This window comes from Thamnophis elegans, chromosome 4 (genome assembly GCF_009769535.1).
Source record: "Thamnophis elegans isolate rThaEle1 chromosome 4, rThaEle1.pri, whole genome shotgun sequence".
NCBI classification, from domain to species: domain Eukaryota; kingdom Metazoa; phylum Chordata; class Lepidosauria; order Squamata; family Colubridae; genus Thamnophis; species Thamnophis elegans.
In genome coordinates this window covers 84870021-85127297 of record NC_045544.1, presented here as the reverse complement: position 1 = coordinate 85127297, position 257277 = coordinate 84870021, and the positions used below count along the sequence as shown (strand labels likewise).

General features: G+C 36.7%; 2 protein-coding genes across 4 annotated transcripts; one reads left to right on the top strand and one right to left on the bottom strand.

Moving 5' to 3' along the window:
• The first annotated feature begins 850 nt into the window (after window positions 1–850).
• Window positions 851–50507, top strand: COQ8A (coenzyme Q8A). Of its 2 annotated transcripts, none has more exons than XM_032215168.1 (15): window positions 851–958; window positions 18664–18858; window positions 19724–20134; window positions 22045–22111; window positions 27175–27249; window positions 34146–34268; window positions 39345–39430; window positions 39782–39922; window positions 41570–41651; window positions 42655–42748; window positions 43008–43149; window positions 45465–45572; window positions 47316–47381; window positions 48606–48692; window positions 49439–50507. In XM_032215168.1, the coding sequence occupies exons 2-15, from the start codon at window positions 18682–18684 to the stop codon at window positions 49724–49726; spliced, it is 1947 nt and encodes a 648-aa protein (XP_032071059.1). In that variant the 5' UTR covers window positions 851–958; window positions 18664–18681; the 3' UTR covers window positions 49727–50507. The 2 variants fall into 2 exon arrangements, with proteins under 2 accessions (XP_032071059.1, XP_032071060.1); XM_032215169.1 differs by lacking the exon at window positions 851–958 and adding an exon at window positions 969–1064.
• Window positions 50508–54319: 3812 nt separating this feature from the next.
• Window positions 54320–211102, bottom strand: CDC42BPA (CDC42 binding protein kinase alpha). 2 transcript variants are annotated; one of them, XM_032215166.1, is made up of 37 exons: window positions 209490–211102; window positions 167768–167859; window positions 157988–158071; window positions 156510–156605; window positions 150576–150724; window positions 135454–135547; window positions 133264–133464; window positions 132112–132360; window positions 131486–131565; window positions 128615–128781; window positions 126184–126306; window positions 117589–117722; window positions 115210–115452; window positions 114767–114877; window positions 113969–114216; window positions 103630–103735; window positions 102785–102909; window positions 100426–100531; window positions 98998–99146; window positions 95998–96089; window positions 93130–93206; window positions 83968–84087; window positions 79788–79868; window positions 78412–78517; window positions 77099–77235; window positions 75329–75468; window positions 72774–72855; window positions 71673–71889; window positions 69580–69642; window positions 67547–68140; window positions 66362–66459; window positions 65677–65761; window positions 63521–63644; window positions 62159–62276; window positions 61370–61487; window positions 59847–60004; window positions 54320–58519 (listed from the first exon to the last, which is right to left on the bottom strand). In XM_032215166.1, exons 1-37 carry the CDS (start codon window positions 209665–209667, stop codon window positions 58388–58390), a joined length of 5277 nt encoding a protein of 1758 aa, XP_032071057.1. In that variant the 5' UTR covers window positions 209668–211102; the 3' UTR covers window positions 54320–58387. The 2 variants fall into 2 exon arrangements, with proteins under 2 accessions (XP_032071057.1, XP_032071058.1); XM_032215167.1 differs by lacking the exon at window positions 83968–84087.
• Between the last annotated feature and the right edge of the window lie 46175 nt (window positions 211103–257277).

The following is a 257277-nucleotide window of genomic DNA, read 5'->3' as shown; positions in this document are numbered from 1 at the left end:
TTTTTCAGCTGTGGGTAAATAATCATGTTACAAGAGAACAGGGAATTCTAGGTCAAGAGAACAAGCCACAATAATGCAATGTGGTCAATAACAACTGGCTGCTGGAGCTGGGAAATGTGATTTTTTAAAAAAATTTGATATAATAGCAAGGCTGTTGAATGAGATCTGAAAAAAATGCACTATATAAATTACGAATTGAATTTACAAGATTACAGTACTGCCCTCCATAACTTTATTTTCCAGCATAACCACCTTTTTAAAAAATTCAATCAATAAGAAGGAAGGACGTGTTCATCAGAAAGAGTCTAAGCATCCCTGTTTCCCCTAGCAACATAAGCATCTCCTCTTATGCCCACCGAGTTGCTGCCGTATATGTGCAGGAAGTCACGTAACTCAGATTCTGCAGCCCACCTTCTGGGAAGGCGTCCTTTGAAAGAGAAAATCCCAGCTTTGCCTAATCATCCAAAGGGAGGGCTGAGCGCAACCCACCGTGGAGCCCTCGGGCTTTGTGAGGAAGCCTGAACGTGCCCTCCCGCACATGCACCAGGCCTGCTGCTTTCCCCGCCCCCAAAGGCTAGTCTACGTCCATTTCTACCAAGGGGCCTCCTGTCACCATGCGAAAGCTATCAGCGCAACATGGACGGGTGAAGGCAGCGCCGCCTTCTTATTGGCAGGAACTTTTTTCGCCTCGGCTTTTCATTGGACGGAAGGCGAACTGCACGAGTCGAGCACGCTCTCCCCGGACTGACAACTCTGCTCTTGCTCTAATCTCTGGGCGACGGAAAGGAGGCGGCTTTTGAGGAGCCAATGAAAGCGGGAGGGGGCGGAACCTGGGGCCGGGCCTCGAACCAAGAGGGCAGGGGCGAGTTGGTAAACAAGCTCCGCGCCTCGTGGTGCCACGGGGCGGGTGTCTGGGGAACAGGCAGTCGGGGTTGGGAGCGGCGCCGTGCGGGCCGAGGTGAGCTAAAAGCGTTGGAGACATACGGCGCGGCCTGGGACCATACGGAGGAGCTGGGAAGGCCTCTAATCTCTGCCGGCCTCCCGTTAGCCTCTACAGCGCATCGGTCTGTAGCGGCCTCATGTATTCGGCCAAGGGGAAAAATGGTGTCCCCACAAGCGCGGGAGGAGGCGAAGAGAGATTCTGGCCGCGGTCGTTGTGCCAACGTGCCGGCGCTCGCAAAGAGGGGCTTCAGCTATGCCTTGCTAGGGAGGCGGGTGAGGGGGGGAAAACCCGAATTGCTGCTGCTGCGGCGGCGGCGCTCCGTGTGAGAAGTGGGGAGTGGAGGGTTCCGGGAAGTCAAAATCGGGCTGAGACCATCGCTTGAAAGCAAGCTTAGCTGGGGGGGGGGGGGGGGGGGGGGGGAGGGGCGATCCTTTCGCGGCCTTGAGATGCGTTAGGTTCTTAAGTTCCACCCGTCTGACCCTGCCGGGAAAGTTCTAGTATAATCCGTCTGGAGGGCGCTGGGTGTGCGTAGGGCTGCACTCTGGCCCGTAAGAGTTGTCTAAGGTGCAGCGTTAATCACAGGATCGGATTGACAAGCTTTCCACCTATTCCACGTTTGAGTCCATAACGTGATTATTCGTGGTTAATTACCACGGGACAGCAAGTCAGAGCTAGCTTTGCGTTGGGAAGCCACAGCAGAAGGGGGAGGCGTGATAAGCCTTGGTGTGTGTGGGGGTATTTGTGTTTGCCTGAGCGGCAATTGCAGTTCTTATTTTCGCTCCCTGCTTTATATTTTATTCATGCCTACTACCCCAAGCTTGCTTGCTCACTCCCTCTGCTGAATTTTAATGTAAAATGTTCGACATTGGTATATTTTGCTTCCATAGGAAGTAAAAAGGATTGATAGGAAATCCTGTTTCAGCATGTTATGCTAATAAGTGAACACTTTAAGAATTGGCAGGTTTTTTTTTAAAAAAAAGGCAGTGACTAGAGTGGGCAGTTGTAGCAATAAATTAGATTGGTGGGAAATATTCACTGGGAAACTGTTTTGAAAATAAGTTTTTTTAAAGCCTCACAATATAGGGCAAATTATGTAAATGGAAAAATGTGTTCCATATATGTGTGTGTAGTTCCCATTTTCAGTTGATCTATCCTCATTTTATTTTTGATATGCAAATTTTATCTTTTTCTTCTTTTGATCCTGTGAACATTATTTAAAGGCATTTTGCATGAAATGATTTTGTGTCGAATCAGTCTTGATGTGCCTAGAATAGTGTAAGATGTGCTATTTGTGCCATTGTAATAATTCTTTTTTCTGTCTACCTTATTGGTCATGTTCTTCTGATGAGGCTATGTAGCTTCAAAAAGTGCAACATCCCAGAAAATTATTGGTCTGTCAAAAAAGTAAAATAAATTCTGAAAAAATTAAATAGCATTTATATTTCTGCCATGAATTTAGCCTCAAAACAAAAAACTTTTTTAAAGAGATAATAAGTTGTACTTTGTCATTTAAGATCAATGGGCAATATTTGAATAAAAATGTAATGTTTTGTGGCATGGAAGCACAAAGAAACATAAATTATTTAAAGTTGCAGCACAGATTTAAATGCTTGAGTAACTTTGTTGGTCAGGCTAAAAAACTGTAAGTGCTTATTACGTCCAAAATGGTATCCTCTAGAGACCTGCCTGGTTAGAGTCCTTTTGTAGTCCCCTGGAAGATTTCTGTTTGTTTATGCAATTTGAGATTTGGAATGAAGGCAACTACTCATCTTTATCTGTGGCTAACCCTGTTATTCACTTGCTTTCACTTAACAGTCTCAGGAACAAGATCTCTGGCTTTAGTTCAGTGGGCAGATTTAGAATTGTAAGAGCATGCTATGAATATTTTTTTTAGAAAGGCTAAAGGTATTCCCAGGTATATTTCATTCACAAAATGAATATCACAAAGAGCATGACAAACTAGTTACAAAGCACTTAACAGAAGGGCAGGCTGGTGAAGATGCTCTTTGGGATCCCTGTAACCTTGTATGGCATGTTCTATCCACCCAGCTTATATTTGCTTTTCCCCTTAATTTACAAAATAAAGCACTGGGCCCTAGAATGCCATCGGTTTTATTTTCTAACAGTATTTTTTGGAAGTAAATACATTGAAGATTTTACTTTTCTTTGTAGTGTACTAGCTTTTGATTTAATATATTAATGTAAAAAAATAAAGTCACATGGAAAAAAGGAGCTCGGTTACTGTTTTCTAGGAAGAGACACCTTCCTGACATAGGTACCAACTTTCAGAAATATATAGCATCCTTAATCTTAAATATAAGAGGCATACATACTCTTACAAGTATCTGTGTAAGTTTTTAGCTTTCATTAAAACTAAAAAAAGGTTTGTTAATCTTGTCGAACACTAACAGCTGACCTTAAAAAATCAAATTCAAGGATTCAAACTTTTGTTGTTACTAACTTAGATATTTATCCATTAGCTAAATAATGTCCCTTATGTTCATCATAGACTTAAATCTAAATACTGCATGTTGGGACAAATGTTCATTTTGTATTGTTATTTTCCCCAGCAAGTTATTGGCTAGCTGCCATTGAAGATGGAACACTGATAGAGCTATTTTAATAGGGCAAAATAATTCAAAAAGTAAAGGGGAATCAAAAATGTTTGTGTCAGTGCAAGAAAAAGATATAATGAATGGCCTTGAAAAACAAGTCTTTAATGCTGCAATTTGTATTTATTTACAAATTAGCAAAGAATGAATGTAATGAAGACTTAATCGGTACAAACATGGACCATTTTCATTTGACTCACCAGCATTGAGAGCAATGATCCTTGTGACTTTGAAAACTAAAATACATCATATCTGCCAAACTTTATCTTAACACTGATATTATACATGAATTAAGAAAAACATGACCTTGGAAAGGTCTTAAAAACAAAAGTACTGGTATTTGAGGGAGGGAGGACTTCTTTTCAAGAACAGTTTTATACATACAGATAGTGATGGAATATATTTTCATATCACGACAGTAAAAAGAGATGGAGTCTTCATTTTTTAGCCTGATTAAGAATTTTAAAGAATAAAAATGGCAAAATATGGAAGTGTTTTTAAAAATAATTTCCTGTTCTCTTTCCTGAGTTTTGCTGACTAATAAATTTATTCTATAAATCTGTTTATGCATTGACTAGCTGTTAAAAAATAACTAATAATAGCAATATGTAAGTACTTTCCTGTTATTTTTTTAATCAGTGATTAACTGTAGTTAATATAATGTTTATACTGATAATCCCTATTCTTATTAACTTTATTTGCAAAACTTTGAAGATATTGTCATTTATTTAAATCTTCAGAGCCTTCCCAATATCAGTGAATCCAAGGGAATTCAGAAAAAAAGAATAATATACATGATTTAGGTAAACCAAAAATACAGACCAGACTACTTATACTGACATCCAGCAACCTGTCGTCCTGAAACAACCAAAGTTAATGTCACCCTTGCCTGTAATCTAAGAACATTCTTTAATCTGTGTGCTATAGCCGAGAAGGCATTCTGTCACGTCTCACATAATGTACAGCTTCCAGTAGAGGGAGTGAAGAGCCCCCTTGGCATTTCCTCATATTTGGGAAGATATATTTATGGGAAAGCTTTCTATCAAATACTAAGTAGTTGAGAAGAACCTCACATAAAGAGGAAAAAAAAGGATGTTTAGGTGCAGTTGAGAGAATATTTTTTTAGTAGGCTCTAAGAATCCAATTTAACTTGCCTGCTTCTTCATGCAGTTCTAACAGAAAAAAATGAACATCCCAGTTTGGCACTTGAACATATAAATGAGTAGAGGAACCTTGATAATTAAATCACAGGAGACAATTTCATGCGACTGATTCATATGAAATTGGAATTAAGAGCATTCCAGTCCAGATTCTGTACAACATACCTCCATTTTCAATTACCTATCAGTTTTCCTGTGACACAACAATATGTTTGATAGAGTGGTTATAACGAAAGTTAAAGTGCAATTTATTTTGGTTAAACTTGTAGCTGGTTAAATTATGTATCTGTCTTAACTCTAGGAGAGTCCCTTGCTTCTGCGCTGAAATGCAGAGAAATTATTTGGGAGCTGATGATAAAGATAGCCACTTATCTCCTGTTAATTTTGCTTTCCTGAATTATCTGTAATCACTAGAGCAGCTACGGTATCTCCTTTGTATAAAACATCAGTTGAAATTGTTAAAATGAACATTTTAAGTGAAATTCATAGTACTAAAACTATTTAAAAAGTACAGTTGAAACAATGATTAATAATCCAAATTTTTTTGTAGCAAAGATATAAAAATTCTAATTTATATTTTTAAATATAGCTTTAAGACTAATTGACAGCCCCAAAGCTCATCATTCTATCTATTTCAGTGTCTAGTCTGGGCATTCCTATCATTTGGCATTTTTCTCCATTTATAAATTTTAGGTGAATTTACAAACTGAATTTGATTTTTTTGGAGGAGAAAGACATCCTTATCTAGATGTAATTCTCCAGCCAGAGAAGCAGTTTCTTTACCTGTGTTGCCTTCTCTCATCTGGATTATTTTATGGCTTGTTCCAGTCCCTTCCCTCATGTCTCCCTGAGCTCAAAAATTTCACAGTCTCCATGGGAAAAGTAAATGAATGGTAAAATTGAATGTCACAGGCATATTAAGAATGTTTGTGCCCAAAGTTCTGAATTATTTCCACTAGCATTTGCATGCAGACATTTACAGCCTGGAAGAGAAAACAAAACATTGTGATGTATCTTGCCACTGAACATGAAGCACCTTTTCTGTTACTGGTTCCCTGCAGCTGTGGTTACAGTCTATCTTCCAAGTTAACTCAGATAGGTATGTGTAATATTTGTTGCAGGCTGCCTAAATTAGGAAAGTTGCAAAATATGCTCAAGGATTGAATTAATAGCTTTGACAAAAGTTGCAAAAGGAGAAAAGTAGATATAGCATTTTGCTTCATGGCATAAATGGTAACTTAACATACATTCTTGAAGAATAAAATATATTAATGTATTTTTCTATTAGATTGTAAAAAGATGCTGACAATCCCTAAAGTTGATTATGTATCTGCTTAGCTGTTTAGGAAGAATAGTAATAAGTTCTGTACCTTCTGCCAGTTAATTGTGTTTAAATCAGATTAAATAGGATGCTGAATTAGTTCAGGAAACACTCAAGTTCGGTTTGTCTTATTCTCTGACTTCTGTTTTGCTTTTTTTCCTGCAAATGTGGATTTATGTATTCAACCTGGAATACAAGCAGAAAGTAAAACCTTTTATTTCTAAGTGTTTAGTAGGAACTAACATCTGCATAACATCTAGATGACGTCTGTTGATGAGTTTAGGTATATACTGTTTTATGTCATTTCACAGTATTGCCATTAGACAAACCTAACAAATTTCTCCGAGGGCTTATTTATTGTTTGTGTAGAGGCAGATATATTTTCCCTGATATGTATACATTAAAATAACCCATGTTTGAGGAGCCAGTCGCAAAATATAAAATATATTGTTGAATACGGAATTGCTTTATCTGTAACCAAGCTTCAACAAAAAACCCACCAAACCATCTTCTGCAATATACAGTACATTTCAGAGTAACAAATACTTAAGTAATGAAAAGAGGCCTAAATATGATACTATCCCCACTTTCCTCATTCCTGTGGTAGAATGATGGTGTATAAATGTCATTTTAACTGAGCATTTATTCTTGTGTTTTTCATAGCACAAAAGAGAAATACATATAGCCCCAGTAGCACTGTTCTTCGTCTCCTAACAAAAATAGAAAGTTACTTTTTAAAGAGATGCCAGTAAGTCCTTGTCCCAGTGATAAAAGCAGCTGCCACAATGCTGTTGCATTACTTTAACCAGAAAATAGATCAGTGCTTTGGCAACTGCCCACATATACCTTCTTCAGTCATTAAGGTCAGAAAAGTGGACAGAGGGAGCACATGAAAACAGCTGACATAGTATTGAATCATTTTCATGGCATAAAGATATACCCATTGCACTATGGCAGGTGCACTTGTGATTTCCATCTGTCTTTCAAAGGATTGAAGACTAGTAGTCATGACTTGGTAAATGAAGTGACTCACACAAAGTAATTTGCTTAAAGTTTTGCAGAATGACCTTGAAACTTTGCAGAATACTTGTTAATTATATAAGGGAGCAAACAATTTTTAAGAATGAAGCAGAATTTAAAGTACATCTGATTTTACAACCCTTTGTACATGTACAGTTATTAGCAGCCAAAAACTTTGGGATAGCTGAACATAAAGTATTGTTGGATTAGACTAAGAATTTCATAGAACCACTTTCTGCAGGCAGAAAATTCTTTTCGTCTATGGTAGCCAAACATAGGAGTTTTGCAGGGTTTTTTTTCCAGACTTTTAATAAAAGGCATAAGCTTTCATAAACAGCAGCTCATTTTATCAGATGTATGGAATTTTGGTTGCTAATAACTGGATTTGACAGGGTTTGTTTTGATGATTAAATATTTGGTGATAGTCTCAGAGTTATACATTTTATTATTTGTTTAGAGATACCAGTGTACATGAGCAAATATTGTTATATACTGGTTTTAGAATATATTGTAATGTTTTCAGTTATGACATTGTCTGGGAGAACTTAAAAAAAAAACATAAAGCACCCACCCATAATATGAAACAACTGTGGGGTTTTATCACATAGTTTGGCTGTGTTAAATATTCTCCCTGGGCTTTAGCACTATGGCCACAGCCCTAACCATACTATAGTGAGAGTAGAAAAATGTATGTTGCCTATTTTTATAAAACACTTGTGTTTCTAGTCTAAAAAATAAAATGATCTGTAATGAGTGTTATAGTGTTATAGTGTACACATTTTCTGCAAATAATTGAGCTTTATTTGACATTGAGGGAGAACTGAAATCTTATATAAATTATTTGCAGATTTGTGGAACAAAATATATTAAAACTATTAAGCATTGTGGTTTTGAAAGTAATTTGTTGTTAGTCTCCAATAATTTCTTAGATGAATAAATTAAGCTTGTCTTAATATATATTTTAGTTGCATCTTGGAGGAAAATTTTGAGATAAATTCATATACCATCTGCTTCTGCCTCCCAGAAATTTGCCTCCTTGCAGCAAACAGCAAGAGGATGATCAGATATTTCTGGCTGCAAGAATTGCCATAGCCTATTGCCACTTCCACAAACCCCATTTTCCCTGTTTGCTGCAAGGAGGTAAATTGCTGGGAGGCAGAAGCCAAAGGATGGTTTGGCGGGGCTACATTCGATGTATAAGATGCATCCAAATTTTCACCCTCTTTTAGGAGGGGAAAAGTATGTCTTATACTCTGAAAAATATGGTACCTATAGTCTGCAGAAATGATTTTTTTATCCAGGAATTGACAGATTATGATCTATGCAAACTGTAAACCTAGGTATTTATTGCTAATTCCAAAGTTACAAAAACAATTAGATAACATGGAAAATAGATAAACACAATAAAAGCCAAGTCCTTATTGAACCTTAGGTGATTGATAATTAGTAATTTAGATCAGTCCATATCAAGTTGCCATCCCCTAATGGATTGGGGGTACAATCTTCATCTAGTTATTCTGAAGTTGCAGACCTAATTATCTGGAGATCTCCCATGTAAATTTCCAATGTTTTAGATGTAACGGGAAGTGCTAGATAAAGGGGCTTTGAATCTAGATTCCTATATGTCAGTGATGGCGAACCTATGGCACGTGTGCCCAAAGTGGCATGCCGAGCCATGTTGCCTGGCAGTGCTTTTATTTTATAAAATAGTAGGAATTCCTTCTATAATTTATGTTCAGTGATTCTCCTGTGCACTGCTTGGAGAGTCCAAGCATGGGTTAATTCTGTCTGACTGCCCTGGACTGAATTGAAGATCTTTAGCCACGCCTCCTGTGCTGGCACCCCAGATTTTTCAATTCAGTCTAAGCCCAATGGACGTGTTACAATGTGGTTGCAACGTAATATCAATAGATCTCCGGGAAACGTACCTCCACATCCTAATCCGAAAGGCCCTTCACAAGTTCCTTAGGTTTTATTACGCAGGCAAGCACTATCACTACAGGGCACTGCCGTTCGGCCTGTCATCGGCCCCCAGGACATTTACAAAGATTCTGCCAGCGGTGATTGCGTCCCTGAGGTCACGCCCAGTTTGACTTCAAGCGTACCTAGACGACATTCTCATTCAATCGTTGTCCTCCCAACAAGCAGTCAGGGACTTCCGGTTGATGAAGAGCGTTCTGCAAGATCACGGCTTCTCCGTCAATCTGGAAAAGAGCCATCTCACTCCCACCACCAGGTTGCAGCATCTCGGCGCAATAATAGACACTGTCAATTGCCTTGTCCCAAGAGCGGATCTCCAGCATTAGAAAACTGGTAGTCCGGGTGCGGACTTCACGGTCAGTGCCCATTGTTCAGTTATCAACGCTCCTCGGCAAAATGATTTCTTGCCTGTCAATAGTGCTGTGGGCAAGGTTGCACTCAAGACAGCTTCAATGGTGTCTTCTGTCCCATCTAAGGGCCATGAACAGCAACTTTCCCACTCCGATTCCAGTTCCACTCAATGTCCAACAGTCCCTGCAGTGGTGGCTTTCTCCAGCGTTGACCAAGGGCAGTCTCTTCTGCGAACCAGATTGCCTCATCATCACAACGGACACCAGTGTATTTGGGTGGGGAGCCCATCTCGACAATCAGGTCGCACAAGGCTGGTAGTCCTCCAGCAATCTCAAGCACAGCATAAACTGGCTGGAGCTAAAAGCAGCGAGGCTAGCTATTCTACATTTTCAGACCAAGGTCACCATGTAATGTTGGTCACGGAAAATGTGGCCACCAAGGCACATGTAAACCGCCAAGGGGCACTTGCTCCAAGTTGTTGATGGCGGAGACGGAACATCTGGGGAAGTAGGCGGAGAAACATCTGTCATCCCTCCGAGCGGAGCACATCTCCGGGATGAGCAATGTCCAGGCGGATTGGCTGAGCAGGGCCACGATGGACCACTCAGAGTAGCGCCTGCACCTGGACCTTTTTCTCAAGATCACACAGAGGTTCGGCTGCCCGTCAGTCGATCTATTCACCAGCCCAGAGAACTCCCATCTCCCTCGATTCTTCTCCAGGTTCCGGTCTCCAGGAGCAGAGGGAGTCAACGCTCTACTTTGCCACTGGCCACCCGGCCTGCTCTATGTGTTCCCACCGCTTCCACTCCTTCCCAGCATACTAGTGGAGGTGCTTCTAGTGGCACCGTTCTGGCCCAGATGGATATGGTTTGCTGACCTTGTGAGTCTCTCTCAACCAGGGGGCTCTTATCACACCCGGAGTCCCAGTGGTTGCAATTAGCCATTTGGCACTTAAAAGGGGCCTCCTAGAGAAAGACAGACTATCTGCTATACAAACCATTGAAGCCTCTCGGCGACCTTCGACTACTAAAATTTATGATGCCACCTGGGTCGCTTTCCCCAGGTGGTGGACTCAAAAGTCTATTGATTCCACTTCTGCCACCATTCCACAAATTTTGGATTTTTTGCAGGAGGGGTTGGACCAAAGGTTAGCGGCGAACATGCTCTAGCATCAGGTTGCAGCACTGTCTACAGCCCTGACTTCCAGCAACCATTTCTCCTTTGCACCCAGGGTCCGCAGTTTCCTAAAAGGGGCCACCAGCTTATGTCCTCTTGTCATCCATCGTCATCCATCCTGGGAGTTGAACATTGTCTTGAGGGCCCTGATTGCCTCCCCCCCCCATTCGAGCCCATTCATCTTGTGACTTGAAACACCTGACTTTCAAAACGGTCTTTCTAACAGCTATTACTTCTGCCATGAAGGATCTCGGAGCTGGCAGGGAGGACCTATGTATCATACATCCCGACAGGGTCGTTCTCTGTCTGGATCTTTCGTTCATTCCTAAAATCAACACCTGGTTCCACCTGAGCCAGGAAGTCATTCTTCCGGACTTTTGCTCGCATCCAAGACATCCTAGGGAGCGCAGATGGCACAAGCTAGATGTGCGCAGGACACTGCAAGTACATCAAGCGCACGGCGTCATTTCGGCGGTCTGAATCCCTCTTCATATCATTTCAACCTGCCACTATGGGATGCAAGGTCACCTCTGCCACCATCGGCCGATGGTTGGGTGCCTGCATCGTCCTTGCCTACCAACTCCAGTCTACACAGGTGCCACGTCACATCACAGCCCATTCACTCTCAGCTGATCAGAACTTATGACTTACGCTGTTGTTTTATGACCTCTACAAATTACTGTTGACTTGATCTTGTTACAGACTCACTGGAACCACTGTTGAACTGACTACAGGTCCATGCCTTCATCGAAAAATCTGAGGTGCCAGCATAGGAGGCGTGGCTAAAGCAGTGTTTTTCAACCTTTTTTGTGCAAAGGCACACTTTTTTCATGAAAAAAATCACGAGGCACATCACCATTAGAAAATGTTAAAAATTTTTAACTGTGCCTATGTTGACTATATATAAAGTGTTTTTCCCACGGCACACCTTACACTATGTCACGGCACACTAGTGTGCCGCGGCACAGTGGTTGAAAAACACTGGGCTAAAGATCTTCAATTCAGTCCAGGGCAGTCAGACAGAATTAACCCATGCTTGGACTCTCCCGCAGTTCACAGAGAAGACCGCTCAGGTAAGCCAATGCTACTTTCCCTCCCTTAGAGACTTGCATATTCAACCTTTTAAAAAAATATGTTGAAGAGCATGTCATCCTTATGATTCCCAATCTGTTAATTATTCCTTCTTCCTCTGTCTCTTTCTGCTATGTCTTGCTTCTTTACTGGGTTTTCATTCTGTTATCTTTATTGCTTTCATGCATGATTTTCTATTTTTCATTCATTCCATTCTCAGCCAGCCTTTGGATACATATAGTATTTTCCCCTAGATTTTCTTATATTTCTTAGTCTGTCTTTGATATTTGCTTCCTCTAAAGATCTGATTATTGGGGAAATAATGAGCAAACATATCTCTTTGTTCAGAAACTCTTCCCTTGTTTTGGTTTTAAGTAAATTATTTGTATTAAACACATACTAAAGTAAATTAAGGATGAAACAGTGATTTCATAAAAGCTCTCTTGTTCAGTGGAACTTTGTTTTGAAGCTTCAAGGATGAAAAAGTAGATAATCAACTTGGCTTTCAATAGGGTAAATGTAAAAGGTTGCAACAAACTTGCCTGCTCAGTGGCTCTATGAGTCAAAGGCTTTCCTGCTGTATTGCTTGATCTAGCCCACATTGATTCAATCAGCGTTGAAATAGAAGATAGCGCTAGGAGAATAAAATTGCTGCGTCTCTGGATATTAATATTTTCAAAACCAAAAATAAATGCTTTGTTCAAAACTTGGTGCCAGTTCAAATCTGCCCCTTGTAATCCCCATTCACTTAAACTGAGATAAGGGAAGCATTTTTAGAATTGCTTTAAGATGTGAAATGTACATTGCCCACATAAGTGTGGGAGGGGAAAAGGTCAGCCCTATGCTTGAAAAGAAAACCTGCTATTGAGTTCAAATGGGGTGGGAAGAGGCACGGTCTTCCCACTAGTATAAATATGATCAGTTGGTCAGATTCAACAATATTAGTTATTTCCTATTCCTACCCACGTAAAGATTGAATTGCCAAAACAACTTTGTGAGCCAAGGGGATATTTTTAAAACTACCAGCTGTTTTAGTGTATATATTTCTTTTAAGGCATGGTGTCAAACTCGATTGTGTCACGTGATGTATCGTGACATTTTTTGCCTTTGTGGAGCTGGGGCGGGCGTGGCCTGTGTGTGACGCATCCGGCTGTGAGCTGCTAGTTTGATACCCCTGCTTTAAAGAGTAAAATTCTAATATATAGCATTTGTAGACTTGATCCCTTATAGTAGCAGGGAAAGAGATGGTGTTATAAGAATTCAAATATTTTGTTGCTGCTTTGAAGTTAAAGCTCTTATTGTACAATTTTTCCCTGCAGCCCGAAAGTTTAGCTTTTCTTTAAAACAAATTTGAATTCTCATGCATGCACACACAAACACACTACATATATATATATTAATAGTAAGATCTTGTGACCACTATAAATTTAAAAAAATGTTCTGTTGACAGTCACTTAACACTCATTGCTAGTTTTCTCAGAACATATAAGATTGCCAGTTCATTTTACTGTATTTGTTTAAGTAAAATTGTTAAAATGTCTTGCTTCAAAATATCTAAACAAATCTCAGTGTGTTGGTTATATCTCCCTTTAATATTTTAGTTTAGTAGAGTTCTTTTATTTTTCAATACTACCACTTGTTCTTATACTGAGAATCATATGTACACAAAATGACAAACTTTCATAAGAAGAGAAAAATCTGGAAGATTATAGAAAAAAAATGAATACTTTTAAAAAAGTTAGCTGTCACCATCATTCCTTGATTACAAGATGCAGACTTCTGGACAGATCCAAATTGTTCTTCAACCTACACAGAACCATTTTGTATCATAGGCAATCAATGACTGTCAGAAAGCCATTCAACATTAGCCTACAAGACCCGGCCAAGACCAATGTGTGTTTCCAAGGTGTGTTTAATGAAAAACCTTGCTGGCAAGCATACTACCAGAGTTATTCAGTGCCATAAAGCCAGTGTATGGTTTTTCTAAATCAGGATGCTCCCCCTTGCTATCATCTGATGGGTTGAGCTTGATCAGAGACCAAGAAGGATCGAAAACCGTTTGGCTGAACAATTCTCAAACCTACTCAATTGGCTCAATTGATCATGATGTCTTACAAAGATCTTTGCAATTATGACAGGTATGACATAAGAAGTTAACCATTCCCTAAAAGGTAGTTTGGATTTGCAGATTATATTTGAATTGTGCTAATCCATTCTCCACATTCTTATATTCAAATGTTAAAGGAGGAAAAAAGGATACCTTCAATTGAATAACACACATATATAGCAGATTACACAGCTCTGCATACCAAGAATATTGGAAACATGCAATAGCAATAGCAGTAGACTTAGCAATAGCAGTAGACTTATATACCGCTTCATAGGCCTTTCAGGCCTCTCTAAGCGGTTTACAGAGAGTCAGCATATTGCCCCCAACAATCTGGGTCCTCATTTCACCCACCTCGGAAGGATGGAAGGCTGAGTCAACCCTGAGCCGGTGAGATTTGAACCGCTGACCTGCTGATCTAGCAGTAGCCTGCAGTGCTGCTTTTAACCACTGCGCCACCTTGGCTCAGTGCCTCTACACAATGATAAAGTATATATTATTCATGCAGACCTTCCCATAGCCAATACTCATATCATCTAGCAACATTTCAACATACTACTTAAATTGTTTGCGTTCAAGCTGATCACAGAACTGTAACTTTAAACTCCGTGATTATACTGTTGACCTTTCCTCTCTTCCCATATCTTTGTTGTGCTTTATATCTTTGAAATTGTAAATCTACTGAAAGGGACCATCTGAGTAGTGATATTCGTAAGCTACTCTGCTTTTTGTTTTAGTTATAAGATCTGGATAAAGATATTTTAAATAATTAGCCATGAAGCAGAGCTAGGAATGCTCTTTCTGCTTGAAACGAGGGAGCGCCAATGCTCAGAACATAAAACACTAGAGAAGGTTGATGAATGATCTAACAAACTCTAAAACTCCTTTATCCAAGACCTTGTGCCAGAATGCTCTGTTCAGCATAACAAAGTCAGGAAAGAGAAAACAAGTTAAGGAGCCAAGCAGCAATAGGAAAGAGTCAGTCATGGTGGAACAGCCTCTTTACAACATTTTTCCAAAATAAAGTTAACGGATAAGCTATAAAGGAAACTACTGGCACATTTATATTGCTCAACATCCACAAAGTTTTTAAAAAACTAAACATATTGCATGAAGAAATAAGATCAGTTCCCTTTTGCTAGTTTTACATGAAAAAGCAAATTAACTGGATGATACTTGTTATTAGCAGTTTTCCACTGAAGCTTCTAAACTATTTATGGCTCATACTGGCTTCGAATGAAAAGGCCAATGAACACAGGCATGTTTTAAATCGACTTAACTGCAAAATATTGTCATTATGAGACAGTTAAATCAGAACATTTAATTCTAGAATTAAAGAAAAGTTAGCGTAAGTCAAGCTTTTAATAATGTGAATTTGGACCAGATAATCTGTTTACTCTATTACAGCTTGAAAGAATCACACATTCTATGGTTTGTTTGCTTTTGATGTATCTTGAGAACTTACAGGCATCTTATCAATTATGATTAGAATAAATAATGACTTGGTATAAAATGTTTAGTAAGTCTATGAGACTCAGATTTAAATATATACTCAATTAATTGAATCAATTGCTATCTCCCAATTTAATGTACCTCAAAAGGTAGGTTAGGAAGATAAAGCAGAAATATATGCATTACTTTAAAGAAAAGGTAAGTTCTAACAAATGGGACCTGTAATATATATTGCAGCATAGAAGATTAAATCAGGCCTCTTCCAGGACATTCCATTTCACTATTTGCTGTCTCACTATTTTGTTTCACATCAGGCAATGTTCTTTTCTTCATTCTTCATCATGGCCGATTCTCACAGGTTGCCTGAACAAGTTCCTGCAGTTTTGTTGGCAAGGTTTTCAAAAGATCACCCAGCTGATTTTGTGCCTAAAGCAGAACTAGATCTCGCAGTCCCCTGGTAACTACTACACCAAACTGGCATCCAAGATTGGCAGCAGAGGATTCTGTTGGGCATAGCATTTATTTATTTACCATATTTTTGAGGAGTATAAGACTCACCTTTTCCCTCAGAAAAGAGGCTGAAAAACTGGGTGCATTTTATGCACAGAATATAGCATTTTTTGCCTCCTGAAACCCCGCCCCTTCACCAAAATGGCCATGCAAAGCCTTTAGGAGGCTTTCCAGAGTGCTCCTGGGGACTGGGGAGGGCAGAAATGAGCAAAAAACGGGTCGTATTTTACTCAATTTTGCAAATCCCCCCAACCCTCAGGAGCACTCTATACGCCGCCTAAAGGCTATGCATGCCCTCTTTTCTCTCTCTCTCTTTTTTTTTTTTTGACAAAATGGGCCTGTTTTTGTGAAAAGGGGGCCATTTTTGGAAGGTCTTCAGAGTGCAAAAACTTTTTTTAAATTTGCCTCTTTAAAATTTTGGTGCATCTTATACTCCAAAAAATACTGTAATTGATTGCTTTTGTACTGGAGACAAATTCCTTGTGTGTCTAATCACACTTGGCCCAAAAGAGTATTCAATTCAATTCAATTTTGAGGCTGCCCATCTCAAACAAGGGATTCTGGGTGGCTAACAATAATCTTCTCCAACAAACTGAAGGAAAACAGTTATAAATAAATAGTCAGCAGCTGAGATAAAACATACAAAACAAGTACTATGTAACTTTGGTTTCAATAGCCATTCTTCTACAGGTAGTCCTTGATTTATGATGATAGTCCTAAGACTATGTCTAGTCCTAAGATTAGACTAAGTCCTTAATCTGTTGTTGTTCACCCTGTTGACCCGTGACTATTGGGCTAGGTTTACCACCAATTATATTGTGAAGTATGCGGACGATACAATAGCAGTGGGCCTTATTCAAGACGACAACGAGGATGCTTACCACAAGGAGGTAGAAGGTTTAGTGGATTGGTGTAACTAAAACAGCTTCATTTTAAACATAGGGAAAACTAAAGCGATTATTGTCAATTTCAGAAAAGGTAGGCACAGCCACAGATCTCTACATAGTAATAACCACCTGTGGAAGTGGCTAGCAGCATCAAGTTTCTGGGTGTGCAGCTAATGAGTAGGCTAGCTTGGTCACTCAGTGAGCCCAGTGAGACACTGGTGAAGCAGGCTTAGCAGCGCCTACATTTTCTGTGTCACGTGAAAAAAGTTCCTCTTTCTTCCCCTGTTCTTACCACTTTTTATAGAAGGACAATCGAGAGCATCCTGTCATATTACTTTACTGTCTGGTTTGGAAGCATTACTGTTTCAGGCAATGCAGAGAATAGTGAGGATGGCAGAAAAGATCATTGCAGTTCACTTCCTTTTGTCCAGGACATAACACACAAGTGATGCTTAAGCAGAGTTTGCAGGATTGTCTGGAACCCTACACATCCTCTTCATGATCTGTTTTCCTTGTTACCTTCTGGGAGGAGACTTCGTGATATCCAAAGCAGAACATCTAGATTCAGTCACAGTTTTTTTTTCCATATAAGCATCAACCTTGTGAACTTTCAAGTTTCCTCTTTCCACTACGTATTCAAAATGGACAGTGATTTGTGTGTGTGTGTGTGTGTGTGTGTGTATACAAAACTACATACATACATACATACATACATACATACATTGCTAGTATATATGTATGTATATAGCATGTGTATGTGTGTTGTTTATATATTTGGGTAACTACACTTTCTCTTGAGAGCAGGCAACAGAATTTCATTTTTAATGTGGGCCGGTGTACTGTAAAAAAATAAAAAATAATAACGTTACCTTATCTTATATTTGTGACCTGTATTTCTGTTGCTAAACAAAGTGATTGTTAAGAGAGTCATGCCTATTATACAACCTTTTGGCCACAGTTGCTGTGTTTAACTAGCTTTGGGTTGCTAAACTTGACCTTAATGTCCTTGACTTTCCTTTTGAGGAAAGCTCTCCTTTTCAGTGCATGGCATATGGGTTTGCTGCTTTGAAAACAGAAGTCATTCAGAAGAAGAAATTTATTACATGTTTCTTCCACTGTTGGCCAAGATGTTGAATGAAATAATGTGATATTTAAATAAAATATTAAGATAGAAATAGCGAATTAGCATTGTTTTGGCAAAATTATTTATTTATTAAACTTCACACTGCCCATCTCACCTATGTGACTCTGGGCAGTTTATAGTTAGGGGTTTTATTGTGTTTTTATATGTTAGTTGTAGTCAAAAGGAAAGGTTCCTCAAAATTAATTTGATGCTCAAGTATGGTTAGATGACTTTGACGTGGATGAAATTTATATTAACCTTTTAATGGCATGTCGCTGAAGTCAAGAAAAAGTGTGCTGAAGGTATGGCAGTGATTGAGGCAGAAAAAAATACTAATTGGACTATGTTATAGAAGGAGGTGAAATTAGAGCCTTGTCCTTTTGGGGTTTATTTTTTGTAGTTTGAGAATGGCATTTTAAAAATCAATAAATATCAAAATTATGCCTTTCTATAGTGATAATTTCTGCTGTATTTCAACAATAACAGCTTGAGAAGCTCTAAAAACCAAAAAGCAGCTCAGGAGCTGAAAATGTGCTGTGGGTTTCCCCTTGCTTAGAAGGAAACTTTTTGGTTAGCTCTGTAAAAGTGTTAAGTAGATAACTATCAGCCCTCTTAGGTAAATAAGATAGGAACAACGCTAGGTGAATTAAATCTATTTTATTGTAAAGCTACATTAACAAAATCTTGCAAGTTTGAAAGTACAAAACTTCTCACCCCCACTTTTAACTGCTTGATCCATTAGGATGGGTCCTCTCTTGTCTGATTGTTTCCTAGGCAGCATCTTTTCACTGCTATTCTCAAGGCCATTCCCACGTTCCATTACAATCATGCTGCAATAAGCAATCAATAGAGTGTGTGTGTGTGTTTGTGTGTGTGTGTTTGTGTGTGTGTGTGTTTTCATGGACTGTCATAATTTGGGTTTTACCTGACAGTTATCTTATGTCTTCCAGTGCTGGAGGTGATCAGTCATGGCAGGTGATGCCATCATGATGGTGCGAGGGCTGACAAAGCTCAGTAAGGCAGTCCTAGAGACACAGGCAGGACAGCTACGACAAGTAATCCTTGGTGGAGATGCATTAACCATAGCCCGAAGCTTTCAGGCAGTTGCAGAGGAACAGTTCAGTGCTGCTATGGGGAAAATGCAGGTAAAAATATTGTTATGTGTTCTTTGATTTCGCTTGTCTCTTTCCCCTTTAATTGATAAATACTTGCTATTCTCTCTCCCCCGCCCCCCAAATGTCTTGCATGAAAAAGCATAATAATTTTTTATTTAGTACTACTTGTTTTTTTTTATATATATACTGAATTTTTAAAAAATGTATTTGAAAATAATATAGCTACATTGCACTAATCCGGGAATTATTATAATCTTGCACTGACAAATTTTCAACAAAGAGATGATAATGTTCAGTTAAATATTTCACTTGATGAAAATTTTTACTCTAAAATCTAAGGATATATTCTTGGTGTTATGATTGAGGTTTGGGGGAGAGGATGAAATTTGCCCATTAACTGAATGAATGTAGTGGCTATATAACCAGTGATAAAACAAAATAAAAAGTCAGATGGGGCAGAAAACCTTGAGGGCATCAAGGGAAGTGACTTTGGGCACACTTACAAGAAAGTTCTAGCATGCTGTTGGCAGAGTTCACTTGGGCTGAGACCATTTCTGTAGGCAGTAAGTCTGAAGGCAGCATAAATGTCAGAGACAGAAGTAGTTATCTGAGGACTACTTTGCCTCTTTGAAAAAGCACTGATAACTCAGTATATTTGTTTTCATATTATTTTTGTGTTTTCAATTGTTGTGAGGACTTATGATTTTGTTGTTATTCAGATACTAAGTTGTGTCCAACTTATTGTGACCCCATGGATCATAGCACACCAGGCCACCGTGTACTCCACTGTCTCCCAGATTTGCCCACATTCATATTCATTGTATCATGTTCATTGTTTTCTTTTGATAGCTAACCATGTTTTACTGGAGAATTCATTTCAATACTTTGTTTGCAGGAACTGGGCAAACAACAGGAAAACTTGAAAGATATTGGTGAAGACTTTGGAAAAGAATATAACTTTTCAGAATCGGAGCTGGGAGGCATTACAAAGGACTTCTCTTCTGCTCAAGACCAGCCTCACAAGCACAGTGGTACAGAGGGCCCATCTTATTCTTATGATATCAAAGGACCTGTTCAAAGTGGTGGGAGTGGAGATGCTACTGCAAGTCAAAATCCCATTTCTGGCAAAATAAATACAAAGCTATTTGAAGGCTTTAGGAACCCTGGGAATCCTTTCGCTCTTGTCTTTGGCCAAATCAGGCCTTTTCACCAAGACCATTCCCCTGTTGGTGGATTAACAGCTGAAGACATTGACAAAGCCAGGCAAGCTAAAGCAGGTCCACAGCAAAAGCCTCACAAACAGATGGTAAGTATGCTTTTTCATGGAGTGGAAAAGCTGGTACAGCAACCTTTATGTGCAACCAGTTATATTCTTTATATTTAGCTCCTAGTCACTTGGTGTCTGGGTTATTGCTATAACCAAACTTTTGGCCTATCTTATAGACCAGTACATACAGTGTGAAATATACTGAGAAAAGCTAACCCCTTTATTATATTCATGTAGTATAAGTAGATGATCTTGCTATTTATTTAAGGTAAGGGTCCTATTAACCTATTAGTTAATTTCATGAAGTTCCTAGCTGGCTTATATCTTGAAACTCTAGTGTATCCTGCCCTTTTTAGGGAAATAATGTAATGTGTGAATCTGCCTGATGCTTATTTATATGAGTTTGTTTTCTTTCTGATTGCATTTTCCTGGAATGGACTGGCAGAGAGATTTTATGTTCAGATAAATGTGCACAGATTTGTTCTCTTCCTAGCTCTTTTACTTATGAATCATGCACATTTCTAAGCTTTTTGTTAACAATGTTTTTTTAAAAAATTAAAAAGCCTGGCTCAACAGCTGATTACTGTATCTTGAATTGGGATTTTTTAAACATATTTTTTCATTGATGGTTTTGTGGTATGCTATCTTTGAAGTTTTGGCAATCAAACCTCAGAATAGGGAGAGCTTAAAATAATTTAATATTTTGTTTAGTTTTGCTTTTCTAAGCTAGATGTATGTCGGTGTCCTCTCAAAATTAGTTCACCTTTCCTAACAACCAGACATTTGTTTAGAAAGGTCATGATATTCCCTAGAAATAGACTTCTTCTTTTTAACATTTAACAGGTGTTCATCTTTCCTTTGCTGGACATTTGATATTTTGCTAAATTGTTGGAATGGTTAAGAAGCTAAGATTCATTAATAGTTTTTCTTCTGTCCATGAAATTAAAAGTCAAAGCAGGTGCAGCAAAGTTTGCTTATTTTTCTTTTTGCTTTGGATTTTTTTTTTTTATGAGACAATTCTGTTTATTCTGTACCCCAAAATATATTGTGCTTCTATAATTCTATATATATAATAATTCTATATATATAATAATTCTATATATATAATAATTCTATATATATAATAATTCTATAATTCTATTGGCCATGTTGGGTTGCAATTATGGGAATTGAAGTCCAATAGTCCAAAGAAGGATCACATTAAGTTAAGGAATGCAGCTTAAAAGGACATAGTTGAATAGAACATATATCACTACAAAGAATTGAATAATTATAATGATTTAGGAAATGACCCCAAATATACATTCCTTTAAAAGAAAAATACTATTCTCCTGAATTTGAATATTGGAAAAAAAGTTTTAAAAAAGTATGAAGAACAGTTTTAGATAAAAAAATCTTTTAAGTGTTAACTCTCCTGTCTTCTCAGAGCTTCTGGTCGTATTAATGCCCATCTGATGTTTCTTGAAGACTTGGGGAAAATGCAATTTTTTTATCTCACATAAAAAAACAAAAAAAACAAAACACAAGTACTGACCTAACAGTACAGCAGGCCAAATTACAGCCATGAAGTTCTGCCTAAAATTGGATACACATTAAAATGGGATTTGAAGTTGACAGCAGTACTTATTCTGATTAAGTGAAGACAAATAACCATAATCCCTTGTTCATTTTGTTTTTTGCAGAACAAAATATGCAAGTACTCTAGGGTAGGGAAACAATACTTGTATAAATGGCTGAGTTTCTAACAGTCTCATGAATTGGTGAACAGATGTAAAAATCGGGTAGATGAGAGTAGCTGTGTGTTTCTTTAAATAATTTTGAAATAATATTATTTGTGTGGCAGAAGTTCCTAGCACTTGGTGGGAAAACTCTATTTTAGACCATCTACTTGTGAAAAATTTTTTATCCTTTATTAACAGATCAAGTATCTGTTTATGCTTTTTTTGCAGCTCAGTGAACGTGCCCGAGAACGAAAAGTGCCTGTTACTCGAATTGGAAGGCTTGCTAATTTTGGAGGTGAGTCTCTAAACTTAGGAAAAAAAAATGATCTGAAGATGCAAAATTCTGAAAAAACTAAAAGCCTGTGTATTACATTTATTTTACAGTATTTTATTTATTTTTGCACAGCTGTCTTATCATATAAAAGTGATACTATATATTTAATTAAGTATTGTACATCTCTCTCTCTCACACACAGCCCCAATTAAAAACAAGTATAAAACACACAGAAAACAGAAGAGGATATAATATAAACTACAATAAGGAAGCCATTGCAAGAACTTCCCAATTTCCTGAGATCCCAAGCTCTGACAAAATGGCCTAGTTTTGATGATGCTAATATCACTTCTGGGGGGAGGAGTTTCCACAAGATGGGCACTATGGCAGAGAAGACCAACCTTTTGAATCCCATCAGATGAAATTCTCTGGCGGGTAGGACTCAATATTTCTTTTAGGAATCAATTGAATTTCAGGAAAGTCTTCTCTGAAGGCTATATAAAATAATTTAACAAATATAGTAGAACCTCTGTTCACGACCATAATTTGTTCCATAACTTTGATCGCACCTATTTGGTCATGACCTGAACCTAATTTTGGAAATTTGGCACATAAAAAAAATGTCGCAGGAGGGGAAATCAGCCATGAAAAAAAGTGATTTTTTTGGTCAGAACCTGATTTGGTTGTGGTCAGAAGCGCTCGTGACCAGAGGTTCTACTATAAATAGTTAACAAATCACATTCACATAGTGCCAGCTACTTATTACATTTTAGAAGTGTTTAAAACAATTTCACAAATATTAAGGGAACTTTAATTAAGATAACTTCCAGCCACCTTTTTTCTACAATCCCCAGTCTTTCAACTAATACTTTCTGTGTCAACTCATGTTTAGAGAGGAGACAAGGTTCTGAGCATTTTTGTCTATTAACTGAAAGTTGTCTAATACCATGGAATTGGTAGGCTGGAGAAGCATGGGGTAGGAGGTGAGGGAATGTCACCTTTCACCAGACCTTTTTGGCAGCCAATGTGAAGTGAGCACATATTAGTTAAAAGAGAAGCCTCTCTATTTTATGACCTTTCCTATTTATAGCTAGAGTTGGCATCTATCCTTTGTTTTCATTTCTCCCAGATGAGATTTACTTCTATATACTTTTTGAACATTTCTGTTTGTATAACAGAGTGATAAGGAACTTGGCTTTTATTAGGCAAGTTACCACAGGCCTCTGTATGTACTATATACTATCCCATGAAATAGAAAAGAGTAAACATTTTCTTGAGTCAGTAGTTGAAATGACATGAGTGCCATTTTTGTCTCTTACCACTTGGAAGCATTTTAACTAATTCTAATAGTCATATTCCTGCCATATGAGATAATAATGGGAAGATTTTATGGCTTCTGCAATTTTGTATTGGAAGCTGAGTGTGTGAGATGGAATAGAAAATGGGTCTGTCCTGGTTTTGTTCATTGAACAAATACATTTATAGCTTTGCATTTGAAGCTATAAGTCAATGTCTTTCTCAAGTTCTATAGCCACACTTCTGCAATGTTCTCTTGCTGTCATAGTTCAAATGGAGAAAATCAGCTGTTGTGTTAAGATCTAGTTTCTGTATTTACAACAGTTGATTGAAAGAGGGTTGAGAGCTATTGCTTTTAAGTGGGCCAAGAATGTGCTAGAATGGGAAGATTGGAAAGTGATGCTGAGCAGGCCAGGCAAAGTTAATGGCTTGAACAATACGTTCTTGACTGAGAGTGGAAATGTGGGACAAACTGGCCCTGTTAAATCAGGGGTCCTCAACCTCCAGTCCGTGGGCTGGCACCAGTTTGCAGCATGCCAGAAACCGGTCCGCGCAAACAAGTGAAGCCCCATCCACAGGGCGGCTGGGTTAGATCCAGCATGGCAACGAACCTTAGTTAAACCTGGAGCTTAAATTTTCTTGTGTCTTAACAAATATTCTTTATGTTGTGAAGATCTACTTCCAGGATTGCCTGCCTCCTCAGAATTTAAGTAGACTCATTTAGATGTTATAACAAACAGTATGATTTTATGGTGTGAGAGAGAATCTTAAGATATGTTAAATTTACACAGATTCCTTTTCCTGACTTTAGACAAAACATATGCTGCTGTTTTGGCTACATGAATAGACATTGGGGAGAGGAATTAGCTACATAAACAGTTGGAATTATTATTTGACCAGATTTTTAGGAGAGAAAAAAATGTTAGTTTGCCTGATTCAGAAATGTAGAAAATTGTGATGTTTGTAATATGCTTCAGGTGAGAACTAGTTTAGCCCTGAAGTTATTACTTAGTCTGGAACTAAATAACTGCACACAAACATCCAAGCTAGTAGAGAACTAAGGACTTCATAAATTCCTTTTCACCCATTTTCAAAAGGTAGACTTTCCTTATTCTTTGATTATATTCTTTGCAATGCTCTTTTTCTTGGTGTACCTGTTATATGGACACATTGCACAAGGAAAGAGAAGAAGAGAATGGTCACCAGAAAGGTGGATGGACTCTGTTACAGTGGGAATAGCTTAGGGACAGATCATCATGGAGAAAACTTACCTATATGGTCACTAGGAGTTGATAGCACATAATTCATAATCAATAATTATCATAGATTGCACAATGTGTGATAATTGTATTTTGAAATAATCATTATTCTATGTGCATTCTCATCCATAGCATCTTTTCTTTTTCATTTTACTAAGCATCTTTACTTTCTACTCTTGTAATTCCTCATGCCTCTCTGAAACATAATTTTTACTTTATCCAAACAGTTTTCATATTCCTTGGATCCATTTTCCATTAATTCTGTTTGGTGGTAATCTAAAACGTTTTCATAGAGTTCTATTTCTGTACTCATTCTGTTTTTACTCTGGTTTTTAAAATTTCTCGCCCTCCCCCAATCATTTTTTCTCTCAAGATTCACTCTTTTTCTTGGAAAAGGGGTTCTGTGTTACATAGCATCCTTCCTCATCCTTTTATTGTCTGAAAGACTTATTGTCTCAGTCTTTCATCAAAACATCAAAATCAGTCAGATTGATTTCTTTCTTTGTACACAATAATAAACTTAGCATTTAAACCATACAGTCAAAACAATTTGAACTGTCTCTAAGCATCGTCTTCTTCTTTCATTCTTTGGTCTCCAAGTAATTTGAGAGCTGCAGATATATAGCCATGTGATGATGTCTTGCCTTAAGGAATTTGAGGGATTTAAGATGAGGCCATTTGTGCTTTTTTAGCAGAGTAGTGCCTGCAGCCTTTCTTACTGAAGGATAACCCCAGGTAATAAGGAGTACCCCAGGAGACCTGTGCAATCTTATGGCCATCTGTGCTCTTGGACCTTTTGGCAAATGCCATGTTTTTAATTTTCTAGTAACTGAATTCTAGTTGGTCTTCCTTGAAGTACTGTGCTAATGTTCTCGATCCTCTTTTAAGGGCAATAAGTGTTATTAATTCGGTAAACATCCTGCAAGTATTATATATATTTATCTCCCTGAAAAGTACTCTTCTGAAATTATCCTGTGTGTGTGTGTGTGTGTGTGTGTGTGTGTGTGTGTGTGTGTGGAGGGGTCTGTGTATGTTTGTTTTTGAGTCAATTTTTTGAGTCCTGATAACAGTCTGGACAAATACCTGCAGTTTTCTTGGTAAGGGTTTTAAGATGTGGTTTGCCATTGCCTCCTTCCTGAGAAGCAGTGACAGGCACAAGGTCACTCAGTTACTTTTGTCTTTAAGGCAGGATTAGAATTCACACTCTCCCAGTTTATGCCTGATGCACAGATCTGTACAAATTACAGTATTGAAAGGGACCTTGTAGGCCATCTAGCCCAACTCCCCACCCAAGCAGGAGACACTACGCCTGTGATGGTGAACCTATGGCATATGTGCCACAAGTGGCACACAGCTCCCTCCCTGTGAGCACTGAGCAGTTACCCCAGTTCAGCTCCGCCATGCATGCTTGCCTCCCACTGGCCAGCTGGTCTTTGGGTCTCTGCCACACATGCGGGGGGACCGTGCATGCATGGGCATGGGGCACATGTGGGTATGGGCGTGTGCACATACAAGGTGGCGAGGTGCAAGCAGGGGGGCTATACGTGCATGCATGGGGCCAGGGCATGTGCAGGGGCTGTGTGAGCATGCATGGAGAGCGGGGAGCATGCATGGGGGCCACACGCATTGCATTTTGGAGGTTCAGCAGCATCTGCACGCTTTGGGCACTAACTCTGGAAAAGCTTAGTCATCACTGCCCTACGCCATTTCTATACCATTTTGAATAAATGGCAATCTTCTTGAAAGCTTCCAGTGATGAAGCTCCCAGAACTTCCTTGATCAGCATCCATTATCCCTTTTCTGGTCTTCGGGTGCCTTGGAAAATAGTTTGACCCTGTCCTCTCTGTGGCAAATACTGGAACACTGGCTATCATGTCTCCCCTGGTCCTTCTCTTCATTAGACTAGCCATACTGAGTACTTGTAACGGTTCATTGTATGTTTTAGCCCAAACAACTATACCAAACTGGCTCCCATGAAAAGGACATGGCTAGGATTTATATTGAAGCTGAGAAAATGCAGAACGAAGAAGAAGGAGTTCATTTAGTGTCCTACATGGAGGTTTTCATTATGAAATTCCAAGAAAAAACAACAGGCTGAACATTTTAGTAAGGCATTGTCTGGCAACTGAGCATGCTCAGCTGGAATCTTCAGTATATACCTGCACAAATGCAGTTGAAATATGTAATGTAAATTTAAATAAAATGTGTGCCACCCAGAGCCTTTGTAGAATTGTGTGGCCTTATAAATACAAATAAATATTTCCTATAGTAAATGCTTAGAACTTAGTCTAATCTTGACTATAATTTTGTGTAAATGTTGCTTAGTAAACATGACATGATTGTACATCTCCAGTACTTATAATAGTGAGCACTAAACATGAGGAAAATTAATGTTTCAGATTTCAGTGATGTGTCCTAGAAAGAGTTTCAGAGTTGATACTTATTAATACACATGAAGATGTAACATTATGCTAGAGGCATTTTAACTTACTTCCTCTTCCTCCTTTTTTATTTTTTTGTTCGTTTAAGGCTTAGCTGTTGGTCTTGGCATTGGAGCATTGGCAGAGGTTGCAAAGAAGAGTCTAAGATCTGAAGAGCGCAATGGTGAGTTTTCTTTGTTTGCTATTAATAAGAACTCCCAGTTTCTGAACGCTCCTTGTTTCTGACCCAGGCATGTTATGCAAGCACAGAGAAAATAACAACTCTTTGAAATAGTTGTATTAATGGATAAACATGTCAGCATCCTTTTTGCTTTTAGCTTCTTTTTTCTCCAGAAGTTAGCTGCATTTCTTACTTACTTTGAATTAATATTTTAAGAATAATGGTGATGATGATGCTGTTCATTGAAAGAAGACAAAGACCGTCACTTGTCCCTTAAGAAGGATTGGGGGGAAAACTGGCCTATGAATTGAGAATGAGGCATGGAAAAGAACTCATTTGTTTCTTGGACGTGGTCAATGCAGATGTCTAACCTGTTTGCTTAACAAAACATTCATGCTGGATTGTCTTGTTTTACTGCAAACTTTGAACATTATTTTGAAAATTGACCTATTTTTTTCCTCTTAGATTTGTGTTTATGTTGATGCCCGATGTTCTCTGTGTATACACACACATATGTACACAGATTAAAAAATATAGCTGTTCTTTTTAAAAGCTCTACTGTTTGTCTATGAACAGTCAGGTGCTGAAGTAAAGGTTATATTAAAAGGAATCTTAAAATAAAGGTACAGGATTATTTTACAAAAATATGTGGCAAGATGTTATTGTTTTACTTATATTGCTGTCTTACAACTGAACTGGCCCAATTAAGAGTTCATTAAGGTAAGAGGATGTGAAGCAGGTTGGACTTTATTCTGTCCAAGGCACTCATGCTTCACAGGTATAGATAAGATACCTTTACTCTGTGAGAAGAAGAGTATCAAGCAGACATTTTGTTGCTACATTTTGGGCTGCTTATACATATTTTAGCACTCTCAATTACTTCAACAAAGAATATTTTAACATTGTTAGAGGCCGAGTGTCATTATGCCAAACATTGGCAACAAGTTCAAAGTTGGTATCTTAACCTACTAAATAATGAGCAGTTGTCATCTCTGCAACAGCTTATTTAAGAATGTGTATAGGGGAGTAACATAAATAACATAAGTAACTTGCAATTATACCTCAGCTTGAAACCTAAATAAATTCCAACAAGAATATGTTTTCTGCTGTTATCTGGCCATTTAACTTTGAAGGGAAAAGATACATTTCCATAGCACTACTGACTAAAAAGCCAGTCTTATTGATAAGACCTTGGTGTTTAATATTTACAGACTAACCTTTAACAGGTAGTCGTTGACTTACGATCATATTTGAGCCCAAAATTCTGTTGTTGTTAAGTGAATTTTGCACCTTTCTTGCCTCAGTTTTTAAGTGAATCACTGCAGCTGATAAGTGAGTAGCCCGGTTGTTAAGTGAATCTGGCTTCCCCATTGACCTTGTTTGTCAGAAGGTCGCAAAAAGTGATCACATGCCCTTAGGACACAGCAATGGGCATAAATATGAATCACTTGACAAGCATCTGAATTTTGATCACATGATCGTGGGCATCCTGGAAAGGTCGTAACTGAAAAACTGTCATAAGTCACTTTTTTCAGTGCCATTGTATGATCACTAAACGAACTGTTGTAAGTCAAGGACTACCTTTATAGTCATTTTGCTGCATATGGTAACAAGATACTAGATATGCATAATTTATGGAAGAGAAGGATTAGGGGTGACATAGATGTCTTTTAAGACTGTGACAGGAAAAGGGGGTTGATTTATTTTCCAAAGAACCTCAAGGCAGGTTAAGAAGCAATGGGTGGAAACATGTCAGAGGGAGATTGAACCTGGAACTAATGAGAAATTTCCTGACAGTGAGAACAATTAGTCAGTGGATCAGGAAAAGCTATATATAAATAGCTTTCAAATTTTTTATTTCCTTGTATGCTCCCAATATGCTATATAATTATCAAACAAAAGTATACTGGATTAATAGCAATAAAATGACATTTAAAACTTGACAATGTCAACTTTTGTCCAAAATGCTGAGTTTGTAACTTGTACAATAGGACTTCTGGGGCAATAGTTATAAGCTAAGGGCAGAGTAAAGAGTATTTATTACTATCATGGTATCTGAAAGAGTATTGAGAAGCAGGCATGCATATTACCTGTGCGTGTCCTCTCTACATAAATAAAAAAGGAACTTCAGAAAATGGTGCAAAAATTACCTGTGGTGTATCTGAAAATGGTTGGAAAAAAATGACAAATTCATAAACACAGAATATGCTGTATTGTAAACTGCATGGATAGAAAGATGAAACATTCAGTGTGGGTGCATTCATACCATTGGCAGAATCCTTGAAAGCATTTCTTTGCTGCATTCTGGTTTCAGCAGACCTTTCCCAGGAAGTTGGTTGTGCAATCTTTCTATTTACATTTTCCTGTTTTCAAACAGTACTTTGTTTAACTGGGCACTCCCCGATCTGAATGCAGGCAGAACAAAACTAATTATAAGAAGTTAAACTTGTGCCTGCTAGCCAGTTTAAAGCTGGAGAAACGGGGGAAGAGTGATCTTATTTTCTGAGTTTAAGTAAAAAGAGAAATTAATTGTTAAGCATTTTTGTTTTCTACTAATTTGAAGAGCCTTAATACAGAAGAGCCTTAGACATTTTGTGCAGCTTTCAAGTTCAAAGACAACTTTTTCTGGCATTTTTTTTTGCTATTGTTATGCATAGCTTATAGGTTTCCGTAACACATAACCCAAAAGGTAAATATCAGAGGGTCCATTTTGAGGCCAGTGCCTACTTGGCTCTGTGGTATTGAAATATATATTTTCCATTTATCTCTTTTTTTGTCTTCCCAGCTGGATTTTCCACCTGTCTTTTCTGTCATTCATTCCAGAGAGCTTGCAACTAGAGCTGTGATCCCCCCCCCCCCCGGGGTTGATGTCACCTTGTCAACAAGAGCAGCAGGCTTATTTTGTGCTTGTAGTTGAGTCAAGCTTCTGGACTGTAGCTAAAATAATGGATATGTCCCTTCCCCCCTTTGAATTCCTTAATAACCTTTTTCTCAGTATATAGTTAAAGAGCCACAAAGCAGTCTTCAAATGAGAAAATCCACTCATAGTGTAACTTTTACTGAAATTAGATGCTGAAAAAAGAGTGCAGAATTTACTTCAGAGAAGGCCATATTTTTGCCATCAGTTATGGCAACCTTCCTCAATCTGGTGGTTTTTTTTAAAAGGAATGTTGGTTTTCAAATAGTGCCTTGTGGACGCCGAATTGAAAAGTTGAATGATAAAATTCTGGATTCTCATATTTGTAGCACAGAAGTCCGCTTGTTAAAGAGTTTTGCTAGACAGAAGAGGCACAGAACAAAAATGATAGCAAACAAATATCCAAACAATGCAATATTAAATCAACAACTGCCTATTTTAGTGAACGTATTTTAGAAAAGACCAAATTAATTGGAAGAACACATACATGTGTGTAATCTTGATGAAAATAATATTTTACATATTCAGATTCAGTGTCTTTGTTAAAAATGACTTTGTAACTAGTAAATGGTGGCCAATTTTGATTTGAATATATCTTTTCTACGAAGAGTTGTTTTGTTTTGTATATTTTTATTTAAATACATGTGCCCCCCCCCACCCTATTTTTAATCATCACTGATCCAGTGAAGCGTGCACTTTAGTTTTGGAATGTTTTGCAATAACAGTTTTAATGCTCAATCAGGTTTTATTTCTTTTGCTGCACAATATGTAGACATTCAGAAATATGGACAGTAAACAGTCTCAGTCTGTGAGGTGGTTTATTTTCTCCAGAAATATTTGATGGAAAACATGAATTAGTTTTTATTACAGCTTATTGGCTTGTCTCTAATACCATGTTTGGTTTGCCATAGAGTAGAAAGCTGTAGACCATAGGTTTGTGCAAGTATATGTATATATTTAAATATTGGACCCTCTGGCTTAATGGCTGTTATAGCCAAATTCTTTTAAATAAAGTATGTGTGGGCAAGGAATGCTTATTTCAAGCAGGAATTGCAAATGAGACTTACTGTACTACCAAACAAACTATTTAAAAAAGCTTTTTGATTAACCTTGCCTTTCAGAACCATTGTAGTTTTTTTGATGGGAGATATACAAGGCACATTAGGTGAAAGGAGAGTGTTTCCAGGAATATAAAATGAAATTCAATCTTGATACGCCCTCTTGTGTTAGGGGATGAATGAACTTGACAATCAACTTTATTAAAAGTTCAGGGGCATGATTTAACTTTCAGTATTGCAAAGAAAAATACATGGTTATCTAGCCAGAGAATATAGATGTTTATTACGTTTTTATGAATTGATAAAAACATAGTATGATGGATTATATTGCTTCATAATACTTAGAAAAATTGCATAGATGAATGTGGTCCCAGATTATGCAGTTTTGTTATTATATGAAGCTGAGAATATCATTAACCAAGAAAAATAGTTTAGTTTTCTCCTTGGCCATGCTTCTTTGCACAGGTAAGGAGTGTTTTAAGTATGTTGGTATATTCACACATGGACATGGTACTCGTGCACAGAGAAAGAGAACAGAATACCTTGAAGAAGGTATTCAATAGTCATTAGGCTAACAGCTTAGCCTTGGTAGGGATGGACGAAGGAAAAAAATAGAAGATTATCTTGCCTTGATTCTATTTGGTATGAGTGAATATATAAGATGCTATCAAGTTTCTGTTGTTATACCCGGCAATAGTAAAGTAGACTTCAGGTATTCTTTATGGATCTGCCTCACCTTAAAGGAGTGACACACAGGACACACAAAATATTCTGCAGAAAATATCTGATCCATTATCCAGTGAGCCTATCCCTAAGTTAACATCCTCTAAGTCAGTGACCAAAATTATTGATGCTAGCTGATATTGAAGGGCATAATTAGAGACAGTGAGATTGGGGAAGGTTATTAAAAACTTTGATTTGCTTTTTGATCTTTAGGAGGAGAAAATGTACTACAGATCATTGAAGAAAAAAATATACAATAAAGGAGTTATTAAGTAATGAGTTTTTCAATATGGTTGAGAACCAGGTAATCAAAAATATATGTCTTCCAATTGTAGTCCCTAAAGAACCGGCAGAATATTTCAACCTGTTGATTTTTCAATTTGTCCTGGAGTTGCAGTGGAAGCCCGTGTAGCCTTGCATATGTTTTGGCTGGCCATATTTCAACTTACTAAACTAAAATATTTTCAAATATTTTGGCTGCTTATAGAGCCATAGCATAGAAATAAATCACTCTGTGCTTTATTTTTTATTAACTTTAATTTGCTGTTTATAACATTTAAGTATGTAATTTTATAATTATTATATAATTATTTAATTTTCTAATTTGTAAACATTGCTAAAAATAATGTCAGTAGGATTTTCATATTGGTAAATTATGTTTAATAGCTACCAGTGTATTCTGGCATTTCCATTCTTTCCTGATGAATAAATGCAAACTTGGTTGTCTGAATGGAATCAAAACATTTCTCTTAAGTTTTTGTAAGGATTATTGTATATATATGTATATGAAAAAAAAAGTTTGTTGTCTCCTAGCATAGTGGTCCCCAACCATTCCGGCTTTTTGGACTTGGGGAGGGGGGGGGGAGAAGGTATGATTCTGTGCGAGTGGTAGCCGAGTGTGCACACGTGCAGCTCCATTTGTGCAAACGGCGGTCACTGAACAGGTTGTGTCCTGGTAGTGGATCGCAGCCTGAGGGTTGGGATCCGTGCCCTAACATATTGAAGAGTGATGAAAACAAATGATCATTTGACAAGTCACAATTGGAGTTTTAGATATAACTTGGTTCATTATTTATATTTTCCTGCTATGGTGGGTGGAGAATTTTACCTCATTTGTGTCTCAAAATTTTCTAATGAATTTCTTCATTATTTGTTGATTGACCTGGAACATAGCTGCATTAGAAAATAATTTTTGAATGTTTCTCATCTTCAACAAATTGTAAATGCAATAAAACCTGTTCATGGCAGAAAAAATTATCTCTTCCCCCATTATATTTTTGTGTAAATTGTTCCATTTCTACAGTTTACAGCATTACATGTTTTTTCCTTAACCAAAAATAGCATCTTCTCCAGATTAACATGAGATTTTCTTGTAGTTAAGAATTGTTTTAAACAGGATTTAAGATATATATCTTGCTATATAGTGTGCATTTTGGCTTTTGGCAATTGTGTAGAATTGTGTGCCTGAGTTTTCTCATTTCTCACATTATGGATTCTCTATTTGTTTAGTATTTCAGAAAAGGACTCTTGACTTCCTTAATCATTAACTTTCTCCTTAATATGTTACTTGTTGGAGATCTATTTGTGACCAGAAAAGATAAATTCAAGGTGATGGGGGTAGGGAGGAATGTTGTATTCAGTTTGAGCTGTTAACTTTCCCATGCTGTAAACAGCTTTATCTTTAGCTCCTAAGGGTATGTGAGCACATTATTTTTTTTAAAAAAAATAGGGAGTTCTGAGATTGAGTTGTTTGTACAATGGATTAATGGTGCTGGTACAAAGGCAATCTGAATACAAATAATCCTCGACAGTTCATTTAGTTCAGAGTTACAATGGCACTGAAAAAAGCAATTTATGATCATTTTTTCACACTTATGACCATTGCACCATCCCCAGGATCGTGTGATTTACATTTGGATACTTGACAACTGACTCACATTTATGACGGTTGCAGTGTCCCGGAATTTTGTCACCTGACGAACAAAGTCAATGAGGAAACCAGATTCATTTAACAACTGTGTTACTAATTTAAGAATTGCAGCGATTCACTTAACAAATGTGAGAAAAGTCATAAAATGGAGCAAAACTCACTTAACAAATTTCTCCCTTAGCAAGATAAATTTTGGGCTCAATTGTGGTATACATGTATTAGCACCCATTCATTTAATTTTCTAAATATCTTTTACTCTTCTGGTCCCCAGGAAAGAAAGCTATTTTGGATTCCAGCCCATTTCTCTCTGAAGCAAATGCTGAAAGAATTGTGAGTACCCTGTGCAAGGTTCGAGGTGCTGCACTGAAACTGGGACAGATGCTGAGCATTCAAGGTAAATATCAAGGGAACTCATCTAGATCCCCCCCCTTCCTTTTTAACATTCTTAAATTTACTGGGATGAAATACATTGGGAAAAGCAAGGATAGGTGAGCACATTCAACAGTACTGGATCATAATTTATTAAATGTATTTGCCACCTGACTCCATTCCAGAGGGCACATAACATGTAGTTTTAGAAGATGGTATATAACAAAAATGCCTTTCTCGGTAAATCTCAAAGGCTCTCCCCTGTCTTAAATGAACAAGTCTTGTTGAAGTTTCATCCCTTCTAGGACCAACTATAGGTTAATTTTTCTAAGATTGTATATCTCTACCTGGATCCTTGTTTGGTTTGATAAGTAGTTATTAACTTCATTTTTTTCAAAAAGTATGCTGGATCAATCTAATCCATTTTTAGCCTGTCCTGTGCTGTGTGGACTAGATTTCCAACTGCTGGAAGGACTTGTAAGAATATCTAGGTGAATATGGTTGCAAATTCGAATGTGATTAAAATTCTTTCTCAGACTTATCCCACAATGCAGGAAGTTTGGAACTGGAATTTGAAGACAGCGTGTGGATATTGAGTGTAGGATTGCATCCCATGTCTGTTTATAATATCTGGGTACATACACCAAACTGAAACATGAATTGTTTGACTAAGAACTCTGAATAAGCTATAGTTGGTAAAGTTTATTTATAGTGTTAAGTTATAAATCATGTTTGGGAACTACAATTGCGTAATTTATATCACATACTAAGCCATAACATGTTTTTGGTTTTGGCTTTGCACGGTAAATGAATCCAATCAATATATCAACATTGAAGTAGAATTTTTGTAATTTTGATATCATACTAGCCCTTTTCCCTTCTCCTGTTTAATCTAAGTGTGGTTAAACATCTAACCTGATGCAGGCTTCAAAGAAACATGAACTCTTGGTCATTGGTCATTCATCTTCTTATTAAAGTAACATGACTGAAACTTCATATTTAAAAGAAAGTTGCATTTAAAAAAAATAAAAAATGAAAAAGCCTGAAAATAATTTAGATTTCAGAAGAAAAAGAAAACACATTTCATTTTTTCAAAGCAATAAAATAAAGAGAGAATTGAGTGGCCTAGTGACCAAGGCAACTATCATACTTTCAGGATCAGACAAAGGCAAACTTTTCTTAGAAATAATGATCTCCAAATACAGATAGTTGGTTTGTGAGAAGCAGGATATTGAACAAGTTAAATCTTTGTTCTCTTCAGGATTAATAATATGTCAAGAGATGCCACTACATCTTATCCCTGTAATTCTCCACTACAGTTGCTTATATTAGGTTTCTATTACCAAGATCCTGTAAACAAAGAATCTATTTGACACAGCTTGGTAGGGAGGTAGATATATCCACATAAGCTTTTACTAGAATTACTAGCGGTAGCCCCACAGATGTGAAATGTTAGCCATGAAAGTTTATTTTAAGACTCACAGTCTTCACCCCCATACCATATATATTTTAAAAATGTAGTGGATTATCTCAGGTTGCTAATGGGATTATTTGTTAACCTTTAAGACATCCTAACATGTTGATATAATAGACTAACATGACTCCCTTCTGGAACTTGGGTTAGAAAATGTTTTACTTATGTGACAAATATACCTAAATTATGCCGTTTCAATAAAGCAGTTCATCATCAAATATGGAACTGAATATGTTATAAATGAAAATGGAATTTAGGTATAAATGATGCTGTGCACACCCAGAGCATGTAAAAGTGGAATTGTTAATATTAATGTTACCATAATTGTGAAGCCAGGAGAAACAGCTGGCAGCTTCCTGTTTAAAATTAAACAATGTTTCTATTATTACAATATATTTTTTATTTTATTTTTTTAAAAAATTATACATTTATATTGTTTGTGAACAGAGTTGGTTCTGGGTATAATTCATATTAATTCAGTGATGATTACTTAAATTTGAGAAATGTGATAGAGATTACTAATATTGTTATTGAATCAATTTTTCTATTATTAACAATGCATTGCAAATGTTGCTGGAGGGTTTCAAAGTGGTAAGCAAAACCTTAGTGAAAGCAATATTAACAGAATCTATGGATGTACAATGTGTATTCTTTCTCTAAATTCTTCCACTCTTTTGCCGAGTTTTGTGTTTTTCTTGCTCTGAAAAGAATCAGGCAATTGGGCTGCCCACATCAGACATTTAGCTCAGTCTACTGTCAGTAATAATATTTGTTAATTTTTAAATCAATGTTAGGATAAATATTATTTTAATGTTTTATCTTCTTGCCTTTATTGTTTATAGGCTGCCTAGAATCACCTCTGGGTGAGATGAGCAGCATATACATTTAATTAATCAGTCAGTCAATCAATCAATTAATCAATCAATGGGTTTTTGCAGCCTGCCTGTAGTTGTTTCATTAAAACTAACTGCTAACTCTATTTTATGATTAATATGGTTAATAACAACTCACTGGGGAAAAGGAGCCAGCTGAGTTTTATGGAATATCCATGCATATAAAGGGATGGATATCAAGAAGAGAGCTCATTTTTCCTGTTTACTTCAGCTGGGTGCATCATTGCTTAGAGGTAGTTGCGACAAAATCTTTCTAGGACATGTCTAATACACAGGAAAACTATGAAATGGATTGAATAGTATGCTACATAATGCAGGACAAATGTACCCAATGCAGTGTCCTCCAGATATGTTTAACAAGAATTGCCACCAACCCCCACTCAGAATAACTCAATATTTAATTCAGCATATCTGGAAGCCACCAGGTTGGGAAGGGCTGTGGTAGGGAATGCATAATGCTTTGTGGTAGCTCTGCTTCATTCTCTTAATCTATTCTCCTTCATTGCTCACTCTGTTTGCGTGACCTTACTTTCAACTGATTTCCTGATTTACCAACCCTAGCAGGTGAGTTCCCAGCTACATTTGCTCTCTGTTCTGTCTTCTGTCTTTTAAAATGGTTTCCTCACAACCTTCCACCCGCACCTATAAAATTATAAATGTGCAACGTAGAGACCTTTGTCATCACCACATAATGTAGGTATGTTTTGGTGCTTCTGCTAGATGGAAAGTACAGATTATTATTACATTATGCCACTTTGGAATGATTCCTCTAGGAGTCCTTGAAAGCTTGGCAGACCTCTTAGTACATTGCAAGCAACCCAGATATGTCCAGAAAGAGACATATTTGGTCATATGGTTAAGATTTACATTCTGCTTTTTGGATGGAGTGAAAGACAGAATTGAGGCAATTGACATATTGACAATTAAGAAGCAGCTGTTATCATGAGAATAATCTGCTTAATCAAGCTGTTTTATTACGATTTAGTGGGGACAGCTCTGGAATAAATGATTTCAGCACTGAGAGTTTCAAACTTGTTTCTTAAGAGCAGATGACACAGTAGTAGTGTGGGACAGTCTACATTTTGTATGCTTCTAAAAATAGCATACATGAAATCTAGCAGCCCAAATTTTGCTTTAACACACGGCCCTTTGGCCTGCATGTTCACTATCTGATTTGTGGCCTTCCTGCATGGAAGTGCCAAAATGCTTGAATTTGAATTGTTTGCACATTGAGTTCACTTTTGGAATGTGGGTAGTTATGGGTGGGAATGGGTGACTGCCTGCTCCTATTTTCATCCTTAATCCCTCACACAATTTTATTTAAAAAATTGACCACACCCCTTTTGAGGGATGTCATCACGTCATCAGATTGCATTGCCTTCTGTGTTCCCCCAAAAGGTCATGAGTCTGAATTGCAGTCTCTGTTCCAAGAAACTTTACCCGATCCTTCTTCAGCAAAATGTTTGTGAACCTTTTGAGCTGTTAGTATGAATGTAAAGATTTGGTGTAATGGTTAAGATGCTGACCTAGAAAAAAGGAGACTTTAAGGTCTCCTTTAAGCGTGAAAGCCAACTGGGTGAATTTGGATCTGTTACTCAGCCAGCCCACCCCATCTCATAGGCACACACACAAAAACACACAGATGGCTTCATGAAACTGCAATAAAATAATATCTAGAGATAGCTCAGAAGTAAGGATCCTGTCACTATGACTAGCAGAATGAGTATAAATTGTGCAAAATATCTACTCTTATATACACTATATTGATCATCCTTCTTAATAACAAAATGGCTTCCTAACTGTTGCTCAGTATTTTGATTTAATACACAGAATGTGCATGATCTTATGTGGTGTTATTTGTGCTGAGGATAATGTACATTATACATTATGTTCCTATCACACAATGAACAAGTTACCGTATATACTCGAGTATAGGCCGACCCGAATATAAGCCGAGGCACCTAATTTTACCACAAAAAACTGGAAAAGTTATTGACTCGAGTATAAGCCTAGGGTGGGAAATGCAGCAGCTACCGGTAAATTTCAAAAATAAAAATAGATACCAATAATGTTTTTGAATATTTATTTCAAAGAAAAACAGTAAACTAGCGGTGTATTCAATGAAATACTTCACTCACCTCATGATGCTGATGTCCCGCTGTGATGATAATGTCCCGTGCAGCCGCGGGAGCGATGTCCCGCCTCCTATGACACACGGCACAGTGATTCCTATCATTGGATCACTGTACCAGAGGAGGTGGGACATCGCTATGTGGCTGCTTGCCATAACAAGGAGGATGTGCGACATCGTTGCAGAGCGGCAGGAGGGGGAGGAAGGGGAATCGTAAGACAGCCCTGCATTACATTAGAACGTGAGGAGGGGGATGGTGCGGTGCGCGCTGCGCGGCAAACTGACACAGAGGGAGGGGAAACTCACAGGGGCACTGGGCCATTCACGAGTGTCACCCAGCGGCATGGCCCCGCCCCTTTTTCTCCTCCATTTCAGGCAAATTTTTCACTGACTCGAGTATAAGCCGAGGCGGCTTTTTTCAGCCCAAAAAGTGGGCTGAAAAACTAGGCTTATACTCGAGTATATACAGTAAAATGCTTGGCTGCGACTTGAGATCAATAATAGAGATTGGAAATAAAGCCTTTTATAATTGTGGGCTGTACCATGTTTTTGTCACTGTATAACTGACCCTGGTTGGGTTTTTGTTTCTATTGTTCTCTCTAGATGATGCTTTCATCAACCCACAACTCCAAAAGATTTTTGAACGCGTTCGGCAGAGTGCAGACTTCATGCCTTTAAAGCAAATGATAGTAAGTCACTGATTTAGGAACATGAGAAGTGAGAACTTGGGAACAAATCAGACCACATCATTTATACAATGTCTCCTGATGCAGACTCTGGTATTCTTGGGCAAATAGGTGAAACGCAGGGCCTATTCTTGCTAGATTGTAGCCATAAATGCTCAGCCATTTTTTCTTTTTTTAAGATTAGCTCTCTGCTTTGTAAGAAATAGTTGTGGGGCATATTGTGTAAATAAATTGCCATTGGCTTTGAAACACTTTGTTGATGATTGTTTAAAATAGTCCATATCTTATAGTATATAAGAAAGCCTAATTTATATTTAGATAATGTAATTTTTTTTGTTTTTATTTTGCTGCTAGAAAACGTTGAACAATGATCTTGGCCCTAACTGGCGTGATAAATTGGAGTCTTTTGAAGAGCGACCTTTTGCTGCAGCTTCTATTGGACAAGTTCACTTAGCTCGTTTGAAGAACGGCAAAGAAGTTGCCATGAAAATCCAGGTGGGGCTGGTAGCTTCAGTGTTTATCCCAAATGTGTTTTCTTATCATGTATTTGGCAGTAATACTGCTGCTGGGGATAATGTTTCTAGCTGTTTGATGGGTCTACTGGCTGGAGGATACCAGAGTCTCTGAGCTTCTTGCCAAGTTTAGCCTTCTGATATTTAGGAAAAGCACCATACAACTTTCACATTAGAAATAGAATTCAAAAAGACATACACCTGTATACCTCCAATGAAATAAATTAAACCAAAAATCCCAAAGGAGTAAATAAAATGGGAAGTTGAAAAAACATTCCAGATGAAGTTAATAGGAAACCATTTTTGTCTTATTTGAAAGAAAAATAACACAAACATGCACTGGTAACGATCAGAATCTGAGTACTATTTGATGATTATTTCATTTGAAACATTCTGAAAAGTAAGAAAAAATTAATCACTTTGTTAAAAAACGTCCCATATTTAATCTTAACTTTAGAACAAGCAATTGGGTTGAACATTCTTTGTATATAAGGCAATAATTATTTGTTGCCAGTTAAGTGTAGTAACTGCATCTGTCTTTTCCTTTTATGGTGAAATCAGAGTGGGTAAGGGGAAAATAAGCTTCTTTCTTGGGTAGCTTAGACTGCGTCAGGCTCATGCCTTCACAGCTTGAGATCAATTGAGATACGATCTTAGATTTATTCTTTGACTATGACAATTGTAAGAGATTGGTTCATGTGTATTAACTTTCAATGCCTGTTAATCTAACTGATTATCTGAATTTGCATCTGGTATCAAATTCTGAGAATAACTAATGCAAACCATTCTGTGTACGGAAATCCTGGCATTGTACTTGATTCTTTCGGAGTTCATTTCTATCAGTGGTTACATTGATACTTGTTTTTCAACAGTATTTTTTTTAAATCCAGCAATCTAAGTTAAGATAGGAGGAATTAAAATGTTCTTTAAACTGTTTGAATCAGTCAACCATCTGGAGCAAAAATATTGAAATGTGAAGGTGGCTTTTCACTCTTTAAAAAACAAAGGAGGCAGCATAGTAATCTGCGTTTTCTATCTCAGGGTTTCTACTTTTACAACGGCATAATGGAAAAGAGATTATTCTGAATATAAAGAACCCTTATAAAGGATTTTGTGCTGACCCTTTGTTAATTGATAATTAAGTATGAAATGCCATTTCCCCCACCACCACCCACCAAAGACATAATTTATAAGCATCTTAATATCTTTCATATACCTCTCCAGAAAATAGTGGGAAAGACTTGCATTTGTAAGTTTGCTAGCAGTCAGTCTAGATATTATAAAGCTAGATTGGCCAATGATCAGAGTTGGTAATAAACAGCCTCTTAAGATCCTCTGTTATTTTTTCTATGCCGAGTCCAAACCATTATTATACTTTTTAGACTTAAGGTGAAGAATAATATTTAAGTTATGTAGCTGCATAATTAGATGCTTTATGTGGGCAAAAAAAGAGGAATGACCTTAGAAATACTTGGAAAAACATATCTCTTTATTATTGACATATTACCTGGGACTGCTGATTTGTGGCTTCGCACTATCAAGAACACTACAGATTTCCCACCACTAATTTAAAGGACATTAAGATTCAGAATCAATTCTCTGCTCATCATTATGCTTTTCTGTCTTGCAGTATCCAGGAGTGGCCCATAGCATTAACAGTGATGTCAGCAACCTGATGACTGTCTTGAGTATGAGCAATGTTCTTCCAGAAGGTAAAATTGTTCAAGAGGGAGGGAATGTTGGGTTTCAGAGGTTTGTGTTGAAAGAGTTGATCTGTTTTTCTCTTCTAAGCGATACTCCTAAAACAGACTGTGCAATTGGGAAAGCCTTTATGTTTTTGAGAAGTGTTTCCCACTGTTATCTACAGCATAACAGAGTAAGGAGATTTGGATAGACCCCACACTGTTAGCCTTCTGTGAGACACTTAAAGCCTTGTTGTTCCTGTAGGCATTTGGGTAGGGATGTTAATGACCTCTGCTGGTTGGTTGTAAAAAAAATTCCTTGACGCGGAACTTTGGTTATGTGAATTATTATTTTATTGTTCTTTTAACCTTTTTTTTGTATTGCTCAGAATAATCACTGTGAAATGGATAGCAGTATAAAATGTTCAAAAGACAATTTTAGCATAAAAATTAAGATGCATTATTTATGGCTTTAGCCACTGTGTACTTATGCTTTACGTATCTGAAAAATGACATCTCTGAAAGAACACAGCATTAATAATAGAATAGAATAACAGAATTGGAAGGGACCTTGGAGGTCTTCGAGTCCAACTCCTTGCCTAGGCAGGAAATCCTACACCACTTCAGACAAATAGTTATCCAGCATCCAACATTTATGCTTAGTTTTAAGTATACAGAGAGAGAAGATGAGAGAAAGATTAGCTTGTTTTGTAATATAGTATTCTTTGTCCTATTGGCAGTTTGTGGACTTTTTCTGTTTGGCCACAAATTGCCAATAGAAAAAAGAATACTGAACACAATTTTGTACCTTTATTTTGTAGCTTTCATTAATTTTGATAATGAAAGAATAAGGCAAAATGACTTACAGTTTTTTTTATGTGTTGTTTTCTCTAGTAATGGACATGGTGACCAATGGTTTCCCATACTTGCCCTGTGTATGCCATATCGAGGATGGCTTTGATCTCACTGTAGATATAAGCAAGCCAAGATGCTAGTTTAAACCTACTTCTCTCCCCTTTTCTTTTGCGTCTAGGTCTTTTCCCCGAACACCTGATTGAAGTAATAAGGAGAGAACTGGCCCTGGAATGTGATTACAAGAGAGAAGCTGCCTGTGCCAAGACGTTCAGGTGAGATACTCTGCCTCTCTTTGTTCCCAACCTTCCTCTTTTAGGAAGCATTATTGGGGAGGTACAGTAAGATAGCATTTATGCTGCAAATTGTGAATGCAATTTTATCTTAACATAACTTTTGGGAGTAAATAGTATCTGAAGCTAAAAGAAAAGGCTGCAAAACAGAATGAATGTCTTGGGTAAAATATTTTTTTAATATTTGCTGATCAAATTGCGCAGAAGTTTTAAGATGTTTCATTAATTTGTTGCCATTCAGGGAGCTGCTCAAGGACCATCCCTTCTTTTACGTCCCTGCTGTGGTAGATGAGCTGTGTGGTCAGAGTGTCCTTACAACAGAACTCGTGCCGGGGTTTCCACTGGATCAGGCTGAAGATCTAAGCCAGGAAATTCGGAATGAGGTACTCTTTCATCTTCAGTGATGACAAAAGAAGATCTGTAAATGACCAATGTCTAACTTCTTTCTCAGACATTTTGTAAGACACACTTGTGAAGTCTGTGGGTTAGAGGTTTGGTTAGGGTAATAATCAAATTATGTGGTTGAGCACCTTTTGTTTCATTGGGAAGGATATTACAGAGTCAGTTTAGTTCTTTGCTTGGAACAGTTTTCAGGTAAAAAGATATAGAAGTCTTTTTGCATCTGTTGATTTAACTCTTTAAATCTGTGTCTCTAGTGAAAAGGTTTTCTGGGGTACTTGAAGATTTTTCAAGTTCTGCATTTCAAACACTGAACATACATACATACATACATACATACATATACATACATACATACACACACATATACATATACATACACACACACACACACACACACACACATACACACACACACATACACACACACATTCTATGTATTAAATATATATATTTGAAGTTTTAAAGAGATCTCTTTTCCAGCTATTGGAAATGCTTACAAAACTCAAAGATAATTCTGAATACAGGGCAAATAATATTCCGGGCAGACAGTTCTCTGCTACTGGACATGTTTTCCCCATGTCTGTTCCTGTCAAACAGCTTTGTGACCTTGTGAGGACGACAAGCTTGCCAGAAAAGTTCACCTTCTATTTCCTTGGCCAAGTAATGAGAAATGCATCATCTTCTTATTGCATAAGCACCCAAATATAGGTTTTCAAGTTAGGGGCAATTCTAGCTGTCCAAGGCTGATGGAAAAGTACTGTCAGTAAACAAGAGACAGAGAGTTGAAGCAAAGGACAAAGGGGGAATTGGAACTGAATATGGCAAGGATTAGAGAGTTAACATTAAGTCTGACAATCCTGCATTGGCAGACAGAGTTGTCCCGGTGTTTTAACACATCCTGTAGGAAGCTGTAAACATGTACCAATTGTCAGCCTAGTGCATATTTGCACAAATACTAGTAATTGGGTAAGATTATCAGTATAGGCTTGCATTGTTGTCTGTATAAGTATAACTATGTAGTGTGACTAGAATTGTGTTGTGTGAGCACAGTTGCCCACAAAATACACAACTTATTTGCTAGAAGCAAGAGAATGAAAAAAATGTGTTTGGGTTTCTATTTTAGATTGAGTCAGAGTTGACTCTGCATTGCTTTTTCTAAATTTGATCTTGTCTTAACTTAGTTCAGTAGTAGTCTTTGTTCCCTTGTTCATTTGCAACTCTTGTTTTCTATCAGTTATTATAGCTCCCTTTTCATGTCCTTTCATTCTTTCTATTCACCCCCCCCCCCCCCGATAAAACAAAATGTTTATGTCCATGTTTCCTTTCTGCTACTTGTCTATGTCTTGTTTCAAGCAAATGTTTTTTTATAATAATTTGAGTATCTAAGATGGTATGTTTATTAGAAAATTATGTATAATATGGACTCTTTTCTTGTATAGAATAGAAATTCTAGAATATTAGAATATCACTATTATGCAATAATGATAACCCCCTCTTAAAAAAACTATAAAGTCTAGAAAAGCAAATGGTCAGATGGCAGTGCATTTTCTGACTTAGTTAAAGCTGCCTTTTTGAAAGAAAGCTTTTGAATATTTTAATTTTCAAGCTGTAGAAGGATGCAAGTTCTCTAACTATTTGACAGCTGTAAAGCAATAGTGCTGCTTTTTCCTCCTCGTGCAAGTTCTGCCTTCAAAGAGAAGAAATATTTCATATATCCAGTATTATAGTTATTGAGTTGTAATTTTGTATGGTTTATGTCCGTGATGGTGAACCTGTGGCACGCGAAGCCATGTTGCCCGCATGCGCGGTCTTGCCTGTTTGTTTTCTGGCGTGCGTGCGCAGGTGACAATCTCTCCTTCACATGCGCATCAGTGCCAAAAACCGGTGTGCGCATGTGTGTCAATCAGCTGATCATTAGGCGCACATGTGCTCTAGAACCCGGAGGTTTGGCTTTTTTGAAGCGTGGCCCTAATGAGCATGTGCAGGTACGCAGGACGTTTCTGCACGACCTTTTTGGCACTTGGTGCCTAATAGGTTTGCTATCACTGGTTTATGTCCTTTAGGTTTACCTGTAACTGCTGAGACAGCTGCCACAGGTGTTTTGATCCTGCTCCATTATAGTCAAATCTTTTATCAGATCAAATTGCTTTTTGCATCTTGAATCATACATTGGAATCTAATCATAGCACCTATCTTGAACTCTATCTTCAATTATTTATTTACTCCCGAGTGTATATTGCTTTATTTATTTATTTACTTATATTCCACTTTGTTTTGTTTGTGATTATATTTGCAGATCTGCCATAACATATTGGTTTTGTGCCTGAGGGAGCTGTTTGAGTTCAGGTACATGCAGACTGATCCAAACTGGTCGAACTTTTTCTATGACCCAGAATCGCACAAGGTAAGTCTTTGAAAGTTGAAATGCACACTCTAGTAGGATTTATTTCCTTTTTGCCTCTTTACACTATTTCCGGTAGCTTTGCAGTAGGACAAGTGGACACTTGCTTTTAAAGTATGTATCAGTTTTGGGATGAGGGGCTCTATTAGTATTGGAAAGGATTCTGAGTCATTCCAGCCATTTTTTGGTTCTTATAAAGCACTGGTTAGACCAGATAATGTTTGCCATCTTGCCATCCATAGGATCTGTGTTTCAGAAGAAGCTTTCTACCCTCTAACATCCACATATTTCAGGAAAAGAAGGATGTTGACATGTTAAAGTTTATGCCAAAATATACTGGTTCTCTAGTTAAGGAAACTATAAAAGGATTTGGAGAAAAAACTTGAGAGAATAAAAATGGAGTATAGAAATTGAACAATATTTTTATGATGTTCTCTGTCTGCCTTTTACTCTCTGAAGGCGAACAGAAGAGAACAAAACAAATTTTAAAATATAGCCCAAGGCCTATGCAATATAACTTAAAACAACTCTTGTTCAGTCCAAAGATACTGTATTGTAACAGTTTAATTTATGGTGGAATTCTGTTATTATTCTGAATATGTTGCAGCCCTACGGGTAACGTGCAAAAATTGGTAATTAAAAATATCATTTCCAGACACATATCATTTAACAAAATGTCTAGATACCATTGATTGGAGAGGCTGGGTAGTCTTTCCATCTAACAATGAATTAGTTAGGAGTAAAGTTCTTCACTGAATGTACATTTTAGAAAAAAACGTATTATTGGCTGCCATTAAGTCCACTTAAGTACTGCAAGAATTTGTTTATATTTGCCATCCATAATTGCAGAAGGAAGGAGATTAAATCTGAATAAAACCTATTTGATAGTGGTTATAGGATAACTTAGATAAATAATGTGCAGGATCTGATTGTCTTGATCACTGAGGAGGCACATTATGCTGACATTCAGTGTCTTCTGGTCATTGAAGGGTCTTTGATAGTATCAGGGAATACCTTTATTTGAAGTGGCAAACTGTAACTTTCCACTGCAGAGATGACAACAGCCTGGTCTCTATATCCAATGTTAAAATATTGCTCTACCAAATGAAATAGCCTACTTGTATCACAGATAGTCCTTGATTTACAACCACAATGGAGCCTGAAATTTACATTGCTAAGACACTTGTTAAGTGAATTGTGCTGCATTTTACAACCGTTTTTGCACCAGACTGGCGAAGCAAATCATTGCAACTGTTAAGTGAATCGTGGTTGAGTGAATCTAGCTTTCCCCAGCTGGGAAGATTACAAATTGCATGACACAGGGACAGTGTAACTGTCAAAAATACGTGCCAGTTGTCAAGATTTTGATCATGTGACAGTCTGGATGCTTTAGCGGTTGTAAGAAAACTGGTTATAAGTAAACTTTTCACTGCCTTTATAAACTTTGAACGATCTCTAAATGAAAGGTTGTAAGTTGAGGACTACCTATATGCGCCTCTTCAGTTGCTAGCAAAATATTTTACTGCTCTCTTTATCCAGTAGTATGCTTATTATAAGATGTGCTATTTTGTAATGTAGTGTAATGGTATCATTTTAGGATTTTTTTCAGCCATTCCAATGAAAAGTAGATGAAGAATGTAGCTTCTGAGAAACTAGATTAAGCGTTCTTTCTGATCATTCATTTAGAAATGAACCCTCTGGAATAGTTCTGCTTTCATTTAGAAAATTTTGTACACCTCTTTCTAGGTGGCACTTCTGGATTTTGGAGCAACACGTGGCTTTGATGAGAAGTTCACAGATACCTACATAGAAGTAAGAGCTCTAAATTGCTTCAGAGCCTGTTGTGGGGCTTGTGACAAGTAGATGATAACAGCTTTTCGTTACATACTTTTTGTGATTTTTAAATTTTTTAATTCAATTTATAGGTAGACCTTGGGTTTAGTGGGAATTGGAGCTGCCATTGCTAAGAGACATGGTCATAAAGCACATCATGTGGCTGCATTGCTTAGCAAGGCAGTTCTAGCAGTCCTGGTTGTCACTTAATCAAGTATCACATAGATCATTAAGCAAGAGCCTCACATGATCACAACTTCCAACTTCCTGCCGGTTTCCCTGTTGACTTTGTGGGATGCTGGCAGAGAATGTCAAAAATAGGGATCATGTGACCATCGCTCGCTGATGTTATAATTGTGAGCCAGACACCTGGATCCAATCATGTGTCTGCAGGGATGCTATGATGCTTAGAAGTCTGAGGACTTAACAGTCTTAACCCAAGGTCTACATGTATATCTTCAAACTCTGAGAGTATGTTATTTCATATTTCAGGCAACATAACTTTACATTTCTTGTCTTTGCCTCCTAAAAGAGAACCAAAAATATTTAATCATTAAGTCCAGACTTTTCTTCTGGCAACAAATATCCTCTTTTCTTTTCTTATTTACATGCTTCTCACCCCAGATGGATAATATTCATATTAAGTATCAAACAGTTGTTTATATTTAACTAAACATTGTGATAGCCTATAGTTTTGTTGTAATATAATGTATGTATTATAATCAAATTGCCATAGAAGGGAAATGGCTGTCTGATTAGCTTATATATGAACAATTATTTGATATTTGTTCTATAGCAAGGGTGTCAAACTGCGCTGGTCACACCCACGGCTGGTTTAGTGAAGGGGAAAAAGTTGCGATGTCACATGACACCGCCGTTCTACAGGATGCTAATATAGGTTTTTGTAATAAAAATCACATTATTTTTTAAAGGTATTTTTGTGTTCCTTTTGGAAATCTTACCTTAGTTTCTTGGTACTGACCTCTCAGGAGAAATATTCAGATATTTCTCCTGAAATTTGGCTTCACATTTCTGCCTTCCATGTTTTGGGAGACAGAAGTGCTTGCTTTTTAAAGCCAATACCTTTTAGGAATTGCTAAGATATTTATTACAAGAGTGACTTGCTTCCTTGTGAAGTAAATGCTTTTCTTGACTGCAAAAAATGCCTAATTACATTTGTTTTTGATTTCTTGCCTCTTATAGTTAATCAAAGCAGCTGCTGACATGGACAGTGAGAGAGTGCTAAAGAAATCAGTAGAAATGAAATTTTTAACTGGCTACGAAAACAAGGTATGTTGCAGAACCAAACAGTCCCTACTTCACTACTGCTGAGTTGAGTTTGATTTTCTCAGTCAATAAGATGGGAATGCAACAAATATCCCTTCACACACACAAAATAGGTCTGCTATTTTATAGGGTGTCAAATTTTTCCAAACATTAGGGGTGCTCTAAAATTGTGACTTGCCTTGTAAATATATTTTAGTTACTTTATAATAAAAAATGTATATTTCCAAAACCTGAAAAATCACTGTAACTGCAGAATCATAAATCGCCCTCTTTCTCTTCCCTCAAATAGTTTAGCATGTTAATCTTGACAATCCAGAAACTGTACTTTAGCTGCTAATCTATGGCAGGAGAAACATCTGTCCTGGTGATCTTGAAAAGAGTCTTCTTTGTCAAGGTTTGGTTTGAGCCTTTTTATAGGAAACAATCCAAAAAGAAAAATGCAATCTGAGTTAAGCTGTAAAACACTTATAGAAGCAGGTGCTAACTTTCTACATAATATTGAAAACTCAAAATTTAGTAAAAGGCAGCAATTTTCCCATTTTATATAACAAGGAAATTCAGCTGAATATTTTAATAAATAAATGGATGAGGAACTGGCGTATAAACTAGGGAATTTTCTCTTTGCTGTTTTCCATAATTTGAGGTCTGTGCGTTGATAATTGTATTTTATATTTATGTATATGATATTTTCTTTTTACTAGACCTGCTTGTAGCTGATCACAATCACTTTCTGTTTTGTTTTTAATCAGGCTATGGAAGATGCTCACTTGAATGCTGTCCTTATTCTTGGAGAAGCTTTTGCATCCCATGAACCTTTTGATTTTGGGTGTCAAAAAACCACCGAAAAGATACATGGATTAATCCCAGTCATGTTGAAGCACAGGTTGGTCCCTCCACCAGAAGAGACCTATTCTCTTCATCGGAAAATGGGTGGCTCTTTTCTCATATGCTCCAAGCTGAAGGCCAAAATTCCATGCAAGAATATGTTTCAAGAAGCCTACAGTAAATACTGGAGTAAAAAGACCAAAAGAGAGTAGTGGCACAAAAGAACTATTAAATATTATTGTCTTATGAATATGGCCCAATCATCAACCTCTGGCACACCACAATATTATTTCTTCCCTCTCACGCCTCCAGAATTGCTTTAGCAATGCAACAGATGACCTTCTGGAAGCAGAATAATTTTGAGGAAATTGTCCTTTTGTTGGGTACAGTTCCTCTCAACATTCTCACCAGATTTTAGGTGTGTATCTTATTTTATAAAAAATAATAATAGTGGTTTGCTAGTTTAGAAGATGTGGAGGCAAAAATGAACTACTGTGTTTCATACTGCCCTAGACCTTGGCGATCTTTTTCATATTTTAACATTGGTAGCTGAGTTGACTTTTTTTTAAGAAAAAAAATATTGAGGTGGAACATAAATCAAAATGAGCTGGCATAGAAATTTATTTGTACTTCTTGAAATGTTATTTTCCTCATCTTCAAGATTTTTTTCCAGTTTCCTTCTAATGTTGAAAGACTTTCTTCTGCAGTTTCATACTGTAAAGAATAGAATGCCAACGTAATTTACAATAAAACCTTATTTTTGTATGATATTTGGTGGGAGTCTGTAATGTCTGAGATTTTCTTATAGAACAGTGTGAAATATATATATGTGGAGTCTCTGGTGCTCAACAAAACAGGATTTTAAAGAATCTGAAACAAACAGTTCATTGGTATATGTAGAACATCTTACCTTGAAATTTGGTTGCTTATCTTTGATTCTTTTGAGCTATAAGTAGAAGGAATGTATCTCAAAAATTGGGTTTGCTCGTTAAATGGAGATTTAGAAAAACCAAAGCTCAGTGGCATTTATAAGAGCCCAGGAGCAAAACTCTAATTTCTCCATCTTAATATTTGGTATTGCAACTTTTGATTAAGACAGAAGATGTATATTCAGTATCAATTATGTTTCAGAATTGCATTGAAAAGCATGATCTACATTTAAATAGCTCAGTGCACATACTATATATATATATATATATATATATATATATATATATATATATATATATATGAATGAAATAAATAAATTTTGTAACTGTTCAACTTTGAACTTACTTGCAATAAAGAGGTGCTTGTGCAAAATATTGTGTTGGTGGAGTTAATTGTCTCAGTGATGAGAATCTTGTTTTTTGTTTTTGTTTGTCTTTAGACAGTTGAAGAAGCATGTTAGACATAATTCAATACAAATAAACTACAGCCGCTATCCATTGAGTAGGAAGATTTTGATATTTACATGTGTTCATCTGAACCTGATTTTCAATTTATACACCACCTTTCTATCTTTATGTAAAATAATTGTTAATTTAACCCCAAAGTCAAACTCAATTCCCTAAAGAGTTTTAATAACTTGAAAAGCCTCAGATGGGGATGGACAATGCCCACTTAACAAAGAATAGAAGAAATTGCTGCCAAAGATCTTCTTGTCCTGCTTTTCCTCTAAAAATTCTGAAAATGTGTTGATTTGAATGCATGAGCAGGCTTCATCCGGACTCCCCTATTTTACTAAAAGAAATACTTTAAGGATATATTGCTATGGCCTGAAGTGTAAGCAAGCTGACATTTTGCAAATGTTTTGGGTTGTGCCTCCTACAATCTTTTTTGTTGATCTTGCTGCAGTTGGAGCTGATAGCAGTTGTCCAAAACCTCTAGAAAACTAGATGCTTCCCTACAATGTGTGTCAAAAAATACTGCCATTTATGCCAAGAACAAGATTTGGCTAAACATGAGCAAGAATTGAAATAGCAAAAAAAGTTGGAAAGCTGAATTTTAAGAAAGCAGGCTGGGAAGCCTTTGAATTTGGTTATTGTTGAAGTCTCCTAAGAATTCCATGGGCAGCCAAGATAACAAACTTTACCAATCCATACGGAGTTCCCGGATGAGGCACAAATAACCAGGTTCAAATTAAACTAATTTGGACATATTATGCAAAGACTCCACTCTCTGGTAAAATTGATCTAATTCTGAGAATGGTTGAAGGAAAAAGGATGACCAGCAACAAGGTAGATGGATTCAGCTATGTATAGTGGTGATGAATGCCACTTTTGGGAGATTTGAAAGAAGATGTTAGGGGTAGATCATCCTGGAGAAAATATACGGTATCTTATGTGGCCGCTGAGACTCAAAAATGATGGCATATAATCAGTTACAGCAAGAGTTACCTTGTGCCCTGGAATAACTGAAGTAAATACCTGCTTTGAAACCAAAAGGTTTAACTGCAACATTCTTTAGCTGAATTCTGAACTAATGTCTTTACCATTTTCTGCTTAAGATGGTTAATTCTGTTACTGAATGTGTTAACAATAATTAATTGAATTTATACCTTTATGCTTTCACCAGAAAGTATAAATACTGCAGGAAAGAAGTAATAACAAATATTTCCCACTTTCTCTTGCCTAAATCAATTTTCCTACTAAAATTTAGAATAGTGGGTGATAAACTGTCTTGCTGTAGATACACGAGTAGTTAAAAACATGTCTTTCCAATAATATGATAGAAATTCCATTATTTATTCCAATTTACCATTATTTATGGTAATGCCATTATTTATTCCAGTTTACATCAATTTTGGCTTATCTCCTAATGCACCGAAGTGATTGTGAGAAAATGTTTTAACATAGTAAGCAGGTTTCGTGGACAGTTCTCTATGTTTGTCAGTACTTTAAAACACAAATTGCTGCTGAAGAGGAGTCATGCATAAATTAGTCATATTTTCCACCAATCTATAGTATGAGTATTTTTTTATTGATTCATACTATTTGTCTTTAATATGATAGTTCATTTTCAAATTAGCAAGGATTTGGGAAAGGTGTCTACTTATCATTTTATTATTTTATTGGTCTTAACTCTCATTCTTGTTGCCCAAAATATCTTGCAGATGCTTCTATGCATTTAGATAAATTGATCTTATTTCTTTGGAGCTGTTTACTGTGTTATTCATATAGTGCACAATTGATGGTATTAAAGTGATATCATGGAAAGGATATCATGGAATTCAAAGTCCCAAGTTCATAGAAAATTGAATAGATTTTTGTAAATTATAAATTATATTATTTATATGGTGCATTGTTCCGATAGACCACTATAGTCTTCATTTCATTCAACAGGAAAGAAACATTTTAAAATTCTGTACTCTACTGCAATATTAGAGAGTTAAAGAGGGAGATGAAATGTGTGAAAATATGGAATATGAGCATTACTAAGAGTATAAAAAGCTGACAAGGGGCTTGTTAAACCAAAAATATTAACTGCCAATAGGAATCCGCTCTTTGAGGAATTTAACATTACTGTATAAAGTATCACTCTTCCAGAAGTGATTATCCAAATGCCTTTAATCAAAGAAATTTACAATCTTATTTACAAGGAATAAACTATTTGATGTATTTGAAAAATTTAATGCCAAGAGAAGAAAACCACTTTCTTCCTGCTTGTCACAAAAAATAAGCTCCTCCAGGATCTTTGAAGCCCTTTATCTGACTGTTTCCAAGGAAATGCTGTAAGTCTGGTGAGATTCTTGTAATATGGGTGACTAGCAATAAAGCTTCTGTTTGGGACTATTCACCAGTGGTTCTGGTTGCTTTCACCTGACCTGACAGTGCGTTGTACATCACATTAAATGATTTTCCAAACAAGAGGAGAGACTCAGTGAAACACAGGTCTCTGTCAAAGCAAATCAGAAATACATACTGCAGTGATGCTGTCACTAAATTCTCTGAACATCTCATGACTGAAGTTCTGCATGTCATTATATCTTCACAGTCAAAGACAATAGCCATACTATGTAAGTTATGTGAATTTAAATTATTTTTAAGACAAAGCATGCTTGATTTTGTCTAGACAAAAGTGGTCCAGCAGTTTGATGTTAGAACCATCAGGATATTTAACGATATCATTGCCATAGAAAAAGGCATGGGCTTTTCTATTACGGTTTTTAGAAATAGCAGGAAAGTTTGTGTGCAGGAATAATGTGCATTGCAACTATGATATTTAGCAACTGTATCAGACATCCTTCCTAACTGTTTCCTACAAAATAAACTACTGTAAATAGCGTACTGGGCAAATAGTATTATGATGGAAGTGGACTGGGGTGGAGATGGCAAGGTTTTAACAAAAAGAAAATGCCCTCATAGTTCTGCTCTATTTTTCCTAACTAAAAAGCTGCATCTATAGGGTCTCACAATAAATTCTTGTTTTCTATTTGATTGTTGCTGTGTATCAGTAAACAAGACAAAATTAATATTGTCCTTACACTTTTAAGTCGTTTGTCCTTCTAATAGTCATTCATTAAGCTCTATTCACAAAACAGTATATTCAATATGCATCTGGATTCATTGCTTGCAAACCATATGCTGGAGAAAAAAATATGATGAGCTTTAATGCTCAGCAGCATTGAGCAAACAAGAACAGAATGGCAAAGTATGATTAGTCTATGGTTTAAATTAAGTAGATGCTTTGGAAGAGAGCAACAAGTTTCCTGGCCCAGCACTTCTAATGTAAGAAATTAAAATCTCAATAGCTGAATTTAGGGCCCATTCTTACCATAAAATTGATCTGAGGGGGGAAAGGGAAAAGAAGACAAACGATCTGAATTTCTAGTATTTCCCTGTTTTATTGCAATACATCAAAGTAGATTAATATTAAGTGTTACCAATGTAAAATATTGGTGGTCTGCCACTTATTACACCTTTGACTGATCCACCTTAAATATTTCTGTGCAATAGAATCTACATCATTGTTCTGGAGCAGAGAATCTCTTACAATGTCCTCTACAACACTGAGGACATGAATCAAAAAGACGAGTGAGAAGAGCCAAAGCAGAAACTTCCCCCTCCCACGCACACACTTGTCAGCTTTTATACTCTAAACCAAAACAAAAAAACTGATTACATCTAGGCCATGCAAAACTGTACAACAATATTACAATGAAAAAAAAACCCTAAAAATATCTTTTTAAAAAAAATAAATGATATGAAATCGTACATAAAAAGGCAGGTATAATTCTGTTAACTACCATTTTTTGGTTGTGAATTGCTTCCTCATCAGTGTGACTATGTTTTTTATGCAGAATGAAAAAGGAAAACAATGATTTTTTTGTGTGTGTGTGGAATTGCTTTAACATGCAATGTGGTCTCCCAAAATGTAAAATCTCCAGCTTCACTGATTCCTGAAGGCCCCTATAGATGAACAATTGCAAACCTAGTTTCCAGGAAAATCCACATCCACTTTGAAAGTGACAGGATAGTGCCTTGATTAGTCCTGTTGTTCTGGGCTAAATTTTGCCAGGAGCCTTTCAGTAACCTTCCACTGAAGGCACATGCATTTCCTGGGATCTCCAAACTGCACCTAGAAAAGGACCCTAGTTATAAAGAGGTAACTCTGTGGTAGAATCCTAACAAGCCAATTTCTTTTTGTTAAACAGACAAGGAAAGAAAGAGAAATAATCTCTGCTGCTGATGCTGCTGTTACACATGTCTTTGTTATCCCTAAAATCCGGTAGCTGAAAAATGACGAGTATTTTTAACATTCACCATCCTCAACTCAATTTATCTCCCAAGTTTTTTACTTTGGAACAAAAGCTTTGTTTGCAACTTAAGATGTATCTCTGGTGAATCACATACCCAGAAGGACATTATTGCATTAATATGTGTCATATTAAAACATTAGTCTGTTTCCAATTACCTGAGTTTAACATAAATGTTATAGTGAATTCCCCCCCAACCCTGCTGTTCTAAGAAAAGAAAAGAAAAAATATATAAATAGGAATACAAAATAACGTGTCAGTCAAATTTTAGACAAAGTCATTAATGAAAGACTGATTCAGAAGAATAAAATTATACAATAGAACTATATTCTGAAAAGAAACATGAATGTTATGTATAGATTGTTCCTATTTTAAATACAAGGTCTCAAGAGGTGAACCATCTAAGGTTCAGTTATAATTACAATCTGATTTATTGAACCTCTTAAATATAACAGGGCACTGAATGAAGTGCCTGAATCAATTCAAAGCAAGCTTCTCATTTAAGGGCCAGCATAGCTTCAAGCTGCATACAAAAGAGATCCTAATCAAATTAGTCAGGATTCAATTGGAGCACATGAAACAGAATCATGTAGGAATGAAAACAGAAATGCACTGCTGGAAACCTCAACTTTACTAGCTAACTCTTAAAGAGATTTAAGAGTGTTTGTACAGTCGGAAAAAAGTACCCAATAATTTATCAATACTGGCATTGTAAGTTCACAAATCCTAATGATGAGTAGTGTTTACATTTATTAAATAGTTTGATGTTATGTAAAACTAATTCTAATCTGCAATTCCTTGCCCATAGCTCTTGTTTGCATGTGTGACAACTATGTCTTCAAGTGAAACAGCTTGATTGCCATAGGACTTGTTGAGGGCTTCCAAGGTCATTTCTGAAGTAAATAATTCTGCAAGCCAGGTGCAGTTTAAAGCTAGAACCAGAAGCCTTTACAAAAACACCAGCCAATAGGAGGGGGAGGGAATGCTAACCTTTTTGCCATGGTATGGAGCAATGACAATGACATGAGCACCACTGTAGGAAAAACTGAAGGGGTTGAAACAGGATCTTGGAATAGTGACTGTCAAAGGAGATGAGAGCTAATAAATTTGATGTGCTGTTGTTGTTGCTGTGACTCAATTCCTCGGAAAAGACTTGCAGGAAATTCCTTTAGTATATGTTTAAGTGGTAGCTCTGAAATTAAAATCTTTTGTTTCTTACTTATGACAAAACACACAATTCTGATATTCTTAATAAAGTCAATTCAACAGACAGGTTTAAGATACCACGCTTAAGAGCAAAGTTTTAAGTTTGCTTCCTACTCCCAATTATTCCCCAACATAAGAGAGCTAAATGCAAACAAAGACACAGAAATAACAGACTGAATACACCTAGATGATTAGAGACAATGATCTCTATCTTCCAGTACTTAATCAGAATTTGTTGTGATTGTAGCTGATGATTTTTCAGGTGACCTAGGAAACTGTTACAGATTAGTTGTTTTTCCACTGATGTTAACTGTAATTGTTTGACAATACCCATGATATATTACAAAACTTGTAGAAACTATTATCTTTGTAAAAAAACACCACCTGAATACTTTATCCACGTCTAGCCTAAAGAAGCAATGATTCTAAGAAGAAAAATCACATTCATCTATTGTGAAAATGCAAACTGTACTCATTTTATTCAATAACAGGAAGAAAAAAGGGGTTGCCTTTCCCCTCCATCTGCATGTTGTTTTTGCCCCTGCTTTTCTAGGCGACGATGGATCTCGACTATTCAGACAGAAATGCTGTGCACTGATTAAGCTTTCTCTATTAGGTTCAACCACCAGAATTCTACATCAAAGACAATGGGCATTCTGGACCAGAATGGGTGAACAGATGACAGCAATGAAAATCTTCAGACGTCTTGAATAATTTAGCAAAGTACAACTCTACAAGCGGCATGTTAACTTTCAGTGATCAAGAACAAACTACAAACTTCTATTTTGGACTGAATGATCCTCGTATCCAGTGAATGTAGTTAGTTAACTAAGAAAGTTACTTAAGAGCTTGTTGTGATTAAAAGGCAAAATGTGTTTGAAAGCCTAGCCCTAATCTTCCAAAAGCTCATTCATTTCTATTTGCATTTACTTCAGCTGAGGAGATTCTATAATTGTTTGGACACCCTTCAGTTTACTTTCATCCGTGTACTAGTAAACAATAGGCTTTGCTTGTAAAATAAAGAACAGGTGGAAAACAGGAAGAGATAATTTAAAATGGTGCTTATGGCTTTCGTTTTTCTATTGATAAGGAGGAAATGTCACAGGCCAAAAATTGTGAGGATGGAGTCTTCATCTAGGCTGTATGATTTTTATCCAGTGCCATGTTCTAAATTCAGATCACACCCTCAATCCATAGTTTATTTAGTATGAAAAAAGGAACACCACAAATTTTAAATTAAAGGATCTCTTAAATAGGAATCCATCTTCTGCTGCATTACAATGCTGCTTCTTCTTTAATTATATACATATGTACTAACTCTTAATTTTGTGTATTTACTTAAACTCTATTATAGTAAAATATGCATCATTTCCCCCCCAAAATCAATAAGATTTACTGGTAGCAATCAGACTGACATTCAGAGTGTCTGAAAGCATGTGTATCTTCCTTAGCAGGGCAAATTTCACCCTATCGAACATGGAGGATGTTGCTGTATTTATTCCTGAAAAAATATAATATGGGTCTACTTGTACCAAAGCAAATCTATCTGGTTTCCTGTTACATATTGTGTATATCAGCCTACACTACCATGTTTTGTTTGGAGTGTGGTGTATTGCATAATATGCCATACAATGGAATTTCATAATCCTATGAAATAAAATTGATAATAATAGAAATATACCAATATTTCTCATATAACAATAACTCCGTGCTGCCCTCCACCAAGGTTTTCTTTTGTTTGCTGGCTACTATTAGGAGGGGAAGAGAATTGCGCTACTGGTGCCAATTATGGCACATACATTCTCTTCCTCCCCCTCCCACCCACAGTTTGATTCTTGTAGGGAAGCTGAGAGGAGATGAGAATGAGAGCAAATGGAGAATCATGGGGACCAAAAGCTGCTGAGATGTCATATTTGAGTGCCGAAGCAGTTCATGAGTCCCAACTCACGTGGTCCGAGCTCTCCAGGGAGAGGCTCTTGGTCTTGTGAGGAGAAATGGGACTGGGAGGGCTGCTCAGGTTGGAACTGTTGGAAGCTGTAGAATGCCTTGGAGAGTCAGAGTCCTGTAGCCCAAAACACGTGAAGAGAACATATTAGTGAAGAATAGTAAAGCAACAAATGGAAACAGGGAGGCTTGGAAACCTATAGAAGCAAGGGACAAGGAAGGAACGAAATGTATCTCTCCTTTCTCTGCTTGGCTAGCAATCTTATCAAAAATAGGCAGTGAAGAATACCCATTCTTCCTTATCAAGAGAATGCTCCTAATTTTGTTGCCCAAGTCTGAACTTTTGGAGGGATGAAAACGAACAGCAATTATACATTTCTAAAAGCAACTTTCTAGAAGGTCTTTTTGGGGCTCTTGACATTTGAGTCCACGCAATGCAGTAGAACGTATGTTTATATTTACAATCTGCCAAATATAAAAGCGCACATATTTTTCTAGAGTTGTTATAAACTTCAATGGCAAATAATACATTTATAGACCTTAGTTGATCTAATTTTTATTTTCCTGTATCTGCATCTATGCCTATAAATGCTATAATCACATTTACATAAATGTTTATTGGCATAATTTCCTGAAGAGGCTTTGTTTGTGCTGTGCTGTGTTACATAAGGAAAAAGTTTCCCTCACTCATATGTGCTAGTCGTCCTGACTCTAGGGGGCAATGCTCATCTCCGTTTCAAAGCCGAAGACATCTCCAGGATCATGTGGCCGGCATGACTAAATGCCGAAGGCGCATGGAATGCTGTTACCTTCCCACCAAACTGGTCCCTATTTTTCTACTTGCATTTTTACATCCTTTCAAACTGCTAGGTTGGCAGAAGCTGGGACAAGTAACAGGAGCTCACTTATTTATGCGGCGCTATGGATTCGAACCGCCGACCTTTCTGATTGACAAGCTCAGCATTCCTAAACTGTGTTACATACTTCTAAGCAATTGCTTAACAATAACCAAATAAATAAATAAATAAAATTGGATGAACAAGAATCTCCCCAAATTGTTTCTTGGAATATTTTTTGCTTGTTCAACAAATATTTTTTAGCTGGTGATTGTTTCCGCAGGGAATTCAGCCCATTTGACAAATTTACAATTTGGATTGATCCCCGGACCAAACAATTCAAAGATGTAAGGCTTGCCTTCTGTGATCAGATGACTTACAGATATGCTGTGTGTAATTTTCATAAATTAGGCTTGATACAATGGTGCTGTGATTTAAAACATATGGAAGCTATTTAGCTATTGGTAACAAAATTATCAATGTAATTCATGCTATGGAATTTTGTCATATTTTACAGAATACTACTTTCCTTTTCAATTATTAATCAGTGCAGTAGTTATGTGTCTCTATTACTGATTACTTTAAGCATAAAGTGGAGCTTATACCCACCTCTCTCTCGTATTCCCTCACTGGTGCATCACTGCCTTGGTCCAAGCCGCCAGAAGACAAAGAGCCATCTGAAGGGGATGCCATTGGCTGACGCTTTGCTCCGTAGCTACCTCCTGAGAATTCTCTCCGCAAAGCACTACCATTTTGTGCAGATGTTCCTAGAAATGCACCCAGGAATTTTAAGTACATACCATGTAAAAGCATTAGAACTACACCCCTAGTATTCATTCTCTTTACTATTATTTGGTCTATTGATGGTTGCCAGTTTGTTTTTCCCTCATCATACCTCAAGGTATGATGCATCATCAAGGCTCCTCTCCCTCTTCCATCCCAGCCTCCATTTCATCAAGAATAAAAACAACTTTATTTGCATTGTTGAATTAACACCTCTGTGTTGGTTAAGGAGAAAGTGAGGTAAAGTATAGGAAGGGAGGTTTAACATCTTCCACTTGCATTGAATCTCAAATACTTTGCTAACATTTCTGGAAATGTTGCTCCTATAGCAGTTCATTGCAGATGAACAGACACTGAAATATATCTGAAAGTATTGTACAAATGCCCCATTTCCTAGTGCCAATCCTGATTAAACTTCCATCAGTACCATGATTGCTGTATACCAATAATGAAAACATTGAAATATATTTGTTTTCATAAGTTATAACCATACTTCCAGTATTATTTATATTTTTGCAATTTAATCCCTGCATATAACATTAAAATAATAGGAGTTTTATTATTTTAACTTTCCTCATACTTCTCTATAGCAATATGCAATGAGTAATAAGTGGTTTAACAGCTAACACTTCTTTACTGTTGCCAAGCAAAGTCCATGAGCACTTCCATCTAATTATCAGGACTTGGGCTCAATTCATTTCTTTAAAAAGATTACATTTGATTAATACTCAGTTCTGCAGCTCTTTTTCATATTCAGGTGAAATAAAAATATGATCTATATGATTGCAAGGCTTTATTCTAGATACTCTATTGATATATTTCATAGTGGTGAAATATGACAAATAGGCAAAAACAAATATATTTCCCCTTTTTTAAAATATGGAAGATGTGCCTGATCTCAGTTCATAAGCAATTAAGAAACGAGCGAAAATACACTGCTTGTAAACAGCTGAACATATAGCAATAGCACTTAAGATGTATATATTGCTTCACAGTGCTTTTTACAGCACTAAGCGGTTTACAGAATCAGCATCTTGCCCACAACCATCGGGGTCCTCATTTTACTGACCTCGGGAGGATAGAAGGCTGAGTCAACCTTGAGCCTGATGAGATTCGAACTGCCAAATTGAGGTCAGTCGGCAGTCAGCAGAAGAAAGTCTAATCCTTTCTCCATGAATTCTTGACTAATTTCCCTTTACTCTTAAGGTTGTATATATCCTTGACCACCAAAATGTGTGACCCTTTCATAAAACATTCTTCAGGAAGCAGACAAATGCAGAGGTAATAGTGCACCCTTCTCAAGGAAAATAGAGAAAGAGGCTGAACCAAGTGATGGCTCATAAACTTACTTGCTGCCAAACCACTACTAGCACTCATGGAGCGTCCAGGCTCGGGCCGGGTTTTTGTGATTGAAGGGATGCTGACTGAACCACTAAACATTGCCCGACTTTCTTGAGGCCGAAGGTTCTGCAACACAAAGACAGACAGGTGAGAAACAGCTACGAGGTAAAGTTATACAAAACAGAAACAGCAAGTTGACCAGGTTCGAATTTAAAGAAGACCTTGACTGACTCGCTCACTAATGAATAAGCAGAGGGGTAGAATGGCGTATGAAATGCCAGCGTTATCCATCCCATTGATTTGGATGTGCTGAATTACAAGCTTCCTCAGCCAGGCTACCGAGGAGGAATGATGGGAAATTGGGGGAAACACAATGGCAGGAGAAAGCTGTGTTAAGCAAATGGTCATCAGTGACAGCAGTGATTGCAAAGAAGTAACTGAAAAAAAGAGATAAGAGGCTGGAGATTTTTGACCTGAGGGTCAAGGGATCACGCAAAATGGCATTTTCTTCAAATATGAAAGGAAGAACATATACCAACAATGCTTCCCTTTTGTGCCATCTTTTATTTTTAATTTTTTCTACTTTTGTTATTTTATTGCTATGTTGATCATTAATGTTAAGATTTTGTTTATTTGTGTTGTTTTACTCATACTATGGATGTTTTAAAGTTTGCATGTATGTAAATTGCTGAGAGTTGTGAGATTGTAATAGGACGGAAAATTAATACATTTTATTTTGATTGTATTTCAGACAAATTCATTTTGCTTTTGTTATACAGTACATCAGGCTTACTTACCATGGGCAAGTCTTTGAGGATCTGTATACCATCTCCTGGGCCCATGTGTGCTATATGGTTAAAGTTAGTTGGGTGAGAAATTAATTTATTTCTCATTTCTGGATCTCGCAGCATCTCTCTGCAAAATAAAACATTCAGATATTGTATATTGAAGTGGCTATTTGTAAACACAAAGAGTAAATATATACTAGTCATATAAATTATTCCACAACAGAAATAAAATAGCCAAATATTGGCTAAATTTTAAAAGAAAAGTACTTTAAATTCTGATACTGATTCTATCTCAGCTGTTAGCTTGATGGAAGGGAAAAGGTCAGGAAGAACAGAGGTTTGGCTTAAAAGCTTAACAGCCCATGTTCATAAAAAGTCCAAAGGGTTACTGGGTCTCAGAGTGCACTACGAGAGGGAGTTGAGACAACATTCAAGAAAAGGTGTAGAAGTGGGCTCAGTGATGATCGGATGCTGCAAAGATGGAGGCAGAGATGAAGGATAGAAGAAAAGAGAAGGATTAGAAGAATATAGCACTACTCTTCGCATTTTACTCTTACAATAATTTAAAGAGCTTTAGACAAATTTGCCAACATGTTGTAGAATACAAAGGAAATTTTTTGAGTTTCCAGCATTTTAGAATACCTGACAGCATAAAATTGGTCCTAATCATAAATAGGTCGAAAAAGCCTCAACAGTAGTAAAAAAAAGTCTGACTTGAGAACAAGCAAGTTCAATTATTTCCCTGTTTTCCCATAATTATGTACAAACTTTTATCAGCACAACCTATACATGAGAAATGCTGAAACATTAACTCCATATTTCTTGAAAATATTTTCTTAAAAATCAAAATCCTTTCTGAATATTTACATATAGTCTGAATGCTATCTTGCAATGTGACCCTTTTGCTGCCTGAAAACTACACAAAATTTGAAAAATAATTGTTATGATCAGAGCACTGGGAAATATCACAGAGAATCAGATGGGAATTGTGTAAAAAATAGAATATCAAAACTGGACAATATATGCATAATTAGAAATATAAATTTCTTTTGTAAAACTTTATTATCAGTCATATATACAGTATATACACACATGCACACACAAATGTACTTATGTACAGTAGTTGGAGACATGCATTCCAATTTACAATAGTTCTTTTGCATTGATATTTAAATTAAAATAAATTTAAGTATTGGGTTACACATAATATAAATAAAACATACTATATAACAGAAAAGACACATGTTTGAACGCATTGACTAGAAATCCATTTTTTTCTAACAATCAAAGAAAAAAAATACAATGACGGGACACAACAGTCTTCACGGTCTACAAGCATGGACAGAAGACAAGTACAGGTTGAATACCGACCTTCTCTGCTGCATTCTCTCTTCCTCAGGCACTCGGAATGAGTAGCGCCGTTTATTATTAATATTTCGGACCATTTGCTTTCGACTGTTATCTGATGTTTCAGGAACCACCAGCTCATCACCCTCTAAGAGAAACATAAAAATCCAAGCAGGATCACTTTTTTTTCTCCACTGCAGAGAGTTAGCTATAGAAAACTTTTCTAAATTAGGTACAACTGCTAATGCTAAAATAATGGAAAAAATAGAAATACCTAGTATAATGTTATGGCTCTAAGCTTATACTAATTATATGTTAGCTGCAAACATTCATTTAGAGGCCTGAATTTTTTTTTAAAAAAACAGAATCCTGACTGAAAGAAATGACTTTTTCCTCAACTGACCATTTTTGCACCCCAAATAATTACTACGTAACTTGTACATCTGTAAGTTCAGTTACAGTTATCTTGTTCTGAGCCAAAGACCGGCTGATGGTAGTGATGAGAATTATCATTGAAACAATATGTAAGGCTAAGGGAAAACTTCCCACTTCTGTGCTTAGTTCTACTTCTTGTGCAGTTAATCTTGCATTCAGAATTTCTTCTAAGGAAAACTTTATAGCAATAGCAATAGCAGTAGACTTATATACCGCTTCATAGGGCTTTCAGCCCTCTCTAAGCGGTTTACAGAGAGTCAGCATATTGCCCCCAACAATCTGGGTCCTCATTTTACCCACCTCGGAAGGATGGAAGGCTGAGTCAACCCTGAGCCGGTGAGATTTGAACCGCTGAACTGCTGATCTAGCAGTAGCCTGCAGTGCTGCATTTAACCACTGCGCCACCTTGGCTCTTATACACATCTACTTATACTTAAAGTAGATGTGATATACGAAAAAAAAATGCATGTTATATAGAATAAATGGGTAATTTAAAAAGGTTTATTTTTAAAAAATATAAAATAAAACAAATAGGAAGGTTTTTCTAGGAGACTGAGACAGAAATGTTTACTCAAGCAATATTTCTTGCATAGCCTTTAACTACCAGATGTGCCTGCTGAAACTTCTGTGGTGCTAACTGAAACATTGCCTATCGTTCACTTCCTGGGAAGTGGCAAGAAAAAACAAGAATGAATTCACAATGCTGATTCAATGATTTAATTCTCTATCTGTAGTTAATTTTTAATCTGAAAGTACTTTACAGATAATACTACTATAAGGAAGAATTTGAAATAATTGTCGCCTTCTATCAATGGAAGCATTCTGAGTGGAATTCTAGAATACTAAAAACTTCCAAACCACTGCATTTATAAAAGTTTTATTTATTTCAAAGATCCGGATCTATAATTTTAGGAAGTATTAATGTATCTTACATTTGAAGATGTGGAAGTAATCTTTTTTTAAAAAACTCAAGGGTAACAAAATCAGTACAAAATATACTGATAGTCCTTGACATGACTTATGACCAGTTGCTCATGACCATTATGATAGACTTGCCAAAGCTACCGGTACTTATTATTACCTTGTTCCAGAGTTCAGACAGGTGCACAAACCCCTGCAGTCACATTATTGGATTTTGGGCTCTTGGCAAGTGGCTCACCTATATGGCCAACTGCAGTGTTCCAAGGTCATGTGACAACAATTTGTTTTGGCCAGTTTCTGGCAAAACACTGATAGGAATACATTGATTTGTTTAACAATAGTGGTGCTTGCTTGACAAAATAAAATAAAATCATGTTCGGTCACTTGAGTGCCTCGATTTATGACCATCATGATTTATGATGGAAAGTCCAGATTCCATTACAGTCATAAATCAAGGACTCCTTATAATAGACTTAAAATTCAATTATACTGGAATGCTAGAAATACGAGACATCTAAATGGAGTAACTGGTTCCTACTTCAAATAAACTAAAATAGTCTATTTGAAAATATAGAAATATTTTGAAAATATTTTTATTCTATTTTTTATTGAAAAATTGAAATATTTTAAGCCTATCATGATTAGATAGCACAACTGTTTCTCCTCAATTATATTTAAAACCTTGGTAATTGCAGCATTTATAAATTTAATGTTGAAATGCTTCTGAGGAAAAGCTTCTTGGATTGCATTCAATGCATCAGCATTCTATTAGCGTTTCAAATGAACAGTAATAAATATAGATAGCAGTCAGTTTTTTTACTTACCTGCCATCTTATTTTTGAAATAGATTAATCTAACAGTTTCTAGTCCTAGGACATTTAGCGACCCTTCTGTGTTCAAAGGACGTACCTAAAAAATATAAAATGTAAAAAAAAAAGTAAAAAGATATGAAGAAAATGTGAAATAGTATAAATTTGTATGCACCATACACGAATAACAAGGAGGCAAAAATTCAGGAGGACTCTGGTAGGTGGGTTTAAAAACACTGGAGTTTTAAGCATCATAATTGTTAACTGATAAAATAGTTGTTATCTGTCTCTAACTTGCATCTACACAACCAACTTGTTTTCTCTTCTTTTTCTCACCTCCTCCTTTCTCCAACTGCAGCTCACAAAAATATTCTTTTAATAAAAAAATATTAGGCAAAAAATGTACCAAACTCCTTCTGATGAAAGGCTAAACACGTTTAATAGGAATGTATGTATTTTATTATTTAAAGTATCTTTTCTCTAAAAATTCAAAGTGCTTGAAAGATCTCCCTTCTTTTTATTGCAACCAAAACAGGAGCTTCAGTGAGTAGTTGCTTCATACCTAATTAGTGGGTGGATGTCCTCCTTCCTAGTTTATCAGAATAATATTTTAATCCAGATGGAAATCAATATGTATTTTAATTTATATTATGAACAACCTATCCAAACTGTTCAATTTACTGTGTAATTCATTAGTTACCTTCTTGAGGGGGATGGTCTGAATCCACTCCATTGAGTTCACATCAAATATATCAACTGCATTTTCACTATAAACTGAGAGGTATGGTGCATTGTAACCTAGAAAGAAACACAGATATATGTTTGGATAATGCCTTATGGACATACGTTGGATTGGGTTGAAAATTGGAAGGTAAGGAAGTCACTTTTCAGCATATATTTTTTTGTAGTTAATTTAGAAGTACATTTTCTACAGTTGAAAACAAGTCTAGTTTTTTATTGATGTTTACTTATCTGTTTAATATTTATTGAAAATAAGCTGTAAGTCAATGAGAATCCTACCGCCACTCACTATGTTTACATTATATGAATAGCTATATTAAAAGGTTAAAATGAAGCTTTTGGAAAAAAAGAATAAACCATTAGCTAGCTGAGTAACAAAACAGTTTTAAAAACTAATCATATACTAATATTATTAGTAATAGTACTAATTATTAATTACTACTATTATTAACAAAATAAATCAAATTCTTCTGATATAGATTGACATAATAGTAATAGTGTTTGTATGTGCATTTGTAACACACACACACACACAGACAGACACACCACACAAGGGAGTGTTTTTCTGAGGTTATGAATATTTTTTGAAGAATTGAGGAAATGCAGTATTACTTAATACCGCAACTTCTAGCATCTTCCTATTAGCAGAATACCCCTATCACCAGTGGCTATTTATTAAATATGCTCTTTTATCACTAATCTTACTGACAACTTCAACTGTAGTAACTATAGTTAGTTATATCAATAGGACTTTCCTTGCATTAAGTCTAGAAACAATATATAATGGTTCCCATGATGCATGGAATGGTGCCTCCAAAGCAGAGACTTATTTCAAAATCTATGATTCTTCTTTAGAAGGAAAGTCATCATGGTTTGCCAAATAATATTAGTGCTAAAAAATAAATGAAGAGGAAATAGATGGGTAAGAAGGAAAGAAGGGATAGAACTGTAATATTACAATATTATACCAAATGGATTATTATCATAGCACATAGTTTAAAAGTTATTTATGTTTCAGTATCACATCTCCTACAACTGGTTATCAACTGAATAATTATACAGTGTTATTCAAATTCTGTGGATATCCATAAAGCCACGAGGAAAAACAATCCTTTACTTAATTAACGTAATGGCAGAAACTTACAGGAAGAAGAAGGAGTTGCAGGCCACATTAGTTCTTGTTGTCTAGATCTTCGACCCTGACAGTCCACATAAATCCCTACACTGCTAAAACACAGCAGGTATTCTTTATTTGAGATTTCAACAGCACAGATGGCATCAGTTGGCTGCTGTGTAATGAACGACAGTGTGTGGTCATCTGGATGAAGCAAACTATGTGGATTTCCTTCTCCATACAAAGAGTACTTTAAGTATCCTGACTGGTAGCCAACACAAAGCCGTTCACTAAAGATAGCCATCCACTGGACATTCCCAGCCACTTGGATTTCTTTTATTTTTTTATGGCGTGTTTTGCTATGATTTAACTCGTAACACAGGACCTGTCTTTTCATTGCTACACACAGGCAAGTAAGGGCTCCATGGCGCACTTGTCCAGAAACGATGGTCTGGCAACCTTTAGTTTCTGCCAGTTTATAAAAATCAATTTCTCGACCATCCAGAGCTGTCATAGGAAATAGTCGTACATGACGGTTTCGTCCCGAAATCACTGCAATAAGTTGTTCATTTGGGATGAGCTCAATCTGATGAACTTTCTTATTGTCACCAACACGAATTATCTCTGCAAAATATAAAAGGTTGCAAGAAATGGTCTTGAAATATAAAGAGTGGGCTCAAAGCTATAGAATCCATCTTGCTTATTAAATCTCTTTGGTTTTTCTGGAATAAAAAGTATAAACTTACTTTTCTAAAATGCTTTTTTCCCACCAATAATTTTTTTAAAGAATCAATGTATTTTGCATTTTTAAAAGTTTGTTTGCCCTTTTTTCTATCAGGGTAATTAACTTTGAATAGGAGTCTATTCAAGTGTCCTCAAACAGGAATTTTGTACCTTCTTTTCCCAAAGTCAGTTCTACATTCTTTACACTGCCTCCCTTGCCTTCCTTGTGGATCCTTTGTTTCTATGTTCTATATCAGGGGTGTCAAACTCAAAGCTCCAGGCCAGATCCGGCCCATGAGGCGGTCCTGGAAAGAGCAAAGGACTGACCCTCAGTGCCTCTGCCAGTGAAAACGGGCCCCCAATCTCAGTTTTTGACTGGACGGCCTCCTGCAACTTTGTGCCAGCAAAAATGGAACTCGGGAGGGCCTGAGCTCCGTTTTCCCTGGCAGAGCACGCGGGCCACCTCAACGACACAAGTGATGTTGAGTTGGCCATTCCTCCACCATCCACCGGGTCAAACACAATCCTGAAGTAGCCCTCAATGAAATTGAGTTTGACACTCCTGTTCTGTATAGTACCTATTAATATTATGTCATTTATCCACTGTCAGACAAAATCATATTATATTTAGAGAGTTTGTGCCTGGTGTTGCAGAATTGCATAAGTTACACTTAGTTTTATCTATGTGTTTTAAATATTTCATTTCTAATTGTGTTTAATGATTTTAGATGAAAGATTAAACACAATTAGAAATGAAATATTCATATTAAGCACCATTCCATTCCTCATAAAAAAACCAGCAATAATATTTGTCAGCTGCCCATATGCTTGAAATGGGTATCCATATATACGGAATAAATAAACAAATAAAGGCAAAACTAGAGTTCCAATCTTCTGACATACCACAGACTGAAGAGTTTTTAAGTACAGGTAGCCCTCAACTTATGACCATTTCCTTAATGACCGCTGGAAGTTATGACAGGTATCTTCAGAGCTATTTATGACTTGTTGAAGTTACGATGGAATTACATTTGGAATGACTGACAACTGGCTCATCTTTATGGCCATTTGTAGCATCCTCTGGTCACCTGACTGCAATTTGCAATTTTTTTTTTGTCAATTTCTGCAAAAATGCTTACTGGGGAAAAGATTTGCTGAATGCCCACCACAAAAATATCAGTAATGAGTACTTTCTCAAAGTCACTGAGTAGGTTTCCTTTGCCGACAGTGGATTTGAATCTGAGCCTCCCTAATAGCCTAACTATTAGGCTACACTAAATGAAATAAAAATATATCTTATTTGAATTTTCACTTTTCCAATATAAATCTAATATTCTTACCATCCTTTGTAACATGAACAACGAATAACCCTTCTTCATTGCCCAAAGCTATTCGTTCATGATCTGAAAAAGACAAAAAGTGAAATACACATTGTGTCAGGAAAAGCAAGTATCAGATGCCAGGATAGTTGAAGCCAATTTAATATTAAGTGTAATGATACCATTATTGTTTCTTTTTGCCTTTAAATGAAAATGGGAAAAAATCTCTTGGGATTTCTGTAATAACTAAACAACATAAATATTCAAAATTCAAAGTAAAAAGGTAAAGGTAAAAATGAACTCATAGAAAATTAATGTACAATTTTGATAGTGTACACATTTATAGATCAAAGAAAAATACAATTTCCAAACATTTTAGAATTCATTTGACTCATAAATTATTTTCCATTTTGTTTTCCATTTTTTATCACATTGAACAGTTTTGTAATTCACAATACCTCTCATTATCTTTATTTTTATTCCCCTCCATAAATTACCAGTTTTCCATTAGATCATATGTTATCTTGGCCATTTAGTCTATATGGACTGGTAATCAGATACCTCCCAATATTTTAAGTTCCAATGCTTGTTTATTATTGGACACTTTGCTTAGAATCGACAGGAATTGAAATCTAATACATCAAGTTGCCCATTTAATTAGAAGCAAGCCTAATTTAATTTTAAGAGATAAGCATAGATTTGCTGTTTTGTTAGTTTTATACAGATAGTCCTCGACTTACGACCACAATTGAGCCCAAAATTTATGTTATTGAGACATTTGTTAAGTGAATTTTGTCCCATTTCACGACTTTTCTTGCCACAGTTATTAGTGAATCATTGCAGTTGTTATGTTAATAACCTGATTGTTAAGTGAATCTGGCTTCCTCTTTAACTCTGCTTATCAGAAGGTTGCAAAGATTGTTTACATGATCCAGGGACACTGCAACTGCCAGAAATAATGACCAGTTGCTAACCATCCAAACTTTGGTCACATGACCATGAGGATGCTGCAATGGTCATATGTGGGAAAAATGGTCATAAGTCACTTTTTTCAGTGATGTTCTCACTCTAAGTCGAGGACTCTCTCTATTTTATTTCCTTTTTATAAAATATTTAATACAGAGGCTTGTGAGGTTATATTATCATACCTGTCTGACAAAACACAAGATTTTTTTCTCCAAATATTTGTAAATTTGTGGAGAATAATTTTACATTTGCTGAGCAAAAAGGCTGTTTTTGGAATGGGATGCTGCTTGGTGAATTTAACTATTTTTTAAAGTCCTAGAAATAGCTTCTCTTTTTTTCTTTCAACACTAGTCAAATACTTCTTCCATGTTTTACTTATCCATATAGTTATATTTTCCCTTCTGCTTCCCTTCCTAATACTGTATATTTTCCTCAGTGCATCCCGTTCTTTTTTCCTCCAGTACCTGTTGGAAGAAGGGAAGGCTATGCGTGTGAATGTACAGAATGGTTTATATACATAGATGGGAAAATCATGTTTTAAAATGGGATATTATATTTTCCAGGCCATACATTTTAATACAGTAGTACCTGGTACTCAACTGCTTTGAAACTCATCAAATTTGATACTCAGCTCATTTTCACGTGAAAATTTTGTCCCAGGACTCATTGTTTGTTTGGTACTCAATGCACAAACTAGAACTTGTCGGCTGCCTTGTGACTGACTATATTATACCATACAGGACAAATCTGTTTGGTACTCATTGTTTTTGGTGGTAATCACGCCTTCCGTAACCAATTAAGGATGAGTACCAAGGTACCATTGTATTCGTTAGTCATTCAATTAATATGTATTTACTTTTTTGTCCTTGGCCTATTCTTTTTTAGAACAAGACTTGTGGAAGATCTACATGTCTGTGTGAGAAAGTGCATATTGAATATGTATCACACACTTGTTAGGGGGACGGGCAGATTTCACTGGATTTAGTGCTTCTAGATTAACTTTATTTTTGTGTTTATAATTTTGTCCTATCTTTTCTTAAATTCAGAGCCAAATCCCTTCCATGCAAATGGGGGTACTTCAAAATCCAAGTACGTATTAAAACTTCATTAAAACAAGAAATCTGTAAAATGTTTTTAAAAATACATACCTATAATTGCTGCTGCTTGGCTAGTTTTAATAAGGGGTAAGGTACTATCATATGCTTCTTTGGGAGCGTAGACTGAGCGATCTTTGAGCTTGTTCTTCTTTAAGATCCTATGTAATTCATTTAAGACTCCTACCCATTTACTCTTTTCATTTTCACTGTCAGCTAGGATCAGGACTGAACATTTATTACTTGATGCTAATAGCTGAGAAGCTGAAACCTGGAAATGTTACAGATATGTGTAAATAAAAATGAGATTCTTTCATAAATAACATATATTTATTGAATAAATACATTTATTCAACATATTCAAAAGATTTCCCCAATGTAACTATTTACAGTATGTAGTAAATAAATGAAGAAGTCAACATCGAATATAAATTATAAAAGCCCAATGAAAGCTAGTGAGGCATTTAAAAAATGCATAGTAAATGACCCTAATTCAAATCACTGTTTACTCAATGATGAAACAATGAGCATCAGCCTCTGTAAAAGAATCGTAATGAAGGCAAAATGGACAGGATAAAACTATGAATAAAATCTGATTTAAAAATATGTATTAATTTGTATAGAGTTAGTCTTAAAGATATGACCATAATGAAGCCTACCCTTTACAGTTGCATGTCCCAACAGTAGTTAGGTTAGGGGTCTGCAACCTTAAACACTCAAAGAGCCATTTGGACCCATTTCCCACAGAAAAGAAAACATTGGGAGCCACAAAATTGGACTCAACATCACTCACACCCCCAGCCACACTTACCCAGATTTTGTGGCTCCCAATGTTTTCTGTGGGAAACGGGTATCTTTTTCTCTGTTTCTCTTTCTTGCTCTCTCTGTCTCTGTCTTTAATTCATTCTCTCTGCCTCTCTCTCTCTCTCTTCTTTCTATCTCCCTCCCCCCTTCTCTCTCCATCCATCCATCCGTCCGTCCGTCCGTGCCCTCCTGCCCAGCTTCATGTGTTGTGTTAATCCAACCACTTGGGCTGTGGAGGGGGAGTGGAGTCTGGCAGGCAAAGCCAAATATTGGAGATCCACGCAAAATAAGGCAACTCCAACCCAGACAACCGCGCCCCTTCCCTTGCAACTGTAATAGGGTATTACTTACCCTAAAAATACAGGGAATATCTTTTCGGCTTGCATGAATGACATCAGAAGCCAGAACAGAACACACCGAGAATTCTTCATCCCTTTTATAAAGACATTAGTGAGAGATTATTACATTTGAACAGTAACTATTCACATTCTAGAGCAGAGTTTCTTAATCCCTCTCTAATGGACATCTTTGAGAGTCGGGCTATGGACTTCTCAGAAAAATGTATCTAAATTATAAAATAAAAAACATGATACAAATTGTTTTACAAAAGAAATTGATTATGCTCAAATACAGTTATCAAAATATTCAAAATGATAAATACGTAACATAGAAACGTAAATTAGAAATTACTGAAAATAAAATTGTATTTTTTTTTCTGATTCAAAACCATAGACTCCCTGAAATCAACCCAGACCCCCAAGCAACCCATGACCTCAATTAAGGACCTCTATTCTGGAAGAAAATCATATTAGCACAACATAGAGTTGTAATGATGTTTTATATTTAGCTCACCATAAAAATAAATACATTCACTCAATATCTGTACCAAATAATTTCTTCATATAAATGTTTGCTATTCATTTGTAAAATTGTTTTTCTATTGGTATAAGGGGGCAAAATGTAAGAATGAGATATAAATCAAGTAGGAGACCTCTCGAAGTGTCACAACAGAAAACTCCGATAAACTTTTAAAATAAAATTTCAAAATAATGTTGCTGTACTTATATATCCCCATCACCAAAGACTACAAAATTAATTTTATTATCTTGAAGATATCTGAGCTCTTACTTTGAAATTTTATTTGCAACAACTCAATACCGGTAATTTTTTAACTCTTAAAATTTATTTAAGTCTTTAGAATTTTATTTATTATCTATTTATTCATCATATTGCTATAGCTGCCCATGACCTAAAATGTTATCTGTTCTCCATACAACACCTCAAAATAGTACAGAAATCTAATTAAACAAACAAATCAAGAAATATATACTTATTCATTTATTTATTGCAGAAAAAATCCAAAGTGATAATATTTGTTGGGGCAAAAGTATGTACCGTATTTTTCAGAGGATCTTTTTCCCTCAAAAAAGAGGTTGAAAATCTGGGTGTGTCTTATGCACTGTATACAGCATTTTTTGACTCCTGAAACCCCACCCCTTCACCAAAATGGCTGTGCATTGCCTCTAGGAAGCTTTTTGAGAGCTCCGGGGGGATGGGAGCTCTCAAAAAACGGCATGTTTTGTACTCAATTCCCAGCTCCCAGCTTCCAGGAGCACTCTATAAGCTTCCTGAAGGCTATCCATGCCCTTTTTTAAAACCAAAAATGGGCTCATTTTTGTGAAAAATGGGCCTTTTTTTGCTTGTTTTTCCCACCCCCGGAGCACTCTGCAAGCTCCCTAAAGGCTATTTATGCCATTGGGGGGGGGGGGAGGAAACGGGCCCGTTTTTGGGAGGTTTGCAGAGTGCAAAAACTTTTTTAAAAAATTTCCTTTTCGAAACCTTGCTGTGTCTTATACTCCGGTGCATCATATGGTAAATCTTTAGGAATATTAGTTCATTTAAAGAGAAAATTATAATCAGGTGTTAAAGTCAATGGGATGACGGCTGTGAGAGTTTTGCAATGGCCAAGTCCATCTCCTGTTGAAATGTTGTAGAAGGACCTCAGGGAGGTAGTTAATGAGGGGAAGCACACTAAATCCTCTAGTGGGAGAAATGGGCTAAAATGTCTCCAAACAAATAGGCAGGACTGATTGACATTTATGGGGTCTATAACATTCTCTGAGGTTGCTTGGTTGCAGATGTTAATGCACTAATGATGCACTGATTCAGTGCACACCCGTTAGTTAGTCGGGTAATAAACAATCTGAAAACAAACAACTGAGCTCAAAGAGCACTAACGACTCTACAATTCAGCTCTGAGCTACGTACAGTACATTCTCTCCTATTGATTAAGAATTATCAAAAATGTTTAGTTGAAATTATTGTTGCCCAAGGATTTCGCATCAGTTACTAAAAGCAAAGGTTTACATTCTTCCCCCAAAATATGTGGTTTTGGATCATTTTCCACAATAATCCAATGAACAAGTGTAATATTTTAGACTCATTTGTTTAGCTGGGTTCTCTTTTTCTAGTTTTTGAATTTGTGTACATAATTGATCACATTTTAGTTCATATTTATGTAGAAATACTGAAATTTCAAAAAGGTTCTCAAACTTTTAAGCACCACTTTATATAGGTGCAAATAGCAAGTGTTTAAAAAGAAGATGTCCTACTGACCAATTATGAATATACACTAATAATAAATCCATTTAAGTGAGATATGATTCTTTACCTGAAGCAACAATCGCTAACATTTTAAAGCTTCTAGTTCCATAATTTTCCACCATATTTAAAGCTCAATATTTCCATACTCTACCAGAGTTACTGCTGAAGTTCTTCTAAGTACAGCTTATCAGAAAAGGATAGGCTGTAGAAAATGGTCAACTTTTATGTTATTCATACCGGCAGAGACTCAAAAGAGAAGCACTTGCTGCCTTGGGTATTAAATTAAAGCATGCCATTCCTACCTCATATCAAGAACCTGACTAACTACCACACTGGGTTGGGATGCTTTTCCTTCTGCTATATCATAAAGGAAGAGCTTGAAGTCACAAACAATAGCCAGGGCTCTCTGCCAGCCTTTCTTCACTCCAGCTGGCTTAGGGATCTAAAATAAATTTAATCACATTAATTTAATTAAATACATAAAATCAAAACGGAAAACAATGTTAACATCTAAGTATAATATGCAAAATGTACTTTCAACATTTATACAAAAAACATTCACCAAGTCAATCAGATATACATTTATACAATAGAACCTCTGATAACGAATGCTTCTGACCATGACCAAATTGGGTTCCGACCAAAAAATTCAAAAAAAATTTCCCTGGGCTGATTTCCCTTTCTGCACCATTTTTTTTTTGTAAGCACCAAATTTACAAAATTAGATTTGGGTCACGACCAAATCAGTTTGCGACCAAAGTTATGGAATGAATTATGGTTGTGACAAGAGGTTCTACTGTACCAGAGGTGGGTTCCTACCAGTTCACACCTATTCGGTAGAACCGGTTCGTCAAATCTACCGAACCGGTTAGAAAAGGTTCCGCCAGTGGACCCGGAAAGCAGGCCACACCTACAGAAGAGGTTCCAATTTTTTTTGAAATCAACCACTGCTAAAGGGTTAGGGGTGAAAGGATCTTGTAACTTGACAGCTTTAAGACTTGCATGCTTCAATGCCAAAGTTCCTGAGCCAACGTGACTGGAGGAGGAATTCTGGGAGTTGAAGTCCACAAGTCTTAAAGCTGTCAGGTTTGAAGACCCGTAGGTTTTTTTTTCTAAAGGGTTAGGGGTGCAAGGGTCTTGTAACTTGACAGCTTTAAGACCTGCATGCTTCAATGCCAGAGTTTCTGAATAGCTACTTGGGCCGACCTAAGTACTAATTCATAATTTCATATCCAGTCACATGGGTGGCAAGCCACTCCCACAAAGGAGACCACACCCACAGAGTAGGTTCCAACAATTTTTGAAACCCACCACTGTACTGTACTATAAAAATAAGTTGATTTAATGGTCATGTCCTCCTTCAAATAGAGTAGTGAAGAAATGATGCCTCTTCTACATGCAAGATTACATTGATCTGAGATCAATGCTAGCTCCGACTTCCCACAAAGAAATGGGTCTTGAATAAATGAACTACAACTCAGCTTGAATTCTAGGAGTATTGTTGCAGTGAAAATGTTGTAGCATTTCTTCTGGAAGTATATGGCAAGTGGTTCCCACTGAGAGGAGTCCCTAGTTTATCCCATTTCTTGGAATTTCTTATTCTGTTCTGCAGCTAAGGCACTTTGGAGTTGTGCCACAATTCATGTCCTCTACAGTCACTCTGGAAGGCATCATCTTCACTAACCATACAATGTAATCTTTTTTATTTATTTCTTTTTCTCCCATGGACAAAAACAAATATAACAGGAGATTAATCAATGAGTGTTTGGGGTATTAGCTGATTATGTTTTTCATGCCCTTCCACTAGCCAGCTGGAGGGAGTACTGGCCACCTTTATAGGATAATGAAGTACAACAGGACTGACATTAGCAAATTGGTACAAAATTGCAATACCAATAACAATATGTGACAATATGGAAGTACCCTGAAAACTACCAACTCCTAGCTTTTTCTAAATGTCTCCAAGCTTTTGTTGTAAAATGATAACAAATTCTCATTTCAGACCCACCCACCCACCCACCCTATGAATATCAATGGTAAACAAAAAACAACACAGGTTTTCTTAGACTTACTCGGACATGCCCTTCATAAGCAGTTCCTATTCCTTTCTGTGGATCAATCCCTAGAGGACCTTTTGTCTGTTCAGGTGGGATGGGACATACTGCTGGTGCTTTGTCTGCACAGGTCACATGGCATGAAAATCCACAGACTGGGAGGAAAGACAGTGTTTGTAATGAAAATGTACATCTATCCTTGTTGATTGCGTAATAATTATTTTAATAATATGAAAAATAATAATAAGCTCAAACACCCCTGGCAATTTTTCTTGGCCAATGAAACTATGGGTCTACTATATGGTATGCAGCAAATGCATGTCACTATAAACTTCCATTCCAGATTTGCTATAGATAAACATGTCCGTTCACTGCATTAATACCTTCAGGGCTATTAAAACCATAGTCATATTTAAACCAAAACGAGCCATTTCAAAGAAATTCAAAATATATATGTTCTGATGAAGGTTTATACTTCTGTAACATTTAAATTGCTAATTTATAAAGAGCAATTTATGAATTTGGATAAGAAATGAATATAAAACTAATTGTCTAATTCATCTGAGATACTGAATTTCTGTTCAAAAAATTTACTTTTTAACAGAATCAGATGTTACTTCATATATATCTTCCACATCACTCTTTATCAGTTCTACTTTCTTGAGCTAAAATGAACATACATAAAGAAAAGTTCATTATAAAATATTTTGTTAAGTTTCATAAAATGGATAGCCCACCCTCCTACCTAGGTTGTAGTACGTGAAATTTCTAGGAGTCCTAAGTAGGGTGATAAATATTATTGTCTGATAAACAGATGCCTCTTCATCTAATCATATTCTCCAACCTTCTAATGGTTTCAGTACAACTGAAATTGCTACACATGGAAAGCTAAAGTCCTTTCTCCATTTTCACTTAATTTCACTCTGCTGACCCAGCTGCTCATTTACTGAAAAAGCCTTGTTTTAGACAAGGTTCAGCAATCATAAAACCCTCTCAATACTGAAGCCAATGAAACAGATGCTCAGAGTTTTCACTGTACTTTTTAAAAACATTTCATTGCCAGAACCAAGGTGATGTTGCAGATCACTGGTTGTCTCAGCATCACCTATTGCAATCTCCAATCTAAAACAGTATTATGACATATTCAACTATAGTGTATTATACTAAGCTAGGAAATTTGTCCCTGAATCTTCAAAAGGTAATTAAAACAGCTAGCTGTTGTTCACATTTTTTGCCACAAGTGTAATACAGCTAAAAGTGATATTAACATATCATTACTATCATATAATAAATATAATCCTTTGTAAAAACAAACAGATGCCAGACATTACCTTCACAGGTACAGCCCTGTCTTATTAACCCAACCATCAATGATGTGCACTGATTGCATTTGGTAGGGGTATTAAAGGATTTTACTACAAACTGATGGGCCTTAGGCTGTAAAACAAATAGAAATATGATTAGATGATAAGCGCTTTTATAATAAAAAATCATTGTTAAATTGTTGCATATTACATAAATAGTTTAGTTTTGTTGCACTAATAAATTTAGAGTTTATTTTCCAGTTTCATAATTTCCAAGCTATTCCTATATCATATACTTGTTTAATCAGAATCAGTTCTATTCAGAAAACAGAACCATCATTTTCTATGGTTAGGTATGCAACTTTATAATAATTTTATATCTTATGTATTTTATAGAAACAGCCTAAAAAAATTAAATAAATGTTCAAAATCAGTGGATCACTATCCAAAAAAGGAACAGGTAAAAAAGTTAACTTGTGTTTTAAATTTCTTTTTTTCACAGCAAAATAGATTAATATGTAATGGACCAGAAAACTCATTGTCAGAACATTTATTATTAAACTATGCAGAAACAAATGTGGGGGTTTTACTTTAGCTTTCAAGACCATTAGATGATCAGTAAAGCATTTTGCTCCTTGTAATGTTGACCAAATAGAGAATAATTACTTCATTTCTGTAATGAAGTAGAAATCATGGGCATATGATAAAAGACTATCTGTTTCCTTTTGTTACACTTAGTCCATCACACAGCAAATCTTCAAATTTAGCATAAGGAAATAAATGTTGTCTAAGCTACATTTGACCTTTTTAAATAGTTGAACACTCATAACATATAGAATTGTTTCTTCCAAAGTAGGTTTAGTTCTTACTGATACTAACAACAGCATCCTTATTCATAAGTAAATGATAGAGGATCAACAAAGTAGAATCCTTGACTTATAACTTGTCACTTAATGAAAGTTGAAAATTATCACTGACTTGAAAAAGTTATGTCCTCAAAGTTATGACTGTCATACCGCCTCCAAGGTCATAGACTCATATTTTGAGTGCTTGGCAACTGGTTTGCTTTTATAACCAGTTGCAGCATCCTATGTGTCACATGTTCATATTTTACAATAGTTTTTGCTATTTTCTGGCAAAACATTCCATTGGATAAGATGTATTTGGAATTACAACCACAATTCGCTTAATGACACATGATTTACTTAACTACTGTGCTGATTTGCTTAATGACTGTCATAAAAATGGTCAAACATCAAGTCCAGTCATGTCGATTCAACTTACGACCGTAATGATTTATTCCAATATTCCAAGCTCAGCTGTGGTCATCAGTGAAAGACTACCTGTATAAGAATAGGCTAAGATTTTAGCATAGCTTCTAATCATAATATTTGATTGAATACCTTTGGCACAGAGAGTCCTGAACCACTATATGGTGATCTCATGGTTGGTGTGTGAACTGGACGCAGAGGATGATCTGAAACCTGAGCACATATATGGTGAATATTAATTTATATTAATATTAACCACCCCACACTCCCACTTTTAAATGATGTTAATATAAGCAAACTGGTGCAAAAAATATGCAAGAATTTGAAATACGCATGTAGCATTTTTTTAAAAAAGCATTTACTTTGGGTAACATATTCAGATTTTCCTCACTTAAGCAACATACTTAAATGCTTTACAGCCTTTAACAAAACTAAACTGACTGCAAAGTAAATGTACTTTAAGAAATTGGTTTACTGAAAAAGCTTCAAATATAGACACATAAATACACAACTATTTGGTAACAATTATTATATTATTCATATACTTTTCAAAAATATACAACTCAAGGTGATGAACTCCTTCCTCCTCCTATTTTCCCCACAATAACTATCCTGTGAGATGAATTGGGCTGAGAAGGAGTGACTGGCCCAAAGTTACCCAACGTTTTTTCATGCCTAAGGCAGGACTAAAGTCCACAGTTTCCTGGTTTCTGGCCCCGCACCTTAACTACCACTGCAAACTGACTCTCTATGGAGGGAAAAATGGCATAAAGCATTCACATAGTGACTCTAAGGATTATTCTTTTGGATGTGCATATAATAAAAAATGTTTTGTTAATCAAACAGCACTTGCCCTGGGGCTGCCAGCAAAGCAACGCAGCTGTCCATGCAACATGCATGAGGAGACCCAATAAAGCTTTTCAGGCATTCATGCTGACCATTCCAACCATACAGTTGTTTTAGTTTTTCAAGAAGAGATGTTTCATTTGTAGCAGTACGCACCATGAAGCAATTTTTCCAACATTTGAACAGTTTTGTTAATTATCTAACACACACACTTAGTTTAACTGTCTTCATTAAGCTGATGTTTGGCTTACTACCTCCGTACCAATCCTGAGTCATACATCTACTAGTTCAGGCAGTTATTAAAGAAAGGCATTTATATAATAGAACTGTGTAATAAATGTTCTTATAAGTGTAGCCAAGGAGTTTAATAAAATGATATAGGTCAGTAGCATGTTCCAGTAACTAATTGGTAACACTTCACTTTTATTTTATTAAATAAAAATATTGTCAAAGGAACACAAACTTTTCTGAAGCACTATCATTGTTATAAACTGCTTAATTTATCATGATGAAAAAATGTGTATTAAGTAATTAAAATATTAAAATACAATATAGTATAGTACATATAATGTAATATAATATATACAATGAAATAAATATGCTTGAGTATCTGTTGACAAGCTCATGGTCAATATTAATGTGCCATGATAAATAGTTACATTCTTTTTAACTGCCCTTCTATTTACAGGCAATTGTGACAGCATATGGTTACCAGGTTATTTATGTAAAATCATAAATCAGAATGATCTTGAATTTATGATTCATATTACAATGGATATTGTTTTTAATTTTTGAATATTGACTTGACAAATAGTGTTCTGAAGACTTGAATATGCAGCACTAATCTAGTTAATAAAACTAATAAAAGTTTCATCTTTATTTAATCTTGCATGTAATTTTTTTTCTATTTTTTATTTTTCTTACTTTTATTGCTTTTTGATTCTATTCTTTTTAAATATTTACTAAAATAAATAAATAGGAAAGAAACCAGCTATATAGCATGGTTTGTATACAAATGGGAGATGGCTATAAATGGACAATAACCTCAGGAACTGTAGCATAGAATAGCTAAATAGCTTAACATTGCAAACCCTGTCAACTGTGAAACAACAATTTAAAAACAATGATTTATATTAAAGTAAAGGCAATCATGCATGTAATTGCAGTATAAAGATACAAGAAGTATTCCAGTTTTGAATACTTTGGTGACATTTGAAAATCAAACCATGCAAGAAAGAAAGAGTATTTAATTTGACGTGTGGACTATGAAATTAGGTTTCTGTGAAAAGTCCAAGAAATATTCTGAAGATCAGTGCTTCCATCCAAAAAGTAACAAAACAATCCTACATCAGGAGACAACTACATGGTGCTTCTAGCAAGCTAAGGAAGTAAATTATTATTTTAATTAGAATTGTGGATGTATATTCTACCATTTATGCCATATCATAAACTATTTTTGAAATGGTTGTCATTTTCACAAAAACAATTGCTCCACAGTGAAGATGTTAGCATATATTTAAGAATATAGAAGTTAGAAGTGATAGAAGTTAGCTTCTATCACATCACAGAAGATGACACCGAATCCCAGAAGGAATTTCCCAAGGAACATTACAAAGCTATGGTAAGTTCCTTGGCAAAGAACTAATGGAATTAGCAGCTTGCTGAAGAATAATAAAAGAAATACAGTATTGTTTCACTCAAGATGTAAGTAATATCTGAAAGTAACAGCAACAATGTACTATATTATTTTGTCCCTGTATTTGCTTTCTGTATGGGCAATTTGCTTTCTATAATGGACAATATAACTACATGTTAGAAATTATGTGTATGTGAATAGTTTTATCTTGTTCCCATACTGCAAGGGATAATTTACATATGATTTTATATATTTATTTATTACTTCTATGTCTCACTTTTCTGTTTGTACAGTACTGTTTAAAGTATGTCACTGGGTGTGTGTGTGTGTGTGTGTGTGTATTCGTAGATTTTCACGGGTGTAGGTATGCTGGTCTTGTTGTATTCGGGTCTTTTCCCGTGTAAGATTGAAATTGTCTTGGCAACATTTCAGCGAAGTCTCACTCGCCATCTTCAGGCTGGGTTTTGGACTTAAAGTGTGATCGGAACTGCCCCCAAACCCAGCCTGAAGATGGCGAGTGAGACCTCGCTGAAACGTTGCCAAGACAATTTCAATCTTACATGGGAAAAGACCCAAATACAAGAAGACCAGCATATGTATGTATGTATGTATGTATGTATGTATGTATGTATGTAAAATACCTCTCTCATATGAACTAGTGATCGGACATAGAAGTGTTTTCAGGAACCAATGGATTCTATTAATATAAATATTCAGATGCCAAGCAAACAGCAAAACACTGTTATATCTATCTTTGGCCATCTGTTTTCCATATGAAACAGAAATAAATCTTCCAAAACACAGCATGTTTATGTGTTTAACTGACTTGAAAAACTTGTAAAATCATTGGAATAATCTTCTTTTAACAGATATGCTATGTAAAGACAATGAGATTTTAGGCCTCTGTTTACCCAGTATGCTTATAGGCTTATTGGGTTAATCAGATGTCATGTGAACAACTATGGTAAATCTAGTTAAATGTCCAAACCAATTCATCCTCAGGCTAATTTCCATAATCAGCTAACTTTCCACATGGTATCTAAATTACTTACCTGAATGCCTTTTTTGATTTCCATGATCATTATGAAATCCTAGAAAAGCTATAAAAAAATTAACAATCTCTGGGCATTATAATTTTAACTCTTTTTTTGGCTACGTGAAGGAGTGTGCAAAAAAGGCAGAAACAGATGAGAGCGGGTAAGTTCTCTGCTTCTCCGTAATGGCCACAGATTGTTCTCTATATGCTTATTGAAAAAAAAAATCATTAAGTAAAACAATGGCTTTAAATTTTCCTTGCTCTACAGGAGTCACTGGCCAAAATATTCTAACTCATGAATTATAAGTGATAGAAATGGCAAGCTTTCTTCTGAGGTTCTGGAAAACTCTTGAGATCTGGGTTTTGGTCCGAGACCTGAGCTTAATGCCCATTATTAATGCCCATGTTATGATGTTGTTATTCTGTGGTTTCTTCTTCTTCTTCTTCTTATTATTATTATTTAGTCCAGGCAATATGCATTTATGTTTTAAACTGTTTTGGGAGTTTTTCTTTTTTCTTTTTGTAAGTCACCCACAATCTGCGGGACTGTATGGCCATAACAAATAAATAATAATAATATGTAACCAATCATTATTTTAATAATATCCATTGGGATGAGTTAAGTCACCAGGATAAAATGTTATGGTCACCATATTATGAATATATAACCTTTATTTGTTAATATAATTCCCACTTAATTCAACTGAGCTTACTCCACAGTACATTTGCACAGTTGCTTTGACACTGAGCTATGGGAACGACAATTCTAAAAGAAATGTTCTAAGAGAGAGTACCTCAATTGGTTCAATGTCACTAGCTGTGGAAGGGGACCTAGATCCTGAATGAAGATGATACTTGATATCTTCATCCCGCGAAGGCGTATTAGATAAGGTAAAATTTTCAACAGAATCAATCTAGAGAAATAACCAAAGGAAAGAAAGAAGCAAAAGAAAAGAAATGGAAAATGAAAGGAAAAGGAAAAAAAGGGGGAAAGTATATTAAGAAGCCACATTCGATAAGTACCAGTTTTCAAAAATATAGAAATGCAAATAACATAAATGTAGAGTCTCTTTTAATAAAGTTTGGCTCCTGATTTACAGAGATTGGGGGAAACAATATAGAATCATCTACCATTCTCTTTTTCAAAAATTTTCCACATATTGCAATCTACTCTACAAACTTGAGATTTCCTAGTGATCTACCATGTAAATATTATGTTGAGTAGATGCCTCCACTTGCTGTGACACAGAAATGTAGATGAATTACACTACAATGTTTTTTTAAAGAAGGAAGGTAATCATTATTAGTTTATCCCACCTTTTATTATATATAAATATTTAGTCAACTTAAGGTGGTGAACATAGCTATAGTTTGGAAAATTTGAATACCTGTGATATCGATATCAGCACAACAACAATTCCTCTTATATTGCATTGATGTAAAGCTCAATGCAATCTACTCTCATTTATTTCTCAACAGTTATAATGAAGTCAATTTATGTAAAATTAAATCTATTGCTACATTTGTTGGCCTCTGGTGTACTTTTATATAGCAATTATAAGAAATAAGGTTGATAGATTTTGATTTGTTGGGAAATAATGAAACATCTGGAAGAAAACAACTACCAAGTACTCCATATATTTTGATTGATTTATAATCTGAAACACCATTTTAGAAGCTACTTTTGTATAGTAATTGTAATTTAATATAATAAAACATATTAGAAAGATTATTAATAAATAGTCACAATACTTGGCAGTAACATGATACTAATTAATTAGTAAATAAATCATTTTAAATATAGTTTAATAAAATGATCTTAGCCCACACTTATCAATATAAAATAACACTGATCAGGTTTGTTCTAATAAAGGATAAATTTCTAAAGATGACAGTGACATCTTAAATGTATTTTTATCAGTATGTAAAGTAACATTCAAATCATAGATACAAATTTTCTTTTGTTTCTTTTAACAGAAACAAGCAGAATGCTTTACAGGACATATTTTCATTATTTTCCTACAGTGCCAAAACATTGTAGCTTTGGTTTAATTAAAATATCTTTTAAGAAAAAATAATATTTTTGGAAGATTTCTGTTTGGTTTAATTGTTGGTTTCCAGCTAGCTAACCTCCCTTTCCCTCCCTCTAGTTTAGTGTCATTATTTATGATTCTGTTTTTCAACATAAAATAGTCAAGTAATGTATTTTGTTTTAAACCTACATTATCTATGCATTTTATTTTGTACTGAATAGGATTCATACAAATCATATTGTAAAAAGCAGGCTACTTTTAAGTTTAAGAAAAATTTTAGAGCATGATTTGTTGTTCTGAAAACACAAAAAGAGCAGACAAAACATATCTAAGAATCTTCCTTATGCATGTACATATAAATCTTTGTGTACATTTGAATGTGTAGGTATATGCATATTTGTGTGTGTGTGCCACCTGAATAAACCATAAGTAGAGAACAAATGAATGATCAATTTGTGTTCTTTTATTTTGTTGAACATAATGCTTGACTTCTCACTTATTTATTGCAAGTCCTAGCATAAACCAAACAGTAACTGAAATTCAGAATGCAGCTCAGCACTTCTTTTAAAATATAGACATAGCATTATTTAACTGACATATTTATTTATAAAATGTTCATATCATTTCAACTTGCAGAGAATATAATCAATGATACAGGATCATCAATATTATTATTTGCTACTTGCATATAAACTATTTCAAGTACTGCAGCAATTATTTGAAGAAATTCTTTTCTATACTTTGATTCCACCATTATTAAATATAAAATTATATCTCTCTGAACATCAGGGAGAACTTTATTTTCCTTATTGAAAACCTCACTAGGGAGCAATAATCTTTTCCATCTGTCCTGGGTATTATATCAGACAAAGAATGTAGGAAATAAAATATTATGTGACACACACCGAGGAGCAGAGGTAACACCTCCTTTTTGCTATTTTTATTTCTTCCATTATAAAAAACCCAAACCAGAAGGGAAATAGAAATGACTAGAATACATAGTCTGTCATGTAAGTTAATTGCAAACTGCTGTTCTTAGCACAGGTAAAGGTGGGTTTTAGGAAAGTCTGTCAGACAAGATCTAGTCTGAAACACATACTCCATCTTTCCATGATATAGATGATTAGTATAACTCAGTCTGAGAACACAGAATACTAGTGCTTGCTCAATATGGGACACAGCACAAGGATGTCTGTGTATGTCCGTGTATGCAGCTAACTTATAGCATATATTTGAAAGTGTTTGTTGCGGTGGGAAAAATATGAGGCCAGAGTATTAGGTATGTTTGCTAGTTGAATCACAAAGCATGATAGCTTAAACAAAGCAACCTTCCTTGAAACATTAAAGCAACCATGTCCTTTAGAGACCTTGGTGAGACTTCTTTAAGGAATGTCAGTTGTATGCAAGCACAGCCAGTATTAAAAACAGGACCCACCACCAAGATGAAGTGGTTGTGCATGCATAGATAAGAATAGAGAACAAAGCTAGCCTTCAAGGTAGCTGTGCAAGCCTTCTAAAATACTTTCTGTGGATTTTTTATATTATGAGGTTATTTTGTTTGCATTAGCATGTTTTGCAACAAGAATACTAATACACACATGCAGTTAAACACAGACACATCTCTAAATGCTTAGAAACTAATTTGCAGATTGTTCTCCCCCCTTTTCTCTCTCTCTCTCTCTGTGTGAGTGTGTGTGAGTGAGTGAGACAGAGAGAGAGAGGGAGAGAGGGAGGAAGGGAAGGAGGAAGAGGGGGAAGAGGAGAGGGAGGAGAAGAGGGAATATTCAGTGCATTAGACTAAGCATACATTGCCAAACCAATAACCATACTATAAAACATACTATAAAATGTTCTCAGACTGATAATACTAATCACATTAAACAAATGGGTTCTTGTCAAGACTTTGGTATTCTTTTTAATGTCAACCAAACTAACTTGACAGAATTGATAATCTTGCTCATAATTTAATGAAGACATGGATTAGGAAGGCAAATTTCTGTTTTGCTAAATCTTTGTACTCTAATAAGTTTAAGATTGAAGCATAGCATTGTAATTGTATATGAAACATATTTATGTCATTTGTAAAAAAAAATCTGTAAAACCCATTATTTAAAAATTGCTCCCCATCATCTTAACAAACAGGTGGATTTTACACTAATTTTGCTTTGTTTTTGGGACATCCTAAAGCCAAGAGCATAAAACAGAATAAAACCACACACACATTCTCAAAGCTTTGCACTTAATAAACAGTATTAAACAGAAGGAAAATATAAGAAAAGCAGTAGCACAAGACAAGCAGCAAGGTAAATATGCAAGCCATAAAAATATCAAGGAAAATGGTCTACATTGAACGAAGGCAAAGCCATGTCCATGATATGACAAACTAAAAGCCAACACACAACAAGACATCCTCTTACACGTCTGCCTTTGTGGGCTGGAATACAGGAGGGAGAGCGCTTTAACAGAGAAAGGAGGAGACGGTTAACAAGGGAAAGATACATTCCTTCAATCCACATTTCTGTACAGAGCTTGGTATCATTTTGCATAGTAAAGACAAGGATTCGTGTATCATGATAACATAAATCAGAAGAAACATAAAGACACAAGAAACAACTACTTTCAAACATCATTTTTAAAACATCATGTGTCTAAAAATATATATATTTTAGATGAAATAATTTCTTATTAAATGCTCTTCTGCTTTTTTTAAAAATGCAAATATTATCAGGAATACAAGTCAATCATTACTGCATTGGAATTGCAGCAGACTTTCCATGCTGCACCCTATGATGAATGTCTGTTCACAGCTGCCAGTGGAGATTTCTCAAAAGAAAATGGCAACTTCTTTAAGGACTTCAATGGTGGGAAATTTTCTTTTTTGTCTGCTACAGTCTCAGTCATATGTCTTTGGAAATTCTTAGTCATGGTTTCCCCAAAGGTGCTTTTTCAAAGGGCAACTGGACGTTCTGGGCTTCTTCAGCTCTGAGTGGATGATGGGGAGATGGTGGGGGGATGGTCAGAGCTAAAGAAGCTTCTTGGATGAAAAGCAAAATGCCTTCAAAGAAAAACTAGAAAGTCCAGTTGCCTCTTGAAAAAGCATATTTGGGAGTCTGAATCATAATTTCTTATCTTTGCTAATACTACTTTACACTTAAAAAAATTAAATGCAGCAATTCATTCTGAGTCACATTAGATCTTAAAGTTTTATTAAGAGTGCAAGAAACGATGTGTGTTTATTATCTGGTTTTTCAGAGCTTATGTAAGGTAATATGTTTACAGAATTATTATTACTAGCCTTTTAATAAAGGTGATACAGGTAGTCCTCAAGTTATGATTACATTTTGGAACAGAATTTCCATTGCTAAGCAAGGGGGTTGTTGCCTGATTTTACTTTTTTTGCCATGTTTGTTAAGTGATTCATGCAATTACGGTATTAAATGAATAATATGGCCATTAAATTAAACTGGCTTTCAATATTAACTATGTTTGTCAGAAAGTGGCTGGCCAGGTTGCAAAATTGCAATCATTTGACTCTGCAACAATTATAAATACATGTCAAGTGCCCCTTATCAATGCCATTGTAACTTCAAATGGTCACTAAATAAATGGTTGTAAGTTGAAGACTACCTGTATTAGCATTTTGGCATGCCATCCGTGTCTCTTTTTGAAGTTTAAGAAACCATGTTATTTCTTTAAGCCAAAGCAATTTCCTTTGATGTGCAAAAAACCCCCATTCTGAAGTCACTGAGGTGTTACAAGTATTGAAGAAACAAAACAGGTGGGGAAGAAGCCATATTTTAAGGGGATCAGTCCTTTTTTACATCTTATCAATGGTTTTATTGTTTAATTTGTTGCTTTCTGATGCATCACTTATATTGAATGTATGTACCATTTGTTTCTAAACCTTATATAAAGATTTGATACCTCTGCCTTAATAAAACAGTTTTTTTGCTTTGCCTGAAGAACTGCAGTTTTGGAAGGGAGGGAGGTGGGCAGGCAGGCAGGCAAAAAAGCCACTTTGCAAAGGTGTTGGGTGTTTTTCTGTCACAATCAGGAAACAGGTTCTTTCAAGCTCCATGCCAGTTCTGGTATCTGGACAATATAGTTTTATAGGCAACATAACCATGAATCTCAATAAACCTGGAAGCTCTAAATAGTCATTCAACTCTGACTGTGGTAAACAAATAAGAAATCTTTAGAGCAGGATTGAAGCCATATAACAGCATTTTATCACAAGTATTTTGACTTGCTAAGCAATCAACAATGTCCAGGTGATCAGTAAAACTTGGCAATTTAGTCTTCTTCTGTGGACAACAACACATAAATAATAAACTACACTAAGTTGTAGGACACAATTTGCTTAGACTCAATTTAGCTACTGAGGATGTTTAGTTTGACAAGGCTATTTCCATCTTACAGAAATGGGGGAGACATGATCTAATATTATAGGAAATTATTTTAAAAACAGAAGATAAGAGCTGTCAGTATTCAAATTTGTTAGGCATGTTGGGACTTCTAATGCTATAGACAAGAGAATATTAAAACAATTCTCTCTTATTGTCTTTCACAAGACCCTCGAGTTAGGTAAAAAATTCAAGGGAGCATAAGGATCTCAGTAAGTCTTAGATCCTTTCTGCTTCTTTCTTCCATTTTTACTTGTCTAAATAGGGAAGAAAGATGGCTGGTATATTAAGGGTGCAGAACTTCTTCCAATTACTGACCCAAAAGCTTAGAAGGAAAGGCAACAATGTTCTACAAGAAAATCTGACAATTTAACATAAACATTTAACATTTCCATAGACTAATGATTTAAAAAAACCAAAATATATCTTATTTTTGTGACCAGGGGGGCATTTGCCCAGGTTCGCCTGGTGCACCAATTGCGTCCCTACCTGAACCGAGAGGCACTCGCAACAGTCACTCATGCCCTCGTGACCTCAAGACTGGACTACTGCAATGCGCTCTACATGGGGCAGCCCTTGAAGAGCATTCGGAGACTTCAGCTCGTCCAGAATGCAGCCGCGCGAGCGATTGTGAGCTTTGCTTTTGATAAGCAGGCTAAGTAGTGTTTAAAGTGGGAATGAGACCCAAGTTCAATTTCTATTCAGCAATGTGATTCATTGAGTGGCATTAGATCACTTTCAAGCTTTCAGACTAAATATTACACAAAGATCACAGTAGTTTATAAACATGACTACATGACTAAGAATAAATATATTAATCAGAGCTATTCTCAATTAAAGACACTGGACTATTTGAAAAAAGATGCTTGTAGGTTATGATGTTAGTTTTGTAATCTGAATACTTTGACGAATGTGCTCATAAATTTTTAAACCTATATTTATATACCACAAAAGCTATTTTAAATCTGGAGTACATAGAAATTGCTTCTTTTGTGGTAAGCTGTTGCTGCAAACTGAAGGCTAGCATTACTATTATTACACAAAGCCATTGATTTATTCATACAAAGCACCTAAAACCTATTTATTACTTCTTAAGGATGCATACTATTTTCAACTGAAATCAACCTATTTTAGAATTAAAGGTTTTCAGAAGCATTAATATGAAAGAACCTAATCATAATTCAGTGAATTCTATCAGAAATTTGTCTTTTTCAAACCAATCCTACAGTCTCCTGAAAACCTGGATTGTATGACCTTTGTTTTGAGAATGTGATAGCGTATTTGTTAAATTATTTTGAATATAGAACTATTGGGATATTTTCTGCATAATGCAGAAATTGTAATCCAAGCTCAAAAATGGTGAACAGTATCCTCCAGTGTCTTTACAGTGAGGACTGTCATATTTAAAAATGTTACTGTAAATAGGAACACTACAGCACTAATTTTGTATTTATCTACAATACAACTGACATAATTATTCTACATATATTTGATAAAAAAATTGTCAATGCTGTATGAGTTTAAACTGACCAGGAAAAAAAAATCTTAAGAAAGTGACATGCATGTGAATGAAACATATATTCACACTCATCCTAAGCTAAAGTAAAAGCAGAATTGTAGAAGCCAATTTTAATGGTATAGTTTTGACCAAGCAATGTCAATAACAGGCCAGAATGAGTGTGAAACAAGTCATGTCTTGTATCTCAGTTCCTTCAAATAGCAAATGAAAAGACACATATGCAAAAACCTTTACCCCATACCATGAAAACTTATACTGAAAACTGTACAGCACGGACACATCAGGAGCACAGAACCTGCTGAATTTCATGCTCTTGATGGTTTAAGATGACTGCATTACCATCTGAAGTTGCCAAATCAAATCTGTTTTATTACTGAATAATTTGTGGATTTGGAGATGAAAGACTTACGTCATCCATAAAATCAATCAATGAAGAAGAAGATGAAGAAGAAAAGGAATCCTATTTTAATGCATACAGCAGTAAAGAAACAGAAATAGATAGATGAAAATGTCTGTTTTGTGAAAACAACTACATCACCATACTATAGAGAAATCAAATAAAGAAAAACTGGAAATGATTGATTATTTTGTTTAGCATAACTTCTGCATAGTTTTGTTAACTAACTGTAATCCACAAATAATGATTATTCTTTCACCCACACTAAAAACAGACCAAGGGACCATATATTTACCAGATAACAAAATAATCATTATAGGTAGTCCTCAACTTACAATCACAACTGGGGGCCTGGAAATCTGCTTGTAAGTCATGGCAGTCAGGTGACTGGACCCATAGTTTTGCCATTTTTGTGATGGTCATTAAGTGAATTACTGTGGTCGTTAAGTGAACTGCAGTTTTTGCAGTTGACAAAGTCAAGGTGGATGCCAAGTGCCTCAAATACAATCATATAACTATGAAGGCCCATGATATTTTATGACAGCTGGAAGTGCTTTACAGGTTGTAAAGCATCTGTTCCAAGACCATCATAACTCTGAATAATCCTTAAATCACCTGTTGTAAATTGAGGATTACCTGTAATTGGAATGTAAAAGTTATTGTCATGATTTTGTCATAGCTTGTTTTAATATTGAAACAAATGACTGCCAAATAGTAAATATATTGATAGATAGGCTACATTTAACTGGAAATACATGAGTATCAACTTGCATCATCAGTGAATTCTTGCTTCTAAGAATCGTTTCCTTAGGCTTCACCTTCTTACCCATCATCATCTTCCTCCCCCTTGAAGGCTACAATCCATCTCTGTCCTAGTTCCATAATATACGACTCTTTATATTCTCTACTTCAGAAATATTTAATAACTTTGTTATATTATGTCCATGAATGAAACTGTATCCAGAGATAAATAAGGATGGTTGCTGCTAGGTGGGAAAGGGCACCTCAGGGTGCACAATGGCCTGGTGTGGCTCAAGCACCACAAGGCTCCAGTTGGCTACTGTCAGATGTGGGGACTTATCCAAACAACTTGTGACCTTCCATGTCAGCTTCCCTATTGACTTTGCTTGTGGGAAACTGCAGGGGAGGTCAAAAATGAGGATCAGGTGACCATGGAACGTTGTAACTGTCATGAGTGTGAGTCACTTGCCAAGTGTCCATTGCATACTACTCATTCAGCATCACTCACTGAAAGAGTGGTTGTTAGCTGAGGACTAATTTTAGTTCTGAAAATATTACAGATGCTTCATTTTAGGGTTAAGTTTCAAGACTTTAAAAAATGGTAAAAAAAGAAAGTTCTTCTGTCATAATATTTGAAATACAGCTTAGGTTGGCTCATAGGAAGTCTGCATTAAAAGCACCATACAAATATTTTAAACATTTTCCTTTTTACAACTAGAAAATGACAAAAGAAGTAAATAATATTCCTTATGAATCAAAATATATTTTGCAACATAACTGCAGTTATGATTTCAGAACAGTAGTGACCATAAATTTCATTCTTTTGTAACATCAAATATTAAAAAATAAATCAAATTACTTACTTCAAACTGATCCAGAGCAGAGGTAGGTGCATTCAAAAATGCCAAGAAAGAATTTTGTGAGTCTTGATGCTTCACTCCTAGAAAACAACAGCATGATTTTAATTAACAGAAAACAATCATACAGATATTGATCTACCTATTGCTGTTCTTAAGTTGTTGCTTTCTGCTTAAGATCAGATTGTACCCAAAATATTTTTTAAAAATTCTTATTCCCAGTTGCTGAATTTTGATACCAATTGTTACATAAGATCTTCCCAATTAAAACATGAGAAACTGGACTTATAATTTTACGTCATAATTGATTTTACTGTATGTCATCCAGAGTCCTTCTTTGAGGGAGATGGGCAGTTCAGAAATGTGATAAACAAACAAACAAATAAATAAATGCATAAATACATAAATAGCACAAAGCCATGATTTAAGGCAATTTTTCCTTTCAGTTTTTACTGAGAAATTCCCTGTTCCCCAGTCTTTATAAGTTCCATTAGTATGTTCCCTCATGCCCAGTGTTCAAAATAGAAAGGAAAGAGATTAAAAAACTTGCTGATGAAAAAATGAGTCTCTATAAAAAATTCAGCAAAAATCCTGCTATTATTCAATATAACCCAGATCTTGTTTGAGATTGGAAACTAAACAAGGACATGCCTGATTAGCATTTGAATAGCACACTGTCAGGGAATCTCTAAACTACAGATTAGATTGAGAGTTAGAAAATTATCTACTGTATTGAAGGAAATGAGAGAGGCTGTTGAATTATTATTTTCTGTTTAAAACTAATCTGATTCTTCTTGCAGCAACAGGAACTTAATCCCAAAACATTTATTCTGCCCCAATGAGATTTTTTTTAGCAAATCAGCTTCCATGTATTGATATGATTTTTTCCCTGGTTGATACAACTAAAACAGTCAAGTATTTGCATATGATAAATGTGTCCAACAAGATACACATTAGTATAAGATTAGTAAGCCTCATAAACCATCTGGTGTCACCAACTTGAGTTCGTGGCTACCAGTTCTGGGCTTTACAAATCTGGAAGACTACTTGATAGCAGCAACTCCAATTTTGGTGGCTCACATTTGGCAACTTTACACCCAGCATTCAACATAGAAAGTTCAAGGCAAACTTGACATTTGACTCTTTCATGTAGAACAAGCATCCTATAGCATCCTAACTCTAACCAAATAAAATCACCCTGATGTATAGAAGAACAGCAAGCATGCTTTTAGTAATGCTGAAATATTAATGTAAAAAAGTTTGTGCAGTAAGACAATTGTTTAATGTGTTTTGGTGGGGAGGGGTGTCTCCTGGTTTTAATTACAAAGTAAGATTTGGCATATGAATCTTATACCAAATCAAGTATAAAATAATAAGAAGATGGAATTAGGCATCAAAAGGAATATTTTTCATGTTTAAATTAGCGATGTTAAAAACAGGTGTTATTTATTAAAATACATGAGCTGAAGAATTGACTTTCCTACACATCTGACTTACAAATGTGGAATTCTACGATTGTTCTAAAATTGTATGTAGAGCTGGCTAAATATACCTACTTAATAAGAAAAGAATCCTGAATCTGAATGAATGTCAGAAAATTATTCTGATTTTTTTACATGTATTTTACTTACAATTGTTAAATTATTGGAAATCAGAAATAAATGCTAATCTGTTTCTATCTGCCTCCCATCTAATGGAGGGCCAGATTCAGGAGATAGAGAGAAACACTGCATGGATTAAAATGAAGCAGTGAATAGTATATGCAAAAGAGAAATTAAAATTCAACTGCATATGGCTCTGAACTAAAACTCTTTGATATAAGATTCTTTGAATGCAAGCATATAGATCTCTGAAAAAACTACTACTATAAACAGGGATATGTACATTGTTTTGCAATAAGCAAACAAACCAGTAGCATCTGTTTTGTTCAGCAATGATTACACAATACAAAAAAAACAACAACTGAATCCATCCTCAGTAGGCATCCTATCTTTTGCATTTGGTCCTGAGATCTACTCTTTCACCTTGTAAGGCAAGGTGCTAATATAACACTATATTACTTTTAAATCTTCATCCCTGATGCTATATTGCTCCTGAATTGTTATGGATGAATTTGTTTTACAGTAGAATCATTTGAATAAGGTACACTTCAAGTGTCCATTCACAAACTGAAATGTATGATTTTTATAAACAGATATAGGTTCTATCACAGTTAGAGGTCCATTTCTAGGCCTTTTCATATTCTACGATACTGCTCTATAGTTACTTTCTTAGCTGTTTCTTCCCAAGAGATATCGGATGAAGAAAATACTGGTGTGTGTGTGCGTGTGTGTATGTGAAGTTCTCTTCCTTAGAATAAATAGTAAAATCAACCAACATTTTCAATTATATTAATGCAAATCATCAATAGATTAAACTTCCTATAAAAGGTTTACTTTAGAAAACTCATAAATCTTAATTGAACACATGGATTCTAGCTTATAATGATCAAAGACTATGCATTTTATATGTTTTTTCTATCCTATATACCTGATGTTTGAGTAGTACTTGACAACTGAAGAATAAATTAAGAATCACCTTCTCGTAAGAAGATAAAACTATAAAGTATTGCATCTTCCTAATACAATGACTATAAATGCACAAACAAAAACACGATCTGAAAAAAATGTATTTCAAGTATGCCAAGAGTACATAAGATAATTTTAATTTTGTAACAGCTGTGTGGGTACATCTTATCATGTCAGGGCTATGATGACACTTCAAGAGTCAGAATCTTCAAAATACAGATTCTGTCAACACTCCGTAAGTGGACATTCTGATTTGATAAGATGTACCCGCCACCAGTCAGCTTTATTTGGATGTCAGTTCCCATACCCTTTTCTGACTGAAGTTCTTCTGCCTCTTTTTTCAATCTGTCTATTTCTGATAACAGCTCGGAGTTCTTCTTTTCAGATTCCTGCAATTTGCTTTACACGAACAAAACACAAAGAGAGACACCCAGTTAGTAAGGATCATGATGTGGTTATATTTGAAAGTTGATTGCAGTGTCCTTCAATTAGGAAAACCCCACTTAAATCTCAGTATTAAACAAAAGATAACATAAAAATGGACAAAAGCTTTTGATTTCAATAAGTAAGCTTGAAAAGGAAAATAATGACTTCTGTTTGATTCATGATTTTGTTTTATAAACACCCAATGGAACAATATGATTTTATGTTTAGTTTAACATTATCGATTTGGATTGTGATAGTTCCATGATAATTCCTAACAAGCAGGCAGAATAGAGGGAAGACATATGCGCCGTGAATGATTATAGTACAGGGCGGGGCATAACCTTTTCCTAGGGGGTCACAGCAACACTTGTAATAACAACACAAATAATTCATACACCATTCAAAAGCCCATCAAAAACTGAGTTTATTGACACGATTTAATAGTCAGTATGACCACCATTAGCCCTTCGAACAGCATTCAAACGAGGTGGATAAGAACACAACAAATCTTCAAACAGTTCCGTTCGATTTTCCAGATTTTTCAACACAGTTTCCAAATTCATTCTCAAAGTTTCAACCGAATATCGATTTTGACCTTGCTCCTGAATCATCAGAGCTTCCACTTCATCCTTAATTATGGCCCCAATGTTCTCTGCCGGATTGAGATCTGGCGAATTTCCCGGCCAGACGTCATTGCCCCAAAATTCGACATTGTTTTCCTTTAACAATTGCTGAGTCACATTTGCACGCATGCAAGGAGCTTTGTCATGAAGAAAGACAGCCTCACCAACCACCAAGACATTGTCTGGATCACTGAGAAATGGAATGACATTCTCCAATAAAATTTTCTCACGGAAATAACTGCCATCCCAGGATTCCCCTTTATCCTTCAAAACCCAATGCAGTTTCTTGGCTGTGAAAATGACGAAAATCCCGATGCAAGTCGGATTGCGAACGATTTGTCGATATCGTTCATGTTTGGCGATGTCGTCGACGTCTTTAGCCCAAATTCGATCGTTCTGGAAATTCGGTTTTCGAATGGCATAAACGAAGAATTCGTCAGATGGCGCCAAATGAAGAAAATCTTCCTCGGTCCATTCAGACAACCAATCGCACAACCAAAGCCGATCTTGAACGTGTGTTTGAGTTTTCAATGGTTTGCAAATGACGTGGAATGGCTTCAAACCTTCTCGTTCTCGATATCGGCCGATTGTCCTTTGATCAACTCGTTTTCCACGAATTTGAAGGATTTCTTGGGCCACTTTTCGGTTTCCTTTTCGTTGTTTGCGACTGCCAGTTGCAATGATGGCTTTGCTTTCTTGGGACAGTTGCAGAGGACGCCCTTCTCCAAATTTTGTGAAACATTCTTGGGCTGTTTTGTTCCAATTATCAGTAACCCAATCCGGATGACGTTTCAATTTGTTTGCAATCCATTTTCGATTGATAAACGTCGCTCCAGCATCGCGAGCCTCTCGAAAGGCAATGCATTTTATTCTGTCAATGATCCTTTGTTCTTCCGAATCGAATTTTCCAGCCATTCTTAAAGCAAATTTAACATTTAATAGCTCATTCAATTCAGTTTTTTATGGGCTTTAAAATGAGGTGTCGCGGAAGTTGTAAACTGCTGTCGATCTTGCTGTGACCCCCTAGGAAAAGGTTATGCCCCGCCCTGTATGATTGCCATAATGCAAACCTCCAGTTGTCCAGATGCCTAGGCTCTAACCCACCAACTGACCCTAGCAATTTTTTTCCTTTGCACTTTTATATGAAATACAAAGTTGCAAAAATGGACACTTTTATGTTCTAAGGATATCTTTGGGTCCCCAGAACCATATTTGTAAATTATTAATCTTATTAATAAAAAAGCACATGGCTGGCAACCTTGCAAAAGCCAAGGTGGTACACTGGTATCAAAGTCATTATATGCCTGCCAGTGGGGGGCACAAGATCAAAAGACAAAAATGTGACTTATGTGTTTTTGTTTTGTCAGGACACATATACAAAAGACTGGGATTTGAATTATTACACTGTAAATTGTACTGGACACTTATATACCTATTCTTGAAAATTACTTTAACATTTTTAACATATATAGATATCATTCTAATGATAATGAACTATGTTCTATATAATGATTTACTCTATGCAGAAATTTTTCATCATATAAAACAGTATTATATGCATTACAACATAAAAGAATATTTATTTTTAGCATGATTTATTGTGGAAAAACCCATGTAGAACTCTTATCACTATAACTGCTTTCTAATACAGCTAATATTTATTTTGTTTTTAATGGCAGGGGTTCATTGGGTTTTGCATGTGGTATTTTACTTCTGTAAGTCCCTGAAATATCACTGTGTTGGATGGCTATATAATTTTCTTAATAAATAAATAAATGGATGAATAGAAGGAAGGAAGGAAGGAAGGAAGGAAGGAAGGAAGGAAGGAAGGAAGGAAGGAAGGAAGGAAGGAAGGAAGGGGAAAGATTTTATATTGTTTCCTAGTAACTACTTCTAAACAGAATCCTAAATAAAGAATTTCCTAATTCAGTACAAGAGACAGAAAAACCACAGTTGGAAAGCAATTCTTAGAATTTGTCAGGTATTCTAATAGGATGTCAAAGGAATATTATATGTTAATCTTATTAAGGTTGTAAAAGATGACAGGCATTTATTTTCAAGTCTTTCAATTGTTTTCAGGAAACAACTTTCAAATAAACTTCAAATTATACAAAGAAAATTGGGGTTTTTATGGCAGGCCATCAAACTATTATATTCAGTTTCTGAAACCAAAGACAATGTTGAATTTATCAGGATGAATCTCAACAGAAAGTATCACAAGCTGCCTTAAAATCTTAAAAGGAATAATTAAATCTTACCATTCTGTTGCAATGTTACAAGCTTTAACTTTATTTAACTCTTCCTGAATGGCTTGCTTGGCTCGTATTTCTGCATCAAGGGCTGACTGTAGCTCTAACCTTGCAGACATATCTAGTTTCGCAAAGCGACGCATCTTCCAAGGCATGTCCTTTAAAGAAAATGTTTTTAAATATTATTAGCTAATGTGTCTCCTAATAATACCTTAATATTTAAAACTCTAATAAACATATAACATCTCTTTTAGATAGTGGGGTGGATCCAGAGCTGTCTTTTTTGATATGATACTTATTGTTTATGTAATGGACCAAAATTCAGTGGAAGGAAAGGGAGGAGGAAGGTGGAAGTTTGTTTGCTTTGCTATTTGGCCATTTCTCCTCTAGAGGATCTTTGAGCTTTTTGGAGCTTTCCAAGAAGGGTGTGTAAGGGAAAGGAGCGAACTTCACTTTAATCGGTGAAAACATGGTCTTTTTTAGTCTAAGTAATAAAAGTATGGCTTCACTGGCCAGATACTTAGGCTATTATAGTCTCTCTATTGGGGAGACGGGTGGCATGTAAATGTAATAAAGAAAGAGTAAATATTAAATGTTTTTGCGAAAGACTACATTAAGCATTAAAAGACTTGTTTACAGAGAGAGAAAAAATCATTTTCTGAGAAAAAATATTATTCTGTCACTCTTATCCTCTCAAATTTATTTAATAATTATTTATTAATAATTACTATCTAGTGCAGCAGCCTCCAATCTTTGGGGCTTTGTGGAAAGAGTTTTTCCACAAAACTCTTTTTGTGGAAAAACTGTGGGGCGTGGTTTTGTGTGCTTCCTGCATCCTCTGAATGGGTCTTTGCTTATTTGCGTAGTCCAGTTTCCGGCATGCCATCGATCAGTGTCAGTCCACAGAGCGGGAATTGGGAACCCTTGATCTAGTAGATTTAATTTAATTTAATGAATTATGTTCTACAGAGACAGCTGAACCCTAACTCTAACCAAAGAGGAAACCTAACTGAACTGTAATGGTAGTTTACATATTTTTCCCCATGTTGCTTTCCATGTATAGTTCCTATGAAGTTTACAAATAACAGTTTTTGGTAGGGATACAATTTTAATAGCAACAACACAAATAGTGGCACAAGCAAGGTGGAGTTCTCTCGTGCGGTTGTTTAAAAAAATTGATAGAAAGAATTTAAAGAAAAATCTAAATTATGTGTATACAAATATTTGCATGCTATACTATGCCATAATTTACAATAATATAGACATTTTGTGATTTTTCTGAATTAGAAAACTACATAGTGAATAAGAAGTTAAGTGCCTGGGTGTGAGTGTCTGGTTCTAAACTGGTACAACAGTTGGTACAACATATAGTAAGCATTTATTTGATGGCTTAGCAAATTATTAGAACCAGAATCATGTAGAAAATCCAAAGCTTACTGTTGCCCTTGCACCCAAGCTGGAGCTCTTCAATGCTTCTAGTTCTTCGGTCATTTTGGAAGCTAATGCTTGAAGATAACCTCGAGCATCTTTTTCATCACTCACCCTGAGCAAACAATGAACAGATTAAGAACTTTAGAAAGGGCTGTATTTGAACATAATTACATTGGAAAGTAAAATAAAAAAGTTGAGAAAAACAGCAGTGAAAGTTTAACACAATTAACATGTTTAGGAAATTTTTCCCTGTTAGCTGTATCTCAAGGTATGACATTACTTTGGGAATAGCAAAGTAACAATTCCATCAGGTTGAGATCAATGCCTGTTTTCTACCCACCAGCAATACGAAACTGGTTTGAAATGGTATTTTATCACAGAAGGAATGGTCAACATAATCCTGATGCAGGCATTCTGCAGGTGCAGCAAGTGCAGAAAACAATTGCTACTACATGGTTCTTACTGCCACAATATACACTTGAACCTGGCCTATTAAATCAAGAAGGGTTTGGCATTCAGGCAGAGGTCATTTGGGAGCAATCCTATCAAGCAGCTAATTTGGTATTCTAGATCCTAACCACTTTCTCCACAGACTTGCCAAGCAGCCTGCTGGGAAACTCTCCAAATTGTTCCACCTGTTGGAAACCAATGAAATCCACAAAGCAGCTAGGGCAGACCACTATGGTGGATGTGCCCATTATTATGGAGCTAAGGAGTGTCTGCAAGATTCAGAATAATCATATAGAGATCTCACCATCATAAGGGATTGATGTTAATGTCTTACATCCTCAAATTATTAATCAATTACACCAACATTGTGTGATCCTCAATGTAGGTTGATACCAAGTTGACTGGCAACCAGCAAATGAATATAATGTGAATTAGAAATGGAATTATCCTAATTTGCAATATGGCAATTTTATATAGAATCTGATCATCAATAAAATTCCATATGGAGTTCTGCAAACAGATGTCTAGAATCACAGCCAAGATAATAAAATTCCCTTGAACAGATGTAACTGCACCATCTTACATATGTGCATCTTTATCCTTAATCAAGGACACATTTTTCTATGCATAAATGCATTCTTCATTTTTCAGTTCAATTCTGAAACAGTCTTTGTCAGATGCATAATTGTAACTTTATTCCATATTACAACTAAATCAATTGTTCAGAATTATTGTATGACAACCAATTAACACTCATCCTTAAGCAAGATATGCACATATTTAATAACTGCTGGTAAGGAATCACAACTTTTTAAATTGTGATTAAATTATGAAATAACATAATTATTTTATGTAAAACCCTTTTGATTCAGGAATCTTGGCTCAATATAACCATTGGATTGCTTCTACTAGTTTTCAGTAAATGTAATATATCAATATTATATTTCTTTTCTTGTAAACAAAACTTAATTTATAGCAAAGGACAATTCCTCTCCCCCCCAAATTATGTAGCTTTGATTTATTTATGTTTTGCTTATAAATCAGGCTGTAAAAATAAAAATGGATCATGGTCCTAGGTTTAAATTATGTCAGTTCAGAATGTAAGTAACCTACTTGGACCAATCCAAGTTTTTCAGAATGATACAAATTGTCCTGCCATTAAAAAAAAGGGAGACAGAACTATTTCTATATAAGGATAGCAAAGTTACATTACAAATAAAAATGCAGATAGCTAAATGCTTCTCTAAAAGACCTCTGTTTATTTTTAATAAAAAATAAGCTACACAGCTGTTGTGAAAGCAAGCAGGATGAAAATATGTTAGGCTGATAAAACATGTTAACATTAATCTTTAACATTAATCAATGTTAAAAGACTTGTGGAAAAGATAGTTAAAATTAGACCTAAATATAAAACAATGGGACAACAGATTACAGCAAAAGTATTTTTCCATGAACAATTCTGAATTTATCCCTGTTTTTCACTCTTAGCTTTGTCACTTAGAAAGATATCTATTTGATATAAGCATTTTTAGTGGAAAATCAGTTTGCATTCAATGGTATTAGTTTCTGTTTAAGGAAAGTACTAAGTGTCTCTACCATGTTTTATCCACTTAAAATATTTTAATATTAGGGACAATAACAGGTCAAGGTTTTTATGTACTCTTTTATTCTATTATATATATTCATTCATGAAACTAATACAGATAATGAAATATAAGCAAGTGAGATTAATTCTGTTAGGTATGCCTTATGACTTATTGAAAGGAGAAAAACTTTGTCAGACATGATTTGCTCTTTTAAGTAGAGTCGGGATTATCAGAAGGCTCAAAATAGATGACAAAACTGCAAAATATTTTTTGTTATGTAAAAATAATGTACCTTACTGCATGAGTCACAAACAGAAAAATGTCCTTACCACTGAATGATCTCAGTAATTTGGGCTTCCCAGTGTGCTACAGATTCTTTTTTGTCAGCAAGATCTCTCATCTCTTCTTCAAGTTGTCGGTTACTTATACTTAGTCTTTCATACATTGCTGTAAGCTAAATATATATATTTAAAAAATATTATAATCACAATTATTATTCTGCAATAGTGATCTGAAAGTGCTTTCTTCTGAGCTTATCATGCATTTAAAAATTCTAAATGAGGCACTAATTACATTCACATATGTATTGCCCCATGAGGTTTCTTACATTACATATGTTTATGATGTACTCTTTTTTTCCAGCTGTCTTTCTGCAAAAACAGTTGTAACCTCTGAAATTTTCCAAAGTGTCATTACTGATATATTGTCTGTAAAAGTAACACCGTAACATTAAAAACATTTAGACAAATGCTGAATATCTTTTTATTTACTTCAGCATCCAGTGGGACCCCCAAAAATGTACTTTTTAAACTTTTTTTGTCACAGCACCTGTACCTTGGAACACCATACTGTCCAAGATTAGATCAACCCAAACCTGCTGTCTGATTACACTGGTCTTTTGGTAAACACTTAAGAGCTGTTTGTTTTTGTGGGCATATGTATCTGGAGAGTAGTTGAACCTATATTTCTTGGTGGCATTATTTCTTTGGCAACTATTTAATATTTTTTTTACTTATTTGTAGTATTTTTTAAAAATTTTGTTAGCTACCCAGATTTATTCTTAGCAAGACTGATGTCAATATACATTAATCTCAACAAATAAATATGTTCTATTATCAACTTTATCTAATTCTGTTCAATACATTAATGCATATTTAAACAAGAGATCAGTCACCTTGTCAAGCTCATTGGAAAGCTTCTTGTTCTCTTCAGTCAGCAGAATCTTCTCCCGTTCATATTTATGTTTGAATTCTGTTTCAAACTCCTCCCTTTCATTTTGGCTATAGTAAAATGTGCAACAGTTACCATATATAAAATATAAGTTCCTCATGTTTGTTTTGTTACAACTTAAAATAAACATAAAAATATTAAGATTCCACAGTAACCAAGACCAAAAAGAATATAGTAATCCATACAATATGCTCTATAATAACACCATATAATATTAGAACTTAAGTTAGCAGATGTTTGCGGTTCCAATTTATAAATGCCTTAAACATATGGATTGTTTGAAGTGTGCATCATTATAACCAAAGTATATCTAGGTTTAACTGAATAAAGCCCTTTAATTTCAGAGAGAATTATATTGCATGGATGTTCTGGATGACATTCCTTCAGCTTCATTATTATAATATATAGTCTATGAATTCAAACAGTCACAGTTCAGAGTAAGTGTTCTGATTCAATATGATTACTCATTTTTATAACACTACATTTTCAAAATCCCAGTCAGTACAAAAGAAACAATTGCCATATATGGTTTCAAAATCTGAAAAGCTTGATGAGATTCCCATTATGTTAATAAAGTTGGTCTAATTATAACAAAATTCCTGAAACATCCAAATGCTCGGTTATCATTAGGAAATCTTCTTTAATATGAGCATTTCTAATTTTCAGCAAAAGTAACATTTTATAGGCCATGAAAAACTTAAAAGTGAGAGGGGCAGACAACTTTTCTAAGAAATGTGAACATATCTCCTTACATTCCTGTTTCAGATGAACAATAACTATGTCGAGGGAGAAACAACTTATCTCATAACATCTTGTAAAACAGTCTCCAAACTGTTTCATATTAAACAACCTGCATAAATAATGTTAATTTTGAGATTTATAAAATAAAATGAGAATTGTCTTTCCCCTGCTTCTATTTTTTTTTTACTGGATGATTGGAAGATCCTTTAGAAAAGAGAGAAATCAGTGAGGCAGAATACAGGGGGAGGACAGTAGGATCCAACTCACTTTCCTTTTTAATGCACTTCAACTATATTGTTGGCAATATACAAAAATGAAAAATTACGGAAACTATTTCACTAGGGGAAAACTGTCCTTTTTGCATTTGTCACATCATAATGTGATACTTGAAAAAGTTACCTATACTGTAGATTGCATTTCCTTATCACAAAAACATCTTCAGATCACTACTTGTTTTCAACCTTTACCTGACAGAATTTGCTTTGTTTTATTGTGGAAAAATGAATCACATTTTATATTATTATTATTATACAATTGTATCACAGCGGCCAGTTGTTTCGCCGGATTTGGCATTGATTACTAGTCGGGCCCCACCCAGGGGCCTAGGACGTCGTAACATATTTTCGTAATATGCGTGCAGATCCAAGCAGTGCGGCTTTTTGCATTTGACTGATGGTGATTTTGTCAATTTTTAACTGTTTCAAATGTAATTCCAGTGCTTTTGGAATAGCACCCAGTGTGCCAATTACTGCTGGAATTACCACTGCTGGTCTGTGCCATAGTCGTTGAATTTCAATTTTTAAGTCCTGGTATTTTGCGATTTTTTCATGTTCCTTCTCAGTGACCCTGCTATCACCTGGTATTGCGATGTCTATGATTGTGACCTTATTTTTCTCAACCAGTGTGATGTCTTGTGTATTATGCGCCAGTATTTTGTCCATTTGTATACGTAAATCCCACAAGGTCTTGACCATCTGATTTTCGGTGACTTTTTCAGGCTGATGTTCCCACCAGTTTGTTGCTGTTTTAATATTATAATTTTTGCACAAATTCCAATGGATCATTTGTGCTATTGAATTGTGCCGCAATTTATAATCAGTCTGCGCGATTTTTTTACAGCAGCTGAGTATGTGATCAACAGTTTCATCAGCTTCTTTGCAAAGTCTGCATTTGGCATCATCAGAGGATTTTTCGATTTTGGCCTTAATGGCATATGAGCGGATAGCTTGTTCTTGCGCAGCCAGGATTAGTGACTCTGTTTCTTTCTTTAATGTACCTGTTGTTAACCATAACCAAGTTTGTTCACTGTCCACTTTATCTTTTATTTTTTCCAGAAATTGGCCATGCAGTGCTTTGTTCTGCCAACTCTCCATTCTTGATTTTATCACATCTTTTCTGTATTCTTGTTTCGTCTATTGGGCCTTCAGTAGTTTTTTGTTCTTTACTTCAATTAATAGATGTTCTTGACTTTCTTTTAATTAATCAGCCAGTGCATGTTTTTCTTCTTCAACTGTTTGCTTCACTTGTAATAATCCTCTGCCACCTGATTTTTGGGGCAGGTAGAGTCTATCAGTATCACCACTGTAGTGCATTGTTATTAGTTTCCTGGTTTTTCGGTCCAAAAGGTCCAAATCAGCTTGTGTCCAGTTAACTATACCAGCTGTGTATCTTATAACTGGTATTGCCCAGGTATTTATGGCCTTGATTGTATTTCCACCATTCAATTTAGATTTCAAAATTTTCCTAACTCTGTTGGTGTACTCTCGCCTGACAATGGTTTTTACTTCTCCATGCTTGATATTATCCAACTGCAGAATGCCTAAGTATTTGTAGGCTTCATTTTCGTTGCATTTAATTAGTTGGCCATTGGACATTTCAATTCCCTCACATGCAGTGATTTTGCCTCTTTTTATGGATACAGTGGCACATTTTTCCATGCCAAACTGCATTGAAATATCAGTGCTGAATACTTGGACTGTATTTGTTGTTGTTGTTGTTGTTGTTGTTATTATTATTATTTATTGTTTTTGTATGCCGCCCACTCTCGGAAGACTCCGGGTGGGGAAGACATCAAATGTTTATGAATAAAAAGTATTTTCATATACCGTATTTATCGGCGTATAACACGCAGTTTTAAAACTAAAATTGCAAGCTTAAACCCTGCCTGCGTGTTATACGCCGATACTGCGTGTTATACGCCGGGTCCCAAACTGCCTGCTCCAGCTGATTCACCGGCGCCCATGAAAGGAAGTTTTCTTCCCTACTGAAACAGAAGCCGCAGCAGGAGAGCGAGGCTGCTGCCGGCCGTTTCACCTTGCGCAGCGAATTTGACTGGGTCCCGGGGCTTCTGCCGGGCGGCAGAAGCCCGGGAAGGCGAAAGGAAGTTTTCTTCCCTACTGAAACGGACGCTGGCCGCAGGAGAGCGAGGCTGCTGCCAGCCGTTTCACCTTGAAGGTGAAACGGCCGGCAGCAGCCTCGCTCTCCATGGATACTTTGACCTTCCCACAGTTGCTTTTCTGAGCAACTGGGAGACAGAAGGGACGCAATCTCCTTTCATTCTCCCTCTGCCTTATTCACTCGTTCGGGCAGCAGAGAACGAAAGAAAATTGCATAGCCAAGGACAAAGGAGCCTGCAGCCTCCTTCATTCAAATGTTCAGGCAGCGGGGATGGGGGGGGGGCTTTCTCGCATGCCTTCTTTCTCTGAAGCGCTGCAAACCTTGGGATTGTGTAGCAGCCAAAGATCGCCTGGTTAAAAAGGAGGAAGAGGAGGCTCCACTAGTCCGGAGCCCATCCGCGGTGGCAGGGATCCCCCACACACATACACACACACACAAGGAGGGAGGAGAGACAGAGAGAGAGACAGACACACACAGAGAATGACAAGAGAGACAGAGAGAGGGAGGGGGGGAGATAGAGGTAAAGAGCCACACAGAGAGTGAGAGACAAACAGATACAGGGAGAGGGAGGGGGAGAGGGAGGGAGTGTTTATGCACAGAAGGAAGATTTAAAACTTCGGAGTGAATCCGGGAAGAGGGAAGAGATGGAGGACTGACTTTTCACTCCGATTTCTGAGCCCCCAGCTGTTAGTGATGGAGAAGGACGAAGGAAGAGATTGCATTTTTGTTAGGCTGAAAGAGCTGTGGCGTTTTAAAGAAGTCCCGTTCTTTTTATTTAAGCACGAAAGGAAAAATCTCCAAAAAGCCCGGGGAAATGTTCCTTGCAAAGCATCACGGTCTCAGAGAATGCAAATGAAGGTGCTTATCTCCCTGCCCGGCTCGGAGTCATGCTGAGTCCTATTCAGAGGGCGGAGGGACGCTGTGCTTTTTTTTTTTGTTTGTTTATGTTCTCACAACCATGCAAAGGTGGGTTTTGTGCTACAAGGATCTTTCTTTCTTTCTTTCCCTGTCTGCAGTTCCTTGCAGTTGCTTCGGTTTAAAGCACCGTTTCTCATTCCTTGCAAAACTGGGGCAGGACTGCCTCTCCTTGCAGCAGGCTCGGTTGCAAAATGTTTCCCTGATTTGGTTTATAAGTTCGCAGCAAGGCAATCCAACAAATAGGAAAGTTTTAATAAGATTTTCTGACTTTATTTGGTCTCTGCTGCCACCCCCAACCCCAACCCCTCCTAAGGAGAGAGTGGGAAGGAGAGGAAGGAAGGAGGGAGGGGGAAGGAAAAGAAGGGAGGGGGGAGAAGATGGAAGGAGAAAAGATGGAAAGAAGGAGGAAGATGGAAGAAGAAAGGAAGAAAAAGAAGAAGGGAGGGAGAAAAGAGGGAAGGAAGTGGGAAGAAAAGGGGAAGAGAGGGAAAGAGCAGAAAGACGAGGAGGATGAAGTTGATAGGCAAGAGGAAGGAGGAAGGAAGGAAGAAAGAAAACGGGAGGGAGAGAGGAAAGAAGAAAAGATGGAACTAGAAAGGAAAGAAGGGAGGGAGGAAAGAGGAAGACAGGGAAAGAGCAGAAAGACAAAGGTGAAGGTAGATAGGCAGAAGGAAGGAAGAAATAGGAAGGAGGGAAGGTGAAAGGATGGAAGGAGGAAGGAACAGAAGCGAAGAGGAAGAGAGAAATGGAAAGAGCAGAAAGACAGAAAAGATAGATAGGTAAAAGAAAGGAAGTTGAAAGAATGGAAGGAGGAAGGAAGAGAAAAGGAGGAAGGGAGTGAGTGAGGAAAGAAGAGAGGATGGAAGGAGAAAGGAAGGAAGAGAAGAAAGTTTGCCTTTTAAGAGGAGTTAATGTTATAATTCATGTTCTAATGTTATAAATTTTAATCCAACATTAAGTTCCGAGCTTCCAAGTCATTTATTTTTAATGAAAAAAAATTTTACTCAAATTTTTGTGTTAAAATGGGGGGTGCGTGTTATACGCCGGTGCGTGTTATACGCCGATAAATACGGTACATTTCAAGCTGAACTGACAACTTCCCCTACAGTCCAGAAAGTGATTTCATTTGGCATCTGAACTTGAGACACAATAATAGTTATAACTGAGATCAAGCCACAACTGGGTCTTTCTGGCTGATTTTTTAATGGAACAAAATGTATTCTATTGTTTAGTCTGAAATTGTTTTGTGGTTCTATTCCATAAATCAAGATAAAAAGATGTCATAGTTTCTATGGATGAACACAACCCCAAAAATTACTAAGCTTGTTTTGTGGCAAATTCTGGAATAAAGTATACAACATTTTGTTGCACCTGCAATTTTGGGTATCCATCTAGTATAATTTTATTTGAAGTTGAAGCATATTAGAGTTTTATAATGACAACCAGTATTATATTAACATAGAATAAGCAGAATGAAATTGTGCTATAATAAATAGTCCTCAGTTAAGTACATGAAACAGAGATGAAATGTTGTGGATTTCCCTTCCCACCTCATGATTAAACTGTTTAACCCCAAGCCAAAAAAGCCCCTGCCCCTAGTCTCTGCCTATTATATAGCTATTTACTAGCTATAACTGTGCTATATTAGTTATAATTTTATATACCTTTGCTCAGCAAGAACTGAAGGCAACAGGGAAAGATACCTGAGAAAATAAGATTGTTTCATCTATCACAATCCCTATAATTATGCTTGTTTCTAGGACAGAATTTACAAACTGTTCTCCAAAGATACTCCAAAATGTTTATTCTTAACTATGAGAATAAAATGTAGAGAAAGGGAACAAAATACCCTGCCTTCAAATTATTTTTTTCAACCAGTCTCTGAAATACAACACAGCATATCTGAACCAGTTCTGAATTGGCATGTTGCTAGGCATCATTTGAAACACAACACTTCATTCCAACACTGTTGCATATTAATAACTGCTGTTCAAACTCTGAATCTGTAATCCAACACCATCCACTCCTCTCTTCAACTAACAGATTCCATGCATATGATGAACATTCTGGGGAAAAGCCAACAAAGATTAAAGCATTAACTCTCAGGGGGATGGATAATGGGTCACACAGCTATGCCTCAGACTGGGGTTTAAGGCTAACTTCACAGACAACAGTTCACCATTCTTTAAATTAAGCATACGGTTACATCTTTATTTTGATATATGTGTTTAGCACAGATTTTCTAGAAGTATTTTTTTAAAAAATATTTTATTTTGCAATATGCAAAAGATACGATGTGGAACTTTGTGTAAACTCTAATGATAGATTTAGAGATCTGATGTTGAATGCTATAGCTAAAGCTACGTACAGTAGAAAGAAATGGAACTGGTTCAGAATAGTACAAGGGAAAAATCTGAATTCAAAATTATTTGGCAGTTCAACTGTAACAGAAGAAAATTAGGGATAAAACAGTCCAACCTACCAAAAACAGCACCACAAATATCAGATAAGGAACACAAGTTGAAATAGGGAAGAAAATGACAAGTGAGCACCTGTCTACCCTAGAAGAGTTCAAATCACCAGGACCGGATGGATTACACCCCAGGGTTCTGAAGGAACTGGCAGACGAGATCTCACAACCACTGAACTATATCCTTCAGAGATCCTGGAGCACCGGGCAACTACTAGAGGACTGGAAAAGAGCTGATGTGGTTCCCATCTTCAAAAAAGGGAAAAAAACAGATCCAAAAAACCACAGACCTATCAGCCTGACCTCAATACCAGGAAAGATTCTGGAAAAGATAATCAAGCAACAAATTAGCAAACACCTAGAAGCAAACAAAGTAATAGCTAAAATGGGTTTGTCAAAAACAGATCATGCCAGATTAATCTTATTGCATTCTTTGATAATGTGACAAAATTAGTGGACCGGAAGAATGCCATCAATATAGTTTACTTGGACTTCAGTAAGGCATTTGATAAGGTAGACCATAACCTACTACTAGATAAAGTAGAAGAATGTGGGTTAGACAGCATCACCACCAGATGGATTTGTAACTGGCTGACCAACTGCACTCAACGTGTAGTCCTTAATGGAACTGCATCTTAATGGAGGAAAATATGCAGTTGAGTACCCCAAGGCTCTACTTTGGGCCCACTACTCTTCAACATCTTCATCAATGATTTGGATGAGGGAATAAATAGGGAACTCATCAAATTTGCAGATGACACCAAGCTGGCAGGAATAGCCAACACTCCAGAAGATAGGCTAAAGATATAGAAGGATCTTGACAATATTGAACATTGGGCACTATCTAATGAAATGAAATTCAATGGTGAAAAGAGAAAGTTTCTACATTTAGGCAACAAAAACAAAATGCACAGGTACAGTATAGGTGGTACCTTGCTCAACAGTTGTAACTGTGAGAGGGATCTTGGAGTCCTAGTGGACAACCATTTAAATATGAGCCAGCAGTGTGCCAACACAGTTCTAGGCTGCATAAACAGAGGGATAGAATCAAGATCATGTGAAGTATTAATACCACTTTATGCTGCCTTTATGCGGCCACACTTGGAATACCGCATTTAGTTTTTGTCACCACGATGTAGAAAAGATGTGGAGACTCTAGAAAGAGTGCAGAGAAGAGCAACAAAGATGATTAGGGGACTGGAGACCAAAACATGTGAAGAACGGTTGCAGGAACTGCGTATGTCTAGTTTAATAGAAAGAAGGACTAGGGGAGACATGATAGCAGTGTTCCAATAACTTAGGGGTTGCCACAAAGAAAAGAGAGTCCCCTCAGGGAAAAGGGCGGCATACAAATAAAGTAAATTGAATTGAAATTGAATTGAATCCAACTATTCTCCAAGGCACCTGAGAGTAGAACAAGAAGCAATGGGTAGAAACTAATCAAGGAGAGAAGCAAATTAGAACTGAGGAGAAATTTCCTGACAGTTAGAACAATTAATCAGTGGAACAGCTTGCCTCCAGAAGTTGTGAATGCCCCAACACTGGAAGTCTTTAAGAAGATATTGGATAGCCATTTGTATAAGTATAAGTTTCCTGCCTAGGCAGGGGGTTGGACTAGAAGACCTCCAAGGTCCCTTCCAACTCTGCTATTGTATTGTATTATATTGTAATTTTAGGTACCATGTTTTCAAGTTTCACCCCTGATACAATTATCTTCTATATTCCAGCACCTTTGGTCTAAAAACTAGTGGAAGATACAAATAAAAAAGCAGAGCAGTGGAATGAATACATGTTGCAGTAATGCACACAATTAGTTTAGAATAGTTCTGCTATATAAGGGTGCCCACAATGAGACTCTCAGTATCATAAACTTAGAATTAAGTATATACTCCTGATATTTTACCAAATGCAACAAAACAATGTGATACATATCTTTTTGAATTGTCATTTTTCAAAAACAGTTTTTACAATAGAATGTCGTCTTGGCCATTCCTTTAATAGTCATTAAAATATTTCATTTTGCCTATTTTCTAACAAACTAAGCAGTCTTCTCCTTACAGCATTTTTGCTAGATATTTTAAAAATATATCTCAAAGCAAGTCCTTCTTTGATATGTGTCTTGATATCAGTAGAAACTACAGAAAAACAACTGAAGAAAGATAAAGCTAAAATAACATGTATTGCAAGAACATTATCAAGATTGAAAGATAAACTTACCTACTATTCATTTATTTATATTTAATTTTAAAAAATATAAAAATAAATTCCAATACTATTCATTTCAATTAATCTGTACTGTCAGAAGTGATACTTGATGCTTATTTCTCACAAATTACCATAACTGTTTTGGTCACTTTATCAAGTGTGTTTTAATGTAACATCCTTTTTACTCTTTTTGCAGAATCCAAGGAATTTCTTTTCTAAATAAAAATATCAATTATAAAATTATAACTTTGATAAACAGAACATGAAATATTCACAAGGGTCAGAATTTGGTTGGAGCCAACCATTCAAATATTCAATGCTTAATGAAGTAATTTATTAAAGACCAGGTACTATATAAAACAATTATCCTGCACAGCTGAAATCCAGGACAACTGATATCTGAAAATTAGCAGTCATGATCCAACAGCATCCCATGGTGGTACAATAGAAACTTATAAATAAATCCAGTTTAGATCTACTACACCTGGGTGTAAAATCTCTATACAGGTCACATTTTGTTGCAAAGAACCCCACCTTGAGTATTGTGTCCAAAAATGTGCAATACATTCTAGGAAAGATTCAGAAAAACTAGAGCAGTTATTGAGAATTATAATGATATTTCATCTTGAATAAACACTATTGAGATTGGATTCAATTATCTCAAAGGATATTGCACAGAAAATCAAAACCATATCTTTATTCTACAAGAGATAAATTAATTATAGGATCAGAGATTCTTGTTCAAATAGTAGGAAAGTATATTGTGTCAAGAAGAGTAATTTAGCAGTGGAATTGATGCTACCTTTCTGGATGTTTTCAAGTGAAGCTCTACAAATTATTTAATACAGATTCCTCCACGCAGTAGGTGATTCTAAACATTCCCTTCTAATTCTATAATCTAAATGTGCTTTAAATAAGAAAGCACATTTTGTGGCCCACGTCCTGTTTCTTTGAATAGATACCATCAATCAAAAATATATTTGTCTATTTTTAATGAAATCTACTAAAAAATAAACTGCTATCAATATTTACATGTATAAAGATTATATTCAAATAATTGGAACAAATTTTGCTTTTGCTAGAAAAATAATTATTAAAATGGATTTCTGCTCAGAATCCTCCAGTTGAGCAAAAAGAAGAATATGATAAAGTGAGGCAGATACATATAAACTATATAGACAATGAATGGAAGAGGCATACGTAAATGCCTCTTTCAAGGTAATTTTACCACCATTGTGCATTATTCTTCATCTTTTAAGTAAAACAATTTGAAAGAGCTATGTAAAGACATTTCTTATTATATACATATAGTTGCAAAGATCCAACACATTTAAAATACAATCTTTACATATATCCTGCTAGGTCATACTGAATCTAAGGAATCTTTTTTTCATTTCCTAATGATTTTGTTTTAAAGGCTAAAACACATTGATTTGTTACTTCAGGATAGAATATTATTTGGGTTTCCAAAAATAAATATCTGAGCTGTATCAACTTTTTTAAAATCATAAAAATTTCCAAGTACAAAGGAATTGTACATAAATGGTCATACCTTTCTCTCCTTGTCTTTTCTAATTTGTCTTTCAATATCATAATTTCTTTTTTGAGAGCAAGTTGTTGGACCTCTGCATCACGGAATTCCTTCTTCAGATTTTTTAATTCATTAGAATGTATTACTTCTCGTTTAGACAGTTCTTCTTCATAAAAAACAATTTTCTTTTCCAAGTCAGCTTTTAATTTTGTTATTTCCTGCTGATGTTCTGTGCTGCTCACCCCTGGAGACCAACCAATTTGCTTCTGCTACAAAAAAGGGACATTTCAAAATTAGTTTTTATGATCTGGAAAATTCTGACATACAGTATAAATAGGAATAATTCATCCTTGAAGGTGAAAAAAATGAAAATGAAATTGGTTGACACTGATTTTAAAATAAAATTTAATAAACTGCATTTCACTGGATTGCTTTTGTTCCTCAACTGAACTTCCTCTTTGATAAATGCATAACAAATTATGAACTTAATTATCCATTCTTTCAGCATTAACAATAGGAAATAGACCACTGCAAAGTAGTTCCTACTATAGGATTCCAATGGATGTACAGAATCCAGGTCATTACCATTCTGCTGGGAGGGGGAGGGGTGTTTCATGACTTCTTGGGTCATTGTTTCAGTTATTTCCTTACCAAAGACCTCATTCCTCAATGATAGATTTCTATACATTTTAATTTGCCTTCCATTTAAAGTCATTCAAAATAAGCTATTGTAAATTATAATAACTTGTAAGTCTCATACCCCTACATCAGACAAAGGCACTCACATGTTTTAAAATGGTAAAATCAATAAAGACTAACCTTTAGTCCTTCTAATTCATTTTCCAGCTGCTTAGAATATTGCTCACTTCTCTCACGCAGCTTTCTGTCCTTGGATGCCTCAGCAGCTGCAGCTTCAGCATGAACTTCCAGCTACAAATATAATTTTAAAATCATAAATATTCATTTTAGCATTGCTTTTCCTTACTAATGCACCAGAAACTTCTGGATTCATCTACATATATAATTCTATCATAATGATGATATCAATAAGTATATTTAGAAGATTAAAAATGAATTGCAGAGTCTGTTATTTACCAATTACCATTGTTTAATAAACTAAAAGACAAACACATTAATTTAAGTTTAAGTGAACTTTCTTGTGTAATACTATCCCTAAGGTAAATTTTTGAAATTTTTTAAAAAATTGACAGACAGATAGATGGATGGATGGATGGATGGATGGATGGACAAATGAAACTTACTTCTTTCTTTATTCTGTCTGTTCTACGTAATTCTTGCCTCAAGCTTTCTGCCTTTTGCATTACCACTTCCATCTCTTCTTCTTTATCTCTAACTTGGCGGGTAAGCTTCTGTTTTTGTGAATGCAATTCCGTAAGTCGCTCATTCATTTCAGAGAATTCCTGCATGGCCAGTTTCCGTTGGCTATGTGCATCTTTCAGTTCTTTGGTTTGTGCCTTTAACCTCTCATTGGAGTCAAGCAGTTCCTGCAATCAGAAACAAAATATGACATATCCTTAAATATTAGCTTTCTATCACTAAATAGGGTTAAAACAAGTAAGACATACAGTTTGCAGAAAATAAAAAGATAAGTAGAAAAGAAGTTAAAAATGAAAAGCTACGTCCATTGAAACTTTAAAACTAAGGGAAAAACAGAACCAGATATTGATGGCAAAAGACTTGAATAAGGTCTTTTTACCTCATAAACCACCTCCAGTCTGGACTTACTTGGTAAAACCAAGTTTTAATACCCTTCTTGAAGGCCAAAAAGGATGGGAACAATTCTCACATCTGGTGATAAGAGTGTTCCACAGAGTTGGGATCATAGCATAATAGGTCCTTCTTGACCCCACTCACCAAAATTCCTTAGCAGATGAGGTCTGCAGCAGGTCTCTTCTGCTGCTGTGAACAGAGCAGACTAATCCCATTGGGGTGAGATGGGCTCCTCAGATACCCGGGATCCATACATATAGGGCTCTAAAGGTAATAATCGAAGCTTGAACTGGACCCAGAAGCAAAATGGTGTCCAATGCAGCTTGTGCAACAGCTGTGTTATACGTTACACTATAGGGCCCTAGAAATGTGTGTGCCCTTCATTCTGCATCAGCTGTAGTTTCCGGATACTCTTCAAGGGTAGCCCATAGTGCATTGCAGTAATCCAACCAAGAGATGACTAGGGCATGAGTGATCATATGCAGGACATCACAATCCATGCAACAGGCACACAACATGAAACTGTGCAAAGGCCCTTCTAGCCACGATTGCCATTTGCTCTTTGATCAGGAATCGTGAGTCCAGGAGTACCCCAGATTGTGTACTGGATCTGTCTGCATCCCCATCCAGAACTAAAGATGATAAATAACCAGATCCTGAGAATTCCAGCAACCCGGCCACTTCACCTTGCCAGAATTAAGTTGAAGCCTATTATCCCTCATCTAGGTCTCTACAGTCAACAGGCACTGAGAAAGGACAGACACAGCATTGCTTGGATCACTTTTTAAAATAAAGAATAAGCTAACATAGTAACCTCTATGAAAACACAATCAATAGTGTATGGCCATAAAAAATTCCATTAGCAACATGCCTCTATTTAATCCCTAACATTCTATATATTATATGAAGTTCAGATTTATCTTTTCCCAAGAAGAAGACAGCAAAGGATGAAGGTTTATTTTTTACTATCTGTTTTTATGTTGATACAGAAAAGAAAGCAATTCTAATTTTTATTCTGCACTAAGGAGTTAGATGTTATAAGTCAAAGAACCTTGCTTTCTGATTTAGTCACATATACATGTTGCTACTTGTTGTTAGTGAGCAAATTTTTGTGTGACTTTCTACCTATCATCAAACAACATTCAGCATCTAATATACATTTAGTTAATATAAACATGGACGTTAACATAGGTGACTGCTTCTTTCTATTATCTTAGAACACCTAACCAATTTAAGTACTTATTATAATTAATCATACACAATAATGGATTGTAGATTAATTTAAATTACTTTAAAATGTTTTATCACAGATTTTTATGGTGGTTTTTACTAGATAATTTAACCTTCAAAGTTAATTTTCAGATTACAAAATTCAAATATTCTCCTTTCTCTCTGTGCATTTACACACAAATACAGGATGTCTGAATGTTATTTATATCACTAATCCCAAACTTTGTATATGTTACTTTAGAATAGAATAGAATAGAATAGAATTCTTTATTGGCCAAGTGTGATTGGACACACAAGGTATTTTTACCTTTGGTGCATATGCTCTCAGCGTACAAGACAAGATACATTTGTCAAGAATCTTAAGGTATAGTTGGTATAGTTCTTCCATGATCTACCCCATAATGAACAATCTTACCTGAGTTTAAGAAAGCTTTCTGTATAAATATAGCAGTGAGCTTCTGAAGTGGTTTAAAATGTGGAATCAATCATACAGAACTGCTCATGTAGTAACATTTGTAACTATTTTTAATAATAATCATTTTAGAAATACTATCAAATGCAGATAGATAAAGTCATATGGCCAAATTATTTTGATGTTTGATATTAAGATGATTGAATAGAGAGGTGAAATATTCTAAAACTAAAATAGAAATAAAAAATGTTGATTGGATTGTTTATACCTTATTAAGATCATCCCGCTCTTGCTTTAGTGCTTTTATTTGCTTCTCATAAGTTTTGATGTGTCTGGTAGCATCTTCTAAATCTCTTTGTGCAGAACTGGCTTCTTCAAGTTGCTGCTCTAATTGCCCAGAATCTATAAGAGAAAATTACTGAGAAATATAAAACACTAAAATAGAAGTCTTACTGCTACTTCTCACAACAGAAGAGTTGATGTTTAGATACTATTTGTCAGTTTGTATATGTGAAGTGTTGACTATGGTAGTAGGACTTTCTGCCAGTTAAAATGAGAGGTAAGTGATCCTGCCTCCATTTCTTCTTCAAATTGTGTCTTCTGGAAAATGAGCTCCAGACTAAGGTTAGGGATTAGTGTGGGGTCTGTGGTCAATTTTGCTAATTTTAGATTTTCTCTTCGTAGATCAGAGAATTCCCTACAATGTCATGGTGAGAATTTCACCTCTGTATTATTTTATAGAAATGGGATACTGTTTCCTGGGGAGCTTAGCATTGTTAAAAATAATTATAAAGTTTTAATTTAAAAACTCCAGGTTGATCACAATTTTCTTTCTTTATAAATCAATTAAAAACAAAATAGTAACTTCCTATTAAATAAAGGCCTTTTTAAACGGGAATGTCCAAATTTCATGGAAGGTCATTAATACAGGGTATGAGATGGCCTTCCCTAGGTAGGGGGTTACAGATCCTAGGTGTATGAAGCCTCTAAAGATAAAATGTAAACATATCCTAGTTAATGCCATTGGTAATTCTAGTGGGAGACATATTTTTCTGATATATCTTGTGTGCATAATAATATGAGTAATCTGAATTAAAAAAACAAAAGGCATTTATAGAAAAACACTGTATTAGCTGTCAAAAGGCCCACAGACTGAACAGGAAACAATATCATTACACCCCGAATCCACTTATTATAAAATGAGACATTAACTGTGACAAATGCCCACCAGAATAAGAAATTCATTTCTCACTCTGAAATATCTATTCTATACTGATGAGAAATAAAACTGAATAGAAAAAAATAAAGAATTTCTACCTAGAAGAAACCATATGGGGGCCCTTATGCTTTCTTAACATTTTCTTTATTATTTTTGGTACAATATCAACTCATGGGTGTTGTCTTTAGAAACCCCCCCCCCCCACATAAAATCAAGTTAATATCTGTGTTTGGTTGGTTGTGCAATTTTGCCTCCATCTTACTTATTTCTGTTAATTCAGAATAGGGTTATAGGAACAGAGGACAGATGACAGAGCTATGAAAACATGAGCATGCTGAATATGCAGAGATAATAACTGGGATTAACAGGAAATAACATAACCAGGAATAAATAAGATCTTTGAAGTCACCATGTTGAAACAATAGAACCCACAATATTTAGTTTTAAAATTGATAAACTTAATTCTAAATAAATAAGGAAAAACATTCAAATCTCTACAAATAAACTTTGAATTCAGATTTTAAATACCCTTGACTAAGTAAACATGAAATTCTTATCTGAAACGGTTAATTTCATGATATTCATCTTCATGAAATTCAGAATCACAAGTTGTAATGCAGGTAATGCTATTATTTTCTCTTAAGAAAAATGTAATAAGATATATTGCATAACATTTACACATAGCAGTTAGGTGAGATACTGTCTAAGCCAAAAGCTTTGGTGTATAATTTAGTAAATGAAACAGAAGGGTGCTTAGTTTTTTGTGTGCATGTTCTTAAAATCATCAGAAGTGTTACCTTACTCAAGACAAAATTTTGTAGTTCACATCTTATTATACATAGTTGACTTTAATTACTTCTAATTAAAGGAAGGTAAATTAAATAATTAAAACTCTAATTCAATGTAATATTTATTACATTTATGTTATTATTTCTGAAACTGCAAAAGAAATCTACTCCCCAAGTTTTTATTTTTAAAACAAATTAGCAGTCACTTAAAAGAAATAAAGGATGCACACAGAATATTAATCATTCATTTTCATTATGTATAGTATCTTGAGTCTAATATATCCTAAAGCGTCCATTTGTTTTTGCTTCAGACATATTGCCAAGATGCTGACAGATCATTTTCTGGGGAACAAGAAATAATATAGACGAAGCTATTTGAAATTTCAAATAGAACGAATTCTAGTTTTTTTTTTACTGTGCTGTTCATAAAAATATGGGAATATTTCAGCTGCATTTCAAAACGTTTAGTCTTACAGTCTACACACAGCAGAGTGCAGAGCAGCAGAGATCTTGGAGTTCAGGCAGGCAAGAGTGATTGTGGCTGGGACTGAAATGTGGGAGAAAAAAGGTGAGTGGGGTAAATCGGAGCAGAAAGGGATATCAAGACTGGAATGACTTGAATTGGGACAAGTACTTGCTTAACAATCCACAATTCTCAGTTAATGATGACAGCAGATATTCCCTTAAAATTTAAGGGAATTCCCCCTTCCCTTAAAAATATAGATCTGTAGTCTCGAAGTGCTCCTTGATGCCACAGTTGTTACAGTGCATTTACAGTGCATCTACTGTAACAACTGTAATTTTTCTATAGCTATTTGGATCTGGCAATGAATACCAAAGCCTTGGCTAAATCACTGTTAGATTATAAAGTGTCTATGTAAGACTACTCTTGAAGAATGCCTGGAATCTCTGTCATGCAAAATGGAGCAGCTAAGGTGATGACACTAAGACAGATTGATTTTATGCCTTCCAGGCAGACTGGATTCTTGGCAACTGCATGGACAATGCACTTTTCTTGGCAACATTTTTTGGAAGTGGTTTGCCATTGCCTTCTTCACAGAGCTAAGAGAAAGTGATTGACTGAAAGTTACTTAGTTGGCTTTGTGCCTATGGCATGGCAGGCCAATAACTCACAATTTCTGGCCTTTAATCACTATACCAAACTGGCACTGTCATTAGCAACACCTGCACAATGAAAATAGTTCTGGGCACTACTACAGATACTAAGTAATCAGAAATCTGTAGAACCTTTTTCCAATTAGCAACTTGGAAGGTAATAAAAAGGCTTATTGCTTAAGAGCTTATTGCTCTTAATGAAATCTATTAGTCAATAAATGTACAATTATATTTATGAGTTCTGATACTATCTTCCACAGAAATATTAAGATCATACTATGTTAATTTTGATAAATTAATATAGGGATAATTCAGAAGTTTTTGATTTTCAAATCCCTTAAAATCTCAGGGCCTGAATATCTGAGTGACAGCTATGAAACTATATTAGAAGCTCACTTCGCAAGAGAGGCCTTTTTCTTGTACAATGACCAACTTATGGGATGCATTCCCTTAGAAGATACACTTAATCTTCATTTTTTATGGGTTAAAAAGGAATTCTTAATCTTTCTTTTCATCCAAGCCCTTTAAATTATTTTGATTGTTTTAAATATTATTTTTTGAGTTTTGAAATCCAAACTTTAAAGGTTTGAATCTGAACTTTAGATGAAGTTGGTTAAAAGATAATGGAAGAATGTGCAGAGGCAGCTCCTTTACTTTTTCCCTCTACAGATTTGGGTGACTCTCTCACCCAAAATATTAGGCTTGAAATATTCTAGATATGCTATTATGAAAATGGAAAACTCTATATATGGAAATCACAGGGAACAGAATTAAGGATCAGAAACTCTACTTTGTAATTGTGACTACGATATTTGATGGATTTATAAAATCTCCCTTTACAGCTAGCAATTATTACATGCTTTATTATAGCGACTTGTGTAATAAGATTTCTCATCTATCTTTTTGCCATTAGTGAATTCCAATGTCACCTAGAATCCTTACTTTTATAAGAGCAGAAAATAAAAGAACAAAGAATACACTCCATGTTTTTATTCAAGGCAGCAAATTAACCATGCCCTCTTGTTATCATCTTATTTGCTAACCTGGACATATTCTAGTAATTGTGGCACTCTCATTTTTTCATTTTGGTTATCCCTTTCTCCACCATTTTTGAGATAATCTGAACACAGAATCTAAATGAAATGCAAATGGTATTACATTAATTCAGCAAAGAAGTCACCATTACCATACTCAAATATAAAAAATAAGCCCAAGTCCTGCAGTGATATATTATTGTGATAAAGGGGCTATCCTTGTAGGGACAGTAAAGAATGCTGGAGGGTATGCCAAAAATATCCAAACAGAACAAGCCATGGCATTAAAATTATCCCACCTATATCAGATAGCAGTTATTTAGCAATAGCACTTAGACTTATATACCACTTCACAGTGCTTTACAGCCTGTCTCAGCATATTGTCCCCAACAATCTGGGTCTCCATTTTATCAACTTCGGAAGGATGGAAGGCTAAGTCCACCTTGGGCTGGTCAGAATTGAACTCCTGACAGTTGGCAGAATTAGCCTGCAATACTGCATTTTAACCACTGTGCCACCATGGCTCATATATAGAAAGTTGTTAGAAATACATAATCGTTTTACTGTCTATTTATTTATTGTATTTATATGCCACCCATCTTGCCATCAAGAAATTCTGGCAAAAATGGGATTCAACAGGAAGTTCTCCAGCTGGACAGACGTGAGGGATGTGAGCTCTGAAAAGCCTCATATGAACCCTGTCTGACAAACCAACTCCAGGGATCCTTTTTTCGACCAGAACCCCCCTCGAGGGGGGGGGGAAGGGAGCATCTCATCAGACCCAGGGGGAGGCAACAGGTCCCTCGCAGATCAGAGATTTGCTCTCTGAATTGGAGTAGGGGCGGCAGCATGGCAACATGGCTGCACAAGGAGCTGGCTTCCAGCCAAAGCAACTGAATAGGAGGGTGAACTCAAGATGAAAGACAGGTAAAAAAATTCATTTAACCCACAGTCATAAATCAAAACTTGGAAAAGGGACAGAAAGGGAGAAAGCAGAGAAGTGACAAATCCACTCAAATTCAAACTCTAAATTTGGTTTTGAATTTGAAATAGAAACCAAACATTCTGAAGGAATTACTTCATCCGAATGTCTTCCAACTAATATATCTTAAGCAACTCTAATTAATAAGAGGTGGAATGCAACAACGGAGAAAGATCAAGAAAAAAGGACTATTTTCTCACTGACAACTGATAACCTAATCTTGCCTGTGCGGGAAGTTTTAATTAACCAACTCCCATAAATCAGAACTTGGAAAAACAGGACGTGAAAGAAACACACCTGGGTTTGGCTGTATGCAAGTGTGTTCCAATTTATATATTTTGAGCAACTGTGGCCAATGAGAGGTGGAGAGTGGCAAGGGGAAAAATAATAACAAGGTCAAGAGATGGGAAAATACGAAGTTTTTTTTCTTTTTTTCTGCAAAAGATCAACATGGCTCCAGCTTCTCTTCCATTTTCATATTAGTTGAATTAGCTAAATTTAAGATCAACCAGAACTTTGAAATAAGATCTGTACAACTAACTGCAATTTTGGAACTGGACATTAAGGAAGAACAAAAGCCCAAATTGGCTCCCATCATTCTCCACAGCAGTTGAATTAGAAAAATTCAAGGTGGACCAGAACTCTGAAAGAAGAACTGTATAATTAACTGTAACTTTGGAACTAGACATTATGGAAAGGTGGGAATTTGAAGAACTACGTGAAATTATAAAAAATATTCATAAATCATTAAAATCAAGGTTAAATAGAATTCTAAATTCAGAGAAGCAGGTATTTAAAGAATAAAGGAAGGAAGAAGAGGGGAGAGATAATGAAGGGGTAGAAATGGTTGGAAATAAAAAGCAGACAAAAAACTCCATTGGGTTTGGCAGTGGTATAGGGAAAATTGAAAAGGATGGATGTGTCCCAACGAAAGAAAATAAAAGCAGACAAAAGATGTTTCAGTGATTGACAGTGGCATAAGGAAAATTGAAGAAGGAGATTACGTCCCAACAAAGGGAAATATAAAAGATTTCTTTGATGGTGGTTTGGGGAAAATTGAAGAGGGTGGACATGTCGAAACAAAGAAAAGGGAGAAGGTAAGAATAGAGAAGTGGGACAAAAGACTTACTAGGAACAACTAGAAATTGTTACATGGGAAAATACAAAGCTGAGATAAGGGATCTCTAAATTTGTGACAATAAAATTAAGTCGCTGATTGATTATGATAGTGGAAAGATAATGAAATAAAGGTTAAAATATATGGAATATGGACAAATATGAAATTGATATGGGGTAATTGTAAAGCAGAGGTTTGTGATTCACTTTTATACATGATAATTAAACTAAGTTGCTAATTGATTGAATATGACAATAGAAGGACAATTAAGCATGGGTTAAAATATACGAAACATGGACATATAGAGAACTTCTAAGGATGAACAAAGTGAGATGTGTACCGCTTGTTATTCTATATATTAGATTAAGGGAATTGTGATGAACATTGAACAATAAGAATTGCCATTTATAGATAATTAAGGGTAACCTAAACCAAAATATGGAAAAATGGAGAGGGAACATGAAATATACTTACAATAGGAAACTAGTGAGATTTAAAGACAGAATCACAAATTGGGGGTGTGTAAGGATGCATATTTATATAAATATAATGATGAAAATAGCTGGGAAGTGTAACCAGATCTACATCTCGGTCAAAATAAGGTTGAAGGGGGTGGGGGTTAAAAGCAAAATGACTATATATGTATACTTTTTTCTCTTTTTTTTTTAAAGGAAGAAGATATATGTTAAAATTAAATATGTATATTGAAAAGGAATTATAAATACCATCAACATAAAATGGAGCTCGTTCAGAAGCTGAAATACACCAAGTAAATGAGATGAAGAGTGTGAAGTAGAGGGGAGAGGTAAGGAAAGAAGAGAGGGATAGGAGAGAGGGCAGGGGGGAGGAAGAGGAGAAGAGAAAGAAGGAGTGGAAAGGGGAGAGAGGAGAAGGAAAGATGAAGGAAAAGTAGAGAAGAGAAGGGCGACAGAGGGAAGAAAGGAGGTAGGGACGTGGAGGAGAGAGGGAGAAGAAAGTAATGGATAAGGTACAAATATGATGTATGAAGAGCAGAAGAGACAATAATTGTTTTTGGGAGTTGATGGCAAGATGAAATGATGTAAACATGTTGACTATGTAATAGTACACATGTGGTTATATGTTATGAAAATTAAAAATTTAAAAAATAATATATAAAAAAGAGACTCTGGCAAAAATGGCAAAAGCATAATTTCATAGTGTGTGGGAGAAAGGTAATGGTAAATCACTCCTGTATTTTATCAAGCAAATCACATTGAGAGACAAATGACTTGCAATGTAGTGCTGATGATGGGCCTCTTATGCTGAGAAGCTCTTAACATGCTACTGAGGAATATAATCAAAGGGGTTTTTTTGAGCAACAATGGGCTTTATGATACAACTAAGTTAAAACTTTTTGGCTACTGCTATGCAGGGAAAGAAAATCTGCAGTTGCCAAAACTGAAATACAGTGGGAACATGGAATGTGAAAGATGAACTGGAAAAGCTTAATATCGTGACAGATTAAATGAACTGGCTACACATTGATATCTTACGCATCACTGAATTGAAAAGAACGAAAACTGGATATTTTCAGTCAGAAGGTCATACTGCTTACTACCCAGGACACAAAAAACCAAAAAGAATAGTGTTGCTTTCATTATTAGAAAGGCTATATAGCAAAGACAGTATTTAGGTACAATATATTTAGGTAAATGCAGTCAGTTGACAAAATCAATTGCAGGACAGCCTTCAGTTATCAGCGTTTATGCTCCAACCACTAATGTAGAAAAATATGAAGTTGACTAATTTATTGGCCAAATCTCTCTCTCTCTCTCTCTAAATGGCTGTGTGTGTGTGTGTGTGTGTGTGTTCCAGCATTAACTCTGGAATACCTCAAGCAATTTCAACTAAACTTGGTACACAATACAATACAATAGCAGAGTTGGAAGGGACCTTGGAGGTCTTCTAGTCCAACCCCCTGCCTAGGCAGGAAACCCTATACCATTTCAGACAAATGGCTATCCAACATCTTCTTAAAGACTTCCATTGTGGGGCATTCACATTTTCTGGAGACAAGCTGTTCCACTGATTAATTGTTCTAACTGTCAGGAAATTTCTCCTCAGTTCTAAGTTGCTTCTCTTTGTTTAGTTTCCACCCATTGCTTCTTGTTCTACCCTCAGGTGCCTTGGAGAATAGTTTGACTCCCTCTTCTTTGTGGCAACTCCTGAGATATTGGAACACTGCTATCTTGTCTCCCCTAGTCCTTCTTTTCATTAAACTAGACATACCCAGTTCCTGCAACCATTTTTCATATGTTTTAGCCTACAGTCCCCTAATCATCTTAGTTGCTCTTCTCTGCACTCTTTCTAGAGTCTCCACATCTATTTTACATCGTGGTGACCAAAACTGGATGCAGTATTCCAAGTGTGGCCTTACCAAGGCATTATAAAGTGGTATTAACACTTCATGTGATCTTGATTCTATCCCTCTCTTTATGCAGCCTAGAAGCAGTTGATAAGTAAGGTTTGTCTGTTGACATTATACATTGGATGATAAATGTAAAATTGAAACATTTGTGAAGGAAATTGTTGCATGTTTGAGCAGAAAACTACAATTTTTTTCCAATATTAAATATTGGTACTTACCAGTTACTTGTTTTCTCAATGTTTCAATTTCATCCTTCAGGCTTTTAATTTCTAAATCTTTGCTTGCTGTTAATGGACCATCTACGGTTGAATAATGTAGGGCCTGGATTGTTTGTGTGGACTCTTTAAAAAAGCAAGTAAGATATAAGAAACTGTATTCTAAATTTTCAATCCATACATTTTGGCATTTCAATATATGGTATTCACTTGGGTAATATGGTGCCCAAGTATCTGTGGCCTGACAATTTTTGGACCTGATAGATTTTATAGAATCTTATAAAGATTCTATAAAACTTTCTGTCATGCCAAACCTTTGAATTTCTATAAGGAACTGACCTTCACTTTCTTCTAGCGATCAAGAACAGTAAGAAAATAAATCTTGCACTATTACATTGATCCTATTTTTTAAAAACAGTACATTAGCTAATTTACCAAGTGATGGCATTTGTGCTAAGCGTAGTTGCTTTTCTGTAACTACTGTCCAACAGGTAGATAAATTGTAGAAAAACAACTAACTGCAGCCACATAGTGCTCACTGATGGTGGTGGAGGCAAATCTTCCTGAATGGATACCACTATTTGCCAATCATAGAGGGAAAATTCACTGCTTACTAGCATTTACCACCATGGAACTGAGTGGTTAGAGTGCAGTACTGCAGGCTACTTCAGCTAACTGCCGGCTGACTGCAATGTGGCAGTTCAAATTTCACTAGACTCAAGGTTGATTCAGCCTTCCATACTTTTGAGATAGAAAATGAGAACCCAAATTGTTGGGAGAAATATGTTGACTCTGTAAACCGCTTAGAGAGGGCTGAAAAGCACTGTAAAGCATAAGTCTAACTGCTATTGCTATTTCAACATAGAAAACCAAATGCTTTAAATCAATCTTAAAAGAGTGATTTGCTGGCAAGAGAAGGGGAAACAGAAAACGTTGAAGCCTCCTATATTGTATACCTTTGGAAAGCAATGGAAACTAAAATATTATTTTGTTACATTCTTAAGTATCTAAAAAAAGATCAAATTCCATTAAGGGAATAAATGAACAGAACTTCAGGGAAGTCATGTAAGCTAGATTTTTTCTACAAATCATAAACTAGGCTAAGCAAGTATTCAGTACAAATCTCTCCATAATGGGGAATGTGGCAAGAAAGGTGATATAATGGCTTTAGTGACCAAAGTTACAATGGCATTGAAAAAAGTGACTGATGACCATTTTGCACACTTAGCGACCATTTTCACACTTAGCGACCGTTGCAACATCCTCATCGTCACACGATCAAAATTTTGATGTTTGGCAACAGATTCGTATTTATGATGCTTTCAATGTCTTGGCATCATGTAATTGCCTTTTGACAAACTCAAATGGGGAAACCAGATTCACTTATGTTACTAACTTATCAGCTGCAGTTATTCACTTAAGAACTGTGGCAAGAAAGGTGGTATAGTGACCAAAGTTACAATGGCATTGAAAAAAGTGACTGATGACCATTTTTCACACTTAGCAACCATTTTCACACTTAGCGACCGTTGCAGCATCCCCATGGTCACGTGATCAAAATTTTGATGTTTGGCAACAGTTACAATTTATATTTGTAAATTGTAGTTATGTTGAAATAAAAAAAATATTACAATACTATTTTTGCATTGTATGAAAAATTTTGCTGCTCCGTATAAAATTTTTAATCAACACCCCCCCTTCCCCCCCGGTCAAAGGTGTCACTCTTTACCAATCTGAAAATCTGGTCACCTTATGTAAAACTCCTCATGCACATTTTTGTTACCTTGCATAGAAATCCCACCCTCTATCAATTTCACTTCTTAAACTATTTTATGTCCTCAATTTCATATTTAGTCTAACCATCATTACGCAGCAGTTTTCTGTTTTAATTGTCTCACTTGGTTTTTGTTTCTGAATTATTTTTAAATCTTTCATTTCAACATTAAAATGCTCCCATTTGTATGTTTCTTCAAGCTCTTCCATACTGTATTCTCTGATCCTCCAGAAAAACACTCCAATAAAGCCCTAGAGGTCAATTGTTTTGCAACAACAATTTTCCACATATTCTAAAGTTGTAAGCCATGGACTGGGTTTGACTTCGTTTTAATTTTGCTCAATACATTGTCACTCTTACTTTACTTCTTTTCTTTCTGCAAATGTCTTAACAATACTTCGGCTCTATGTCTGTCTTTGCAATATCAAAATATTAATAATTTCTTGTAATTTCTACTTTTAAAATATATTCTTTTCATCCAAATTATTACTAAGCTGTGACACTGACTATACCACAGTAAATTAATGTCCAGTTATATGCGGAATGTTTTCAAATACTGTTTCTACTGAAAATGTAGTAATATAAGTCTTTCTACCACATAAATTATGGAATCCAAAATGGACTTAAATAGATAATCATGTATACTTTATATAGGAATACCTTGAAGTTTTCTGCTAAGTTCCAGTTTTTCTTGCTCTAAACGTCTTATTCGTCTCTCATATGCTTCTGTAGCTAAGGTATCTTCTAGCGTTCTTTGAACATTGGCATCAAGTTCCATTACACGTTGCCCAGCTGCAAATCTTAGAGTACTACGATCCGAAAGGACACTGAAAAGATAGTTATCAGGTTTAGAACATTTTAACAGACTGATCTTTATGACTTTCATATTAGGATAATTAAAAGTTCATATATGCATTCCAACAGAAAACTAGAAGCTGTTAGGTCTCTTTATTGTACTTTTTTTTTGCAAATGTATTCATAAGGCCATCATAAATTGAAATTGAAATCCAACATAACTCAAGTAGAAATCCACTTGGATATTCTAATGAAATCCATTCAAAAGGATTGTCTCTCTTCCCTCTTATTACCCTCCAAATTGACTTGTAATGATCTTCCAAATATCCAGAGTCAATTTTAAATGGCAATAGTCGTAAGGAGGAACAAGAATAGTTTTGCCATCTCTCCCAATTCCAGCAATGAAATAACAATCAGTAGAAAAAAATAACTAAAAATTACTCAGATACTAATACATACTCTTAAAATATCTCCAATTCTGCAGTGATGCTAAAAGTTTTGTGAAGCCTTATGTGTTTTCAATATTTCTGCAAAAATCTGACCTAAAACACAAACTGTTCTGCATACAAATCCTAAAACTAGATAAACAGAACCGAATTAAACAAATGAGTCAAACATATTGTACTTATTCACTGATTTATTGTGGGAAATGATTCAAAGGATGCTCAGTTCTGCACATCAGCCTGGAGGAATTTTAACCCATTCTTCCGTGCAGAAAAGTTTCAACCCAGGAATGTTAATATGTTTCCTCTCATAAACTGCCTACCTCAGGTCCTTCAACAATATTTCTACAGGATTAAGGTCAGGATTTGGATTTGGCCATTTCATTTCTTTAGTTCCTAAGGCCTTTAGTTCCTTAGACATCATTCAGATATTACCGTATTTTTCGGACTATAAGACGCACCATGATTTTGAAAAAATAAATGGGAAAAAAAGTTTTTGTTCTCTGCAGGCCTCCCAAAACCTTTGCACACCTCGTTTTTTGGCAAAAAACAAAGGGTGTGCAGAGCTTTGGGAGGCTTTTAGCGTGTTTGTGGGGGCAAAAATGAGCAAAAAATGGCCCATTTTTCATAAAAACGGGCCATTTCTTGCAAAAAAAAAGGGAGAGCATGCAGAGGGTTTGGGAGGCTTGTAGACTGCTCCTGGGGGCTGGGGGACAGGAACAAGCAAAACTGACCTGTTTTTTGCTCTTTTTTCCCCTCTCCAGCCCTCAGGAGCACTTTGCAAACCTCCCAAACCCTCTGCACATCAATTTTTGCAAAGGGGGCGGGATGTATTCAGATTTTCACCCTCTTTTTTTTGGGGGGGGGAGTTGCGTCTTATACTCCGAAAAATATGGTATATGCCTTGCTTTTAGTGTGATCTTGGTTGGTCGACTACTCTTAGGGATGGTTACAATGGTGTTGAACTGCCTTCAGTTGTACAAAATCTGCTGACAGTGGACTGGAGGACTCCAAATTCTTTGGAAATACCGTAGTTTTATAATCTTTTCCAGCCTGATGAATGTCAACACTTGCTTTTCGGAGATCTGCAGAAATCTCCTTTTTTTCAAATCATGACACACTTCCACATACCTGTGTTATGAAGATCAGACTTTGACAGTGAATATTCAGAATTCAATTCTTTAAATAAAGCAGGACTTCTGCACTCACACCTGATTACTAGATTTCCATTGATTGAAATACCTGACTATTTTTTCCTTCAAATGAACTGATAATCTTAGATGTTTATAAATTTTGCTACACATTCAATAAACCAATTAAGATTTTGACTCATTTGGTTAATTGGGCTTTCTTTATATAGTTTTAGGGCTAGTATGGAGAACAGATTGTGTTTTACATCATATTTATGCAGAAATTTTATAAATTCAAAAAACTTCTAAGCAGCATTGTATATACTGAGATAAAGCAGGTATGGAAATGATCTATGATATAAACTTGCCCAATTGTGTAAGTCCTGGATTCTATCAATCAGAAGCCCTTTCAATATCCAATTGCATATTGAATAAGTATTCTGCAGTGCCACTGCAAAACAACTATTACGTTTATCTCTAGCCATTAAAAAAATCCCTTGCAATTTTGGCCTTTTAATATTTTGCATTCACCTATTATTTTAGGTGGATCGGCATGGTGGCTCAGATACTGGGCTTATAAGCTGGAAAGCCAGCAGCCCAGGTTCGAGACCTGAGCGCCACATGGAGGGATGATTTCCTGTCCTTGCCCCAGGTCCTGTCAACCTAGCAGTTTGAAAACATACAAATGAAAGTAGATAAATTGGTACCACTTCGGAAGGAAGGTAACAGCGATCTATGATATCATGCTGGCCACATGGCCGTGGAAATGTCTTCAGGCAGTGCTGGCTCAATAGCCTTGAAACGGAGATGAGCACTGCCCCCTCAGTTGGCAATGACTAGTGGAGTAAAATCTACAGTGAATCCTCTGCATTTCTTATTATTATTTTAGGTAGAGGAAACACCAACAAGAACTATATATTGGCTATAACTGGGTATAACAAATATATTGGACTAACATTAGGGATTTTGTCTGGTGTGCAGTTTTATTATACAGTCTGCACTTTCTTTATTACTATGAAGATGGAAACAATGTGCCATTCAACGTATGAATTTTGTACTACAACTGTACTACAAATACTTCCATTTAATTCTATTTTATTTTTAAATCACAAAATAATTGAGCTATTTTATTATGATTTAGTATAAACAAACAGGTCACTCACCAGCTACTTGTATATGTGAATCCTATAAATGGCAGGTGATGGCCAGAAAATGCAGTATGTGTTGGCGGCGGCATTGTCTCCTGAAGTTTAAAGGAACAAGAAGAGTTTATTAATTTAGAAAAGGTTAATCCATTTGTATTAATTTCAGGTAATTAGCACAATGGGTATTCTGGTTCAGAAAAAGTAGCAGATTTGAAAAGACCATCACAGAAACACTACCGCTGGCTTCCTTGGTCATTTTATGGTAATGTAAAAGTAATTCTGGTTCAATGTTTCATTTCCAGCAATGTTTACATCACCAAAAGTACAGAACAAAAAGCTGAGAAAACAAGAAAAACCAGGGGAGGGGAAGAAACCTCTTTTTTGGACTGTCTGATTGCCATTTTTGCTTATTTTAGAAATTAATGAAAACTTGTAATTGTTCAGTGACCCAATGGACATACATTTTGATAGTAGTGTAAATCAGTAATTTTAATTTACTTATTTGTTTGTTTGTTACAAATTTCTTTTGCTGCCTCTTTTAAATAATGATTGGGGTATTAGTAAAAAATTAGATAGAAATTTTATACATAAATACACAAATATCAATGTAACATATTAAAAGACACTCTCCTCTTATTACTTACAGAATTTTTTAAACAGTCATCATCTACATCAAAATTTGAAGTATCTGTTGGACTGCTGACTTCAGGAATATAAGGTGCTTCACAGTTCTGAATGTTATCCCAGTCAATCCCTGAAAAAAATGGGTGGCTTTTAAAGTCTTCTATTCCATTCTGCCCAAGTCTATGTTCTCTGCTGCAGATAAGCCTTCGAATTAGGTCCTTGGCATTTTCAGACACGTCTGTCATTTGGGCAGGAAACTGAAATCTTTCCTTAAAAGAAAAAAAGAATACTAATTAATAAACTAATGCTAACTACTTTACAAAAAAAACCATAAACTAACTACACCAACCCAAGAAGCAAAATCCCATAGGTTCTGTATGGGTACATTTATATTTAAATTTATCAAGTACAAATATATTGCCACATAATGTGAATTACCACTTTCTCCAAGGAAGAATTTATTCAGAAGTATAAGCACAAATTGGTAAGAAATTTTCAACACTTGTATGTTGAAACCTAGAGTTTTTAGAATTTTGTTATACACTTAGTAATTCATAAAATATATGTTTTGGGAAAGTATGCACAGAATATTTTATATCAGAGATACAGTACCTGTCTTGAAAAATGATACGCATACTAGGAATTGCACCATAAAAAATAAGAGGTACATTAAATGAAATTTCCAGGAAGATGTGTAAAAATTTGAGATCATACTATTCTTGTAAAATAATTGTCAAGGCGGAAACAAACTAAGAAAAACCAAAATTGACAGATTCAGTCTAGTTGAAACAATGATTGAACCTCTTTTAACAAGCAGACATCCTTGTTTCTGGTCAGTGGTCATATTTATCTTTTGGTTGGCAGAGAAAGGATAAAATAGTGCTTATTAAATTAACTCAGTACAATTAATATGAATACTGTCTGAGAATGTTGTTTATTCTTTTGTCACATGAAATGAAACATTTCTATTTGGTTGCAATTTTGGAGACTGCACTCAACAACAGAGTTCCGAAAGTGAAATTCAACCTCACAACAACATTTGTTTGCATTAATGATCTTTTCCTAATTTTGTCATTCTTTTGGACACATGGAAACTTATATCACTAAGCAAAACAATTCTAGATTCCTTGGATGCTGTCATTCATTCCTACAGACAAGGATAGCTTACTCACTTTGTGGTTCATTATCTTTCCATATGTCTCCACCAGAGATTCAGCATAAAAAGGTGTTTCTCCATAAAGCATTTCATACATGCAAACTCCAAGGGACCACCAATCACATTCGGGACCATATTTTCCTTTCCCATCTTCCATGGCTTGCAGAATTTCTGGAGATATATAATCTGGTGTTCCAACTGCCACTGAAGACTGAACCTGTTGGGATTATTATTTCACAGTAAAACATTACCCATAATACTACTTCTATTTCTATATGTACCGGAACAGATCCATTTATATTTAAAGTAGTGATAGGTATGAGTAGATGGAATTAAAGAAGAATGTTTTCCACCATGATAGATTAAAAATCCTACTAGCAATCTGGCATTTATTATCTATAGCTGTTATTTTATTCCTGAACTTGCAGTGAAGAAAAATCCCACATCAATGTACAATCTTTTATTTCTTTCAGATTGAATCAAATACTGAAAGATTGTATTAACAAACTTTGCACAAAACTTTGCACTTTTTTCAAAAATATACAATACTTCGCTACTTGCAGTGGTGGGTTGCAGGCAGTACACCCCGGTATGGGCGTACCAGTGCCTGCCCGGAACACCGGGTACCGTTGCGGTATAGTGCTCCAGAGGGCCCACCTGTCTGCCCAAACTCCTTATCTGTATTTGAGCTCTTCGGCGCATGGAGTGCACGGTGCCTGCGTGACGCTCTGCTGAGCAGCTGGAGCGTTGTGGAGGCTTGCGAAGGCGTCAGAAGAGGTAAGGATGCATGCGTGCACTGCACACGTGTGCCTGCGTGCTGCGCATACTCATGTGGAGGACACCGGTCCGTGTTGCACTGTACCGGTTGCACTGGGATCAGGAACCCACCACTGGCTACTTGGGAATGATGTAAACACGTGACCCGACAAAAGGGTGAATGACAAAACTGCACCCGACTAAACTGTGTCGCTAAAACCGCGACGTCATCAACGTACTGACAACAGCACGTCGACAGAAGGGCGATTTACAACAGCGCGTCGGCAGAAGGGCGATTTAAGTTAAGTTTTACAGCGCGCTTCTGTCGCCGCACTGTTGTTGGCGCGATTTAGCGCTCCTTCGTCGGAGCACTTTAGAACACGCGGTTTTGTCACCGCGGTTTAGTCGGGCGTGGTTTTGTCGTTCGCCCTTTTGTCGGTGAACCATGTAAACAAAAAGTAATAATAATAGCAAGTGATATAGAACCAGATATTTAACCTAATTATGAGTTATGGCTAGGAAATATTAGAACACACAGATTGCTGCAAACAAGCAGAAGTAGGCTCTGGATTTTATCACAGATTTGGCAGACACTAAGTAGCTGTATTTTTAGAACGCAAACAGGATTTATGATATTTTTTCACATGTTTCTGATATTTTAGAAAACTATATTCAAAGATTGGGAGCAGGAGAGAATATACAGATAACATTCAAATATAGTGAAACAACACAAATCACAGAGAAGACCATTACATGAGGCAGACTGCAAGAAAAATTACAGGTTTGAGTCAGTAGGAGGGAGTAAGTAGGACTAGAAACTTTTTATATTTTAAAATGCTGAAATATTCAAAAAACATGCTTTGATATATCTGAATATTTGTTCATTATTACTAAATAAAATTCTTTAATAATAAAAACGTTCTATTAATTAACAAAAAAAAAAGTAAAACTGACTGCAGGTTTTTTCACTACCCAACTTTGTTGCTTAAGGACACAAAATCCATAGAAAGGAGCATGTTCTACAATAAAAGCATCTAAATTATGCACTCAGTACCCAAATTCTATGGTGAAATAGATCAGTGACAGAACAAAACATATGGTAGGCATTACGATATAGGACTACATAAATTCTATAAAAAATGAAAGATTCACAGGATAATGGGAATTATTAAATATTTATGGACAATGATGGTAAAGTAAGATATTTGGTGAAAGAACATAAAAGGAGTGCAAAGTAAATGAATCTTATAGTATATCTAACCAGAAGAATTAAAATGGGTTTTTATTACAGCTGTAACACAATTGCTCAAAAAGAATAATTTAGCAAACAACATTTCTTTATATCAAATATAATCTCAAAACTGAATTGGTTAACAAGGATCAAATATTAAAGATGTCTGAAGCTACATTTTAACTGTTTATTTCTTTAAAAAAACAAAATCTAATTTACCGTTCCATCTTCCATCAGCTTCAGACAAGAACCAAAATCCGCTAACCGAATATGTCCATTCACATCCATCAGGATATTGTCTGGTTTGATATCCCTGTGAACAAAATTCATTTGGGTCATTCCATGTTAAGTGTCATTTTATCAGTCTAATAAGATATTTTGCATTTCAAACACTTTGGCGACACCTGAAATTAAAATGCATATTGCAAATTAATCATGATTTGATGAAACCTGAATCACATATTTCTATCAATTAATGTGCATCAATTAAAATCTGTATACATTTACATATTAATGATATAATAGTAGTGAACTGCAATATTTGTACTTTTAAATAAGGCATGTAAGTGCTGCATCAAAAATAATATTACAAGATACATACCCTGTCTCAGTGAGGAGATCATAAATGTCTTCTAAGATTTTATAAAGTACTTTCTAAAAATAACTTAATATTGCATTGTAAATTTAAAAAAAAAAATAATTGAAGTATGGCACAAAAATAAACATAAAGCTACTATAATGCTTCAAAATTTAGATACACTGAGTATGATAGATAAGTGTAAGTGCATTCAAATATAATTGCTGTACATTGTTTTCTTCTTCCCTTGTAAATTTTATTCCTTCAAAGATGTTGTTGATTATTTAATGTGTCTTCTCTAGTTGTTGTTGTTGCTGTTATTGATGATAAAGTGTTGCCTACATATTGGATTCATAATTTTTGTTGTAAATATAGAGGTGTTATAGCTTCTAAATGCTGTTTCACAGTACCTTTCCTGGATACCTTTATTAGCAGAGGAAGCAACATCCAACTAGAAATCCAAATCTAGGGGTTATTAGGACTTATAAAATAAGTACTAATATGATGGCATTACACATTATGAGTCATATTCGACATTAATTTGTTCACTTTGACTCCTTATCAATAACATAGATTACAGGGAGAGGATGCAGCATGAAACCCTTCAGTTATTGTTTAATTTTCCATTGACCTGAGCACAGATAAAGAGAACTATAGCCTATGGTATCTGGGTAATGACACATCTTTTACTTTGAAAACAAATATAATAACCAAATGAAAAGACCTACGTACAGAACTAAATAAATGATCACATCCAACCTCAGCCTTAGAAAAAAATATCCCACCCTACCTATTAGCCATTAAACCTATGCTCTGGGCTGCTATAATACCCTCCTATCTTCCATGAGCACAACGTGGAACACAACTCTTGAATTTTTTTCCACCTCAGAAACGAGTATTCTGGGTATTCTTCCCTGTTGCTGATTTTTATCCTGCTGCTTCCAAGCTTAATTTAGGCCATGTTAATAATGTGAAGTACAGTTGTCTGTGACTGATGATATATTGAAGGCAATTTATTATTGTTGCTAAACAAGACTGACTTTTGCAAAGTACAAATAGTCCTCAACTTACGATCACAATTTATGTTGTTAAGTGAGAAATTTATTAAGTGAGTTTTGCTCCATTTTATTACTTTTCCCACCACATTTGTTAAATGAATCACTGCAGTTGTTAGGTTAGTAATGTGGTTGTTAAATTTCCCCTCTGACATTGCATGTCAGAAGGTCGCAAAATGGGATCTCATGACTTTGGGATTCTGCAACAGTCATAAACGTGAGTCAGTTATCAAGCATCCGAATGTAAATCACATAACCATGGCGATGCTGCAATGGTCAAAAGTGTGAAAAATGATCATAGGTCACTTTTTTCAGTGCTGTTGTAACTTTGGTCACTAAATGAACTTTTGTAAGTTGATAACTACCTATACAGGAAGCTCTTTTTTGGGAGACTACAATTGGGACCAGCAACTTGGTCATTAAGTGGAAGTGGTCACTAAATGAAACTGCTACTATGCTTATGATCTTACTTTAGCTTTCCTTTGCTTTACAGACCTGTAAAGGTCATAAATACAAGGAATGATCATAAACATTACTTTTTCATCACCACTATAACTTTGAAAAGTCACTAAACAGCTACTAATGAGAACTATCTGTATCTTCTTAGTGTAAAAGATAGCTAAGCCTTATTTATGGGCCAGGAATGAAGGCTTTTTATAACATTAAACAAGGGTTCTAAACTAGCTACTTTGCATCTAGAAAACTGAAAAATAAAATTTATTTTATAATTTTGCATATTATATCACATTAACAATATAAGTATTTATTATTGGTGTGGCTATAGCCTCAAAAGTAAAAATTAGAGCAAGAAAGACAGAGAGGGGAAACGAACAGAGATAACCATATTTTATGAAGTTTAGTTGATAACATAGCAATGGTTTGAATGAATATTTAACTACCAAAATATAAGTGAAATGTTTGCTAATATCAATATCATAAGTCTTCACCATGGTCTAAAGATTAGGTACAATCTATTAATTAAGGCACACAGAAGCTTCTGAACTTGTGTTGAACAAGAAGTTGTTGGTCAATAAATAAGTAGAAAAAGTAATTTTGCTAAAAATGCTACATTCATCTGGGAATACCATCTGTCAAATGCATCCTGAAAGGAGAAACTATAGAGGAATACAAAATATGTTTAGCTGCTATGATACAAATTGTTAATACTAATGATTGATATAAATTGTTGATATGATACTGATAATGTAACTTCAGTATTATATATTTATCTTTTCATCTCTTTTACGTCTTACTAAAATAGGCTAAATACCTCTGCCACTATTCTATTTTGGCACAACTGGCAAATCTTTTCTGTTAATAAGTATTATTTATGATGGCGGTCAACCATTTATACATGGATTGAATGAGGAATGCAGAATGCATGTAGAATATGAATTTGAAGGACATGAATAAACTGACCTGAAGTCTAATCCCACACATAGTTACATGAGAATAAGTAATACTGAAATAAAGGCAACTTTTGAATAAGTATGAATAGAACTATGCTCCATATTCCAATAAATAGAAAGGAGATGGAAATAAACTTTACCTCAATTATCTGCAGACATGTTAACTTTAAAATATTTCACAGGTTGTGTCAATGCAAAGTGCCCGTGCCTTCATCTTTTTAGTCATTTGGTAGTTTTTCCCAATGGCAAGAAGAAATCAGTAGGATACCAAGTAGCCACAAGTTGAGAGAAAGCAAGCTGAGAGATCAATGGAAAGAAGCCCCATAGGATTTTAAAAAAAAACAGCTCAAAGAGAGGGAGAAAAAAAAGAAACAGGAACGAATGGAACCACCCATTTGGTGGAAGATTTCTCTCAATCTTGGGGAACAGTGAACAGAGTTAAACAATAACAATAGCAATAGCAATAGCAGGTTAGACTTATATACCGCTTCATAGAGCTTTCAGCCCTCTCTAAGCGGTTTACAGAGTCAGCATATTGTCCCCAACAATCCGGGTCCTCATTTTACCCACCTCGGAAAGATGGAAGGCTGAGTCAACCCTGAGCCGGTGAGATTTGAACAGCCGAACTGCAGAACTGCAGTCAGCTGAAGTAGCCTGCAGTGCTGCATTTAACCACTGCGCCACTCGGCTCTCAGACATAAAGAGCCATGATATATGTTTATATATAAACATTTCAGAAACCACCAACAGACTATTAGAATCACATGGCATGAGTATAGCACAAAAACCACTTAAAGCCCTCCAAAACATTTTACGTAAACTTAAAGACTTAACCTAAACTTAAAGACCGAGCATACCCAGTCAAAAAAACCCTCTCCACCACAATCAACACCAGAGATTAATACCAAGATTAACATCAGACCACCAATCAAGTAGTAAATAATACCCCAATGAAGGAAAAAGCTAACAATAAACAGTCCAACCAAAGAACCACTAAGACCACTTCTACCCACACTGATAGGGCAAGCCACTAGAATATAAACTGAGAACAAACCCCATTCCCTACCAGTACTGATGATGCTACTAATTTTGAAATGTCTACAACAAAAAAACCAATCTTAGAGAGCACCAAGGACCCCTCATTTCAACCTGAGTTACGAATGTTTTCTTATATTAGTAGTATAATATATCAAAACTTATTCACACAATTATTATATCTATATGCCTTTATTTCCGTATTCCCTTTCAACTAAATACTTTACTATTCTGGGCCTTCTGTGCTGTGGTGTCTGTCTTATGCAACATTCGTCTTTGCCTCAAGTGAAATCAAATTGATTTATTTATAACAATGTGATCATGACTTTCTTTAAAGAAGCTAGATCTATCAAACTCACAAAGAAATATTATCTTTGGAGCCTAAATAGTTAGCCTATTTCTGCTCTTCTACAATAACATGAAAAGGACAATGATCAAGTAAACAAGAACGTTCTTTAAGAAGGAATTGACTTGGTTTTTTCTTTTAATTCATCCTCCCAATATCCCAGCAAAAGGGAAGTTTAGCTTATGTACATCAGCCCCTGTGAAAGAGATATGTGGCTGTGAAGTGGAAATAACTGTTACTGTAATAATTTATAGTGCAGAAATAAAGAGAAAAGATGAAGGTCCAAATCAAATAATAAAATTAAACATAAGATAAACAGGTGAATGCTTAAAGAAAAACGCCTTCAACACAGTTAGAATTCCATATGAAACCAAGAATCTAGCACCAGGAATATTTTCTGTATTTATATGTAAACCAAATATGATGACTGAAAATAAATAAGAGAATGAAATTAATGATTTTGTTTTTTAAATAATTTTATTAAACAGTTATAAATAAAAAAGACTAATACAAACTAAAATAATATAAAAGAATGAAAAAAACAAGGGGAGAGAAAGTGCAAAAAAAAAAAAAACAGAAATAAAAATTAAAAAAAGAAAAAATAAGAAAAATAAAAATATATGAAGTAATTGCTTTCTTTTTCATTACAATAAGTACAAATAATTTCAATTTCAAACTGTCAAATACAGTTTCATAGTTCGCACAATATGTCATTACTTGTCTTCAAACACTTCCTAGATATTTTCTGTTTGGAAATATTTCAGATGCAGCTGTCTATTTGATCATTACTTATAATAACTTATTATACCTTTTCTGTCAATTGATTCTTACTTTTGTCTTATTTTCATTAATAGTTTCCAGATAAACAACATACACAAAAACTAATTATAATTTGACTATTTTTTAAACAATAATTACATTCTTCCTTATACACAGGGGTGGGTTCCTCCCGGTTCGCACCGTTTCGCACGAACCGTTTCGTCGGTGAACCTGGAAGTAATTAACTTCCAAGAACGCCATTACCGGTCCTGGCCCTTGTCGCTGAAAAGCGCCCTTTTGCCGGCGCGTCGCAGCTCACTCGCTCATTCCCCCGCCCATCCGCAACTTGCTCCCTCGCCTGTCCGCACTAAGCCCAGCCTGCCGCTCACTGATTGGCTGGAGTCCAGCCAATAAGTGAGCGGGCTGGAGGCGAAGCAAAGCTTTTTTCGCGCTTCACCTCCATTTGAAAATTCCCTTCGGCCTTTGCTTGCTGCTTCCCCCTCAGGTAAGCAACAAAGCCCCAGCGGCGGGACTCGGGAGGCTTCGGGTGGGTGGCGGTGGCCCAGCTTTTGTGATGGAAGGCCTCCAGGCCCTCCCTCATGAAAGCTGCGGGCTTGCGTGCACTACGCGGCCGAAGGCAGGTGGGGGTGGTGGTAGCGGCGGCGGCAGCGGTAGCGGGGGTAGCGGCAGCGGCGGCGGTAGTAGCGGTGGTGGCAGCGTCGGCAGCGGCAGTAGGGGCTGAACTGTGGGGGCAGCGGCCTAGCTTTCGCGAGGGAAGGCCTCCAGGCCTTCCCTTGCGAAAGCCACGGGCTCGCGTGCACCACGCGGGTGAAGGCGGGTGGGGGCGCTGGTAGCAGCGGCGGCGGTAGCGGCTGAAGGTGGGGGGGCGGCGGCCTAGCTTTCGCAAGGGAAGGCGTCCAGGCCTTCCCTCGCAAAAGCCGTGGGCTTGCGTGTACTACGCGGCTGAAGCTGGGGGGGGGGGCGGCAGCCTAGCTTTTGCAAGGCCTCCAGGCGTTCCCTTGCGAAAGTCGTGGCCTGGTGGTACCTTTCGCAAGGGATGCCCCCCGCCCCCCCTCTCCAGCCTCGCCTGGCTGGCTAAGCCTGCCAGGCGACCTGCTTAGTGACCCTAGCCTTGTCTGAGGGTCCAGTGTCATACCTGTTCCTGCTGCCTGCCTGCTCCCTGTTGCTTCCATCCATCGCATCGGAGTGCTGCAGATTCTGCCTGTGATAAGTGACCCGGGTTCTTTTTCTTTTATTTTTTTAATGTATTTTAAAATAATATTTAATTTAATTTTTTATAATAGTTTTACTTAAAAGTATTGAGTGTAGAATATTTTTAAACGGTTTACTTTAATTTATTTTGGATAGAATCTTTTTTAAAAATTGTCTTAGACTATTTTTAAAAAGATTCTATCCAAAATAAATTAAAATAAACCATTTAAAATAATTCTATACTCAATACTTTGAAATGTATTGTGCATAGAATTTTTTATAATAGTTTTATTGTAATTTATTGTGTGTGGAATATTATTAATGGTTTCATTTTAAGTTATTGTGTGTGGAATAGTTTGAAATGGTTACAGTGTAAATTATTCCTGGTGGATTGAACTAATGGTTACAGTATGGCTGGTACAATAACTTAAAATTGTTACAGTGTAAAATATTGCTGGTGTAATACTTAACAATGGTTTTTAAGGATTTCTTTTATTTATAGAATATGTTTTTTTAATTATTTTGGGGGGAATTTTTTAAATTGTTTATAAAATATATTTACTACAAGAAATGTTATTCCTTTTTGCAAATGTTTTCTTTCTGATGCAATATGTTGCTTTTAAGTGTTCAGACCAAGTTTATGTGTCTCAAAGTGGCTGCTTTTCTATGGGAAGGCCAGGTTTCTTGCAAGGCAGTTTTGCCAGATTTAGTATGTTTCACCCTTGTTGTTTAGGTAATTCTGAGGTGGTTGATGGTTCTGTGAGTGCATGTCCTTTATAATTTTCCACATTGCCTTGATGGTTTTTATTCCAGTGACTTTGTCTTTCCTGTCCTTAGGCTTAGGAAAGAAAACCTGGTTTCATTGGCAGTCTTTTGGGGGGGTGATTCTTATTTTTTGGTGGCACTGGCACTGTCATAGTTTGTGTGTGTGGGTGGGTGGGTGTGTAATGTCCCGCAGTTATCTACCCATTAATAATGATCTAGTAATATTAATAATATCTAGTAATAACATCGTCTTGGCCACTCCCACCAGGTCACATGGGTGGCAGCCTGGCAGGCCACTCCCATCTGGTCACATGGGCGGCAAGCCACTCCCATCCGCTCACATGGGTAGCAACCCACTCCCACAAAGGAGGCCACGCCCACAGAGTAGGTTCGAACAATTTTTGAGACCCACCCCTGCTTATACATTGCATTTTCTCTAGGTGTAATACTAATATTAATGACAGTTTTTCCCCATGATTTTAGTTTTATAACAGCAATAGGACTTACATACCGTTTCACAGTGTTTTACAGCCCTTTCTAAGCGGTTTACACAGTCAGCCTATTGCCCCCAACAATCTAGGTCCTCATTTTACCGACCAATGGAAGGCTGAGTCAACCTTGAGTCCAATGAGATTCGAACTGCCAAATTGCAGGCAGCCAGAGGTCAGCAGAGATAGCCTGCAGTACTGCATTCTAACCACTGCACTACCACAGCTCAAAATTCTATAATTCTAATAATTCTATACTTTTTGATGGATTTTACAATTATTTTCTAAATTATCATTTAATTGTATTATTCAAATTGTATAATGCCTTGCTATATTAATTTTTATGGACAAAAGAGTTAAATTTAAAATTGTATATGCATTGCTATATAATTTTTTACCTTGTTTTATTCTAGTCAATTTCGGTACTGTATAGTCTGCATTTATATTTGGTGAATTAATATGACAGCCTGAATTAAATTTCAGCCTGCAGTTTATACTTTATGCCACTTTATGTATAAATAATATCCAAATGTGGATATAGAATATTGAGATATAGAATATCTCAATACTAAATATTGAGTTTTACTTTTGTTAATTCATGTTATTATTTTAGAGCTGTTTGGCCTTTTTGCAGATACTTGGAGAAGTTACTGGATTTGTCTACAGTTAAGAGTTGATTTATGAGATTAAGAGTTTTATATCTGTTAATTGTGAGCTGAAAAGATAATAAAATTATCACAATGAGGGGATTATTTTTCTTCTATTTTTCTTTTTTTAGTTTGTATTATTTTTTAGTATTGTTATTAAAATTTGTATTATTTTATAAAAAAGGGGATATTTGGAAAATGAAATGTGATTCTCTTTTTTTAAATAACTGTTTTGTGATTAATGATTAAAAAAAAAGATTGGCTTTTGTATTGTTGTCTGTTTTGTTTTCTCAGTAAACTTCTACGGCTGAGTACAGACCACAAACTGAATCTCTTCAGGTTTGCTAGTCATATATTTTAATGACAACTCCATCATTTTCTTGGTCAGAATTTTTCTTCTAGTTTGAACTGTTAGTGCAATTCTTCAAGTAACTTTGCTTCTGAAGTACTTCTGACACTCCCTGTTACAAACTACCTATAATCATATATTTGAATTACAGACCCATAATTATGTTTCTTTTTAATAGCCAACCTACTTTAGTGGTTTTGTCCTAACCAAACTCAAAGCAAATCAAAAGATGCTAACATTTGTATATTCTTTTTGCCCAAAAATCTCACTAAGCAAAATGATTAGGGAAAACCAGACATAGCCAGAGGATAACACTTTACTAGTTTGGGCAATTCAAAACCAGCCCTAGCATTAAATATATGATTGTAAATACATTTTCTGAAGGATTTTGAAGGTCAAGTTAATTATTTTTTAACACAAAGTTCTTATACAGAGGAGAAATGTACACTGAAATGTAAAACAAAATATGTCAATTCCATACAGAGGCTGATCAATTTTAATAGATTATAACAAGTCTATTTCCATTATATAATTTCACGTGGCATCTTATAGAGTTCTACAACTGAACATTCTATTCTGCTACATGTTCCTTATTTTGGTGTACTAATTTCCACCATAACCGAAAATACTTTCTATACCTAAATTTACTCTGACTGAACTTAATTAGAATTATGTTTATCCACCAATCAAGGTTTCCATGAATTACACATGCTAAGTTTTGCAGATTTATAACTTGAAATAAAAATTATTGAATATAAAATATGGCCGATTATAAGCTTTTTCTTAAGAATATTGGCCTAGTCCATATGGTGATTACAATTCCTATATTGACCATAATTGACAATTTGAAATACTGAAATAAATATTTTTAACACTATCCAATGGATACTGAAGATAAAAATAAGAAAAATTACTGGAAATAGAGAAAACAATTGGTGTTGAGGCACATGAGAACAAATAAGCTTTAAAAAAACACTATTTTCTATAAATGACAAATTTGGTTTCACCTCCTTTTCTGACGTTTTTTTTAATTATATAGCACTGCATCTAAAAATATATACAAAATATACTGCAGAAAAATATCAAGAAAAAGGAGAAATACGGCCTGAAAAATAGAACTGCTATCTCTTTTCCTTCTAACAAACTTTCCAAATATGGTCTGATTAATGTTGCAGAAAATGTCAGCTTTTGACTTTAAGAGCTGATGCCAAATTGAAAAATGACTCTTGATTAAGGGATTCCTTTACTTCAAAGCTTATAATGCATTCATTAAAAATACTTCCAAAAATCATCCATCCACCCACCCACCCACCCACCCACCTACCTACCTACCTATGTCTATTATGCCAGTGACCATGCTCATGAGTAGCTGCCTGGCAAATCCCCTTTCCAGCCAGGCACGGCACCATTCACTGACCTAGAGATATTCCAAAGGTGCCAAGCCGCATGAGCACGTTCCCTCCTGTGGCTTGGCACCTTCGGAATACCTCTAGATCAGTGAATAGCACTCTGCACGGTTGTGGAGGGGGGTTGTGTGAGCGGCTCTTCTGTTCCCCGCTCACGCGCCTCCCAGTCTCGCCATGCCCTGGCCCAGCTCTCCCTGCCGGGCCAGGGCAGCACCACCACTGCCGCCATCCCAGCGTGGCTTTTTCTGCGGCTTCCAAACCCCTGAGTTCGGCTGCCGAGTCTTTCGGCAGTGGCCACTCTGGGAGTACACTATGGTTGTGGGTTGGCAGCCAGAACCATAGAATATTTCACTTGAATGAAAATTGTTCTCATATACTTGGTCACCATTTCATAATTTGTACTGTTTACTATTACATGGATACACTTTTCTTTTATCATGTTTGAATTGAACAGCCTTACAGATTTTATAAACAAATGAACAAATAAAATGAAATCTATATTGCACTTAGATTTTTCTCATTATCATTAAATTTTGCTCATTATCATCTCTTGTATCCTTTCAGTCAGAATTTACAGGCATAGTTAACAAACCAATTCATCTATTATTTTTTGCTTTTTCTGGTTTTCCCTTTCTACAGGGGAACAGTAAAAACCATTTTCTTAATCATCAAGTACAAATACAGACTTCAGTTTGCATGTTTGTGGGTGTCTGTCTGGGTAGAGAATCCAGTAGAGATGGAAGGGGGCTTCCCATTGTTCAGCCTGCTTTGTTGGAAATAGGAGTAGATCCAATGGGAACAATTAAGGAGACAGATGTAGGCTAGATCTTCCAACCATTACTTCTCATCCTGCCCCCATGTGCTTTGGAAAATAAGTTGACCCCCTCTTCTCAGTGAGAGCCTCTCAAGTACTGGAAGACTGCTATCATATTACCTCTAGTTATTCTCTTCATTAAACTAAAGATACTGTACCTAGTTCTGTCAATCATTCATCATGTGGTTTAGCCTTTTTTTATCCTTGATAGCCCTAATCTCCAGCTACTGCTATTAAATGTCAGTTTGGTATGACTTGATTGGGAAGAAATTCAACCAACTTGGCTAGCATAACTAAGATCTGGAGAGGCTGGGTGGGGGAAGGTATGCAGATTTTGCATTTGGCATCAGCTGTAAACGTAGGGCAGGAAGGATGGGACATTTGGGGAATTTGTGCTAGATAAACAGAGGCTCTGAAATGGAGTCCTTGGGAACAGTTCAATTTGTTGCTACCTTACTGGCTTCCCTATACACAGCAACATTTCTACCTGAGCTGCTAAACTACATAGCTGAGTGCAGTAGCTTTGAGGATTAACATGTCTCTGGAAAATGTTGGGCTTGGGTTGCTCAGGACCATGCCCACTATGATAAACAGAGACAAAATTACTGAAGGACTATGTTTAAGATTACACATTAGTTCTGGGTTTTTTTTAAATCTCAGGGCAGTTCTAATATGATCTGAAGGTAAAAGATATTACCATTAGTTCTTTGTCATACTCAGGTCCCATTCTGTTCACTTTTCTGCTTCTCCACATGAACTTGCAGGAAAGTAAAACCTATTAGATGACTCTGACCAAGGAAGATTTGAAGATAACTCTTGGTTTTTTTTTTCCTGAGGATCTGATGGGCTCTTCACCTGAGGTATGGTTTTCTGACCAGAATTGGCAGTGACAAGGGTCTTGGACCAGATTACTTTTATATGGCCTCTGTCTATGTATCCATCTTTGAGAGTTGAAACATCTGAAGAGATTACTAGAATGCCACTGGAGGAAAAATAAATCCAACTGAGTCTGTGTTACGAGTTCATGTTAGAGATTATATCATGCTGATAATACTGGTGAAACAGTTATTTTAACTCTTATCCATCTACTAATAACCAACCAGCAATCCTTTATCTAGTGATCCACTTCTTGAAGGGCAGGGATGAGCATTAGGATCATCAATGAGTCCAATTATCTAGCAGATAAAGTTACTCAGATTTAATTGGAGTGAAATGATAACAAGAGATGAAAATGATCTTTTTTTTCAGTTCTGTACAGATGTAAAATGTCAACATTTAAAATCTATCTAGAACTAAACAGCAAGTTAACCCTACTCTAAGAAAAAAAAAATCTCAGTGCTCTGTTTAAAGGTGAATTACACAGGTCTCTTTGTTAAATTGATGATTTTCTAATAACAAGTCTTAAACCCATTATTGCATGACTTTAGTTATTTATTATGATTTGGAGTTTTATTATGATTTTAAAACTGGATGCATGCTTTTTTTTGTTTGCTGCATTTTTATTACCTTAAATTTAGTATTGTTTTCATTATTATGTGGCTTAAACCTTAATATGTGGCTTAAAATGTGTGTCACAAAACAGAGACTGAAAATTAGAAAGCTAACTATCTGGCAATTCCTTTTTTACTATGTCCAACATTAACCTGATTTATATTAAAGGTCAACAGAAACTACCCTGGAAGCTGGCAGAACACTATAGCTGCAGTTCAGTTAATAATTCTGCAAATGTTTCCTTTTCCATAAGTGGGCAGCTGCCAGTTTGTTTCTCTAGAAAGCAGCACAGCTGGCAATATGTTTTTTCATCTCTTTCTACTAGCACAGCTTTATTAAATAAAGTAAACGGAAATAAGTCATACATCTCAGAAAAGGGCGGGGGGAACCTTGCTTTATTGACATGATTTGTGTTAACTGAAATAGAAGTGATAAAAACTGTCATTTTGGCTATAAAGAGATATGTGAAATGGGAAATGCAATGCATTGGCAAAGTTGCAAAAAAATTATAAAAGTACAGGAAGGCTTATGAAAAGAATATAAGAAAAATAAGAAGCATGCCTGCAAAGACCTAATCTAACTAGTTGCTATTCTAATTGTGGCATACTTAATTATCTGAATATGGAAAATATTACACTGGCATGTAGCTTGTATCAGTTAAATGACTAAAAAGGAAAACTCCTGTGGTAACCTCAATATACAGACAAATTGGAAGACAGTTTTCTCTCCTTGCATTAGTTCTCTTTTCAGTTTCATTCTTTTCCATACATAATAATAATTAGTTCTTCATATTCATGGATTCCCTTGTTTATATTGTATTTACAGTAGCTTTTAAAAATCCTGGCTCTAAAATAACTAAAGTCACTATCTTCACATCATTCTGCTGAAGAAATGACTAAAAAATCTGTCATTCAGTTATAACATTTTTTTCTCTCTCTCTCAATTTAAAAGGCATTGTGGAGTTGCTCTCTTTCAATTCTCTATTCAATGCAGAAATTACAATATTGGATGCAAATAGCAGCCTGGCTCCATTAAAATATCTCCAGACAAAGAAAGGCCAATATCTCTCAATATCTACCAATAAAGAAACAGACAATAATGGAATATGCACAGACTATCACTTGGTGGAGTAGCCATGAAGGCCTTAGAAAAAGTATTCAGATGCTACAATGTGCTTATAACTACAAAAGGTCAGAACCCCATGGAAGTGAAAGTTAGACTTTGAATAAGCAACATATGAAGAATATTGATAATGTTGAAATTCTGTGTCAAAGAATACCCTTGTCAGCTAAGAAAAACAAACAAATGGATCATTGAACAAGTCAAAAGTTTTGAGGCACAAATGATCCAGCTCATACTTCAGACACATTATGTGAAGAGCCAGTTCTCAGGAGAAGGCTTTAATGTTGGGAAAGGTGGAAGGGGAGAAGAAAACAACCAACGGGAAAATGGTCAGTTACTGTGGTGATGGTTATACCATTGTAAGACATGAAGGACAAGGTTAGAGACAGATCATCATACATAAACAATCTATGTGGCTGCTAAGTATTGACACCAATATGATGACACATAATCTATTTCCCTATTCTTCTTATGGAGTTTCTTCTAAAGTTTTTCTGGAATGTGCTTTTCTGAAGTTCTAGTTCTTATTTTCCTTTTTGCTTTTCTTTTAAACCACCATGTCTTTCTTTAGCTTTTCTTGTTCAAACTAAGTCCAGGATTTTCATTTATTTCTCCTAAGACTGGGTTCTAGATCCTTTAAGATTTTGTGTAACTGAGTAAACAAGGAAAAGAACATAGATGTGTATGCAAGTCTGAATCAAAACATTCTGAAAAGTATATGTAAAATTATTTGTAAACATGTTCAGCTAAATGTACGCATATATTTCCAGTTAGGAGCTCTGCAGCAAAACACATAAGTGAAAGTGTTAAATAAAATAATATAATAGCAACATCAGACGCTTGAGAATTTTGGTTGTTTGTTTTTTACTTGACAAAAAAAACAAAACTTACAGGACAAAACATTTACTTGACAAAACAAAAAGAATTTACAGTAAAGTATATTATGCCTTATCATCAATCATGCACAAGTAAAAGGGACAAAGCAGCAGAAAATATGATTCAGAATAATTTTTAAGCTATGAGCCTGAATATAACTTATCCAGAACAAGGTGATACTTTAAAATGAACAAACAAACAAACAAACAAACAAACAAACAAACTGTTTTATCCAAACTCATGCAGCAAATTTTTCCAGAACAATTAATTAAAAATCCTGGAAGTCAGTATTAAAAGTAGAGCAAGAGATATTCAGAGTTGTGCATTTTGTTCATAACTAGACTTCTAATATATCTTGAATCTTTCAGGTTATCAATTTCTTCCTTCTGTTCTAAAATCAGCATAATAAATTAGATTACCACAATCACTCTCTTAAAAACAAGGGAAAAATATTATCATAAGTTTAGTTGCAAAAATTCATATCAGAGTTTCATTTTTGGCTGTTTATATTACATATTCAAATTAATTATTATATAAGGAATCCAAAAAATATTTAAAAAGTATATATGGTAAAAACGCATTTGTATATATTGTGCTGAGCATTACAACACACTAGAATAGTATTAGAAGGTTTAAGACTATTTATAATTGCATATTTATCTCACAAAACTACCAATCCACTTGTTTGAAACATATATGCAAACTAATGTATTCATTCTAGAATAATGAAGCTAATGAAATATAAATGAAAATGTTGTATATATGGCTGTAGCTATAAATGACTTGCAATCTGACTTGATAAAGGCTCATACTGTTAAAAATCTTCAGCAAAATTGTTCATCCATTTCTGTCAAAAGCACTATATATTAATAAATAATACTATCCCCATTAAGCTAATGTTTAAATATTTAACTCTTTATAAACACCACTTTAATTAAAACAGCAGATACTAATTCACAATGGGAAATATGATCTATTGATAATAATTACCTGTGGACATAATGTAGTTGATGTACAGAATCAATTGCTACCACCATTTCAGCTAAATAAAAGCGAGCCATTTCTTCAGGTAACCGATCCTCAAACTTACTGAGCAAGGTGAGCAGATCTCCACCAACATAATAATCCATAACGAGGTACTATGAATATAGAAAACAATTTTGATAGAAATATAAATATGCGCTAAATATAACAAATCGGTTAAGACCAAGAGCTGCTTTCTCAGTATGATTAGGGCAGGGTAAATCTTCTGGAAATAGATTCTTTGTATATCTTCCATTATATAACACCTCTTTCAAAACCTTTGCTCAGCCCCAATATTTTTCTTTTCTAGAGAAAGACTGTTAGGAATATAATCTAATGGTTGGGTTGGCAATATATAAATCACGTAACAATGCTATACCTGTTTCTTTAAATCATACTGTAAAATGTGATTGGTTGCTGTTTTCCTCAATTGGCCACAAGAGGGAGCCAGAATGACCGTTAGTTCTCTGTTTGTTAGATGCTGGGCTGATCTGATCTGAGTGTTTTGGAAGCCGGCCGTTAGAAAGTACCGTGAGCTATTGTAAATTTTGCAACTGCTAGCAAACTTTGAGTACCGGACTGTTTGTATGATTATGGACTATATTATTTGGATTATCCCTTAACTGAAAGACATTGATGTATGTTGGTGTATGACTTGGACTGTTTGATGGACTCTGATACCTCTATTTCCACGAAAGTAAAAGCCTATTTAAACTGCAGTGTCTCTGTATACTGGTTTGTGTGTTCTCCAACACCACTCTCACAACGCTTCTCTGAACGCACTTGCTCTCCCAACAGGGAGCTTACCTAACATTGGTTATGAGTGTACCAGACGTAGCTAAAGGAGAGTTGGTGTTGATACGCAATACCGCATACAGACAGCTGTTTTTATTAGTGATTGTTACTATCCTGGAGAAGATGGCGAGCAACCCATCAACAAGTCTATCGATGATAACCCGGTTGGATGGAACAAACTATGTTTCCTGGTCTACACCTGCGTAGGGAAGGTTTATGGGATGCTCTACAGAATCCACCAGACGTAACTTCTTGGGAACGATGATGATGCCAAGAAGTTAGCAGATTTTCAGCGATGCAACGAACGGGCATTGTGTATTATTGGTCTAACATTGAAAGACCAACAGTTAGTACATATTCGTGGGGAACATTCTGCTGCAAGATGTTGGGAGAATTTAAAGAGGATTTATGTATGTGACACTGTAGGTGCCCACATACATCTCACACGCAAACTGTTTAGGGCACATCTTTTGAAAGGTGGAGATATGTTAGCTCATTTAAACTTTATGAAAGGGGTTTTCCAGGAGCCACATGAAAAAGAATTATTTTTTTCTGAGCTACATCAAGTATATATCATACTCTCCTCACTGGATGAGAGTTATGATGTTTTTGTGTCTTCTCTTGAAGTCCTAACTCGAAATGAACTAACATTGACTGACATTACTGCACGACTGTTGGAAGAGTCAAGGAGAAAGATGGAGAGGGAACCACTGAGAGAGAAACCACCACAACCTTCTACTGCCTACACTGTTCGAAAATGTTATTCATGTGGGGCTAAGGGACATATAGCTAGGTTCTGTAAAAAGGCAAAACAACAGAATGCCGGAAGAGCTAGAAAAAATGCTAATGTCAACTTAGCTATGTCTACTTTGGCTATGTTTAGCAATGCACCAGTAAACCATGATTTGTGGGTTGGTGATAGTGGAGCATCACAGTGCATTGCTAGAGGTAGAAAAAGATTTGTAAAAATGACCACGAGCAAGGAACATGTATTTTTGGCAAATGGATGGAAGATGTGGGCATCTGTGAAAGGTAATGCATGTTGTTCATTCCTAAATGAGCAGTTACCAATGTTATATGTACCTAACCTGAAATTCAACTTACTATCAGTTAGGGCTCTGGTTAACATTGGCTATGTGGTAACTTTTAGGGGAGACATCTGTATTATTGAAAAGGAGGGTAACAGGGTTACTGCTACTTTAAAAAATGGTTTGTATGTTATACCGGATGGCCAGATGGCTAACACAGCTTATCATAATGTTAAACCCTATGATGCATGCATACATTTACTACAAAGATGCATGGGGCACATTAATTTCAAGATGCTGCAACAAACTGTTAAGTTGGCAGAAGGAGTAAAATTAAAACTATGTAGTAAATATTTAAATTGCAATGTTTGAAATCAGGAGAAAAGCAAGTTACTCCAGCAAACAGACTGAATGGTTTTGAAACAAAGGAACCTCTGGAGGTTGTTTTTGCTGATATAATAGGACCTAAGAAACCCAGTTTGGGAGGTGCCTGTTATGTTTTGAGTATCATGGATCATTATTCCCGATCTGTTACTTAATGAAAAACAAAACAGAAATGTTTCAGAATTTTTTTAATTGGCTGAGGTTTGCGGAAAGAAAGATGAAAGCCAAGGTTATTACTGTAGTTACTGATAATGGGATGGAGTTTACCAATTATAAATTCCAAACAATGTTAAGAACAGCTGGAATCGAGCACAAACGTTCTGCTCCTTATAGGCCACAACATAACTCGTTTGTAGAACAAAGGGGGCAAACATTACAGGCCAGGGCTCGAACTATGATAGCTGATTCAGGTTTGCCAGAAACACTGTGGGGTGAAGCTATGATGTGTAGTAACCACGTTTTAAATAATTTGGTGAATGCAACAACCGCTGAATTGCCATTCACTAGGTGGCATGGCAGAAAACCAGATTTGAGTTACCTACAAACATTCGGAGCCCCAGCATGGGTGCATATACCATCACAAGTGAGACTGAAAGGGCAACATAGAGCTCGACAGTTATTTTTTGTAGGATATGAGGCTAACCATAGATCATTTAGGTTTTGGGAGAAGGGCACAACTAAGATTTACTGTAGTGCTAGTGCTAAGTTTATAGAACACGTGGGGTGGAATAAATTAGAAACAAATAATAATGTAATTATCGACACCCAAGTAGTCCCTAATGATGAGGTAGAAAAACCAGCAATTACAGAAATTAAGGAAGAAGTACATGACGAACCAGAAGAACTAGAGCAGGTTATACAGGAGAGTCTACTGGTGAGTCCTGAAATACCTAGACGTTCAACCAGTGTAACGAGACCACCTGACAGGTATCAGGTGTCTATAGCATGTCAGGCAAATAAGGTTCCTTCTAATTACCAAGAATTAACTCTATATCCAACTGAGGAACAGAAAGCTTGGAAAGATGCAATGGAAAAGGAATTAAAATCATTGCAAAGGTTAGAGGTGTATGAACATGTAAAGTTACCACCAGGTAAACATGCCATTGGTTGTAAATGGATTTTCAAACTTAAAAATAGTGTAGATGGGACTGTAACCCATAAAGCCAGGTTAGTTGCACAAAGGTTTGCTTAGTCAGCAAATGACTATGATGAGGTCTTTGCACCTAGTTTAAAGGCTACGTTATGTGCAGCATTAGTGTGGGCAGCTAAGAATGAATATATAGTTAATCATTTAGATGTAGAGACAGCTTATCTTCATGCACCGTTCCATATTTTCAGAAGCCTGCAGAATTTAAAACTGATAGTAAAACTGATTGCTGGAGGTTGAAAAAGAGTCTGTATGGCTTGAAGCAATCAGTATATGAATGGAATCAATGTATAGTTAGAGAGTTAACTAAGATAGGTTTTAAAAGTGGCATGGCTGATCCATGTTTGTTTAAGAAAGAAAGTAATGGTGTGATTTCATTGTTGTTATTGTTCACTGATTACATAGCATTAATCACTAAAACTGAGCAAGAAGCTATGAGGATCATGACACTGTTAAGGACGCAGTTCATATAAAACATCTCGGTGAGATTAGGCAATATCTTGGTTTACAAATATATAAAACTAGGGGAGGATACAAAATCTCACAAACTGAGAAGATTAACCAGCTTCTCATAATGTTTAGGATGGAACTGTGTAAACTAGCTAAAACTCCAATGGGCCAGGAATTTAGCCATGATGATGTAAAAAGCCCTGTGTTTGATAAAGGTATTTCTCAATCATTGATTGGTAGCTTATCGTATCTGTGTAATTGGTCAAGGCCCAACATAGCATATAGTGTAAATCAATTATCCAGGTTTAATGCTGAACCTACTGAAAGACACTGGCAAACTGCTAAGAGGATATTAAGATATCTTAAGCAAATGATGCATTATGCATTGTATTTAGAACCTAAAGATAATCTGAGCTTAACTGCATATGCTGATGCAAATTTGCTACAGATATGTCTACACGGAAATCAACATCAGGTTTTGTTGTATTCCTGGGAAAGGCACTAATTGGATGGTGGTCTATGGAGGCTGAGTTCTCATGTTTGTCATTATTATGTACAGATGTAGTTTGTTAAAAACAACTTCTACTTGATATGGGGATTGACATAGGAGAGCCTATTGTTGTTTATGAAGACAATCAAACAGTAATTCAGATGGCATCCAATCTTGCTGTAAAAACTAGATCAAAACACACTGATATAAGATATCTGAATGTACGGCAAAGTATGAATAGTAAATTAGTAAATAGTAAATTTCACTGGAGTATTGTATGTCTGAAGATAACATCGCAGATTATTTTACTAAGGCCAAAGGTAACATAAAGCATAAACGTTGTTGCGAGGAATACGGATTAAGATTGTAAGATTTATATATTGTCCTACGCAAAGGGGAGAATGTTAGGAATATAATCTAACGGTTGGGTTGGCAATATATAAATCATGTAACAATGCTATACCTGTAAAATGTGATTGGTTGCTGTTTTCCTCAATCGGCCATAAGAAGGAACCAGAATGACTGTTAGTTCTCTGTTTGTTAGATGCTGGCTGATCTGATCTGAGTGTTTTGGAAGCTGGCCGTTAGAAAGTGCTATTGTAAGTTTTGCAACTGCTAGCAAACTTTGAGAACTGGACTATTTCTATGATTATGGACTATGTTATTTGGATTATCCCTTAACTGAAAGACATTGATGACTGACTGTCTTATCCGTGTATGACTTGGACAGTTTGATGGACTCTGATACCTCTATTTCCATGAAAGTAAAAGCCTATTTAAACTGCAGTGTCTCTGTATGCTGGTTTGTGTGTTCTCCAACACCACTCTCACAACACTTCTCTGAACGCACTTGCTCTCCCAACAGGGAGCTTACCTAACAAAGACTATATTAGAAGTGCAATAATGCTGGAGCAAAACACTACAGAAGTGCCTTGCTATTAACAAAAAATATTCTATGGCTTATTCTTCCCATATATCTATCTGTCACTTGCCACAAAATACAAAAATAAAATGTAGCAATATCTAATCACTTGAGAAACTAGAGTGAGACATAAATGTCATGCTTCTCTTCAAAGATATACAAAAAGGGAACTTTAAAAGTATAGTTAATTTACATATAGTTAATTTATAAAGAATCTACTCCCATCAGTTCTTCCAATCATATATTACTAAGATCTGACATATTTTGACTGCAGCATTTTTTTAAAAAAAGGAATAAGATGGGCAGATGCTTGAAACTGTCATTACATTCATACATAATATTCAAACATAACCTTTTAAAAAATAATTGGGTCACACTACTGTAGTACTTCACAAGTGGCTAACTTCTTGTGCCATGAGAAGCTGGCCAATTGTGGCTTTTAAATCCTACTAGAAATAATGTCATATACTTCGATGTGTTTTCTCCCTTGTGAAATTGTGTGCAGATAATACAGAAAATACACTTCTTTGTCTATTCATAGATACTATTAACAACTGCTTGTATGGTGGCATGGCAGCATATTTGCCACTTAACTATTTTAGTTATCATTAAATAGTAAGATACAAGTAAACAGTAAATTAAAATTAGACATTATGTTCAAAAGTTACTTTTAAGTAATACTCACTAAATAATTTTCATCCTGGAAGGCATAGTGCAATGTTGTAATCCACTGGTTATCCCCATTCACCAAAACATCTCTCTCTTCTCGAAAACAAGCTGTCTAAAGAATAGATAAATATAATTATTATAAGCAAAATGTAAAGTCATTTAGAGTTCTTTTCATTCAAACAATAATACTCAAGATATAGGAAATAGGATTGCCATAATTTTTTTTATTACAACTAAGATAATCCAGAACAAGGATAAAATGTGGCTAAAGTAATAAAATTATTTTTAAAATCATAAAAGTGTAACATTAGTTCTTGGAAAGCTACCACTGAATATTAAAAACCAGAATGGCAAGAACCATGAAACACAGCTATTGTACATAACCAACATAGTTTCAGTTAAAAGTCTAAGTAAATAATTATTTATTAATGTCTCAAGTCGGGATGCTAATATCAAAAACATGCTATCCTGAGTTGCCACATAATAAATTCTGCATGAATAGTAAATGAAATCATCAGAACAGTATTTTTCCTATCTATTAATTACTACCTTTGATATGAGAGAAAAGTCAATTATTAGGAGACTACCGGTACATATTCTGAATTTACCAACAGCTGGATTCATTGAATGATCTGTATTGTATTGTTATAATGGAATTAATATTAATGACAATCAGAACCCACAATTAAGAATCCCACTATAACTAAAAAGAGATGCGGGGGAGGGGGAGGATGTAAAAAAACTTGAAGAAGAAATGTAATAGTTTATTTCCAAATTAAAATTAAATCAATTTAGGCAGAAGTATTTTTCTGGTATATCAAACATCTTTAATCATTTAATGTGATTTTCTATCTTTATTTAAACCACTAAAAGGTAAGTCAGTGATTTGGCAACATCAAAAAAGTAGATAGGAATACAGTACGCATTTAATTTCTTGTCAAAAAGCTGACTTTGTCAATCATCTATCGGACACTGTGCAGATGATTCTAATCCACAGCATGAACCACACAGACCAAAATGAATGCCCAAATTTGGTGTATGCAAACTTTTATGGGCAAGGATAAAATGTGGCTAAAGTAATAAAATTACTTTGGTTCTAAAAACAGAAGAGATTTATTGGAAATTTAATCTGCATGTTGTCCTGTGATCAAACGACTATTTAAATGTTTCTAAGATGAATAATTTTGGATTCTAATTCTATATAAAAAGCCCCATAGCAAAAAAATAAAAATAAAAATCTAAAAAGCAGAAATCAAAATAGGGCAGAATAATAATAATTCTGTTTTAAAAGGTGATTAATATAGACCATTCAGCAGAAATAAATTATGAAAATAAAAACTATGACAGCAACATATTGAAATATTTCATACTCTTTCAAGATACATTGCATTTAGAAATAATCTGTTTTTTTTCTTTTAAGCTTGTCAGATTCTAATTGAAAGAGAAAAAAAAATCACAAACTTAATAGCCACCTGAACATTCCTTGAGTCTTACCTCCGCTCTTTTCAGCATTTCCCATTTATTTAATATTTTCATGGCAAATACTTTATCTGCATTTCTTAATTTCACAACAGCAACCTGCAAAAATTAATTTTTTTTTTAAAGTGGGCATAAAATATTAATTTCTCAGAATGCCACTGCCGATGCATTTATAATCCCACAATTTATTTTAGTTATAAAGAAATACAGGTAGTCCTCACTTAATGACTAGTTGTTTAACAACCATTTGAAGTTATGTAGGACCTCCCACAGCTATTTACAATCCATTTTTAAAGTTCTGATGGCCACACATCCTCACCTCAATCAGATGATCACATTTTGGGTATTTGACAACCATTTCCCATTTACAGCTATGTTCAGCATCCTGCAATCAAATGACCATGATTTTTTGTGTTTTTTTTGCCAGTTTCCATGCTTATTTCTGATTTCTGACAAAAAAGCCCTTTGTGGAAATTGTTTAACAATTTAACAACCTTTGTGCTACCTTAACAACCACAGTCTTCACTTAATGACCACTGCAAAAAAGGTCATAACATCACGTGCAATCACGTGATGACCTATTTAATGTCCACCATGATTTACAAGTACAATTCTGACTCAATCATAGTCATATGTTAAGGACTACCTGTATATCAGCATGGTGCAATACTTGTGTTTTCACCAAAACAAACAGAATATATTACAATTTTAAACATTTTTCCTACATAGTGGAGCTTAAAATTTTGTGAACCCTCCTGACCTTTCTGCACAAATATGATGGAAAAATTCATTTGTTCACCACAAATATCCTAAAATTAGATAAAAATAACCCAATTAAGCAAATGCCTCCATTATTGGCATGCTATAAGTGTCCCTCAGCATTGTTAACCAGCCGCAAATGCCCAGACTTCCATGCCAAGGCCCTCCAACTAGCCTTCTAATAGAACTGCCAGCAAAATCTACAAAGGAAAAAAATCCATTGGAGGAGAAATGCCAACAGCAAAGAGAATACACTAGAGAGTGGCCACAGAAACAGTAAGCGCAGTTGGCACCAGGCCCAAAGTCATGGCAAACATGGTTAGCACAGCCAGGGTAACAAGCATGGCCCATCATCTGGCCCATTACTTCAGCCTCCAAGACAGCCCGAGCAGGTTCAAATCTAGGCCCAAGCCAAACCAAATCCGACCTTAATCCAGGTAACTGCCAATTGAAACTTGTTGTACATCTATACAATTTAAGAGGACAATCCGTCTATGGCTCCTGCTGTCTCCATTATGCATAAACCTTTTGAAAAGGCTCTTAATTCCTTTGCCCATCTGGATTTCTGTACACAAAATTATATGTGTGGAAGCAAAAAACACATGGTGACACTGGTATGTAGGGAGATTTTTAGTGAAAGCATCGCCACAGGCATAGCTGTCCTTTCCATAATTGCCTTTCAATCAATATAATGTAAAGTCTTAAAATAAGTGATGGGGGGAACACATGGGGAACTTTTATTCTAAATACAACATTGATCATTTTCTTGTTTTAGTAAAACTCATTTCTGAGGATAACAAACTTAGTTATTCCAAAGAAGTATTTAATACATTCGTTTCTAGTCCAAGCTTGATCTTAAATAACAAGTTCATACTTTGATGACAAATTGACTTTTAATGTTTTATGATATCCTGACAGGTCAAAGACACATTCAAAACAGAATACAGTACCCACACAGAGAGATATGACTGCGAAGTGAGCTTATTTTATTTTTATTCAATATAAAAAAGAGAGAAAAGAAAAATGGTGGGAAGCCTCAAAATTACACATTTCTCATAAGCAAAACATTATTATGTTAACATAATAACAGACTTTATTATAATGTATTCATGTAATTAATTCACATTTAACTAAGGTTTCTTAACAATAGGGTATTGAAGTATATTTATAACTATTATATTTAGTTATTTAAAAGATTTACATTTTGTTCTATGAAAGCAGTCATTTTATTTATTTTTCTAGAAATGTCCATACACAAAAAAATAATGTTTAAACTTAAAAGAAACTTTTTAAAAATTAGAAAAGACAATCTCGAACAAGCTTTTTAAAAAAGGAGGGGGGAATGAGAGCTATATATAGAGGGTCTTTATGTCCTAGGAATTTTGAGTCTGACCATTTTGCTACACTTTAATCAGCTTTCTGATAAAATGCCAAAACACAAGAATAACAGTATCATTTTTAGCCATTTCCTTTTTCTTATTTACTAAGCTTCAATCTCTAAATCAAAATGGTACAATTATTTGAAAACAAACACATGCAAAAATCAACAGGAGACAAGTAATTATAATCAGGATTAGAAAAATAAAACTGAAAATACAGTGCTTCTACTTTACAATAGAGAAAATACCATCAAAGTCTTCAGCTGCCGAAAGAATTATGGATAATATAAATCAGTTTTATAGTCATCACATCCTCACATCTCCCTTCCAAAGGATTAATTAAGGCCCCATACTGAGCACAGTTCAAAGATTCTAATTTATAGTCAAATATGCCTTGTCTGATAAAGCTTGATTGAATAGCAATTTTACCTTGATTCAATCCTACCAAATAAACTGTTAATTTTTTTCAGGCTTTCTTGCCTTAACTAATGCAGCTCCAGTAATATAATTTATATAAGTACAACTGGGATATTTCTTCTTTGTCTTCATCCAAGAAGGACCAATATTATCTGATGTAAGAATTTTCCGGTCCTTCTGTTTCCTCCTAAAAATCTGTATATATAGTAGATTCCAAAATGAGTGACACTGATGCCTTATTTCTTTGTACATATAATTTAGTGCATTCTAATAAACAGTTTATAAACAGTTACTATAATCTTTTATGATTTTATAAAATACACATCTAATATTCTACTATTTCAGGAAGTTTTAAACACTTTGAGCTGCCAACTCATATCTATACACCAGCTATAACTATTTCTGCATTTCAGGACAAGTGATATTCTTGATATTGCTCAACAACCAATAACAATTAAGAATATCATTTAATGCTATCATTTGATCTATATGCTGCTCCAGCTGAACCTGTAGAATGTCCAATTCAGGAGACACAAAGAAACAGCACTGATCCATGATCCTTTGTTCCTGCCTGATCTCTGGCTCCTATGTTATTATTATGTGGATACTGCTTATGGAATTTTGACATCTGGATTAACTGACATCCTTGATCTGGCTCTTGGAAACTTGGACTGAATTTTCACTATTCTTCTGTGTGCTTCTGTTAAAAGTAAAACTAATCAGGAAAAATTTCTTTCAGAGACTCAGTTTGGTTTGCATTCCTTGTCTGCTGTGTCTTCCTTAGCTTGAAAAAAAACTGCTAAATTTCATAACTGTTTGTACGTGTGTATTTGTAACCAAAACAGGAAAGGATGAGGAACAACAAGCTTCACCTGAACTCTGGCAAGACTGATTCTGGGGCCCTCCAATTGGTCATTATGTCATCTTTTGCAATGGCTGGGGTTGCACTACCCTAAATAGACTTGGTACACAATCCGGGGATTCTCCTGGAGTTGTGATTCCTGCTCAAATAGCAAGTGGCAGACTAGGTGTCCTTCCCACAGTTTCATACTGTAAGTCAGTTGTGCCCACTCCTGGATCAGGAGGTTTTGCTTACCATCAACCATTCCCTAATCACCTTCTGATTGTTCTACTATCACCTCTTGAATGGATGATTGCAATGTGCTCTACATGGAATGACCCTTGAAGAATATTTGGAAGAACACTTTTCTGACAAGGCACCGGACCTTCCAGGGAAACAGTGAGTTAGTGAGATAATCATACTGATGTATCTTCCTTGTTTCTTTTTCTTTATTTTATTGTTCTATTATTTATTTTATTGTTCTATTTATTTACTTCCTTTTTATTTCATCATTGTTTATTGTTGTAAGCTGCCTGGTGTAATCCTATGGTGAGATAGGTAGCAAATAAATTTAACAATAATTATATCCTGTGACAATACTTTGAAACACATAAAACATCAACATCTGCCTACCCCAGATACTTGGGAAAGATTAAATAGGTGGAGGGGGGATGCCAAATCCAATCTGAATATCTGGCTGACTGTGTGAGGAACTATAATGGCTGCATTGCCCACAACAATAATTCTGTTACTATGTCATTAATAGTACCGATCCATGTTTTTAATTACAGAATTGTTGCTTTTGTTTTTAACTGTACTCCTTCCACCCAATGAGACAGCAACTATATACATTAGACAGACAAACAGATATCTATCTATCTATCTATCTGTCTGTCTGTCTGTCTGTCTGTCTGTCTGTCTGTCTGTATATTCTTAAACCAATGAATTGTTTTCTATATGTTTTCTATATTGCAAAATAACTAAGGCAATCAAAATAACCAAGATGATTAAAATGAGTAAAAAGGCATCTAAAATAGCCCTTTGAAATTCTTTTTCTTCTCCCCATTGGTACTATCTATGCTTTTGTTGCTTAGACTACTGGCATAGAGCAAAACAACATTGTGAATCAACATAACTTAGTCTAGGCATGATAAGCACTTTTACACGGAGCATGACAAATACTCAATTACAGAGACACAATAAATTGTAAAAAATATAAATGATTTCTACACCTCAAATTCATGAAATCATAACTTATATGACCAAATCCACAACTAGAAAGTAGAAATGCCTATTAACAGTATAACTGGAGAACAGGAAATCTTAATTTATATAGAGATTATTAATTTAGAGTTATAGTAATTTAACTTATAGTCTCTACACTGATATTTGTTCCTATACATCATTAGAAATGAATGGTCATACTACTGACATAAGCACAACTTTGAAACTGTAATTAAGACATTAAATGATTTACCTATGGAGGCAAACGTCATGACCAGTATGAACTAGTTTTTTCAACTCTATTGTTCAAGAAATTTCATCCATAATTATGTGTGTTCCAATCAATATATAGCACACACATAGAACAAAGCTGACTATCATGCTTGCAATCTTCCCCTCCTCCCCAAATGTATAGAAACCTTATGTCTTGTGAGATTTCTTATTAGCTTAAATACCTACTGTAATTCTTAGTAGCTACTAATCTTATTAGCTTAAAGCTTTGATCTAGAACTAGTAATCAATTAACCCTAACCTTTCTTGGGGTCTTTCTCCACAATTTTAACATATACTATTAAACACTGTAAGAAAAAAAAGTGTTTTTCAATGTCCATTATTAAAAAATCAAATTAAACAGATCCTAGCCATGTAGTTTTGAACGTCTTTGCCCAAACGGTAGTAGTGGCCTCTATAGAATATAAAATGCTATAATAATAGCATCCATCTTTAAGAAGCTGAAAGAAACATAATTCTCATGACTCCTATAATTTTCATGACTCCTATGAGAGGAATGAGAGATGTGATAGCGGATCATGATAGTGGATAAATCTTACGAATAAATGCTCATATCTGCAACAATTAATGTATAATGCATATTAATACAAAGTATTTCAAAATGGGCTAGTTCGAATTCTGTTTTCTCTCAACAGGAAACTGTATCTACATCAGTATTACACACACACACACACACACACACACACACACACACACACACAGGTTTGCACATGATACTGAAACAGCAAATAGAATAGAAATGTAAAGTGATAACCACATACTTTCCCTGGCCTCTCAAAAAAGTCTGCCACTGTGATTTATTAAAACTGAATATTTAATGTTTTTAGAAGTGTGTTTTCCTCCATGAATAGCCTGCTAAAAATCTGTGGTATGTGCTGATATAAACATTTTGGTTTTAGTTTGAAGGAAAGGGAAAAGGCAAAATTCTTCTTCCATATTTCCCACAAATAGTTATTGCCATCTGGCTTGCTGTCAAACAATTTCTCCTTCTTTACTAAGTTAGGTCTCTTGTGTACTTATACATCAACATACTTGGCTTTCCTTCTTCAAATATTTTAATGAATGAAGATATATGGGGGGGGGGGGAATCTAACAGATCCCTATAGCTTCTTGTGTAGGACTTTTTTTTAAAAAAATGTAGGAAGTAATCAGAGTATTAGCCATTTTGCATTCATTTGGCACGAAGAGTAGCAGATATGCATTGTCTATCCAGACTAGCACAAACTGTCCTTGCCTTGAACTAAAATGATGAAAAACTGGACAGCTGCATGCAGTCTATATTCTAAATTAAGAAAAGGTTCCATTCCTGTACAATAAAATTACTTTCCTGTAAATTATATCCATATTTGCAGAATGAAAGTTACAAGAATAATCTTTAAAAATCAGAATTCATTCCCTCACTAATCATTTATACATTTTTCTTATATCTCCAAAGCAAACTTTATTTGATCTTGGAATCAGCTTGAAAGCAATACCTTAAGGTTTTTCAGTTGAAGTTTGTGCTGCTGTTGGATTATAGATTATTTTTAGGGAGACACATAATTATAGAGGGAGTGTAGCAAAGGCATACTAAAAATTTTTTGTAGTTCCTTAGAACAGTGTTTTTCAACCTTTTTTGTGCAAAGGCACACTTTTTTCATGAAAAAAATCACGAGGCACACCACCATTAGAAAATGTTAAAAATTTTTTAACTCTGTGCCTATATTGACTATATGCAGGTGTTTTTCCCACGGCACACCTTACACTATGTCACGGCACACTAGTGTGCCGCGGCACAGTGGTTGAAAAACACTGCCTTAGAATTCTTCAAATGACTTTTTGGAAACAATCTAGAAGTTAACATCAATGTTTTTATTTAAAAAATATAGGGACAACTATATTGTTAACTGATTTTTTGCCAAACCTGAGTATATAGTTTCAGAAATCAAGGATTGCATCAAGAGGAAAATCTTAAAAACATAGATTTTATATGATAACTAAGAATTCAAGTACATGTTCTCGGGAGGAAAGCTAGGACTAAGCAGATGCTATCAGCATATTATCAAAGTAAATTTTGTTGGATTATATCCTGTCTTTTCCCACACAGCAATAGACAATCAGAAAAATAGACGTATGAGTTATTCTGAGGTGAGAAATAATAACTGAATATATGCCATCAATATATGCTTCAATGAGTGGATGTAAACCTAGGTCTCCCTAATCTTAATCCAGCAATTCAACTAATACATATTAGCTATCTAAATTGCTTAAATAATTATTGATATATATGCAGAGATAAAACACAGTCATTTAATATGATTTGCAAACCACTGTGGCAATGCCAACTCTCGGACACTTTTGTTTATGTAGTCATTGTGTGCCGAGCCAAGTCCAGTAAAGATTTCTGTTGAACCCCTCAGTGTGGTCTCTTTCTTTGTTGGTCAAACTCTGAAGAGCGACACATTGTTTTACAGTGTGTAAAAACATTCAAATACAGATAATCCTTGAGTTATGACAGTTCACTTAGTGACCTTCAAAGTTACGACATTAACCCTACCAAGAACTTATGACACAGTCCCAAAGTTATGAATGTTGCAGCACCACAGCAGTCATTCACCCTTATGAACGACCAGGTAGGCATTGCAACATTCGTCCTGCCTATTCCCCTCCCGCCGAGTATCCACAAGCACTGGGCCTTGCAAAGATCTAGCAAGTTGTCTTCTCTCTGCCATGGTTTCTTTGCCTGCTTTGTTGCTTCAGGCCTTCAGTGCATTCTCAGAGAACAGAGACCTAAAGTACTGTGAGATCATGCGAGATCAATAGTGTGAGATCTCATGCTAGTGATCTCACATTATCTTGGACTACTTTAGGCCTGGATGAGATCTGTGACAAAAAACTTTGCAAACAGAGGGAAGGCTTCGATGCTTCAGGCCTTCCCTCCATTTGCTGTTTCATTGTCGAAGTCTGCAGAGTGAGAGACTGCATCTGTAGCCTCTGATTGTCTTTGCAAGAAGTATTTGCCATTAAGAACAGAGCCCTGGAAAGGCCAGCGCATCCCTCCTGGGCTCTGTACTTGCAGGCAAAAACGTTTTGCAAAGGCTTGCAAAGGGAGATTGTGTCCCTCTAGCTCTGATTGTCTTTGCAAAAAGCCCTTGCCGTGTCCCTCCCGGGCTCTGTTTTTGACAGCAAGGGCTTTCTGCAAAGGCAATGAGAGCCTAGAGGGAGATTGCAAGCCGAGCAGGGCAGAGTCATCCTGCTCTCCCTCTGCTCTCCCTGCTCCACCTTTGGAGCTCCAGGAGCATGCAAAGAAACTATGGCAGAGGGAAGGCGGCTTGCTAGATCTTTGCAAGTAAGTAAGACCTGGCATGGCAGGATAGGGGGAAAGCAATTGTGAGGAGCATGAGATATCTCAATGGGTCAAGGGAATCCCTGGGTGGTCTGTTCCATCACTACCCCCCCCCCAGGCCTTTCCTACACTGAGATACCTCATGCACTTAGCGACTCACACATTAAGCAAATGTGTGGGCAAAAGCAGGGAATTTTCACGTTCACTTTATATGATTCACTCCAATGAACACTCAGGTTGGCAGGCTCCATTACATTCGTAACTCAAGAATTACCTGTAATGTACATTCCTCACAACAAAGGAGCTCAACTTCTTGAATGCTCTGTTTGTCTTTTCTACCTTTAGGAAGCAGAATATTATTTCTGAATTAAAATTACTAGTATTTCATAAAAAGCTGAGGATACCATACTAAGCAATATAGATATTGTACAGACAGTTAGATTGTCCTGATCCAGACTGACTAAGCCTGGAAATCAACTCTACAGGTAGGCTAAAACTATTTCTATTGCGATTAGCTAGAATTTCCAAGCCTGATTGTGCTGGACCTCCTCGTTCTTCTTATACTTCAGTGACTCAGAGAAGCATATGCTTCAGCTGCTTCTCAAAGTTATCTCATTATTCTAGACTTTTAAAAAAGTGCTTAAACCCCTCTGGCCTAGTGGGATGGTTTCTCTAAATCTCCATCAAGGTCGTATTCCTTACTTTCTACATAACATCACTCAATCTATGACTGCACCCCAAATAACAGATATCTTGTAACATCAAGGAAGCCATTTACAACAGCTTTGGCCAATGTACTACAGCAGACAGACATCAAGGAGCCAAAGTAGTGCTAATACCAGAAGGTTTCATGCTAGGAGGCAAGGAGCATGTGTTCTTTCACTGACTGATGTAAAATTGACAATGGTTAGCTTTGGAAGGAAGATGCAGACTGAATGGAGAAATTCTTCCCATTCTGACCTCTAAGGGAAAAGAGGAAAAGTTAAAGAGGAAGGTGAATGGGGAGCTCATCTATTATGATCAGGTGAGAACTCTGGATATTAAGGAAATAATTTTCAGCTCATTCATGTGGTCCTTTGGCCACAAAACATCATCCATTAATTGACACTTTGTGTTCATCACTAACAGTAACATTTTTGACAGATACTTGAGAGATGGTAATGCCTTTTTACTTCCTTTATAAAATCACAACCAATTAAACAGGTACAAACTCAAAAACTCTTTGTAAGGTGTTATTCAGAGCTTTCTGAATAATACAATCTCATAGTATATGAGCTTCTCAATCATATAATGTATAGTTGGTTACATCACACCTGATTTTTGTCCTCTCAATCCCTTAAAAATTAACAAATATAAAGGACAAATGGCATTGGTATAATGCAAAAGGACTTATAAACTAGCGTGAAAAGGCAAATGTATCATTAAATCTAATGACACACTATGTACACTGTATATCAGAAACATCAAAGATGTCTTCTGCAATTTAATTATATGTATCATGTTTCTACAGTATTAGTACATTTTTACTACAGATAGTGCAAAAACATTCTAAATCTTACCTCCCCAAAGGCACCTCGGCCAATCACCTTCAATATTTCAAAGTCATCTTTATGCAATCGCATCTGCTTCACCTTAGATGTGAAAGGCTTACCTAAAAAGAGAAAAATATTGATCACTTTTCATAATATACCTAATTAAAAGTCTATACAATTTCAGAAATTGTTGGTATAACAAACTAAGATAATCTACTATCCGCTGACCATAAATGGATTTGTTGACATAGCCATGATAGAACATTCCAAAGGCATGCTTAAAATATTTTTAATTGTAACTTTTTTTTTACTAATGTTTGCAAGAAAAGTATTAACATTTTACAGACCTAGAAGACTTGCTTCAGCAATTTCACATACTGGAAGTCCTAATAATCACTTGGCTAAAAGTTGTATTCCTCCCCAGTATCACATATAAGTAGCAAAAAGGGACTGTGTTAAAATATTCCCTTTTTAGCACTGCTAGTCTGAAAAACAAAAGCCTTCCACAGTTTTATTTTAAAGTTAAAAACAAAATAAAATTTGGATGCAATATTCTAGATTTCGATATAATGCCAAAAATAAGGGAATAGTTCACAAGATATCACATAACACAACTTATTGGGAACTGCAACACAAATGGCTTCAACAGCAAATTTTCTTTTCTAGTCCATCTCAGCTGTCATTTTAGAAATGTCATACAACTAGAAAATAAAAAAAATAAAAAAATTCACCCTCTTAAAGTAAAGCATTAAGACTACTGAAAATTGCCTTTAGATTTTTTTTGAGATAAAAAAATATTAAAAAGCTTTATTCCTGCTGATTACACAGACATTACCATTCAATCAGAGAGCCAATTTGGTCTAGTACCGTGATGGCAAACCTATGGCATGCGTGCCAGAGGTGGCACACAGAGCCCTCTCTGTGGGCATGTGCGCTGTCACCAGCTGCTCTTCTGGTTTCCGGCACGCACATGAGCACCGGCCAGCTGATCTTCGTGGTTGCTGGAGGGCTGGAAAATGCCCCCCAAATGGCCTGAAAATGGCCAAAAGCAGACTTGCGCGTGCCGGCCTGCTGGTCTTCAGGTTTCTGGTCCTCCCGCGCACACATACACACACATGCCCACGGATGTACGCACGTTCTGGTTTGGGCACTCAGTGCTGAAAAAGGTTCATCATCACTGGTCTACTAGTTAAAGATAAGTTTAGAAACTAGGAGACTGTGAGTTCTAGTCTCACCTGAGACATGAAAGGCAGCTGGGTGATTTTGAATCAAGTCATTCTCTCTCAGACAAATTCACTTCACAAGGTTGTTGTTGTGGGTAAAATAGGAGGAAAGGGTATTAGTAATGCCCACCATATTGAGTTATTTATAAAATAATAAGGGTGGGATAAAAAGTAAATAAAATTATTTTGGCAAGAATATGAAAATGGTTTGTCATTGACAGCTTCTTTCAATGTTATGGTGGCACAGTGGTTAGAATGCAGTACTGCAGGCTAACTCACTTCTCACTCTAGAATTTCAATTCTAAACAGCTCAAGGTTGACTCAGCCTTCCATTCTTCTGAGGTCAGTAAAATGAGGACCCAGACTGTAGGAGGCAATATGTTGACCTGTAAACTACTTAGAGAGAGCTTACAACTTGAAAAGGATGGGTGAGAGAATAGAATCCTAAACTACCCCCACAAAAAAGACCTAGGGAGGAAGTTATCTTCCCCCCAAACCAACACCCCCCCCCAACTAGTCAACTGCTGGTCATCAGTAAGCTGATGTTACCAGTTACATATTTTTTTACCCTGAGCCAGCCAAGTGAGGCTGCCAAGGTTCTGTTTTAGTGCCTAGAAGCTTTGTGGGTTTGGATGAGGAGGAACTGTCTACAACTCAATCCCACCAACAGAGAAGACACCCAAATCTTTGGGTGGATATTTCATCTTGGACCTTGGATTGGGTAGCACTTCCCCCTTCAATTTTGGCTTGCAATTTGCAGCTCCTGCTTGAAAAGCAAGTGTTGACTCTGGCTAGAAGCCTTTTTCATAATTTGATCTGGTGTACCAGTTGAGCCCTTTTCTAGATTGAGGAACTCTTTAGGCAGTTACTCATATCCACAAGTGCAATGCACTCTACATGGGGCTGCCCAGGTTTTAGTGTTTCAGAGTACAGTGGCACAAGCAATAATGTTCCAGTATGCTTAGATAACACACTTTACTTTGTGAGCTGTACTAGCTGCCAGGTTCCTTCTGTGTGTGATTCAAGCTGCTAGTTGTTACCAATAAAGCCCTACAAAGCATAGGACCAGGCTACTTGATGGATCACCCATAACATCATCTAGTCAGCCAATTCAATTCTGTGGGGTTGATATACTCAAGACTCTTTTGATAAAACAATGAACAGGTAGTCCTCCACTTACAACCACATTTGGGTCCGGAATCTTGGCTCTTAAGTAGAGCAGTTGTTAAGCAAGATGTCATGTGATTGCTTCACTTAACAAAAGCATTCCTGGATCTTGTTGTTAAGTGGAGTGCCAGGGAAAGAACTAAGGTCTTTCAGAATAATGTTGTTTGTTAGCATTTTCTCCTTCAGAGGAGAAAACATTAGCGAACCCAGGGATTCTAAACCTACAACAACTATGGCATTCGCTAGCATTTTTGCCAGATTTGAGCTCTGTTCTTCAGTCCGCAGGAAGCTTTCCTTTGCCTGAACAGAGGGGAAGAAAAGTCTCTCAGCATGCTGGGAAAACGGACCTCAAATCCAATATTCCCTCGGCTTGCAGCCTTCCCTGCTGGCATTCTCATTGACTTTCCACAGAAGCTGGCAGAGAAGATTGCAAATGGTGATCACCTGATTGCAAGGCACTTGGCAATCAATCATAAATATGAGCAGGTTTCCAAGTGCCCAAAATGCAGTCATGTGACTGAAATTGCAGTGCAATGTTTTATGATAGCTGGAAGTTCTGAGGCCATCATGATTGTGAACAGTTGTCCCAAAGCTGCTTTTTTCAAGAGGCAACTGGGCTTTCTGGACCTGGATAACTGAGAATCTCCATAGACATTGTGAACAGAAGTTAAATGACTAGTCATAAATTGAGAATTACCTGTAATCTATGGAAACACTGGAAGAGCACCTTTACTGTAGCAGCATCTGCATTCTGGAATGAGGTTCTCCCCAAAATCCAGATAGCCACCTTTCTGCTGAGATTTAGAAGAGATGTAAAGACCTGGCTCTTTACATTAGTGAGTGAGAGAGAAAAATCTCTCATTTCATTGCACTCACACCTATCTTTTATTGATTTTATTGCAATTTCTTTGCTTCATCATTGTGTGCTGTCCAGAATCATTGAGAGCTGGTTTTCAATTGCTGCTCTGGCTTTCTGGAATACCCCCTCTTAGAATATGTTCCATCTCTTCTAACATTGCAGAAGCTATTGAAGACGGAGCTTTCCAAAGAATGATTTTTCTTACTACCTTCAATTTTGTTGACTTTGAATTAACTGATTTATGAAAATTATTTTGATTTTTTTATGATTTAGCTATTCCTTATTATCATTACAGGGTCTTATTTTCTTTTGATCCCCAAAATAAGCACTTGGCCTTATTTTTGGAAAGGTCTTATTATTTTTAAGGTGCAGGAGGCGGCAAGCATGGTCACCTCATGGCTGCATCTCTGTTGCAAAATTTTCAGGAAGTGCTTATTTTCGGGGGTTTATTTTAGCGCATGTACCCCAAAGCCTGATTGGCCTTATTATCTGGGGAGGTCTTATTTTCGGGGAAACGGAGTATTTTAATTTATATTTGTGTTGTAATTTTCATTATTTTTTAGTTGCTTTAATTTATTTAGGTTTGCTGTAAACATTTTTAACTGTTATGAATATTTTGTCGATTGTCCTATAAATCGGCATGAGTTTATATTGATTTGGCAATAAACAAGTAGAATAAATAAATTTAGGAAAATATGTATGTCTGTTTTTATATTTTGAATAAGGGAGCATGAACATAATTCTTATCCGCAAATCCTCAAGCAGAGTCATAATTCCCATAGAGCATACAGAAATTAGGAAGGGCAGTCATGCCCTACCAGGAAAGGAGTTTAAGGAGTTGCGCAGAGTTGTGGACAGTATATCATTCATGCCCCTCTCATACTTCTAAGCATTTTCCCCTCCAAATACAAATGTCCTATTGAATAAAGGCCTATATTTTACTGTGCTATCCAGAGAATGCTGGGCAGAGAATTTTTAGAGTATAAAAATACTTCCACAAAGCATTCTCACATCCAAAAATATGGCATAGGAAAAAAAATTAACATATACTCTTTGTAGGGCCAATTCAATCAAAAAGTAAACCAACAGCTTTTTGAAAATCTGTATATTCCAGAATTTCCACAGAATACTAAAAACAATAGCATTATTTATATATCTAAAACATTTGTACTAATTTACATTATATACTATCTCTTAAGTTCTTAATATTTATTTTACTACAGTTTATGGTCAAAGGCTTGAAAAGAGTTTTCAATCGTATTTGGATTATTTTCCATAAATCAAGAATGTTCATGACATCATGATACACAAAGGTCTTATAAAGATAAAAACAATACAAGAACACAAATTTATCGATATAATTTATTTTCAAACCAAGTCAGTTTGCTATATCAACAAAATAATAATTTCTCAGTCAGATCTACAGTAAAAAAATCTATATTTTTCGGCAAAATCACTGAAAAGAAACAAAACATTGAACGCATTGATCATTTGGTCTATACATTGGTCTATGAACTTTCTGCTGTTTATTACACCGCATTGTTTATTAGCACGTTGTTAAATCAGTGGTTAAATTCATTTTTTTTTTACTACTGGTTCTGTGGCCGTGGTTTGGTGGCAGGGGAAGAATACTGCAAAATCTCCCTTCCCACCCCACTCAAGGGGAGAGATACTGCAAAATCCCCATTTCCTCCCCAATCTGGGGCCAGCCAGAGGTGGTATTTGTCGGTTCTCCAATCTATTCAAAATTTCCGCTACTGGTTCTCCAGAACCTGTCAGAACTTCTGAATTTCACCCTTGTTTTAAATCATCTCCATTTGACTTCTCATGCCAAGGTAAACCAGCTAAATTCACAACAAAGGAAAATCTTACTGTTATGTAGAAAACAACAATGACTCTAACAAACTTCACACCGCTTTAGATTCTGGTTTATTAGCAATGATGATAAAACAGGAGCCTATTTAGATGTAATGACATTGTTTGCGTCTTCTTGGTTTGTTTAGTTTAGCCATTCCTGCAGCTTTCTCATGAGTAGTGGGCCAGCAAATTTCATTACTCATTAATAGCAGAGTAGTTATTGATCATAAGTCTACACAAGGAATTCTGCAGAATCAAACCAATGGTATATTTAATATAATAATCAATTTTCTACAGTAGCTAAGCAACATAGAGTTCATGAAGTTTGCAGACATTTCCTGTTAATTCCATCTCCATCAGATATTCCTGTTCCGTAACTCCAGTAAAAAGCAAATGAAAAAAAAAATCTTTCGAAATATATTTTAGTCTATGTTCAATGTATTGGTATATTGTGCATTAATTCAATTCTATGAATGAACACAATCCATTTTCAGTGGCTGGACTATGAGAATAAGGGCAGATAAAAAAGGATTAATTCAATCTGTAATCCAGCGACAGACAAATCTCAGAGTAACTTTTCTTGGCATAAAAATTCACTGAAATTGAATTAATTACGAAAATCCCACCATGTACTACTATTAATCAGCAATTTCTTTCTAATATTGCTGTTGGTTGCAAAGTCGTATCTGACCCATTGTGACCCTATGGACAACGTTTACTCTAAGCTTTCACAGCAGTATAGAGAATAGGCTTCTCTTGCCTACTCAGGATCAATCTCTGGCACCTCAAGTTATGATCTGTTAACAGGTTCTTGGACAACACTAAGAAAGCTGCAGTTAATAATCATAGTGGACAGCACTAAAAGAAATAATACACTATGTTGATAATTGTTTGTTATGTTCTGGTGTCAAGTTGCTCTGTAGCATGACTTAACTCCTTTACAAGTGGTTTCTATTTATGTATGTTTTCTGATACTTTACATTATACTCTTCACTTTTACATTACACTTTCTTTTATGTATAAATACATAAAAATATACCTGAAGTTAAATATAAAATATACACTGAAGCTGAGAATACTTTCTGAATCTGAAAAACATGGACAGGGATCTTTAAAAGCATATTTGTACATTTTTATTGCCCTAACAAAAGTTGTTGATTTTCCAAAACAGAATAGTGTATTTTATTGGATTTTTTTGCAAATTATCCCCAAATGTCCTTATCTATTAGTGAGAAGAATGGCGTGGAGAATGATTTCTGTAATGCAGCTGAATTAATCATGAATTCCATAAATAACAGAGATGAAGATCTTTAATGAGAAAGGACATGCAACCGTCTATTTATAATAAAAGTAGCCCAATAAAAGTGGTCTTAAGCACTTGGGGATATTTGGAACAATGATACTGTTGGAAGAAACGTACATCTGAGTTCAGTTCCAAGTGGGGAGAAAGACACTGGAAACATGGAGGCTGTTTGGAAAGATGGTTTTAATGGTGGCCAGGAACACATGGTTTGAGGTCCTGGAGAAAAAGGGGATCACATGCCTTGAAGATCTTGAAGAAAAAGGGCAAAGATGCTTTGAGTCCCTGAGTTTTATGCCCTCTCTTGAGCCCCGCCTTGGAGCTTCCTGTTCCTGTGTAAGAAATGTATTCTGATTGGTGGTCAGACTCCCAAGGGCTAGGGGTCTTAGCTAACTGTAGGTTGCTTGTCTCCTAGGCTTGGTTGAGATGTTGTTGGGTGATGATGTAATGAAAGGGCTTTGGGATTTCTATTATGGCTCTGCCTAAAGGAGGTAGATCTTTGTTATTTGTTGTAGAATAGACTGGCATGGGCCTTAATGGCCCATTGACAAAGGTTTGTGTGCGGTGAGTTTATGCCTCCCTTTTAGGGGGAAATATTCTGCCTTTTAAATATTTCCTAAAATATTTCCTTTTCTAGGAGAGGGTGGGTGCTAACTTCCTACAATACACAATGGGATCTATAGAAATACCATCGCACAGGAAACCAGTAAAATACTGCTGCAGAAGAATGATAGTACAAAAGAATTACTTTTCTGCAAACCTTTCCTTTCTAAAGCTTCTGTGCATAAAAAATGGAAGAGGCAATAAAATAATGTAAAATAATACAATCTGTATTATTCATTATTTTAAACAAAAGAGAGAAAGTATGAATGTGTAAAGGTGATTTAATTTGTACCGAAAGCTATCAGAAGAGAAAAGCGAAGCATAGAATGAGGAAGAAGAGGGAAGAAAGATTTCACATATTCCAAAGGTGCTTTAAACCTGGCTGCCAAAGTACTATCCAGCAAATGAGAAAAAAATGGTTTTCAAGCAATGGAAGATGGATAACAGAATGTTATTTAAACCAACATTAAATAAATAAATAAATAAATCCACAATGTTCTTCTCAGTTTTATAGCTACTATTCTGTTTTTACTCCTTATATACATTCTTCACATATTTTTTCAGTCAAACAGAAAGTGTATCTGAATCTGAAAAATATCTGGTATTTTCTGAAAATATAAAGAGTAATCACAGATTACTATTTCACAATGTTATAGAGACAAAAACTATATTCCTAATTATATACAAAATGGTATGATTCTAGCTAGGAGAAATTTGGAAATCACTTACTGTATATACTCGAGTATAAGCCTAGTTTTTCAGCCCACTTTTTGGGCTGAAAAAAGCCGCCTCGGCTTATACTCGAGTCAGTGAAAAATTTGCCCGAAATGGAGGAGAAAAAGGGGCGGGGCCATGCCGCTGGGTGACACTCGTGAATGGCCCAGTGCCCCTGTGAGTTTCCCCTCCCTCTGTGTCAGTTTGCCGCGCAGCGCGCACCGCACCATCCCCCTCCTCACGTTCTAATGTAATGCAGGGCTGTCTTACGATTCCCCTTCCTCCCCCTCCTGCCGCTCTGCAACGATGTCGCACATCCTCCTTGTTATGGCAAGCAGCCACATAGCGATGTCCCACCTCCTCTGGTACAGTGATCCAATGATAGGAATCACTGTGCCGTGTGTCATAGGAGGCGGGACATCGCTCCCGCGGCTGCACGGGACATTATCATCACAGCGGGACATCAGCATCATGAGGTGAGTGAAGTATTTCATTGAATACACCGCTAGTTTACTGTTTTTCTTTGAAATAAATATTCAAAAACATTATTGGTATCTATTTTTATTTTTGAAATTTACCGGTAGCTGCTGCATTTCCCACCCTAGGCTTATACTCGAGTCAATAACTTTTCCAGTTTTTTGTGGTAAAATTAGGTGCCTCGGCTTATATTCGGGTCGGCCTATACTCGAGTATATACGGTATTTCTAAATTTTAAAAAGGAATTCAAAATTTGTATTTAGCATCACAAAAGCCCCAGGGTTATATTCCAAGCTTATATAGCACCAACAAGGAGGTCTGAATAAAAACGTACCCCATAAAATGATATTTAAAAACTAGATAAAGCTAAATATTTTGCCCAAATCCAAGGTGGGATTAAGGCAACAGGACAGCACACTCTCTTATATACTTGTGCCATAACAATCTTTTAAAAAGTGGTGTCACATTTTCAGAATATAGTACGGTCTTTCTTGCTATCTTTACACACATATGCACATATGTAAAGTAATATTCAAACCTTGTCATCAAATAGAAAAAAGAAAGAAATGCAATTTAATATAATAAATATAATCCACTTTATATAAAGTTAAACCGAGTTTTATAAACCAAGTTTAACTTACAAAATATTTACTTATAAAAGACTTTTCATCTTCATTTTTTCAAACTTTAACTTATTGCTAAAAATGTTTTCAAGCAACTTACAACACATATTAACTTTAGAGAGTACATTTTTAAAAAATTTGGGACCACATGGGTCACACATTGTTCTTTATAACTTTATGCGATAGGAACTGGCTAGGCAAATTAAATGCTCCAAAATACAGCAGTTTTAAGGATCTTATATTACAAAACCCGATCTTAAAAAATCATGCTCAAAGTTTGAAGGAAGCCAGTGTAAAGTTCTATAAGAGACAACTGATCATAAACTAAATTAAATTATAAGATTCAATTAAGAAAAAAAAATCAATTGGCCTCCCAGATTGGGAGCTTTACTATCAGGCAGCAGCGGTAACATGGCTCAAAGAATGGATAGAACTTCCAAATAAAAGAATATTGACGATAGAGAGTCATGATTTACAGCTGGGCTGGCATGATTTTATATGGGAGGGAAAGAGTAAAGCCCATAAATATTTCCAGAGGCATCAGGTAAAGGGGGCCTTACTAGAAATATGGATGAAAATCAAAAGAAACTTCTACACAAAAATTCCAAGATGGATATCAACCATGGAAGCAATTATCTACCCCAATCTAATAGATTTGAATAGGTTATTGACACATAAAAAGTTATTGGATGGGCAAGGAAAACTGAAAACAAATCAGGAGTTAAAATTACAGGGAATTGAATTAGGCTGGTGGCTGTACCTACAAATTCAAACAAGATACAAAAAGGATTTGGAACAGTACAGATTTCAAAACAAACAACAAGAATTAGACAAAATAGTAACAGGAACAGAAAAAAAAGTGATTACAAAAACATACAATTGTCTCTTAAAATGCAAAATGGAGGAGGAAATCGTGAAGGAAACAATGATAATTTGGGCTAAAAGCTTCGGGTATAATATTGAATTGGAGCACTTGGAAAAAGTATGGGGAAAAATTATAAATTGACAATGTCAGCATCCTATAAGGAAAACATTTACAAAATGTTTTATAGGTGGCATTTACCCCCGACGAGTTTGGGCAAAATGTTCCCAAACAGATCACCAAACTATTGGAAATGTAACCAACAACAGGGGACCTTCTATCATATGTGGTGGATGAGTCTGAAAGCCAAAGAATTCTGGACCAAAATTAAAAAATAGTTAGAAGAAATAATAGAACAAAAAATTAACATGAAAAAGGAATAATAAAAAAATATATTAGTAAGGATATCTAATATTTAAAGCTTCATATAATCACTGCTGCCAGAATTCCATATGCCCAAAGTTGGAAACTAAAAACTATTCCATCAAATGCAGAAATCATAAAAAAGGTATCAGAATGCTCAGAAATGGACAAACTAACGATGGAACCAAGAGATAGAGAGGAAACAGAGTACTCAAAATATGGAACAGGTGGTATAACTGGCTTGAAAAGAGATGCAAAATCAATGCATAAGGAACACATAACACAATGAAAAGAGATGGCATATATTTAGAAAGCAATAGAAGGAAATATTGTATATAGATGTATATATTGTAAAAATGATAAAGTAAACAAAGAAGAATATGTATAAAATAATAGAATGGAAAATGGAAAACCCCAAATCAGAAAAAAGAAATACCGATAACAGAAAGCTGTAAAAATGTAATTGCGATTTTAATGTTTGCAAAATGTCAAATAAAAAAAATTATGAAAAAAGAAGAAAAAAAATCCAATATACTTGGTGAGATAGAAAACAGTAAATTGGCATACTTCCAAATTGTACTACTTGATGAAATTTTTGCAAAGAATATTGGACTGATTAATTGTGAGTCTAGATTAGCCATGTTGGACTAGATCCAACAAGGCACTTACATTCATAAGCAAAAATGTATTCTTGGGATTACTTAACAAATGAGCCAAGCCTTAATATTTAAGAAATCTGTCTGTAGTCTTGCTTTATAAATATAATACGCATGATAGATAATCAGAATCCTTATTTAAATTCTTACCATTAAGCATTTACCATTCTTACCATGACTGACATGCTGAGTTTGAACAATATTGATGAAATGTATGATGAACAGAGCAGGAAACACATTTCAAATTCCTATGCTCCTGTAAATATTTTCAGAAGCCAGGAAGTAACAATTTAAAAAAATCTGTAAAGAAAAACATTGGCAGAATGCATATGAAATGAAAACTGTGTAAGCTGTATAATACAGGGAACGAACAAAACATCTACTTGAAATAAGCATACCATTTTGACATTTCCTTAGAAAAAGCTGAAAAAAACTTGGTAAATTATACATTGTCCTTCGTTTCTAGCCAAAGATGAAAAGTGTATGTGTGTGAGTGACAGTTAGAAAATCAACTGTAGGAGAAAGTGGACAGTCTCCAGACCAGTTTGTAGCTATAGATAATAGTGAATTTTCTATGCTGAAGCACAGTAATTCATAGTCTACACTGAGATTGTAATACTGTACATACTGAATGTTATATATAAATTTTAAAAAATGCCTCCTGGAACTACAAATCATGACCAATTTGCCAGAAGCAGTTTTGCATACAATGAAGATTGTGTTCTATGAAGTCTATATAAAAGAGAGGGGAATAATTTCTTTATCAATCTTTTTTCTTTTTTTTCTTTGCATCTTTTCTTTTTTTACTTTTTATATTATTTTATATTATTCTTAGTTTGATTCGTTTTTAATCTTTTTATCTTTGTATTTGTAAATTTTAATACAAATTCTTACATAAAATTACACAAAAAAGAGAAGGAATCCATGAAACCTAAGACAACTGGAACACTTGGTATTACATACTGACAGCCAGTATGGTAGGTTCCACCAAGGTCCTCCAATCCAGCAGGAAAATACTGAATGGTGATTGGCTAAGACATTTGACAGCACCCTATAAAAGGAAATGCTGTCAAACAGAAGGTTGATGGATTGTACATAGTTTGCACTAATAAAGAGCTGTTGTTACTGTTAGCCTGAGTGCCTCTTCCATTCACCTGATTTAACACTTAGCTCAAGAAGAGTGAGACAAAAATACCAGTTGAGAATATTGAGGTCTTTTTCAGAGATACAAAAGATACAGTCATGGCCTCAAAACTGTGTACTATGAGATATTAACTTATGTTACCCTCACCCTAAGTGGTGAACTGGTGAGACCCAAGACAATGAGATCAAATTTGTGGAAATTTACAGGTTAACCTGGACATTTGTTTTCAGTCTCAAGATAAGGCAAGGACAAAACTGGCCATTCTGTAACCAGCTCCCTTTCGATACATAGAAAAATAAAAATGTGTTTATTTACGTTTATATTTGGCCCACTTTAAAACAACTGTAGCTGATTCACATTTCACAAAAATACACTTAATAATTAAGACAGGGTAAGCAAACCTCATTCCTTTCTAACACCTAAGATGTTACTTAGTTGGGTAATGAAATGTCTATAAGAAAACAATCAAGCTCAGAGAGCACCAAGAACTCCACACGCATTGAAATAGCCAGGGTATTGTGGTTGCCTAATTATTAACAATATTAGGGATAGGCAAAGCAAAAGTTGTACTGAGAATATGTATCTCCAGGCTCCTGTCCCTCCCCTCAACTTTTATAAGAGAAATATGGCATGGAGTCAGTTTGCCGTCTTCATCCATCATACCCAATCATGTAAGACATCCTTCTCTGCCACAGCCCCTACCTTTGAAACTTCCCCCCCTCCCTCCCCACACACAGATAAGACAGGCCCTCGTTCACCTGGCCTTTTGAAAATATCTAATGAACTGGCTCTGCCATATCATTTGGGCTCACAGACAAGCATGCAATTTTGGGGTCAAGTTAAAAAGTATTAAAAAAAATTGAAATTAGAAAAATTGAATAGAGAAGTTAAAAGTTAAAAACCAAGATGATGTGTGGCCTAGGGCTGAGAATCTTCTCTACGCCATCAGTCCCGCCCCCCCCCCCCAATGTAGCAGGCCCCTATTGGGGCCTTAGGCTCTTCCAAAAGGCCAGGAGCATAGGGTGAACCTCACCTCTAATGGGAGACTATTCCAGAAGGCAGTTCATTAATTTAATCAAAGTTCATTAAAATTAACTTTTAATGTAAAAATTATTCTTGCCTCTATTTTAAAATTTATAATCAGTTTTTAAAAATGTTTTTAACATTTTACTTTTATGCTGCCTCTATTATTTTTGAGGGACATGATTCCTAAATATGATAGATAAATGGATGAACAGAGAGACAGACATAGATTTCCTTCCAGGTTGCAGGACAAGCATATTCTACTGGAAGGAGATGGTCCACTAGGTAATCTTGCCTTAAGACATTCAACTGAAATCAAACATATTGCCAACTAGGGCAAGGCCCACAATGCGGAAATGGCTCTCCAGCAGTGATGATGTATGGTATAGTAACTGCATAAAGTAAAAATTAACAGGTATATTTCTTTTTAGTTTATTAAATGTTACTTAGGAATTCTGAGGATAATCTGAAGGAAATACCTATTCTTCTAGAAGAATCCTGAGCTATAATCTTCTTTCACAGCTCCAAATCCACGAGGAAAACAATGTGTCTATTGCTGCTGAACTTTCAGTACTTGCAAAATCCTGGCTGTGTAACAAGGCAGGCTGGCTGACCATACATCAAAAAAAGCCCTCCAGGTTCCATCCCCAGGTAGACAAACTGATTTTTTAAAAATGTCTTTTAAGTTTACAGCTGATTCAACACCCGTACTTAAGCATTGCTCCTGACCTTCATTTTTGACTGGAGGAACACATGAGCTGAACTGCTACAGCATGTAGGAACAGCTGTGAGGGAGAACAAAGAGCAGAAAGGCACTGTACAATTAGGATGGCTTAAGAATGCTTTGAAGTCAAGATAGTTGGCTATTTTACTATAGAGTAAAAATAATATTAGTATATTTAAGAAAAGAATTAATATTAATAACAATATTTTCATTATTCATGAACTATTAAGTATAAAATCTAGTCAAAACTACACTGAAAGAAAGTCCCACTGAATTTGATCATACTTGCTACCAGGCAGTACCAGTATAAAACTGTCATGAGATATCTAGAACTTTCCCACTGAAATAAGAGGCTTTAAGGCTTTTCTGTTTGATCAATTTTTGCTAATAGCACTTAATATTTATTTCGTAAGCCAAAGTTACAGTTAATTTTAAAATAATATTTAAAAATGTAATTTAATAACAAAAGCAAAAAACAACAAATATATATTTATATTAACAATATTAAACACTCAACTCATGAAATGAATTGGCCTACCATTATTTATAGTAATAGAATTATTTCCATGACAAGGACTCTAAGGAATTTTAAGAACTATCCAGATTAAAATGACAGAATCCCTACATGTTTCTAGTAACAATTGGATTTAGGGTAATTCCCATCAACTTTTGGCCTTCTATAAGGAGACTTCAATGTCCATGCAATTTCTGGCATGTGATGACCTCAGAAACTTTTCTATTAACAAAGAGAAAAAGAAATTCTATTCACAGATGATAGGGTGCTAGACAGACATATTATACAATTCAGGAAAGTCTATTTACTATAATTTTTAAATATATGTAAGAAAGTACATACATACATATAAAGTTCATTTTATTGCATTGCTCCAGATAAAAAGTATTAATTGAAATACGTATTTCTGGGGATAAAAATCTAGAAAAAAATTATTTTAATGAGCTCCCATTACTTGCCCCTCCTCCTGCCCACTTAGCACTTTGAAAGCATGCAAATGCAAGTAGATTAATAGGTACCATTATGATGGGAAGGTAATAATGTTCTATGTGCCTGTGGCGTATAGTTTTGCAGGCCACATGATAATGGAAATTGTCTTCAGACAACACTGGCTCTTTGGCTAAGAAACGGAGATGAGCACCGTGTTGGATGACAGGGAACCTTTTTTTTTTCATGATCACTATGGCAGCCATGGGCCTTCCCCAGATCATCTCAGGTCCAACCAGGGACAGTGGTCACATACCAAATATGATGTTCTTGTTGGAGCAATGGCAATGTGATCTTTTCGGGTATCTACCCTTATCATGCTCAGATTGTGCCCTGTTGTCCTTGAAATTATCTTATGCAATCCCCAGGCTCATTTGAGTAGTCCACCCCTAAGTGACTGATGGACCTGAATGAGTTCCAGAGGGAACTGGGGGATATCCCATGGGCTTTGCTGCATTGTTCTCCCAAAGCTCTAGTTACAACTTGGAACCAAAGGGCAACCATGGCTTTGGGTAGAATCGTGCCTGGGCAGCCTCTTTTTACCCATTGCTCTCAAGGAGGTTCATGGTTCACAGAGGTGCTGCAGATTCTGAAAGGGAACGCCTAGAGCACTACCTGAAGAAAATGAGGGATAAATCCGATCAAACACAACTTGGAGTTTTAGTAAGACCTATTTTGTGGTGGAAGGAGTGGATACTCCTGGCAAGAGGGGTGGCATTTAAGTTCAATGAATAAATAAAAATAAATATGTTTGCATATAGCAGCCTTTTTTCAAGTGTGGATTATCACCCATAAGGGAACATGAGACAATGAATGAACAATTGCCATAAAGTACCTTCCTCAAACTTCTAAGGAGGTTTACCAACTTTTTAGTTATAAAGTCTTTGTCATTTTAATTTCTACACCCACCCATTTGCACATAATTCCAAATGGTTTACAGGAGGTTAAAAAAAATACAGCACAATCAATTTTCCACATAATCAATCTGATATAATCTGATGCAAAAGTATGCAGAATGTAAAATAATTTATGCCGTTCTAGAGTTCTATATGATGCCTAAGTGCTCTTTTGTTGATTTGCTTTTAACACATTGTATTTGCCTTTGGAAGATGGAGTAATCATGCTTGGGATAAACTCTGCAGAAGGCATTAACACAAAGGGAAAGGTCTTAGATGAGGGATGTGATTGTTATCTTAGTGTAGCAGAGATAAAGTGTCAAAAACAATTTTACAACTTGACTGTTGTTGCTAGCTTTGGCATTTTCAGTTTAAGAATCAATTTTAAGGCAAAGAAATAACCTTTCTTTTTCATTCTTCTTTGACTTTGCTGAATAATAGTGCCTGGTTTCAAAATGAAATCTAGATGTCAGGAATTAAGTAAAAGCAAGCCAATTCATGTTTTCCATCAAAAAGTACAATTTGGGAGGTTGCTTTATTTACAATTAAATGATTTTATTTTATAAAGTTGCAATGTTCCATCATTTTATCTGTTGATATATTTCATTATGGCCAGAATCATGCAAAATAGTATTGTCAGATATTGCAAAACATTGCTTGCCTAAAGCAGGAGCCAGTGGGGAAAAAAAACAAGAAAGCGATCAACTAGAAACAGATACCTAATTTCCATTTTCAGGGAAATGACGACAGATGAAAATTCAATAAAAGCAACAAATTTTACTACTCAATTTGGAATTAAACTTGCTCTGGAAGGGACTGTATTCCTTAGGTTCACAATTTAGGATTGCCTTTTGATTCGCTGCTACCTCTGGATTTGGAGGCAGGAGTCTTGGTACAGGTGACACAGTTATATATGCATTCAAAAATTACAATATCCATTGTGTGGTTTCTTGATTTTTAGATAACTCTGAATTTGCACCAGATTTTAAAATAATCTGGAAATTTCTGTCAATACATCTACAGTATATCATAATAAACAATACAAGAGTAAGCCTGAAATAATCTTATGTCTTCATAAAATAAGATCATATTGGGTTTATTTTCCTCAAGTACTATTCATCTTATATGACAAAAGGTTTTGTATACCCTCCTTACTATAATACTAGAATTCTCAAGTCTGAATTTTAAAAAAAACAACATTTTTATTACACTATGACTCTTTAATGAAATAGGGCGTTGGTACTTACCTGATACGCCTCTTCTCATAGTGGGGGGAGGAGTATCCAGAATGGGTTGACCTTATCCTCTCGTGATTGGTTTGAGTCAGATAAGCTCTTTGGGCTCCGCCCCCTGGAAGTGAGCCTGCCCAGTTTTATGACGAAGAGCTCTCTCCGACTCGTTGCATCATTCACTCCAGACTCTTGATTCAGTTTTTTGCTTTTATTGTCTTCAACATCAATAATTAAATAACAATATAAACAATGAACATAACACTTAGTTGTACAAACATAGTCAGGGAGGGACTGGATACTCCTCCCCCCACTATGAGAAGAGGCGTATCAGGTAAGTACCAACGCCCTTTCTCCATAGTGAGGGGGGAGGAGTATCCAGAATGGGATGTACCAAAGCCTGCACGTCCCTAGGGAGGGAGATCCCTGAGGCCATATGTCCCCCACTCAGGCCTGTTGAGGCACGGGTCCTGCCCTGTGAACCGCCTGCAACACCCTGCGGCCGAACGAGGCCTCTGCCGAGGCAAAGGAGTCCAACTTATAGTTCCTAACAAAGGGAGAGGGGGAAGCCCACGTGGCTGCCCTGCAGATTTCGGCCAGGGATGCTTGTGTGGCCCAGGCCGTGGATGTGGCTGCACTCCGTGTGGAGTGGGCTGTGATATGATTTGGTGTCTGTAACCCCTGCGATTGGTAAGCAATGGCAATGCAGGTTCGCAACCACCTGCCGATAGTGGTGGAAGTTACCTTATTACCCAGGGATCCTGGTTGGAAGGAGACAAACAGGGCTTCGGATTTCCTGTTTGGCCTGGTTCTCCTGAGGTAAATCCTCAGAGCCCTCCTAACGTCCAGAGTGTGCCACTTCCTCTCCAATGGGTGAGAAGGGTCTGGACAGAAGTTGGGCAAAATCAGTTCCTGGGCTCGATGGAAGCAGGAGCACACCTTGGGAATGAAGGATGGATCCAGCCGTAACACCACCCTATCTTGGTGAAAGACACAGAGATCCTCCCTGGTGGACAGCGCCTGCAGTTCGGATATCCGCCTGGCGGAAGTGATGGCCACCAGGAAAGCCACCTTCAGGGTCAGGAACTTAAGGGAAACTGTTTGTAATGGCTCAAATGGGGCGCCCGTTAGAGCGTCCAATACCCTGTGTAAATCCCAGGAAGGGTACCTGTGTACCGTAGGTGGTCTGAGGTTGGAGGCCCCCTTAAGGAATTGCCTGACCATGGGGTGGTGCGTCAGGCTCTGGTTTCTGCCACACAGGAGAACTGATGAGATGGCTGAGACCTGTCTCCTAATTGTGTTAGGAGCTAACCCTCTATCCAGGCCCGCCTGGAGGAAGTCCGGAACCTGAGGCACCGTAGCCTGGATGGGGTTGAACCCCCGGGAGTTGCACCAAGAGTCAAAGGCCCGCCACGTGGAGCCATAGATGCGCTCTGTGGAGGGCCTGCTGGCGGCCTGGATAGTCCTTATCACCCTGGGGGAGAAGAGGTCTTTCCTCAGGATGCTCCGCTCAACCGCCAAGCGGTCAACTGGAGCCATTGAGGATCCGGGTGCTCCAGCGCCCCCTGGCTGAGGGATATCCTCTCCTGGGGAATTCTCCAGGGCCTCTCCACCGACAGAGACTGGAGATCTGCAAACCAAGGCCTCCGGGGCCAATGAGGAGCCAACAGAACCACTTCCGCCCCCTCCTGAAGGATCTTCCGTATGACCCTGGGAATCAGGGGCAAGGGAGGAAAGGCATACAAAAGACCCCTGGGCCATGAGCTCCGCAGAGCGTCCGTCCCTTCCGCCCCCCGTGTCCGGTACCTGGAGAAGAACCTCGGGAGCTGAGTGTTGAGGGGAGTGGCGAACAGATCGACTTCCGGGCGCCCGAAGCGCTCGGCCACCTCCTCGAATATCGCAGGCTGTAGCCTCCACTCTGAGTTGTCCACCTCGGCCCGGCTGAGCCAGTCGGCCCTGGTGTTGTCCACCCCCGCTATGTGTTCTGCCCTCAAAGACTGGAGGTTCCTTTCGGCCCACTGACCCAGACGTTTGGCCTCCTTCATGAGGGCCCTTGATCTTGTCCCCCCCTGTCTGTTTATGTGAGCCTTGGTGGTGATATTGTCTGTGAGGACTAATATGTGCTGGCCCCTGACCGAGTTCTGGAACCGTAACAGAGCCAGGCGGACCGCCCTGAGCTCCAACCAGTTTATGTTGTGAGTCCCTTCCGCCTGAGTCCACTCTCCTTGCGCCATCTGAGCCAGCAGATGGGCACCCCACCCACTCAGACTGGCGTCCGTCGTTACCGTCAAGCGGTCTGGTGTCCAGAAGGTTTCGCCCTTTGTGATCGCTGGGGATGTCCACCAAGCCAGGGAGCGGGAGACGTCTAGCGGGAGAAGTACCTTGGTCTGCGAACAGCTCGTGCGCCTTCGCTGGAATGGCAAGAGGAACCATTGGAGATCTCTGGTGTGGAGGCGAGCCCACGGGACGATGCCAATGGCGGAGACCATGGTGCCTAGTAGTTTAGACAGAGTGGCTAGGGACACCTTGCACTTCCTGGCTATCGAGGAGGCTAGCTGTCTAAGCGCTATCTGTCTGTCGGGTGACAGGAAGACCATGCCCGCCTGGGTGTCTATTCTGGCTCCTAGGTGAATCAGACTAGTAGAGGGGTGGAGGTGACTCTTGGCTAGGTTCACTGTAAACCCATGGTCCCTCAGGACTGTCATGGTGATGTCTAGGTCTCGCAGAGCGCCCCTAAAGGAGGATGACTGCAGGAGCAGATCATCCAGGTAACATTGGATGCGCACCGGGACCTGTCTCAGGTGCGCTGCCAGCGCTGCCATTACCTTTGTGAATACCCTCGGGGCCGAAGACAGCCCGAAGGGGAGGGCCCGGTACTGATAGTGGTGACCCATGTAGCAGAACCTGAGATACCTACGGTGATCCTGGGCAATGGGGATGTGCAGATAGGCCTCAGTGAGGTCTATAGAAGTGAGAAAGTCTCCTTGTCTAACCCCCTCCAAGATAGAGTGTAGGGAGTGCATCTTGAACCTCCTATAGCGAATGGAACGGTTCAGGCGTTTCAAGTCAAGGATCGCTCTCCAGCCCCCAGAGGCCTTGGGGATGACAAACAGGATGGAATAGTGCCCCTGACCCTGTTGCTCTGGAGGCACTGGCTGGATCGCCCTGATCTCCAACAGGTGTTGGATGGCTTCCTGCATCAGCAGCCTCCGGGTCGGGTTCTTAGAAACCGGACATATCCGGAAGAAGCTCGGGGGACTGGAAAGAAATTCGAGTGAAAGGCCATGCCTGATGGTCTTCTGCACCCATCTGTCAGAGGAGGTGAGGTCCCAGCGGTCAGCGAAGTGCGCTAAGCACCCCACAATGGGGAGAACGCTGGACCTAGCTTTAATATTTGTGGAAGGAGCGCCCCCCTCCGCCTCCTCCGCCCCCTCGAAAGGGCCGCTTCTGTTGCCTGCCTCTTTGCTGTCTGTCTGGGTACCTCTGTCTAGCAGGGAATCCCCCTTGATACTGCCTGCCTCCTGAGAAACCTGCCTCTGACCCCCTAAGGGAGTCCTGACCCCGAAAGAAGGAACCAGAGTCCTGACCCCGGGAGTAGGAGCGTCTGGGGTATGGAGTTGACCTGAAGCTGCCTTTCTTCTGGGCAGTGGCGAGGACCTTCCTCTTGTCCTTGTTCTCAACCAGGAACCGGTCCAGAGCCGAGCCAAAGAGGGAGTCCCCTGTGAAGGGGGCTGAAGCCAGGCGCCACTTGTGACGAACCTCCACCTGCCACTGTCGAAGCCACAGCAGCCTGCGTGATGCCACCGACGATGCGATCGCCCTGGAAGCAAATCTGGCTGCAGCCAGGGTGGCATCCGATGAGAACTGGATGGCCGCTGTCAGCCTGTTGATGTCCTGATGTGACCGGGCATCTGCTATGGGGGTGCGTTGCTGTAGCTCCTGCAGCCACAGCAAGGAAGATCTGATGATGAAAGAGGCTGTGGTGGATGCTTTCACAGCCCAGGCCGCTGCTAGATGGCCCCTCTGCAAGGTGAGGTCTGCCTTCTTGTCCTCCGCCTTCAAGGCATCCTCTGGCTCCCCAGGCATGTTGGTGGATGTATGAAGAGCCACGATTGGATCATCTATGGTGGGCTGTGCAAGTAGCTTAGCCAGCTCTTGGTCCACATTGAAGAACATCCTGTCTGAAGAGGAGGGTGAGGGGCCCTTTGTAGGAGATACCCATTGGCGCCTTATCAGGCCTAGGAAGGTCTTGGGCGTAGGAACAGTGTCTGCCTCGATGGCCTGCTCATCAAAGATGTTCTCTGCTGAGAGGCCCTGGCGTTGGGGTGTGGCCTCCGCTGCTCTGTTGCCTAGCTTGACCGTTGCCTTGGCCTTGAAGAGCAGGGACTCAAACAGTGAGGGCTGGAACAACCCAGTGAATGTGGGTTTAGGAGGAGGCATGCCTTCATCCTCTGATAGCTTGAGTTCTCTGATCTCGCCTTCCTCACTTTCATTGTCACTGTCCTCCTGGGATGAATCTGAGGAGCTGTGAATCTCTTCCTCCTGGGCCTCTGGGAATTCAGGAGCCCTGGGGGTGGGGGGGAGGGGCCCCCCCTGAGGCTGTGGCTGCTGGAATGCTGCAGCCATGTATTGCTGAAAAGCCTGCATCATTAATTCTTGGAAGTTGGGGGCCCCTGTGGGAGGCGCTGGGTTGGGGCTGAAGCCCCCCTGAGCAGGGGGGGGGCTGCCCAAAAGGGGAAAGCCAGTAGGCAAGGCTGCCCCCACAGTAGGGGTGATAGGGGATTGCCACCCCTGAGTGGAGCCCCAAAGCCCCGAGGTGTCTATAGGGATCCTTGTTGGCAGGGCTGGATTCTCCCCTGAGCCTCCGCTGGATAAGGGAGTGCCTGGATTTTCCCCCCCCTTTGCCTGGGGCGTTCTGATGGCTGGCTGCTTGGTTGCAAAGTCTCTCTAAAGCCTTATGCCTCCTCCGCTCGTATTTAGAGGGCTTGGGGGGCTTGTGACCCCTCCCTTCCTCTGGATCTGCCCTGGGGGAAAGGTGCTTGGTTTTGCATTTAGCCTTTCCTCTCCCCCCCCCCTCCTCGGGCAGTCTCTGGGGAAGCCACTGACCTGGGTGCTTGTTCTTCTGCCCCTCCGGTGGGGCTGCAGTCCCTGCTTGCAACTGCCTGGGGTTCTCCTTCCTGGTAGTTGCTGGGCGCAGCCATCTTGGACCACGTGGGTCCTCCCGGCTTCAAAATGGCGCCGACCGGCTTGCAAAGGGGCGCGAAATTTAAAAGTGCCTGAAGCGAGGCTTGAGCTCCTGAGAGCTTGCCACGTGCGCTCCCAGCCGGATTCTCTTCCTCCTGCCTCTCCTCCGATGCCGCTGTGGCCAGGAACAGCTTCTTCGGCTTCCTCACGATCCTCTGGCCACGTGGAGGCAGCACGGGCGCTCCAGGGCGTTTGAAAGCCCTGGTTCGTCGCTCAACCCTTGAGGGGAGCAACGGAGCGCTCCAGCGACTTACAAGCCTCAGCGGTTAGGGCTGCCTGCTAGAAGCTTTTGCCCGTCCTCCTGGTTAGGGCTGCCTGCTAGAGGCTTTTGCCCTTCCTCCTGCTGCCCGGCCAAGCTCCTCACTGAGAGTCTTCGGATGTCCTCAGTGTCCAGGGCAGCCTGCCGCCCCAGGGGGGCTAGTGGCAGTCCCAATCCTGCAGGAGGAGGCTGTGTGTGAAGCAGGGAGGCAAAACTCGACGGGTCCAAATGAATTTTCCTTTAGATCCTAGTAAATTCCTGGAGCTCTCGAATGAGCAACTTCTCACGATCGTTTTGAGTCAGAAAACTGGGCAGGCTCACGTCCAGGGGGCGGAGCCCAAAGAGCTTATCTGACTCAAACCAATCACGAGAGGAGAAGGTCAACCCATTCTGGATACTCTATGGAGAATGAACAGAAGATATTTTATTTTTCTATGTATGTTTATTTTTCATTTAGTTGGATCCATCCCTAACATAAAAGGTTGATAGCACTCCATGTCATTATTTGTGCCTAGCATTCAGAGTAATCTGATAGCAGTATTTCAGCTGTATTATATATGTCAGAAAAACATAGAATATCACCATAACAATTACAAAAATCTCAAACCTTACATTATACAAAATGCTACATACATAAGACTGTACATAAAACTAGAGCATAACAGCACATTAAAGCAAGATGCAATTGATGAAAACAAATTCCTCAGATTGCACATAGAACAATTTTTCCTTTCCATGTATCAGAGTACTGTACACACTGTTAAGTCACTTCAAGCAGTATATAGTTTACCCAAAGCAAGAGATACTGTGAGGATAATGTGTGAAGAAATTAAGAAGTGTTGAAAAGCCTAGACAACAAAATTGTTGCTCCTTATTTTAAAAGCAGATCAATCAGTAGCACAATATTTCTATCATGTATACTTATGTACTAACAAGATGACACCTTATTCACTGAAACAAGAGATTCTTTAGGAAATATAGACATTGCTAAGTGTTTGCAAATAATAGCAAATATTATAAATAAAACTCTGCAAAAGACTTTCACATGCATAGCATATAAGCTTTGCCATGGATAATGCTGCAAAGTATATTCAAGTTGAGAAGATGTTTTTTAAAAAGGAAGACTTCAAACTAGCATTGGACCCTGTAGTATTCATTTAAGGCAATCCAGCAAGACTTTGATGCTTCAGAAACAATAGCTAATGCAGTAACACTGAAAAATAGGCAATAAACAAATAAGTATGTGCAAAAAATGCTCATAATAAATAGAAGGACAAAATTAACTTTTCTATTAATGTTTAATGCACAAATTAATGGACTGTTTGGAGTACCATATCAAGAACTGTCCTACTTTGATGGTAATTTTTTGTGGGAAAAACTATGAAGAAATAAACGGATTTGTCAAGGCCTACATTTTGAATACGGTTTAAAAGTATTTTTCCTAAGCCTTTCTATTTCTGATGCTGTTGAAATTTGGAAGGAACAGCAAATTGAAAGCCTTGAAAATAAAAATGGGTGATGACAAGAGTTAGACAAGTCAATGGTCTCTAACTCATTTTCTAGCCAACATACTCAGTAACAAGATCAATCCTTCATTGCTAAAGAAAAGTTGGTTGTTATGTAACATGCATGTAACTTCGCACGACCATTGTTCTGATAATACTTTAAAGAAAAGTTATTTGCTGGAAATTCCTTAAATATTTGGATTCAAAGACTACTAAATCTGAGATTACTGAACATTTCAATTCAAAGACTACTGCCTTTTTAGAAGTAGCAGTTTCCTTTTCTGATACAGAAATAATTTTTTTTTGAACTAGCTTATTCAAAACTGAGAAACAGCATGAGAATTTGAAAAGCAAAAAAGCATGTCATCTTTTCCCAAAGTCTGTATAAAAAGAAAAGACACAAATGAATTCACAACCAATTCATGTTTAAGTGCCTTTTACTGGCTTGACCTGTAATTACTTGATTTTTCTTAAAATAATATTCTTTTTTATTTCATCCAATATTACTAGAAAAGTTTTAAAGTTTATGGGAAGTGCTCCAGAAGTACTTAAGGACACATAAGTACTGAAGGCACATAACAATTAATGTATCCATAACTAATTCAGTTCCTAATAACTCTGGATATATTTAACAACTTGCCTAGCTTCTTCATTGTATATTACTTTGTCTGTTTTGGGGTCCCAGTTCTTGCTTGCGGAGTATGGTATTTCTTGCAGATATTCTGATGCACCATAGTTGCTAGTTTGTCATGGGTTGTTTGAACTCGGTCTGTATGATCTTCCCATGATGGCATAGTGGTTAGAATACACTCCCCTAATTCTGCTGACTGCCTGGAGTTTGAACCTTACAGCTGAAGGTTGATTCAGCCTTCCATCCTTCTGAGGTTGATAAAATGAGGACCCAGATTGTTGGGGGCAATAAGCTGACTTTATAAACTGTTTAGAGAGGGCTGTAAAGCACTGTGAAGCAGTATATAAGTCCAAGTGCTATTGCTATCTTCCTGCAGCAGCTAACTTGATGATCCATTGTTTCTTCAGCTTCTTTGTAGAGATGGCATTTACTGTCTATTGCTGTCTTCTTAACTTTGGCTTTATATAATTTGTTCTTTAGACTTGGGCTTGTGGAACCAAAATTAGCTTCTCTGTTTCTTTCTTCAACTTTCCTGTTCTTAGCCATTGCCAGGTCTTTTTGTTATTTGCCTACTAGTTTTTAACATACTGGTCATATAATACTTTGCTTTGCCATGTTTCTTTTCTATTCTTCATTTGATCTTTCTTGTAGGCCAATTTGGTGTCTCTAGTATTCAGTAAGCTTTCATGGGCTACTAACTTCAGTGCATCTTCTTCACTGTCCTCCAGATATTCTTTCGACCCCTCCCCCCCGTTTTCAACTGTATGTTGCACTTGCAACATTCCACAGCCACCTATGCTCCTTGGTAAACAGAGCCTGTCATCGTTGTTGCATGGATGAAGGGCATGATTGTCATTATTTTTCTGGCCTTTCTATCCAGGGTTTTTGTTCCACTTGATTCCAGTCCACTATTCCAGCTATGTATCTAATGACTGGAATTGCCCAGGTGTTAATTAGCTTGATGGTATTTTCTCCACCGAGTTTGGATTGAATGATTCATCTCTTGATATTAATGCCTCCCAGTCTATCATCATTGACCAGGAACTGAGACTTCCATTGTGCTATCAATTTTTGCACAGAGTTTCTGACGTTTCTACTGACTCTTGTTATTTCAAAGAACTTGATTATCCAGTCATGTGGCAGTCATGCTTTTTGGTAATCAATCCAACCTATATTCAAGTTGGTCTTCCTTCTCCTGCAGCTTTCCAAAATCATCTTGTCATTTAGGATCTAATTTTCTGTTCCTTTTCAATTTGGGCAATCCCCTTTCTACTTAGGTGGAAAGAGCTTGTTTTCAACTAGATCAGGAGTGTCAAACTCGCAGCGTCACATTGTCGTCATGTGACGTATTGAGACTTTCCCTCCCTCTTTGTTAAACTAGGGGTGGGCATAGCCAGTGTGTGATGCAGCTGGCCTGCCGGCTGCAAGTTTGACACCCCTGAACTAGACGCTGTTGGATGTTCTTTTACCTATTTTATACGGGAAACAGACCTTGGTTTTTACTTTTATTTTCTTTGATATGTTTGGCTAATCAATCAATAAACTATCTATCTATAAATGCTGGAATATATTCTTAATTCAGCTATTTTTTATATTATTTTTTATTGGTGGTGTACATTCAGGCAATTTTCTAGGTCAAAATCTATTAAACTGACTGAAAACTGTAGTGATTTTGTAGCAATATAGATAGGTAGTTCACATTTATAAATTCAGAGTTGGGACTCTGGTCCAGGTACTTTTTCTTATGCTTCCACTGCTCTGCCTTTGAATCATTTCCCCTTCCAAATTCTTTGTGTAATAAGATATAGAAAATGCTATAGATCAGAAAATTTTCCTCTTTGCAAAGTTTGGTTAGTGTTTCACATGCATCATCATTTTATTATTGTTCTTATAAATGTTTTGAAAATTAACACTGAAAAAATAGTATAGTAATAAGGATATTAAATAGCATACATAGCTTTCTACACTGATTGAAATATTGTAAAGATTATTATTTTTAAAATATGTAACACAAGTATACGTAATTAAAAACTCCAAGTATGTATTTTCTTGATTTTTTATCCACTTGTATTTCAGAAATATTACTGAAAAAGATAAATATACAATGACATGCTCTCTAATAAACCTTGCTAGCTCCGGAAACGGCAAATGTATAATAATAATAAGTCATAATGACAGAAATTTTTCAAACATTATTTCCTCCTAACTATTACAGTTTTTCAGTGTAACTGAATTATTAAGAGCTCAAAAGATTCCCCAGCAAAATTTAGTTGGGGCTGGATATTATATTACTCCTCGTCTTGCTCTTTATGCACTTAGTATAATATTCAAAACCCCAATATGATTATTTAATTAGTTACTTGCATAAATGGTAACACCTGGAAAAGGGTGTTTTGTATTTCCCAGCTGTTAAGTTCATTGGTTTTAGAGTTGTAACTGGCTCCAACCCTTTCTGCACATCATTTTAATTTGGCATTATAAATTGTTTTAATAATTTTTATTATAGAAATCATTTTATGATATATAATAGCAATAGCAATAACACATAGCTTTATATACCACTTAATACTGCCTTACAGCACTCTCTTAACAATCTGAGTCCTCGTTTTACCAACCTTGGAAGGATAGAAGGCTGTGTCATCCTTGAGCCAGTCAGGAATGAACTGCTGGCAGTGAGCAGAGTCAGCCTGCAATACTGCATTCTAATCACTGTGCCATCACAGCTCTTGTAACCACCGATTTACAGTATATTAATCAATTTGTAGATAAACTGTAATTGATATACTTGTTTTATTATTTGCTCTCCTAAGTATATTACCGATTGCAGAATGACAAAGCCAATAAAACTATACATATAGCCATGGACTACTTCTTAGACTTTCCTATCTCACAAGGTTGCTGTGAGATTAAAGAAAAAGAGTCATGAATAACAATCTAAACTTATGGAGAAACTACATGAAATAAATTCTAAGAGCATAAACAGTAGACAATGAATTTACCCCAGAATATTCAGAGGTTGCCAATAAATTGACTTTACAATAGTACTAAGTTAACTCTCTCTTTGCACATGTTTTGCATCTACATACATATAGCATGTACTACATAGATATTGTAAAATATAAAAAGATGGAAGGATGGTGCAGAAAGACAGTAAAAGAAATAAACAATAGTAAAAGATAATCTAACAAAAAAGAATGAGAAAAATAAGAAACTTCTGGCATACGTTTCAACAATATAAATATATTTAATATGTATTTATTTTAAAAAGTAATTTAATACTGGATATTTAAGTATTCAACTCCTTATTCAATCCTTTTTCAATAATCAACTCCATAAATCATCATTTCTATTTTTTCCCATTTTCACAAAATGCATAAAGAATTTCCAGGTTTAAAAAAAAGAAAATTACTTGACCAAATAGGACAGTTTTGCCATTTCTGCCAGTTTGGCCATTTTCACAATTCATACCTCTCCTTTTAGTCATAAGAAAATAGGAAATATGACAAGAATAACAGTAATACAACCCTACTAGGTAGTTTGGCAGTGTTGTGGGAATTAGTTGTTTAGCAGAGTGATGGTGATGGCATGTGGTCGTGGTGGGGAGACTGTCTTTATGTCTAGTTGTTTTGACATGGAATAACCTGTAGTGTTGTCTTGAGGGAAGAAATTGAAACAGTTTATGTCCAGGATGAGAGGGGTCTGTAGATACTGTAGCTCTTACTGGTTTGTGCAATATACAATGGAAGGCAGATAGATTGCAATTGTTTTTTCTAACTATCCATTGAAGTCTGTGTCTTAGTTGGTTGCAGTGCCAAATCAGACAATTATAGAGGTGTAAATGATTGATTCTTCACAGTAGGTTTGATGAGTTAATAAGTAGTGTAAATTGAAACAGAAGAGAATAATAAGTTCCACTTTGCAGTTGCATTTGTCCTTATTATACATTAAATCCTACCCCAAAATTTTTCATTATTGTTTTTTAAATCTCAACTATTTTTATAACATGAATTTTTAAAGAAGTAAATTTAAACTGTAGTATTACTAATATAAGGAGGTGGAAGTGTCCCAATATAAATCAAAACTAATTTCCAAATGTATAAAAGGTGCGGTGGCTCTGTGACATAAAGATGCTGGAGATAATCTTTGCTCTGGTGGTTCAAGTCACCACATGGCAGAATGACAGCTCCCATCACTTCTGCCCACCTAGCAGTTCGAATCATGCTACATGTGAATAGATAAATAGGTATCACTTTGGAAATTTGGTGGCATTTTGTGCAGATGGTGGGACCCTGCTGGTGTTGGACATGTCCGGACCCAGCACCCAATTATGAGGGACAATGATGGTGAGAGAAGGCCCCAGATGACACTGCAGGATGTCACTTGTCTTTTGGATGTGGAGCTAGTTCACCCTTGTGATGTATCCTGGATAGCGTGCGAGTTTGAAGTAAACAGACTAGCGCTCTTTGGCAACCAAATAACTACTTTGTACTAATTATGTAGTCTCCTAGCTAATTGTACCAGTGCCATAGGCTAAATAAATAAATTGGTACCAAGGGCTTTTAAACTGAGAATTCTCTGCCTGTCTACCCACCCATCAATCCTCCATCCATCCAATCCATTCTGTAAGAAGGCAACGTTAAATTTCCCCAGGACAATAATTAGCCAAGAAAATAATAAATGAAATATCCAAGACCAACTCAATATTACTTACTTTGAGCCTTATGACAGTTCTTGTGAAATTATTTTAAAAATCATTCTCTCTCCTAAAAAATTGGGGGAGCCTAATTTAGAGGACTGCAGTGATTTGGGGGAAAATCCATTTTAAGAGGTTCAAACATAGAAAGGGTTAAAGAAAAGTAGCTGACCATGTTGATTGATGAAAATCGAATCCAAAGAAAATGAAACACTGAGGAGGTAACTAATCAGGTTTTTGCTCAACTGAAAAATATTCTCAATAGTTTAGATGAAGATTTAGATGAAGATCTGGACTGTGTACACATCAGACGTGGGTTCCTACTGGTATGGCAGCCTGGGTCACTGGAACCGGCAGCGACCCAGACCTGCCATGCCCCTGAACCAGTTCCCTGGTCGCTGCCCGTCATCTTGTTTTTGAATTGTGGTCACATCCAGTGTGCAGCATGCATCCAGCATGCAGCGTGTATCCAGCATGCACAGCGCATGCACGAGCGAACTGGCAGTAAAGCTGGCCAGAACCCACCCCTGGTACACATGTAATATGGTGATGCCAAGCGAGCAACTGATTGAGATCAATCTTTTCAAAAAGCAATAGTTAATTTCTTTCTCAACTTTCTGATAGGTCCTTGAAACTGCAGATACAGATTTACCATTCTTAGTGATACAGTGGAACTTATTCTGAGAAGCGAATCTGTCCTTTAACATATGCTTTTCCCATCTGGATAGGCTACAAAAGGAAGGGTGGAGAGAGGTTCAGGGGCAGAGTGTATTCCAGTTTTCTGGCTGGTGACATTTTCATTATTTTATTCTTCTTTTATTAAGAATATTATTAAAATTATCATAATATAATATACAAATGAAAATAAAGATAGGAAAATGGGAAGGGGGAAGAAAAGGGACAGAACTTGGGGAGGCTTTGGAGACTTCTTGTGAAAATCAGAGGGTTTGTCTAAGCCAACACATTGCATCTATATACATGCACACAGCCCCATCACAAAGATAAATTGTGACATGTAACAGATGGCACTTTAAACAGGAAATGATTAAAAACACTAAAAAAATATGGCCCAAGCAATCTCTGTAATGATATGTTCGAATGACCTTGGAAAAGGTGGGGGAAGAGAGAGAGAGAGATGGTGCCTATCAGATAGGAAAAGCTGGTAACTGCTAATGGGTAGGGAAAGAAACTCAGAAAGGAATCTACCTAACTTCCCAGGTTGTGAAAGATGTTGGATGAAATGTGTAGAGAAGCTTTGTAAAATTCTTGTTAATGTACCCTTACAATAAAGTAGAACTAGCTCATCAAGTTGTGTTTCTTGTCTACTTACCTGGGAAGGTTGACATCAACCTTGCAAGTCTCAAAGTACAAATCTCCATCTTTTTACAGCTGGAGAGGTTAAGGAGGTTCCTTTCTTTCTATTCCTGTTAAACAGCTGTGGGCCCTCTCTTATCTGATTGTTCCCTAGACAGCATCTCTTCCTCCCCCCCCCCCAAAAAAAAGATCATTCCCAAATGTCATTACAGTTTCTTTGCCACAGGATTTCCTGAGGTTTTGTTCTTTAGTATACAGTTACATAATAGACTATATTCAACTCCCTAATACAAAGCAACAGAAACTGACTAATTGCATAAGGACTGATGAGGAAAAGTTAGTCAAATGCTGATGGCAATGTAAATTTTCAGCAGCCAGCCAGAACAATCTTGTTCCAAAGGAATAACTAGCAGAAACCAGGAAAATTTAACCAGGTTAAATTTTTTTAACCATAAAAATTTAGAAGAAAAAAAAAACATTTCTGTGTATTTAATTACTCAAAGTAATCTAAATCTGAACAATGCAATAATATCATAGACATATATAATCTTATAATGGTACCAGAAGCTAACACTGACAGTTTTTGCCTTCTTATTGCTTGAAGACAATGGTACATATTTTGTTAAAAATTACATCAATTGTCAACATTGAATGTCAATTTTACCAACAAGAATAAAGCAATTGGGTGGTTATTTCTGTTTCCTCTTCATTTAATAACAACTAACTAACAACTGGGATGTGGTGGCTCAGTGGCTAAGATGCTGAGCTTGTCGATCAGAAAGGTTGACATTTCGGTGGTTTGAATCCCTAGGAATCCCTAACCAATTTCGTTGTATTTAAGTACAATGATAATAAAGATTAGACTTACAGTGTCATGTAACAAAGTGAGCTCCCGTTACTTATCCCAGCTTCTGCCAACCTAGCAGGTCGAAAGCACATAAAAATGCAAGTAGAAAAATAGGAGCCACCTTTGGTGTTCTGTGCACCTTTGGTGTTTAGTCATGCCGGCCACATGATCATGTAGACGTCTTCGGACAGCGCTGGCTCTTTGGCTTTGAAACGGAGATGAACACTGCCCCCTTGAGTCAGGAACGACTAGCACATATGTGCGAAGGAAATCTTTACTTTCACTTCAACTCACAACTATCAGTAACGATAAAATAAGTAATTAAAATATTGTTGACCTCATATGACCCCTTTTCCATTCAATAAATTTCAAATGCAGTGAAATTCACATCCCATTTTCTTTCTTTCTTTCTTTCTTTCTTTCTTTCTTTCTTTCTTTCACTTTCCCCTTTGAATTCTCTCTCCCTGTTCATTATTATTTTAATTCAAATGTCTATTAAAGAAAAAAAAGCTTCTCTTCAATAAGATGATGTACAATCCAAGGGTCCTCCTGGATTCTTAAGGCTCCTAAGTAGCAGCAGATAGAAGCTGTGGCCAGGAGCTTCTAAACTTGAGTGCAACCCTTATTATAAAATAGGATATGCTAGCAATGGCCGCCCATGCCTTTGTCAGCTCATATGCTGATTACTGCAATCTATAATAAAATTCACTTGAAGACCATGTGAAAACTGCAACTGATAACAAAATGTGGTGGACCACAAATTAAAAGAGATGACATAGTATTCAATATAACACTGTGAGAGCTGCCCTGGGTGCTGTTTCTGGGTGAAATTAAAAATTGGTTATTATATTTATTTTTAAAACTGTGGTTATTATCTATTATTTTTAATGTCCTTGGCTATCAATGCGATAAGTTGGTTCACTTAGAGCCAGAACCACTAAAACATAAAAATCAATTACAGGAAGTCCTTGACTTATAAATGTTTACCTAGCAACCATATGAAGCCTCTGGTGGTACTAACGACCCAAATTCAAAGTCTGACAGTTGTGCCCCCCCAATGATCACATGACTTCACTTCACGAGCTCGACAACAGAGCTGCATTTACGGCCATCTGAAGTATCCTGTGGTCATATGAATACATTTTACATTTTTTTTTGCTGAAAACTGACATTTATTTTTGGGTTTTGAAAAACTGTCCATAATGAACCACTACTTTACATAATGACCACAGCATTTATTTAATTACCACAAATCTGATTAACAACCTTAACAAAGCAATTAATGACAACCACAAAAAAGTCATAAAATTGGGTCAGTCATACAAGTGATCCAATTTACAACTGTCACAAGTTAAAACTGGAATTAGCTGATCACATTACAGTCGTTACTCAAGAACTACCAGTAATCAGTGGATAACCATAAATTTATACAGTAGCCCTTCAGGAAAAATTTCAAATGTACCAACAAATAAGTTCTGCTGAATTGAATTTGCTTCAATCCTATTGTATATTATTTGTACTGTGTTGTATTGTATTATATTGTTTACTGTAAAACTTAGAATTTCAACTTTCTTGAAAAGTTAAAATAATATTTTTCTTCTTTAGCTGAACAATCTTGTAATGGAATCTTAGATATTTTCACTAACCAACGTGAGACTGACTCTAAATAACTGGAAGTAGAAACAGAATATTAGATTTGAAATGTCATAATATTTCACTAACCAAAGAAGTTTTATAAATGAATGCAAGAGCAAAATATAAGATGACAAAATTCAAAAAGATCATAAATATCTGCAAAAGCTTGTCTGGGGAAAAAAACCCTTCCTAAAACCAAGTAATGAAAAGAAAACAAATGTTTACTTTATGTTAGTCAATGTAAGAATCTCAAGAAATTCTTTTTTAAATTAGACAAAAAAGGATATTTAATGCAGAGCTTTGTAAAGGATGGATGAAATGGCACAGCATTTCTATGTTAAGAGTCCTTTTCTTTCAATACAAATAAACACAAAGCAAACAGGGTAAAAACACTCTAATCTCTGAACTGCCCTGTGGCATTTTCTGTCTGAAATTGCAAGGCCAAATTTGGGTGTGTTGAAACTATTAAAAGGAATTGCCCAGCAGCTATACAACCTATTCATGAATACAGACATATTATATAGGAATCTAAGAGTACTATGTATCATTCTTGTAATCTACTATGAAGTAAAAATTCAACTGATATAAAAAACAAAACATTATCAGTGTTAGGGCTAGTCAAGAATATGAAGCAGGTATACTTACTTGCCTATAGTTAAAATTATGAATAAACATCTATAACATCTGTGAGCTAGAAGTGTTTCTACTTGTGTCCTATGTTCCTCTATAAAAAAAAAGGGGGCGGGAAGCAATTTAGCAAAAAGATTAAATTTGACTACATAAGACAGTATTTTAGAAGATAACTCAGAAAATACTCCTCTTGGGGCCATAATTGGATTTATCTGTTTATTTATTTAGCCTGTGGTAGTGGTACAATTAGCCAGGAGACTACATACTTTGTACAAAGTAGTTATTTGGCTGTCAAACAGTGCTAATATGTTTAGTTCGCACTCACACGCTATCCAAGGTACATCATAGGAGTGAACAAGTTCCATATCTGAAAGATGAGCGGCATCCTGCAGTGGTGTCTGGGACCTTCTCTCATCACCAATGTCCCTCATAATTGGGTGCTGGGTCCGGATGTGTCCAGCACCAGCAGGGGTCCCACCATCTGAACAAAATGCCACCAAGTTTCCAAAGTGATACCTATTTATCTACTCACATGTAGTATGATTCGAACTGCTAGGTGGGCAGAAGTGATGGGAGCTCTCACTCTGCCACGTGGTGACTTGAGTCACCAGAGCAAAGACCATCTCCAGCATCTTTATGTCACAGAGCCACCACAGCTTTTATACATTTGGAAATTAGTTGTGACTTATATTGGGACACTTCCACCTTCTTATGTTAGTAATACTACAGTTTTAATTTACTTCTTTAAAAATTCATGTTGTAAAAATAGTTGAGATTTAAAAAACAATAATCACAAATTTGGGGGTAGGATTTAATGTATAATAAGGACAAATGCAACTGCAAATTGGAACTTATTTTTCTCTTCTGTCTCAATTTACACTACTTTCTTACTCACCAAACTTACTATGAAAAAAATCTCCCAAACCATTTAATGAGACGATTTTGTCAGTTCACAAAGAGCTTCAGGAAAGCTTGCCTCCACTCACTGCTGCTGCTGACGTAGATCATCAGTAGAAACAAAGCATTGGATATCAGAATTGTACTATATTTTAATGACAGCAAGGAATGGAAAAAAAAACCCATTTTTTTTTTAGAATGGACACATATATAAATACCAATCAGATTCTTTAGATGTGGCTTTCTCATCAATAACTAATACATTAACCACTGAATACTACTGGCCAAACATACCTGATTCATATGACATCACCAAATTTATTTTGAATAAATACTGCATACTGTACTGTGATGAGCTTTTGATGACACTACCTCTAAAGATAAGTTGGAAAGCAGAACTAGAACAGAAATAATATTTCCTTATATTCTGTATATTATTATTGCTGAATGAGATTTGCACTAATTATCTAACATCACATAGTAGCTGAACCTGAATTAGTTCATTAAATTGATATGTCCATCGAATTCATGACTCTAACAATACAGATAGTCCTTGCTTAATAACCAATTCTGCCACAAATTGCTAAATGGGAAGTCACATAAGGACAGTTGTTCTTTCCTCCTGGAAAGAGATAAGACTAATCAGTTTCACACCTTTGGCTATTCTTTGCCTCCTAACCATTCCCTTGTCCTCTTAGGACGCTCCTATCTTGCATATCTCAAAAACACTGCAATCAAACTGCAATTCAAGGGTGGGAGTCACAGGAAAGCTATGCAAGCAGTTTATAGAACTCTAAAGAAATCTTTTCCCCTCCATTCTCTCTGCTCTGGGAGTGAGAGGGTCAAGCAAAGGAGATATTGCTACAGAAAGAGGAGATTAGAGAAACTCAGAAGGGTAGCAGAGCCAGGGGGTGTTAGGCAGCCAAAGGGGCGTGGATGGGGGAAGATAGGCAGGAGGGATGATTTGAAACTACTTATGGTTATAAATGCAGGTGGGCTGCCAAGCACCTGAATTCTAATCATGACTGCAGGGTTTCACTGGTGGTCCAATGTTACATGAAATAGCCTGTCTCTCAAAACTAGATTAGTATCCATTCTGGTAATCTTCCAAAAGCTGGTAAAAACAGGTTTTCAGAGAAGGTTTTAAGTGTAAGGCTGGTACCATCAGGGATTATCAGCATTATGGTATTTGAGATATATTTTAATTTTTCATTGAAGTTATCTGCTAGGTTTCTCTGATGTTTGAAGTGGGATATAAACTTTTGGAAAATGTATTTCCCACTCAGAGCTGTTTTAATTCCTAGAATTTAATGCTGCTCCTATTCAGATCTAAATATAGTTATCTGGTTCAAATAGCATGGGTATAAAAAAGCAGTTTTATGATATGTATTAAGTTTCACTCCATGAAAATTTTCTAAACACTAACTTTTAGGTATAGAGGTTTGTTAGGTGGCAGTACAAACAATGAACAAAACTGCTCTCATCAAACAGAAATCTATTAAATCAACGAAAAAAGCTATTGACACTATAGAAAGAACATCCTTACAAGTAATCCTCGATTTACGACCATTCATTTAACCACAAAGTTACAGCAGTACTAAAAAAAGTGACTTAAGGCCCATCCTTGAAGTTATGACCTTCATAATAGCCCCGTGGTCACGTGATTGCGATTCAGCCCCTAGCATTTACAATGGTGGCAACACCCTGCGGTCACAACCTTCCCAGTCATCTTCTGACAAGCAAAGTCAATGGGGAAGCTGGCACGGAGAGTTGCAAATCACAATCATAGGCTATCTTATTCACTTAGTGATTCGAGATGTCTCAAACTATTGCTCTGTTTAACAATTTTTTGTTCCTAATTGGGGCCCTAAATCAAGGAATACCTCAAGGAATATCTGTACTGTAAATTAGTATAGAGGTGGTGCAGTGGTTAGAATTCAGTACTGCAAGTTAACTCTGCCCACAGCCAGGAGTTTGATCCTGACTGGCTCAAGGTTGACAGCCTTCCATCCTTCTGAGGTTGGTAAAAGAGGACCCAGATCGTAGGGAACAATACGCTGACTCTGTAGATGGCTGTAAAGCATTATAAAGCGATATGTACATTTAAGCGCTATTGCTATTTCAGTTTTAAATTAAGATGTTTCAGTTATCTATTTTCTGTGTAAATGTGAAGAACTCTACATGGCAAGCCCAAATAAAAGTTTTTGTACCTTTTGTAACATTACAGATAAGCAGAAGCTGTAAAAACTATCTGTCAGGTTTACTTTAATTTGGATTTCACATTGGGCAAAACAAAGGATTCAACGTCCCCTTCAGTTTTGTGACTTTATATGGATAATGTACCATTCAACAATGGTACAATTGACACAATTCAGCATAAATTTTTTTAAATAAAACTTCATGTTCCACATGTAAATTCAAGATAAGGAAATGTTCTAGTCATTTCAATACATTAAAAGCATAAACAGCCTTATAATCAATGCCTATAAGGAGGGAGAAGCCCTAAGAGTTTTAAAAAATAGAGCTTCTTATAATGTTTGGTTACAATGTTCACATCCCTTGTATCTCTTCCAAGGACCATGAAGTAAAACTCTTAGCTAAAGCTGAATGGGGTTTTCATGTCTTTTTCATTTATTCTGCTCTAACAAACTATATTGCCCCTTTCTCCTTTTCAACCCTTCCTTCTAATTCCTTCTCATTAGCTTTAAATTACTTTTCACTGTACCAATGAGATTTCAAAGCCCATGTTGCTGATCTCTAAACTTTCTTCCATTCAAAATTAAACTATGCCATAAAAAGAGAAAATGATTCCCAGATTCCCACTGATTCCTAGAAGACCTATGCAGATTTAAAATTTAAAACCTAGATGAGCACTGATCCAGGGCTATACATTACTATGAAGTCTTTCAATACTGGTCCCCTTGCAGTAAAATAATTATCAGAATGGATAACTGTGTATATGTATGGATTAGGACTTTCATAATGGTAGGCACATAAGATATTTTCAAGGCATTTTGTAATATAATTAACTCTGATAAAATTAATCATAGTTGCAGAGCTGATAGAAATTGCTACTTTCAGTGCAATCCTATGTACATTCTTTTTGAAATAAATTCCAGAGAAATATGCAAAGGATTACAGCCTGAGGATTTGAAAAAGGTTCATCATGGAACAGCATGAGTTTTCTTAAAATCAAAATTCAATTATGAAACTTGCAAGTATAACCATAGAGGTGATTCAGAATAGTCAGAAGTAAATACAAAACACTAATTTTCAAATCATTAAAGTTGCCATATCTTTTTCCAGCTTGCTGGCTTTTTCAGAAGCTGCTCCTAGCTGTCTCTGTATGCATGTGCGCATACAATCATAGAGACAGCCAAGTCAGACATCCAGGATTCAGGAAGACTTTCCAACACTAAATAGAATTTAGCAAACCCTATGAAGACTAATCCCAAATAAATCTGTAGGTGTGTTGCAGACTAGGCCAAAAAACACTGGAAAATAATATGCTGAAGTGTACAGTAATATTCATAATTGCATGTTTGCTCTGTTGGTTGTTATTCTTACTTAAAATTGTAACTTTAAGCTGACAATCTAAAGCTCACATACTGGATACTCCCATGCTTTCCATCAATTAAAATTTAATACTAAATATTTACAGTATAGGGTAAGCCATATCTTTATTAAATCATACTTATGAATGAGCAAAAAATAATTAATATATGCATTAAATGTACTAATGTAAATGGACAGAATTTCAAATTAGTTATGTGATAAATATGGATGAGTAACCATATAAAAATTGATCATCTTCCAATCCTGAGGAAACTATGTGTGTAATTTATATACGTACATGCTGAAAATCATCTCTTTATATACTATATTTAAATTTAATTTTTGTATACTTTGATAAAATAATCTATTACCAGTTTAATTCCAATTAAATCCATAATTGTATTACATTTAAGAAATGGACACAAAATATAGTTTTCAGATAATATTATTCGAAAACTACTAAATCTCTATAAAAGACTGAAGTAAAAAATATTCAGAATTAGATGAGTAATTGAGCAGTGTTACTGAATTGCCAGTGAAATAACAATGACATAATAAGGAAGATACAATATCATTTTTTTATATTCTAGTTTATAAAATTCAACATAGTTTTGTTAATAATATTGGTTACTGTATTATACATACTTCGTAAAATTTAAACTTTGACTGAAGTGCTTTAAATATATTACAATATGTAAATGCTAAGTAGTAGGATTAATTTATACATTTGGAACAACTAACTCCTTTTGACGTCAATGTGACTAACAAATGCAATAAAATTAGGCCTACAGCCTTTAAAGTTTTCTAATGATAGTTTTCAATCAAAATCAAGATATCCTGCTGATACCTTGTCTTCCATTTTAAAAAGTGTTCCGCATTAAGTATTAACCTACTTTTAACATCTCTTTTCTGCTGTAGTTTTTCATTTTATCTTCTACATTCTGTCCTATATTTCCTTCCTATCTAGAGTCACCAGTGACAAGGTAAAAATAAAGGACATACATAGTCTTTTTAAATTTTTCCAGGCTTCTTTTATTACAAGAAAGCACTTCTTTTTTCTACTTTTTTAGTCTAAATACTAGTGAAGCACAAACTAACCCTACATAAATGAAATATATTAACTATTGTGCAGTAACTTAACATCAAAATTGTTATATATCTTCAAGATTATTATTCAGAAGGTAAGGCAAATTACAAAAATTGAACTTTTGCCACTTATAGTTCCACATCAAAAACAGTCAGCATTTTTGAATGTGTTGTTTTCCATAAAAATATCGACATATAAAGTACATGTATAATTAAAAGTAGATTATTATAAAAATAATTACATTGGTTAAAAAATAAATTGTCAATTCTGCTTTCCCTCCAACTCTGCCAGAATAAATACTTACAAATCTGAAATAATGGAGAATTATATCTGTTAAACTGTATAATTTTCAATGACCAAGCTATGCTGAATGCCACTCCAGAAAGAATTCAAAACTGCATAGAAAATTTATATGGATATAGTTAACATTTGAAAAGTAAATTTGCATTAATTCTAACATTTACTTTAGTATATCAATTGATAAAAATATGTTTGAAGATCTGTCCACAGTGAATTGATTTAGTATGTATTATGAACCCTAAACTGAAAGGGGGACATACCACAAAGTTAATTCTACATTAAATCTAAACATATTGTTACCCAAATATGTTGTTCAAAATACTGCTTTATATGAACATCTCTATGCACTTTGCAGATATATTACAGCATTTACAAAAGTTTAATATTCTTACTACTGAGGATATGTGTCTTATGATTTATGATGATTGTATTTTATGATTATGATCATGATTTATCACTTGTTGCTTGTTCGTACTCTGCGAGCTTATGCACCACAGACAAATTATTTGTGTCCAATCACACTTGGCCAATAAAGAATTCTATTCTATTCTATAAATGAAGGTGCTGCTGCAGACAGAGAAAGGAGGACATTTCATAGGTTTTGTGGAGAGTCCAGTTGTGTTTGGTACTGTCTTTCAACTGACAATCAGTAACAGTCATTCTATTAGGCTACCTCAGAGGGAAAGATTGAAAGCAGAGCTACTTCCACCTACTCTACTAAGCAAGACCATCTTATCAGACAACACCTGTCCACAAAATGTTTCTGTTCAAGCCTGTCATGAAAACATTATAATGCCCAAATAAGTACTTAAGTTTCCTTTTTCTTTTCATTGTTCTTGCTTATATGCAAACTATCTTGGAAGTTTTGTGGCAGAAATGCTATAAGAGTGAACAAAAGTTATGCCAAGCCTATGTTATTATCTTACTCACTTTTTTTCATCCTATGTATATGGATCTACAATGCATGTCTGACACCAAAAAATATGTAAAAAGAAAAAAATTTTAGAAACTGCAGAAAAACATGAATTATTATGTTAATAACAACCTATGTTAATATTTTATTTTTCAGCAGCATCCACCCTTATTAGTGCCTGGTTAGTGTAATAATTCTGAAAAAAAGTGTTTTTCATATGCTTTGACACTTGGAAAAGTACATACAAATTAAATAAAATAATAAAAGTTCTTTCACTATTCTGGAACAACAGATTTACTTCTCAAAGTATAACAGAGATTACAGTCAATATATGTGGTTATTACCACATTAATATTGATATAACTGGTATCAAATTCAATGTCTTATATATAATTATATCATGTACAGTGTCTATGTATATGTATGCTTATGTGTGGGCATGTATGAAGTGGGCAGTATATTAAAAATATAAATGAAAACATATACATATAAGTTTTAATGACAACTATGCTGCAATTTTATCAAGCAAGAAATGTTCTCAAGGATTACAAAAAAGTTCAGGGATAATGTCTAAGCAACTGTTAGGTTTGTCATCCTAAAACACATTACATTACACTACATTACACTGTATTACACACTAGATCTATAGAACTTAGTGATATTGAATAAACCTGTTCAAAAGTGCACTGATAATTCTTTAGCTGCTCTGCGTATTTTTAAATGAAATATGCACAAGAATTCAATCTGTTTTACTTCTTTTGATTGTAAGGTATAATCACAAAAGTTTTCTTTCAGATATTTTCATATAGGGATCTTAGAAAAACCACTGTATGTTCTCTAACTTCAAATAGCTTTTTGTAAAAATCCTATAATATCATACAGACCTTTTTAATCATTTCAAATATATACAGTACGTTTTTACTGCTTGGAGGTCACACTAACTATTCTCATGTGACTTCAACTCATGTACTCTTAACTATTATGCACTAAGAAGGAAATAAATAACCACCTTTGTCATCATGCCAATATTATCTAGCTACCAATTGTTTGACATTTCAGTTTTCTAAAAGCCTGTTTTATTACTGTATGGTTGGTGAGCAAAAACAAACTTAGGTCCTTTGTTTTCTACCACAGCCAAATCAACAGTAGTTTAGAATATATCTAGCTTCCACCTTCATTATTTTTACATAATATACATATAATAGTGATTTCATTATTTCCCCCCAACATACGCACATCTCAGCTCAAACATATTTTCTATTATCTTTCTATATTAGGCCTTAAAATTTCATGTTTACATAGGCTGGCAGGACTCAGACCAGTTAAAACTCCTTACTTCTTGAAAACAGATATTCCCAATATAAAATTATGTTTAACGATGAATTAAAAACTACAAAATTGATGCATATCTAATGTATTTATCAACAGCAATACCAATTAATATAAATAATTAGCATAAATATAAGTCACACAAAAACATGAACAAATTGTGGTGAAATAGAGTATATGGTCAACTTACCCCATTCTAGAAACTCCAGAATATTCTTCTCTCTTCTCAAGGGTGAATTATTACATTCATCATAAAGGCAGATGAGTATATCCAACAAGGTTTCCACACTAAAGCATTGCCCATTGGTCTGAGTTGGCCCATCCAAAATAAACTGTTCCAACTGTCTCAAGCGCACTTCTCCAGACATGGCTGCTTCAGTTTTTAACAGACTTTCCTTCTTTATTATTCTGTGCTATCTTTGACAAATCTAGCACATTAAAATATATTACAGTTCATAAAAAGAATTTTGAAAAGTCAGTGCTTTAAAGATGGTGCTGAACGTATAATCCATCTCAGAACTGCCATTCTGAGAACTGTAATTTGGTCAGTCTTTCCACACATACATCTACAATATATACAGAGTATTACAGAAAAATAATTACCCTAAAATCTCTTTTAATAACATTTAAAAGAGAAAATATATACTTTATACATTTAAATAATAATAATAATAATAATTAAAATTTAATCCCAAGACTGACTCCACTCTTCTGTCATCCATATAGATTTTTAAAGGTCTTCTCCTTCATTCGAAATTCAGATCATGAAATCCAATCCCGAAATGAATCCTTCTGCATCATTAAAGTGTAAAGTCCCCATTCCATTTGCAACAACAATTCACTTTCAAGGAAAGAGCAGCAGGAAGAAAGCTATTTGAAGGTGGGAGGGCAAAAAATCAAAAGCACAGGATTCTGAAGATCTAGTGCTGGAGAATATCCACCACCTCCACCACCTTCTTCTTCACCTTCTCCACCACCTCCACCTCCACCTCCACCACCTCTTAGAAAATGCATTAGTGGCAACTCTTCAGAAAGTGGGGAATGGGAAGAAGAGAGGAAAAGGAAGAAAAGTCTTCAGAAACAGAATCCTTCCTTAGGGCAATCAGTGCCACTCTTCCTTTAAGGCTCTTCACCATGCCAAAAAATAATGTCTAGTCCGAATTTCCTCAACCTCCCTCCCCAATATACTGGGGAGGGGGAGCATGTGGAGGGGGAAAGTCACACCCCTCTTTAAATATTGGGGAAAGTAATAATTGTCCTGCCTTAAATACGGTATCAGCACATCCAGTCAAGGGAAGAAGGGTAGGCTGGGCTGGTAATAATCCTAGGAAATCCTCTCCATATCGCTGCACGTCCTCTAGCTCCTTGTTTCTCTTGACAGGGCGACAGGATCTTGCCTTTTTCAATCCACACACATCTCCCACTCCGCTTGCGCGGTTCCTCCAAAGGATGCTCTGCTGCTGCTGGTGTTTTCTAGTGCAAGAGATGAAAAGATGCTGCCCGTCTTTCGGTCCACCATGCTTAGGGCATCTTCTTCGAGTGGCGAACACTGATAGCCTGTAATCCCACCCGACTCCTTCCTCCGTTTCCTCTTCCTCGTCGCGGTTGTTTTCCTCCTCTTCTTTCACCGTCCGCCCTCCTTGACTCCACACAGCCTCATGCATAAGCTCCGGCTGCTACCACTGAAGTCACCGGATCCAACATGGCGGCCTCTTCACCCTCCCTCCTAAAGCTCTGGAGCGAGCGAAGCTGCAGAGAGGCAAACGAGGCTGCAAGCTGTTGGGAATGAGAGGGAGGGAGCGGAGCGGAGAGCGCTGGAGAGATGCTTATACGGCAGCACGGAATGCAGGGATACAGGCGGACCTGAGGGGAGGGAACAGCAGCCGCACGGAAACGCCCTGCGGGCTACTGCAGGACCGGGTTGCTAAGCTAAGTTTGGGGCTCTTCTGGCTGCGTCAAGGGCTCTCGCCCAACCCGCAAGAAAACATACCTGTGCTCTGAAACCCCATCTCGCCCTTGGGACTTTTAAAACTCTGTGGCTACTTTGCATTTGATCCAGCCGACCTCTTAAAAGCGCTTCTCCCACAATTTCTAACAGTCGCGATTTGTTGTTCCCTCCCCACCCACTCCCCCGTCTTTTCTGCGTTTTTAAAGGGAAAGTATTTAACGATGGGAAACTGGAAAGAACGCCCATTTTTCTTCCCAAACTGTGATATCTATTGATTGATTGACACTTAGATAGGTAATAATAATAGAAAAGGAACATCGGATGTTATCAACCCTTTGCATCCCGTTTTAAGGGCATGGCTGATGAAAATGTAGGATTTTTGACTAACCCTACCTCCTAGTTTTAACATTCCCAGGCAACCCACTTATTGAACCTTTTGCTGATGTTCCTTCCAGCATTTTCCATTTTCCCACTTTTTACTTGTTATCTTTGTAAAAGCCAATCTGTTTAGTTGGAAGGATAGGATTAAGGGGTCAAAGTCATGAAACTCAATGGGTAACTTTGGATCAGTAATTCCTAATTTAGGATCACTACTTCCTCATTGCCTTCCGCATCACACAAGTTTGCATTGACAATAAAACAGAGGCAATACAATCTACATACCAATATAGGTACGATATCAACCTACCACACCTACACATTCTGGTTTAATAATCCCTCCCCCTTTTTTTGGCTTCTCTCAGTAGCTTGTGTTCCCAAACTGTCTTAGAATCACAGTTTGGGACAGATATACACATATTGTTCCACAATGCAAAGATGTGGTAAATCCATATTTGTTATATGAGAGTTATATGTAGTATTTCAATTTTCAAAAAATATTGTTGGTTATATAGTGTTACATAGGTTATGTAGTGTGTCATTGCAGCATTCCGTACTCAAAACAGCAACTTTTGCTTCTCAATCTCTACATTAAATTATTTAATCAGTTATGGGCCTATGATTACTACCACTGTAGCTAACTCAGTCTGAAACTATGTTTCAAAATCAAAAGTATCTAGGAATGAAAGCAAGGCTTATGGTATGAAATAACCAACTATCATTGTTAGTGAAATCAAAGATCTATGTCATTTAAAACAGTATTCAATAATTTTCTCTTAATTGCTTTCTTTTAGCAAGTTTTTTTCCTCCAGCAAAATAGCAAAAACAACAATATAATCAAGAGCCCTAAACTATTCAAACAATGACTTTGGGACTTTGTGGCTAAAAACATCCTTTTTTATATGGCTACTGACCTGCCCCCCTTTTTCAACAGTCAGTCAGGAGGAAGAATAATGAGACATCTTTACCAGAGATTATATTTGGGAACTGTTCTCCCACTTTTTCTTCTTACTGCAGATCTGATCCTTTCCATTCTCAAACATTAGTGATTTTTTGCTGCTTCTGGGTATAATGGAAATGGTATGAAACTGGTGGGATTCAAAATTTTTTACTACGGTTTCGGTGGCCGTGGCTTGGTGAGCGTGGCAGGGGACAAATACTGCAAAATCTCCATTCTTATCCCATTCCAGAGGAAAGTTACTGCAAAATCCTCATTCCCTCCAAATCAGCTGGGACTTGGGAAACAGAGGATAGATGGGGGCAGGGCCAGTCAGAGGGGGTATTTACCGGTTCTCCAAACTACTCAAAATTTCTGCTACCGGTTCTCCAGAACTGGTCAGAACCTGTTGAATACCACCTCTGGTATGAAAACAGGAAGTATCTAAAAAAAAAACCAGGACCTTTGTAACCCTATATAGTGGTTATTCATATGTATTCCATAATTTTGTTCCATTTTCAACATGTTAAGAAAATAACAAGCTAACCAATACGAATAGAATGGCATGGAAGATAAATTCTGTGTCCAATTGAGTTTAGTTTTAGATTAGGGCTGAAGTTTAAAGCTCTTTTTACTTGTTTTAATGCTGTCTATATTATGATGAAGCAATCAACTTGAAATGTGAACTGGAGATTTGAAGAAAAGGTTGCTTGAAAGATGAATTCTATATTTTAAATGGAGAAATTGCAATCTAAGTGCCTCTTCCCAGGAAACAAAAATGATACCAATAGAAAATATTTGTAGCTCAGGGTTGAATTGTGGAGTCCTTGGGACTCTTTGAGCTTTGTTGTTTTCTTGCAAAAGTTTCCTTACCCAACTGGGTAACATCTTTAATGCTACAAGAAAGTGAGATTTGCTTTTTATTTGTATAGCAGTCAAATGATGTGATGGAGATTCTTTAATTGCATGACATATGGACAAACCTAACCATAGTTAAGTAGTTCAGAAGCAGCGTTGGACCAGTGCAGTATGAAAGCATCAATTCTTTTCATAAAATAAACTTCATTATTCTGGTTCCATTCTGACTTATCAAAAACTAGAATAATATTTTTCTTTTTAATGCTGCAAAAGAAGTTTGTAAACACTGACAGAAATCCTTGCCTTGTCTTGCCTTCCAACTTTGAATTTATTCACAAGCTATAAATTCAATGGTCTCCAGGGTAAATAAACTGGTTTGCTGGTTTTGTAGCTACCCCCCTCAGAGTCCACCCCCCCCCCCCATATACGATCATATAGAGTCACACAATGTAAACCAAAATCATTGGATAAGGAAGCATGCTAGCAATTTTATTTTCTTCCATGTTTGGGTGGAATAAAAGTGAGGGTTTTTTGTTCCCTTTGTTTTCACATGACAAACAGTAAATTGGGCAGAGTTCAGATAGAATTACTTTCTTTATGAGATGGACCTTCATTTTGGAAGATTTGAAGATTGATGAATTGGCTTTAACAATATTTTTCAGGGGTTCTGAAGCAGAAATTATGGCCATTTAGAAGTGTAGACCTTTGATTTTCTTTTAATGCCCTATTCTATATTTTGTAGAAGAATAATCCATCCAGTAGGGCTACTACCTAATTCCACTTGAAATATTTATCTGTTTGAATTAAATTACATTTCAACCAATGTATCAATTATAATTTCAGGCATTTGCATATTAGAGAAATATTCATATTGAAAAACTAGGCACATTGGAAAACAATGCAAAGTTCTAATAAAAATTATCCTCTTATATATTGAAGAAGTTTTAAACAAGGCAGTTTTAATAGACAACCATTTAGAAAAGAATTCCAGAAGTATTGAAAGAAAACGGGTATTGAAAACATGTAGTGGCCCAGGACTTATTGGATTCATATCCATCCATGTTCAGTGAGATCTCAACAGATCTCAACAGATTTTCAACCCAATAGGTTTCTGGTCTTGCTTATTAGGGAGACTCCAATCACTACTACATGAGTATAGGCAGGATTCTTTCCTTTTCTCAGCCCCTAAAACTTATGGCAGCTGCTCTTCATCCAAGAGTCCATAAACCTATGTAGAAAGTTAGCATCCACCCTTCTAGAAAAATGAAATATTCTAGGAAATATTAAAAAGGCAGAATATTATATTTCCCTGGATGAGAATCGGAGAAACATTTTTAGGCAGGAAGCAGCGCACTCTTAATAGTCCCCATCCTCCTCAATAGCCCACAGCAGATATCAGCACTTAAGAGTTAAAGAGATGGCTAGGTCTATTCATAAGCAAATACCCTCACCCAAGATCCAACAAAGGTAGGATTAGCTGTCAGCCATAATAGGAATTGGCCAAAGCCCCCTAATTACATCATCCAGCAAGATTAAACCAAGTCTGGGATCAAGACAACCTACAAAGTTACCCTGCATGGCCCCATGGGAGTCTGACAACCAATCAGAATACATTTCTTTCACAGGAACAGGAAGCAAGTTCAAAGCCCAAGAGAGGATATAAATCTCTTTCACATCCATGTGCTCGATTGCCCAGGACATCAAACCATGTGGTCTTGTCCACCATTAAACCATCTTTCCAATCAGCTTCCAGGTTTCCAGTGTCTTTCTCCCCACTTGGAACTGAACCCAGATGGACATTTCTTCCAATACCCTTTCACTGGGAATCTATTCTGAAGCTCTAGAGAAAAGGAGCCCTTTTTACAAGCAAGCCATTTATGTTGATTTCTTCATCTCTATTTTGCCTCTGTTTGTTTTTCTTCTAAGTTCTGTGATGCATCTTGGTATTGTTCTCCTGCAATCATTTCCTATGACAGATCTAAAATTTTCTTCCCAATGATAGGCTGGAAGGTTAATAGGAATGCCTCTAGCGCCTTCCCTTCTCTTTCAGGAGGGCAATCAGCATGCAGCATGTATAGTTGTCATCATCTTCAGTGAGGAAAACAAACATGACTCATCCCCGGAAAGACATGAGAGTAGTTTTCTCTGTTTCATGTTCCTCCGATGAACAAAAGAAGAAGAAAAATCTTTTCCACCAAATTCCTATTTGCTCTTCCTCTTTACTCACTCAGTGACCTTGTTTGAGCTCAGTCATTTACAGATAATTTGGTAAATCATGGTTAAACAAACCATTGCCTGCTGAAACATATAAGCCCAAACACTACATCTGAGTCTCAGTTCCTTAATCCATAAAAAACTTAATAACATTTGCCACAATCTTGCTATGAGTTAGAAATGAATAAACATGAAAAATTAGTAAGTTTGAAAAATGTTCCATATTAATTTAAAAACCCTACAAAATGACAAAAAAGAGCAAATATTGAATTTTTCTTTTCATGATTAAATTGTGTTGGAGAAAACTACTTGCTGACAGGAGAGAAAATCATAATAAAATAGGTATTCAGAAAAATCAGATCTAGTACTTTATACTAGTGGTCCCCAATCCCTGGGCTGTGACCCACTACTAGGCTGTGGCATATTCAGAATTGGGCCACGCAAGTGTCTGGCTGGAACGTGCGCATGCACAACTCAACGTGCATGAGCAGTGGGCCAGTGGGCACTTGTGCACAGGCTTGCTGCTTGCGCATGGGCTATGTGTGCACGCATGCATCGGGTGGGTTGCTGCCGGCATTACTGCCGGTTCAGTGCACTCCATGCACATGCGCAGTTGCCCATAAATAGGTCTGTGCATGCGGAGAACATTAAAAAATGGAAAAACATATGCCGTGCCGACTGTGGAATTGGTTTGGAGGTGTGGAGGCCTGGGTTGCTGCCGGTTCCTGTGACCCAGGCCGGCAAACTACTACCAGTTTGGCCGAACCGATCCGAACCAGTAGGAACCCACCTCTGGCGTGCATGCAGGCCCACCACTTCTGTTTTATACAGTTTCCCTTTAAAATACTATTGTCAAGGTTCCAAATAGCATCCAAAAGTAAATCAGGGTCCAAGGCAAAGTATTCCTCAAAGTTCTAATTTATTAAGAGAGCCATGTTGGCACATCTGGGAAAACTCAAATCTGAAAGCTTCCTGGTTTTTCCCACCCCATTGAAAGTTCAAGATCTTGCCCCCACACCCACAATTCCATCACATGGTCCAATTTTCCACTGCCATGCTGTCAGTTCCAGCCAACCAGTTCCAATCAGGTGCAGATGTGCAAAGACAAAGGATGACCTTGGCTTTCTAGAAAGAATTTTGTTATGGCTACATAGCATTTAACTACATACAATCCCCCCTCCCATTTTCCCACAATAGAAAATGTATGATAGAATAATAGAAAGTGTGGCAGGCCAAAGACTCAAAAGGAAAAATGGCTGCAGGCCTGACATCTATTGTCAGGCCTGGAAGCCATCTTTTTCATTGAGCCTTCAGACCTGCCACATTTAATGGTGTGGGAAATTGGGAGGGTTTTTTTGTCGGAGTAGGGTAGATATAGTCAAAATAACTTTCCTTTCTCAGAGAGTCAAGGACATCTTCCCTGTACCTGGAGTGGTGTGATTGGGAGGCATCTCCAGTTGGGACAGTGCTTGATTGGACCATGTGATGGACATGTGGGTGCTGGGCAAGGACTTGAACTTTCTTTTGGGTGGGGAAAACCTGGACATTTTCAGATTCAGATTTTCCCAGATGTGCCAATATGACATCTCTAGTAAAATGGAACTTTGAGGAATCTCAGGCCTCAGAGTCTTCCTTCATTGGGGGTGTTACTTGGAACCCTGACAATTATGTTTTTTAAATAACTCATTCACATGCATCATTCAATTTATAGATAATATAAAGATTATTTCTAGATCAGAAGATGAAGCTGACTTGAATCTCTATTAAAAGTAGCATACTTGTATATAAGATACTTAGTCACAGCTGCACCTCTAATGTAGTTATCTGTCAATCTATCCATTATATGTGTATCTGATATATGTAAATGAATATGTACTCATATTACAGCTATTTGTGGATATATACAGAGGTAATATGGCAATATATGCATACTTAGGCATGATATAAGCACATTTTAATGCAGTGATTTAAATATAGTTAAAGTGATAGGCAGAAAAAATGTGTGCCATCTGCTTTCAATAAAAATAGAAAGATATTTTATATATTTTATATCTGTGATGATTAAACTGGAGGACCTCTGGATTCTTTGGTTCCATTCCTGTTTCTGCCAGGGAACTAGTTTCCTCTTTGGGAATGCAACTTTCTTTCTCTGATTGCATTTAATTATGGAAAAGTTAAAAAGGGAGTATTGAGCATGGAAACCATACAGCAGATAATATATCAGACAATGCTTTTGCAATGCAAATATAATGCCTTCAAGTATTTTTATTGCTCTTACTATAATAAAGGAATAATGTGCTCCTATATGCATAAGCCAACACTGTTTATCTGTCTGTCGTCTTAACATATGTTCATATTTTCATTTCAGTGCAAGTGGTGGAATTGTCATAGGTAATTGCAATACCATCTCTCTTGCAAATGCAAGGTAAAAACTTAATTCTGCCTGAATAATGCATGACTGGTATATTTGTCAGAAATGACAAGATAAGAAGTGCAAATGACTCATAATTTATTTCTTCACATGCAATAGGGGCATAACTTCTAAAGTGGAAGAGACAGATGTATTCTTCATAATGGAAAATATTTCTCTCTTCATTTTAAATATGATTATAAGCATGTGGAAATCAGATGTGGGTTGCTAAATGTTTTACTACCGGTTCAAGTGTGCTCCTGTGCATGCAATGCTTTTGAAGTGTCCAGGTGGGTGGGCAGAGCCTCCTGCCACTGCTACTCCCTGTTCGGCCTATCCAGGCCAAACCAGCAGCAACCCACCTCTGAAGGAAATGGGATGGCTCTGGGAAAGTTAGGAGAACATTAATGGTGTTCGGTTCTCAGTAAGCCTTCTGAATATTGTGTATCATGCGAGATACAACAGGGAAGGTTCATCAGAAAATTTGCCTTGATTTGGTTTGCTATAAGATGGGATAGAGGCAGCCTCTGGTTTCAAAATTCTGTTATTTTGCCTTACACGAAGAAAGAGAATTCCTAAAACTTCAGCTGCTGCTTCTTCCTTAACTTTGCCTATTCTGAAGGACTGACAAACTCTTGACAGGAACACTCTCAGAGCCTAGAAACTATGGCCATTTTGGCTTGAGCTGCAGGCTATGCCAGGCATCTGGCTTCTACAGAGGTATCTGCCTGCATAATACTTGACTGGATTTCCAAAATGCCTTTTGCCTTTAGATTGCCTTTCTAAAATGCTTGACAAGTTTTACGAAGGGTCTTTATAAACAGAGATTCAGCACTGTTTTTAAAATGCTAGACCTGTTTCCAAACATACTGTAGATATAGAGCTGTTTCAGACACTATGCAATAGTCCTGGGCTGCACAGAATTTAATTTAAACTTAATCCATGTCTTATGAGCCACAAATTGCCAGTTTTATCATTTTGGGGTTCATTACATTTTTTTTTGCTGTTTCGGTTGACCAAGTTTTTTTTTACTTAGCTGTATTGTTACTGTCATTATTACTCAGAGAAGGTACTATTTTACCTATTCTGTCCTAATTTTTGTATAGTAAGGTATCATGCTAATGCCTGTTGTTCCAGTCACAATGGCATGTTCTGGCTGGCTGGCTGGCTGGCTGGCTGGCTACTTCCAGAAGTTACTGAACATGAAATTATAACTGGACTACTTGGTCACTAGCTGTCAGTGTTACTATCCCCTTGTAATACAAAGGAACATTGTTGTGCGCCTGCTTGATACAGTTCCTCCTATTCTATACATGCTACTTGTCAGCAAAATTATTTTTTTAAGATGGATTTAATGCTCATTCAGAAAAATGGTAGATCTATGTTCAGAAATAACTTGACTGACAAGTCACAAGGGCAACTTTCTGCATATTCCTTTGGCTTCATGATTTTCTGTGCCTATAACCTGTTAGGCAACTTAAGAGGTTATTCAAGCTGCCGTTTTAATCATTTTCACTCATTCAACCCTATTCCACCATCCATATTAGGAAGAATGGTGGTTATTTTCCTGCAAGAGATAGAAGAGGAAATAATACTAGGGAAAGTAGCCAATCTTTTTTCTCAATTTGTTTTGTAGTAGGCAGACTGTATAAACATCTTTCATCAGACTTACTACCATGTTTCCCTGAAAATAAGACAGGGTCTTATTTACTTTTGACCCCCAAAATATGTGCTTGGCCTTATTGGGAGGTCTTATTATTTTTGAGGTACAGGAGGCGGCAAGTGTGGTCACCTCATGGCTGCTGCTGTGTTGCAATATTTTTGGGAAAAGCTTATTTTCGGGGGACGGCTTATTTTAGCGCATGCGCTCAAAAGCCCAATTGGTCTTATTTTCGGGAAAACAGGGTACTATTGCAGAATAGGTTCCACCAAAGGGGACAGCACAATTTATGCCAGGACAGTTTTCTGCCAACAATAAAGGTGCCAAATAATATAGCCATCTAGAACATACTTTAGTTCGAGTATTACTGGGGCAGACTATTAACATATATTAAATGTTCTCATTCTTGACTGATTTCTATGAAGATATGATGGAATGTGGATTTGACTCAAGAGAAGTGGCAGGGGAATTACAGAAGAGAGATCTAATTCCAGGAGAGTAGAAAGAGTGAAAAAATAACTTGCCTCAGATATACCTAGATTGAACTGAAGGAGGGCTTTGAGATGCTTTTTAAGATTGTGTTATAACACCCTAGCTAAGGGATGTCAAACTCGCAGAGTCACATTGTCATCACGTGACATATCACAACTTTTCCCCCTTCGCTAAATCGAAGTGGGAATGGCCAGCACCTGATGCATCCAGTCCACAGGTCTGACATCCCCCACCCTAGCAGTACATTCCAGAAGCATGACCCGTCAAAACCGCGCTCGACTAAGCCGCGCCAGATTAAACCGCGTCGCTGACCTCATCAACAGGGCGACAACAGCGAGCGTGGAGAAAGAAGGGCGCTTTAAATAGCGCTTTGAAAGCAAGCTGATTCAACTTAAGGTAAGGGTTAGCTTTAGGGTTATGTTAAGGGTTAGGGTTAGGTTTAGGGTTAGGTTAAGAGTTAGGGTTAGGGTTAGGGTTAGGGTTAGGGTTAGGTTAAGGGTTAGGTTTAGGGTTAGGTTTAGGGTTAGGTTAAGGGTTAGGTTTAGGGTTAGGTTTAGGATTAGGTTTAGGGGGCTTAGGTTTAGGTTTAGGGGTTAATTTTAGGTTTAGCGTTTACAGCGTGCTTCTGTCTCTGCACTGTTGTTGCCCTGTTGATGAGGTCAGCTACACGGTTTTGTCGAGTGCGGTTTAGTCAAACACGGTTTTGTGGTGGAACCTCCAAAAGATTCAAAGGAGTGACAGAATGTTAGTTTAAGAAGGCAGATATTAGTTATCAAGTGAACCTATCTTTATAATATCATATAGCTCAAGATTCCTGAAATTAATTTCTGAAGGTTGGGAATTGGAGCTTGAAGTGCAAAAACAGATACTACTATTCGGTATAGTTTTAGGTTTAGGGAACTGCTAGCAAGACAGGGCTCATTCTACATTATAAAGTTGCAGTTGCCATTTATTTTTTATTAAATGCAGTGCTCTGTTAAAGTCTTATGGCATTATAGGGAGTAATTTCCTAGCTTTGGTGCTAACAGAATGTCAAAGCTCTAGCAGATGTCCAAGAATATTAAGTCCTAAGAAATCTGTTGACAAGGCAATGAAGAACATAAAGTAATCAAAATTGCTGTCTGAACTAGATCCTAGCCTTATGCTATGAATTTCCTGGTTCACAGACTGGGCATTCTGAAAACACCAGACAGCAGTTTTCTGTTATTATAAATCAGTGTATGTTTAAATGTCTGCATATTCCAAACCACAGTCTTCCTAACATTTTTATTGTTCCAAGTCAAGAGGTTTGAAATGCCAAGGAAAAGAAAGAAAGAAAGAAAGAAAGTGAGAGAGAGGAAAGGAGGAAAGAAGGAAGGAAGGAGATGGGAGGGAAAGGAAGGGAAGGATATTTGCTTCTCTTCTGAAAACTTTCAAGATATATAACAAATTTTCTCAACTTTTTCTAAAGAAGGTTTAAAGGTTTAGCTTATCCATGGATGGGCTTGTTATTGGGTAACATAAAAAAATGAAGTGAATGCAATAGGAATTACTTACAGAAAGACATTGGGGGAAGGAACAAGTTGTAAAGGACATTTTGATGTTTATAATAACCTCTCAGAAAGAATAGTGGATAATGTTTACCTTGGTCTATTGGTCTACGAGCAAGATACGGCCTTAATAGGAGCTTTTTCTGTATGGTTTCCCTTTCTTGAAACTATTGGATGATTGCAAACCAATATAAGAACACATGAAAATTCCTGCTCCATTTTCTTAGCTGAACAGATGACAATAACAATGAGGTGGGAATAGAAGAAGTTCAAAGGTATTTCCGAGTTGCTGACTGCAAAAGTAGACCTGAGTGTTCACTAAATTGGATTTGTCTTATTTTAGAATAATGAAATGGAAGTAATCTTAAATATCAATTACTCCACCCCGCATTACTTAATGGATGAAACTGTTGAATGGATGAAACTGTTTTCTGTTGAAAGTCTTCCAGAGAAGGAGAATCTATTACCTCCTAAGGCAGTCTCTTCCATTACTGAATAACCTTTCCTCTTTGGAAACTTTTCCTGATGTTTGACTGAAATCTATCTTTTTTTAGAGCCTTTTGAAATAACCCTGAAAAATGTGATCTATTTTTTTACACAAGACACCTTCAGATACTTGAAGACAGCCATAACATTACCCTGTTTTTTTCTCCTTCTCTGTAGAAAACTATATGTGGTAAAGACTTGGGAGACAAGGAAAAGAGATGCTGCCTTAGGAACAGTCAAATAAAAGAGGGCATAGCCCACAGATACATTGTGGGCCGAGCAAGAGGCTCAGAAGGGACTCTCCCTAAGTTCTTGGGTGTCATGGCTCCATCCCAGAACCCCTATCCAGATGCAAGTTTAGAGGGGGATGTGTTTGAGTCTACAGAGGAAAGTGTGGAACTGAGTATTGGTCAGGATTGGGCTCAGAGAATGCTAGCCTGATGGAGCAGTCTCAGATGGGTCCATCAGACTAACCACAGGCTGAGGCTGAGGGAGGTGAGCTACAGCTGCAACAAGTTGGTCAGAAGGCTCTGGCTATGAGAGCAGCTGCCACCCATTAGCAATGAGGAGTAGGTGGAGTCTACACCTTCTTCTGATCCAAGGATACACAGAACAGAGAGGAGACAGACACAATACTCGTCAGTTAGATTACTAATGAGAATGCAACCTTGCCAGGCATGAAATCCTCTTACCTTCGCTACTGGTTCATAACCGGGAGCACGCATGCACTTGTGACTGGTGGTTCTGTGCATGCGTAGAGCATCCTTGATGACGTCTGGGCAGGTGGGCTTAAACCAGGGCGAACTGGCAGAATTCACCTCTAAACCTTGCCTCCTATGAATGGCTGCACCGGCATTGCCTACTTAACCATGCCCTGAGGACTTGAGTATTGCTGGAGCAAGGTGCCCAGTTCTGTGCCTTGTGTGCTTTTTCTGTGCATCCTTTGATTCCCTTACGCTTTCCTGGACTTTGTGTATGCCCATTGGACTTGGTTACCCAGTGACTCTTGCTGTACTGAACTTGGAATCAGGACCTGTGCAATGGGGGTGCTTTCTAAGGACCTGTTTGGGTGGTTTGAATACCTCTTGCCATATGTGAGTCTGTGTATGGGGGCAGCACATTGGTTTATAAAGATGACAGTGGGAAAATTGTATTTTCAGATTTGCAAGATTCTGTTAATGTAGCTTTGTTGAATTAGTTTATCTGTCTGAGTTTCCTATCTGATCTATCTGGTAAGGCTGACAAAAATAAATCCAGCACATCCAGATGTTTAATGAAAGGATGAAAGTGATGCACAAGATGAACCTGCTTTGTTGATTTCCACAAAAGAGCCAGCAAAGTTGTAATTTCCTTACAGATACTCAACTTACCACCACAATTGGGACTGAAACTTCCATCACTAAGCAATACAGTTAAGTGAGTTGTACCCAATTTTACAATCTTTTTTTACAACGGTTGTTAAGTGACTCATGGTTGTTAAGTGAACCTGGCTTCTATTGATTTTGCTTGTCAGAAGTTGCCTGGGAAGGTAGCGTATGGTGATCCTATGAGCTCAGAATACTTCAACCATCATAAATACATGCCAGCTGCCAATTGTCCAAATTTTGATCATGTGACTGCATGGATAATGCAATGGTCATACGTATGAGAACCAATTGCAGGTCACTTTTTTCAGTACTAACTCTACCAAAAGAGGAGATCAGTTTGAATAGCTTGTTCCTGAGGAACTGTCATAGATAAATGGTGCAGCTTCTAAAACAGTGTTTCTCAACCTTCGTCACCTGAAGATGTGTGGACTTCAACTCCCAGAATCTGGCTGTGGAATTCTGGGAGTTGAAGTCCACACATCTTCAGGTGGGCCAAGGTTGAGAAGCACTGCTCCAAAACAATGAAAAACGAAAACAAAGCATAGAAATCTCAGATCTTGTTCTTGCCTGGTGGAATTCCCCATAATAATAGCATCCCATGAGGTATCATGTCTCATCGCTTATTCGTATATTCTTTCATATATTATAAAGCTCTGTTACATGTCCCATTGCTTAAGATAAGTGGTGGGATTCAAATAATTTAACAACCGGTTCTCTGCCCTAATGATTTTTCCCCAACAGCCAGTTCACCAAACTGCTCAGAAAGTTAACAACTGGTTCTCTCAAAGTGGTGCCAACTGGCTGAATCTCATCATTATGTAAACTCTCTAATAGACCTTTGCAGAAGCAGAGATTTTGCCAAATGGGAGCTGCAAGAGTCTATACCAAGAGTGCAGAATTTGGAACTTTTCTATGGGCTTTTAAGATACAAAAAGTCAAGAGGTGTGGCTGAAGGAAAACAATTTTCAAATTGTCCCAAACCTGCTTAAAGTGGGCAGTTTGATAAATTTGTTAAGGCAACGGATTCTAAACATATTCTCACGTTGCAATCAGAGTTTTGCATAATGAACAAAAAATAATACTGTACGTTCTTGTACTTTTTATTTACCGTAGCTTTCAATGCTTCCATTCCCAGAAGCTTCTCTTTAATCTGATCATTAACTAATACAATACCTCAGATTACAGATGCATTTTATTAGTCATTACAGCATTACAAAGCATCAGGTGACTCTTTTTAAAGGAAACACATGTAAAAGTAAAACAAATTGCCAGAAGTAAAATCTACAAAAATCAAAATAAAATTACGTCAAAAGCAAAAATGTTAGAATTCTTAATCACTCTAGCTATGCACAGCATTCTTTTTAAAGATATTTCCCTTCCCTTGTAACAGCAGGTAAGAAAGTGCAATTTTTTATTCATTATGAAACAAATAAATTCATTCTCCTGAATGACTCTCACCACACTTTCTGAAAACTGAACTTAATATTGCTCCTTTCCTGTGCTGTGCAAAGAGTACTATTCAGTGGTGGGATTCATTTTTTTTTACTACTGGTTCTGTGGGCGTGGTTTGGTAGGTGTGGCTTGGGCGTAGCAGGAGAAGGATATTGTAAAATCTCCTTTCCTTCCACACTCCAGGGGAAGGTTACTGCAAAATCCCCATTCCCTCCTGATCAGCTGGGACTTGGGAAACAGAGAAGAGATGTGGGCAGGGCCAGTCAGAGGTGGTATTTACCGGTTCTCCAAACTACTCAAAATGTCCACCAGCAGGTCAGAACCTGCTGAATACCACCTCTGGTATTATTGTATTAGTATGTGCAAAATAAATACTATAAGTTATTACCCTTTGTACTCATTAGTGGTGTATGATTCACCAATGATAAAACAGTTATATTATAATATTATGGCAACACCTATCTGGCCTAAAGTTAGAAGATTTGATAAATATGCTTACAATACAAAACATATCTAGAAGAAAAATAACAAAACATTCTGTTCTGTAACGTAGGTTAAAAATAATATGTGTCAATATTAGCATTTGGTACTTGTTTCAAGAACTGATTTCCAAAATATTTCTAATCACATAAAAATAAAATGCCAGTTGTTTTAAACTTTTTCTCCTAGGTGATAATAGCACATTTGTTCATGTCAAATTGCCAAAATCTTTTGTTACACATGCCAGAGGGAATCAGACTGGAAATGGCTTCATTTAAAATGTTTGTAAAGAACATTTGGAACAAATTATTGAAAAAAAGAAAAGAAAAAAGGAAATCCAAATTTACACCTAGAACTGAAATAGAGTAAAAAGAACCTTGTTGTGTCTAACTGCAAAATTATTCTATAAGCATTGAACTCATTGAAACTCATAGTTTGACAAAGATTAGTACTGTTGTCAAATTCAGAAACATCTGTAAATTGTAATTTGATTCTAGAATCTGAATAATCTGAACAACCTGGCAGTGAATTTGAGTTAGCCAACCTTCTGAAGGAATCGTGTCAATTTGGCATGCTTCTTTATGATGCCAAGAGACACTAAGGATCTATTCCAGAAACTGGTGGAATATAACACCCAGTTCTGATATTCTGATTTTTCTTTGAAGACTTTTCTCATCCAAGAAGCTTCTTCAGCTCTGACTGGATTGTGGGGAATGGAAGGATTTATACTCCTTGCAGATATTTGCATTCTTTTAGCAAGTCGTTCAGGTCACCTGGAAGTTTATCTGTGTAGTCAGGGTCACCTGAGTGATGCCATACAGTCAAAGCTGAAACAGCTTCTTGGATGAAAAGCGAAACATCTTCGAGGAAAAACAAGAAAGTCCAGTTGCCTCTTGAAAAAGCACCTTTGGGACAGCCATGACCTGAATGATTGATAATCTCCATAGGCATTTTGCTATACAATGTCTAGCATCTCTAGAAATTAGGGTCAATGGTGTGGAAGCCTAGCTCATTCTGATATATACAAAATTCCACTATTCACTGAATGTTAACTTTCACAGTTCTTGATATACTATATGAAAGGGAAACTATCTGGAGTGAAACCATTTCAACTTCTTATACATTGGACAATGCTAAGTATCAATGTAGATCTTCTCAAGTATAAAAGCAGTAGGCAGGAAGCAAAAAAGAATTCTAGGTGAATTCAGACCAAGTCATGAACAAAGACTTGAAGAATTCTGGATAGATCGAATTAAAACTGGAGATTTTTTAACATCTAATACTAAATAGTAGCTGTTTTTTAAAAGAAGTATATTTAGTATTTCCTTAGAATAAATTAATCCATCTCTGTTGAAGTACTAGTCAAGATCAAAGAGTACATTGTCAGCGAAAGAAGCAAATTCAACTGATAATACCAACATTTTACAAAGTTTTTGAGAATATATACGTGTCAGTTAAATATGGGGCAACAAAGCATTTTTCTCACCACTTTTACTTCTGCAATATCCTACAAGAACAAGCCTTGCTGGATCACTTCAGCTTAGTGGCATTGCCGATATATATTCCAAAACTAAATGCATGTTGATCAAAGTAATGCTTTTTATTTCCTTTTTGTTTTTGCAAATGAATTCCGCAGGTCATGTTTATGTATTATAAAAACCAAGGGAATGCAATGTACTGTTCATAAAAGGAGTGGATCCCCCAGCCATTTAAGCCATTTTAAATGGAACAATTGTGTTGTTTTTTTTCCCTCTCAAGTTTCCTTAGGGCATTTTACAAGAAAAAGCTCAATGGTTTCTGTTGACTACAGCAGGAAACCGGGGAGATGTCTGCCCAGCAGACTGAAGCCAGATTTTGGCAGCAAAGCTGATTTAACTCTGGGAAATCAGTAATGCAAAGCCCTTCCGCAGCTTTAATTTTTCAGCCTTCCTCCACTTTTCATTGTATCACACTACAGATATATCCTGATATCATCAGTCCCCATATTTTATTTCATTGTACTTAGAAAGCACGTGGTTGTTAGATGCAGTGCAAAGCTATAGAGACTGAAATTATCTTTTGTGGATAAGGCCAGCATAAAACTTACAAACGTCTTAAATAATTCCAACTCTGAAGTAAGCTTAAATAATATAAAATACTTTGGCTGGCTCTTTGTGCAGGAAGAATTTAAAACTGGTCAAATGAGGTTATTTAACCATTCCCCCTTTTTTCCTTAATATGACTGCTGTAGAAAAGTAGATCTACTGTATGTGTATTAGGAGTGACTACAAAACCAATGAGACTGAGCATTTTGCTTTCAGAACAGTGGCCAGAAAAAATGTAATTTTTTTCCTGGTAGTTTTCCCATTTCATCTCAAACAGGAACAAGTAGAGTGGCTTAGAAGTGATCCTATCATTTTGTAGGGCACCTTTGTGGCAATATGAAACAGAATCATCATAACCTATGCTACTGAAATTCCTTCCCTAAACTGAGGAAATACAGTTTTTATACAAAGGAAGGCTTTACAGACTCTACTTATATCCTGTTCACAGTTCCTTTGACATTCTGGAAAAAAACCCAAAGTACTCCTTTTTGAAAACTGCTTTCATTTCGCCTTAGACAATTAGTCATATGCCATCAATGCAGCTAAAAGTTCGTTGGTTTATACAGTTTTGTGAAAACACTGATAGTTATTATTTTAGAGGTGATGTGAGACTACAGGTAGCCCTCAACTTACAAAGATCATTTAGCCACCGTTTGAAGTTACAATGGCACTGAAAAAAGGATGACCATTTTTCACACTTACAACCATTGCAGCATCTCCGTGGTCATGTGATTTACATTCAGATGCTTGACAACTGACTCACATTTATGACCGTTGCAGTGTCTCAGGGTCATGTGATCTGCTTTTGCAACCTTCTGACAAGCAAAGTCAATGAGGAAACCAGTTTCACTTAACAACCATGTTACTCATTTAACAACTGCAGTGATTCTGTCAAGAAATGTGATATAGTCATAAAATACAATTTTCAAACCAGAAATATATCCATTTCTTTCTTTTTTTTTACCATCCAGTTCAAATTTATCTACGACTTGTTATTAATTAGCATGTCATCATGTCATTTATTATCACTTTCTTAAGAACAAAGAGCAATACGGGAAATTCAACAGTGCTCACAAATCATGATCTTTGTATTCATGAATATCCAGATATTAAGAAAAGGAAGGTGTCTTATTTGTTGAATATTGTAGTTATTTCTGTGTCTCCTTTTTCTCTTTGTTTAACAAAATAATGTAATAGTGCTGATTCAATTGAAAACTTTTGTCATTATATCATCAACTAATCGTGCCTTTGAATCAAAAAGGGGAGGATTTTGAATAAGTTAGCAATGTTGATGGGATTCTAGCATTTTTCTAATTGTAGTATAACTTCACGAGGAGCAGTGACCCTGTTTAATAAGTTTGTTTATCTGAGTGCAAGTAAATCTCCTTAATTTTATTTTGGCTTCTTATGAATGCAGGATATTGGAGAGAAATGGCAAATGCAAAGCATGGCTAATTATACATTATGTGTCGTACATGGAAGGAATTAGGAGACTACAGCTTTGCCTGAAGTAGCCTTCTGTCCTAATTCACAAAAAGGACTAAGCACTGTGGATAATTTGTTGAAAAAATAATGTAATAAAACAGTATCAACACAAATTTCACAATTACCCATGTCTGAATTGTGAAATATAAACTACTTCAGGATAAATAATTTTTATCTATTTGAAACCCCTTGTTATAAATACTAACAACCACTTTTTTTTCTAAAATACATTGGAAAATGAGCATACCATTAACCTGATTTAATGAATCACTATGTTTGTTTGCTTTTTAGGTTTTTTAATTCTACCTTTATTGCTGTATAAATAATTCAAGGTGGTGAACACACCTAATATTCCTTCCTCCTATTTTCCACATAACAACAGTGCTGTGAGGTGGGTTGGGCTGTGAGGGAGCGACTGTCTCAAAGTCACCCACTTTTCATGCCTAAGGTGGGACTAGAACTCATGGTCTCCTGGTTTCTAGCCTGGTGCCTTAACCATTAAACTAAACTGAGTCTTAATGTGGAATTAAGTAAATAAAGACAGACAACAACATTAAATTCTTATAAGCAAATCTTTATATCTCATATTCAGTTTTAAATGCATGTTAACTCTGACACTTAAAAGTGAGATCAGATTATATTAAAATGCTGCATATGGTATGGCTTAATAGCCAGCGGGAGTGCCAGTGGGCTTGGTCCTCTTTATGTACTGTTCTCCCAAATGCTAATTTGTTTTTTAAAGATCAGAGAATTTATATTTTTTGGAAAGGGGTGGGCAGGTTACTTATAGCCAGGTCTGTAAGAGACTGTCTTGTGTAGAATTGTGATTATACTGTGAATTGATACAGAACAGCTTCTGAACCAGCATTAATCTCCATTGCTAAAGTACTGTAAAATGTTTAGTTCTGGATCATATTTTTCTCTTTATTTAATATACAATTAATACATTCTGATCCAAGATATATTCTCCCTCCTCGCTTTAGTGATGTATGTTAATTGAGTTATGTTATTTCCTGTATTTATCTCCAGACCTTTTCATTATGGAAAGTGGTGTTTTGGAGCAAATCAACATCTTTTTTTCTTCGCTCAACACAATAATTTTACTGCCTCCCTTCCCTCTAAACATTGTTTTCACCCTCTTGGCAAATGCAGCATATGGTATAATTATCCTCAATTTATTCATGTTATAGATGTAGCCAGCACTCTGTCCTGCAAGCTCAGGTGGTTGTACTTTAAAATACAGTATGATCAAAGGTAACTACCTAAATGTAAAAATGACATTTACTTAACTCAGAGTTGCCTCACATAGTTTATGTGTATGTGTGCGTGTGCGCACGTGCATGGTTTCAAACATACAGAACTTATGAATTCCAAACATGATCAAAGCCAATAAATGTACATAATAAATTAGAGAATCAGGACAAGTAGACTGTAGCTGAGATTGGACAGAATTTACATTTGGATTATAGTAGTTCATGAGCTGATTTGTGATAATTTGGAAGGACTTCTGACTTCTACTTTTTCAGCAAAAACAGCAACAGAATTGCTCTCATCACCCACACACTAGATTTGTACTGCTGAAACGAAGAAAGCTTGAGGATTGAATTTATGCAATGGAAGTGTTGTGGGCCCTATATAGTGGCAAGTACTAACAAGTAGCTCAGGATTGTCTAAATGTACGACTTTTGCATTGGTTGATCTCAGAGAGCTAGAAATAAACAAAGTCAGTCCTGCTAATTTGGAGTCTGGCTATCCTTGCTCTTATGAAGGAAAGTTAATGTTATAGTAAACATATTATTACAGGTTTCTGTAACTTAAATCCACTGTCACACTCTTGTCAAATGGGATGCAGCTCCACATCAAAGGACTATGTTTCCATCAGATAATTGGCACTACGTAATTCTAGGTAAGTAAATTTAGACTCACTAAAAGGTGCTGTTGGCAGTTCTCTTTTCATGGAAGAATTTCCATCCTAACTAGTTTTCCAGAAACGAAATGCTAAAAATTGTTAGTGGCATCTGAAGGAGTCTGACCACAACAATGAAAGTTTGCAGTCCTTTATTTGAGCAATTAATGTAGATACATTTCTGAATTAAATCCTAATAACAAAGTTGCCTCAATAACAAGTTTTTTTTAATAGCCAGCTATTTACCCAGTTCTTAATGAAGTACAAGCATTCATTTTCACAAGTAAGGCAAAGGTTCTTTAAATTTATGAAAACACTTTCCTAAAGCGATGAAAGATAAATTTGTATGAATTAGAACTAGGCAAAAATAAATATATCACATCCTAAAAGATGTTATTTTCATCATACCTTCTTTTATTATGCAATAAAACTCTTTCCATTTAGGGTTGGATTTTTAAAGTAATCTTTGAAAGTATTGAACTTCTTTAAAACATAAGCCTCTTCAGACAAACTAAAGATTGTATATTAAGATAGAAGTCACAGACCAATGAGAAACCATTCCCTGTTTACTGTCCTGCTGTGAATACAGTGAAGAAGAAAACAGTACAATAAAACATCCAATAGTTTAAAACCAAAGTTTTAAGTTCCATAAACAAACCAATATACTGATGGCATAACTTTATTCTAAACACTCTTCAAAATAATTGAATTTGTATAATTTGCAGAAAATCAACAGCATAGGAATAATGATTCTTCTTTGTATCAGGATTAACTGGCGGCATTGACTGAAAAAACCAGCTGCTTCAACTTTTTCAATTTTCTGTTTGAAATGGAAGAAACCAGTGAATGAATTATAAGACAAACATTTTTTGTCATAAGCTTTTGAGAATCTGATGAGGTGACTCTAACCCACAAAAATGTATTGTATGCCATAATTTATTATATGTGTATATGTGTTTGTGTGTGTTTAATATTCTAGAAAATTGCAATTCCATTGTTTTTATCTGATGTTTTTGACAATCCACTTGAGGAGAATACAACTTAGGGAGAAAGACAAATATAATACAATAAAATGAAGGTTGTTCACACATATTGGACAGTTGTTTCTAATGCAGTTCATCTCAAAATAATAGTTGTGGCCCAATGTGCCAATTGTGTCCTAAGGCTAAAGGCAGGTGTAGAAAATAAGTCAAACTTCCTAGTGCTCAGATCCTTTGACTTATAATAAATGGAGGAATGCATCAGAAGGACTTGAAGCCCCATTTTTGAGGTGGTGTGGAGAGATTTGAATCTATTCAATTCTAATTCTAAACCTCATCAAATTCTTGTCTCTTGAGAAAAAATATATATATTGATGTGTATATAAAGCACTACACTGGGGAAGAGAAAGTATAGGTTTAGTGAACATAGACTCTAGGTCAGTGATAGCTAACCGAGTGCCAAAACTGCGCACCAGAGTACCAGAACCCGAAAGAGAGCAGATGGCTGGTGTGCATACGCATATGACGGAACATCAAAGAGCAGCTGATGATACCACGTGTGCCCATAGAGAGGGCTTTGCATGCCACCTCTGGCACACATGCCACCATCATGGCTCTAGGTAAATCACAATAAGTTTGGATAAGACTGAAGCTTTACTGTTGCTATTGCTAATTGTAGGCCTGAATGTGATCCTCACTAGGATATTGTGTTGGGTCTACTTCTGACTTTTCATCACTGTCACTCTAGGCAGTTTTTCAGTTACATGCTTAATTTTCTCCAGCTCCTTGATAAAACAATGAGTTGATTGGGGATGGTAACTGGGCAGAGGTCTCACAGGAACAATCTCATTCATTATTTTGGCTATCTCTGCTTTTTACAGATTATCCAGATGCAAGATGGAATTGTCTGTCAGGCTGAGCTACAAACACCAATCTGGGAACACTTAATATTGCCCAAGTCAGAGACAGAGTCTGCCAACCTTTCATAATCCAGGGTGACTGTGATTTGCTATTTGATCTTGCAACTGAGATGTGCTAATGTCCTTCATTTTCATATATGTTTTATGCACTCCAAAATGAAGACTATATCAAGGATGTGCTCACACATAAATGTCAAGGCTATAATACCAGTGACAGTCCTATGGTTGCCAGAGAAGCTATAAACTCATGAGCTCAATTGCAGCCATTCCCCAAGGCATGGAAGTCACCCAGACGTTTTGAGAAATCCAACACCAGTCCCAAGATAAAGTCCAGGACCATATAGAGAAAGCTAGATGATTCATAAGTCACCAAAGGCCCAATCACGTCTGGGGCAGAGGTCACCCCAAGGGATTCATGAACAATCACAAAAACTCTTTCTCCCCAGCCTTGGCATCATGGCAACTATAATAGTTGAAATCCAGGTGGATAGATTTGCAATAAGGCTACAATCACTTCTAACGAAGTAGTGATAATAGATGCTAGGTCTACAAATGTCAAGTAATAAATGTAACCACAACTTGAGTATTTGTATAATTAAAAATTGGCTTTACTAAATGGGGATAGATAGCTATTAGTTCCTTTTCAACTAGCGCCTTCAACTAGCAACAAGCTAATAAAAACAACCACACTTAAATCTAATCCAACCCAATTACCAGATGTGTGATAAACAGATTCCATTTGACAATCAATACACAGATCTTTTTAAAAATTGATGTTTGGTATTATTATTATGAATTTTATACTATGCAATGATATGTCATAGTTGTTAGCTTCTACCTTTATAATATTGGATCCCAATTTGCTTCATTTAAATTATTCATATGTGATTTAAGTTCTATTGATTTCAAAGCACAGAGTCAATTGTCCTGTCAGCTCCACCCTCTGCCCACTGTTAAATAATTCCCTCTAAACCCTGCCATTAGCTTTACATCCTTGCCCTACCATCGAATTAAATAACTTAAATAACTATTGACTACAATAAAAAAATAAACCCCTAAACTAATTACCAACCTATTAATGTTTTGCTTCTTTTTCCTCTCAGAGTTAAAATATGCCACTTTGGTAGCTTTCTGAGCTACAGCTTAACATTTTTCCATCTGGAAATTAGGGACTCTTACCTTGGATAAGAACAATAAACAAGGATTCTAATTATGCCTTATTCTGAAAGATATATAATGAAGTAATAAAAATATACTCCAAGAGTTTCTTGTGGCAGCGCTCTTTAAAACATATTATGATGAATCTCAATTGTCTCTAGGGGATTCCCTTTTTGTTACGAGTTTTTTCTAAAGGCCAGACAACATATAGTCATATTTCTGATAGTAAATTAGTGCTTTGAGCAAACATTTAAATGTGTGTGGTCTTGAGTAACAAGATGCATCTTACATGTACAATGTTATTTTAATGTGGGGAAAGAAAAGCTAAATTATGAGCCTTAATTTGCATGTCATTATTATGTCCATGAAATTATTGAGCTAATGTGAATCTTGGAGTCATAAACAGTCAAGCATGACCATTGCCCCCATCTGTAGGCTAAATGGGGATCCGGTGAGTTTGGTTTGTCACTAATGCCCATCGTCTGAGATCATAACGAGTATAATATTGCTTCTTGAGTAAATCAAACTTGAATGTATTCCTCAAACAAAGCACTGACTTGGCCATGCGGGCTTCAAATGATTGACATATTTGTAGCAGCTTTGAAAACTTGTCCAACTCTGTGATATTGATATGGCAGGAATAAAAGAGAAGTATTGGGAATGAGATTTATTGTCAGGCCCAAAACCAAGAATGACATGTAGCAATTCTTTCCAAGCTGATTTTTTTATTGGCTCATAGCTATAGACAAAATCTTGCTAGAATGAAGACTGCTGTCTGAATGTACAATATACTCTGTGAACTATTAGGGAGAGGCTGTCTTCACCTTTTTTCTCTCATACATAATATCTGGGCTGAGTTGCCTCTCACTCCTCTGAAATGCACACCCCACCTCCTGGGATCCATCTGTTCACTACATTCCCCCTCATCCATGCTAGTAGATAGCAGGCAGGATGGAGCCTATGTGGGTTGCTCTGGTTAGAAGAAGTAATTGTAATGAGGATAAGAATATTCAATGAAGGAAGACATCTTACATAAGCACACTGGATAGGATCAGCAGATGCTTTTGATTATTATAAACATTTAAGTCAAGGCTTCCTCATTTTCTGAGCATCAAAGAAACCTAGATACATTTAGTGTCTCCTTATTGATAGCAAGTGGGCAACAATATGGTTTATAAATTAATCTGGATTAAAGATCCTAGTTTGCATAGAATAAGATAAAACCCCAGTTAGACTCCTTGTTTATTATGTTTGTGGCATACTCACTAAAATATGTCAGAATGGACAGACACTAACTATGCTCTTAACAAGGGATACTACATGTGGCTTGGCTATGACTAAGGCTGGTAACCACCCTTTGTATCTTATCAAAGTATTATGCAAAAGGTTCAATTAACCAAAATCTTGATGGGTGGCCAGGGCCAAAATCTATGGGAATTATCACAGTCTAAAGAAGATTGTAACATAAAAGGAATAATTATTAAAGAAGGAAAGGAAATTACTTATGTTGTATGTTTGTAAAACTAAGGTTATTTTCCCACTAGTGTCTCTATAGCATGGATATATTGATTTTGCACTGTACAAGTAAAATGGATGAATAAATATCACTAAGCCATCAATTATATAATGCCTGTCCTCATTATTGTTATTTTGGCACAACTGTGGCTAGATGACTTTAAAAGTCACCATAAGCCACTAGTAGGAAAATTACTTAAGAGGATCATTATTATTATCTGAATGAAGGTATTGATCTTGTGGGATGCAGTTGATGAATACATCTAGGAAAATAAAGATAAGCATTTCATTATGTTATGGAATGCCACAGACCAGTGGTGGAATTCAATTTTTTTTACTACCAGTTCTGTGGGCATTGCTTGGTGCAGAGGGGTGGCTTGGTGGGTGTGGCAGGGAAAGGATACTGTAAAATCTCTGATCAGCTGGGACTGATCAGCTGGGCAGAGAATAGACTGGGGGGTGGGACCAGTCAGAGGTGGTAATTCTCTGAACTACTCAAAATTTCTGCTACCAGTTCTCCAGAACTGGTCAGAACTTGCTGAATACCAGCTCTGCCACAGACAATATGAAGTCACACAAATGGGAAGTTGTATGAAAAACTGGATAAGGGGAAAATACATGTAAGGAAATTATTGCTACAAAAAAAGATGAGATATTATGTTATACAGGAATATAGAGAAAAAGATAATTTAAATAATTAAAATTAAAAGAAACAGAGAATATGTAGAGCAATTTTGGTAAAAATAGAGAAATTGTTTTGGAGGATCTGAAAAAGGCTAAATAAGGAGCCTCTACCAGTATGAATGATATGAAAAGTGATAAAATGATGTGAAATTAATTGATGTGAGTTAAATAATTTACTTTTAAAAACTAGAACTGAAATTACTGATTTACCATCTGTGATTAAATGTTCACAGAATTGAGAGCCACATGGATTTTAGAAAGGAATTTTTAATAATAGTCAAGGATAAAAATATATTTGTTAAAACTGTAAGAATAAATCCACAGATGAACTTAAAACAAGCCAATTAAGGCAGTCTCTTTGAAATGTTCCTTTCCTACAGCCACTCCAGGTTGTGCCTCCTCTTGTCAATCCAACCAAACTCCTCTTCCACCCTGCCTTCCACACTCATAGTAGAGGTCAATCATTTGATAATTGCCTTTATCTTTTTTTTGGGGGGGGGGGAGAACAGGAAGTTTATTTAGCTCTTAGGAATGCCTATATGTGGCTTAGTGAGATCTATAACAATTCTACAGACTTGCCAGGAGAAAATCACATCTCTTGGCATGGGTGCCCTCATGATATGGGAAAAGTAGGTATTTAGAGATACCTACCTAGTTTTCCTCATTGTCTGCCTCTTGTCCTAATCTCCAGATACCTGACGAAGTCAGAAGTAAAAATAGAAAACAAATTAAAGCAAAATACTAGTCTGTGCTTGTTGGCAATGAATTTGATGTCATCTGACTTCAAGGGAGAAATAATGACTGAGAAGAATTTAACAAAGCGCTCTGAGAACATATCAGCAGAACACAAGAAAGTAGAAAGTGCCATAATTGGTTGGTCTCTTGGCAAAAAAATGTGTTTCTTTTCCACAATAATGCCTAACCACAAAAACATTCCAGACTCCCATGAGCACTAAGTATGCACAATATCAGAGCTCAGCCATAGAAAGTCAGAGGTGACTTGGCCATGTGGGCTTGAATCATAAATCTTTTCTAATGCCTATGAGATGATGTCAGGAGCCCCTAGCAGATCGCTTACAACAGGCTTTCCAATTCCTTCAAGAACTTTTGCCTGAAGAGTCAATTGTCCTCTTCATCAACTCTTCATATCATTCAAGCTGTACATTTTATTCCACACAAACAAGGCCTGGTCATCTATAATTCTAATTCCAATCTGCTGTTGCTGGTGGGATTGGAGATTTATTGTGCAGAACTCTGCATCAACTGAATTCAGGTCTTTATTATTAACAGATGGACAGACATTAGTGCTGCCAAGTGAACTCCTGGCTGTTTAGGAAAGGACAGTATTGACATAGATAAGTATCAATGTTGCTAAGGCTGCATCAGGAGCATGGAGACCATCTCATGTATGCAACCAAGATGGTTTATATAAATAGATATAGTTAAAATACCAGATGGGTGAAGCAACTGATGGAAAAAAAGTTTGCCAACATTTAGATTCCAGCTGAGACCAAAAAAAAAAACCCCTATCAAAAAATAGTACTTCTATGGAGCCACTGAGTAGAGAACTTATGAAACACCCCAAGCCATATGGAAAGCACATCAGTGAACTTGGCTACAGTTAATTTGCATAGTACATTGAGCTATAATAGGTCACAGTTGGTACATAATTTCCACGAACTTTATGGATGCCAAGAAATATTTATGGCATGTTGCACTTGGTCTATGATATGAACATTCTGAAATTATTTACTAGCAAACCTCCATCACTCTCCAATTCTGGATTTCCTGAGCATGATGTGCGTGTGTGCATTGTTGCTAGGTTAACATTAAATAACACAGCAGAAACGCAACCACTTTTTAACAGGTTTTTTAAAAAAAGAACATAAGATTTCAGTGACTGTATGAATAAATCTAGATCCAACCCATCATAATCATTTATTAGTTTATTGCTGGTAATTTAAGAATAAATAAACTTAAGACAAACTTTTCTAGATCATATTCAAACTCATATTTAACAGAAGCTAAATTGTATGATGAATTGCTAAGGGAACTGGGTATGTTTAGCTTAACAAAGAGAATGCTTAGGAGAGGCAGGATGGCAATCTTCCAATAATTGAAGAGCTATCACAGGGAAGGAGGGCATTGAATTATTCTCCATAGCACCTAAGGGCAGGGCAAGAAAGAATAAGTAGAAGCTCATCAGGAGAAGATTCAACCTGAAAATAAGGAAAAATTTCCTGACAGTGAGAACGATTAATCAATGGAACTCCAGAAATTGTGGGTGTTCCATTGCTAGAGAATTTCAAGAAAAGATTGGATAAATTGGAAGACCTCCAAAGTTCCTTCAAGCCCTATGATTCTGTGATGATCCATGTGATTCATTTTATTATTTATTTATTTGTTTCCCACCTTTATTATTTTTACAAATAACCCAAAGCAGTGAACATATCCAACACACCTTCCCCCTCTTATTTTCCCCACAACAGCCCTGTGAGGTGTGTAACTGCGAGTAACAGCAAGAGAGAGAGAAAGATCATCCAGCTGGCTTCATTGGCTATAAGGGGACTTAAACTCACAGTCTCCTGCTTTCTAGCCTGGTGCCTTAATCCCTAGACCAACCTGTATTATTTGGGTAGACCAAAATATATGTTGATGCTGATGGACTTATTCAGCAGTATCAATCTCATCTATGGCATGGTTATCCAAAATGATGCTATTGAACGTACTGTATTAGAACCACAAAGAAACATTATTCATATGATGAAGATTCTCAGCCATCCAATATTCATATGATGTTTATGTGAAGAAATCCTCTAGCAAGACAACATCGGAAACTGTAGTTTGTGGGAGATTTGTTGAATGTAGTGTTGCACTTGAATATCTGAAAGAGATGAAACATTACCTCAGATGAATTTGGAAGAAAGCATGAAAAAATACATGTCTATCTCCCATGCAACAGTAATCCTAGTTTTAGAAATTACTAGGACAAATTTAGGGGATCTAAGAAGTAGATGCACTAAATCATGCAACAATAGTCATGCCAACCATTATAAAATAGTCCTGTATGTTCAGTAATTACATGCTGCGTACCTAAACAACCCAGAATGTATCTAGAATAAATGGATACATTTCAAACATAGGTAAAGATTCCCATCACACATATGTGGTAATTGTTCCCGACTCTAGGGGGTGGTGCTCATCTCCCTTTGTAAGCCGAAGAGCCAGCGCTGTCCGAAGATTCTCAGTGGTCATGTGGCCGACATGACTAAACGCCGAAGGCGCACGGAACGCTGTTACCTTCCCACCAAAGGTGATCCCTATTTTTCTACTTGCATTTTTACATGCTTTCACACTGCTAGGTTGTCAAAAGCTGGGACAAGTAACGGGAGCTCACTCCGTTATGCGGCACTAGGGATTTGAATCGCCAAACTGCTGACCTTTCTGATTGACAAGCTCAACGTCTTAGCCACTGAGCCACCCTTATTCCAAACGTAGTGAGGTTTTAATTCCTTTAAAAGCATTTGAGAGAAAAGGAAAGATCCCCACGGCAAATGATCATGCTGTAAGCAATGGGGAGAGGCAAAGCGTGGTATGCTTTCTGCTGCTTATGTATTCAGTTTTACAAGTGAGCAAGCTATTATTAAAAGATTGAATGCCAAATGCAGGAATATTTTTTACAAATTATGAGTGCACTTTTCTGAATGCAGTGGAACTATTCATGAAGGGCTGAGGGCAAAGCAAAGGAGATCAGTTCCATAAAATATACCAACTTTATATTTGTACCACTTTATAAGGTATTGTTGTAAGACCGTACTTGGAATACTGCATCCAGTTTTGGTTACCATGATGTAAAAAAGATGTTGAAACTCTAGAAAGAGTACAGAGAAGAGCGACAAAATGATTAGGGGACTGGAGATTAAAACATATAAAAATTGATAGCTGGAACTGGGTATGTCTAGTTTTATGAAAAGAAGGACTAGGAGAGACATGATAGCAGTGTTCCAATATCTAAGGGCTGCCACATAAAAGAGTGTGTCAACCTATTCTCCAAAACATTTGAAGGCAGGATAAGAAGCAGTAGATGGAAATTAATCAAGGAAAGAAACCTAGAACTAAGGAGAAATTTCCTGACAGAATAATTGGAACAACTTGCCTCCAGAAGTTGTGGATGCTCTAACAATGAAAGTTTAAAAGAAGAGATTAGACAATCATTTGTCTGAAATGGTACAGGATTTCCTGCTTGAGCAGGGGGTTGGACTAGAAGACCTCCAAGGTCCCTTCCAATTCTGTTACTCTGTAGCTGCCTTTGTAAGGCCAGCAAGTTAATGCAGTTCAGAAAACATGGCACATCTACTCAAAATGAGAGACTAGATGAGAAAGAGACAAAGAAAATGCTAAAATTAAGAATCTTGCTTGAGCTCCAGCTTTACTCCATCGATAAGAAACTGCAAGTGGACACTCTGATTTGAAAGCAGACGTGTTGATCACAAAACTCTCCCTGCCACTCCTCACCTTGGCATTTTACCTAAAAAATGAATTTGTGTTGGCTGTCCTTATTCCTCATAGCATAGTTTACACACCCATCTATCCCGTGCTAGCAAAATAATAATAATAAAAATCTGTTCCCAATCACTTCACTTAACAATCTGGGTTTTGCCCAAATGGGATGCATAAATGTTACATGTTATCTCCAAGATCAGTTATAACATGCCTTTATGAAATGCAAGGGAGCACCAACAGAATGTTTTTGCCATCATACTGTGCTTATGGGCTTCAAAAATCTGGGTAGATCTGTGGGAAACAGTATGCTAAAGTAGAGATAAATTCTTACTTCCTGAGGTCCAGCAGAGTTCTGCTCATGCAGCCTTTTCCAGCCCAGATGACCTCAACAGTTCTGTGAATTGTGATTGCCAGAATTAACAGGCAATTGAAATGCTACCTGTACATTTCGGGGAATTGAAGTCCAAATACCTAGAAGAGAAACTGGATGGAAATATGCTTCATTGCATATTTTACATATGTAATTACATCCTATTACACTGGAAAGGGGATAACAAAGAAGTCAGAGGGTTGACCAACTGAACAGTAAAAGAACAGTAGACAGAACCAGATTAGTTCCTACATAACCTGCCCTACATTTTGCTTGTCAGGGTGTTAAACTACTGCTAAAGAGTGGAAAAATAAAGTGTGAGGAGGATGGAAAATTAGAGAAACTTCGTTCTCTGAGTAAAAACAATTACCGTATATACTCGAGTATAGGCCGACCCGAATATAAGCCGAGGCACCTAATTTTACCACAAAAAACTGGAAAAGTTATTGACTCGAGTATAAGTCTAGGGTGGGAAATGCAGCAGCTACCGGTAAATTTCAAAAATAAAAATAGATACCAATAATGTTTTTGAATATTTATTTCAAAGAAAAACAGTAAACTAGCGGTGTATTCAATGAAATACTTCACTCACCTCATGATGCTGATGTCCCGCTGTGATGATGATGTCCCGTGCAGCCGCGGGAGCGATGTCCCGCCTCCTATGACACACGGCACAGTGATTCCTATCATTGGATCACTGTACCAGAGGAGGTGGGACATCGCTATGTGGCTGCTTGCCATAACAAGGAGGAGGTGGGACATCGTTGCAGAGCGGCAGGAGGGGGAGGAAGGGGAATCATAAGACAGCCCTGCATTACATTAGAACGTGAGGAGGGGGGATGGTGCGGTGCGCGCTGCGCGGCAAACTGACACAGAGGGAGGGGAAACTCACAGGGGCGCTGGGCCATTCACGAGTGTCACCCAGCGGCATGGCCCCGCCCCTTTTTCTCCTCCATTTCGGGCAAATTTTTCACTGACTCGAGTATAAGCCGAGGCGGCTTTTTTCAGCCCAAAAAGTGGGCTGAAAAACTAGGCTTATACTCGAGTATATACAGTAAATGATAATTTAAGGCCATTTAACCAATTGATTACTTACCTACCACTAGGTGGCAGGCCAAAACTAGCAATCCATAGCCCGTTTGATCATAAAACAGCACCAAAGGACAAAATAAAATCAAATAAAACTGCTGTTAATAGAAGGAATAAAATCTGGAGAAAGCCTTCAGTAAAGGCATTTCTGTGATATGTGCACGATTGCTATCCCCTAGCAGATTTTTGAGTGGGGAGGCAAGGAGGGAGAGAAACGGTAGTGGCAGTTGTGGTAAAAGAAAGAATAACTCCACCCAAGGCAGGCATGCAGCCCCTGACAGATTATATCCAAAGGAATGCAACCATTGATGGGAAAAAAATCCCTGCTATAAATATAGCATCTCTCTCTGTCTCCTGTCTGTATATGATTGCAGATTTAAATTTTTCCTTCTGTTCTGGCAGCCCAGTCATGTGTTTGAACTGTGTGAGAACAAACTTTGGGGGATAAATTGTTTGTGTGTGTGTGTGTGTGTGTGTGTGTGTGTGAGTGCCTGTGTGTGTGAAATGTCCTGTTTTTTTCTTAATGGCATCTGAATAAAGCAAGCTGCAGAAGAGCTTCATTCTTCCTTGCCCTGAACCACCCTCTCCCTCTCCTTTATTACTCATACACTTATGTGGTTAGCAATGTGAAGAATGTGCCAACGGCTGTGGTAGCCTTCAATATTTACATAAGCTAAGAACAGTTTCCCTTGGCCTCTTTTGGTCATCTCCCTCCTCCATAACCAAATTCTGGACATTGTTCCCATATGAAATAGTCCTCCGGAGTCTGACACTACTGCTGACGCTGATATATCATCCCTTTGCTCGCCAGAAGATGGTGAATAATTGCTGCTATGCATCGGCTGAGGCAGTTTTATTTTAATACGAAACATGCTTTTAATTAACTTAGGAGACTCAGTTATAGATGTTATTTGCCCCAGTCAGCTACAGTAATGCAAATGTTTCAAGTGAAGGACGCCATCAAGTGGTTTTTACATGAACTGCAAGAAAGATGCCAAATAAACCGAGCATCTATCTACTCCTGTATATCCTTTTCTCAGTGATTTAAAAATTGATTGCACATAAAAATGGATTTGATCAAGCTAAGGGATCACCATGTGAACTGTGCATTTCTGACTCAACTGGCAATGCAAACCAGTTTTCTGAAATCAGAATTTTTGATGTACTCATCAGAAATTTTGGGACTACAAAGTTCAGAATTTTCATCAAGAATTTCCTTTGATGATTGGTTAGTCCTGACATTGTAGTTCTATATATCTGAAAGACATCTAGCTATAGAAGGTTGACATATGCACCTTTGTTTACTTTAAACTATATCACTTTAAAACAAATTTTTATATGTTTATTGTTTTCTATGTTGCTGGAGAAGACTCCTGCAAGTCACTTGGACTGCAAGATGATCAAACCAGTCAGTCCTAGAGGAGATCAACCCTGACTGCTCTTTAGAAGGCCATATCCTGAAGATGAAACTCAAATACTTTGGCCACCTAATGAGAAGAAAAGATTCACTGGAGAAGAGCCTAATGCTGTGAAAGATTGAGGGCAAAAGAAGAAGGGGACGACAGAGAATGAAGTGGCTGGATGGAGTCACCGAAGCAGTAGGCGTGAGCTTAAATGGACTCCAAAGGATGGTATATGACAGGAAGGCCTGGAGGAATGTTGTCCATGGGGTTGTGATGGGTCGGACACAACTTTGCAACTAACAATATATTGTTGATCTATACCATCCAGAATCACTTTTTGTTTGATAGGTGGCCCCATAAATAAGGTGACCAGACGTCCTGATTTCAGCGGGATGGTCACGCTTTATAACAATTTATCCCGTGTCCCGGGCCATTTTTAAAAAGTCCCGATTTTCTGGCTTCATGTTGAAAGCCCAGTGGATTTGCTTAAGAAATCCTAACCAGGGCAAGACAAAGGACACCCTGTCTAATCCCTCTCTGTCTCTGTCTCAGTACTTTCATTGAAGATATTAAAATGTTAAAGCAACAAAATGGACCCCCCCGTGCCCATTTTACTCACTTTTATAAGAAGAAATGACCAAGTACCATAGAGCTCCAGGAAATACTTGGCTAGAGAGGGAAGCAACTGTTACTTCCTGAATTTTCTGGAGGGGAGGGGCACGGAGGTTGGAGGTCTGCTCCAAAATGGTGGCAAAGTTTCTTTGAAAAATATTTCCCTGACTAATTTCACCATTTCAATTTGTTCAGTTCTTTGTATTAACATCTCCATCATTCTGGGTTGACTTGTAGTGCAAGCCTGCTGGTAAGTGAGCTGGGTTTTTTTCTTTTATTTTTTTAATGTATTTTAAAATAATATTTTATTTATTGTTCATAGGATTTTTTAAAATTCTGTGTGGATTCTTTTTTTAAATTGTCTTAGATTATTTAAAAAAAGATTCTATCCAAAATAAATTGAAGTGAAACCATGTTTAAAAATTCTATGCACAATACTTTGAAATATATTGTGCATAGAAAGAATAGTTTGAAATGTTTTACTTCAATTTATTCTGTGTAGATTTTTTTAAAAAATTGTCTTAGGCTATTTAAAAAAAGATTCTATCCAAAATACAAAATACCAGATGCAGTTATTCACTTAAGAACTGTGGCAAGAAAGGTGGTATAATGGGCTTAGTGACCAAAGTTACAATGGCATTGAAAAAAGTGACTGATGACCATTTTTCACACTTAGCGACCATTTTCACACTTAGCGACCGTTGCAGCATCCTCATGGTCACGCGATCAAAATTTTGATGTTTGGCAACAGATTCGTATTTATGATGGTTTCAGTGTCCTGGGGTCATATAATCACCTTTTGACAAAGTCAATTGGGGAAACCAGATTCACTTATGTTACTAACTTATCAGCTGCAGTTATTCACTTAAGAACTGTGGCCAGAAAGGTGGTATAGCGACCAAAGTTACAATGGCATTGAAAAAAGTGACTGATGACCATTTTTCACACTTAGTGACCATTTTCACACTTAGCGACCATTGCAGCATCCTCATGGTCACGTGATCAAAATTTTGATGTTTGGCAACAGTTACAATTTATATTTGTGAATTGTAGTTATGTTGAAATAAAAAAAATTACAATACTATTTTTGCGTTGTATGAAAATTTTTATTGCTCCGTATAAAATTTTTAATCAACACCCCCCCCCCCCCCCGTCAAAGGTGTCCCTCTTTACCAATCTGAAAATCTGGTCACCTTGCCCATAAACAAACAAGTAAATAATTGGAATCACTATTGCCAATGTGTTCATTGACTCAGTATTGCTTAAAGTTATTCTTACATGTATGAAATATTGCTGTAAATCTTGTTGCTGCTTTTTATGTAAGTTGTGAACTTATTCTTACCCATTCAAAGGTTTCCAGGATGTTCAGGGCAGGAGTGAGATTGTCCCTTTGAGTCTTTCTGCTAGCTGAAGACTGGCCGCAGGCCTGATTAAAGAGGATTACAAAAGAATTTTTCTGGGAAGTCTTGTGGAAACTAGCTTTTCAAACTCAGGGCAAGTTTCTGTTTTAAATAATTATTATATTTGCTTTTGGTAGACAGGTATAACAAGGTGAGCTGTGTTTAAAATTAAGGCAGTTACAATATTTTGTTTCTTAAAGCCATGAGACGTGGATGTAAACCAGTTCAACTTGTTTTCTTTCACCGTCTTTCCTCATTCACTCTTTCACTGCTTTATTACATTTCCCGTAATTGAAAAACAAGGGAGTTAAATGTTTATCTTGCTTGTGCATTTGTTGTGAAACAATGTGTCTTCTTAAGATTTGTTATTGGAAGAATGCAATGCACTGATTCTGCAGATCAAGTTGATGACCTCACAAATATATGAGTTAGCCGACTACAGTTCAATTCATGAAGCAGAACCATTAAGGTATCAAATGAGATGATATTATTGCTGGATTCAGATTTTTGCTGAATTGCAAATCTCTTTGAGAATTCTTGGGAAGAATACTTGTTTCTTTTCACTTTTTGATGTAATGCGGAGTCTCAGAAAGTGAGAACTTTTGTGGCAAGTTGCAGGGAACTCTAGAAGTTCTGGAGTGCTACAGTAATGCAGTAACCTGAAACTACTGTAAGTCTGCCTCCTCTGTTTAGAAAAGTTGTGGCTTTAGGTAGGTATTATTGCAGAGAGGACCACATCTTTTCCATATGTGTAAGAGACATGTAGGTTGGATTGAGAGAGAATGACTGATATATTCAGTAGTCACTAATGAGTTCCATGCTGAAGTGGCAATTTAAAACTATATTTCTCTGATCAAAACCCCAACACTTTAACAATATACTGTATAACATTGCATCCTAATCATAGTCACAGAGCACAGCTTCCCTCTAGAACAGGGGTGAAATTCATCAGGTTCTGAAAGGTTCTGGAAAATCAGTAATGGAAATTTTGAGTAGTTCGGAGAACCAGCAATTGCCACCTCTGGCTGGCCCCAGAGTGGGTTGGTAATGGAGATTTTGCAATATCCTTCCCTCAGGAGTGGGGTGGGAATGGGGATTTTTTTTAATTAATTTTTTTTAATTTTTAATTTAAAACAAATACAACATCTTTCTTTACATGCTATAGAAAGTGTATCAGTTGGTTACAAATAGACTTTTGTGCATCTCTTCCACAGTCAACAAACATAATTCATGTTAACTCGAGCATTTAACTCAAATATTCATACATGTCACCATCATCATATATCCATTTTCATTTGACTATTATTATTATTATTATTATTATTAATAATAATAATAATAATAATAATAATAATAATAATAATAATAATAATAATAATAATAATAACTCAAAAACAAAAAGAATTGAAGGATAAGATCATGGAGCATTTTCTGCTTAATGAGGAAAGGCAATGTTTACCATCACTAAAAACTGTGCCTAAGAAAATTTTGGCCCCTATCATGAAAATGGTTAATGCAGTGTTTTCAACAATTGAACCGGGATCCATCTTGGAAACAAACCAGTTAATGTACAGCGTAGCTGTAATAGTCACTAATGAACTAGGCATTAAAATTAAATTACCTAGTCACACAACAGAAAAAGCATCAAAGCCAAAGTGGAAAATCCATTTAGAACAAAAAATCAAAAAATTAAGGGCAGATGCTAGTAACTTAAAGAACATGCATGAGCAACGGCTTAAAAACAACAAAATCATAGATTGGCTAATCAAAAGATATAGATTGGATACAAGAAACATCAATGAAGCTGTAGAGATTGTAAAACAGCAGATAACAGCAACAGCTAGAAAAATTGAAAGATACGAGGCACGAATCATCCAATATAAACAAAATCAGCAATTTCGATCAGACCAATGGCATTTTTATCAAAGTCTTAATGTGAATGGTGACACCAAAAGTGAAAAACCAGAAAAACAGGCCACAGTTGAATTCTGGAAAGAATTGTGGGAAAATGCAAAGGACTACAACAAGGAAGCAAAGTGGATACATGACTTTGAGAAAAGCATTGGCAACAAACAAATGCAAGTATTAGAAATAACAACTGAGATGGTCAAAAATCGAGTTAAAAAGGTAAAGAATTGGACATCACCTGGAAAGGACCAATTACATGGTTTCTGGCTCAAATATCTGACCAGTTTACATGCAATATTGGCCAGGCAACTGAATGAAATTTTACAAAAGGGCCAAATTGATGAATGGTTGACAACTGGAAAAACATACTTGATTCAGAAAGATGCAACTAAAGGAACAACACCTGAAAACTACAGACCGATAACATGCTTGCCAACAACCTTCAAATTACTCACAGGCATTATTGCAGATAACATGGTGGATTATTTGGAAACAAACAACATCTTGCCAGTAGAGCAAAAGGGCAACAAAAGAAGGAGCAGAGGCACAAAAGATCAGCTTCTAATTGATAAAATGATATTAGAAAATTGTAAGAACAGAAAAACGAACTTGAATATGGTCTGGATTGATTACAAAAAGGCATTTGACTCACTGCCACATAGTTGGATCATAAAATGCTTAGAAACAACTGGCATTAGTAAAAATATTACATCCTTTACTGAAAAGGCGATGAAACAATGGAGAACTGAGTTGGCAGTAGGGAATGAGATCTATGGAATGGTTAATATCAAGTGAGGAATTTTCCAGGGTGATTCACTTTCACCTCTTCTCTTCATCATCGCAATGATCCCACTATCAGTAATCTTAAAAAAAATGAAATTAGGCTACCAAACAGCCAAAGAAGCTGAAAAATTTTCGCATTTACTATATATGGATGATTTGAAACTCTATGGAAAGTCAGAAATAGAAATCCAATCATTGACAAACACAGTCCGAGTATTCAGCACCGATATTTCAATGCAGTTTGGCATGGAAAAATGCGCCACTGTATCCATAAAAAGGGGCAAAATCACTGCATGTGAGGGAATTGAAATGCCCAATGGCCAATTAATTAAATGCAAAGGAAATGAAGCCTACAAATATTTAGGCATTCTGCAGTTGGATAACATCAAGCATGGAGAAGTAAAAACTATTGTCAGGCGAGAGTACACCAACAGAGTGTCTATGATTGTGACCTTATTTTTCTCAACCAGTGTGATGTCTGGTGTATTATGCGCCAGTATTTTGTCGGTTTGTATACGGAAATCCCACAAGATCTTGACCATCTGATTTTCGGTGACTTTTTCAGGCTGATGTTCCCACCAGTTTGTTGCTGTTTTAATATTATAATTTTTGCACAAATTCCAATGGATCATTTGTGCTACTGAATTGTGCCGCAATTTATAATCAGTCTGCGTGATTTTTTTACAGCAGCTGAGTATGTGATCAACAGTTTCGTCAGCTTCTTTGCAAAGTCTGCATTTGGCATCATCAGAGGATTTTTCGATTTTGGCCTTAATGGCATTTGTGCGGATAGCTTGTTCTTGCGCAGCCAGGATTAGTGACTCTGTTTCTTTCTTTAATGTACCTGTTTTTAACCATAACCAAGTTTGTTCCCTGTCCACTTTATCTTTTATTTTTTCCAGAAATTGACCATGCAGTGCTTTGTTCTGCCAACTCTCCATTCTTGATTTTATCACATCTTTTCTGTATTCTTGTTTTGTCTGTTGGGCCTTCAGTAGATTTTTGTTCTTTACTTCGATTAATAGATGTTCTTGACTTTCTTTTAAATAATCAGCCAGTGCACGTTTTTCTTCTTCAACTGTTTGCTTCACTTGTAATAATCCTCTGCCACCTGATTTTCGTGGCAGATATAGTCTATCAGTATCACCACGTGGATGTAAACTGTAGTGCATTGTCATTAGTTTCCTGGTTTTTCGGTCCAAAAGGTCCAAATCAGCTTGTGTCCAGTTAACTATGCCAGCTGTGTATCTTATAACTGGTATTGCCCAGGTATTTATGGCCTTGATTGTATTTCCACCATTCAATTTAGATTTCAAAATTTTCCTAACTCTGTTGGTGTACTCTCGTCTGACAATAGTTTTTACTTCTCCATGCTTGATGTTATCCAACTGCAGAATGCCTAAGTATTTGTAGGCTTCATTTTCTTTGCATTTATTATTATTATTATTATTATTATACAATTGTATCACAGCGGCCAGTTGTTTCGCCGGATTTGGCATTGGTTACTAGTCGGGCCCCACCTAGGGGCCTAGGACGTCGTAACGTATTTTCGTAATATGCGTGCAGATCCAAGCAGTGCGGCTTTTTGCATTTGACTGATGGTGATTTTGTCAATTTTTAACTGTTTTAAATGTAATTCCAGTGCTTTTGGAATAGCACCCAGTGTGCCAATTACCACTGGAATTACCACTGCTGGTTTGTGCCATAGTCGTTGAATTTCAATTTTTAAGTCCTGGTATCTTGCGATTTTTTCATGTTCCTTCTCGGCGACCCTGCTATCACCTGGTATTGCGATGTCTATGATTGTGACCTTATTTTTCTCAACCAGTGTGATGTCTGGTGTATTATGCGCCAGTATTTTGTCGGTTTGTATACGGAAATCCCACAAGATCTTGACCATCTGATTTTCGGTGACTTTTTCAGGCTGATGTTCCCACCAGTTTGTTGCTGTTTTAATATTATAATTTTTGCACAAATTCCAATGGATCATTTGTGCTACTGAATTGTGCCGCAATTTATAATCAGTCTGCGTGATTTTTTTACAGCAGCTGAGTATGTGATCAACAGTTTCGTCAGCTTCTTTGCAAAGTCTGCATTTGGCATCATCAGAGGATTTTTCGATTTTGGCCTTAATGGCATTTGTGCGGATAGCTTGTTCTTGCGCAGCCAGGATTAGTGACTCTGTTTCTTTCTTTAATGTACCTGTTTTTAACCATAACCAAGTTTGTTCCCTGTCCACTTTATCTTTTATTTTTTCCAGAAATTGACCATGCAGTGCTTTGTTCTGCCAACTCTCCATTCTTGATTTTATCACATCTTTTCTGTATTCTTGTTTTGTCTGTTGGGCCTTCAGTAGATTTTTGTTCTTTACTTCGATTAATAGATGTTCTTGAGTGTCTTTTAAATAATCAGCCAGTGCATGTTTTTCTTCTTCAACTGTTTGCTTCACTTGTAATAATCCTCTGCCACCTGATTTTCGTGGCAGATATAGTCTATCAGTATCACCACGTGGATGTAAACTGTAGTGTATTGTCATTAGTTTCCTGGTTTTTCGGTCCAAAAGGTCCAAATCAGCTTGTGTCCAGTTAACTATGCCAGCTGTGTATCTTATAACTGGTATTGCCCAGGTATTTATGGCCTTGATTGTATTTCCACCATTCAATTTAGATTTTAAAATTTTCCTAACTCTGTTGGTGTACTCTCGCCTGACAATAGTTTTTACTTCTCCATGCTTGATGTTATCCAACTGCAGAATGCCTAAGTATTTGTAGGCTTCATTTTCTTTGCATTTAATTAGTTGGCCATTGGGCATTTCAATTCCCTCAGATGCAGTGATTTTGCCCCTTTTTATGGATACAGTGGCGCATTTTTCCATGCCAAACTGCATTGAAAGTATTATTATTATTATTATTATTATTATTATTATTATTATTATTACTATTATTATTACTGTTATTACTACTATTATTATTTCTTCTTCTTCTTCTTCTTCTTCTTCTTCTTCTTCTTCTTCTCCTCCTCCTCCTCCTCCTCCTCCTCCTCCTCCTCCTCCTACACCACCACCACCACCACCACCACCACCACCACCACCACCATCACCACCACCACCAAAACAATCACCCACAAACAGTCTAATGACATAGAGACATTAAAGAGTTGTGGTGCTGCTCAGTGACATGCGGTGAGGCTTATGGCTGGTGAGGCAAAAAGAAAGAGGCTTTTGGCCGCTCTGACGCTTTGTCCGACTCCGACATGGAGTCGGACAAAGCGCCGGAGCGGCCAAAAGCCTGTTTCTTGAAAACGGGCACTGGGAGGGAGATTGAAAAGGGCTGGCCTTGGTGACATCACAATGTAAAGTAAAATCTCCCCTCCACATTTTCAAGCCGTTCGCAAAAATGCCCCATTCCGATCCTTCAAATGCTGCAATCCTGGAATATGTGGAAGGCTCGAAATGGGGCATTTTTGTGAACGGCTTGAAAATGTGGAGAGAGATATTCCTTCCTCTCCCCATTCTGAAGGTCAGCACAGACTGAAAACAGGATAAGAGACAAAATCCCCCCTCCCCATTTTCAAGCAGTTTGCAAAAACGCCCCATTCTATGCTTTCAATCCTGCAATCCTGGATAATGTGAAGGATCGGAATGGGGCGTTTTTGCACACCGCTTGAAAATGGGGAGGGGGGATTTTGTCTCTTATCCTGTTTTCAGTCTGTGCTGACCTTCAAAACAGGGTGAGAGGCAGGAATATCTTCCTCCACATTTCAAGCCGTTTGCAAAAACGCCCCATTTTGAGTCTTCAGTGTGAATATGCAGATGAGAAGCCACCTCTTATAGGCATGAAAATCCATACACTTGGGACATTGGAAGAAGCCCCACGAGGAGACGCTGCTGCCAAAGTGCAGGAAATCCCCCCTCCACCTGCAGGTCGTCCTTTCAAAGAGGAATTTTAGTGGTTCTCCAAAGAAAGTCAAAGACAAAAGGCTCTTTTTGCACCATCGAGGAAGCCAGTCAAACGACTCAAATCCCGAGTACCTCACGGGCTCCTTCTGACATCTCCCCCCACAGCCTTTTGTTTAATAGCGATTCCTTTCCCTGATGAACTAATTGTGAAGTGTACCAAGCGGATAATCAGCGCGCCTGTTTTTAAATCTGGGATGCCTTGTAAACTTTAACACTCACTCATATGATACGCGCACACACACGCATCAGTTTTCACCCGCAAGTGGTTTAAAGTAAACAAGATACCACTAATAGCCACACACACACACACACATATACACACACATACACATAATAAAAACAAATTACAATTACATAGATTACAAATACATTGAATTCCTCCCCCCTGCCCTCTCCCTCTGACCCACATACCTTCCAGCTGCTTCAAAAATGCTAGATTTGGTCTAGCCAGGGCCAGGCAGGCTAGGATAGTTGCTGCTAGAGTCACCATGTGGATGACTCTGCTTAAATGTTTTAAAATCGGCTCTAAACAAAGTGCCCTCTGCAGGAGGAGGCGGGAGAATCATGTGCCTCATTTGCATACGGAATTTTTTGCTTTTTAACCCTTGGTTAACTCTTAAAAGGAGAAAAATTCCTTATGCAAAGGAGGCACATAGTTCTCTAGCCTCCTCCTACTATCTGCACTAAGCAGACTCGAGTCACTGTGACTTAGAGTCTGGGAGCAACTACCTTGGCCTTTTTAATTATTTTAAAAATAGTTTCCTTTTCCTCAGGAGACTGGTGAGGCCCCGCCTCCCCTGCCTCTACGACTGCACGTCACTGGTGCTGCTGTGGTTAGGATGCAGTACTGCAGACTCATTGCTCACTCCAAGAATCCTGAACAACTCAGGATTTCTGAGGTCGGTAAAATGAGGACTCAGATTGCCCCTTTCAGAAGGCAGGTCTTACAACAAAGAAGACACACTTCTTGGGCCCTGAGAGATGATGCTGTTTGATTGAGGGAACCCAGAGCTCATCAACTCTGCCAGTCCATCTGGCAGAAATTACTGGAGATAGGCAGTCCCACAAATAACCTGACCTGATGCCGTATAGGTCTTTACTGATGATGACCAACATCTTAAATAACAAGGTTTTCTCATATCTATGTTAGATTTAGAAGAACAGGAGGCTGAACTGCAAGAGATTTCAGATGTGCACATTCCTTGAGATAATTGTGGATTTAGCAAAGACATTCTTCCTATATGCCCATTCTACTGAGGTGGGATGAGACCTATGCAAGTGCACAAATGTAGCCTTGTAATCAGTGGTGAAATTCAATTTTTTTATTACTGGTTCTGTGGGCATGGCAGGGGAAGGATATTGCAAAATCTCCATTCCCACCCCACTGTGGGGCCAGTCAGAGGTGACATTTGTCAGATCTCTGAATTGCTCAAAACTTTTGCAATTGGTTCTCCAGAACCTGTCAGAACTGCTGAATTTCATCCCTGCTTGTAATCCTTTTTATCTTAATAAGCAAAGGCACTGCCTGGGCAGGGTTAGGGGCAAAGATAAAAAAACTTCATGCAGTAGTGTCTGTGTGTTTGTGTGTGTGTGTGTGTGTGTGTGTGTGTGTGTTTGTAGAGCAAAGTAAACTTATCCAACTGCATCATTACTAAGGGGTGGGCAGAGAGATCATCAGAAAATTGTGCAACTTTGTGGCTCTTGCTTGCAACTGGCAGAGTCAAACATCTGTTGAATATCAGACAGGTCAGAGCTAGAGATTGTGGCATACTCTTATTTTGCGCAGAACCAGTTGTCAAGGTCAGGCACAACTATTTTGCAATGAAATTGATTTGTGTCATTCTTATCCTCAGTGGCAAAGTATCCAGGGAACTAAGCAAAGGAGAGATAAAAGTCTAGTAAAGAAAAGATAATCAAATGAATTCTCACTAGTGGGGACCTGCCTTCCCTATAGCTTCAGAGGAAATGCGGCAATGCCTTCACTGTGCTTCCTTTACAACAGCAAATGAACTGATTGAATTCTGACGTTCACAGGACCAGTATATGAAATCACTTTTTTGATTGAGTGAAGAACCTCACGGGCTGTAGAAAGCCTAAGACAGGTGCCTACTCACACATGGAAAGCCTTTTACTTTCTGAATGAACAGGTCGGCTCAAGAGGAAACAAACCTTAGGGATCAAGCCAAGCCATTTATATCTTTCAACCCATTTCATTATGCTATGGAAGCAAAATAGCGCCACAAATCTACATTTTATTTCCAAAATAAATAAACATATACGTAAACTGATTCAAAGAAATGGTGCCCTTACTGTACCTTTCCCACCCAAAGGAGGTGGGTCTATATGCATATAATATATATCCTTTAATTTTTCAAGTACTTATCCATTATTTGATGTCAATTGCATTTAAAATGTGCAAGAGTGGAATTCATGCTTATTTGACCTTATTTATTATTAAATTTGTATCGTAGCCCTGGAGAGCTCGAAGTGGCAAGTAAAATTACAAGTTCCCATGTTATCCTTATAAGAACAATCTTGAGGTGTAGACTGGGTTGAGAAAGAGAAAGAAACCAACCCAAAGGTATCCACCTAAGTTAGGATTGTGAGATCTCAATTCCACCCCCTTAAGATTCCCCACCACCAAAGAATCCTGATTTTTTTTCTCTTTAAGCTGCTTCTTATGTAACCTGTTTCCTGAAAATAAGATCTCCCTGGATAATAAGCACAACTGAGCTTTTGCGTGCATGCGCTAAAATAAGCCCTCCCCCGAAAGTAAGCCCTCCCTGAAAATATTGCCACACAGCAGCAGCCATGAGGTGACCACACTCACCACCTCCTGCACCTCAAAAATAATAAGACAGCCTCCAAAATAAGGCCAGGTGCTTATTTCAGGGGTCAAAAGTAAATAAGACCTTTCTTATTTTCAGGGAAACATGGTACTACCACCTTTGATTTGACTTATAGGTTCTCTCAGGTCCCAACACTGCTTTTTCAACTACCTCATTGTAAAATCAGCTGATCAGGTTGGAACATGGAAGAAGCAAGTAGATTGCCTTGATCTGTCTATTTAATTAGCCCCTTTCAATGCACTATGACATTTAGTATTATCGTCTTTCACAAAACAACAAAGCAACGCAATAAAAGAAATATTTTAGCAAACAAAAATAATTATGAAGGATTAAAAGACGATCTGTTCTTAGCAGATCCACAGGGAAGTCATATGTTCAACTATGAGCCATGCAGGGTTAGGTTTGATGCTAAGAAATATTTTACAAGCTGTGGGAATCAGTTCATAAATTAAAAAAAAATCCCCATATATTTTAAATTCCAGCAATTTCCTCATAAGCATTTATTCATTAGTCTCTTGTCTTGCTCAGTCCCGATAGTATGTAACTATGGCCCAATATTAAGAAAGAAGGTGGAATGTTGCAATTTCCCAATCTGATTTCATTTCATTTTGTTCATTGCTCATTTATGAACAAATTAAGATTGGAAATTCTTTATATCCAATTGCAAGAGAATAAATGCTGACTCATCTGAAAAGATCCATGAAATGCCAAACTGGTTTCATAACAACTCTAGAAATAATGATCAGACATTCTAGTGACACAATAATGGTTTGATTCAAAAAGAAACTCTGTGGCTAATAAGGCATTGGATATGGTATCAGATGCTTCTATTCATAGAAAATATGCCATGCAGTCTCAAAACAGTGCTAAACAATAATACTAATGCTGTGTGCATTTCAGCAATGATTCGGAGGTAGTCCTTTGGAAATCTGATCTTGCAGATTTCAATCATCTGTCACTAAAGTATACACATGAAGGTGGACCCTAAAGTATCTATAATGGTTGATGAGGCTTATCCTCAAACAAGCTTCAGTTAGTAATTAGCATGACACAGTGGTGGGTTCCGGATTCCGTTCCAACCAATACAGTTGGAATGGGCCCAGCGTCGTCCACATGGACGCACGCAGCCCGTGCATGTGTCTTAGCACCTCCGCAAGCCTCCGCGACACTCCAGCTGCTCAGTGGAGTGTTGCACAGGTGCTGTATGCGCCGTGCGCATGAGTGGAAGCCCCAAAGACTTAAAAGACCGGTAAGGAGCTCGGGCGGGTGGGTTGGCCCTCCGAGCACCATACCAGAATGGTATCTTGTGGTCCGGGCAGGCTCCTGTATGCCCATACCAGGCCCTACCACCTGCAACCCACCACTGGCATGACATGTCATTGTCTTTAATAGTTCAATAGTCCTACAATTAATTGTGTGTGTGTGTGTGCATGTATGTGTATATATGTGTGTATGTATGTATATATATATAGATGTATATATGTGTGTGTACATACATACACACGCACATGTTTGGAGCTCAAATGAAATTTTGGTTTTACCATTCGGCAATATGTACACTGTTATGAATTTTTCAACAAATATTGGCTAAGGAAAGAATTGTGTCTTACTGCACAGATGCATAATGTCAAGCTGGCTTCAAAATTGCAGAAGTAAGCAAGGTCAGAATAGGAGCACATTGGCAAAAACAAACTGAATTTGATTTCATTCAACATATTTTTCAAATATAGTTCAGGTACCCCCTATGAATTAGTTTTCCATCCCACCAAGCTGTTCCCTTTCAGAATAAGTAGCGTTCAGCAAAATGCAGAAAAGAATTGAAAAAGGCCAAGGAAACTAAGGAAAGAAAATGGAAAAAGAAATGTAATCAAATTTAATTTATACAAACATTGTATACTTTTTGTTCTTGCAAAACATCCTTGCTTCCACCACATCTATATCCCACATCGTAAACTGCCTTTGTTTTCAAACTTTCTCTATCTGAGGGTCAGTATCACTCACCAAAGACGTTCTCAGTTTCCCTCCTGATCTATCCACTTTTCCTTATTTTTTTTGTAATTTGCCCAGATCTTCAGTTCTTGTCATTTGTATCCAATTTACACTCATTTCATCACTGTCCATTCTTGTCTATTTGAAAATACTACTAATGTAACTTACCTT

Bases quoted from the DNA above. Each gene is read 5' to 3' on its own strand.
- COQ8A (XM_032215168.1), top strand. From the start codon at position 18,682: ATGGCAGGTGATGCCATCATGATGGTGCGAGGGCTGACAAAGCTCAGT. The intron at 42,749-43,007 runs GTGAGATACTCT...GTTGCCATTCAG, and splicing joins GCCTGTGCCAAGACGTTCAG to GGAGCTGCTCAAGGACCATC. The intron at 45,573-47,315 runs GTAAGTCTTTGA...ACCTCTTTCTAG, and splicing joins ATGACCCAGAATCGCACAAG to GTGGCACTTCTGGATTTTGG.
- CDC42BPA (XM_032215166.1), bottom strand. From the start codon at position 209,667: ATGTCTGGAGAAGTGCGCTTGAGACAGTTGGAACAGTTTATTTTGGAT. The intron at 78,518-79,787 runs GTATTCAATCAA...TTTGTTTTACAG, and splicing joins CAGGACTCTCTGTGCCAAAG to CCTAAGGCCCATCAGTTTGT. The intron at 68,141-69,579 runs GTAAGAATATTA...TATATTTTGCAG, and splicing joins TGTTCATGTTACAAAGGATG to AGATAATTCGTGTTGGTGAC.